General features: G+C 44.0%; 4 protein-coding genes and 1 pseudogene across 8 annotated transcripts; 3 read left to right on the top strand and 2 right to left on the bottom strand.

Annotated features, from left to right (window-relative positions):
- Positions 1-4,101: 4,101 nt before the first annotated feature.
- On the top strand, positions 4,102-83,944 carry NGEF (neuronal guanine nucleotide exchange factor; the record flags this gene model as incomplete). 2 transcript variants are annotated; one of them, XM_082631323.1, is made up of 14 exons in its annotated part: positions 4,102-4,363; positions 8,121-8,235; positions 44,393-44,535; positions 49,793-50,103; positions 68,785-68,945; positions 70,216-70,368; positions 71,655-71,784; positions 74,653-74,727; positions 77,096-77,185; positions 79,057-79,220; positions 79,693-79,848; positions 80,609-80,688; positions 81,460-81,564; positions 82,985-83,944. In XM_082631323.1, 14 exons carry the CDS (start codon positions 4,102-4,104, stop codon positions 83,173-83,175), a joined length of 2,136 nt encoding a protein of 711 aa, XP_082487449.1. In that variant the 3' UTR covers positions 83,176-83,944. The 2 variants fall into 2 exon arrangements, with proteins under 2 accessions (XP_082487449.1, XP_082487450.1); XM_082631324.1 differs by lacking the exons at positions 4,102-4,363; positions 8,121-8,235 and adding an exon at positions 43,427-43,679.
- A 2,380-nt stretch (positions 83,945-86,324) lies between these two features.
- On the bottom strand, positions 86,325-93,034 carry SNORC (secondary ossification center associated regulator of chondrocyte maturation; the record flags this gene model as incomplete). The annotated part of the gene is made up of 3 exons (XM_082630850.1): positions 92,842-93,034; positions 86,514-86,696; positions 86,325-86,434 (listed from the first exon to the last, which is right to left on the bottom strand). Exons 1-3 carry the CDS (start codon positions 92,912-92,914, stop codon positions 86,325-86,327), a joined length of 366 nt encoding a protein of 121 aa, XP_082486976.1. The 5' UTR covers positions 92,915-93,034.
- Positions 93,035-102,194: 9,160 nt separating this feature from the next.
- GIGYF2 (GRB10 interacting GYF protein 2) lies at positions 102,195-242,013 on the bottom strand. 2 transcript variants are annotated; one of them, XM_082631244.1, is made up of 29 exons: positions 241,924-242,013; positions 236,638-236,703; positions 217,221-217,304; positions 206,935-207,064; positions 205,859-205,954; positions 199,485-199,596; positions 195,148-195,259; positions 194,250-194,290; positions 170,173-170,352; positions 165,212-165,429; positions 164,957-165,119; positions 164,679-164,867; positions 161,501-161,697; positions 160,372-160,531; positions 153,855-154,021; positions 150,381-150,472; positions 139,618-139,725; positions 138,508-138,608; positions 136,725-136,825; positions 134,670-134,831; positions 133,322-133,480; positions 129,748-129,984; positions 114,888-115,010; positions 112,011-112,193; positions 111,670-111,875; positions 110,348-110,502; positions 108,674-108,858; positions 107,741-107,888; positions 102,195-104,021 (listed from the first exon to the last, which is right to left on the bottom strand). In XM_082631244.1, exons 3-29 carry the CDS (start codon positions 217,259-217,261, stop codon positions 103,954-103,956), a joined length of 3,834 nt encoding a protein of 1,277 aa, XP_082487370.1. In that variant the 5' UTR covers positions 217,262-217,304; positions 236,638-236,703; positions 241,924-242,013; the 3' UTR covers positions 102,195-103,953. The 2 variants fall into 2 exon arrangements, with proteins under 2 accessions (XP_082487370.1, XP_082487371.1); XM_082631245.1 differs by lacking the exon at positions 236,638-236,703 and having other exon boundaries at positions 241,924-242,002.
- Positions 168,750-169,586, top strand: LOC309809805 (annotated as a pseudogene). Its single transcript has one exon. The product of its transcript is annotated as an uncharacterized misc_RNA (transcript).
- KCNJ13 (potassium inwardly rectifying channel subfamily J member 13) lies at positions 184,632-190,935 on the top strand. Of its 2 annotated transcripts, none has more exons than XM_082631246.1 (2): positions 184,632-187,683; positions 189,820-190,935. In XM_082631246.1, exons 1-2 carry the CDS (start codon positions 187,224-187,226, stop codon positions 190,440-190,442), a joined length of 1,083 nt encoding a protein of 360 aa, XP_082487372.1. In that variant the 5' UTR covers positions 184,632-187,223; the 3' UTR covers positions 190,443-190,935. The 2 variants fall into 2 exon arrangements, with proteins under 2 accessions (XP_082487372.1, XP_082487373.1); XM_082631247.1 differs by having other exon boundaries at positions 184,632-187,447; positions 189,820-189,962.
- Positions 242,014-249,048: the final 7,035 nt, after the last annotated feature.

The following is a 249,048-nucleotide window of genomic DNA, read 5'->3' on the forward strand; positions in this document are numbered from 1 at the left end:
CCAAAGGCTGTAGTTCCATCTACACAACAGTCATGAAAAGGCAAACTGGAGGAACAGATACAGATCGATGGTCGCCAGGGGCTGGGGGCAGGGGAGGGGCTGGCCACAGCGGGGCACAAGAGAACGTTGGGGTGATTGAATGTCCTGTATCTCAACTGTGGTGACATGAACTGTATGTGTTCATCAAAACGCAGAACCATACACTTAACAAAGGCACATTCTACTGTATATAAATTATACCTTAATTTCTTTAAAGCAGCCTAAAATAATAATGGTGATGATATGATCATAATAATAACCTTGAATGCCAAAAAAACAGTACGTGTTCAGGGCCGCAACATGGTAGGGCCTTCGAGATACCCCATGGTCAGATCAGGGGATGCCCTGTTTGTAACAGTCAGACAGCCTCAGCCAAGGATTTCCAACTGCAGACTTTCCTCCTGGGAGGTTTTCCAACTGCTCGTCCCTGAAACCAGTGTGCTCCAATCCCAGGCTGGCTTCACTCCCACCCCACACCGGCCCGCCCAGTCACCCTGGCCCGCCACTGCCACTGGGACGGCCCCCTCCCTGCTCGTCCCCAAACCACCTTGAGTCAACGATTCTGTCATTCCTCTCACACATCTTCCGCATCCCCGCCCCCATCTGCTACACCTGGGTGATACACCTGTGCGACGCCTCCCAGCCCTGCCTGCCCGGAGCTTCCGGGATCCCACTCCCTCCTCACCCACAGTCGTCGAGGATGTGGTAGGAACTCCCCAACCCAGTTCAGAGACCTCCTCAGACTGGCCCCAACACATAATTAACTCCTGCATTACCTGCCCACAGGATCCCTGCCCACGTACTGCCCCCAGATCAGTTCTAAGCTGAGAACAGCCTCAGTATCAGAGTCTGAACCCAGCTTGGAGGCCCAGAGGGCAAGGGAAAAGAGAAGATGTCAGGGGCACAGGTCAGAGTCACTGAACCCTAAAATCCCAACAGTCTCTGTCTGGACACCTCCAGGGATGGGGAATTCACTGCTACCTTCGGACAGCTCTGGAATCCAAAGCTGAAGCCTGTCCTCGCCCATGGTCCTAATTGCACACTCTCCTGTCCCATGCCCGAGAGGGTGTGTGTGTGACGACCTTGCCCTCGTCACTCCTGGGTCTTCTCTGCCCGTCCACCCAGCCCCCTTTTGGATGGGCAGGTTCTCACCAGAGCATAGAGCAGGGGGGTCTCCCACTCATCTGGCCAGGACAGCATCCTCCCAATCTCTCTCGTTCCACAACGTGATCCAAAAACAGTTTAGCTTTTTTTGTAGTTACATCTCCTCGCTGACTCAGGTTAAACCTGCTTTCAATGAAAATCGCCCACCTTGCCCACTAGCTGTGTGTTCCTTGTCGTGTTTGTAACACGCAATGTCCTCCCAGGTGCTCCTGGGAGGGGTGTCCTATTAATTGTCCAGCAACCTAAATGTGACCTTCTTAGTCACTGCGCTCTCCTTTCTGGCCACCAGAAATTGCAGGCTGACTCTCCAAGGGAAGTCTGGATTAGCCAGCAGGATGGGACCTGTCCAACAGATCCCATAGTGCATACCCAGCGTTTATGGATCGGGACATGGATGCTGGATGCTGGGACTACAGGAGCTTGCTGGGGTCACACCGCTGACCTTGACAGTGAAGGAGCTTCCCAGGCCCCCACAAGCCTGGCAGTGCCCCTGCTCCCAACCAAGCGGCCTCAGGGCAGAACCCTGTCTTAATGCTTCTCAATCTCTAACACCTTAATGCTCGGTTCTCTAGGCTGATTATTCTTGGGCAGGTCATTAATCGAACGTCACCAGACCTGCAGGCAGGGAGGACAGGAGGTAACGTCCCAGGGTGAACCTTCTGCCCTGCGTCCTTACGTAGCTGGTTCTAGGAACCAGAATGGTCTTGGATCCTCAAATGTCTCCTGACCAGAAAGTCTGAATTCCTACCTTAGATAAACAAGGATGTTCTCTGCCTGGGGGTGGGGGAAGCCCACGCCCCTCCTGAATATTCTAAGATCACCTGACCAACTGCCCTGAAATCCTGGTGTGTGTGCGGCCTGGGGTCGGGGGGAAGGGGTGGGTTTGAGCACTCACCCATGGGGAACTCTACAGGAGGGGCTTGGGGTAGCCAGGGCACTTGGCTGTAAGTAGAGGCGTGCAGTAGGAAAGGGGGGTGTGCTGTCAAGTCCAGGACCCATTCTTTCTGTTTTGCACAAGAAAGCAGAGACAGAAGTGGTTCTTCATGTGGCTCTTTCCTGAGTCTCTAAGCCCTTTGAAAACATGATAGCGGTTCTGGACCCGTAATCAAGAAGAACGTATACACACATACACACACACAGCCTCTGCACACAGTTTGCATCCCCCCTAAGCCTCCACAGAACCCACGGGACCCGAGGTTCTAAGTGAGTGGGGAGCCACAAAGAATTCCTAGCTTGGCTCCCCTGTCTGGCAGCCCCCTACCAGCTTACACCTCGTTCGAAGGACGCACATGGTTCACTCCACTCTAAGACCCCTACCCTAGAATAAGGCCTGTGTTGGGAGGAAAAAGGGGTTTGCCCAGCAGTCCTGGTGTGTTCCTAATACACCCCTTTTTCCTATGAAACATGTCCTGGTTCAGATGTTATATCTTCTATGGTCACCCCAGAGGGAGGTAACCATTCTCATACTCCAATCCCTGGGATAGCTGTGGGATGCGGGAGGGCTTGTCCTTCCTGCAGCAGCCATACAACATCATCCTATCAGAGATGCCATTAAGCCACCAACCAGACTGGACCCTCAGTGGATGGCAAGAGGTTTGTCCTCGCAGGGTTTAAGACCTCCAATTTCTAAAAAGGGAACCCTCCTACACTGTTGGCGGGAATGTAAGTTGGTATAGCCACTATGGAAACAGTATGGCGGTTCCTCATTACCATATGATCCAGCAATCCCACTCCTGGGCATATATGCAGACAAAACCCTAATCCAAAAAGATACATGTGCCCCTGTGTTCATAGCAGCACAATTCACCATAGCTAAGACATGGAAACAACCTAAATGCCCACCAACAGATGAATGGATAAAGAAGATGTGGTATATATACACAATGGAATACTACTCAGCCATAAAAAAGAACAAAATAATGCCATTTGCAGCAACATGGATGCAGCTAGAGATTATCATACTAAGTGAAGTAAGTCAGAAAGAGAAAGACAAACACCATATGGTATCACTTATACGTGGAATCTAAAATATGACACAAATGAACCTACCTATGAAACAGAAACAGACTTAATGGTCATAGAGAACAGACTTGTGTTTGCCAAGGGGGAGGCGGTTGGGGGAGGGATGGAGTGGGAGGTTGGGGTCAGCAGATGTAAGTTATTGTACGTGGAATGGATAAACGACAAGGTCCTACTGTATACCACAGGGAACTATATTCAATATCCTATGGTGAACCAGAATGGAAAAGAATATAAAAAAAAAAGAATGTATATATGCACAACTGAATCACTTTTCTGTACAGCAGAAATTAACGCAACATTGTAAATCAACTCTACTTCAATTAAAAAATAAATAATAATTTAAAAAAAGACTTCCCATCTCTAAATTTCCTGTCCTGGGACCTGTCACTCTCTGACAGCCCTTCCTATTCTTTCCACGACTCTTTCTTTTTGTGGCCATACATCTTCCTCTCCCTTGCTTTGGTTTCCTGGAGTTCCCCTCACCATTTTTGCTACCCTCTCTTGACTTACTCAGCAAATGTTTACAGTACTTGAAAGTTAGTTACACAAGCCACTTTCAGCATTTTCCCCACAAGTGTCGCCTCTGAATAGAATTAACAAACCTCATTTATAAAATGATACATGAATGCATCCAAATTGCAGTGGTTAAACTGTAATTTTCATTGACAAAGATGTGGTCTCTGGGATGCACAGATTATTTCAAATTTCCTCACATCTGAATGGGAGTGGAATTCCATACTCTGAATGGCATCTTTAGCCTGATGGCAGTGACTGAAAACTGTTCTCTTTCTATTCTAGAGTACTCAAAACCAGGGACAACTGAGAGAGGTTATTGTTCTCCAGTCATCTTGCTGAGAAACAATTGGACTTATTTCCATGGAGACCAGGGACTCTGCGGATTTGGGAAAGCCCCAGAAGAAGTCAGTGAGTGGTTCATGGGAGATTGATGAGCTGGCCAGTGTGAGACCTGAGGTCCTCTCAGAAGAGAGGACGCCCCATGACGACCAGGAGATGCAAGACAAAGCACCCCATTACTACATCCCTATCCAGAGAAACTCCATCTTCAATCGCACAGTGAGACACAAAAGCAAAGGCAAAGCCAGAGGCACTCCCGAACAGAACTGTGGACACCTGGCAGGTCAGTACCAGGGACGGCTGTCACAGCTGCTCCTTGACAGCCAGTTGGAGTCACTGGGGCTGAAAGGCCCACTTAAATGAAAGGAGAATAAAAGGCACTGAAAATGAACAAGGACAGGTTCAATAAGGTGGAACATTTTGAAGCCCTTATCCAAAGAATTCAAATTCCCCCAGTAAGATGATGTGGATACTTCAGGAGAAAGTGTTGACCCAAGTGATACAATAAGACTGGCTTCTCTTAAAAGAGCCGTCTTGTTCCAGGACTCAGCAAACCCCCCAGATTCCATGCATTCTAGAAGGGAGACTTGCAGTTGTCTATGTGTAAGGATATCTGGGAACACGAGTTTCTCTCCTAACATGAGGTTCTATCCTGTTCTCTCACCATCACCACGATAGCTAGAGTTTCTGTTGTCCTGAAAATATGAGAGATTAATACCGTGGGAATAGCTTTGCAGCAGGATCCCTTAATCTTTTAAACCAGTTCCTAGCACATTTTATCTGCTCAAAGCACATCTGTTGAGCAGAATAGGACCAGAAACGTTTACAAACGGGGGTTGTCAGAGCTGAGCCTCCTTCCCCTGTGACTTGCCCACGTGGCTAAGTGGGCAGCATGCTGGGGCTGTGGACCGTGTGACAGTTTCTTAGCCCCTGGGGTACGGCAGCTGTCACTGGACAGATAGCACGCTGTCCTGTGTGTGCTGGGGAGACATTAACTGGTTCAAAAACTTTCATTAAACTCTATCTAGTAGCCTTTTGCCACATGTTAAACCACCCTTTTTTTTTACAATAAAAAGTAAACAGAAATGAGTAAAATTCATTCTAACAATGCATTCTACTTAACCCAATACATCCCAAATATTATAATTTTATCCTATAGTCAACATAAAGACGGGACAACAATATTTATTATTTCTCTTGATTCTGGGGGTTGGTTGGGTGGCTCCTCTGTCTGGGCCACTATGTCTGACCTCTGCAGTGAGTTGGTGGTTCATCTGGGGTTGGAAGGTCAAGGACAGCCTCTCTGGCCGCTAGTGAGCTGGCTGGTCCACGAGGGCCTCACCTGGACTGTTTGTCTCTGCTCCACGCGTTGCTCATTCTCCAGGAGGCTAGCTCGGGCTGTCCACATGGCAGCAGGACTCCCGGAGAGCGGGAGCAGAAGGCCTCCAGGTCTTGAGACCCGGGGTCAGAGCCTGCACAGTCACTTCTACCACATTCTGTCTGTCCAAGCAGCTCACAGGTCCAGTCCACATAAAAGCAGATGGAGAAATCAACTCCACTGCTTGATGCGAAGAGCAGCAAAGAAAGCGTTGTTGTCTGCCACCCACCACGAACAGAGAATTTTGTGTTGAGTACCGTGCGAAGCCAGAGAGATACAACAATGGGAACACTATAGTCATGGGAGCAGGGTGGTTGGTACATTATATGACTCTCTCAACTTCTGTGTATGTTTGAAAATGTCCATAAGAGTTAAAAGCACACACACATGAATAAGTGGGAGTCTCCGCCCTTGAGAAAACCCAAAATATTGTAATTATGTCATTTTACTGCAAGCAATGCGGCAAAGTTTATAAGAGAGGTAAAGGCAAAAAACTAGACCCTCTGGAAGGGTTAGGAATGATTCCCCCAAAGTTGATATTTTAGGTAAGCGCTGAAGGATGCATTAGGACATGGCCAGAAAGAACAGCAGCTAACTTGGCTGAGCACTTGTGGGTACTTATTGGCTAAGATAGGCAGGCATTTCAAGGCAGTTCTTACCATACCCATTTTACAGATTAAAAAAAATAACCAAGGCCCTGAGAAACGGAGTCACTTACCCCAAATCACACAGCTAGTGAGTGGTATGGCTTGATCTAGAGTTCAGATTCTTCTGATCCCAGAACCTGTGCAGATGGAGAAAGGGGTTAGAGCAGCTCTGTCCAGCAGAAATGTAATGCAAGCCACATACGTCGTTTAAAATTTTTTTACATTAAAAAGTAAACAGAAATGAATAAAATTCATTCTAACAATGCATTCTATTTAACCCAATACCTCCAAAATATTATAATTTTATCTATAGTCAATAATCGATATAAAAATTAGTAATAAGATATTTTACAGTCTTTTTGTGGTACTGTTTTTGAAATCTGTTGAGTATTTTGTATTTATAGTCTCTCTCAATTTGCATACTAAATTTTCATTGGAAATTCTTGATCTGGATTTAGATTTCATAAAATGTGCGGTCAAAGAAGTAGTTTACAGCCAGAGAAGTTATTAAATGTACAGCCAGAAAAATTAATCAAAGTAGAAACAATCCCCAGATTACTCCAAGTATCCTCAAAAGTTTTCCAATAATGAAACTATCAGTTTTTACATTTAAGTTTAAATTAACTTGGGCTTCCCTGGTGGCACAGTGGTTGAGAGTCCGCCTGCCAATGCAGGGGACACGGGGTCGTGCCCCGGTTCGGGAAGATCCCACATGTCGCGGAGCGGCTGGGCCCGTGAGCCATGGCCGCTGAGCCTGCGCGTCCGGAGCCTGTGCTCCGCAACGGGAGAGGCCACAACAGTGAGAGGCCCGGTTACCAAAAAATAAAATAAAATAAATAAATAAATTTAAATTAACTTAAGTTTTTAAAACATGAAGAATTTACTTTAGTCACATGAGCCACATTTCAAGTGTGTAATAGCCCCATGTGGTTAGCGGCTACCCCATCGGACCTTGCAGGGTTAGAGCCTTGAAAGCAGAGAGAAAAGCAGAATCAGCTGCCCAAAGTTGGGGTGGAGGACTTTCTGAGCAGGAGAAAAGGTGGGTGTGGGGCTCTGTCTGAGATGAGGCTGGAGAGGGAAATGGGGTTGATGGGGAGAGAGCCTCAAGTTTGTTGCCTCCAAGACGAGTGGAGGCTGCCGACGCCAGTGTAGACACACAGGCCACGGCATGCCCTGCCACAGCCAAAGATGCCATTTATGTTCAGACCATAAATATTCTAATCAGGCTCGCAGTTTTATTTGTAAAGTGGCTTCCTCATTTCAGCTCCCCGGAGGTAACTCTCAAGACAGCCCAGCATCCCCTGATCCAGGGTCCAAGGAGAAAACACTGTTCTGCTGAGGAGGCCACTCAGCACCAGGCTTCTTCCGTCCACCCCTAACAAGGAAAGGAGGCTGGCGCTCTGGGTTCACGGTTTGTGATCTGGGTCTGGAAAGTGAGGACAGTCCCCATCTCATCTGCTAAGGGGTGTCCTTTCAAAGTCATACGAGAACATTAACTAACAACGCCACCTACGGTTGATCTGACACTCTAGGGCAGGTGACTTATTATTTAATATCTATTAGGACTCAGAAATTGTAAAGCTAGATGTTAAAAAACTGATAAGTTGCAAATGATTTTTGTCCAGTAGAAATGATAACACCGGTGGTTATGGTTCTATTGTCCTCTAAGACATTAACCAGGTTTGTATTCAAGTTTTCAAGCTCATTTCTGATTTTCTTTTTTCTGCTATACATGCACGTATGGATGGATGTGTGTATGGATGTATGTGTGGGTATGAAGTTTCTTGTACCATAATTATGATTTTCATAGTGATGGCATTGCAGGTCACTGAATACAGCACAAAAAGTGGCAAATTCCCCTTCGGGGGCATGAGAGGAAGGACACCCCTCTTCACTCCACTTCCTTCCCCTCTCAGGGTGACAGTTGCTACTGTCCTAGTCTCACAGAGAGAATTGCCTGAAAAGGAGAGATGAGATGCACATTCCTAACTCCCTACATTTCTCACATGTCACAGATTCACTGGAAAATGGGGACTCTGGAAATGAGCCCCTGAACTTGAATTTCCCCCAGAGCAGAACTCGACCCTGGAGAATACCAACACGGACAGACCAAGGAGCCAAGAGAGCAAGGTGAGAGACAACAAATCACGAGGGGTCGGCTCATGAAACAATGTCAGAGGGTCATTCTGCAGAGTCTTGACGGGGCTACAAGGGTGTCTTGTGTTTAAAAAATAATAATAACTATTAGTTGTTCATGTTTTTAAAAACTCCATTTTTTATTTTTAGATTCCATATATATGCATTAGCATAAGGTATTTGTTTTTCTCTTTCTTTTTTTTACATCTTTATTGGAGTATAATTGCTTTACAATGGTGTGTTAGTTTCTGCTGTATAACAAAGTGAATCAGTTATACATATACATATGTTCCCAGATCTCTTCCCTCTTGCGTCTCCCTCCCTCCCACCCTCCCTATCCCACCCCTCTAGGTGGTCACAAAGCACCAAGTGTTTTTCTCTTTCTGACTTACTTCACTCTGTATGACAGACTCTAGGTTCATCCACCTCACTACAAATAACTCTATTTCATTTCTTTTTATGGCTTTTAATATTCCATTGCATATATGACCTAGAGAGGTGGGATACGGAGGGTGGGAAGGAGGCTCAAGAGGGAGGGGATATGGGGATATATGTATGCATATGGCTGATTCACTTTGTTGTGCAACAGAAACTAACACAGTATTGTGAAGCAATTATACTCCAGTAAAGATCTATTAGAAATAAATAAATAAATAAATCACCCTCAGAGCTCTGAGTAGTGCCTCAGTTTAAAAAAAAAAAAAAAAACTCCACAATTTCCTTTAAAAAAAATAAATAGCTCCACTGTTACTCTCCTAGTCACAAAACTAGGAAACTTTAGATACTAAACACATGAAGAAGTAGAAAAGAAAAATCACTGCATCACCACCACCCAGAGGTTTTTATGTGTTGTAACTGTTTTGTCTTTTTTTCTATATGTTTTATGCATATTTTCTCTTCATAAAATGGGATCTTATATACATGCCATCGTGAAACCTACTTAACAATACAGGCAAACTTCAGAGATGTTGAGGGTTTGGTTCCAGATCATCACAATAAAGTGAATCTTGCAGCAGAGCAAGTAGCATGAATTGTTTGGTTTCCCCGTGCATATAAAAGTTATATTTACACTACACTGTGGTCTAGTAAGTGTGCAATAGCATTATGTCTAAAAAATATACATACTTTAACTTAAAAATACTTTACTGCTAAAAAATCCTTACCATCATCTCACAACACAGGGTTGCTACAAAGCTTCAATTTGTAAAAGAAAAAAAAAAACCTACCCAATATCTGCGAAGCACAGTGAAGCAAAGTGCGATAAAACAAAGTATTCCTGTATATCATGTCACTAAATATTTTTCTACATCATGATTTAATGGCTATAAAATTATCTATAGAATGGTTGGATTGTGATTAATTAATCATGCTCCTGTTGTTTGGATGCTTAGATATTTTATCAGTTAGGACTGAATTTAGCTGCTTGTAGCCAAAAAACCCAAATAACACAGCCTAACAAGGCAGAGGTCTATTTGGTTCTCGTGAAAGAAATCTGGAGGATTGTGATAGCAGCTTCTCATGCCATCAGGGACCCAGGCTCTTTCTAGCCCCTTCTCTGCCATCTGTCAAAATGACTGCCAGAGCTCCAGCCATCAGAGCCTCAGTTTAGGTGGAGGGAAGGAGAAAAGCAGAGGACAGGGGGACACATGCCAGCCTCCTCTGCCCTCCTTTAAGGAGTTTCCCTGAAGCCTACTCAACAATTAGTGGCCAAATTGGGTCTTATTGGTCAAAACTGGGTCACATGGCCACCTCCACCTGTAAGGAAGCTGAGAAATGTGTGCTGTTTTTAAATCAGGTCTGTTTCTGCCCCCGAATAAATTGGTTCCATAGGAGAGAAGAAAGGGGAGTGGATACAAGGGAAGCGGCAGCAATCTCTGACCTGAGGGCATTTCACATTTTTGCTATTTTTTAAGCCCCACTATGATAAATATCACTGTGACAAAATCCTGAAGCCAATCCCTCATTATTTCCTTAAGTTAAATTCCTAGAAACTTCACACTGTACAAAACATTATGAGAAATAATGTTCCCATATCTGCACTGGGGAAGCATGGACTGGGCCACCTGTCCCACCAAGAGGTGGTGAGGCACCCCTTTGCTTCTGACATTCCTTTGGCCATAGGGCCTTGACTTATATAGAGATATAGTAACAAGGACCTATTTTACTGACATGTAATTATATGTTAGGGGCAACTGCTTCCTGTTGTGTCTGATTTGGCTCTGATAAATCTCAGGAACCAAACACAACACAATCAATGTCCGACCATCTATACAGGATACTCCAAGAGAAAATGAGGTCACCCTTGTTGAGGGGGAACAGGGGTGATGGTACAACAATTTGACAAGCAGGACCCAGCGCTGGAGCAAGGGTCCCAAAAGGGCAGAGGAGGGGCCCTTGGGAGCGGTGGTTCTGGACAATGGCTATTTCCCAATCAGCACATAAATGTTTTCATATCTTAACACTCAATAAAAAAAAAAAAAAAAAAAAAAAAAAAACGGGGTAGGGGTGAGGAGAGTGGCTGCTGGGTTTTGTTTGGAGGGAATTGTTGGGGTGCCCTGAGTTGTCCACTTATCCCCAAGGGGGGTCCTCCTTGTATTTGTAAGGGTTCTCCAGAGAAACAGACCCAACAAGATATGGAGAGAGACAAAGAGAGAGAGAGGGAGAGAGGAAGACAGAGAGAGATAGAGGAAGAGAGAGGGAGAGATTCATTTTAAGGGACTGGCTCCCACAACTGTGGAGGCTTGCTGAGTCCAAAATCTGCAGGGTGGGCCGGCAGCTGGGGACTCAAGGAAGAGTTGTCATTTGAGTCCATAGGCTGCTGCTGGCACAATCTCTTTTTACTCCGGTGAGGTTAGTCTTTATTCTATTAAGACCTCCAACTCTTTGGATGAGGCCCACTCACATTAAGGAGGGTCCTCTGCTTTGCTCAAAGTCCACTGATTTAAGTGTTAATCTCATCCAGAAAATACCTTCATAAAAACATGCAGAATAATATGACCAAATATCTGAGCATCATGGCCCAGCCAAATTGATAATCAAATTAACCATTACACCTCTCACCTTAACCCTGGTGAGGGGGGCTTCAAGAGAGGGAGGGTTTGGAAATTTCAAATCTGGGGGATACAAAGACTGGAAACATCTAGAGGTGAGCTGGCTGACAGCCTGCATGGGAGGTGATGGGAGCAGGGCTGAGCAGGGAGTGAGGGGCATCTACACCAAAGGCAAGGCAGAGGTATGTGTTTTCTTGAAAGCAAGTGTGGACCTCAAGGAAAGGAACCAGCTCTGAACCACTTTGAAAAGAACTCCACCCCTTTGTGACCACCTAGAGGGGTGGGATAGGGAGGGTGGGAGGGAGGGAGACGTAAGAGGGAAGAGATATGGGAACATATGTATATATATAAATGATTCACTCTGTTTTAAAGCAGAAACTAACACACCATTATAAAGCAACTATACTCCAATAAAGATGTGTAAAAAAAAAAAGAACTCCACCCAAAAGACTTCCTGCTAGAGGCCAGGTGGACCTTGGCAGAAAGTGGCTGCAGAAATGTGGGGCATCATAAGTGGCCAGCTTGAGAGCTTTGCACATGCCCCAAAACTGCAGCCAGAGACCCCTGGCAAGGTATCTCTGAGGAGCCCCTACAATTGCCTCACTCTGAGGGCCCAAAGTGCAGCTAGCGGGACAGGGAGAAGACAGAGCATGAAGCAGAGTCTTCCCAGCTGTGGGAAGCCTGGATGGGGAGAAGGAGTTGGAGGTTTGAAATAGCTTTCAGGTGCACTTTTTATACCCAGCAAAAGAGGCCATTTGTTTATAAGCTAAGAGTGACCGGAAAAACTTTACATGTGGTCTGCCTGAGATTTCACCCAAGGCTGGGCAGGCAGTACCAACCCACAGAGCAGGCTGAAGTGGGGAGTCGAGGGCAAGATGAGAGCCCTTTCTGTCTGCTCCCCACTGAGTTAGTTTGGCTCACAGAAGTCACCTGTGCTTCCTTCCGTCTTGGGCTTAGTGAGGACAGAGGTTTGGGGGAGCATATCTAGGTCAGTCTCAGGAGTCCCAATGTGACACTTGTTTCTATTATATTTACTGAGCTGGATTTCTATGGCCAGGCAGGTCACAATGTACCTATGGAAAAGCTTTCTAGTCAAAAACCTCCTGCTGGGCCGTCAGGCTCCCACAGCTTTGAGTTACTGCTTTTATAGGTGAAGTTCCAAATATGAGTTTCTCCTGGGAAACATTACCATTCAACAGTTAATGAACCACCACATCAGTATTTGCTTGACATGAGACATTTGGGCTACTATTAGTGAGTGCCATCCATCCTCTTCCACTCACTACTCCTCATTTCACCAGCACCTTGGCATTCAGAGGCTCAGATCTTTATTTGCGTAAAGTAATTTTAATCTCTGCTCTTGCACATCGCTTGTGTCCCTATCTTTATATACTGTGTGCCTCTTGTAAAGTGCCATGGTTGACTCTGAGCATCTCTTGTTCAGTTTCCATGGTCACTTTCCCAATGCTGTTAGTCATCCATTCCTGTTGAAATCCCCTTTGCTCTAAGCCAGGAAAATAATTCTCTACCTCCTTGCTGATTTGTGTGTATAAATGCAAGATTCTGATCTAAATTTGACCCCCCCCAAAAAAAGGAAAAAAACAGAGCTCTACAGTGTGCAAAGACTGGAAACAATTGAAGAAGGACTAGAGTGTTATGCTGGGCCCCAAATATTTTACCCCTCTTTTTTGCAATTGTCACTATAGTAAATGTTTTCATAAAGGCAATTTTAATAGTACTTACTGAAGGAAATTTTACATTACAACAAGATGTACAAATCTTGGATATATAGCTTGATGAATGCATTATTCAGGTTGGGCTGTCATAACAAAATACCATAGACTGATGCTTAGACAACAGAAATTTGTTTCTCACAGTTCTGGAGGCCAGAAGTCCTAGATCAAGGTACAAGCATGGTCGGGTTCTGGCTTGCAGATAGCCACCTTCTTGCTGTGTCTTCACACAGTGGAGAGGGAAAGTGAGCTCTGGTCTTTTCCTCTTCATGGGGCCCCACCCTCCCAAAGACCCCATCTCCAAATACCATCACAGTGCGGGTTAGGGCTTCAACATATGAATTTGGGTCGGGGTGGGGATACAATTCACTCCATAGACATGAACGTTTACATACATATACACCCACTTGACCATCAACCAGACCAATATCTAGAACATTATCCATGAAGCTAAGACCCTTTTCCTATTAATACCCATCCCTCTCAGACAGAACCATCTTCTGATTTCTATCACCGTTAGATTAATTTTGCTGGCTCATGAACTTCATAAAACTGGGATCACATAGTGTGTCATCTATAGTGTCTCTCTTACTTTGCTCAACATAATATTTGAGATTCATCAATGTGTGTCTATCAGATTGTTCTTTTTATTGCTGAGGAGTATTACCACAATTTGCTTATCCATCCTTATGTTGATGATTATTTGGATTATTTCTAGTTTCAACTAATATAAAGTTGCTATGAATGTTCTTAGACAAGTCTTTTTGTGGATGTATGTACTCATTTCTCCAGAGTGTGTACTCAGGAGTGGAAGTGTTGGGTCTTAGGACAGGTGTTTATTTAATGTTATTAGAAACAGCCAAGTAATTTCTCAAAATGATTGAGTATTTTACACTGCTACTTTACACTCCTATCAGCAAGATATCAAAGTTCTGCTTGCTCTAGATCCTCACCAATGCTTGGAATTGTCAATCTTTGTAACTGTATCCACTCTAATATACTGTGGTTTCTCACTGTGATTTTAATTTGTATTTCCCCAATGACTTATGATGTTGAGTACATTTTCATATGTTTGTTGCCCATTCATGTATCTTCTTCTGTGAAGTTCTTATTCAACTCTTTTGCCCATTTATTTATATTTTTTTAATTTGTAGGATTCCTTATGTATCTTGACCACAAATCCTTGGTCAGATAAATGAATTGCAAATATGTTCTACCAGTCTGTGGCTTGTCTTTTAATTTTCCTGTTTTTAAAGAGCAGAAATTTTGGGCTTCCCTGGTGGCGCAGTGGTTGAGAGTCCGCCTGCCGATGCAGGGGACACGGGTTCGTGCCCTGGTCTGGGAAGATCCCACGTGCCGCGGAGTGGCTGGACCCCTGAGCCATGGCCGCTGAGCCTGCGCGTCCGGAGCCTGTGCTCTGCAACGGGAGAGGCCACATTTTTTTTTTTTTTTTTTTTTTTGCGGTATGCGGGCCTCTCACTGTTGTGGCCTCTCCCGTTGCAGAGCACAGGCTCCGGACACGCAGGCTCAGCGGCCATGGCTCACGGGCCCAGCCGCTCCGCGGCACGTGGGATCTTCCCGGACTGGGGCACGAACCCGTGTCCCCTGCATCGGCAGGCAGACTCTCAACCACTGCACCACCAGGGAAGCCCAGAGGCCATATTTTGACGAAGACTAACATCAATTTTTTCTTTTATTGTTTGCCCTTTTCCATTCTAAGAAAGATTTGACTACTTCAAAGATAGTGTCCTATGCTTTTCGTATGGATGTTTTATACTTTTAGCTTTCACATGTAGGTCTATGGTCCATATGGCTATCCAGTTGCTCTGGCATCATTTATTATAAAGACCTTCTGTTTCCCCCAATGAATTGCATTGGTGCTTTGTTTGGTTTTGATTTTGTTTTTCCGAAAATCCACTGACTGCAGACACATGGGTCCTTTCTGGACTTCTATTCCATTTCATTGATCTAATTGTCTTTCCTTATGCCAATATTACACTGCTTAAATACTGTAGCTTTATGCTAAGTTTTAAAATCTAGTAGCGTAAACCCTCCTACTTTGTTCTTTTTTAAGACTGTCTTGGCTATTTTAAGTCCTTTGCATTTCCATATAAATTTTAGAATCCGTTTGTCAATTTATATTCTGAAAAAAAGTCTGCTAGGATTTTGGTTAAGATTGCATTATCTCTATAGACAAATTTGGAGATTACTGACACCTGAAGATTGAACAATTTAAGGTACCAATCTATGAACATGTCCTAAGTTTCCATTTATTTAGATACTCCTTAAATTAATCCAGCAATGATTTTATAGTATACTATAGAAGATTTACACATATTTTAATTATATTTGTTCCTATGCATTGAATGATTTCCATCCTATTTTAAATGTCTGTGTTTTGTAATTTCATTTTTCAATTGTTTATTGGTAGTATGTATAAATACAATTAATTTCTGCATGTTCGCCCAGTATCCTGTGACCTTGATGAGTTCAACTGTAGTTCTGTTTGTATATTCCTTTGGATTCTCCACACACACAATCCTGTCTTCTGTGAATAAAGATAGTTTTAATTCTTTCTTTCCAATCATCATGCCTTCTATTTGTTTTTTCTTGTCTTATTGCACTGGTAAGGACTTCCATTATGATACTGAAAGAAGTAGTGAGAGTAGGAATCCTTATCTCATTCCCTGGTCACAGTTGCTTTGATTGCAAAGATCAGAGCCTACTCAAATTTGTTCAAGTAAAAGAGGCATGTGGTAAGGATGTTGGAATCCAAAAGAAACCAAATAAAAGAGATGAAGCCCAACTCTATAGGAAGGGAAAAGCCATCAGGAGAGCCACTTTCTCCTTTTCTCAGGGGCCATGGGGCCCACTCCTCTCTGCTCTGTGGACTGCTTTATTCTCCTGCTGTCTTCTCAGACCAGCTTCTCCTGCTTGTCACATTGCACATGACCCCAAATAGCAGCCATAGCCGATATGACTTTTCAGCTTGGCTCTCCACAGCCAATGGGGATTTTTGTGTCTCTAAGACAGAATTTCTAAGGAAAAAAATTCTGGTTGGCCATCCTTGGGTCAGGTGTTTAGCTCTGGACCAATCAGCTAAAAGAATAGGAGGCAGGATTAATGAGGTCATTCCCACTTCAGAGGAAACTGTGTTGGGGAGAATCTTTGAGAAGTATGTTAAGGAAAGCCAGGCACCCAAAATGTATCTCACGTAATTAGAGTCTGGGCTTCCCACACGAGGGAATGCCAAAGGGGTCTTGGCTGATGTGAGAAGCAGCAGAATGGAAGTTAGAGCAGTAGGGGCTGGAGGCTAGATTAGAGGATTAACGTCTTCTGAGACCCAGATGGCCAAGGAACCAGTCCTCTATTTGCTAGAAGTTTGGGTGGTGTTGATATGAAGCATGTAATGTTCTTCTTAGTGGTCAGTGCCTATCCCCAAATGTTCTAGAATTGTCCACAGCTCACCCAAGGGTGTCCTGTAAGTCCTCTTCCATATGCCCACAAGCAGGGGGTTCATGGTGCTGCTGGGCAGTGCAGCAGGAGAGGAACACAATTACTATAGACAGACGTGCTAGCAAGAGGAGTACAGGAAGGGAACTAATGTCTTTTGAGGGTCTTTATGTATACTATCGCTTTAAATTCTCTTACATTATTCCCATCTCACAGATTAGAAACTAAGACTCAAAGTTAGTAAGTAGGCTGAGGTGGCACAGCTAGTAAGAGAGCCAGACCAGGAACCCAGAGGCTTAGACTCCACACCCCATCATCTCCCACTTCCCAGGCTGCCCTGGATGGAGGTATTGCCAGGGTAAACTTGGCTGTGAGAAGGAGGGTGTTACTGTTAACCTGCCCACAGTGGGCAAAGCCCAGAGGCACCCCCAGTCCGTCACCAGATTGGTCCCTTAAGGATCCTCTCAAGTCAAGATGTTATAAAGTTGGGTCTTTACTATAGATGTAATGTCCCAGAAATCATTTCATATCATAAAAGTACCAAATTGATAAATATAGATACACACATATGAGAAAAGCACTCAAACATGTGCTTTGATGAATTGACATTTCTATATAAAATTAAACTACATTATAAAATTTCACATGGGGCAATTTTTCTGCATGAACTGAGCAGGCTGATGCCTCTTAAAATATTTGTCCACTGACCTTCCGACTGAAAATGCCTTTGTCTTTTCCTGGCAGTGCCCTGAGGGAATTGCAGGAGTTTCTAATTGTTCCAAGGATTGTCAGCCTGTATTAAGCATTAGAGTCACCCCAGGGTTAACACTCGCGGGGCAGCCAGGGGCAGCCTCACTCAGTGTTAACAGCTCTGATCTACTTGATCCAGCCAAACCTTCCTAATTATTGAATACTGTGACTATTAACCCTGGATCCATCTCCAAAATGATCACTGCCATGAAATCCCTCACTGCCATTAAAGGCTCATGCATGGCACTGTGAGTCTTTGAATGCTGATATGAGGGAGGGACCGGTTTCCATATTGGAAACTATATATGTTTCCATGGAAATATACAAGTTCCATGTATTGTAACCCTGGGGGCAGCTTGTCAGATGTTCATAAATGCTAGTCTGGGTTGTCACTAGGAGAGCCCCACAGCCTTTACAATCCGTAAACACAAGAAACAAATGTTGAGTCACTGCAGATTGGCGGCTGCCTCTTTGATTCAAGGAAGCTGTTTTGGGTTTTGCCATTAGTCAGTCATTTGGGGCAATACAGGAGCTGAAGAAATGCAGCCTGACTCGAATCAGCCTCTAGAGCTACCAGTTTATAAGAAACACAGGAGCAAGAGGAACCAGTAAAACACACTGCAGTCGCAATCAACAAAATCCAACAAGACGGATGACCCAATTTCTCAACATAGTACAAGGAGAAAACAAGAAAGTGAAGTAGCAATTCAAAGGTTCTCAAGGAAGAAACAAGAAAGTGAGGTAGCGATTCGAAGCTTCTCAAGCAACATCGACCAACTGCAACACATAGACCTTACTTGAATCCTGTTTCAAACAAACACTGTGTCCGTTTTCTGGAATGGAAAGTTTCAAAGACGATCAGGGAAATTTGAACATGGATCAGATGTTTGATGATACTAAGAAATTAATAATTTTTTAAGGCATGTTAAAGGTATTATGCCTATTTTTAAAGTCCTTTTCTTTTAGAGATACATTCTGAAATATTTTGGATGAAATGGATATGATGTCTGGGATTTGCTTCAAAATAATGCAGGCCCAGGAAGGCGTGGGTAGGAGTAGGGATGAAAGAAGATAAGCCATGAGGTGGTTAGGAATCCACCTGCCAATGCAGGGGACACGGGTTCAAGCTCTGGTCCAGGAAGAACCCACATGCCGCAGAGCAACTAAGCCCGTGCACTACAACTTCTGAGCCTGTGCTCTAGAGCCCGTGAGCCACAACTACTGAAGCCCGTGTGCCTAGGGCCTATGCTCCACGACAAAGGGAAGCCACCACAATGAGTAGCCCGCGCACTGCAATCAAAAGTAGCTCCCACCGGCTGCAACTAGAGGAAGCCCACACACAGCAACGAAGACCCAATGCAGCCAAAAATAAATAAACAAATTTTAAAAATTAAAGGGACTTCCCTGGTGGCACGGTGGTTGGGAATCCACCTGCCAATGCAGGGGACATGGGTTCGAGCCCTGGTCCGTGAAGATCCCACATGTCACAGAGCAACTAAGCCCATGCACCACAATTACTGAGCCTGTGCTCTGGAGCCCGCGAGCCAGAACTACTGAGCCTGAGTGCCACAAATGCTGAGCCTGCGTGCCACAGCTACTGAAGCCCGAGCGCCTACTGCCCATGCTCCACAACAAGAGAGAAGCCCGCGTACAGCAACAAAGAGTAGCCCCCGCTCGCCACAACTAGAGAATGCCTGCGTGCAGCAACAAAGAGCCGACACAGCCAAAAGTAAATAATCAATCAATAAATTTATTTAAAAAAAAAAAGATGAGCCATGAGTCTTTAACTGTTGAGCTGGTGATAGGTATTTGGGTAGTTCATTATACTTTTCTGTCTACTTTAGTGTATGTTTGAAATTTTCCGTAATAAAAAGCTGACTTTTTATTATATTTTTTGGGAGCTTATTTTTAAAAAAATAAACAGGCAGGAGTGGAAGTAGAGAGGCCCTTCAGGCCCCACCCCAATCCCCCTGCCTGTGTCCCCTTTTCCAGGAGGTTGGGCAGAATCATCAGCCCCTACCACTGATCATGGTGGTCTAGGGGACGTCGACTGTAGGCTCCCTGAAGGCAGGACCATGTCAAGTTTTGTTCCCCCTGAGCACTTAGCCCACGCCTGACTCACCAGGAGCACTCAATATTTGCAGAGGCAGGGAAGCTCCCTGGGCAGAGGTTGCAACCGGGGAACTTGACAACCTCCTGAAGGCACACCTGTGCAAACTAGTCCAGCCGTGGCCCAGGACTGCTCAGACCAAGGCTCTCACAAAGCCAGGTCACAGTGTCACCGGGATAGGTAAATACTGCAGTCCTGGCAGGAATGCAGCAGCTCTAATGCGGAAGGGTTTGCCTCCCACTTCTCCAGCTCCTCCAGTAAGACAAGAGACCCAGTACCCTCAACAATAAAACTGCAAATGGAGCATCATCAGTTAACCTCCTCTCCGGCATCCCTCTACCTGGGCACTGGCTAAGCCCGGGAGTGCCCACCCCTTCTGTGCAACATGAACAAAGGACACTGCCACGCTCAAAGGATCTCAGGCCACTTGGACATGGTGACTGAAGAGGCTTAGATGTTCTGTCTCTGAAATCGTTTCTATTCTTAGACTGTCTCAGAACAAATATAACTGTGACTATGCAGCTAATTTCATATATTTTTGACAGCTCTATCTTATTTTCAGCAGTGTTAAACTTTTCTTCCCTTTGGGAAGTTGAAGGACTGTGCTCCCCACCTCCCCACCAGGCCTTGACACGGGCTGCAGGGTAAGTGGCTCTTTCAGGGTGACCTTGGGATGGGCATGACCCCCAGCTCTCCCTCCTCCTGCTCGGCCCAGAGGTGACCAGACAAAGGCTCAGGAACTTGCAAAGGACTCAGATCTTGAGGGATTAAATGGACAGTCTCTTGGATTTGCTAACTCCTTTAACATTTGAAACAACAATAATAGTAATGATAATAGGCATGGGGCAGAGCTTGACACTAGGTGTTTGTTTGTTTTTCTTGCCTGCATCGCATGCAGCTTGCGGGATCTTATTTCCCTGACCAGGAATTGAACCTGCACCCCCTGCAGTGGAACTGCAGAGTCTTAACCACTGGACTGCCAGGGAAGCCCCTGATGCGTGGGTTTTACCTATGTAATTATATCTTTGGTGTTTTAAGCTGTTGACATCTTCTGACTTGTTAAGTTGTCCTTTTAGGTTACTTTTGCCTTAATTGGGTTATTCTAGTTTATTTTACCTATCATTCTTTTAATTTTTAGGCTTCCTTATTTTACCCTTTTACCTTCCTTCTTATTCTCTATTTAAATCACCTTTTAAATGTTTTCCTTTTAGATTTTACCTTTATAATTACTTCCACTAATAAAATCCAGTGCTTCTGGCTTTGTTCTAGTACCAAATCCTCCCCCGAACCCTACCACTTTATTTTGTTTTTAACTTAACTGTTTAACTCCCTAAGCTTCTGAGGGGTTGTAGGTCTTAACTTATTGTTTTATTTCTTATTTCTTTTTAAGCTATAATGTTTTATATGTCCTTTTATTTTGTTTGCTTGACTGTTTACAACCATAACTTTTCAATAACTTAATTTTGTTCTTAAATTATTATTTTATTGGTTCTACCCCTTATGCATAATGTTAATTATTGTTTCTTTTGTTAGTCATAAATCTGTATCTTATTGGTTGTATTTTTCTCTAATTCTTTTGAATTCTTTCTTTCTTTCTTTCTTTTTTAAATTTGTTTATTTATTTATGGCTGTGTTGGGTCTTCGTTGCTGTGCACGGGCTTTTTCTCTAGTTTCGGCCAGCGGGGGCTACCTCTTCGTTGCGGTTCGCGGGCCTCCCATTGCGGTGGCCTCTCTTGTTGTGGAGCATGGGCTCTAGGCGCGCGGGCTTGAGTAGTTATGGTTTGCAGGCTCTAGAGTGCAGGCTCGGTAGTTGTGGCGCACTGGTCTAGCTGCTCCTCGGCATGTGGGATCTTCCCGGACCAGGGCTCGAACTCACGTCCCCTGCATTGGCAGGTGGATTCTTAACCACTGCGCCACCAGGGAAACCCTTGAATTCTTTTCTTTTTTCTTTTTTTTTTTAAATTAATTTATTTATTTGGCTGCTTCGGGTCTTAGTTGCGGCACACGGGATCTTTAGTTGCAGCATGCGGATTCTCAGTTGCAGCATGTAGGATCTAGTTCCCTGACCAGAGATTGAACCCGGGCCCCCTGCACTGGGAGCAAGGAGTCTTAGCCACTGGACCACCAGGGAAGTCCCTCTTTTGAATTCTTAATTTCAAAAATTTTACCTCCTGGACTGGCCCTGGGGAGGATGTGGAAGCCGGGGCAGTGGATCTAGGAAACCTGTTTCTCTCACCTTCAAGACCCGCCCTGCTCTGACCTTAGGAGGCCCAGGAGGATCCTCATACAGGCAAGAGATCAGAGAAGTTCAGAGCAGGGCTTGAGTCCTGGGTTGTCCTCATACCAGCATGTGGTTTGGGGTAAATAAGTTCTCACTCCTCCCAAGCCTCAGTCACCTCATACTATAAAGGAAAAGAGTCGAGTCTGAAACCAGAAAACACTCGGACAGTGTGGAGCACATACAAGCAAACAGTAAACTGCATCTGTCTTTGGGAGGGATCAGACAATACATACAGTGTGATTTCATTTTGGTAAAATTCAAAAACCTGCCAAACTAAACAAGGTGGGCAAAGCCTGAATCTAATCATAGAAAACCTCAGAAAACCCAAATCAAGAAACAGTCTACAGAATAATTGGCCTGAAATCATTGTCAAGGTTACAAATGCCAAAGACTGAGGAACCATTCCAGATTGAAGGAAACCAAAGCAGCTAGACAGCTAGACACACTGGATGACTCTGGATTGGATCTTTTTGCCATGAAGGACATTATTGGGACAATAGGTGAAATCTAATGGAGTCTGAACATTAGTTGGCAATAGTGTATCCAAGTTAACTTTCTGATTTTGGTGATATTTTGGTTATATAGGAGTTGGTCCTTGGTTGTAGAAAATACACACTAAAAAGTATTTGGGGATGATGGGACATCAGTCAACAACTGACCCTCCAATAGTTCAGTAAAAGTTAAAAAGAGAAAAAGGGTCTTTGTACTGTACTTTGTACTGTACTGTACTTACAACTTTTGAGATTCTTTCAAAATGTAGAAAAAATTTTAAATATCTTGAGCCTTGAAAAATAAAGGCTGCAGGCTCTTGATCTAGATTCCCAAGTTTGACTCTGGCTCCATTATTATTATTATTATTATTTTATTTTATTTTATTTTTTTGCAGTACACGGGCCTTTCACTGCTGTGGCCTCTCCCATTGCGGAGCACAGGCTCCGGATGCGCGGGCTCAGCGGCCATGGCCCACAGGCCCAGCTGCTCCGCAGCATGTGGGATCTTCCCGGACCAGGGCACGAATCTGTGTCCCCTGCATCGGCAGGTGGACTCTCAACCACTGCACCACCAGGGAAGCCCTGGCTCCATTATTTACTAGGTGTGATCTTAAGCAAGTTACTCGGGCTTGCTTTGCCTCAATTTATGCATCTTTAAATTGGGGGTGATAGCAATGCTTAACTCACTGGAGGCATTATGAAGAAAACTAAGTTAATATCTATAAAGTGCTGAGAACAATGATCAACACCCAACACGCATTACCTGTTTATCTCAAGGATTTAAAAGTGCTCTCACTTCAAGGCCTTTGCACCTGCTGCTCCCCCATCAACCACTGTTGCCTGGATACTTTCTATTCATTCTTCAGGTCTCACTTAGCTTCTTCCAGAAAGCCTTCCCTGACCCTCCATCCCTCCGTCACACTTCCTGCCTCAGGCTGCATTAGAAACTCCTCTCTCAAGCTCCCATAGCAACATGTACTATCCCCATTATATGTATTAATTTATAATTTCCTGATGACTTATCTTTTCTATCAGATGATACTTAGCTCAAGGCATCTTTGTTCATGGTCATATCCTCAGGCCTAAGATAGTTAATGAATGAATGAATGAATGATCTGGTTGCACGCCTCCCCTGTCATAGATTTGAGAACGAAGCATCCTTTGTTTGAGGATGTGATTCCAGGGCCCAAGTCTGGAGGGCACCATTCACACTGTCATCTATGTAAAAGGGATCCCTGGAATTGGGCAGTGCACAGCCTGAGCTGCTGTACATGGCAGCCCTGAGGACAAATCAACAGTTGCCTTCATAGATGATCTGTTCTGTTACCCATATACCAGTAGGAAGAATGAATCAGTTTTATGGTTAGCTGCTCTAAAACAAAAATCATTAATCTTGGCAGATGCTTCACCCTGCAAACCAGAGGAATCCATTTATTTATGTGTTCAGTCATTTAATGAATATTTATTGAGCACCTCCACTGTTCTGAGTGCTGATTTCTATCAGAAAACTCCTTATTTGGTGACTCAGGGGAACATTTAGCAACCACTTCCCTGAAAACTTCCCAGAAAGCCTCAATGCCCTAAAGCCTATGGTCCAGAAGCCTATTGTTGGGCTTTAGTTGTGTGGCTCTGGCGCATTCCTTCTTGGAAAGGTTTCCAGGCCCCAATCAGCTCAAGTCATGCTCCATGGAAAGAACTGTGACCTTGACTACGTGTCCCGGAGCATCCACAGAACAGCTCTTCCAAGGAAGATTATGGCTCTGGGCAGATCACTGAGAAGTTTGTGCCACTTAATTTTCATAAGAGGATGTATGTCAACTATCCTCTGGCCTGATTTATTACTGTTTGTTTCTCATTCATTCATTTTGAGCACATTTGTCATGTAGGAGTAGCAGTCTCAGATTTAAACCATCAATACCAAGAGGTAGATACACCAACCCCTTTTCAAAGAGAGATTGATCAAGGCAATTGATTATGTTGCCAAGATTTTCCAGTAAAAAGATGGCGAAGTCAGAAAATACAAACCCCCAAAATGTTGTTTGGCAAATAATACTATTTCCTTCTAGAAAGTGACCCATGAAGTTAACTAATCTACTATTGGAAAAACATAGTAATCACCATGAGAATAATCAATAAAATGGTACTAGATGCAATGATAGATCATCTCCCAGAAATCCTGGAACTCTTACGTTGGCTGGTAGATAAAGCAGTGTACAAGAAAAAAGCAAATGCCAAGCAGCAGAAAAGTTTCTGAAATTTAGTAAGTATTACCCTGCTCCACAGACTCATGAGAAATCAATTAAATCAATGAAAGAACGTATGGAAAACATTTAAAACAGGACTTGCCACATAGGAGGTGCTTGATAAATGTCTGTTGGAATTTGAATAGCTTGAATTTCCTCTGCAATTCTTATACATATTAACAATTCTTATATTACATGGTTCTTATGTGTTGTCCTTGGATTTATATTCATATTTCCAGTTTCCATTAGCATTATCTGGCTTTATTTTTTATTTTATTTTATTTTTTAATTTATTTATTTTATTTATTTATTTTTGGCTGTGTTGGGTCTTCGCTGCTGGACGTGGGCTTTCTCTAGTTGCAGCGAGCAGGGGCTACTCTTCTTTGCGGTGCACAGGCTTCTCATTTTGGTGGCTTGTCTTATTGCAGAGCACAGGCTCTAGGCGCGCGGGCTTCAGCTCTAGGCACGTGGGCTTCAGTAGTTGTGGCATGTGGGCTCAGTAGTTGTGGCTTGTGGGCTCTAGAGCGCAGGCTCAGTAGTCATGGCACATGGGCTTAGTTGCTCCGTGGCACGTGGGATCTTCCCGGACCAGGGATCGAACCCGTGTCCCCTGCATTGGCAGGTGGATTCTTAACCACTGCTCCACCAGGGAAGCCCCACTGGCTTTATTTTTAAAGAGCTGCCTTAATCACCATGCAGAACACACAGGTTCCTTGCCTGAGGTGTGAGCCCCAGCCTGTCACCAACAGAACCCTCCTGGTGGCAGCTGAAGGTTTTGCGGCCCTTTTATCCTTTGGTAACCTGGATTTTGTCCCTGGACGGCACCAGGCCCTCACAGGGCTCTGTGCTTTCCCTCCACCTTTCAACTCTAGCAGCAAAGCCTCCACTAAGCCTCACTTCAATGTCCTGCCTCTGGCTTACGGTATAAGTCAGCCACAGACAGACAAATACTGTATGTTTTCACTCATGTGACATCTAAAAAATAAACAAATGAACAAAACAGAAACAGACTCACAGATACAGAGAGCAAACTAGTGGTAGCCAGTGGGGAGAGGGGGAGGGACAAGATGGGGGAAAGGGATTAAGAGACACAAACCACTGGGTATAAAATAAATAAGATACAAGGATGTAATGCACAGCACAGAGAATACAGCCAATATTTTATAACAACTTTAATGGAGTTTAATGGAGCATAATCTGTAAAAACTTTGAAGTACTATGTTGTACACCTGAAACTAGTATTGTAAATCAACTACACTTGAAGTTTAAAAAAGGAGATACCATAAAAAACTGCCACTCAAAATTGCCCGTCACACTGACTACAGCAATACCATTGATCAAGTCATCTTTCATACAAGAATCCACAGGAGAAATGACTTCTTTCACCTATAAACAATGTACAGGGATTTCTACTGCACATAAGGGAATTGGGGGGTGACGGGCGGGGTGTGCCGGCTAGAGAGAGAAAAGAGCAAGTGATGTGGCCCTCGGCACCCTCGTGGCACCAAGAGCAGGCAGCACGCAGCGCCCTGGGAGTGTCAGACCTCCCCCCTTGCTTTTCTCCTGTCTGATGTGGGTAATTGGCACTGCCTGTCTCCTAAATCCTGACACTGACAGTCATGCAACTATAAAACCTCCAAATTAAGATCTTGACTCCACACTGTAGAATAATCACATGCTCTATTGTGGCCAAGTTTAATTACTATGCCAGGAGTCAGGTCTTCCCAGGTTGCAAAGTCACATGCCAGCCGAGACAAGGCCATCACACCTGGCCTGGGGAGACATGTAAGAACCTGTGTGTGAACCAAGAAAATGAGATGCTGGGTTTGGGTTCAAGGCGGAACAGCAAATCACAGGTAATTCATTTTACAGAAAGAGTCTGCTACATCTAAAGAGGGCCACAGGAAGTGCCTGGGATGATGCATGTGTGGAAAATCCCGTGCTGCCGGAGGGTAACTCCTGGTCAACCAGAGAGGGCTAAAGGGACAGCAGCTTTGGCAGAAAGGACCCAGTGTCTTTGTCCACTTTGCAGTCTTTGCTTTGGCGAGTGTCAAACACACAATGGGACAGCGACACTGGTTGTCCTCAGAATTTTCTGGCAAAAAGCTCAAGGAATGTGGGGTATTCCTCCTCCGAGACACCCAGTGACCCCACTGCCCAGTATTCATGGCCTCCTATTGAGTGTGGGCTGGACTTCATGACCACTTCTAACTGATAGGAAGGCTTAAAGGCATGTAAATTAGAGTCAAGGTCATAAAAGGCAGCAGGCATTAGTCTCTCCCTCTTGTGGATCGCTCGCTCTGGGGAAACCAGCTTCCGTGTCATGAGGACACTGGGTGGCCCAAGAAAGGCCCACATGGCAGCAGCTGGACTGCATCCCCATGAAAGAAACATGTGCTTCCTGGCCCAGGAGAGAATAAATGTTGCTGTAAGCTGCAAAGTCATGGGGCCATTTGTTACACGGCAATAGATAACTAATACATTGGGAACATTCTATAAACTGGGCTAGAAGGTAAATTCTACCCATATACACAATATGCTGGGCAGAATGCTTGGCATCATATCCCTCTGACCCCATCCGCCTTTCTCCTGTTCTCCTGCCATCTGGGACACTACACACACACACACACACACACACACATGCAGGGCCCTCACAGCCCTCAGGCAATGACTGACACCACAGTATAAAATTCCAGCTTCCTTGTGACCGAGGGGCAGTTAATGTCCCACACTCTTGTGGGGGCAGCTGAGACTGGGGCTCTGCCTGAAACCCTCTGCTTGGCACTTCTTCTCCCTGTCCTGCTTCTCCACTCCCTCGCTCGTTTCTCCTGGGAGCTCTTCCTTAAGGAGTCATCTGCACTCGAATCTTTACCCCAAGGGAATCTGACCTAGGATACCCCATATTAAAACCCGGCCTCCTTGAAAAAAGAAAAATAAAGATGCCAAGTATTAACTGAAATTTCCCCTTAAAGTTATCAGATTCATAAAGAAATTCTTCCATTCCCATAATTAAGATAACTTTTAAACAAAGAAAATCTGTTTACAACTTTAAGTGTACAATTTATCCAGTAATTTTTCAAGAAGTATTTACTAGGCCTCTATGATGGGTAAGTCAATAAAATAAATCCTTCAGCAGCTATAGATGAAATAATGGGCCCTCAACGAGCATCTTTTCAGAAACCATCAGTGTAATATTATCAGCATGGTGTTGTTTGTTGTTTTGGGGCTTGCACATAATGACCATTTAAAGTCACTAACATACGGTATTTGTTTTTCTCTTTCTGATTTACTTCACTCTGTATGACAGACTCTAGGTCCATCCACCTCACTACAAATAACTCAATTTCGTTTCTTTTTATGGCTGAGTAATATTCCATTGTATATATGTGCCACATCTTCTTTATCCATTCATCTGTCAGTAGACACTTAGGTTGCTTCCATGTCCTGGCTATTATAAATAGAGCTGCAATGAACATCTTGGTACATGACTCTTTTTGAATTATGGTTTTCTCAGGGTATATGCCGAGTAGTGGGATTGCTGGGTCATATGGTAGTTCTATTTTTAGTTTTGTTAGGAACCTCCATACTGTTCTCCATAGTGGCTGTACCAATTCACATTCCCACCAACAGTGCAAGAGGGTTCCCTTTTCTCTACACCCTCTCCAGCATTTATTGTTTGTAGTTTTTGATTGATGGTCAGTCTAACTGGTGTGAGGTGATACCTCATTGTAGTTTTGATTTGCATTTCTCTAATGATTAATGATGTTGAGCATTCTTTCAAGTGTTTGTTGGCAATCTGTATATCTTCTTTGGAGAAATGTCTATTTAGGTCTTCTGCCCATTTTTGGATTGGGTTGTTTGTTTTTTTGTTATTGAGCTGCATGAGCTGCTTGTAGAGTTTGGAGATTAATCCTTTGTCAGTTGCTTCATTTGCAAATATTTTCCCCCATTTTGAGGGTTGTCTTTTGGTCTTGTTGCTAACACATATATATGGAATCTAAGAAAAAAAAAAAGGTCATGAAGAACCTAGGGGTAAGTCGGGAATAAAGACACAGACCTACTAGAGAATGGACTTGAAGATACGGGGAGGGGGAAGTGTAAGCTGTGACAAAGTGAGAGAGTGGCATGGACATATATACACTACCAAACGTAAAATAGATAGGTAGTGGGAAGCAGCCGCATAGCACAGGGAGATCAGCTCGGTGCTTTGCGATCACCTAGAGGGGTGGGATAGGGAGGGTGGGAGGGAGGGAGACATAAGAGGGAAGAAATATGGGAACATATGCATATGTATAACTGATTCACTTTGTTATAAAGCAGAAACTAACACACCATTGTAAAGCAATTATACTCCAATAAAGATGTTAAAAAAAAGAAAAACAAATATATTTAATGCTCCATCTATTATACAGAAAGAAAATAGATAATAATTTTTAAAATCAATGTATTTCGGCCAAACTCTGCAAAGAAATAAATAGCAAGTAATTTGTAAAAATAAAATAAAAATAAAATAAAAATAAAGTCAATAACAGGCAGCTGCGTGTTAGATGCTCCAGTGGGTGCGGAGGCCTAGTCGTCTGCAGGGGCTCAGAGTGTGGATGCTCAGCAATCACTCGTGGAATTAATTACTGGATACTTGGCAGCTGATACACATTTGTCAGCTGTTCTTCCTTTTTTTCTGAAGCATGTGGTGAAATCAATCATCTGTTGGTGAAACAGACTGAACCAGCAGACAAGGCAAGTCTGGTTTTGATGGTGACAGTTTCAGAACAAACTGTCTCAGAGGAGGGCAGGGGGATAGGCAGTGGGAGGGGACCTCCTGGAAGTAACCTGAGGTCACAGCAACTGTCAGGACTAAGACCCTCCCCTGACCCTCTCCTTGCCCTGGTGGCCCCGGAACAGCACATGTCCATGGAGAGAGGTCCTGCCCCGCTGGTTGTCCCTTCTGTAAAATCGGAATACAGCTCTTCTAGCCTGGCTGAAGGCAGGGGCTGGACCAAAAGACCCTGTCAGGCCTTCCTCTGCTCCCCCAGACCCTCATCACCTAACACCCTGCCCCACACCCCAGTGGGAAAGTGAAGCCAGGAATCCCGGGGCGGGCTGTCAAGGGAGAGTGGCTGCAGAGCCAACCCCACTGCCCATCCCTCGGCAGCCCCAGCAGCCCCGCTGATACTTCCACTCACACATATCGTAGAAATGTTCGTTTCCTACAAAATGGGCCATGTTTTTTAAATTAATTAATTTGTTTATTTATTTGTCTGTTTAATTTTTGTGGCCGTGCTGTGCAGCTTGTGGGATCTTAGTTCCCTAACCAGGGATTAAACCCAGGCCCTCAGCACTGAGAGCTCAAGAGTCCTAACCACTGGACCGACAGGGCATTCCCAGGCTACGTTTTTTAAAAAACGTATACAAACAACACAGCTCACTGAATTTACAAATCCATTGGAAAACCATAAAAACCCTAAAATTAAAACAAGCAAAAGAGGGCTTCCCTGGTGGCACAGTGATTAAGAATCCGCCTGCCAATGCAGGGGACACAGGTTTGAGCCCTGGTCCGGGAAGATCCCACATGCCGCAAAGCAACTAAGCCCGTGTGCCACAACTACTGAGCCTGCGCTCTAGAGCCCGCGAGCCACAACTACTGAGCCTGCGCTCTAGAGCCCGCGAGCCACAACTACTGAAGCCCGCGCACCTAGAGCCCGTGCTCTGCAACGAGAGAGGCCACCGCAGTGAGGAGCCCCCGCACAGCACTGAAGAGTAGCCCCTGCTGGCCGCAACTAGAGGAAGCCCACGCGCAGCAACAAAGACACGATGAGGCCAAAAATAAATAAATTAAATAAATAAATTTAAAAACAAAACAAAACAAGCAAAAGAAAAACATTACCGAACCAGGCTGGGTCCACCCCACACACAGCAAGCCAAAACGCTGAGGCTCCGAGGTTTGCAGCAAAGAGAGGGTTTATAAAGAAAAAGGATGGGCCGACACATGTGGGGAGCATGGGAAGCACGGGGAGTGTGGGAGAGTGGGGAAAGGAAATTGGGAAAAGGTGCAGTCATCATCACCCTGCTCAGATGTAACTAAGCTACGGGCCTCTACACGTCCAACAGTGGAGGCTCTTAGCACGATCTGAGAGGTGGGGTTTTCAGGCTTCTGACGTCAAAGGGTCACCCACTTGTTCGTGCCCAGTTGGAGGGTCAGTGGTCCTATCCAGTCTTAACCAGCCCATCTCTAACTAGATGCGGCTGACTTTCAGCTCAGCTCAAACTAGAGGCAGCTGACTCCAAGTTGCTCGGAAACAACTCAGGCAAACATCTCACTGTTTAGGCTAAGTGCCATTTGGAAGACATGCAAGTCTTAAAATGACCTTAATTATTGAAGGCAGGTGAAATGGATTTGACTAATAATTACTCAGTTTCAAAAAGATTATTCACTAAAGAAAAATACAAAGCCATCATAAACACACACAAAAAACCAACTTTACTAGTAAAGAAAAAAAATTCAAAACAGTACAAGGTTTCATTTTTCATGTACCAAATTGAAAAATTGCTTAAAATTCAAATATTGAATACTGGAAAGGGTACAGAGAGAGACACTGGTTGGGTGTAAACTGGCATAACATTTTTTAATTTCATGAAATATGTGAAAAGCAATAAAAATCTTCTTAATCTTGACCAAGAGTCTATCCTAAAATAATAATCAGAAATCAGACAAAGGTATTTATCATTGAGCTATATTTACACTTCATTGTGTCAGACAGATGCCTGTTGAGCACCTACTATGATCCAGGCTTTGCTCTAGGTACCAGGGGGTCAGTAGCGGACACAGGAGACCAAAAGCTCTGCCTTCCTGGGGCTCCCATTCCAGTAGGGTCTCCCAAGCTTGGCAAGGTGACTAGCAAAGGCCACTTCGTTCCCTCTGCCTGTATACCATCCCTAACTCAATATTCTATACTTTACATCCGACTGCATTCAAAATTGATTGTTAATACAGTTTTTTTAAACCAAATGTGCCCTTTCTCTAAATACATTTTTCCTTTCCCCCAACTTCTTATAAAGAAAGAAATTTAACCTACAGATATACCCTCAACCTAGACCTCCTAAATTATTAACACCTTGCATATTTGTATTCTCTTTCTCCCTCTTCTGTTTCCACTAAACCATAGGACAGTAAATTGCAGGCATAAAACACATCACCCCTAAATATCCAGTGCAAAGCTTCTAGGAATCAGTATTCTTCTACATAATCACAATGCCATTATCACACCTAAGAAGATTCACAATCATTCCATAATCTATCTACTAGCCAGTCTATATTCAAATTTCTTCCAACTGTCCCCAAAATGTCTGTTTTCTTTTTTTTTTTGTGGCTCTGCTGAGTAGCTTATGGGATCTCAGTTCCCTGACCAGGGATTGAACCCCGGGCCACTGCAGTGAAAGCTCCAAGTCCTAACCACTGGACCACCAGGGAATTCCCCACAAAATGTCTTTTACAGCTGGGATTTGTGAATAAAGGTCTAATTAAATTCTGAGCACTGCATTTGTCAGATGTTCTCTTTAGACTCCTATAATCTCAACCGTCTCCCCATTTTTTTCCATGACTGACTTTGCGAAAATCCAGGCTTATCAATTGCGGAATGGCCCCCATTGTGTGTCTGACTGCTTCCTTGTGCAGACTTTTAACCTGTTCCTTTACTCCCTATATTTTCTTTAAACTGAAAGTTAGGGCTAGACACTTGGTTACATTCAGGTTAAACATTTTTAGCAAGAATGCATCTAGGTGGTGTGTACTTCAAACTGCACCCCATCAAGAGGCACTAATGTCAGCTGGCCTGATATTCCTGAGGTTAAGTTTGATCATTTGGTTAATTCAGGAGCTGCCAGACTGCTCCAAAGTAAAGGTACAATTTTTCCTTTCGCAACTAATAGGTTATCTGGCAAGTGATAGTTTGAGAACATGTAAATATCCTTTCCTATTAATCTTTCACTCAGTGGCTTTTAACATCCATTAATGATCCTTCCTGTATCAACCATGACATTGGAAATTGTAAAATGAGAAGGTTCTGTTATTCCTCCTACTTGTATTAGTCCATATCCTTCTGCAAAGAAGACCTCTGTTTTTGGTTCTATTTTGGTTTTGAGTTTCACTCTGGATTCACGGTGGTTGATTGTTGTTGTTTAATTCAACCCGTCCAGTGAATCCATTACTGTCACTAATTTGGCCAGTAAGAGTCCCTTTAAGCTGGCTATTATGTCCCTTTGACACATTCCTTCATGTCCTTGAGCATTTCCTTACTTCCTGACACAGGAAGATACTTTATATAATTTCTACATCCCAGACCTGAAGTCAACCATTTCTCCAAGGAGCCCTAGTTTTAGTGCAGAACGATACTTAGAAACCAAGATCTTCAGGCTGTATGTGCTCCTTACGACTGGAAGGTCATCGCTTCTAGGACATTTCGGTGGACGGAGCGAGGAAACGTGTTTGTGCTTGTGTGTGTGTGCATGCGTGTGCGCTCATAGGGACACCTTCAATTCCAACCCGACACACGGCATTCCTCCTCTCTCCCTATTCCATAGTTTCATCTCCTTTTTCTAACAGTGAGGCCCTTGGGTCTCAACATCAATGTATTATAGGATAATGCTCTATTCTATAAATACTCAAAGAAGAATTTCACAATTAATCTACCTATATCATAACCAATAATGAATCTACTGTATTAGTTTCCTAAGGCGCTGCAACAAACGACCACAAACTGGGTGGCTTAAGAACAGAACTTTGTTCTCTCACAGTCTTGGAGACCAGAAGTCCAAAGTCAAGGCAGGGCCACACTCCCTCTGAACCTGCCCCATGCCTCTCTCCTAGATTCTGGTGGTTGCTGGCAACACTTGGCGTTCCTTAGCTTGTAGATGCATCACTCCAATGTCTGCCAACGTCTTCACATAGTGTTCTCCCGTCTGTGTGTCTGTGTCTCTGTGTCCAAATTTCCCTCTTCTTATAAAGACACCAATTGTTGGATTAGGGCTAATCAGTATGATATCATCTTAACGTCAATACATCTGCAAAGACCCTATTTCCAAATCAAGTCACATTCAAGGTACGAGGCATTAGGACCTCAACATATCTTTTCAGGGGACACAATTCAACCCGCCACACCTACAAAGTAAAGTTTAAAATGTCTTTGCTTTTTTTAGTCCTAGAATAGATCTCAGTAGTGGCACAAAGACAGAGAACTACATTAAAAAGTTACTTGAATTTTTTTGTGTTGTTATATTATCAACTTGATAATTACTTCAGTTCATCTGTTTCAGTTTATTTTCAATTCTAGGCTTTGATTTTACCCCCCATACTTTTATATTTTTAAAAATTATTTGAATACATAAAACATCTACATGGTTATATATTCAAAACTATATAGACGGTACACTCAGAAAGGTCTTACTCTCTACCCCAGCTCTGGAAATAACCATCTTTACTGGTTTCTCTTCTTTCCTTCCCGTGTTTCTCGTTTGGGATGGGGTGGGGTGGGGTGTGTAATTGTATGACTTCCTCTTCTTTAGTTCACAAACTGCATGTGCTCTTCCATACCTTGCTTCTTTCACGTAGCACTGGAAATCACTCCATATCCGTTCAGAAACGTCTTCCTCATTCTCGATTCTGCTACATAGGACTTCGTCGGGTGACTATACCATGGTGTAGTCAACCAATCTTCTTTGGATGGTTATGTAGGTTGTTTCCAATATTTTGCTCTAAAAAATAATGTCATGAAGAATGACCTTCTGCACATCTTATTTTGTATTTCAGGGCGTGTCTTCAGGGTAATTCTGAGAAATGGAATTGCTGGGTCAAAGGGGAAATGCATGTTGTTTCAGTCCAACTGTGCCACTCTAACAAAATAGCATAGACTGGGTGGCTTGTAAACAGCAAACACTTATTTCTCACAGTTCTGGAGGCTGAGAAAGCCAAGATCAAGACGAGGGATCTCTCTGGGGTCTCTTTTATAAGGGCACTAATCTCATTGATGATGACCCCACGCTCCTGACCTAATCATCTTCCAAAAGCCCCACTTCCAGCACCTCGGGGAGTTAAGATTTCAGCATACGAATTTGAGGGGGACACAAACACTCAGTCCATTGCACATATGTGGTTTTGTTAGTTAGGGTCAAATTCCCTTCCATATGAGGTTGGACAGTTCTGCTCTCCCGTCAGCAATGCACAAGTGCCTGTTTGTCCTGAAGATTTTCAATTCGGTCATAACAGAAAATTTAGAGCACTCCATCTTTAAGACCCGCACACAGCTGGTGGAGATTCACAACATGTGAAGTGCTGAAATGAAGGCCTTAGGTTACGGAAGGGACACCATGTATTCTCAGGTGCTCCCAACAGGAAGGAATTTTCCAGTTCGGTTCTATTGTTTCCCTGACTCACTGTGTCTAGGAGGCTTTCCTCTCTCCTGGTAAAAATCCATCACTTCTTACAGAAAACACTCAACTGATGACAGGTTAGAGCCTCTTTCTTTTTAAAGAACAAGTGCTAATTTCAAAGGGAAGAATATATTTCTGGCGAGCTTAAGACCCTCTTCTGAGACCCCCTACAAAAGACCCTCATGGTTAGGAAGAAAAGGGAGACTAATAAAGACCATCTCTTTACCCTGAGCCTAACAAAGAAATAAGCCTCGAGATCCCACTGACACTGTGACAAATAAAAGCTACTCCAAGGGCTGAGCAACACTTTAGAAATAGCAATAACTTAGCATGCAATCTTCACTGCGTGGAAAAAATGAGACATGGGTTTAAAATTAGGAAAAGAAGCATCAACCGGTCAGCTCAGGGGAGGGGTGAACAGTATATAGGTAAAGAAACAAAAGTGAAATTTCACTTCTTTGCTGGTAAACTGAAGTTTACCCCGGGAAGGGATGGTACTTCAACTAACAGTGCACTCACCTGTTAAGGCAGTAGCAAGGACAGGAAGTTTGTATTTAGTGGGTGAAAGGAAAGGGTTTGTAAATGTTTCTATGACTGTAATTTACCAAGCACTGGGATGAGACCAAAAGAACGCCTGTGCTTTCAAGCCTCCTCCACTCCACCTCCATTTGGTGACTATGTCTTGAGCTTCCAGGATGTACAAGGTCTCTGCAGGCACAGTGAGGGGGTGGACATCAATCAGGCTGAGTCCTGTATCCATGAACAGTCCAGGAGGACAGAGAATTCATTCTCCAAGAATACGATCACGCCTTAAAGACAACCCTGGTGAGGTGCTACAGGAGACCCTAAGTGAGCGAATACAGCCTGCCATGAGATAGGATGCAGGGTGGGCTTCATGGAGGAGGTGGCATTTGAGCCAGCCCAGGTGGGATATAGCCATGCAGAAGGGCAGGTAAAGGCTTGTGGTGTTAGGAGACCTGCCTTTGATGGGAGGCAGTTATTTCTTTGATGACTCCTTCCATGGGACCAGGACTTCAGTGGAAAAGGAAGGAGCATTCTGGTTAGGAGTTGTTCATGTGGGTTTATGGAAGGAAAAGGGGAATTTCTGGAAAAGGGACTATTTTTACAACCAGGCAGATTAAAATATCAGGTAAGTGCTTTAATTTTAGAGATTGCCAGGAAGTAATCTACTGCAAAATTTGAATTTGTGATTCTTTGGAAACTGAAGAGCTTTTTAAAAGATAGGTTTATGTAATGAATTGAGGTGTTTTCCCCCAAGTAAATCTAGAGAACACAAAATAGCTAAGCCTCCTTTTTCAAGTTCATCAGGATTCCCTATGTTTATGTGAACACTTTACACTCATGTTCTAGATGTATGCACATTAAGGGATTGATTTTTTTAAGTAACTTTTTTCCCCTTATTACATAAGTGACACATTTATTGCAAAAAAAAATTTTTTTAAACACATATGAGTAAAAAGATGAAAATTCCCTCAGAATCTGACCAATCAACCACAAGTACTATGAAATGTTTTTGGTGATCATTCTTCCAGTCCTTTTCAAATACATATGTATGCTTAAAAGTCCATATATATAACTCTATTTACAAACAAAATAAGATCGTGCTACCATCCAGTTTGGGAATCTGCTTTTCTAGTCAATATATTATGGACATCTTTCCAGATTAGTAAAGATTTTCTAAATCATTTTAATGATATTCCATTTTAGAGACATGTCATAATTTAAACAGTCGATTTCCTATTATTGGACTTTTAGGCTACTCCAAATATTTCACTATTATAAATAACACTGTAATAAATATTTCTGTAGCTAATTTTTCACATGGATTCTTACAGTTCATTAGGATACATTCCTAGAATTAGAATCTCTTTGCCAAAGGGTATGAACATTTGCAGATTTATGATACGGGTGTCAGAATGCCCTCTAGAAAGGTTGCACCAATTCACACTCCCACCTCCAGAGGCAAACGACAGTTTCCAAGCCTTGGCTAACACTGGCTGATCATTTTTTAAACTCTTTGATTGCTGTGTATCTGCTGTGCTTTTGAAATATCGTGCTTTCTCTTTATTATAACACTCATTTGTTTGTTGTACACTGTGGTCCCCAGTTCCCTTATTTTAGAGCCTTCCAAATAGAAATACCCAACAGTAGTCAAAAGCTTTGAATTCCTGGGAAGAAAGGCATTTTCATCAACATGATGACAGGCAGTCAAGGACCTGGAACCAGGCACTTTGTCTGGTGGGACACCTCCTTCGTGCTTCTAACAGCTCTTGTCATAAAGTGACCAGTCTCCACCAAAGACATATTGGTCTTTTTATGAGACTCTAAATCCTTGAACATTTAGTCCTGGTGACTCAACACAGAACATTCTTTCTACTGGATGTTAAGGGCGAGGTGGTTTGCTTTGGTAGGAAATGAAAAGTTGTCATGCTACTTACTTCTTGTTAAGGAAAATATTTCTCTAAAATCCAATTATTTGCAATTTTCAAAGAACAATGTGTGAACAACGTCTAGTTATTAATTTTGTTAACTGCATGCTTTTCCTTCAAGTATATTTTATTTATGAATGGACATCTTTTTCTTTCTTGTTTCATATCTTAAATAGTTTTGCTACATTTGGTTAATAGTTATGGCAATGCATTCTCCATTACAATAGCGAATGTATTTTAGCGTTAAATGTAGGCTCCCTAAATAATAATAAATCACTTTCTATTTGTATAGTATATACTATAGTTTACAAAATGCTCTAATTCATATAGTACTAAATTAGATCTAACTATATAGTTTGTAAGGTGATTTAAAATGAATAAATGTTTGAGTGGAAGGAAGTGGGCTATCAATGCCTTTACAGTTTGATTTCCAACTAAGAGTGTATAAACCCTAATGGCCACAACTTAAAATGTAAATTATTAGATTAGGAATGTACCAAGGCAACTCCTAATCTCATTTCCTCCGAATTTCATCCTCAACATATTTTGGAAAGAGCAGTATTTTCTCTTAGGTCCCCCTTATTTCAGAAATGCTCCTATTGGTCAAAAGTATATGACATCACCCATAGCCAAAATCCTCAGGCTCTATGTGTCCCCAGCTCCTTGGTTAGGAATGTTCCAAAGAAACCCACATCCCAGGCCCACTCTCATTTTCCGCAGTTTCAGACAAACACACAACATGACAGTGTTTTATCCATGAGTTATTTTGGGGAGCCTGTTTGAGAAATACATTTCTATCCAGGCCATACAACTGTCTGCATCTCATAATTGACGATACGGCCACCATTTGTCTCAACCTTTTAAGGACAGTACTAAGGACACATGAACCATCAAATTGCTTTGGAAATTCCGACATTTCACTAGCCAAACAACATCATCCCGGCCTCCTCTCATGCCTGGAAGTGGAGCAAAGCTTGGCTGCCTATTTTTGATTCTGAAAATGTATTCAGCAGAGCAATATCGAAGCTTGGGCAGCTAAACCCTCGGACCGCGATGCCTACTTCCCATGATCACAGAAACCTGTCCAACACTCGCATATCTTCTTAAATCAGACAAAGATTTGTATGCATCTCTTCATCCCTATGGGCTTTTCCCTATTTAACCAAAACTATAACAACTGTCCACCACAGCAACCACGTCAAAAAAGAACAAAACAAAAACAAAACACTCCTCCCTTCACCAAAACAACAAATCCAGTCTTAATGGGTTTTTTGACTTACCACAGCAGGTGGTTACCTCCCCCACGCTTGAGGCACCAACCCCAGAAACCTGCTAGGTCCCAAAGAGGGCAATGAAAGAATTACCTTCTAACCCAAGAAGGCCAAGATGTAACACCAAGGAAGTGCTAGTGCTAGACTCAGTAACTGTAGAAGAAAGAATGAAACCAAGGACATGTCCGCATAACACCTACCAACTTCCCCATATTTACTCATTCACTGACTGTTTCCTGACGCTTACTGGCTGGGATGGATGCTGGGGATGCAGAAATAATGCAGAATAAATAAATCTTCAGAGCTGCCCCACCCCCAAATCTCAGGTCACTGGGAAGAGAAACCATGCAAGTGGGTGATAACAGGGCAGAGCTAACAGAGCAAAGGCAGACTCATGGGAGCTCTCAGGGGTGACCCAGCTCCCAACCGGGCAGCCCGAGTCCAGGCTGCACATGAACTCCATTAGCAATGAAGTGCCAGCAAGGTACTGGGGAGTCACTGAAAACAACAGACGTGCGGAAACAGATGTGCTTGAGGGAAACTAACCTGGCAGCGGCGTACGGGGCAGATTGACAGAGAGAAAGAGAGACCAAGGAAAGGAAGGCTGTAAGAGGAACGTGGTGACTGTACTCTAAACCAGATTCAAGGCTTGCAAAGTTAGGGAACAACCCACAAGACCACCCTCAGTTCAAAAATTCATGAGAAGGACTCAGAGCTGTTACTGATGGTTATGGCTTATTACAGTGAAAGGCTACAGTTTTAAATCAGACAAGGGTAGAGATGCATAGGACAGAATCCAGAAAAGTTCCACTCGGAACTTCCAGTTGTCTTGTCCCCATGAAATTGTGGACAGAGCTAACATTCCCAGGGAACAATGTGTGACAATATTGCCAACCAGGAAGCTCATCTGAGCCTGGGTGCTCAGAGTTTTTACTGGGGCTCCATCAGCTAGAACTAGTTGGCCACCCAGATGGCTGACCTCAGTCTTCAGCCCCTCTGGAGGTTGAGCTATTGTCACATGGCCCAAAGCCTCCACCTTATCTGATGTGGCCCCAGCCCCCAGGTAAGCAAAGACACTCTTATCAGACATTCCAGTGGCTTAGAGGTCACCTCCCGGGAGCCCAAGGAAAAGGTTAGACCTCTCTTTGGGTAAGATTAATTCTTTACTAAACAGGGATAAATTGATTGTGTTTTTTGTTTTGTTTTCTTTTGTTTGTTTTTTTGGGTACGCAGGCCTCTCACCATTGTGGCCTCTCCCGTTGCGGAGCACAGGCTCCGGATGCACAGGCTCAGCGGCCATGGCTCACGGGCCCAGCCGCTCCATGGCATGTGGGATCCTCCCAGACCGGGGCACGAACCCGTGTCCCCTGCATCGGCAGGCGGACTCTCAACCACTGCGCCACCAGGGAAGCCCCTGATTGTGTTTCAAACTTATTTCTGTAAAGTGTTACAATCCCACATTTACAAATTATCCTTCTGATAATAAGTAAGGAAAGATCTCCCCCTCCACCTCACCAGTAAAATACTTCTAACCGCACAACAGAAGAATCTAAATTCGGAGAGTCTCCTTGTGGGGAAGTCTTTTTATCCACTGAGTATGGTTTCTCTTGGAGCTGCAGTGAGAGAGGCTACATCTTGTCCTTTTCCCAACTTTCACCTGGATTTGGGGGGTCCATTGAGCCTCAAGCCTGTAGCCTTCTGGGGACTGACTGTTGGTGCTGCTTCTCTGGTTTCAATTTGTTGATTTTCAAAGCAACTGAAAAAGTCTATTAAGAGTGACAAAAATAAACTGTGTTTATGGATTTAAAAGCTATAGTTAATTAAAAGTTAACAAGCACCTGTTTCTAGAAGTTTTTAAATGTATATTTGAGGATTACCGTCTCACTACAAAGTCATTTTCCTACTAGATTTAAGACGACAGATGTGTTTTAACCTGTAATAATCTGGTGGCATACCATATGACCCTAAAAATATTTAGAATAAGAAAACAGAAACTTGCAGTTCCTTAATCCACACAAGGTAGTCTTGACTTACTAACACATACTTCCAAAATCTGCCATTAGCCAGCTTTGTGATCTTGGGCTTGTCATGTTAACCCTCTGGTTCTGCTTCTTTTCCTGTAAAATAAGAGTTGGACCAGATCATTTCTAAACTTCCTTCTGCTTCTAGCAATTCTCCCTCAGAATAAAGTAACATTTTATAAACATAAATGAGAATGCATTAAGGCTGAGGTTGCTACATAAATAAGAATCCACTTTGTTTCCAATATTTACCTTTTATAACCCAAAGGAAGAAATAAAGAATCTTTAGATAAAATATATAAAATAACTAAATATTTTTTAAAACATATCATTAATTCCTTAACAAATGCTTATAGAGCACCAACTATGGACTAATCAAGTATAAATATTTGAAATATTTACCTATACTTTATTTTGTGAATGATTTAGAGCAAAATGTCAGTTAAATGGAGATTTAATAATAGCCTACCCAATAAGCACTAAGTATGATTGAAAATAGAACATGGGGAATTTAGCTTAAGGTTATATGCCTTCAGAACGCAGTGACTTTCTAAACTGATTTTATAATTAGAAGGATATTTTTAGCTTATTTTTCAATTGGAAGGTTTTATTATACTCATCTTAATACATGTAATTCACTTGAATATTTTCTGATTAAAAAAAAAATGAGTCTTTTCTCCTCAGTGCAACCAAGTGTGAAAGTGACAGCTTCCATTTAGTGTTACATCAAATTTCAAGGGCAGTGAAACCATGCAAAGCAGCAGGCCCTGGTGACTGCCCAGCCAGTGCACCTCCTTGGACCCTGATGAAAGATGAGTAGGACACCAGGGTGCCCACCCTAGAGGAGCCCATGTCTTAGTGTAAGGATGGCCCTCTTCATAGGGAATGACAGTGCCAGGCAATGCCGCTGGTTATACAGGGTTAAGGGCCTGGTGGGGATGCTCCAGGGAGCCTCAACCAGTAACGGTGAGGATTTGGGGGGTAAGGTGGGCAGTTCTAGCCAAGGAAGACGGCAAGGAGTGGGACACCTGGTAAAGAGCCCATTACAGAGGCAGAAAGTGGCCTTCGCCCACAGGGGATGGGACTCCAACAGAGGTTTTTAAGCAGGGGAGGGACAAAAGCCGACCCATAGGTTAAAAAGGAGACAGAGAGAAGGATGGACAGAGAGAAGGATGGCCAGAGAGAAGGAGAGGTCTAAATACCAAGGAGGGGACAGCTTTGAAAGCTTTTGGGGATCCAGGGGGCTCAGTGAGGCATTGACATGTGGGGTGACAGGAGGTACAGGGGCAGTTGAGGCTGTCCCTCGCGTTCTGCCTGGCCTCCTGGTTGGCTGGTGGTGGTGGTGGGGATGTGAAGGTTTAGCAGACATCTAGGTGAAGACTGCCAGTGGACCGATGAAAATGTAGAGCTCAAGAGAGGGCTGTCCCGAGATATGCAGAATGAGTCAAGGAAAGGAGTGGCTTGGGTTGGAAAGGCAGAAGACCAGGTGGTTGTCACGCAAATATTATGAGGCCTTAAGGGCAAGAGGAGATCAGACCTGTCCGTTCAGGCCCCTCGAGGGGAACGAGGGCTAAGAGGCAGCTTTAGGAACTGGTTTGCGTCAACCTGAGCACCTTTTCCTGGAGTCCGATGGAATGCGCACGGACCGCCGGCGTCGCCAGCTGAAGTCTGGGAAAGGGAGTTCCCCTCGTGGCAGAAAGGCCCCTTGCTCAGCTGCTTTCTCTCCTTTTCCACTCCAACTCTCCCTTTACAATTGCCGCGCTCTAGACGGCTGGCTAAGGAATACATTAAAGCCAACCTACTAACTAGTAAGTAAACCCCTCCCAGCAGAAGTATTTGCATCGAAAAACGAGGAATTTGTTAATTTAAACAAATGCCCCGTGGGTAGACTGTGCAGGGGAAGGTGCCGAGAAGATTTTCCACTTTGGTCTGCACAACCCACCCACCCCCAGGTACCCTCCGAAGAGCGGGAACTGACTCTGGCCCGCAGAGGCAGGCCGCCGTCCCGGCACCCGGCACCCTGCCCCGCCCAGGGGAGCGGGGAACGCAGGGGCTGCCCTCAGAGAAGGCCACCGGGGAGGGCTCCAGTTCTCTTGCTGGACTTGGAGTCGGATTTTGGAGTTGTCCCTCTAGATTTCCAAGTCACACGGGGCCACTCACACTCCCCTCGACTCCTGTTTCCCATGTTTGCTTGCTCTCTGTATCCGGAAGCGAGTTGAACTAGCTAACACAAAGGTGCAGATTCCGAAAGTCATGTGACCGGGCAGGGAAACCGGGTGGAGGCTTGGGGGCACTTTGTTTCTCCTCCACTCCCTCCCCTATACCCACCCCGTGCTGCCAGGACCTCGGGGCAGCTGGGGGCAGCCAGACTCGTCCGGGAGAGGCTTCCGCGCTGGCCCCCTCTCCATAGTCAGGTCAGGAGCGGATATCCTCGAGGGTCCCTCGAGGCTGGGCCCGGAGCGACAGAGGCGGGGGTCTCCGGGCGGGTCCCTGTGAAGGACCTCATAGGATGCGTGGTGTGGGCAAGGCGGAAGTTCGAGGGCGCGCCGGGCAGAGGGTCACCTCGCCCCTACCTTCCAAGTTCGCCCCGCGAGCTGTCGGGATCTGGCCAGACGGCGAGGAGGGGGTGGGAAGACGAAGGAGCAGCTCGCCGGCCCCCACCCATATCCTGCCCTCCTCGTCTCCCCTGCCGGGGCAGAGCCGCGGCGGAGGAGGGAGGCGCGGACCTGGCCGGCGGTCCCGGGCAGCAGTCGGCGCCCGCGGGCCCTGGGTCGCGCCCAAGGCCAGGCTCCCCCGCCCGGCTACCGCCGGGCCTCGCCCCCGCCGCGCGCGCCCCACCCGCCTCCCCCGTTGCCGTGGCAACCCCGGGAGCCTCCAGGCGCGCGCCGGGGCGCCTTGCTGGAGCTCTTGGCAGCGGCGGCGGCAGCGGCAGCTCCGGCTCCAGCTAAGCGCGCTGCGACCCTGCTCCGGAGCCCGCTCGTCGCCCCCCCGCCCGGCTCCGGGCCCCCAGCGCGGTCCCCGACCCGGCCCCACAGCCTGCCTGGCTGCCGGCCCCCATGGAGCTGCTGGCCGCAGCCTTCAGCGCCGCCTGCGCCGTGGACCACGACAGCTCCACCTCGGAGAGCGACGCGCGCGACTCAGCGGCGGGACACCTCCCTGGCAGGTGAGGACTAGCGGCCGTCCCGACCCCTGCGCGCCACCACTGCGCGCCTGTGGCCCCAGCTTGCGTCCCTGGCCGGGGACGCCTACCCGAACTGCCTGTCCCGCGCCCCCCGCCCCGCGGGCCCCGCAGCCCCTCACTCCTCCCGCGGCCGCCATCGTGCCCGCACGCCTCCTGGGGTCGGGGGTGCTCCCTCGCCGGACCGCCGACACCCCTGTCCCTGCCCCGGGCCGCCTCCCGCGCCCTCTCTCGGGCGCCCTGCGCGCACGCGTCCCGTTCGGTGGCCCCTCTCCGCGCCGTGTGGCCCTGGGACTGGAGGATCGCTACCCAAAGGGAGCCGGGGGCCGTGTGACAGCGAGCGGCGCGGGGTGCGCAGCGAGCGTAGGGCCTCTGGCCGCGGTACCCGTCCGGGCGGCGGGGCGGCGCCGCGAAGCGGGCAGGACGCGCCAAGTTTCCGACGCCTGCCCTCGAGCTCCGAAAACATGAAGGTTTGGGCGGGCTGGTGTGGGAATGAATTACCCGGTCGCGCCCTGGTGCGGTGACAAAAAGGGCCTGTGGGGCCTGCGTGGCAGGGAGCAGCGGCGGCCGCTCGGCCTGGACATCCCAGTCAGGGTCCATCTGGCCAGGGCCGCCTGTGCGGACGCCTCTCGCGAGCTGGCCGAGGTGTGTCGTTGCTTAAAAATAACCGGCTCCTGCCTCTCCTCTCTCTCTGGCAGCGAGTCGTCCTCCACCCTGGGAAATGAGGCCACACCCGAGGAGTGCCCGGCCCTCGCCGACAGCCCCACCACGCTCACCGAGGCCCTGCAGATGATCCACCCCATTCCCGCCGACTCCTGGAGGAACCTCATCGAACAAATAGGTGGGTGTCCCCAGCGGCGACGGGGCGTCACTGGGGGAAACGTGGGTTCCTGGTGGACTCTGAGGGCTCCCCTGCTTGTGGGATGCCCTTGCATTTCCCCTGGACAAATGTTTCTGACAAGGAAGGTTACTGACATGTTTGGTTCTAAATGGTTCCAGAGGCAAAACTGCCACGTTTTAATAGTGACTGTATAATTGGGCTTTAGCAAATGCATTTGTTTCATGCTCTCTTGAAGAGATGTGCTTGCCCAGCCCTTTCCTGGGGAGGGCTCTCTGTCCTCTTGTGTCTTCTGCCAGAAAGTCCAGGGGTTAGGTGCTTATGGGCCATGCAGGACGGGGGGCTCCATGCATCCCCCGCCATCCCCACCCGGGGGCCTGGAGAAGACCTGGAAAGGGAGGGGACCCTGCAGAGGGGACTTCTGGAGAGTCAGGCTGACTGGGGCAATTCAGGAAGGGGTGGCAGTGGCAGACTTTGCACAGGGGAAGGAAAGGTAGAGAGAAGCTGGGAGCCCCAGAGGCCCCTGGGTTAGGAAGGGAAGCCTGGCTCCACCTGCCTGCCCAGAGAATGGCCAGAAGTGCAGGGCACAACCCGCGTGTCCAGCTCCTGCACAGCTGCAGTTGAAGCTCTGTGAAAGCAGAAAGTGGATTGAGAAGGCGTCCCAAAAACCCGAGCACTCGCATTTAAAAGTCAGAAATTGCTGATGACATCAAACTAGTTCTCATCTTCATCACCAGAGGTGGCCACAAGTGGGTGACGTGGGTTCTTCGGGAATGGTACCGCCTAGAAATCTTTCTGTTCTTCAGGGTTGTCAGAGCAGCAGTTCATTCGTTAAATTAAAATTTGGGCTTGAAAATGTTTTTTCCTAAATTCATCATTATTGTTCTCCATCCCAAACACTCAGACGGACATGAAGTGTCTCCAATGGAAGTGGAGCTTCCATTGCCCCAGGAGACCCGTGTTTAGGAGACTTTTTGGGCAGGTTACCTTTTCCCTGGCTGGGGTTTATTCTGGACTGAACCCTGGGAGGAGTTGAGCCCTTGCAAAGCTGAGGGTGGAGCACACACTGCATGCTGTTAAGCAGCGCTGACTCCAGGGATATTGTTCCTAGCGGGCCCCCTGCGTGTCGGGCTGGGTGGTGATGGTGGTGGCGGCTTTTTCCTTTGTTTGCTGGTGGAAATGGAGAGGGGCTGATCTGAGGACAAACACACCCGAAAATCCCTTTCTTCCACCTCTGCCACGTTGCCCTTTATAGAGAGGAGGGCCACCTCGGCCTTGGCATGTGCTGGAAGCCTCGAATTCCACCCTCTAGAAAGGGATCCTCTGGCTGAGATCAATGTCAGGACTAGGAAGGAAATCGAGGTGGGAGTGGGGATATCCATGCCTCCTCTCACGGAGAGAGAGGCTCCCTTCTGCAGTGTGGGCGTGTGGAGACCTCCTTCCTGGAGAGCCCGTGGCATAAGCTCAAAGCTGGGAGTGGGGAGCCCTGAGCTCTGGTACCTGCTCATCCTGGCCCTCAGTTTCCTCATTTGGTAAACAGTAGAGACTGACATTCCGAGGCTTTTCTCCCACTATCTCCTGGTGTAATGGTGACTGTGTGTTTCTGGCTCCTGGGCTGGATCCATGGTCGGTGCTCAACAGATGTGCTGAATGACAGCACAGGACCGAGGCTGCCTTCTTCTCACATCCTTCATCATAGACTCGAGGCTTATGCCAAGCAGATCGCTACAGGAGGCCAGCTGCTTTTAGCTCACCGAATGAAGTGAATTCTTTGCTAGGTATCAGGAAAGGACAATGCGTTCCTAAAGACACAGTGGAATTAAGGGGGAAGGAAAGTGGGAAGACTATATGGGCATCTTGTAGACCACTGCGTTGAATTTTGCAGTGGCTCCCACCCAGGCAAGAACAAAATGATGCCAGGGCTATGCGTGATGTGGTGTACAATTGTCATTGTAGATGATGGTGGCCCTGAAGATCATAGACCCTGTGATTGTGTGTGTGTGCTGTGGTTGTCTCTGGCACCTAACAACTGCTTGGTGCATAGAAGGTGCTCACTAAAAAATAAATGAATTCTCTGCCCTTTAGAAGTTTCTATCTGAAGGATTCAAAGAAAAAAATTATTCCCTTCAGAAAGTAAGATTTTAAAGGACTCCAGGAGCTTATCCTCCTTCTGCAGGGTAGCACAGCCAGCCTGATATAGATCATTTTAATTAGGAGAGATGGGAACTGAGCCTTCTAATTCTGCATGAATATAATACCAGGTGCCAGCTTTTACAGGTAAAATTAATTTTGCTTACTGAATGTACAAAAGAGAAAATAGAAAAACATGATATATCAACAGTATATCTCTACTACAAAAATTTAATCAGATAACATAGTTCCTCAGGTAAGGCTAATAAAAATAAACAGGTCATGAAAATGGTTACACAGTGTGTCAGATAACTCTTTGTAATCATAGTAACTCCAGGAAAATGCGTGTTTAAATTCATATTCTGAAGACTTCAGAAAGAAGTATGAAGTTTTAAGAAAATGCTAAGATTACTTGTATTGGGAGTCTTTGGCTGAGTGTAATAGAATATCCAGCGCCCCCCCCCCAAAAAAATGACCTTAAAGAATGAAAGTATTCTATCTCAGTTGACTCCAGGAATGAGGTAGGAAATTGTGCATTTGGTTCATTAAGTCAAGCAACCACCTAGTTCCTTTCCCTCTACCATTCTCAGCATTTGGGCTTCATATCACAAGATGGCTGCCAGAGCTCCATGCATCACATCCTCAAGCAACCATGTATAAAAAACAAACAAAAAAAAGAGCGGTTTGTCTTCAAGTGTCTCCTGGGGAGGGACATCTTTTTGAGAAGCCCTTCTTAAAGATGTAAGATGTCCCCTTAGTCTCCTTGGCCAGGTCATGTCACATGCTCATGTCTAAACCCAGCAGTGGCAAGGGGAAGGGAACCATCATGGTGGTTTTGATCAGTCAGCATTCATCCACTTCTCTGGGCACAGACTAGGTCAGCACCCAGACAGAACCCCTCCCTGCCAGCTGGGAAGAAAGGCTGTGAGGGATAGAGGAGAGGCAGCCACAGTGTCTGCCACAATGTGATTTCAGAAATATTATTTTCAACCCAACTACCCACAGTGCTGATATTTTTTGTCTCTTTTCAGCATATGTATCACGTCATCATGTGAGATAGCATTTACCCATGATTTACCCATCATGCTGACCCATGATACACATGATGTGCCATGTAGCATACATAAGCCATATTTTTGAACTTTCAAAAAGATGCCAAATTGGTTAGATATTTTTGAGAAGCTTGGACAGTGCATTTTTAAAGGTGTTCAACTCAACAAATATGTGAGTACCTACTATGTGGGAGACACTGTGCTAAGCTTTGAAAAGTGAATCCAAGTCAACTCGTGGAATCCTGGTTTCCTTAAACCTCCGTTAGAACAGTATCGGAATCACAGGAGATTAATTGGTTTGATGTTGGCAATAGTAATCATATCTTATGCTCATGACTGAACTGGTTTATGTAGCGACTTTAAACCTCTGTCTTTATAGATCTTCAGTCTGGGTTGCATTTAGCATAGATTTAGATTTTCTTTTTCATTCCTTTGTCAAATTAACTCCATGTTGTAATCTGCTGGATTGTAACGTAAAATCACAGGATCTTTTTTTTTTGAAGTGAATCTTATACTTAGCATAAAGCCTTTATAATTTGGCATTATGGAACATAGGAAGCCAACTAATTTAATCCACAAGGTAATTTATTGAGTTCCTGTTATTTATAAATTATGAATATAATTTATCCAGCCATTTTTCAGAATTTTGAAGATCATCTGTTTTTTTCCTTCCTTTTTTGTACTGTTTAGATATATTTAACAATTAAAGAAGGAATGATAGCTAATGTTTGTACTGCATTGCATGAGTAAGTGCTTTACAAGTGGTACACTTATCCCTGTTAGAACTTTCCCGGGAAAGTCATCTTTGTTTTATAGATAGATATATCAAGGGGCCCAGCAGCTTTCCCAGGCTCCAGACCAGTCCAGCTGCCCACTGGTTCTCTCCACCTGCATTCCCTTCAGGTGCACCTGGATCTCACCACCATCCCATTCCGCAGTCAGATCCTCCTCCTATGTTCCTCATCTCCTTGAACAGGGCCACCGGACCCCCTTGCCAACTAGTCACCCAGATATCGTTCATGACCCAGCACCAGCCAATCACCAGGACCTGTCTTCTACCTTATAACTGTCCCTGAATCATGCACATGGCCCTATCCCTCCACCACCACAGCAGTTCAGGCCTCCATCATCACTCCCTTAGAGAACTGGCATGGCCTCTGTCTTCCCATCCACGGGCCTCCTAAGATGTAGACCAGAGCTGCTTGCCTGAGGGGCTTCCCTTTTGCCCACAGGATAGACAAAACCCTTGGGGTGACCCTCCTCTCCTCCCAGCCTCATCGCCAGCAGGACCCCCCCTTCCTCTCCCCACCCAGCCCTGCTTGCCCTCTCCCTGGGCTGGGAGCCCCCTTGCCACTGAAGCTTTTCCGCTGCTCCTGTGTGGAGAGACCAACCCTCTGCCCTGCAGCCAGGACATCCAAGATGAATTTTTCCCTGTGGAGGTGCTACATTTTTGCTGATTCCTCTGTACCCCCAAATCTCCTTGGAGACTTAGACTGCATTTATTTCAGGTCAGGGAAGTAAGTCTGAAAGTGTGAAAGCAAAAAAGGAATGTTTCCCTTTTGAATCCTAAGGTTGATGAAATATTGGCTTTTTCCTTCAAAATGAGAATTTATAACTATTCCCATTTCACCAATGAATATACTTGAGTTTTAATATTGAAGCATTTAGGCTTTGAGAAGCATCCTGTTGGGATACTGAAACATAATTGGGGCATTTCCATCAACTCTGTACACATTGGTTATTAACACGTCAAATTCTGGATTCTTGTTGTTTGCTAAGTATGTGTGTGAAAAGCATATATTTTTGTGACTGGATTTTGAATCTGTTCAGGGATTTCTTTATTCTTTGTTGAAAAAAAAAAAACTCATGCATACTGATCCTTCCCAAGAAATGAAGACAGTGGCAGTTTGTTCAGTGATAGAGCCTTTTCTGAGACCTGTGCGGGTCTGGCTTTCTTTGTATTTTCACAGGCAGAGCCTCTGCCCTTGATAGGCGTCCAAAGCCTTGACTTAGTGATTCCAAAAGATCTTCCTCTGAAATCTTTTTCATGTCTTCAATACAATTCCATTTGATTTCAGGGCTCCTGTATCAGGAATACCGAGATAAATCTACTCTCCAAGAAATTGAAACCAGGAGGCAACAGGATGCAGAAATCCAAGGCAATGCTGATGGGTCCCCGGCCAGTGAAGAGACCCCGGAGGAGGATGAAGAGGAGGAGGAGGAGGAGGAGGAGGAGGAGCCTGCAAGCCCACCGGAGAGGAAGGCTGTGCCCCAGATATGCCTGCTCAGTAACCCGCACTCGAGATTTAACCTCTGGCAGGATCTCCCGGAGATTCGGAGCAGCGGGGTGCTGGACATCCTCCAGCCGGAGGAGATCAGGCTGCAGGAGGTAATGGGCTGCCCTAGGGTGGGAGCTTCCAATCAGAACGTACAGGTGTTTTAACCAACGTGGGTGAGCCTTCTTCTGCCGGGTGAGACTCCCTGGCTGGTTCACCAGAGGAATTACTTGCAGAGTACATACATCCAAAACATGCAGGAAAATTCACAGGCAACAAAAAGTACCCAGTGACCTTCTAGGATAGCTCAACCCCAGTACTGAGTGTTCTCCACATTGCTGTTTCGTCAGATAGTAAGATTGCGTTCTCTAAACCTTTAGTTGTTGTCGTGGGGGCATTTCCGTGTAAGCCTGAACGCTGATGCAGTAGGTGATGCTGAACTCACTGTGACAGTGAACTAACTAGTCATCTGTGCTTTACTTTTCACACACAGTCTTATCCCACATCTTCCTTTTGCAGTCGCTTGAAGCTTGGGTGGGGCTCTGAAAGAAAGCCCTCGGCCCCCTCCTGAAACGGTGTGGGAATCTGGGACTTGTGTCTCTCCCACTTCATCCAATGGTCCAGGCAGACTGCCCGTCAGTTAGGCTGAGGCAAGATCACGGAGTCACCTAATAGTTTGCTGCTAGCGGGGAGAAATAAAACATGAACAGTAATAGAAAGGAGTAGCTAAGAAGTCTAGCTAAGTGTTCATTTTAGTTGAACCAAGATTGTTTGGGTAGAGAGGGGAAATCTGGTACAGAGAGACAAGTTGGTCAATAGCAAGGGGAGAGACTGGGGACAAGAAATGGTGACCCTGCAGGTGTGTGTCATCGTGAAAGTTAAAAGGTGGATGCAGAGAGAAAAGTGAAGAGATTTTTTTTTTTAACTTGTTCGGTCCAATTCCATCCTCTCTATCCTCTCACGCTCCCTCTCGCCCTCAACCCCCACTCCCCTCCGCTCACATGTTCCTTCAAGCCATGCTTGAACTTGTTCCTAGTTGCAGTCCTGACTCCAGATGTTCTGTCCTTCTTTAACTCTTGGTTCTCCTGCGCGAGATTCTATAGAAAGGCAAAACTGCAGATTGTGTGCACAGGTAATGACCAAGACTGAGACTAGTTCCCGACGAGGGTTATCTGACGCTGACTCGTACAATACCTTTGCTCTTCTAGAAGGCTTGGTAGCACTCGACTTTTGAAGGGCCACCAAGGTTCACTGTGCCCTGCCCCGCAGACTCAGGAGGGATGGGTTTAACCTCTGACATCACGTGTGACTTGCAAGCGGTGATTTGTAAAGGATGCCACAGTTTTTTTATGAAACTTCTGATGTCAGTAGTGTCTCGTCATCCTGATGGGGCTTATCCCAGCTTCTCACAAAGATACTGGTGAGGGGATGTAAAGAACCACGCACCCCACCAGAAGTGAAGATGCATGGTCAGGGGGATCTCCAAGAGGCAGGTGGAACTGGACTGAGGAATGCCACTGAAAGCAACCATGTGGAAGGTGCTGGAAGCCACAGAGAAATCCCTCCACAGGTGGCTGTCCACCAGCCACTGACAGAGCCGTCATCCTAACTTTTGGGGTTTTTTTTATCATCCCTAACTTTTTTCCTTCCAGTTTTATTAAGATATAACTGACACACAACACTGTATAAGTTTCAGGTGTACAGCATAATGATTTGACTTCCATGCATCATGAAATGATGACCACAAGAAGTTTAGTGAACATCCATCATCTTGTATAGATACAACATTAAAGAAATGGAGAATTTTTTTTTCCTTATGATGAGAACTCAGGATTTACTCTCTTCCATATGTAACATATATATATACCAGCAATCTTAATTATATTTATCAGGTTGTACATTACATCTTATAAGTGGAAGTTTGTACCTTTTAACTGCCTTCATTTAATTCCCCCTCCCTATCCCGCTTCCCCACCCCACTGCACCCCGCAGTCTGATCTCCTCTTCTGAGTTTGCTTTTCGTTTTTAAAGTATAATTGACCAGGGCTTCCCTGGTGGCACAGTGGTTGAGAGTCCACCTGCTGATGCAGGGGACACGAGTTCGTGCCCCGGTCCAGGAAGATCCCACAGGCCGAGGAGCGGCTGGGCCCGTGAGCCATGGCCGCTGAGCCTGTGCGTCCGGAGCCTGTGCTCCGCAATGGAAGAGGCCACAACAGTGAGAGGCCCACGTACCGCAAAAAAAAAAAAAAAAAAAAAAAAAGTATAATTGACCTACAACACTATGTTAGTTCCTGTTACACAACGTAGTGATTTGGTATTTCTGTACATTTCAAAATGGTCACCTAAACGTTTTGATTAAGTCTAGTTACGATATGCCACCATACAAAAGTATTACATAGGTATTGACTGTATTCCCCACACTGTACATTTCATACCTGTGACTCACTTATTTTGCAACTGGAAATTTCTACCTCTTAAGATCCCTCACCTATTTCTTTCCTTCCCTACCCTCCTCCCCTCTGGCAACCACCTGTTTGTTTTCTGTATCTCTTTCTGTTCTGTTCTGTTTGTTCCTTTGTTTTGTTTTTTAGATTCCACATATAAGTGAATCTTTTATAACTGCAAATATAATATTTGTCTTTCTCTGTCTGACTTTTTTCACTTAGCATAATACCCTCTAGGTCCATCCATGTTGTCTCAAATGGCAAGATTTTATTCTTTTTTATGAATGAGTAATATTCCGTAGTATATATATACACCATATCTTCTTTATCCATTCATCTATTGATGGGCACGTAGGTTGTTTCCATATCTTGGCTATTGTAAACAATGCTGCAATGAACATAGATGTGCAAATATCTTTTGACTTAGTGTTTTCATTCTCTTCAGATAAATACCCAGCAGTGGAATTTCTGGATCATATGATACTCTATTATTAATTTTTGAGGAATCTCCATACTGTTTTCCATATTGGCTGCACCAACTTACAATCCCATCAAGAGTGCATGAGGGTTCCCTTTTCTCCACGCCCTCACCAGCACTTATTATTTGTTGTCTTTTTGATAATAACCATTCTGACAGGTGAGAAGTGATATCTCACTGTGGTTTTGATTTGCATTTCCCTGATGATTAGTGATGTTGAGCATCTTTTCATGTGTCGTTGCTCATCTGTATCTCTTCTTTGGAAAAATGTCTATTCAGATCCTCTGCCTTTTTTTTTTTTTTTTTTTTGCGGTACGCGGGCCTCTCACTGTTGTGGCCTCTCCCATCACGGAGCACAGGCTCCGGACGCGCAGGCCCAGGGGCCATGGCTCACGGGCCCAGCTGCTCCTCAGCATGTGGGATCTTCCCAGACCGGGGCATGAACTCGTGTGGCCTGCATCGGCAGGCGGACTCTCAACCACTGCGCCACCAGGGAAGCCCTCTCTGCCCATTTTTTAATCGAGTTCGTTTTTTGATATTGACTTGTATGAGTTCTTTGTATATTTTAGATATTAACCCCTTACCAGATATATCATTTGCACATATCTTTCCCTTTAGGTAGGTGGCCTTTTCGTGTTGTTGATAGTTTCCTTCTTTGTGCAAAAACTTTTTAGTTTGATATGGTCCCATTTGTTTACTTTTGCTTTTGTTTCCCTCGCACTATCCCTAACTTTGACTTTCATATAAAAGGGATTATACAATGCTATTTTGCATTTGGCTTTTTTCATGCAATATTACCACCATGGGGCCTTTTTTGTAGTCCTCAAAATAAGGAAAAGTGTCTAGTTTCTGGAGGAATACTTGTTTATTTTTTTACCTTGATAATTAGAGAAATAAATTTAAAATAATTTGGAAAGCTTAGAGATAAACCCCAGTAGAACTTAAAACATGGTGTAAACCTTCTCCAACAACAAGCCAAAAGCAGAGAAAGCAAGGATCTTGTAATAAAAGGAAAGCAAACAGTAAAAAAGCACAAAAAACAAATAGCATAAAATAAGGTGGCAGGGACTTCCGTGGTGGTCCAGTGGCTAAGACTCCAAGCTCTCAATGCCGGGGGCCCGGTTTTGATCCCTGGTCAGGGAACTAGATCCCAAATGCCACAACCAAGAGCCGGCGCAGCCAAATAAATAAATAAATAAATAAATATTAAAAATAAAATAAGGTGGCAGAGTTCATAGCAAATGTATCTCTTATAACCACAAACGTAAATTGCTTAAATCCTCCATTGAAAGGCAGAAATTATCCAACTGATTAGAAAACTAAACCCATGATATTATCATACAGATTACAATTCAGGGCAAGAAAAGTTACCAAAGGGAACAGTGAGTCATTTTGTATTGTTAAAGTTTATCACTTTATTTTTTAAAGTTTTAAAATTAAATAAGCTACTCATTAATACATTTTCATTATTTTAAAAATTGCAAACAACGCACATGTTTGCAGGCCTTTTCTTGGCCCCTGGGCTCTCACTGGAGGACCAGCTGTGTTCACTCTCTCTCTCCTGGTAAATTATAGTCATAAAGCCCGTTGTGATTTTGGACTTTAGACACTTGTGAAGACTCTTAAGTGCAAAATCCTTGTAGATCTTTATGATGTTTTCCCCCATATTTTACACTTGTTTATTCAAGAGCAGTTTGATTTTGCTTTTGTTTTTAGCAACTCGCCTTTAACTGACCTCTTAGAGCTTTCAGCTTACTTTTCATAAAAACAACTCTCTTTGCACTGAAAATTCTTTAGTTTTTATCAAGTAAGGACGTAATTGCAGAGCAAGTACGACTGGCTCGCATAAGTTTAAGGACAAACACGGGGCTCACCGGTGGGGAGAGAAGTGTGCAGGTGGCGGGCAGCCTGTGCCCGGCTCTCAGCAGGTCTTTGCAGGGCTTTGCAGGGAAGCAGTGCACGTGACCCTGGGCACATGGGTCATGTGGAGCTGGGTTAGGAGAGCTTCTGTGTGCCTTCATCTTCACGCCCGTGGGAGACCACAGCCGTAGGATAGATGCCTGGAAGTGAAATTGTCGGTGAAAAGTGAAGTGCGTTTTCAATGGTGGTGGATACCACCAAATCGCCATTCAAAAAGGCAGTTCAAATTTCACACTACGGCAGTGCGACAGAGGCCATTTTCACACACCCTCCTAACCCCGTTAGCAAACTTCTTGATTTTTGCTCTAATCTGTTGGATGAAAAATCATATCTTGTTTTAACCTGCCTGTCCTTGATGACATAAACTGAGCATCTTTTCTTATGCTTATTGGCTGTTTCCATTTCTTTTTCTATGAACTGCCTGTTCTTATCCTTTGCCCATTTTTCTATGGGGTTATTTATGTTTGTCTTTTTGATTGATAGCATCTTTTTACATATTACGGATATGATTTGTTTATATGTTTCAAATGTTTTCTCCCACGGTAAAAACATAGGGAGGTGATGTAGCACAGAATTTATGCACACAGGCACAGGAGCCCAACTCCCTGTGTTTGAATCCCAGTTCTGCTACTTCTTAGCTGAGTGACTTTGGGCAAGTCACTTGACTTCTCTGTGCCTCTGCTTCTTTATCTGTAAAGTTGAGCTCATACACAGGGTTGTGAAGATCTAATGAGTTAGTACAGATAAAGTGCTGGCAACAGGCTGACATTCTTCAACAAAAAGTTGTATCTTTTTCCACTTAAAAATCTTGTCTCATTTTTATAGAAAATCTGTCAGTCTTTTTACTTATTTAAACCTGATCTTCTGGATATTGTGTTGTATGATTAGGAAGGCCATTCCCAAAGTGTAAAGGTGCACTTTACAATGAAAAGATTACTATGATAAAGTATCTTGAAATGGAAGCCAAACAGAGCAGAGTCTGTCAGAGACGTGAGCAGAAGCTGTGGTACATGCTGTACTGTTTCTGTAGGAGTGGGACATAACAGGGATATAAGGAATCTGGAAAAAATGATGAGGTTGACTTACAATATTTTCACTGATCTTTGTACTCTCTAAAGCTGCACTGCCCACTTTGGTAGCCCCCTGCCACATGTGGCTCTTGAGCACTTGACACATGGCTAGTCCTAACTGAGGTGTACTGTGTGTGTAAAATACACACCACATTTTGCAGATTTAGTACAAGGAAAAAGAAAGTAAACTATCTTATTAATAATTTTTGTATTACATGTTGACATAATATTCTGGATATATTGGATTAAATAAGATATATTAAAATTTCCCCATTTCTTTTTACCTTTCTTTAATGTGGTTACTAGAAAATTTAAAACTGTATATGAGACTTACATTATATTTCTGTTGGACAGCACTCCTCTAAAGAGAGGCAATATTTTATTTCCCAGTGTCCATAGATACCACCAAAAAGCAGCCATATATTAAACCATAAGAAAAAGCTCAGTGAGTATTTATTAAAATTGTATAGGCCATAATTTCTCACTACAGTGCACTGAAACAAGAAAATAAATTTAAACAATGTAAAAACCTCAAATCAGAAATGTTTAAAATGTTCCTAACTTTTGAGATAGGGAAATAAATTTTATAATTACAGATTATTTCAAAGATAATGAGGAGGGTACTACATTTAAAAATATATGGGGCTTCCCTGGTGGCGCAGTGGTTGAGACTCTGCCTGCCGATGCAGAGGACACGGGTTCGTGCCCCGGTCCGGGAAGATCCCACATGCCGCGGAGCAGTTGGGCCCGTGAGCCATGGCCTCTGAGCCTGCGCGTCCGGAGCCTGTGCTCCGCAACGGGAGAGGCCACAACAGTGAGAGGCCCGTGTACCGAAAAAAAAAAAAAAAAAACATACTGGATTGCATAAGGCAGAGCAGGGAGGTGGTGGATTATAAAATAAACCTGCAAAAATTAGTTGTTTTTGTATACATCAGCAAAACTCAGGTTTCCGTCAGTTAGAAAGCTCTATGGATAAGAAAAAGATAAGCACCCTAAAGAAAAATGGGCAAAACAATTCTCGTAGAAAAAGTGGCTGGTGATTAAATGAAAAAAGGAAAAAAATCAAACTCACTGGTAATGAAAGAGGTACAAATTAAAGCAACGTTGAGGCACCGGCATTTCAAAATGGCAGAGACTTTTAAATATAAATATATTTAAAACCTAGCATTGGGGGGATTTTTAAATGACTCCTCTCGAACACAGCTGATGGAAGGAGTACAGCAATGCTTGTATTAACCCCCTTACAAGAATATGTTTCTTTACCGACTAGTGTTTCTGTTTCTAGAAATTTATCTTGAAAAATAATCAGAAGTGTACACGAATACTTATTAGGCTGTCCATTCAAGCAAAAATTAGGGGAAGAATGGAGGAAGAACCCTAAATGCCCAATGATAGGGAATTATTTATTTAGGGAGACAGTGTACAACTGTACAAAGGCACGAACATTAAAAAGCATGTTTTCAAAGAATGAAATGGAATGTTTGTCATTTCAAAAAATGAAAGAATAACATATTGTTTTTAAAATGCAGGATAGAACGTCACATGTATAGAAGAGTGGGCATAGAAACTAAAGATATTTAATAAATTATATTTTTGTCATTTCCAGTGGATGAGATCAAGATATTTAAGTAAGTTAGGATGACCTGAGAATAACCGTGGTCACGTGCAGTAGTGAACAGCACAGGGCACACAGGCTTCAGTGCATCTCTCTCTGAGTCTTTATAGACTGACTTTTCATATTTATTTTAAAGAGCTTAATGTGAGTTTCTATTTTCTATTTTGTTAATACCTGGCAATGAACACAACACTGAGAACTCAAGACTTTATGTTCCAAATCAGTGACTTCTGCATCAGATCATCTTTTCATTTATCAGAGCAAGTCGGGCAACGTGTACCGGCAGCTCAATCTGTTGTCGAAACACCTCTTCCTTTAGCTACAAAAGCAGCAGGTCCCAATGAACTACTGTTCACACAAGGAAAAGACCCCCAAATGATGGCCTTTTGGTGGGTCTGAGTCTTAATCAGTCACTGAAGAATCAGGATTTAAGAATAAAATTGTATGTCTTCCACCTCCTTTTTAAAGTAAAAATGAGGCAGCTGAAATTGGAAAGCGTTGTCTTAGATGTAGCGTAAGATTTTCTTGGTTTACTTTTTGTTTTTAACTTATTCTGAAGCACTTGGTTCCTACCCTCCTATCTGGAATGGTTTCCCAATTACTGTTTCAGAACACAATGGTTTGAGAAAATAAGTAGACAGATATTCAAATTACAAAGTTAGGAAGGGGGCAGCTGGGGAAGGGTCGGGCGTTCACATGGGGGAGGTGGGGACAGTCACTGCGACAAACCGGCAAGCCACCAGGCAGCGCTTGACTCTCGCCACAGCTGACACCGTGAGAAACGGGAAGCTGGAGGTGCTGCCCCAGCACCGTCCCTGGAGCAGTCGCTCCTGCGCTGGCCTGGGTGGTGCCCCCAGATCAGATAAAGATGGACTTCACATGGTCCCTGATCTTGGGGGGCTGGCTGTGCACAGCTCGAAAAATGAGCCGGCAATGATATTTTGAGCATCTCCATGGAAACAGGGCTACATGTACACTCCTTGGGGCGGTCCACCCAGGCTGGTACTTGTGGTGGCACCGCCCCTATGTGCCCGAACTAGACTTCCAGCCTCGTCCCCCTGGGAACGAGGAGGGAGTGACTTCCCAGGGAGCTAGCAACTTTGGATATAACTCACAGTCTGAGTGTGCTCAGCCTCTGAAATCAGAGTTGTATTTTTGTTGTTTTTCAACTTGTTTTCACAACTTGGAACTGAAATATACTTACATTTTTTTCCCAAAAGAAAACAGTCCATTTTAGAAGGAAATTACTTACGGTTTTTAACATGATATACTTCTATCAGAAAATTGAATCGTGATTATTTTATTTACCAACCTTCATTGAATCATATATTTCTCTCTGTAGGATAAACCCTAACAATTCAGCAAATTAATCCCAAATTCAGAGGGGACAGGGATCTTTGCCCCATGCTTTAAGGTGGACAGGAGCCATCACCCAAAATATCAGATAGCTCCTCTTCTATTTGATTTAGAAAGCAAGCACCTATACCTACTTTAGCAAAGTGACAATGTTACCATTTATCTTTTTTTTTTTTTTTTTTTTTTTTGCGGTACGCGGGCCTCTCACTGCTGTGGCCTCTCCCGTTGCGGAGCACAGGCTCCGGACACGCAGGCTCAGCGGCCATGGCTCACGGGCCCAGCCGCTCCGTGGCACGTGGGATCTTCCCGGACCGGGGCACGAACCCGTGTCCCCTGCATTGGCAGGCGGACTCTCAACCACTGTGCCACCAGGGAAGCCCCCGTTTATCATTTTTAAAGTAAATCTTTTGGATAAATAATTTATGCACCTGATATAAAGTTGAAACAGAGCAAACAGAATTACAGCGAAAATAGTTTCCCCCGCCAACCCCTGGCCCTCAGGGCCAGTATGTGCGTGCTTGTGCGTGTGTGTTTGTGTGTGTTACACAAATGGTAAACTCTGTGTACACTGCTGTGTGCCTTGCTTTTTTGTTTTACTTAGCAGAATGTTTTGACAGTATTTCCAGATCAGCCCAGAGTTCCCCATTCTTGTTTTTCTTTTCTTTTCTTGCTTTCTTTTCTAGCTTTATGGACCTCCATTGTTTATGATGTTCCATAATTTACTTAACCAGCCCCCTGTTGATGAACTGCAACTAGAAATGTTATGTATCAAGGATGTTCATTGCAGCATTATTTATAGTAATAAAAGACAGGTCTGTACAATGGGATACTATGGGAATTGCTAAGTGGAACTGTTGGGTTAAAGATTACATACTTTTTAAATTTTAAGAAGATATTGCCAAGTTGTCTTCACACTTCAGCTGTATGAGAGGGTGCTGGTTTCCTATCACCAGTGTGGTACAGCATCCAACGAGTTTATCTTGACCAGTGTGCAAGATCATAAATGATACTGTGTTATGGTTTTACTTTGCATTTCTCTTGTTGTGAATGAGGCTGGCCATCTTTACAGGCATGTGTCTTTTAAAATTTATGTCTACTTTAGTGTGTACTTTTTTGTAAGCTATCTTATTAACCAGGTCATCTTGAGAAAACGTAACAATTGGCTTGTGATGTGTGTGAGTTTGCCAAGGCTTGGGTTTGGGCAGCTGGTGGTATGGAGGCACATTGGGCCCCCCAGGGCCTGCATGCCAACTCACATTTAATGTGTGATCCCTAGTTCCACAGCAACCCCGGGACTAGTTGAGATCACCCTGGGTGACGCTGAGGCCCTGTGGCCCCCGTGGAGGCCCCTGGTCTTGGCACTCCTTGCATTTCCCGCACTGACTAGAGACCATGCTGCAGCAGAGCCTGGGCTCTGAAATCTGACTCCATCGTAATTATTTGAGGATGAGAGAGAGGCTCTAGGGGCTGCTTCTTAACTAAAAACCTTTTCGGAGTCACTTCTGTCCACTCTAATGCCTCTGGGGTATGAATTACTCTTCTACCGCAGACGTGAGGAAAGCTTTGTGCGTGGACAGTAGGATCATGCGAGAAGCAAGGTCTGGTAGGGCAAGGATGCAGATCCACCCAGGGTGGCCGCTGCTGGCAACAGAAGGGCTCAAGGCCCAAAGCAGAGAGTAGGCACAGCCTCTGACGGAGGACACCGCTCCCCGGCTCCAGCTGACATCCCCAGAGGAGAGGGGAGGCAGCTCACCTGAGTGGCTGGGGCAGCCTCAGGCCCTCGGGGGCCACGGGTTTGTCTTTCGGGTCTGTGGTCTGCACAGGGGCTGAGCATCTTGAGCACAGGGCTCAGCCTACAGCCAACCAAAGTGGTCATAGCTCCCACCAGCACAAGGGCACAGAGCCTGGACTGTGACGTCCCATGGCCTCTAAGGCAGCCTGAGCCCGAGGAGGGACCCCCCCACACAAACCCCTTGGCATTCTGGCCCAGCTTTCTGTCCATCTCCTCCCACCCTCCAGGTACTAACAGCAAAGTCCGGCATTGGGCAGGTGCCCTAACGCTTAGCACTCAAGGTGATAAGTACAAAAGAAAGGTACCCGGGGAGGCTTTGGGACTGGGGGCCCCCAGCCCTGGCACCAGGGCTCTTCAGGCTCTGACATGCCTCAGAACCACCTGGGGATCTTGTTAAAGGACAGGTTATGCAGGGGGCTGGGGAGGTTCCTGGGAATCTGCATTTTCGCAAACACCTGTGGTCGCGGGACCAGGCTGAGAAATGCTGGGTTTTTTTTTCCTTTTTGCCTGGCTAAATCTTGTTGGCTCTTTGACTCTGACAGCCCCTTCTGGAAGCCTTCTCTGGCTGCCTGCCTGCCTCCCCATCTCCCCCTGCCATGGCAAAGCCCCCTCCCACTCCACCGTGGGCATCACTGCAGAGCTGTCATTGGCTGTGCCCAAGCCACCTCCTCCCTGGTGTGTCTGTGTCCTTCTGTGTCCCCAGCATCAAGCCGAGCCACTACCTGGAGGTGGCTCTGGGCACCTGTCTGGCATGAATGAGGTGGGGAGGGCAGGACAGCATCACGGACCCCAGCCCCCTGGCAGCTGTGGTCTCCTGAGCCGGTGACCTCCCAGGGGCAGGGATCAGCTCTTGGTCATCTCGGGAATCCCCAGTGCCCTCAGCCCCCAGCCCCCAGCTCTTGGGAGGTGCTCAGTAAACATTTGGAGTTTCCTGGGTGCTGCACCCAGGCCAGGCCTTTCAGGAAGCCACCTGGTAAAGGAGATGGGACACCAGACATTCAGGCCAGCAGGAGCCAGGGAAGGAGGACGAACGACGGGCACAGCTAACAGTGTCCTTGTAAAGAGACACAGACGGCCCCGAGGGGGACAGGCCTGGGAGCCAAGCCTTTGGGTGGAAGCTGTGAATCGTGGGCACAACTCACCCACCTGTACGACCCATCGACCCGACGCCAGGCCTGGTTCGCATTTGAGCACTGGGTTAGAGGTTTTCTCTTAACGAACTTATGATCAAGCACCTACTTGAAAGCACCATGTAAAGCTAAAAAGATGATTAAGAACCTGGAAAGAACCTAGGGTGGGAAGGAAGTGACTTCTGCATAAATAACAGCAGACCGAGACCGACCTGCAAGGAGAGGGGCTGCCAGCCTGGCGCCACTGCAGGCCTGCAGGCTCACAGGAAAGCCCGGGCATTTCTGTGGAAGGGCGTCTCTAGCAGGGCAGTCAAGACACAGAGCCCTGAGGTCAAAAGGATGGGGTGCGAGCCTTGGTTTTGCCACTCACTGGCTGTGTGGCCTCAGCACTCTCATCTGCACAGTGAGGATGGTTGGGTGACCTCCAGGATTGCGGTGAGGATGGAGGGAGGTGACACGTTGGAAGTACTCAGCATTACACCAGGCACGGGTTAGGAGTTGGACAAATGGCAGCTGTTACTATTATTTGCCCGCTGGTGCCATTTTTCTGATAACCCTTCCTAGACAAGGTGGAGAGAACAAGGACGTTTATAGCCACTGTTTACCAATGAAGTGTCACACCCATCAGTGTGTCTCAGACAGGAAGGTACTAAGAGAGAAATGTAGCCAAGAGTTTCCTCGATTTGGAGAGGAAGTGATGCCTAAACTGGCAAAAGGGCATCGGGGAGTGCTCAGCAGATCTTGCAAAACAGCCTTTTCCTCCCCAGTGTGATTTTTTTGGAAGCAGTACATGCTGTTTTACAGAATATTGATGAACAGTGATCATTCTGGTCTGAACCTCCCCAGTGACCTGGGAGCCTACTGCAGAGAATGTCTCCTTTCTCTGGACTCTGGTCCCAGGCCTCGTTTACAGCAGTTTGGAATAATGTCTAACGTTGCCTTGTTCCTTGAGGGATGTGTGTCCTGTGTCAGGAGGGGCCCCCTACCCTCACCCTCCAGTCCATGATCTGGGCTGCCATAACAGAATACCTCAGACTGGGTGGCTAACCCACAGACATTTATTCTCATAGTTCTGGGGGCTGGAAGTCCAAGATCAGCGTGCTGGCAGGGTTGGTTTCTGGTGAGGCCTCCCTCCTTGGTTTGCAGGTGGCCACCTCCTCACTGTGTCCTCACATGGTCTTTCCTCTGTGTATGTGCATCCCTTACACAGAGGTGTGAGGTGTCTGTCCCTCTTCTTGTAAGTTCACCAGTCATATTGGATTAGGGGCCCACCCTTCTGAGCGCATTAACTGTAATTACCTCTTCAAAGGCCCCATCTCCAAATGCAGTCACATTGGGGGTTAGGACTTCAACATATGAATTTTGGGGGACCCAATTCAGTCCATAACAGGTGGGAAAATGCAGGCTACCTGAGAAGATCCTTTCTGTACATCTGGTCAGACAAGAGCTTAGTCCCGGCCACTGCAGACAGTCTGTCCTGGAAGGAACCTGGGATGCAGGAAGAGGTGAAGGTGCCTCCTGGGACCCTTAGGGGTAGGGGGATGCTTTTGCTTCCTGGCTCTGCCAATGACACACCAGACAACAACAGCAGTGAAGGGAGGTGGTGGGTACAGCGTCTGTCCTCGGTCAGCCCGCTTTTGTCTCTGACCCCTGGTGACTCAGGCCACACAACAGCATCATAATAAAGGTTATGGCATCAAAGATCACTGTGAAGCATTCACACCAAGGCCAGGAAGCCGAAACCAATCCAAATCGGGATAGAATGACCACACACGGGGTCCACAGAGAATCTGAATTGTAAGGTGGAGACGGTGCAGGTAAAGAACAAGGCAAAGGACTGTTCAGCCTTGAGCTTCGCTGATGCTGTAAGAAGGAAGGACCCATACCAATGGGGACATCAAGGTGGAGTGTGGAGGCCAATGATGTGAGCTGCCTGCCCGGACCACGAGGACCCGCGTCGGAAAATGAGATACCACAGGCTGAACTGTCTTAGATCACGGGAAACTGGGGGTCAGTAAACTGAGTTCTTAACGGACAGTGCTCTTTGTGTGTTAGGGGCTGTTTTTTCACTTTCTTTGATCAGAAGCAGACTTTTCTTGGTGTCCTGGCTTCCTCTTTCATCCCCTTGCTGATGGGTCAGGGTCTCTTCTGTTTCTTCAAATGCACTGCTTGACTAGGGTGATCCAGGTGGGCCTGACCCAGGGCCACTCCGGTCCCAAGGCTGCGTGAGGGCCCTGAACCCAAACAGCACCGAGGCCTGGGCTGCGTCGGGAGAGGGGTCCTGGTTCTGTGCATCTATGGGGCATCTTCTGTTCCGTGGGGTGCGGGGCTGGCCTGGGGTCTGCAGGCTCGGAAGTTTCTGGACTCCCCCAGGGAAGGGGAGATGCTCACCGACCAAAGCTGGACCCTCTCAGCTCAGGAGACTGTGGCGATGGTCTCAGCTGGAACTCCGGTGATTTCTCTGATACGTTGTTTCCTTTTTTTGGAGAAAAATCTAAGTTTACTGAGAAAAATATAATCCAGTTCTTCCCAAGCCTGTGGGGAGACAGGCATGGCTTCTCATCCACAGGCCGGCGGGGGAAGCGGCAAGAGGAAGCGGCGAGCGCACGTGCGGAGCCCAGGAGCATCGAGCGGCCCCGGGACTCCGCAACGCAAGGCTGTGTGGTGCTGGTCCACACGGCGGCCAGCAGGGTGGACTTAAGACTCTACACAGAAGCCTGCTCTGTCCCCACGTGACCCCCCTAGTGGCCTGGCCTCCAGGCCCCTCCCCCAGCTCCCTCTCCACCACCCGTCTCCCACCTCCACCTGGTGTCCACACCCCTGCTCTGAACGGGTCATACTTTGGCACTCAGACCCAGTGTCACCTCCTGGTACAGGCCCTCCTTGACCCCTCTGGCTGGAGCTCCATCGGTGAAGCACTTGAGGCCCTGTGAAGACGACACACAGATGTCGGATGGATTACGACCCCAGACATCTGTCTGCCAGGTGCTTTGAGATGGGCCGGCTCCAGCTGGGCCTTTCCTCTGGGGACTGTGGTCCTCATTCTGCACACGTGGAAACTGAGGCTTAGTGGGACGAAGTGATTCTCTGGCTAACTCCAAGGCCGAAACCTTGACAGCCCTGCTCCTCGGCGGCCTGTGGCGGACACCAGGCCCAGCACAGCCCTCACTGGCTGCAAAACCACCTGGACTGGGCCCCTCGAAGAAAGGTCCAGAGCTGACCGGCTCTTACCCTTGGCAAAGAACCCAGGAGGGAGTTGGGCTTAGCAGCAGCGGGGTTGGAAAAAACCCAGGAAGCATAACATGACTGTTGGCAGATACCAAGTGGAATAATCCAGCACTAAGCACCAATGGGAGACCAAGCTGTGATTCGGAAAATTCGGGTCCATCTAACCGAGCTCCCGAGGATAACGGTCCTGTGTGAGCCCTGCAACCCGGCGGTGGGCAACGCGGGGCCTTAGCCAGCCGGGCCGCAGAGCAGTGGCTGCTTTCACCAAGGAGGGATTCTCTGCAGTAAGTAACTCACACACACACACACATACACACACACACACACACACACACCACACACACTCACACTGACATATACGCAGTCACGCACACAGTCACACACGTATATACACACTCTCATTGCTCACACACACCTCTGCCCGTCTGCTTGTAGCATCCCTCACACCCAACGGGATGCATTTTACTCCTGTCTGCTCTGCCTTCACTGCCCTGGGATGGAAGCAGGGAGTTTGCTGTGTTCACGGAGGAGGAGTGCCGGGTGCCTGGACCAGTGCTTGTCGGCGTTTGTGGACGAATGAATGAACGAATGAGTGGATGGGTGAGCAGGGCCTGAGTCCCTGTTGGCTCCACACGCCATGCAAAGGCTTGAATGACTGAGAGTGAAAATAACATTGATGAGGAAAAGACGACCATATTGATGTGGCAAATAGTTTGACATATAAAGACAAACACCCTGGAAAACAAAAATCCACGGATGACTAGTCGCCTATAAACGGAGAAAGGGGGTGAGTTTGTGGTGAATGGGCACAGCCGGGATCGAGGAGCAGTGATTCAGGCCCAACGCCCGCTACATGTCAGCGGCTGAGAGGCCCACCTGCCACTGCCCGGCGGCCCCCGACCCCTCGTCCTCCCGGGGACCAGGATGGTGATGCTCTCAGGGGTCTGGGCACCTTTCCCACGTGTGATCCCACAGCTGTGCCTCACAGGCGTCGCTCAGGGAGACGTTTACCTGCGGGGTTGCATCCTGGGCACGGTGGTGTTTTCCCCTCTTGGTATCTGCAACACTCATCTGTCTCCGTTTGGGGTGTTTTGTTTTATTTCTTTTAGTTATATTTGCTTAGAACTTGCAAGCTGTAATGGCCTGACATTTTCTTAAGAAACTTAAATCTAGCAGCAGGAAAGTGATTTTTGTTTTCAACGTCTGTAACAGAGATGCTTCCAGGAACTTCCTGCCCAGCGCGGTCTCAGCCTTGCCAGGCAGGGCTTGGCTGGACGTTGGCGGAACAGAGGGCGGGGCCTTCCGTGCGGAGGCCTCAGCTCTGCCGTGAGTGAGGCCGGCGGGATGTGCTTTGTGTGGTTTCATATCTTTAAGCAGACCGAGCATCTGTGACTTGGGGACAGTTACAGAGAGGCCGCCAGCCCGTTTCAGTGCCTCCTCTCACTGTGTTGAGTGAGGCACAGACACTAGGGGACTGGTGGGCTCTCCTCTGATGGCGGCCCACGGTCTGTCATTTGTGGGCCACCCTGGGGTGAGCTCTGTATGAACTTCCTCAGTGGTGGTGGGCAGTTTTATGCTGTTAAGCATCCCCAGCTTACAAATATGTCGCTTATTTTAAAGTGCTTTGCCAGGTTGGCTGTTTGCCGGAGCTTTGCAGGGAAGCAGCAGAACGGCTGCCCAGCAGGCCAGGCCACCTGCAGACACCATTGAATCCCAGCTCTGCCTGCGTCTAAGTCACAGGGGTGCGTACTGGTGGGCCGAGCCCAGAACTTGGAAAAACCTTGGGTTGCATCTTCCACACCCTCCAGCAGTAACTTTGGGGCATTACTTAACCTCTGCATCTGTTTCCTTTTAGTGAAATGTGAGCTTCTGTGTGTCCTTCCTGGGGGACCAGTGAGGATGGAACGGGAAAGCGCCTTGTGTGTTTGGAACACGTGCTGGTCCTCCCTCCCCCTTCCCTTCCCTGTCTCCCTTCCTTCGACCATCCTTCCTAGCCCCGGGAGCACTAGCTTTCGTGGCCAGAGCCTTGAGCCCTGCCTGGGTCAGGGTTCTGGCCAGTGGGAGGATGGAGGACCCCAAAGGGAGTGAGATGTGGGGTGGTCGGGACACTGGGAAGGGACCAGGGCCCCCTACACTCATCGCTGTCCCATCTCCCAGCCCTGCTCTGTCTGTCTGTGTTTGTTTCCTGGGCCTGCAGTAAGAAATGACCACAAACTGGGTGGTAATTTACTCTCCCCCAGTTGTAGAGGCCAGAAGCCTGAAATCAGCGTGTTGGCAGTTCTGCCTCTTTCCACTTCTGGGGGCTCCTGTTCCTTGGCTTGAAGCAGCATCACTCCAGTCTCTTCCTGTGTCCTCACATGGCCTTCTTCCCTGTGTGTCTGCCAGATCTCCCTCTGCATCCCTCCTGCAAGGACACCTGTCGTTGGATTTAGACCCTCAATCCAGGATGGTCTCCTCACCTTGACATCCTTCACTTACATCCGCAAAGACCCTTTTGCCAAATAGGTTCACATTCACAGGTGCTGGAGCTTAGCATGTGGACGCAGCTTTGGGTGGGCGCACAGTTCATCCCACTACACTGTCCCTTTTGGGCAGCCACCGTGGGCCCAGACCTGAACCCACCCTAACTGAGGAACAGCAGAGAGAGATGGGGGAGAGGAAGGTGAGGGTGGTCTCAGGAAGGGTCAAGGGTTTGCTTGAGAGTGAGGAAGGAGGGTGAACCAGCAACTACTGCCCTCGCTTCACAGATGACACATGAGGGAACAGAGGTCCGGTTAGTTTGCTGTTTCATAGACTCAATAATCAGGTGATAAGCATGATAGAGAATGAAGGCACCTCCAAAAAGCTTATCAGATTATAGATTTCTTTCTCTGTCTTTTTTCTCTCTTTTTCAAAATGAAAATTGCTTTATCGATTACATTATAAAATAAGACCATGGGGCTTCCTTGGTGGCGCAGTGGTTGGGAGTCTGCCTGCCGATGCAGGGAACACGGGTTCGTGCCCCGGTCTGGGAAGATCCCACATGCTGCGGAGCGGCTGGGCCCGTGAGCCATGGCCACTGAGCCTGTGCGTCCGGAGCCTGTGCTCCGCAACGGGAGAGGCCACAGCAGTGAGAAGCCCGCGTACCGCAAAAAAAAAAAAAATAAGACCATGAAAGAAACAATATATGTTCAGTCTTCAATCTTTAGACAATTGAAAAGGTAAAAAGAAAAGGGTAAAAGTCACCCCCAAACTCCACCCCCTACTGACACCTGTGGTTGACATTATGGCCTGTTTCCTTCCAGACACTTTTCTGGGCATGTAGAAGTGGGGTCCTTCTACTGCTGACTCTCTCACCCATTCCGCACCAGGAAACAGTCCTGAGTCACCCTTAGCAGCTTTCGGGAGCCCAGCAGATGGCTGGCCCCTAGTGTTTGACCTTGTTCCGTACTCGGACACGAGGCTATCTCCGGCTTCACTATTGTGAGCGGGGCAAGCGGTCTTGGCCGCAGATGGCAGCGCCCTTGCCAACGCAGACCCCGACAGCAGTCTTCTTTCACTTTTAAAACCTTTGCATCCAGGGGCTTCCCTGGCGGTCCAGTGGTTAGGACTCGGCGCTTTCACTGCAGGGGGCACAGGTTTGATTCCCGGCTGGGGAACTGAGATCCCGCAAGCCGTGCATGGCGGCCAAAAAACTAAACTAAAATAAAACCTTTGCATCTGTCTGAGAGCGGGGGGAGACGAGTCCTGGGTGCTGACCGCTGGCCCTCCTCATGTCCCAGGCCATGTTCGAGCTGGTGACGTCCGAGGCCTCCTACTACAAAAGCCTGAACCTGCTGGTGTCCCACTTCATGGAGAACGAGCGCCTGAAGAAGATGCTGCACCCGTCCGAGGCGCACATCCTCTTCTCCAACGTGCTGGACGTCATGGCCGTCAGCGAGCGGTGAGCCTCCGCCCCGGCCCTCGTGGGGCCCCTTCCTGTCCCTCCTCCTCGCCTGGGGCATGTCCGGGGCTGGTGGCACTGCCTGTTAACTCTGGCTTCTCTGCTTTTGTATGTTTGAGATTTTCTGTAATAAGATATAACTAAATACATAGATCCAAAGATCTCCCAGCAGCGAGGCCCGTTGCGTCCCCCTGGACAGGACGGCTGCCTGCAGGTCCCTCCTGGCCACGCAGGTGCTCCGTGTGTCTCCCACACTCAGGCACATCAGTGGCGAGTGTCATGACCTGGTCCGGGGGTGTCCGTGTGAGCTTCTCTTTATCCTGACCTCACAAGGCCCTGGCTTGGTGTGTGCGGGGCCTGAGACCCTCTGAGGGCCAACGCGGAGCACGGTCCTGGATTTACACTTTTCTCGTCTCCGGTTGCGTGGTGTTTGCAAGAGTGTGTGGAGGTGGCGATTGGGACTGTACTTCTTTTGCCTAAAGAAGGATGGGATGAGCTTAAGTGGAGGAGGAATAGACATCTATTGACTGATTATTGCAAAGAAGAAATGAACTCCAGTCATGCCGTTAGGATAAAAGATCCATTTACCCTTTTCACTGTAGCCTGGGGAGGTTTGCAGCTAAAAGTGCAGAACTCAGCTTTTATGAGCTGGTCCGTCCCCGCCTGTTAGATGTGAAATAGCACGCAGGCAGCAGCAAACCCACACCCGTGTGTGGCTCTCCATGGACCCTCCCGAGTCGGTCCCCCTCCACATGGACACCCCACCTTTCCGTTTGCAGCCCCCAGATCCTTGTGGCAGCCCCCCACCCGGTAGGCTCAGGAAGGGGAGAGCTGACTGAGACCAGAGCAGCCTCGGAGACCCCTCGGTCTCTGCCGCTCACCCCCACTGGGGGAGGGGTGTCTATTTATTTTTGTATTTATTTATATTTTATTATGGAAAATCCCAAACATGGAGAAGTAGAGACACCAGTGTCACGAGCCCACACTTCAGCATCTAGGTTCTGCCACGGGATCACTCTGAAGCAGATCCCCATCATCATCTCACTTCAACTGTAATCGCATCAGTATGGATGTAAAAGATGAGGTCTCTCCCTTTTAAAAATGCTACTGATGTCACTACCCACCTCAAAAACTGAACAAGTAATTCCGTGATGTGACGGAATGTGCCCCCCTTGCTGGGACCTCCTCCTGTCGTGTCGGTTGGTTTGGTGGAGACGTGTCCCGAGTCTCCGCAGCCAGCCACCCCTAACCCAGCCGCTGCCCGCTGCAGCTTTCTCTTGGAGCTGGAGCGCAGGATGGAGGAGAACATCGTCATCTCAGACGTGTGCGACATCGTGTACCTCTACGCCGCCGACCACTTCTCCGTCTACATCACCTACGTCAGCAACCAGACCTACCAGGAGAGGACCTACAAGCAGCTGCTGTGAGTATGGCTGGGCAGCGGGGCCATCGCGCAGGCGTGGCCCCGGCGGCCCCCTCCTCTTGTGCTGACACTGAACTGTGGTCCCTGGGTCTCTGCTTTCCCAGGACAGCATCCAACTCCGGCACGTTCTGGGGCTTTCGGTGTCACTAGGGAAATGTTGACCCCGGGACAGTCAGCCATGGCGCCCACTGGACCTGTGTCCAGATGGCCGTGCAGAGCTCTGTGAGGTTTAGAAAAGGGAGCTTGAGGCCAAGAGGACAACTCGAGGCCCAAGACGGCAGGAAAGTGGTTTGAGCTAGAGACAAGGCAAGGGTTGCGGGGAGGGAGTCTTTTTGGTGGTTCTCCAGCAAAGCGCTTGAATTTACTAATCTGCCCATGTTGTAAACTTTCTTGGGGTTTCCGTTGATGAGAGAGTTTTTTAATTAACTTCCCTCTTTTGAATTCTTCACATGTCTGTACCACGTTTCAACCACAGTTTAACCAGTGATATGTTCTTAGCACACTCATGGGCACCAAAGGGCTCTCCGAGTAGTGACCTCTGGACGTTATGCTTCGTTGGGTCTTTCCATCCAGCCGTGTAGTTCACTGGGGATGTTTTAAAGTTTGAGTCTTCAGGGGTTTGGGTATTTTACATTTGGGGTTTGAAACTGGGATTTGAGGGAATCGGGATGCCGGTTTTGAGGACGAACATTGAGAAGACAGTCACACAGGAGAATAGGATTCTAGACGTTGCAGTGCCCAGGGGTCCACTGGTGTGGCCCGTGAGAGCAGACTCGCTGGGCCTGAGTGCTATTTCCCTAATGACGGGCAGTCCAGGGCCCGCGTCTGATCTCCAGCAGTGGTTCCCACTGCCCAGCCCGTCTGCAGACGAGACATCCCCACCTGGCAGGAGTAGCACAGGTTCTCCCTGCAGCCGTCTCCAGCCTGCTGCCTGCTCCTGTCATTACGTGGGTTTACCTTGCCACCGTTTCCTGCTTGGGTAAATCATCGAATTCTGCGTCTGATTCATAGTCTTGGCCACGCAAGGAATTCTTGCCCTCCCACACACAGCATATTTTGTTTTGCTAAGTCTTCATGGGCCTGGCGTGTGAAGTCACTATTGTTATTTGACTTGTACATGAACAGTTTATTTTCCATTAAAAAAAAGAGAGAGAGAAGAGAAGAAATCGATGCGTTTTCTGTGCTTGTGGGCTGTCTGGTTCTTAGGGGGCTGAGGACGGGGAGGAACCCCCTCCGATTTGCGCCTCCCATGAGCCAGAGACCTACTCTCTTGTCTGTGTCCCCAGCCAGGAGAAGGCAGCCTTTCGGGAGCTGATCGCGCAGCTGGAGCTGGACCCCAAGTGCAGGGGGCTGCCCCTCTCCTCCTTCCTCATCCTGCCTTTCCAGAGGATCACGCGCCTCAAGCTGTTGGTCCAGGTACCAGCCTCTCTCTCCCCTGACACACGCTTCTCCTGCTGCAGGCTGTTTCCTTTGGTCATTCCAGGCTGGCTTTCTATTTCCAGAAGTCCATTTGTTCCACAAATCCTAATTAAGCTCCTACTGTGTGCCAAGCAGTGGGGGACTCAGCCCCCGCTTCCACAGAGCCACACTCTGGGGGAGGGTGGGGAGAGATACACACACACACACACACACACACACAACCAGGAAGTGGTCATGGCTGAGGACGGTGAAACAGAGTGACATGATGGTGGTGACTGCCCACTGCCAGTCGGGGGATCAGGAAAGACTCGGCTGAGTGACATTTAAGCTAAGACTTGGCTGACAGGGAGGAGCCATTCATCTGACAGCTGCTTATGCAAAGGCACTGGGGCAGCAAGGTTCACAGACGGGGCGGCCAGCGGTGAGCTGGGGGAACATGATGGGAATGGGTGTGCAGATGTGGGCAGAGGCTGATCAGGGGCCTAAGGAGCCAGGTAAACATTGGGTTCTATCCTCAATGTGATGGGGAGTCATTCCATCTAGTTGACGCTGGTAAGAGCTCAGAGCAGCTGCCGTGTGGAGGGTGTCGGGCAGGAGGGCCAGAGTGGAAATGGGAGAAGGGGTTAAGGAGCAATTCAAGAAAGAAAGGTGGGTTCGTGAAGGCTGGGGTGGGAGATCCTGGAGGGAAATCAGTGAACTGAGCTGTGCACTTGCTACTGTGAAGAGAAAGGGAAGGAGACTCTTCAGTTTGAGCGGCTCAGGTGATGGTGCTGTTTCCCGAGATGAGGAAGGCGGGATTCAGTGTTGGACCAGCTGAGCTTGGGAGGACTTTGAGCCGTTGCACATCCAAGTTTAAAGTCAAAGGGAGAAGTCAGGGTGCGAGCCCTACGGCATCAAGGTGGTATTTAATAGGAGAGACCACCAAGGATGGAGAGAAAGGCGTCCCAAGACCCAGCCTTGGGACATCGTGCCCGAGAAGGAACGCAGCGAGGGAAGAGGCAGGCCAAGAGAGCTGGAGTCAGGGGAGCCTATAGAGGGTGAGATTTCCCGAAAGGGCGTCTGCAAGAGTCAGGCTCCAAGCAAGACAGGGCGGAGAGCCCTTGTGCCTGCCGCATGCTGGTGGGTAGAGGGAGCCCCCGGGCCACCAGGCAGATGAAGTGGGTGGTGTGGATCCTGCTGTGGCTCAGAAAGGAATGGGCTGAGATGCTGACCTGTGACCCACAGTTAGGGGAGGTCAGAGGTCAAACAGGCGGGAGGCCAAAGGCCATGGGCAGCTAGTTCCACAGGAGAAGGGCAGTGTCGGAAAGGAGAGGTCGGAGGCTGGGAGGAAGGGGCTCTCGGAGTCCGAGGACCAAAGAAACCCAAGTCCAAAGAAGCCCAGACAGGGGGCAGTGGGGGGAGGTGCATGGCACGGTGGGAGAACAGCTGGGACCAGCCCACGTCATAGGACGCTGCGACTGAAGGAGTTGCATGTGAATTTTTTAAACTTGGAAACAATGAAACAGAAGACAGTAACATTTCCTAATTATGCAGAGAAAAAAATTTATAGGAAAAGAGTATATAGTGATATATTAAAAATCTTAACTTCTGGATGATAAAAACCAACAGAACTAAGATCAAGACCTATCTTAATGTTGTCACGAGGAGAACGGTGGCATGGGGTGGGGGGTGCAAGCAGGGGGACTGAGGTTCAGAGGCAGCGTGTCTGAGGGGTGAATGTGGGCGGGGTGCTCCAGGTAGACCCGCCAGTTACCGCAGGAGGTAGGGAGGGGCCCACCAGAGAGGAGGCCAGTGTGGAGGGCTTGTGCACCAGGCTGAAGAAGCCACACCATCCTCTGCCTGAGGCCAGGAGCAGGACCTGGTCAGATAGGGTTTTATCCCAAGAGAAAAGGTGGAGCCTGAGCCATCCTGTTCGCTGAGAGATGGATTTGGGAGTCGGGGGATGGTTACAGGCAGGGTTGGTGACCCCATGTTGGTGGGGGGGAGGGTAAGGAGGCATCGGAGCTGACTGCGTGTGTCTGGCTTGGCTGGCAGGCAGAGGCGGGGCAGGTGACTGCACAGGGGAGGCTGGGGGCCTGCAGCTGAGGGACGTCCAGAGGCGGGAGGGATCTGGGTCTGGTCTGGAGCTCAGGAGAGAGTGGAAAGGATGTCCAGCATCCTGGTGTCTGGCTGGCAGCAGGTGGCTGGGGACGTTTGTGCCACCACATGGGGCAGCTGGGGGGAGGTGAGCTGTGCTCAGACGCACCCAAACCTCTTCACGGAATGAGAGCAGATCAGAAATATGGGCACGGGAGAACTGTGAGGCAGAAACCAATGCAAACGTTGTAATTTACATGCGAAACTCAAGAAAACCCAACCACTGGAAAATAGACATTTTTATCAATAAGACCAGAGTTAACGAAGCCTCGGGGTCGTTGCTACTTGGCTTCAAATGGCAGTCCCACTGATGCTGCTGCAGACATTGAGCTCCCCTCAGGGACAGCCAGCCCCGAGCGACCCTTCCCTCCCTGTCGGGCCGCGCCCTCCCCCTTCCCCAGCGCATTTGGTTGCCCCCTTTGCTTCGGTCTTCGCTGTAAGGAGACTGGGGCTCGGGTTTGGCCCTCGTAGTTAGTCCTCGTGCAGACCTTGACTTGTGGTTACCATCTTAGAGCCGAGCAAGGCTTGTGCGCGATGCTCGGCCCTCGGCTGGTGGAAGGTTCCCCCGCCCTCAGTCCGTAACCGGTGGGGCTCTTTGCTCTGGGTTGTTGCAGCAACACAAGGCTGTTTGGACCAGTGCGGCAGGGAGGCTGCCACTGCCAAAGGGGGTGGAGAGGGGAGGAATGGCTGTACGTGACGAAACTAAATGAAGACTTTGTCTGTGCTCAGAACATCCTGAAGAGGGTGGAAGAGAGGTCTGAGCGGGAAGGCACTGCCTTGGGGGCCCACAAGGAACTGGAGCTGGTGAGTTGTGCTTCCTCTTTCCACATTTCCCCATCAGCTGTTTTCCTCCTCTAGACCCGCCTTCCTGTCCTGCCCCCTCCTGTGCCGGTGCGTCTCTGGAAGATGCAAATTCATTTTAATAGTTAGCAATCCAGAGAAGTCACTGGGTTCAAAAAAATAAGTCGGGTGGGCTTCCTCCTCACCCCAGGCTGCTGACGTGCGGGGTGGACCAGGCCGGCCGGGCACTCTTGACCTGCAGACATGTTCATGGGCCCTCCCGCCAACCCCGCTCTGTGGCCACCCACAGGCCCAGGCACTCCCCTCAGCAGCCCTCGGAGGCCCGACGCTTGTCCTTATCTGTTTCCAGTGTCAAAAGCCATGGCTCTGGGCTTCCCTGGTGGCGCAGTGGTTGAGAGTCCGCCTGCCGATGCAGGGGACGTGGGTTCGTGCCCCGGTCCGGGAAGATCCCACACGCCGCGGAGCGGCTGGGCCCGTGAGCCATGGCCCGCTGACCCTGCACATCCAGAGCCTGTGCTCCGCGACGGGAGAGGCCACAACAGTGAGAGGCCCACGTACCGCAGAAAAAAGAAAAAAAAAAAATCCATGGCTCTTGCCCCCCTTGCCGCGCTCTGAGGCCGGCTCTGGCTCTTCTTGGGCCCTGCTGCAGCTCTGCCCTGTGCGCCTCTCCGACCCCCCGATCCCGCTTCTCCCGGCCCTCGAGCTGCACCTCTCCTATCCCTGCGAGAGGACTCCCCGGCCCTGCCAAGCCTGGGCTCTTCCTGCCCAGGAGTGGAGAAAGCATCTCCGCTCCCGAGGATCCTCCTGGAAGCTGCCAGCAGAGCAGGGGCTGTGCGGGAGGGGTCAGTGAATGTGTCTGTTCCCACATGTTTGCCTTAAAGCAGCTCTGTCTCGTGTGTTTGGCTCCAGTGTGTCCGCTGGAGCTGCGAGCCCACTCCTGGCAGCCGTGCAGGGGCCACTCTGTCGTGCCGGTGACCCTGAAACGGACGAGAGCCTGGTGTTGGGAAGTCCTTTCCACTTAGTGTACCAGTGGTAGCAGCTTAGTAAAAGGACCAGCCCAGTGGGCGTCAGGTGGTGGTTCTAAGCCACGTGGAGCCACATGGAGCCATGAGGACTTTGTCACTTAATACAGTCTTTTCCCCCCAGGGGCTTCTCCTCGCATCCCTCAGTCAGGCCAGTTGGCCTCCAAAATCCTCCTGGCAATTATACCCTTTGGATACTGGGAAAAACAGCACTCCCCTCCCAGCCTAGCTGGGGAAAGCCTGGAGCCTCGAGCAGGCTGGTCAGGGAGGGTCAGTGACCTGCCAGCCAGGCTGCATCTCTCGGGACCCTCTGCCCACCCCTGGAACGCACACACCTGATCAGGTGGGAGCTTCATCCTGGCCCCCACTGGGCAGCCGGCCACACTGGGCCCCAAGGGGTCTCGGGGCACCAGCACGTGTTTTCTGTTTTCAAGTTCTTTTCTGCTTTCATCTCCTTTTCATTTCCCAGGTATACACTTGCTTCTCATTATTTACCTTTTTTTAATAAAGGTGGGTTTTTTTCCCTTAATTTATAAAAATGATGCTGAATACAAACAAGTCCACAAACTGTTCATAAGCAAAAAAAGAGGGTAAAGGTCAGCAGTTCTCCCACGCCCCACTGCCAGCATGCTGGTGCCTGCCCTTCCAGACCCCTCTCCAAACAGACGCCTGCACACACAACTGTATTCTTTGCAGATGGGCTTGTGCTTTATGAGCTGGCTTTTCCCTCCATTTTAGTGCATGTAAAATTATTGCACTTCTTCATGATCTCAGAGTACAGGGTTATGTGGATTTATGAGCGTTAATCAACCCCTGTTGATGGACATTTAGGTTGAGGACAGTTTTTCTTGCTCTGAACGCCACTGCAGGAGACATCCTAGTAGGCACGTCTTTGGGCTCGTTCCTAAATGCTGCGTGCCTGCTGGGTGCCGGGCCCTGTTCTAGATCCTGTGCAGATATCACCTCTCGGGTTGAGTCCCCAGAAGTCCCAGAAAATGTGGTTTCATTCGGCCCCTTGGTACCTGGCTTGCCTCCCAGGAAGGTGGGGGTACTCTGTGCTTTCCCCACAGTGTGTGACGGATCCTGATCCCCAGACCTTGGGCATTTCCAGTCTGACAGATGAGAAAGGACGTCTTCTGGTCGAAATTTACTCTCTTAGGTGACATGAGGGGTCGGCATCGATGTATGTGTTCTCTGGAGTTCACGTCCCAGCAAAGACAAGGCCCTGATTTTCCACACTGGAACTGAGACCCAGCTGAGACTGACCAGCTGTGGCCTGAGTGGGCCGAAGGAAGTGGTCAGAGACAGCTGGCTGCAGATGGCCTGATGTGTCCTCCTTCTCATCCCAGGTGGTAAAAGCATGCAACGAGGGCGTCAGGAAAATGAGCCGCACGGAGCAAATGATCAGCATTCAGAAGAAGATGGAGTTTAAGATCAAGGTGAGCCCATGCCCAGCCATGTGTCCCCGCCCCAGCCCGGCTGTCCTGGAGCACTGGGCACTGGCCGGGCTCGCTGAATGGCTGCCCTTGGGTCTTAGCACAGCATCACCTCCACGGAGACCTTCCCTGACCCCTTAGCTGAAGGCCCCACCTGCCCCCAGTCACCGGGCCGTCACATTGGCCTAGACCAGGGGTCCCCAACCCCCGGGCCGCGGACCGGTAACGGTCTGCAGTCTGTTAGGAACCGGGCCGCACAGCAGGAGGTGAGCTGTGGGTGAGCGAGCGAAGCTTCATCTGTATTTACAGCCGCTCCCCATGGCCCCACATGGCTCCCCATCACTCCCCATCGCCCCCCATGGGTCGCCATTGCTCCCCATCGCCCCCCATGGGTCCCCAGCGCTCCCCATCGCCCCCCATGGCCCCCCATGGGTCCCCATCGCCCCCCATGGCCCCCCATGGCTCCCCATCGCCCCCCATGGCCCCCATGGGTCCCCATCGCTCCCCATCGCCCCCCACGGGTCCCCATCACTCCCCATGGCCCCCCATCGCCCCCCATGGCTCCCCATCACTCCCCATCGCCCCCCATGGGTCCCCATCGCCCCCCATCGCCCCCCATGGCTCCCCATTGCACCCCATCTCCCCCATGGGTCCCCATCGCCCCCCATGGCTCCCCATCACTCCCCATCACCCCCCATCTCCCCCATGGCTCCCCATCGCACCCCATCTCCCCCCATGGCTCCCCATTGCACCCCATCGCCCCCATGGCTCCCCATCACACCCCATCGCCCCCCATGGCTCCCCATTGCACCCCATCGCCCCCATGGCTCCCCATCACACCCTATCACCCCCATCACCTCCCATGGCTCCGCATCGCCTCCCATCATCGCCCCCCATCATCCCCCATCGCTCGCACTACCGCCGCCTGAACCATCCCCCCGCCCCCCACCCCCGTCTGTAGAAAAGTTGTCTTCCACAAAACCAGCCCCTGGTGCCAAAACGGTTGGGAACCGCTGGCCTAGACTGTCTCCTGCAGGGAGTCGGGAGCCGCCTGCTCTCACTTACTGGCTGTGTGACCTTGTACAGTCAGCTCACATGAAGAATGTGACATGGACTGCTCCAGGGATTCTTAAATGTGGGCGATTTGAAAATCTGACGGAAGTTACCGACCTTTTCCCCAACTCTGTGTAAAGCTGCAGGCATTAGTGACCCTAAGGGCCCTGAGGGCCTGGGTTTCTGGGGTTTGGGGCACATGAGCGCACAGTACCTGCCGAGGGTCCCTGAGGTCATGCTAGGTTTGGGAGCTGAGCCCCAGCTGAGGACGCAGACCTCCGGGCCCCCCACGTAGTTCCACCTGCAGGCCGTGTGCTGGGTGCTGGGTGCTGGGTGCCTGCCCCGGAGCCACAGTGTGGAGACCTGCCGGCCCAGTGTCCTCGCCCTGTGGGACCCAGTTCTCCCCTCTCTCCTGTGAACTTGGCCTCTCCTCTGATCCTGCATCACACAGTAGTAGGAGGATGACAACACACACACACACAGAGGCACCCACGTGGACACACTCACACGTGAGTACAGACACGTACAGGACACGTGGACACACTTAGACGTGAGCGCACATACGTAAAAGCACACGCAGATACATAGACAACAGACACACACCTGCCCACTCAGGAGCACGTGCGCATGCGCACACACTCGCCCTTCCCGTGTTTGCCCAGCATCCGTCCGTCCTTCCCACCAGCGCCACGTGCGTCCCGGGCCCAGTGCGGGCCTCACACACCATTACTCTCGGTCGTCACTCCAGTCAGAGCGCGAGGGGAGCCTGGGCGGGGGGCGTGGAGGGGCACAGCCGTTCTGACGCCGTCCCCCCCACGCAGTCGGTGCCCATCATCTCCCACTCCCGCTGGCTGCTGAAGCAGGGCGAGCTGCAGCAGATGTCAGGCCCCAAGACATCGCGGACCCTGCGGACCAAGAAACTCTTCCGGGAAATTTACCTCTTCCTCTTTAACGACCTGCTGGTGATCTGCCGGCAGATTCCGGGGTGAGCGGCAGGCAGGAGGGATGGGGGGTCACCACGGCCTGGGGGCGGCGGGCACGGTGCTGCGATGGTGCCAGGCCCTGGACCCGCTTTGAACGCCTGCTCCGTTCTGGTCCAGCCTTGGGCCTTCGGGCAGGTGTATTTCAACGCCCTGAGCTTCCGTTTCCCCTCCGTCTAGCGGGGGCTGTACCCCTAAGGACGTGGAGAGTCCAGCTCAGCGCCTGACGCCTGGGGCGGGCTCGGCAGAGCGGCCCCTGCCGTGTCATGGGTGCTGACCCCTCGTCCGCCGTCCACACTGTGCAGGGCGGGGGCTGGGGGTGAGGGGGACAGGCGGTCAGGTGGGGGGCTTCCAGAAGGGGGTGAGGAGCGTCAGCAGTGGGGCCGGCCCCGCTGGCCAGCGTAGAGCATATCCTGGAGATCCGAGCCGCCGCCTCCTCGGGACTGACACGCCTCTGCTGACACCCTCGGTCCCCAGAGACAAGTACCAGGTGTTTGACTCGGCCCCGCGGGGCCTGCTGCGAGTGGAGGAGCTGGAGGACCAGGGCCAGACGCTGGCCAACGTCTTCATCCTGCGGCTGCTCGAGAATGCAGACGACCGGGAGGCCACCTACATGCTGAAGGCGTCCTCTCAGTGAGTGCCCAGCGCCGCTGTCGCCTGCCCCGGTGGTGCGAGGCTCCGGGCTCAGCACACCGCCCGCCCCGTTCCTGTCCTTCCTCCCCCAAGGCCCTGCCGGGAGGGTTTCTGTGCAGCGTTAGCGTCAGGGTGTGGGGCGAGCACGTTGCTGGCTGTGTGTGTGTGTGTGCGCGCGCGCGTGTGTGTGTGTGCGCGCGCGCGCGCGTGTTCCCTTGGACGTCAGACTCTGGGCGGGCGCCTCTGTTCTGAGGAGTTGTTGTAGAGCCCTTGGGCCCGACCGACCAGTGAACCACTGTCGCTGTGTGGCCTCAGGCCCACCTGCACCTCTGAGCTGCCAGGCCAGCCGCCCTGCAGCCCCTGTGCGGTGCCCAGCACCCCCCAGCCCAGAACTCACAGGTGTCGCCCTGCACATTGCGGTCCAGTTCTGACTGCCTGGGGCAGGGATGGCGTCAGCCTCTCCCGATTCCACGGGCCATGGCTCAGGGTAGCTGGCAGCTGAGGGCGCGGCTCTGGGTTAACTTTGGGGTATCGTGGGCTCACCCTCACCCACTGACTTTAAAGATGTACCAGGGAGGTTCTATAGCACTCCGCCCCCGTCCCGCCGCTGGATTCCCGGCCCCGTCCACGCTGTCCTGCCGCGGCCCTGTGCCAGCCCTGGGACCCAGTGGCCAGCTTGCTGGATGCCTGGCGCAGTGGTTCCCCTCACATGGGGTCCGTTGCTCTGTGGTTGGGGCATTTGTCCTCTTCCCTGTCCCAGGAGCGAGATGAAGCGTTGGATGACCTCGCTGGCCCCCAACCGAAGGACCAAGTTTGTTTCCTTCACATCCCGGCTGCTGGGTAGGTGGCCCACTGGGGAGGGGGCACCCGCCGGGTGGGGCAAGGGAGGGTCCAGGGAGCCTCGTGGCAGCCCTGCCTGTCACAGCTGCGTCAGCCTCGGGGGCCTCTGCACTCCGCCTGAAGGGCCTGCGGGGCCGCTGGGAAGATTGCTTCGCCTGCCCGGAGGTCCCTAGCACCCCAGTGCAAGCTTAGTACCCCACGGAGGACACGGGTGTGCCTGAGCTTTGCAAACGTTTTGATGGTTAATGAAGAAATAAAAACCACTGGGTCATAAGTGACAGAGACCACAAGGAAACCAAGAGGAATTTGGGCCCAGAAGGCAAACGCCAGCGTTCTCTGGGGTGGCCAGTTGTCTGAAAACCTTACAAAATATAAAAAGGCGAAGGTCCAGCTGCCTGATAGAGACACTGCCATCCTGACCGAGCTCAGCGAGTCCTGACTGTCCCCAAACTGCTCCCAGGGCCCAGCCCAGGACCAAGCAGCTCCTTCTGAAGTCTCAATAAGAGTCCCTCAGGCCTGTTCATCCCTGTATCCACGTACTTTTTGTTCAGAACTCCTGGCGCTTTAACGGCCTTTTCTTCGGAGCCACACACCCCTCCCTCCGACGAGCCCTCTTTCAGTTGCTGCGGGAGTTTGCGTTGTCTCTTGGACAGGCCGTGTGCCCCTGCTAACTGCTGAGGCAGAAGTGGGGGACCAGGTTTTGCCCGTGTAGGGACCAGGGCGGGTGCCGTGGTGATGAGGACAGGCCGCCCCCCTCTCTCCTCCCTTCAGACTGCCCCCAGGTCCAGTGTGTGCACCCGTACGTGGCCCAGCAGCCGGACGAGCTGACGCTGGATCTGGCCGACATCCTGAACATCCTGGACAAGACAGAGGATGGTGAGGCCCCGGGGCTGGGCGCCTCTCGCACTCGAGGCTCCCTGCCCCACCCCCTCCTGGGGCTCTGCCCCAGCCTGAGGGATGCAGTGGAGAAGCAGACAGAAGAGCCGGCTGAGAGGCGGGCAGAGCCCAGGGCCGTGCTGCCTCTCTGCTCCCGTAGACCGCTTTGCCCCTCGTGGCTTCCACTGGCCTTTCCTCAGCAGAGAGCAGGCATCTCTCCCAGTGCCTCCGCTCTCCTTCCCCGCCGGAGCTGTGAGGTCCACCTTCCCCCACTTAGCATGAGGCCCAGCCGAGCACCTGGCTCCATGTCCCCTTCCCCTCATCCAGCCCTGGCATCAGCCCCCATCACAGTGGGAGGGATGATGGCCAGGAGCACCCTGACCCTGACCCCGTATTTGCAACAAGCTTCCAGATGAGCCTGTGACCACCAGGCTTGTAGCCCCACGTGGGCCAGAGAGCCACCCGCCGGGACTCACGCCCACTCCTGCTGTCGGCGTCAGTGCCAGAGGTTCACTCCCCTCCCCTGAAAGATTGATCCCTTATTTCTACATGAGTTGTTCCTAATCTAAATCCCCAAAAGTGCAGAAAGCATCTCCCTCCAACCCCAGTTCCTCCTCTTTTTCAAGACCCTGGCTGGAAAGTCTCAGGCTGGTGACCTCCAGAGAAGGCCATTTCCCCCCTTCCCAAATCCTAGGGGCTCACCCAGCATTGGGAGAACAGTGGTTCCTGCCCTCCCCCTTCCCCCGCAAAACAGAAACAGCCTGACACCCCTCCCACGTGGCCTGCAGAAGGCACGCCCCTGGCCCTCAGGCCCCAGGTCTTAGCCCTGCCCCAGGACCTGCCAGCAGGACCTGCAGTTCGGGCCCCAGGCCCCCAGCATACACACTGTGATGTGGGGGTGGGGGGTAGAGAGCTAGGGCACTCGGCCAGGTCGTGCCAGCCACCCTCGGCTGACCACCCAGCTCCCAGGAGGCTGAGGCTCAGGGAGGGGCTGCCCAACCAGAGGATGACAGAAGCATTCAAGGCCAGGGAACCACGCGGTCAGCTACCACCCCACCGGCCCCTCGATGCCTCGTGCGTTTGGGGGTGGCCCCTGGGGTCTCCTGGCCTCACGTGGGGCAGCCTAGGATGGTTGAGAGCTTGGGGGTGAGTTCCAAAGTCAATACCTTCGGGACACGCAGCGGTTCTGCACCCACCCTGTGCACACACCGCGCTCCCCGGGAGGGCAGCACGCGCCCAGCTCATGGGGGATAAACAAGGTCTGGGCATTTCCAGCAATGCGTCTGAGGGCAGGGGACCTCTGGAAAGGCCAGCTGGACCCCTGCGTCTCCCTTTCCTCTGCTCCCCACACAGGCCAGGGCGAGGCCCAGCCTGCGCCACTTGGAGAGCTTCTGACCCTCCCCTTCCCCTCCCTACGCAGGGTGGATCTTTGGCGAGCGTCTGCATGACCAGGAGAGAGGCTGGTTCCCCAGCAACATGACTGAGGAGATCTTGAATCCGAAGATTCGGTCCCAGAACCTCAAGGAGTGTTTCCGTGTCCACAAGATGGATGACCCTCAGCGCAGCCAGAATAAGGACCGCAGGAAGCTGGGCAGCCGAAATCGGCAGTGACCCCTGGCCCCCGGCCTGGCCGAGGGATGTGGGTGGGCGGGAGCAGGGCGTGGCGGGCAGCCCCCCAGCGGACAGCGGAGGGGCTCAGCGGGAAGGCCGGATGCCGCCGCAGGCAGCACGGTGTGACCTGGGGTGCCTTGGCAGGAGTCGCCTCCACCCCTCACCCCTGCTACGTGGTTAGTGCTCATGTGTCTTGGCCCCTCGCTCAAGAACTGCAGAAAAGGTGCCCACGTCTCTCCTTTGCTGCATTTGTAAATGAAAACGTGTATTTTAAACAGTGTTACACCACCTCTTCTTCTTGTCTCCTGGGGGAGCAGACAGAGGACGGGCATGCTCCAGGGCCCTTCTCAGGCACTGAGAGGCCCCAGACCCAGGGTGTCCCTGGCCAAGGGCAGGTGCAAAGGTGATGATGTCATGACCCCTGCACGTGTCCTCTCCCCTGGAAGCTGTTAGAATCGGCCAGGGGCACAGATGGACCACCCTTGCCTGATGAGCTTGACGAGCGTCCTTTGGTCTCCGACTCAAAGGACTGAGAGACCAACCGCCTCTGTCCACCCCTGCCCCAAGCCTCCGCCAGTCTCTGGCTGCACGGCCAGGCCTGCCTCATGGCCACCAGAGCTTGGCTGAGGGCCCACGCCACCTTTGGCTCCCTGATGGGCTGAATGTAACTCATATCTTCTGGCCCCTTCCGGAGCCCAGGTGTTATAAAGAAATGACTTGGTCACTGCATCCTGTATGGGTTATGGTTCCGAGAAAAGCAAATATCATTTCTGGCTGCATTAAAAGAAGCATCATATATAAAATAAAAGAGACGAAGGTCTACTTCTTATTACCCTTGTGCGCACAAGAATGAGGTGTTTCGGTCTGGCAGGGAGAGAAGAGCCCCCTTCAAGCCCAATGGAGGAGGTGTGTCCCAGGGAAAGGGCTAAGGAGGCTTCCCGTGGAGGAAGAAGCAGCCGGGGTTGGGGCCTCAGGACGGGAGTGGATTTGGACCTCCACTTGTGGAGGAGCTCCAGAAACCGAATAAGCTGTTTGCGGCAGTGGGGGACACCCTTCTGCAGGTTGAGAAGGCAGGTTTGAACACTGTGGGACAGAGGTGTCGGTGGTGGTCCCATAAGGGATCGGACCACCAGGTTTGGGACTGCGGCTTCCCACCTGGTCAGTCACTGGCCTGGGACACTTCTTCCCACCTCCAGAGGCGGCAGCCAGTTACCGGAGGCTGCAGCTGGCCCTCTGAGCCACCTGACACCCAGCTCTGTCCTGGAATGTGGAGGGCCTTGAATCCCACCCCGCCCAGCCCTGCCTGCCTGTGGCCATGCCCTTTCTGCCAGGACACACTTAGATTAGGAGCCCAGGATTTAGATCATGTGGGACGTTGCAGCATCTTCCCACAGGCCACAGCACGGCCCTTGGCGTTCTTGAGACCTCAGACCCTTTGAGAACTGGATGAATCCCTAGAAGATGCATACATATGCAACATGCTGGTCCAACTGGAGAGGGACCCGCCCTGGCCCCAGTGAGGGGCTGATGCTCTTGGGGTCTCCTTGCTGCGACCCCAGGGGGAGTACCTGCACCTGAGTTTCCCAGGAGTGAGGGGATGGGGAGAGGGACCATTTCGGAGTCCCATACTGCTCTTGGCGGGGTGGGGCTGGGGAGGGGAGTCGGTCCTGGCCCTTATCCCGCTTTTCTTTTTAGAGCTAGGAAGCAGCATACTGACTTGGGTCACCTGCTCTAAGGAGGGCTTCGACTACTGCAGGTTATGTGTAATAATGTAAACAGTTTCATGAAAACCAGTCCGTTTCGTAACAGTCTTTTATAAGCAAAAACCTAAGCCATGATGTGTTTTGGGGAGTGTGAGTGGGTACCACGTGTGGCCATCTGGCGTATCCAGGAGGAGAAAACTGGTCTTAGCCAGAACAGGTGGTCAGGAGCTCAGAGAAACCAAGGAGGCCAAAACAGTTGCTAGAGACAATGGTGAAAAAAAAAGAGGAACAGCTCACTCCACCAGCACTCACTCAAAAGGATCCTCTTGTGGCCCAGGTGTTAAACCATCACTGGGGTTTGCAGACAGTGCCCCCTCTAGGCCTTAGGGTCCTCACTCCAAGGGCCCTTGGAGCATGGGGACAGGATGCACTTCTGGCTTCTTTCCTGCTGCACCCAGAGCAGGTAAGCCACTATTTTAAATCCCTCTCTCTAAATTATAAAAGTGAGGCTTCCTGGGAAGTATGGAAAACAGAGGGCATGACCAAGGACCCAGTGCCAGGGCCAAGCTGGGGCGTGGCACGGCTGGGTGGTTCCTCATCCCTCATTCAGCTGCCATAATTTCAGGGTTGAAGTGAAAAGAGATGAGCTTGAAAAGCCTTTTTGTTTCCTTTCTCTACACAAACAGCCGTCCTGCATGGGGTTGCCCACTCTGCCAGAGGCTCAGCAAAGCCCCCTGCACAAGCTTACCCAAGCCAGGGGAGGGAGGCGGTCTGGGGCTGTGGGTTGGGGAGCCAGGACAGGGGCCCGCACCCGGGCTTCACCCCTCTCCTCATTCGCTCCTTGGTCTCCCCGGGGAAGAGGGGCCCCCAGGGGTCCTGAGGGTGCAGGTCTGGGGCTCAGAGCCCGCAAATAGCGCGCTGGCTGCCAGAGTCAGAAGACGCCCCCCATCCTCAAAGTCACTGGCCTCTGGATGGGGAGCCGGGACAGCCGAAGGTCCCGCGGGCCCCACCATCACCCAGCGAGGTGCAGAAAGCAGGGCGGCGGGCCCGGGGCAGGCCGCTGCCTCTCCTGCCCTCGGGGCCTCACGCCGGTCCGCGCTCGCAGCGCTCCAGGGCCGGAGCTGGGCAGGCCCCGGGCAGTTTGCGGGACTGCGGCACAGGGACTCCGCGCTCCCAAGGCCTCGCCAAGAACTCTGCCCAGAGCGCTCCACAAGCCCCGCTCTCGCACACCGGCGACCTCCGGCGCACGCGCATCGCGCACGCACCCGCGCTCCTGCGGGGCCCCGGCGCGTGTGCGCGCTGTCGCGCGCCTCAAGCCCCGAGCGCGTGCACGTCGCCCGCCCCCCAACCCCACCCCGCTCGCCCACACACTCATTCGCGGACACATGGAGACACGGGGGTGCCGCCGAGTCGCGCCACGGCCAGGACGCGGCCCCTTTATTCGCTTCAGGAGGCGGAAAACTTTCTCAGCGCGACGACGACGAGCGCCAGCACCACGCAGGTGGCCAGCAGGGCGGCGATGACGATGGCTGCGATGGCGCCGGGCCCCAGCGAGCCTGCGGAGGACGGAGGGCCGCGTCAGCCCCGAGGTCCGGCCCCCCCCCTTCCTCCCGGCCCCCGCGCCCCAGCCCGTACCGCCGCCCTGGTCCAGACGCTCCCGCGCGGTGCTGTCCTCGGGGCTCGGCGCTGTGGTGGTCGCGGGCGGGCCGCTGACAGCCGGCTCCCGGGCGGGGCTGGTGCTCTCCACGGGGCCTTCTCCCGACGGCAGCTCGGCGGGCTCGTTCCACAGGGTGGGCACGGGCTCCTGCGGGCCCTCGGCTGCAAAGCCAAGGACAGGTGTGGGGGCCCGGGCGGCAGGGCCGACGGGGACGTCGCCCCCGCCGTTGACCGACTGGGAAGGGGCGCTGAGTGCGGGGCTATGGGGCACAGCGCGGTGCTTGCCGCTTCGCAGGTGACGCGACGGAGGCCGAGTGGCCCACGTGTGGCCCCCGCTGGGTTCTGCTCGCCCCTGCCATGAGAGGACAGGTTGATGGGGGAGGAGGGCACTGAGGGACCAACAGGCCCACTCGGGAGGAAGCTGGAAGAACTTCGGGCTGGCAGCGAGCTTCAGGGCAGGGGGGCCGGGGGAGGCAGGGCACTTCGACTCCCAGCAGAGCCTGGGGGCCCCGCATCCGAACTGCTGGGCTCTGTAGGTCCTGGGGAAGTGACACTTGTAAAGGGCCCTCTCCCCGCACCCGCACAGGGCAGACCCAGGGCAGCCTTCACCTCGGAGAAGGCGCCGGGAGGGTCAGGCAGCGCCCTCTCCAGGAACCAGGGTTCCTGCCCAGCCGGTGAGGGCCCACTGCTGCAGGAGGTGGAGAGGAGAGGCCCGCCCCACACCCCGGGGGCAGCCGGCTCTGCTGCTTCTCAGCCCTAACCTGGGCAGAGTGGAGCAGCCCCCAGGGCCTGGGGTCTAGCGCCTGCACATGCCTCCACACGCCCCCCGAGTGTCTGAGCCTTAAAGCGCAGGGGCCTCTCTAGCCTAAGGAACTGTGATGCCGGGCTTCCCTGGTGGCGCAGTGGTTGAGAGTCCGCCTGCCGATGCAGGGGACTTGGGTTCGTGCCCCGGTCCGGGAAGATCCCACATGCCGCGGAGCGGCTGGGCCCGTGAGCCATGGCCGCTGAGCCTGCGCGTCCGGAGCCTGTGCTCCGCAACGGGAGAGGCCACAGCAGTGAGAGGCCCGCGTACCGCAAAAAAAAAAAAAAAAGAAACTGTGATGCCAGCACGTTGCTGCCTCCAGACAGAACAAGGCCAGAGGGGTGGGCAGGGGTGTCTGTGGTCAGTGTAAGGAAAGCCCCAGGAAAGGGTAAGCCCTCAGCCCCGCACTGACTGGGGCTCCGTCAGCACATCAGTCTCCGGGCAGCGTTTTCTGCAGGAGCCTTTCTCTGCTCATGGGTTGGGGGTTAGCAGGATTTAGGGTACCCAGGGGCCCCAGAGAACGAGAGGGACAGGCTGAGAGGCCTGCATGGTAACTCCAGGCAGCCCACACCATCTTTGCTCCCCCGTCAAGGATCCTAGCCTGAGGAGCCTCGCAGCAACACCCCAGCCCTGAGTGATCTCTGTTGTGATCCAGGGATGCTAGAATGGGCTTACTGGGCATCACAGCACACCGTCTCATTGATACCAGCTGCTCTATGGTCTTCCAAGAAGACCAAGACTCAGGTTAAGCTGAGGTGGGCGCTGCGCTGGCAGTTAGGTGCTGCTGGGCATTGAAGCCCCTGAAGAGGTTGTGCTTCCCGAGAAACTTCCTGGGAAGTTGTGGTTCCATCAATACAACCCTGGCCAGCCCACCTGCCGTCCCTGGGGCACATTTCACACTTAGGGGCTCCACCCCTGAGAGCTCCCCCAGGGCACAGACAAGCCAGACCCACACCCTGCTTCCAGGCTCACCAGCTCCTGGAGAGGGGGGTGCTCTGGGAAGACAAAGGTACTTCCAGGGTTCTTCTGCCAATGTGTCCACCTGAGGCAGATCATGAGTAAACAGCCAAACCCAAATTCCAGGGCAGTCTTAAAATAACTAGGCTTTCAAAAACGTTAAGGTCATGAGAAACAAAGAAAGGGTGAGGAATTGTTCCAGGTTGGGGACTAAGGAGCTGTGACAACACAACGCACCGTGCGTTCCTGGATGGAACATTATGGAGTCCACTGGTGAACTATGAATAAGGCTGTAGTTTAGGTGATAGTACTGTGTCAGTTTTCACTTCCTGATTTGGATAACTGCTTATGTAAGAGAATGTCCTTGTCCTTAGGAAGTATTTAGGGACAAAATGGCATGATGTCTGCAACTTAACTGTCAAATGGTTCTGCAATCAGATAGGTAAGTGAGTAAATAGAGACAGAAAGACGGTGAGAAGAGCAAATATGGCAAGATGTTGGCGGTGGGTGAATCCAAGTGAAGAGCCTACTGGAGTTCACTGGATTATTCTTGTAACTTTAATGTATACTTCAGATCGTTTCATGACAAAATTTTACAAGGTCCCCAGCTACCAGGCCCCGCCCCTGGTGCCTCTCCCAGGCCTCAGCTGGATCAATTCCGAGGCTCAGCTTGCAGGTAGGGACCGCTGTCATATTCCCAGGGCTTGCCCCGGCCTGTGCCCCTGTTCAGAAACACCCCCGGCAAGGAGGCCTCTCAGGGGCGGAAGGCCCCTGCACCCACTGTGTGGAAGCCTCCCTCTCCCAGGGCCCAGGCTGAAGCAGTGCTGGTGTGTGGGGGCCACCCTGGTCCACCACCAACTTCAAAGACTTCCCTGTGAGGAAGGGGAAAGTGACTCTGTCAGGCCTCCCTTGTCGCTGCCTGGGAGGGCTGGGGTCTGCAGCCTGCAGCTGCCATGGAAGGCTCCAGGCCCTAGGCATGCCTGCCTCAGGCTCTCCGGGGCTGGGCAGAAAAAAGGCCAGAGTCTACCCACTGCTTGGCAGGCCCTGAGGTCTAGGGCTCGCAGACTGCCTGTCTCCCAGATAAATGAACAAACCACTGGTCCCCACTTGCACACCACACACCCAAGACAGAGTGGCAGCCAGGCACCTCCCTGTCCTACCACCACCAGCCAAAGCTCACCTCCAACTGCCAGGTCTCTGGCCAGAGAGGCCACCACAGGGCTACTGGGTGTCAGGGCCAGCCAACCTGGTGGCGTCCAAGGAGTCAGCCCCAAGCTCAGGAAGAGGAGTGACAGGCTCCACACCCCCTGGAGGGCAGGGGCTCACTCCCAGGAACTAGTGGTACCCTCTGCCCTTTGCCAGAGCCTGGGAGCCATCTCTGGGGGAGAAGTGCCCTCTGAGCAGGGTACTTGGAGACCCACCCAGACCTTCTCCCTGTCTGCCCCCAGTGACCCAGCCTCACTCTGTTCCTCCCCGCAGAAGCCTGGACCCTCCCTGCCAGATACACCAGCCCAGGCCCCCTCATCCCTGCTGTGCACACCCCCTCCCGCCCCTTCAAGACTCAGCCGGTCTCTGAAGCTTAAGGGGCTGAATCCATTGGCTTCCAAATCGGGAGGGCTGGGTCCAAATCCCGGCTCCATCACAGCCTCACCCTGGGACCACCGCGGACTGACTTGGCCACCTGCCTTCGCTTCCCGACCTGTGGGATGGGGCTTGGACTGTGCCTCTCACATCCCTCACAAGGTGGTGACTGTGCTGTCAAGGCCATCGTCGGCTGCTGCCTCTGCCCTAGGGCCTTTCTGGCCTGGGCACCATGGCCCTTGCCACCCTGCGGGCTTTGCGCCTGCTGTAGCTGAGACCATCACCAGGAGCCCCCAGAGGCCGATCCGGGCTTCAAGGACTCATCTGCACCCAAGCAGCCAGGGCCCAGGGGCCAGCCAGCTCCCTGCCAGCCCAGGTGGGTGCCCCAGCGGCACACATGGGTCAGAACCACAGCCTGCGCTCAGCCACCAGCCCTCCGGCAAAGGAGGCGCAGCTGCCGAGGAGGGCCAGGCGTTTTCTCGTCCTCATCTACGTGCCTCCATGTTCTCTCAATTTGCTGTAGTCAGAGGGGGAAGCAAATCTATCCCCCAAATCTATCCTTCTGGGGAGCCATGAACAGAAGCCGTTGTCAGGGAGCTTCCCCTCGGCAGGCCCCATCTGAGGAGGGGGAAAGAAATGCCAGGCAGAGGGACTGGTATGAGGGCCGGCGTGGAAGGCGAGCGGAGATGTCACGTGAGGACGGAGAAGGGGGAGGACAAGGACCGGGGTGAGCAGCGACCTGCGACTCCGCGCGCTGACTGAGAAGACCAGGAGAAGTGGGGGCCGCGTGACCCTGCCACAGGCCTGGGCACCACGGGCTCTCCTCCAGCCCCACCCGCCTGTCAGTAAATAAGCTTGTTTAACGCTCAGTCTGACCACTGGGCCCGGAGGCCAGGCGCCCGAGCTCACAGACGGCCTTTGTGCGGCCATGAAGGGCCTTTTCATCCCTGCCCTGGCCTCCCGCCCGCTCAGCCTGGCCTGCTCCCCCCACCTCGGTAGCTGTGGCCACGGGCGACCCGCAGGGCGGGCAGCAGGCCGCCCCCTCCCCGCCTGCCTGCTCAGGACCCCAGCCCAGGGAGCAGCGGGCCAGGGGCCTGTGGGGCCGGCTGCACACCTGCTCTGAGCCTCCAGCCGGGGGTGGGGCGGCCAGGAGCCTCCCGAACCCCCTTCCTCCCGGAGTGGCAGGGCGAACCACAGCCAGCCGGAACCCCAAAGACTCCGGGGTGGGGCTGGCCTGCCTGCCCTTGGTGGGACACAAGGAGGGGACTCGGGAGGTGAGGCCAGGTGAGGTCCCGCTGCCGCCAGACACGAGGCTGTCCCCAGGCATTCCTGCGGCGGCAGACACAGCCCACCCACCCAGGCTGTGTGTGCACAGTCTGATCCAGCGCTTCTGGCTGGCAGCCTGGCTGGGAGGGCTGGCTGCATGGGGACCAAGAAACTGGACAGAAGCTGCCCACACGGCCCCAGACCCCAGGCAGACGGACGCCAGCACCTTCACCTCCACCCACTTTGACCAACAGGCCGGAGAAGCTTTTCACTGGGGTGGGTGGGGTATAAGGGAGCCACGGGAGACGCCACCCCGCTTTAGATCACTTCCCCAATTCCCTGGGCACCACACCAGCCCCCTGGCTTGCCCAGCTGGCCCCTCTCCCACCAAAAGGGAGGCTGGGTGCTTTCCTAGCCACGTGAGGAGGTGCTTCGGCCTGAGACTACCCTGCACCCAGCAGAGCGGCTGGGGATGTTTTCCTCCTAACGTGCTGAGCGCTACCAACTGCCTGTCCTGTCCTGAAAGCTCACGTGTGTGAACTTGGCAGACCTACAGTCTCCTGCGAGAGAGGCGGAGGCGCTCTGATTCTTGCCATGGTACAGCAGAGGAGAGGCACAGAGAGGCTGAGAAACAGAGAGGAGGACAGGGCCGGAAACGAAGCCAGCCTGCAAGCTTCTTCCTAGGGCGTCTAGAGGGAGGCCGGCAGGCCCACAGGCTCCTCGCCACCCCACCCCGTTTCCTTCCGTGTTCATGCCTGAGTGTGTGACCGTAAGGGTCCCCCCAGGCCTCACATCCCCCAGCAGCTCTCCCAGCACCACGTCCACACAGCCCCCCTCAGATCCACAGACACTCCCCCGAAACCCATGCCGTGGAGGGTCTCCAGGGGCTCCCCACCCGCACATTTCTCCAGCCCCAGGACTGCCCTCAGGAGCCCCGAAACACCTCCCTTTGGCCCACCTCACAGCCATCAGGGATGGCTTTCTTCCAGGAGAAAGACCACCCATGACCCGTCTGTGCCTTCTCTTGCTCAGGCTTTGAAGCCCCACAGCTGTGCCCAGGATGGGGGCTCAGGTCCCAGGAGCCTGCCAACCCAAGCCTGGTGGGACCCTTCTCACCAGACCCCAGACCCAGCCATTTTCAGCCTCAGTGCAGCACCTCAGTCCAGCATCCTCATGGTTTTACAGAGGGGTCTCTGGCCCTGTGCTCCCTCTGGAATTTTTCCCAAGATGGAAACAGTACCTGGGTCTTCACTCTCAAAGGACATTTCAGAAAACCAGCAGAGAAGGGCTTGTGGGGCTTGACAAATAAATGGTAGGGCTCTGTGGTCTTACATCTAGGGGCCTGGGGCCTCCGCCCCTCAGCTGCTTGCCCGGTGCCCCCTCCTGACTCCCAGATCTGAAGGCCTTCAGATATTAGGGTGCTGGAGTAATCCCCATGTCCCCTAGGCAGCTAATGTCCCTGGCCCTGCTCCCCAAGTCACCCTCCTACTTCAGAGGTCGCCGTCTCTATGACTAACGATTCCCTGAGGCCTCTGACACAGCTGCTGCCAGCCTGTCTTGGGGGAGCCCTTCACAGAATCACCCCAAACTGCCACCCCATCTCCTGTGAATGGCCTTGCCGGTGGGCATTAGAGATTCTGGCCTAAGGTACTTCTTAGCTTTGGGAGGCTGGTGGTAGCAGAGCCCAGGGAGCACCCTTACCTGTGAGCACCGCAGGGGCCAGGACCCCGGACAGGAGCAGCAGCGCCATGCGCAGGGCCAGACCGAATGCCATCCTGGCCCGTGAGTGAGCGCGGCCGGCGAGCGGGATGCACGGGGGACGGAGGACTGAGCTGGTTAACTTCAGGGCAGAGGGAAAGAGGCATCAAAGGGCTGGGAAAGGTTTCATCAATGCAAACTCTGTCCTCCTGGGACACCGTGCCCGCCCCCCACACATGAAAACACACACACACACACACACACACACAGAGCAGAGCTTACAGAACTGACTGCTTTCCTGAACTCTGGAGCAGCCCCACCCTCAGAGAGGGAAAGAGGAAATTGCTCTCTTTCCCGCTCTCCTTCTCTCTTTCCCGCTCTCCTTCTCTCTCTCTCTCACACACACACACACACACACACACCTGGGCCACTGAAAGTGAGAGAATCTCAACCTCCATGTGCAAGACTCACCCAGGGAGCTTGATAAATGCAGATGGCCCTGGCACTCTATTTCAGTGGGTCATGGATGGGCCCAGGAATCTGCATTTTAGTGTGCAAGGCCCAGGCTTGGGAGACTCCAACCCTAGGCTGGCAGCACTGATGAGGGCCAGGTTCTGCTCACGTTTGGGCTCTTGATGCCAGGCGGGGAGTGGGCACACAACAGCCCTCGTTAAAGCAGCACTTTTTTTTTTTCTTTTTTTTTTTTCGGTACACAGGCCTCTCGCTGTTGTGGCCTCTCCCGTTGCGGAGCACAGGCTCCGGACGCGCAGGCTCAGCGGCCATGGCTCACGGGCCCAGCCGCTCCGCGGCATGTGGGATCCTCCCGGACTGGGGCACGAACCCGTGTCCCTTGCATCGGCAGGCGGACTCCCAACTACTGTGCCACCAGGGAAGCCCTAAAACAGCACTTTTAAAGCAGTTTCCATCCAAACCTTCTGGCAGCTCTAGTCTCTCCAGAAAAACTCACGTCATACAACGCCCTGGGTTCCTTCTTGCTCTCTCTTCTCCTAGGTACCTGGGACTTGAAATACCACCTGTGTGTTCATGACACACATTTCCAACCCAGTTCTGGCCCAGAACTTCAGCCCCGTCACCCACTGCCTCCCGGACAGCCCCAAGGGTACCTAATGAGCATCTCCAACTTAACGTGTCCAAAACAAACCTTGACTGCACTGCCTCTCCAGCCCTGCACAGTAGGTAAATCCCAGTCCCCCACCTTCCAGATGTCGTAGCCACATAATTAAGTCATCAGAGGTCTCTCTCTTTCCCTTGTCTAAGCTCTCAGAAAGTACACCCCCCTACTTCAAACCCTTCATGGTTTCCCACTGCTCTTAGAATAAAAAGCCAAACGAAGGACTCGCCTTGGCCCTGCGCACTATGTTCAGTCTGCTGGCCTTGACGAGGTTCCTCCAATCCACCAAACTTAATCCTGCCTCAGGGCCTTTTCACTCGCTGTCCCCTCTCCCAGAAAGCAGTCTCTCAGCTCATTACATGGCTACCTCCTAATCACCATTCAGGTCTCAGCTCTGATCATTCAGGCCCCCATCCACCCATCACATGGCTTTAAATTTCTTCTTGGCATTTATATTTGTATGAAACTCTCATTTCCTTTTTTTTTTTTTTTTTGGTTAATTTTTTGAGGGATGACCTATATATTGTGAAGTACACAAATCTTATGTTTACAGCTTGATGAACTTTCATACATTTGTAAACACCACCCAAATCAATATAGAACATTTCCAGCACACCAGCAGGATTCTTCCTGCCCCTCCCTAGTCAGTACCCCCAAGGTGCCAGTCTGTCTTCTATCACCATAGATTAGCTTCCTCTACTCTTGAACTTCAAATAAACTGAATCCTATGGCATGAACTCTTGTGTCTGGCTTCTTCTGCTCGACTTCTGTGAGATTCATCCACGTTGTTGCACGTGGCAGTGGCTCATTCTTTTTTATTGCTGAACGGTATTCAATTGTATGACTATGCCACAATTTATCCATTCTTTTATCCATTTTATCCATTTATTTATGTCAATTTGGGTTATTTCCAGGTCTGAACTTTTATGAATATAGCTCCTGTGGGTATTCTTGTACCTGCCTTTGGTGAACATATACACTAAGTTCTCTTGGTTATATATCTAAAGATAGGATTGCTAAGTCAGAGTACAGTGTTTAGATTCTGTAGATGCTGACGAGCAGCTTTCCAAAGTGTTTGTTCTCATTTATACTCATCAGCAGTATGAGGGTTCCTGTTGCTCCACATCCTCACCAATACCTGGCATTGCCAGTCTTTTTTATTTCTAGCCGTTCTGATAGGTATGTAGTGGTGTCTCATCGTGGTTGTACTGCCATGACTAATAAAGTTGAACACCTTTTCATATTTATTGACCACAGGAATAGCCTCCTGTGTGAAGTGTCTGCTCAGTTTTTTTGTTTTTGTTTTTTTTTTTTTTGCTGATATATTAGGGTGGTCTATCACGTTGAATTTATTTTTAGGATTTTTTCGGTGTGTGTACCCAGATAAAAATTCTTTGTCAGATATATGATATGGTGCCTTTAAATGAAGTGTCCACTGGTTGTCTGTCTCTACTCTGTGACTAAGTCCCAGACAGGTGGGGCTGTGTTTAGTTCATCAATGTATTTCTAGAACCTAGCGCATGATAGGAACTTAATACTGGAGTTCAACCAGTTGGGATTTCTGGGGTAGAATTAACATTGAGCATCTTCTCACTTGTTCACTCTTTTGTTGGTGCTGCTCGCTGTCTCCCATCCTCACCTTTCTGTGCCCTCAGAGTAACGTAGAGTCAGACTCCCAGATCACACTCCTGAGAGATTCTTGCCGGCTGACTCCCTGTTGGCATCTGCCGTGGAGGCACTGGGGGGAGATGAAGGCGGGAGAGAAGTGTCTCTTTCCGATTCAGATTCCTGACAATGTCTCTGGCAGCAGCAGCACTGGCCACACCAACTTCAGTAACGAGTAAGTGGCTTTTGCAAAATTACAGTCAAACTGAATTCACAGCTGTGTCAGTTCTTTCAGGTGACATTTACGGCACTGAATGGGAAGGAGTGAGACCTTGAGATCTGGAATGGGGGTATTTGGGCAGACTCAAACAAATCTGAGAGTCTTCCACTCACAAATCCTCAGGGCTCCCTTGCAGAAGCAGCAGGCTCCTTAGAGAAATGGCTAATTCCAAATCTGGAAAAGTACAAGTAAATGATGCGCCTAGAATATCTCATGCCAAATTAAGAAAGTGCTCAAAGGATGATAGGGATATGGCAAAAGGACACAAATGTCAACTTGGAGGGGCTCCAAATGGACAAGTTGTGCACAACAGTATCCGATTATAACCTACAGTGTGTGCATGCATGCATGCATGCGTGTGTGTGTAAAGCTCTTCCTTATAGAATGCTGACTAATAAATTACAGGAAAGCTTGACAACCACGAATTGTTCAAGCAAGAATCATCAATGACTGCTAAAACTAGTGGATAAAAGTTTGATGAGAGCTGGATATTTACATAGTCTCAAAGTATCTCCCATAAAGAGAAAAATCATTACAGTGGAAAAACCTGGCAGATACTGTCTTTAAGTAAAGTTAACATCACCAGTAATGGTTCAAACTGACATCATGTACCTCCTGATATGACACATCAAGGACATAACATCACTTCTGTAGTATTCCTGCCCAACTGCATAATCTCAATTAAATCATGAGAAAAATATCAGACAAATGCAAACTGAGTGCATTCTACAAAATAATTGTCCTTTAAAAATCTCAAGGTATGAAAGATAGAGGAACTGTTCCAGATTAGGGAAGACTCAAGAAACATGACATCCAAATACAAAAAGCAATCATGACGGCATTCTGTACCTTTTTGTTTTTCCTTATAAAAGACATTAGTGGAACAATTGGTGAAATACGAATGAAGCCTGGATATTAACTAATAGCATCATATACTTTATTTCCTAATTTTAATAAGTGTACTGTGGTTATATAAATGTCCTTTTCTCAAGGAAACATGCCCTGAAATGTTTAGGGGTAAGGGACATAATGTCTGTAATTTGCTTTCAAGTGATTCATAAGAAATAGTTACTGAGAGTCATTATTGTGAGTGTAGTTATTGAGGAAAAAAATAATAAAGCAGGTGTGGTAAAATGTTAGCAATTGGAGAATCTGGATGAAAGATATGTGGGAGTTTTTTCTACTGTTCTTGCAAGTTTTAAGTCTGAAATTATTCAAAAATTTTAAAATGCCCCTTCTCCCCAAAAAGAATCACTATATTTCAGTGACTAGTGAAATAATAGACCTAGGCAATGATCATCAATGAATGTTAAAACTGCTACATGAAAGATCAACAGAACTTTTATAATGGATGAATCAGCCTGATAGCAACAGGACTGATGAATTGTGACACAGTGAAAATGGGACAACCAGACAATGCTGCCTGTGATGCAACAGGACGTACAGCAAGTAAGTATTCTTGGAGGGGGAGGGGAGAATCTGAATCCAATAAAGTTTCTAGACCTGACTACTCATTCACAGATGTGGGGGAGAGTAACAAATTGACACTATAAGGACGCTCCTTGCTGAGTCCACATTATGGGATGTTCTGTGGGTAAATGATCTTGTTTTTTCAATTTTTTTTTTTTTTTAGGGGAAACTGGTTAGACTAAAAGAGACTTAAACAGCAACCAAATGCGATCCGTGAACCTCATTTTGAGCCCCTCAGGGGCTGGTGGAAGGCAAAAAGAACATGAAATGGGAAGTAAATAAGGAAGTTGTACAAATATCACCCACAGCCTCATGACAAGGAACAGAAACAAAAACTGATGTATATTTTATTCCTTGCTGTATATATATACATATACACCAATTTTTCATATATATCTGTGTGTGTATATATATATATATATGTAAAAGAAAATTTAGTCGTTAAGATAATAATTATCCAGGTGAGACTGTGAATTTAAGAGATATTAGTATCACCTAGAAAAGGATGACTGACCATTAGATAAGGTATTAGTGATTTCCCTAGTTACTAATCCTTCAGTAATCTTACCTTCCTACTCTTCCAATGCCAATTCTTTTTTCTCCCCTGCCCTCCGCCCGCATTTCTTTTGACTGAATATTTAAGACGGTTTCTGATTCATGATGGGACCCTGACCTGCTTAGGGCTTAACTTGACGTTATCAAAAGAAGTCAGAAAATCCAAGTCAGTGACTCGTTCCCTTAACTGAGGCTCACCATGCTTGCATTTTGACCTGCGTCTGCTTTAGTAAAACCAAAATGGGTATTTGTCAAAGACTCACACTAAAACACAAGTGCTAAATCTGCAAACACCAAGTGTCAGCAATACGCTGCAAAGATGTACAGATGCACACACAGATCACACTTGCACATATGCACTCAGGAGGTGAGAGCTGAAGGAAACCTCACAGATCAGCTAGGCCAGTAGTTCCCCACTCAAGCTGTCCATTTAGGATCACTTAGGGCACCTAAAAAATAATTTCCAGTGCTGGGCCCCACCCTAAATAAGAATCCATGGGACATGGGGCTCAGGGACTGATTTTTGTTTCAAGTTCATCATTTGATCTGGGCCAACCCCCTCATCTGACAGGCAAGGAAACTGAGACCCAGAGACAGGACAGGAAGGACAGGTTAATAATGAAGCCGGGACTAATATCCAGTCAGTCTCCTGGAACCCACGCCACATTACCTCCCTGAGGGGTACTTCTTTACACTGATTTTCAGATGTCTAAGAGGGAGGCTGCCTATTTTTAATATGTTCCATTGCACCTACACATGAGCCCACAAACTCCCTTCTCCCTTGCAAAATGGCCTACAAATATTTATCAAGCATTTATGTGCTGGGCATTGTACTATGCAATTACATTTTAAGTTACTGATCACAGCTACCTCACAGTTCCCATTTCACAGATGGGGAAACAAATACTTGCCTAAAGGAGATAGCAGGATCAACTTTCAAATCTGACAGCTTGACTCCAGTGCCCCCATCCACAAAACCACTCATAGGTTCATGCCACAGGGTACCTTTAAAAACACACACACTCACACACACCCCAAAAACCTAGATTCTGTATAGAATTGGGGGTTGCTAGACACAGCAAGGTTGAACCCCTGGAAATCACTCGTTTCCCAGCTCTGCACAAGAATGGAACAGAGCCTGTGCCGAGCCCCCTCGTCAGGGTAACCACTAGGATTCCTTTCCCATGATGGATGTGCACAAACTCAACCATCCCAAACTCTTCCAACTTCAAAGCAGGCTGAAGAGAATGACAGTGGTAGAGGCCGCTAAGTGCCAATGTAACATCCATTCCCTGTGTTTCTTAGAAACAGAATCCCAATGGTATTTGGGGTGGCAAACCACTCAACTAAACCCCCCAAATTTCCAGCCTTTTTTTTTTTTTTTTTTGTGGTACGCGGGCCTCTCACTGTTGTGGCCTCTCCCGCCGCGGAGCACAGGCTCTGGACGCGCAGGCTCAGCGGCCATGGCTCACAGGCCCAGCCGCTCCGCGGCATGTGGGATCTTGCCGGACCGGGGCACGAACCCGTGTCCGCTGCATCGGCAGGCAGACTCTCAACCACTGCACCACCAGGGAAGCCCTCCAGACTCTCTTGAACTAACTATATAGTTACGTATCCACATTCCAGTTGAAAAGACTCAAGATGTTTGGTAGAGCTCCCAAAAGAGCTCCTCAAGGAAGGCTGACTAACAGGGAGGTGTGCTCCCTGAGCCTCACCCCAGTCCTTCGTCCTGCCTGGAATATAGGCACGATGGTTGGTGCTCTAGCAGTCACCTTGGACCATGAGTGACCTTGAGAATGGAAGCCACAACCAGGAGGGTAAAACAGAAAGAACCTGGGTCCCTTAGCCACACCAGCCTTGGCCTGATGACCTCCAGATTTCACTTGAGAAATAAACTATCTTGTTTAAGTCACTGTTACTTTGTATCTTACTATATGCAGCCAAACCTAACAATGACCCACTGACCTTCAGGACTACTTCTCATGCTAAAGGAGGCATTCAAAGGAGAAAACTGGCTACCAAAGGAAAATAATCCCCCACTCCTAGATTTGGGGGGACAAGTAAACAATCTTTAAGAAATGATGTCTCTGCTTAAGACCAGCTGGACTGAACTGAGTGTTGAAGCTATGGTGAGTTCCATCCCCATGATGTCATCACTGCCAGCAACGAAAGGGGAGGCAACTGCAGCTTTTAGGCTGCAGGGCAGTTGCTGCAATTAGGGAAGAGCCCAGTTCTCTTCACTTGCTTCCCAACATCTATGTGCTGTTTCTCCCATACATTGAACCACAGCAGTGTTTGTTACTTTAGCTGCAAAACATTCCCACTGACGAATCCCTGGAGGGAAACTCTTCTCTCAGAGGCCCCAGGTGCCCTGTCCAGAACCAACACTACCAAAAGCTATGCAGGTCCATCATACTCAGGGCATCTGACAATGTCTGCAAAATGATCACACATCTGGCTGCCTCAAGGTTCCCAGGCTCTCCACGGTCCCAGCAAGCACTGCTGCTTCATCAGGAATTGCCTGTGCTCACGGCCATCCTCTAGAGCTGGGCTTTTTTCTTTTTGTTCCCAAATAACCTATTAACTATGAGGCCAACTTCCATTTGGAATGTGCTCTCAGCTGCACCTTACTCTACTTAGAACGTGCATGCCTGTTGCTCTTTTAATGAAGCTCTGCTTCGCACACTGGAAGCACAGGAGAGAGAACTAGGTTCATTTCACATCAGAATCATACACAGACTTTTTCATTAATAATGTGGAGAGGACATTTTGTTTAAAATAAACTCCAATTTCTTCACCTGATCAATTTAAAATAAGGTGTAGAAAATGGCACACACTCTATTTATGCGTGTATATATTTGTATATATGTATTATTTAAAATAAAGCCTGAAGTACCATTACCCTGAAATTAAAAAGAAAATAATCCCTCAATTTAGAGTCAACGAAGAATCGAAGTTCCTTGATGTATATGCATAAACGAATTTTATGCAGCTCTTCCCCCAAAACGGCCACAACAGTACCTCTCCTCCCACATGCTCCTCTATAAAGTGACCACTCATTCCATCAAGGGAGATGTTGGAGGTGACCGTGTTCCCCAACCCCCTGAATCTGAAATAGCTTGTGACTACTTTCACAAAGTGTCACAGGAGTGACACTATGTGACTCCTGAGTCCAGGTCAGAGGAGGTGATGCAGCCTCTGCCTGGTTCTCTGGGGGAAGCCAACTGCCCAATAAGAAGTCCAACTACCCTGAAGCTGCCATGCTGGAAAGGGCACACGTAGTTCCTCCAGCCACCAACCCAGCTGAGTTCCCCGGCAACAGTCAGCATCAACTGCCATTCACACGAGTGAGCCATTGTGCCACCCAACCTATCAAACCTTCCTAAGATCGCAGCCCCAGCTGACCTCTGACCATAACCAGAGGAGACACCATGGAAGGACTGCCCAGCTGAGCCCTCCCCCCAGAGTCCTGACTCACAAAATTACCAATAAAATGCAAGGGTTGCTGTAAGCCAGTTTGCGGGTAATTTGTTATGTAGCAACAGTAACCAGAACACCAACTACCTTGGGCAAAGTATCCATCATCAAACTACCTTGTCTGGGTATGTTTTCTAAACCTCTGACTTAAAACAACTGGAAGCAAACAGTGTACAAAACCAATACTTTAAAACTCAGGAAGAGTTTAGATAATCTGCAAGTAAGTTCACAGAAAGAGATACGAACGTGTTTGCTGAAAGTGAAAGAGTGAGCGAATGAGAATGTGAAAATTGGTAGAATTGAGACAGAAACAAACATTCTTAGGAAAGAGTGGTTTCTTTCCACCATGTGGGAAATTCCTCAGGTAGAAGCAATGCTCCTCATTAAGCAAATGGAATGTTCCATGACTAAAACGACGTTGCTCCCTGAAATATGCCTACCCCTCCCCCAAATGTTTGTGTTTTATTTTTAAATTTCCCCTGAACAAGCATACAATAGAATCTAGCTTGGAAGGTGTGGGCAGGCTCTGGAGGGGTGGGCACCTTCAGGGGTGTGTGTCTGTGTTGTGAGGATAGGAGACGATCTGCAGGTCAGCAGAAAGGGGCAAAGGAGCAAAGACATTTAATCAACTTACCCACGTTTACCTTGACCTCTACATTCTCAAATACAGAACCAGTCAGCATTGCATAGCCTGCCAGAGAAAGCCACAGCTGCGTCCATGTCTTGGGTGCTCACGTGTCTGGGGCTTTTCCATGGTGCCAAGAAGATGGTTTGGTGGAAAACTCAGCCTCGACAAGGGTGAGTACAAGAAGTGTACTCAGATAGAATACCACCAGGTTTTATTTAAGTTCCTTTTTATTGTCCTCCACACTGGCAAAAGTTCCGAGGGAGCTTAAAGTTTTGTAAACATTTTAACTATCCCTCTTCCCCACCCCCCACTTTTGAATTTACAAAGCAAAGGAGAGCAGGAGCCCCAATTTTTAATGGTTCCCCATCTCCTCATGCTATTTGAGCCAAAAACTATGTACAAGTCTGTAGCAGTCTCTGTATAGTTACTGTACATGTTTAAGAGGGAGGGAGGCAAAAAGGGACAGGGAGAATGGTGATCCAAAAGAATAAAAACGGAAACCCAAATATAATCATCCAAAACCAAACTGCTCTCAGAGCAACTCCAGCCTTCTTCGGGCAATGATGACAGAAAGAAAAGGCGCTCTACCAGGAGCCACCCGAACCACAGCACGTCTTGCACAGGGACGGACGGTCCAAAGGCTCCAGACCAAAGTGTGCTTGGCAATTCCAGGTGATGTTCTGTGGGGGGCTGGCAGAGGCAGGAAGAGTATTGTTTATAAACAGGGCTTGAATACATTTATATCTGAAGTGAAGGGGTATGACGAGGCCACAACCAGAAGCCGGAACCAGGCTTCTCTCTCCTGTTCTCTCCCATCCCCTCCATCCCACTGCAATCTCCTGTATAGTGGTTTCCATGGATGAAGGTCTTAAAGATGGTCAGGTTTTGTATGTTCTTTTTTCAGAAAAGGCAAGCAACTTGCCATTCCAGAATCTTTAAACAAAACCTTTCGGGGCCACAGCAAGACACACACGCAATGCTCTGAGGAACCAGATGAAATTCCGGGCTTTTATCAGAAGCAGAAGTTTATCCCTATCCAAAATGAAATTACACAAATTCATACATATGGTAAAGATCCTAACTGCCTCTTAAACGAGACAAATTTTCAGCAGAAAGGCCCAAAACAAACTGGTCCTAGTCCTCTGAAGTAAAAATATTTATGGGAAAAAATCCGTTTTTGTAAGACAGAAAAATTAAAAATAAGTCCCTCTCCCAGGCCACAGGGCTTCCTTTGTCCAATCAGGTTGGAGTATGCCAGGGGAGAAGTCAGCTTGCTTGGAAGTCACTATCTAATGAAGAAGAAACAAGCATCCTTTCTCTGAAAGGATGCTCAGAAAGAAGAGGCGAGGGGTGTGCAACATCAAACCAATCAATCTAAACTCCATCCCGCTCAGGGCCTCTTCGATGCAGTCCGAGTTAGCAATGACAACGCAACCTTCAGACTGCAAGAGCGCTCACTGCCTCTGTCGGACACTCGAATCACAGTCCATGGGCGTTTTTGTTGCTGGCCAATAACTCTCTTCATGATTGCACCAGTCAGACCCCATGCCCGTTTTTTTGGGGGGGGGGGAGGGGAGAAGGAGAAGAAAAACAAAACAGAAGGAAAAAAGTGACAAGACAAAGTAAATTGCTATTGGCAGATCCCAACACACTTTCTGGGAGACAGCAGGTGAAATCACGGCACAGTAAACACGTCTCTGCCCCAAATCAGCCTTGTTGGGGAGTAATCCCAACTGCCACCCCCAAGACACAGGGTCTGGTCCACTTATCTACAGTCTGAGATGCTCACCAACAAAAATGGTTTAAAGAATCTTGGACACAAAGGGCTGGAAGAAAAAGCCTGAGATGATCGGTTCTGTGATTTGTTGCAGTGATAAAGAGTATATGGTGAGTAAGTGTCGTGTCCAAAGGTGCAGAATCCACGGTCAGCAGAGAAAAGAGGGAAGGCCAGTCCGCTCTGGCAGGTGCTCAGTAGTCATCCAAAGTCTCGATTTCACCCATATTGAGTCGCTCCGATGAAGCATTGACTGAAAACCCTGCAGGGAAAAATTGGCAACGAGTGACTGACCACACCCAGACAACCATGCGGCTCAAATTCTAGGCAGGCAGCTGGAATTTTAGTCTCCTGTTTTTGAGCACACAAATAGGGATACTAAAAGGAGGGAGAAGAAAGGATAAACGTCAGTGTAATGGCTTTTTTGCCTTTCCAATTAGACATTCTATTTTTATATGCTTTATCTTAAGGTTCTGATATAATTTAATTAGGGAGGAAACACACACACACACACATAAACCCAGCACCACTGCTTAAAAAAAATTGCAAACCACTGCCTTAGAGAGTCCTGAGTAGAGCCTGGGTTGTAAGTGTGTTTTAAGGCCAGGCTGGCTAGGGAGGAAAGTTCATTCAGAAGGTGTACCTTAAAAGAATGGGGCAGGGGGAGGACAGGAATAACACACCAAGTAAGTACTTTGTAACCACTCGAACAAATGATTGTGAAATATGAGTGGGAACAACACTATTGGGTTGGCCAAAGTTTTCGTTCGGGTTTTTCCGTAAGATGTTATAGAAAAACCCAAATGAACTTTTTGGCCAACCCAATACTTCAGCCCCATTTGCTACCAGGAATACTCTGGGTCCGAAACTTTGTCAAAGTTCTGGTCCAGAGATTTTGCTTTCAGTGGTAGGAGGCTCCAGGGAAGACCCCACTACAAGATCCTTAGAGCCCTCAGATGTTCTTCCTATCACAGAGAAGACAGCATAAAACTATTAAAGTACTTTATTCGGCTCAATCTACTCTAAGTAGACTAGCAAAGGCAAGGATTTCATTTAGCAACATTAATTGACTGAAGTGCAACCTGGTTTAGAAAAGGCAGTAAGTACCAGCACAGCCACTGAAGGCAACAAGCAGCACTTACAAACTCTACCGAGGTTTGAGAACCCAATGCCATCAGCCACGTGTAATGTGTCAAGGAACTCCATGATCAGAGACTGATAAAAAGTACTACTAACAGGGCCTCTTTGGAATGAGTGATTCTCAAAAAGCTTTCAGTTCATCCACCCTAAATGAAATCCCAAACTGTTTCAGCTGCTATTTGAATATCAAGAAGTAAACAGGCGATGCTCTCGAGTCTAAAGGCAGTTCTGTTAATATTGAGTTTTCTGCCCCCTCCTGTTTGTTCTTTAATGTTCAAGTTTTCAAATACACATTTTAAATGTACCAATAATAAACAAAAAAAGTCTTACATAATAAAAATAGCTTAATCACATTACATTCTTGATTCCAAAATATCATGATTTGAAAAAATAAACACGCCTATTTATTAACCAAGGAAGCTGTGGTACAAGCTGCTTACAAGGCCTCCTACTGGGAGAGGCTAGGATTCCAAATCCCAACCTGAGTTCTACCCCTCAACTGTGTTCCCATAACCTGCAAGATTTTTTTCCCTTGAAAATAATGAAAGGCTTAGTGTTCATATTTGAAAATAACAGTTAATAAGGTAAGTACAAAAACCTAAAGACCAAACAGTTTATGAAATGAACTATTACTCTGTTCCGAAGCAGGTTTTTTCTTTGACTTCACATATATCTCAAGAACAAATGAAATGTGATAAAAACAATGAGCTACATGAAATAAAAGTGGGAATGTAACCAAAACACAAACTAAGACAATTTTAGTCATACAAAGACAGGAGGGAAAAGAAGCCTGGGGCCAAAAAGAAGTTAAGTATTCGGTGCTATAATATGACGATTACCGGGCTGGGCTTTTAGCAGACCTGGTCTCATTTACCTGTCAAAAAAAACAGTAAGGAGGGCACGTCTCCTCCCCACATGACAGAAGGGGGAGCTCTGGGATATAATGAGACCCCATGCAATACAAATGAGGATGTAAGCAAGCCCAATATGCCCAGCTCTGAAGACTATATTAGGTTCAGAACAACAGACTCCCACTCACATAATTTCTTTGAGGTTTGGGAGACCGTTTATATAAGGAAAGTATGACTGGTGAAAACATGGTAACTGTGTGTGTGTATTTCTCACATCCAAGTACAGGATGCTGGCTCACAATGGCACTTGGTAGCTCTAAAAACTGGAGGAAAACACAAGAGTACAATGGAGGACAGGATCAGTAAAATGAAGCTGGGATCTCTCTGAGGTTTGTGTTAGAAGCAAAATTCTCTTTTGATCAACGACCACTTTCTCAATGGAAACTTCAGGGTTAAATTTGAACCTGTTTTCCCATTATGTGCATGGGGAACTTGTGACTGATGGATATTTGTTAATTTTTCTTAATCTATAAGTCAATAAGGCATAGATCAATTAAAAACAATAATAAATGGATATGAGTAGGTAAGGGGCAGAAGTTATCAGAGGAATTTCCAGAGGAAAGTTTAGTTGAGCAGAAATTCTCACTAAATGGAAAACAAACTTTGACCAGATCTCTAGGTTTCCAAAGCCGGCTCACAGAGCATCGGTCCCAGAGGGCACTCCCCACAGCTGGGTGTCTGTTACCGTTTGACCCCTCCAGCGCAGGACGCCTCTGAAGTATGGACCCTACCGAGGGCGGGGCGATCCACCTCGTGCCGTGCTACCAACTCTGTCATCTCCGTATCCCGCCTCCTGGTCACTTCACACTCCATCTACCCAACACGTAAACACTGCATCATTCCCCCGTAAGCCTGCTCCACTTTCCAGGGCTCATCATTTTAGCAAAAGGGCAACTCTTTTCATCCGGCTGCCCAAACCTTTCCCTTCTCCTTGTCCATCCCCTAAATTTCTAAAATCCATCTAACTCCTCTCCATCTCCACTGCCAAAACCCTATTCCAGGCCGCCAGTATCTTTCATCTGGTCTACAGTGCAGCCTCCTAACTAGTCTGCCTGACTTCCCAATCTGCCACCTTTGCCAACATAACCATTCTATTCCAGACAACAGTTTTACAATAGCCTATTCTACATTCATAAATAGAGAATAATATGAATTTCATCATTGCCTGTGAGGTTGTTAGGCCAATTTAAGAAACACAGGTGGCCCATCAGCTTTGCCTATGCTGTTTGTTATTCCAGAAACACCATTCCCTGTTCTTCCCGTCTTTCAAAGCCCCAATTCAGGTGTCACCTTTTCCCCAAGGCTGGCTGCCCTGTATGAAGACACGGGTCCTCAATGTTAGATAAGAGTAGCCATGGGTAACACAGAAGAGTGAAAACAGGCCTGCTCTGAAACCCCAGCTGCACTGCTAAATGCTGTGTGACTCTGGGAAATGTCTTAAATCCTCTGGGCCTTGGTTTACTCATTGTTTTAAAGCTGGAACATTGCCTCATAATGCAGGATAATTATGAGAATTATACATACAGTGAATGTCAACAAATACTGGTTCTTTTCTGTGAACATCTGATTGGATTTATGGTCTGCTTCCAAACAAATCAGCATTTTAAATTTTAAACAACTTTTTCTGTTGTCCATTAGTATTATTTTCCAACTAAATTGAAAGTTTTTTTTTAAGAAATTCATATTAGATATGAAAAAAGACTTTAAAACTGAAGGCACCGCACAATGTATTACTTTTCTTACTCCCTATAGCACATGAGGCATAGCTCCTGCACTGAGATGCCCAGTAAATACTGACTACTAATTTTGAACTGGTCAAAAACATTTATTTTTTATAAGAAGTATTTCCCTTCATGAAAAACATTCCACCATGGGACTCACATATCATCTCCCCCCCAACACCCAGCTAAGACATTAGGCCTGTGCTCACCTAATAAACTTGGATCTGCTCGGACCATCTTCTGCTTTTTCTTCTTCTTGCCACTTTGTACAGCTTCAAAATTGGACTGTTGGTTGTTGCTTTGATTGGTCTGAAATACTGAATGGAGTGCACTGTGGTTCATCCCCCACACCGAGTCCTGTAAAACGAGATAGCACAACTGAGGTTCCATGGTGGGTACAGGCTTGGCCCACCCTAAGGAAATGGTTGATGTGGGTCTCACCTTACCAAGGATGAGTTTAAAAACAGAAAGCCTACCGTGGATTCTGGTAATAACGGAACTAAGAACAGGCCACTGAGCCACGCTTTCCCTTCATTTAGATTCAGACATCCCACTTGAGCTCTGTCACCACAAGGCCCGTCCTGGTGACGCCAGGTGTCCACGCTGCTGTGACAGTACAGCTGTCAAAACCTCTCCAGACATACAGGGACTCTGTATCATCCACTAGGAATTGGCTCTTTGGCAACCCACACCTCTCACCTACTCACAGTGGAAGGTTCCTTTGTTCGCCGGGGCCCATCAACAATGTGTGAAAGGTCTGGCAGATTACAGTGTTGTCAGTACTGGGTACCAGTGGGTCCTGAGCAGCAGAGAGCTGACAGTTGTAAGTTTCAACTACTTAAAACCCGATTTATGGTCTATGACAAGCTGGAATTTGCAATTTGACAGAGGCACTGATATAAACCAAGAACAAGGGGGCTGATATGCCTAACAGAGAATGAATGGCTCTATCTGCTAATTGGGAAATTCACAAAGGTCTCTGGACACTGAATTTGAACATATCAAGTCCACCATGTTTTAAAAGGTTCCAGTCGTGTGATGTACAAAAATGGGAACACTTCTAATTTTCATTTCTCTGGCCGCTCACCGTTTCGAGACATTAACACTCACAAGGGCACTGCACTCACTCCGCTGCCTCATACCTGCTGCTGCTGCGGTGGCTGTTGCTGTTGAGGCTGCCGCTGGCTGGCTTTCTGTTTGGCGCGGCGCTCGAGGAACTGCTTGGCAAACTCCTTGGCCTCAGAGGTATCTCCTAAATAGGCCCTAATGTAATCATGGACCTCATAAGGAGATTCTACTTCTTTCAGGAAAGAAACAAATGTGGGAACTGTAATATGAGAGGGAACAAGACATAAAGAGTAACAATGAAATATCACACAGAAGAGATCAGTTTCAGTTTTTAATATATTTTAACACCTAATACAGACATTAATGATGGAAACTTGAAAGGCATGCAGCTATTATGTTAAATATTCTTCAGTCTCCTCTGGAGTAGTAGTGGGGGGGACCCACTATCACTGCAATGCCCCAAATCATCTGAAATAGCACAGAGACAAAGATACCATGCATGTTTCGTTTCACTAAACGTTATTTTGGTAGAGACGAAAAGTCACGTTGATCGAAACAACTGTTTGCCTAAGGCTAAAGTCATCTGGGGATTCATTTCTTTTTTCCTTAAATTCAATCAGTATTTATTAAGTGTGATAATGTGGGCAGGCACCACAACAGATACTGAAGATATAGGCATAGCCTCCTTTCACTTCACGGAGATATATCCTAAGTTTACAAGAAAAACGGAACACGAAGCAGTGCGGGGCAGGAGAAAAGCACAAGTATCAGAGTTAGACAGACATGGGTTTAAAACCTGATTCTGAAGTTTGCTGACTGTGTGACCTTGATGAGTTACTTAACCATTCTGAGCCTCCGTTTCCTAATTTATAAAATGGGGATAACATCACCTACATTGTAAACGTATATCATAAAATTACTGCAAAAATTAGATACCTAGGATAACACATGTTAACCCCTAGAAAGTGCCTAGTACATGGTAGGTGCTTAATGGATGGTAGCCATTGCTATTTTTCACTACTGTTTTCTCTGGCTCGAGCCGACCATTAGCTATTGTTACAATGCTACAAAGGAACCCTTCAATTCCTTTACTGCTCTGTTTTTAAAAGATTCTTCGTTTTAGAAAAGACATCAGAGGTGGACTAGTTCAACAAAGCCCAAGAGTTATGGGAATCCCTTCCACACCAAGCTGGAGGGTAAGGGAAAGACTCACTTCCATCCAAGGCTGATAATTCTCTTTGTGAACAACTAACAATGAGCAAGTTTTTCTTCCAATTGAGCTGAAATCTTTTCACTTGCATACACTATGGGTCTTAGCTTTATCCTACACAAAATAAGTCTACTTGCTTTGTCACATGATTCCCATCCCTGCCCCCAAAGGCAGTAAGGGAAAAACCTCACATCACCTCAGCCCTCTCTTGCCCAGGCTGACCTCTGTCCCCACTATAACAGTTACTCTCCTCTGTCCATCTGGCAATGCCCTCCATGAAATGAGCAGTATGCAACTATGACCTCTTCCGCCCTGTACATCGTAAGACAGCCTAAGATAGCACCTACTTTTTGGTAACCACTGATAACCTATTTCAGCATAGTATTATTAAAGAGCCAAGTTCCTATGGTAGGTGCAGGACTTGACCTCCATCAGATTTCACCTCCTGAGTGTTGGCCCATCATCATTCCAATTTTCTAACTCTTTGTGGGTCCTGCTCTGCCGTTCCACATGCTGGGTTTCCCTCCCCAATTCTTACCATCCAAGTTATTTGCCGTATTAAGGGCATGAAGCATCTGTTCACACCACTGGGTAAATCCATCTTGGGCTTTATTTACTCCCTGAAAGAGCTTCAGCAATTTTTCTTCTTCTTCTACTTTCTTATTCTGCCGGTTAGACACACCTACAGATTTACTAAAGCAAAACAATAGGGCGATATTATATTCCCAGAAACTGTTACTATATGATTATACTCTAACACCATACATAGATAATGTCTTGGCAACACTGGATGGCTGTCCAGCAATCCAATTCTTGGTTCCAAAAATGAAAACAAACAAACAACAACAACAAACCCGAAACAAAAAAACTGAAATACTGGGGGTGGGGGGGAGGGGGCGTTACTCAATACCCCCTTAAAATCTAGCCTCAGTTAATACATTCTAGTTTGTGAATACAGGGCTTCTTTTCAGAGAAATTATTAAATGCTCCCCTATGTGTCCTTCAGGAAGACTTTAAATTTTGCTAAGCCTCAGTTTCCTCATCTGTAAAATGGTACTAATACTTCTTTGGGTTATCAAAAGGAATAAAGATACTATATGCAAAGGCCTAGAGCACAGTGCCTGGCAAAAATGCTCAATAAACTGACATTTAGTGTCCTATTCATAACACATTAAGCCCTCAATCAAGAAGATATATTCTGACAACACTACCATTTATTAAGTAGTTACTATGTGCCAGGCACTTTACTAACTACTTCACATGTATTCATTTAACCTTTAGAACCACACCCATGAAGTTATTATCTTCATTTTACAGATGAGGGAACTGAGGCTCAAAGAGGTTCCCTCTTGCCCAAGGTCACACAGCTAATAATGGTAGTGCTGGGATTTGAGTTGATGTGTTTAACATTAAAACCCATGTTCGTTCAAAAAACCTGTATACTGAGGAAAGAAAGATGAATGTAAAATGTAACTAATTTATCATAAAAACAAAATGGTTTTAGTGTTTATAATACTCCTAGTATAAGTAACTTAAAAATATAAATTTAGAGAAAAATGCTAAAATCTAGAGAATACCTTGGTGAAATATTCCACAGCAATAACAAAAATATTAAGTGGTTACCATGTGACAGGCAATGGACTAAGTGTCCAGCAACCAAAGGAGCTCCTAGTAATAACATAGATGTGTTTCCACAGGGAAGAAAAGCAATCATCAAACTATGACCTCACGTGTTAGGATATAGGTGAAAATAAGTAAACACTAAATAACTACCTTTCTCTGGCCACCCCATAGCCTACTCCTCACACGCCGCATCCCCCAACCCACCAGAGGACATAGGTTGATCCTTGTGAGCCCTACCTGAGACTGGCGTTGTTTTTATTTTTGTTTGTTGAATTCCTGGGTCCCACCTCTTTCACTGCATCGTCCCAGAATCCCATGTTGGAGTTTTTAGTGTCAGCATTACTCCAGATACTACTGACTAGGTCAGATGCCCACTGGTTAGGGGGACCAGCATTTATAGAGCCCCAAACAGAATTCCCAAGGCTGGTGTGCAGGTTGGAATGCTGTTAAAGAACAGGAGACAAGTAATTACAGTTAACAGTATTAAAACGATACAAAGGGAGTCCACGAACGTTGGGAAGGATGACGTAACTCATAACACCAGTCCACACAGTGACTGCGTAGGAAAATGAACCCACCGGGTTATTCCGGGCTCTGCTGGGCGGCGGCTGCTGCTGCTGCATTTGCCTGGCTTCTTCCTGTTGTATCTCCAGAAGGGACTTTGCAGTGCCTGCGGGTTTGCTGACATTCCCCCACCCTGAGAGTTTCTGCTGTTGCTGCTGCTGGAGAGCTTTCATCAGTTCCCTCTGCTGGCGCCTCTGCTGCAGGCACAGACACAGAAGGCACCTCAGGATTCCGTTGTTAAAGAAAAATAGTTCCAGATGTCCAGTATACCAAATGGAATGTAAATGCACAGCAGCTATATAAAATTAAACACCATGACAGAGGTAACTCCTCTACTGCAAATAAAGATGGAAACTGCCAGAAGTACTAACAGGAGAATAAAAAGAAATCAAGAATTACTTCTTAAAATTAAGTAGGGCTTTTGGTGAAGCATAAAAGCAAAATATATGTTGACTTCCAAAGCCCTACCAACAGGACAGAAAAAAATTCTTTTCTGAAGCATAAACCTTAAGGACAAGAAGAATAAAATAGACTTTAAAAGCTGGAAAGCAGGCAGATAAAGAGAGCCAATATAAAAGACCGAGTAAGTTGAAACCTAAGTAAAGGAAGCTCAGAAACAGGCCAATTCACAGAGAAAGCTCAGGAATTAGAGGTAGGGGTATCTCACATAGAAGAAGACAGGCTGAAGGTCTGTAATAAAGCAGCACGGAGACCCTGACTACCTCCCCAACCCAAAGCAGTTAACAGCTATCCCTCTCTCCCCAGAAGAAAATTAAAACTTTCCTTTTTAAAGAGGCTGAACCAGATTAGCAGATTAGTCTATAGGAAAGCTGACCCAGGACAAGAGAATACACCTACAGATACCAACAGATGGTGGGACTCCAACAGAACAGACCATTACAGCAAAGCCCAGCAAGGTGCTGTATATACCAGAACCTCCAAACAGCTTTTCTGTGCCTTATGCCTAAATATGAACGAATAGCTCAGGATCAACAAACACTTGACAGAGCTTCTAAGATGAAAGCCAAAGACCAAATCAAACAAACAAAATTCTTTGGAAACAGAAACAAGGGAAAACAGGAGCTAGCTTTTTAAAATGCTATCAGTAAGTAATATTTTTAGAGGTAAGATAGTGCAGTCAGTAAAACAAGAGTAACAGGCTATAAAAAGAAACACTCAGAGGAACAACATACGGACTCAGAACTTCAAAATAAGAGAACATACGTTAGAAATTCAATAGAAGGACTGAAAGATAGGACTGAAGAAATACCCCATCAGAAAAGATAAGAGACGGAAAGCGGGAGAGAAAATATGAGAAAACCAAAATCAGTCCAGGAGGGCAACATGCAGATGACAAAAATTCGAGAAAACAGAGCACCAGTACAGCAAGCCAAGCACGTTCAGATCTGAACAGGTTACAGGGTCCTGGAAAGGACACCTCCAGGGAAAGAATGAAACAGAATTGTCATAGGTTTTCCCTATGTGAGAAATACCTACAGAGTGGCATTTTATACCTTTGGAAGAGTGCAGGAAGACTTAAGAGTTCAAAGAAAATTAATCAAATAAAAACACAAGGCAATAGTTAACTTCTAACAGACAAAAATATGAATAAGAAAAGACCTGTGATTTCAACTCTGAGGACCACTATTATTATTTTTAAGCAGAGACCAAAATTATTGGAACAATTTCTAGCCTCGAAGGGGGAAGATATACTCTGCTCTGCATTCAGCTGTTAACCTTTTAGAAAAGAGAGATGATTTCAGAGAAAGTTCAGTCTCTTTTTTTTTCTTAAGAGCGTGGGAAATAAGGTAGTTTTTAAGGTGAAGCAACATTTTAACCTACTGGATGACGTCATGCACGCTACATGGTAACCGTGCACAGACAATTCCCATGGTCTTCAGTGAACCACACCACCCGGACCAGGATGACAGCTGGCATTTGCGACCAACTTGACGGCTCCGCCTCAACTCATATCCACACGAATCACTTTCTTCAAGACTCCGCTACCTCATACCACCTTTTCAGAGAGGCCTTCCCAGACAGCACTACCTAAAACTAGACAATCACTACCACCACCAATACTATCCCCAACTCCCAGGCCCCTCCTCACTTTATTGTTCTTTCTGACACATACTGCCTTCTAGAACTCCATGTTTTACTTCATTTTTATTGTTCATATCCCCTCAACTAAAGGTAAGCTTTATGAAGGCAGAGAATTTTGTCTGTTGTAGACTCAACTATATCCCCAGACTAAAACTGTAACTGAGGAGCAACTATGTGATGGACAGATAGATGGATGGATGGGTGGGTGAATATGGCACCTAATGGCATGCTGAGCCAACCATTTTACTTACTTTCTCTTTTCTGTCAAGAACTGTGTTCTGCTGCCCTCTCCCTAACACCTTTCACTCTTTTGTATCCTTCCTATCCTAATGAGGAACTATAGGATATAGACTTATAGGCAGAGAGGCGTTATTTGTGTCATATTTTAAGTTTTTCTAGGTTAGTCAGAAAACCCAATACCCTTTAGGGAAAAAAGTATTCTGCATTCTAAGCATCAAATTTACAAAAGGATATCTGCACAAAACTCACCCCTAATTTTGAAACACCCAAGTAACTTTTATTTATGAGCTATTCTCTCAAGAGCTATGGTTAAAATGTTTAAGGTAACTGAACACTTATGTACCCAATCTTAATGTTATTCCTATGAGAGCCTCCTTCATACTTGCTAGAGACCATATCACAGGATGAAGAGTTGAATAACAAATATCCAATTCAGACACACAGCAGCTCTGACGATAATAGTTATCTTTAGTAGCCACTCATCCATGATGCACACTAGCTATTCTGAAACACTGATTGTCTAGATCACTGTTACTTTTAAAACTTACCTCCTCTCGGAGTTGCCGTTCTCGTTCCTCTTCTAGTTTTTGGATTTCAGCCAATGATAGCGTTGCCTGGGACTGACATGCTGTCGTACTGGACTGCTGGCCCCATGTTGAAGAAGAGGGAAGCTAACAAAAAAGGAAGGCAAACGAGTTCATAAGGAAACATGGACAGGAAACAAAGGGGCAATAATGCATTAGGTACAGCCAGAACATGCATGTTTCTTTCAACTCCATTTATAACACTCAATTCAAATTTCCTTCTTCAATCCTTTTACGGACTACTCTCCCAGTCAGTCTGCTTCTTTTACGTAATTTTTTTGTCACAAGATTTAAAACAACTTAAGTACATCAATACACTTTTATTTGATCTACCATTAGGAAACTGCAAATTTGTTACACCTGGCATTGACATATACAGCAATATACAACCATAAAGAGAAAGAAGTAAACAAAAGAATCACTAAGTTTTTAATCCAAGGAGGTAATAAAGGACAAGATATGCTACTTTCCAATGAAAGTAGCAAGGGCAAGATTTCTGAAGGGGGAGCTGAGGAAAGATGCCAGGCACAGTTTTCTATCAGTCTTTCATGAAAGGGAGTTAACCAGGCTGTGCCTTCTAGTAGTGAGCACTAAGCTGGTTTTAATCAATCATTCTATTTTTCCTATGCCTTAAAATTATCAACTAAAATAAAGTGTAAATATATGAGTCCTGAATACTTTAGCGTTCTCAAAATCTTGATTATTTCTAGGGGAATCCCTTGGTCTTTCTGGGCCAGAAGAAAGATACACTCTAATTTTGAGACATCTTATGGCTCTTAAAAGCAAACAAAAACCAAATATAACCAGACTTAAAATATGTTTAATAAAAACAATACATGAGCATGGATGGATCAAAACAAACAAAATGCCAAACAGTCCCCAAAAAGAGTGGCTCTTCAGTAGGAATCTCTAAAACTGGAACTGATGGGATAAGAGTAAAAACAGTTTAAACTGTCACTGATGTTACCAGACAGCTCTCCAATGAGTACCCTCAACACTACCGAACATAACAGATCCTTTAACATTTTTTGCCCAACGATGGGTAGTAGCGGCACTTCTCTCAAAATGCACCTGTGCTAGGGTAGGAGAGGGGTACAGGAGGCAGCGAAGAGAGAAAGATGGGGGACTAAGCAGGCCAAGTTGAGCACAAATGAACTCTTTTTCTCCACAGGAAATGACATGTTTTGGAAAGCACTATCAAGATCAAACCTGGCAGCAACACCTGGAGGACCCGTAAAAATGTAGATGCCCCGGCCCCACACTTAAGGAATCAGAAGACCCAAAGGTAAAGCCAACTAATTCGCATATTTTTGTAATTCTGATGCAGTCAGAACCAGCAACCACTGATGCTGTTGAAAATCTCAGTGGCTGCATCACCCCGCCGTACCCAGAAACCAATCGCCAGTCCTCTTCAGCAGAAGCTCAGCCAGCATCAGGAACAGATTCACTGCCTCCTGAAATGGCCTATTCCTCTTTCAAGAACCTCTGAAATCCTCCTATATTTTGTGCCAAAGTATACTTCACTGTACTTTTTGCTCATGATGCATGAGTCTGCTCTCTGGAGTAATGCAGAACAAATCCAAGTTTTTTCACATGACAGACAAACGTCTGCAGATAGCTATCAATTCCCCTTAAGTCTTACTTGTACATAAGAAATAATACTCCATCACTCCATCAACATTGCCTCAGGGCATTTTCCAGTTCAACCAACATCCTGTACTGCCCACTCAGAGAACCGAAGTTTGTCAATCACGCTTTTCAGAACAACTCTTTCCCAAGTCAGAAGCAAACAGTTGGGAATTTGGTACATTTTCTGCCCCCTGAATGTCTAATTATGCTTTGCTTATTTAAAAAACCTTACTTTTTTTTTTCCTGCCCTGACACTGCTACCTTACTTTTTCAACACTATCTTTGATAACATTTTTTAAAGAAAATCTGCTAAAACTCAGTAAGAACAGAGAGTCTGTGGTACTAGCACCATGACCCACTCTCTCCCAACTCCTAGCTCAGCCAGACAGAAACACTACTTCAGATGAAGGCAGCAAAGAACACAGGCCTCCCTCTCTCCCCATTAGCTGACAGTCAGTGGGCTGGCTTCCTGGAAAGAGCACAATATCAGCAATTCTCATCCTGGCTCCAGCTACCTGTTGCAAAGGCTAAGTTACGGACAAATACAGCTGAGAGGTGGGGTGGCTCCCTTCTTATGCCTAGCCCCGACTTCTGGGATGGAAACTACACAGTGCTTACAGAGACTACTAGGGCCCTGACTGCCACTTTGAAAGGCAGAGGTTCCCCGCCACCAGGAGAGGCAAGCCAAGAAGACCTAAGGCTACTGCCCCTCCCCCAAGGGCTCAATTCATAAAGCAGGCGCCACTGTTCCCAGCTCCAGAGCTGTGACTCTGGGACTTCTGTCTTGAAGCAGACGTGGGAGGAACAGATTGGAATAGAGAGAGCTGCAGATCTCTTCCCAAAGGAACTGACTTCATTTGCAACAGTGTGTGGAGAGTGAGGAGTTCAAGCCTAAGGGCACTTTCAAAAACAGTGGATGTTGCAGTGAAAGGCAAGGGGTTAACTGGTAGATTCACTGGAGATACAGGCTAAACTGTACTCTGCTTCTTTGTCTCAGAGAACCAAGCTAGAAGGAGTCTGCCTGGGGTCAGAACAAATCTCAAATATAAACCTCAGGAAGTACCTCTTCAAAAGAGCCTGAGTTTGATTGGATCAGGCTTTTGGAACATTTTATGCCCGAGGGTTCTTCTGAGAATAGAGTAATCCAGTTAGCAACTAGTGGAGTTTAACAGCTAAATGTGGAACAAGCCAGTCAAAGAGAGCCCAGCCCAAACCACTGTCAGCCCAGAGTGACTGTGAGCATGCCCAATGCTGCATCCCCAGAGAAGCTGCAGCAGAGGCTTCACACTACTGGGGAGAGGCGGGGAAGTTTACTAAATTAATCTAGCTAGCCACAAAACAAATAATAATAAGGAGTGGGGGCGGAGGGAGGACCAGAACCCAGAATTGCTACAATGCATTAGCAAAAAAGTCTAGTTTCCAACAAAAAATTATGAGACATGTAAAAAAATTATGAGAAAGTATATCTATATACCAGGAAAAAAGCTGGCAACAGAAACTGCCTGTGATAGTGAGTGATCAGATGTCAGATTAAACAAAGACATCAAAGCCTTATAAATATGTTCTGAGAAGGAAACCATGATTAAAGTAGTAAAAGTAGACATGTTAACAATGTCACATCAAATAAACAATATCAATAAAGATACAGAGATTATTTTTTAAATAATCTATGAGATTAGAAAATGCTATGAGATTAGAAATGAATTACAGGGAAAAAAACGTAAAAAACACAAACACAGAGAGGCTAAATAATACGTTACTAAATAACCAAGAGATCACTGAGGAAATCAAAAAATACCTAGAGACAAATTACAACAAAAACACGACGATCCAAAACCTATGGGATGCAGCAAAAGCAGTTCTAAGAGGGAAGTTTATAGCAATACAATCCTACCTCAAGAAACAGGAAAAAATCTCAAATAAACAATCTAACCTTACACCTAAACGAACTAGAGAAAGAAGAGCAAACAAACCTCAAAGTTAGCAGAAGGAAAGAAATCATAAACATCAGAGCAGAAATAAATGAAATAGAAACAAAGAAAACAATAGCAAAGATCAATAAAACTAAAAGCTGGTTCTTTTGAGAAATAAACAAAATTGATAAACCATTAGCCAAACTCATCAAGAAAAAGAGGGAGAGGACTCAAATCAATAAAATTAGAAATGAAAAAGGAGAAGTTACAACAGAACCACAGAAATACAGAAGCATCCTAAGAGGCTACTACAAGCAACTCTATGCCAATAAAATGGACAACCTGGAAGAAATGGACAAATTCTTAGAAAGGTATAACCTTCCTAGACTGAACCAGGAAGAAATAGAAAATATGAACAGACCAATCACAAGTAAGGAAACTGAAACTCTGATTAAAAACCTTCCAACAGGGCTTCCCTGGTGGCTCAGTGGTTAAGAATCAGCCTGCTAATGCAGAGGACACGGGTTCGAGCCCTGGTCCGGGAAGATCCCACATGCCACGGAGCAACTAAGCCTGTGCGCCACAACTACTGAGCCTGCACTCTAAAGCCTGCGCGACACAACTACTGAGCCCACGTGCCACAACTACTGAAGCCCGCACGCCTAAAGCCCGTGCTCCACAAGAGAAGCCACTGCAATGAGAAGCCCGCGCACTGCAACAAAGGGTAGCCCCTGCTCACCACAACTAGAGAAAGCCTGGGTGCAGCAACGAAGACCCAACATAGCCAAAAATAAATAAATAAAAATAAATTTATTTTAAAAAAAAATCTTCCAACAAACAAAAGTCCAGGACCAGATGAGTTCACAGGTGAATTCTATCAAACATTTAGAGAAGAGCTAACACCCATCCTTCTCAAACTCTTCCAAAAAATTGCAGAGGAAGGAACACTCCCAAACTCATTCTATGAGGCCACCCTGATACCAAAACCAGACAAAGATACTACAAAAAAAGAAAATTACAGACCAATATCACTCATGAATATAGAAGCAAAAATGCTCAACAAAACACTAGCAAACAGAATCCAACAACACGTTAAAAGGATCATACACCATGATCAAGTGGGATTCATCCCAGGGATGCAAGGAGTCTTCAATATATGCAAATCAATCAATGTGATACACCATATTAACAAACTGAAGAATAAAAACCCTATGATCATCTCAATAGATGAAGAAAAAGCTTTTGACAAAATTCAACACCCACTTATGAGGGCATAGAGGGAACCTACCTCAACATAATAAAGGCCATATACAACAAACCCACAGCAAGCATCATTCTCAACGGTGAAAAACTGAAAGCATTTCCTCTAAGATCAGGAACAAGACAAGGATGTCTACTCCCACCACTATTATTCAACATAGTTTTGGAAGTCCTAGCCACAGCAATCAGAGAAGAAAAAGAAATAAAAGGAATCCAAATCGGAAAAGAAGAAGTAAAGCTGTCACTGTTTGCAGATGACATGATGCTATACATACAGAATCCTAAAGATGCTACCAGAAAACTGCTAGAGCTAATCAATGAATTTGGTAGACTAGCAGGATACAAAATTAATGCACAGAAATCTCTTGCATTCCTATATACTAATGATGAAAAATCTGAAAGAGAAATTAAGGAAACACTCCCATTAACCACTGCAACAAAAAGAATAAAATACCCAGGAATAAACCTACCTAGGGAGACAAAAGACCTGTATGCAGAAAACTATAAGACACTGATGAAAGAAATTAAAGATGACACAAACAGATGGAGAGACATACCATGTTCTTGGATTGGAAGAATCAATATTGTGAAAATGACTATACTACCCAAAGCAATCTACAGATTCAGTGCAATCCCTATCAAATTACCAGTGGTATTTTTTACAGAACTAGAACAAAAAAATCTTAAAATTTGTATGGAGACACAGAAGACCCCAAATAGCCAAAGCAGTCTTGAGGGAAAAAAACGGTGCTGGAGGAATCAGACTCCCTGACTTCAGACTATACTACAAGTCTACAGTAATCAAGACAATATGGTACTGGCACAAAAACAGAAATATAGATCAATGGAACAGGATAGAAAGACCAGAGATAAACCCACACACCTGTGGTCAACTAACCTAGGACAAAGGAAGCAAGGATATACAATGGAGAAAAGACAGTCTCTTCAATAAGTGGTGTTGGTAAAACTGGATAGCTACATGTAAAAGAATGAAATTAGAACACTCCCTAACACCATACACAAAAATAAACTCAAAATGGATTAGAGACCTAAATTTAAGACCGGACACTATAAAACTCTTAGAGGAAAACATAGGAGGAACACTCTTTGACATAAATCACAGCAAGATCTTTTTTGATCCACCTCCGAGAGTAATGGAAATAAAACCAAAAATAAACAAATGGGACCTAATGAAACTTAAAAGCTTTTGCAAAGCAAAGGAAACTACAAACAAGACGAAAAGACAACCCTCAGAATGGGAGAAAATATTTGCAAACGATCAACTGACAAAGGATTAATCTCCAAAATATATAAACAGCTCATGCAGCTCAATATTAAAAAAACAAACAGCCCAATCCAAAAATGGGCAGAAGACCTAAATAGACATTTCTCCAAAGAAGACATACAGATGGCCAAGAAGCACATGAAAAGCTGCTCAACATCACTAATTATTAGAGAAATTCAAATCAAAACTACAATGAGGTATCACATCACACCAGTTAGAATGCACATCATCAGAAAATCTACAAACAACAAACGCTGGAGAGGGTGTGGAGAAAAGGGAACCATCTTGCACTGTTGGTGGGAATGTAAACTGATACAGCCACTATGGAGAACAGTATGGAGGTTCCTTAAAAAACTAAAAATAGAATTACCATATGACCCAGCAATCCCACTACTGGGCATATACCCTGAGAAAACCATAATTCAAAACCACACATGCACCCCAATGTTCACTGCAGCACTATTTACAATAGCCAGGTCATGGAAGCAACCTAAATGCCCATCAACAGACGAATGGATAAAGAAGATGGGGTACATATATACAATGGAATATTACTCAGCCATAAAAAGGAACGATACTGGGTCACTTGTAGAGACGTGGATGGATCTAGAGACTGTCATACAGAGAGAAGTAAGTCAGAAAGAGAAAAACAGATATCGTATATTAACACATATATGTGGAACCTAGAAAGACGGTACAGATGAACCGGTTTGCAGGGTTGAAATTGAGACACAGATGTAGAGAACAAACATATGGACACCAAGGGGGGAAAGCGGCAGGAGGGTGGGGTGGTGGTGTGATGAATTGGGAGATTGGGATTGACATATATACACTAATATGTATAAAATGGATAACTAATAAGAACCTGCTGTATAAAAAAATAAATAAAATAAAATTCAAAATAAAAAACAAAAAAGAACCAAAAGGAAATTCTGGAGTTCAAAAATGTAATAACTGAAATGAAAAATCACTGCAGGAGCTCAAAAGTATATCTGAACTGGCAAAAGAATTTAGTGAACTTGAAGAGAGAGCAACAGAGATTATGCAATCCAAAGAAGAGAGAAAAAAAAGAATTAAAAAAAATGGAGAGCCTTAGAGAAATGTGAGATACCACTGAGTGCACCAACATGTGCATAACACAAGTATCAGAAGAAGAGGAAAGAGGAGCAGAAAAATTGTGACCTAAATCTCAAATTTATAGAAAAAACACTAATCTACATATCCAAGAAGAGATCCACAAAGAGACCCAAAGAGATCCACAAACAGACATTATCATGGTAAAAATGCTGAAAGCCAAAAACAAGGAGAAAATCTTGAAAGCAGCAATAAGGAGGAAAAACAAATTATCACTCACTAGGGAATCCCAATAAAATAAACATCTGACTTCTCATCAGAGACACTGAAGGCCAGAAGGCAGTGGGATAAGATATTCAAAGTCTTCAAAAGAACAAAAACTGTCAACCAAGAATTCTATATTCAGTAAAGCTACTTTTCAAAAATGAAGGCGAAATAAAGACATTCCCAGATAAAAGTAGAAAATGTGTGGCCAGCAGACTCACCTTACAAGAAATACTAATGGAAGTTCTTCAGGCTAAAAGCAAGTGACCCTAGAAAATAGTCCGAATCCGCATGAGAAAGTGAAGAGCACCAATAAAATTAATTATGTAATTATAAAAAAACTGTAGGGCCTCCCTGGTGGCGCAGTGGTTGAGAGTCCGCCTGCCGATGCAGGGGATACGGGTTCGTGCCCCGGTCTGGGAGGATCCCATATGCCGCGGAGCAGCTGGGCCCGTGAGCCATGGCCGCTGGGCCTGCGCATCCGGAGCCTGTGCTCCGCAACGGGAGAGGCCACAACAGTGAGGGGCCCGCATACCGCAAAAAGAAAAAAAAAAAAACAAAAAAAACAAAAAAACTGTAATACATGTATATTTCTTCCTCTTTTAACTGATTTTAAAAGCAACTGTATAAAACAATGTATATATATTGTTGGACCTATAACATACAAAAATCTAATATGTCAAAAATGGCACAAAGGAGTTAAGTGAAAACAAAGCTGTATTAAGCGAATGACTCCATATGGTTAACTTGAATCCACAGGTACAAATTAAGAGAAGCAGAAATGATAAATAAGGTTATGTAACAAAAGCTATACATACATACTTGCTCTCCTTCTCTCAGAGCGTCTTTAAGAGACAATATAATATAAAGTAATAAATATAACATTTTATCATTGCATTTGTAACATTTACAAGATGTGATACAACAAAAATACCACAAAAAAGGAGAAAAAAGGAACAGAGTTTTAAGAGAGTAGCATATCTGTGTCAAACTGGAATTAAGTTAGAGTAAACCTGAAGTTGATTCTGGTAAGTTAAGATGTGTATGGTAAGCCCTAGATCAACCACTGAGAAAATAACACACAAAAAATATAGTGATGAAAATCATTAAGGATATTAAAATGCTATATTAGAAAATAATTTATTTAACACAAAAAGAAGCAGTAAAAGAACAGAGAAACAGAAAGGATGTAAAAAACAGAAAGTAAAATGGCAGATATAAATCCAACTATATCAATAATATCATTAAATATGAATAGGCTAAAGAATCCAATAAAAAGGCAGAGATTATCAGACTGGATAAGAAAATAAGATTGAACTATACTGTCAAAAAGAGATGTAATTTATATTCAAAGGTATAAACAGATCAAAAAGTAAAAGAATAAACAAAGATCAGGCAAACAGCAACCACAAGAGACCTGGAATCACTACATCATTATCAGACAAAACATACTTTAAAACAAAAAAAATGTTAATAGAGATAAAGAGGAACATTGTATGATAATAAAAGGGTCAATCCAGCAGGAACATATGTAACAATTATAAACATATATGCACCTAACAAGAGAGCACCAAAATACATGAAGCAAGAAATGGCAGAAATAGAAGGAGATATACAATTCAACAGTAATACTTCGAGACTTCAATACTCCACTTTCAGTAAGAGGCAAAACAACTACAAGATCAATGAGGAACTAGAAGACTTGAACAACACTATAAACTGACTAGACCTAGTAAACATCTATTGAACACTCCACTCAACAAGAGTAGACTATACATTCTTCTCAAGTGAACATGGAACATTCTTCAGGATAGACCTAAAGAAGGTAAAACTTTATGCCAGAAATAAAACTTTATTCTAAGACATAAAACTAAACTTCAATAATTCATTTAAAAGAATAGAAATAATACAAAGTATGTTCTCTGATCACAACGGAACAAAATTAGAAATGAGTAAGAAATAAATTTTGGAAACTCTCAAATAAGTGAAACTAAAACACTCCTAAATAACCAATGGATCAAAGAAGAAATCAAAACTTACGGGTAGCAGCTAAAGCAATTTATAACTGCAAATGCCTAATTGAGATACTAGAGAAAAAGAGCAAACTAAGCTTACAGCAAGCAGAAGGCAAGAAATAATAAAGATGAAAGAAGAAATTAATGAACTAAATAAGCGAAAAATAGAGAAAAATCAATGAAACCAAAAACCAGTTCTCTAAAAATATCAACAAAACCGACTTAACCTGACTGTCCATGAGGAAAAAAACCCAAAAGACTCAAATTACTACAATCAGAAATAAAAGAAGCACATCACTACTGATCTTACAGGAACAAAAAGAAACAGGAGTACTATGAACAAGTGCTTGCCAATCAATTAGATAACCTAGGTGAAAAAGACAGATTTCTATAAAGATATAAACTAACCAAAACTAACTCAAGAAGAAATAGATGATCCAAACAGACCTATTAGAAGTAAAGACATGGAATTAGTAATCAAAAAACTACCCACAAATAAAAGCCCAAGCACAAATGGTTTCGTCACCACTGAACTCTACCAAACATTTAAAGAAGAATTAATACAAATTCTTCACAAACTCTTCCAAAAAATTGGAGGGAACATTTCCTGACTCATTCTTCAAGGCCAGCATTACCCTGACACCAAAACCAAAGAAATCACAGGGGAAAACAAACACACACTACAGACAAATACCTCTTATGAACATGGACATAAAAATCCTCACTTCCTTTAGCCTAATGAAGGGCATCTACAACATTAAATTTAATGGTGAGAGACTGGATGTTTTCCCCCACATCAACCCAAGATCAGAAATAAGACAAGAACATTCACACTTGCCATTTTTATTAAACACTGTACTGGGGTTCTAGCCAGGGCAATTAGGCAAGAAAAAGAAATAAAAGACTGGGGGGAAAAGTAGTAAAACTACCTCTATGTGCAGATAACATGATCTTGTGTACAGAAAATCCTAATGAATCCACTATGACACTATTAATTAACCAGTCCAGCAAGATTGCAGAATACAAGCTCAATACACAAAAATCAACTGTACATCTATACACTTGCAAAGAACAATCTGAAAACGAAATTTTGAAAATTCCATTTACAACAGCATCACAAAGACAAAATACTTAAGAATACATTTAACAAAAGAAGCACAAAAGTTATACTCTAAAAACTACAAAACACTGAAAAGAAATTCAAGGAGATCTAAATAAATATAAAAACATCCCATGTTTATGGATTAGAAGCCTTAATATTGTTAAGATGTCAAAACTCCCCAAACTGATCTACAGAGTTAATGCAATCCCTATCAGAATCCCAGCTGGCTTCTTTGTGAAAACTGACCAACTCATTCTAAAGTTCATATGGAATTGAAATACAGGAGAGCCAAAACAATATGGAAAAAAAAGAAGAAATTTGGAGAACCCACACTTTCTGATTTCAAACTTAACTACAAAGCAACAGTAATGTCAAAGCAGTGTTTTACTAGCATAGCGATCCTACAGATCACCTGGCGTGCAGAAATGAACCACATGTCTAATGTTTAAGACGAGCACCACAGCCATTCAGTGGACAAAGAACAGTGTTTTCAACAAATGGTGCTCGGACGACCAGATAAATCACATGCAAAGGAATGAAGTCAAACCCTTACCTCACGTAATTCACAAACATTAACTCAAACTGGATCAAAGAGCTAACACTACAAAGTCTTAGAAGAAACGATGGGAGTCTGTAGAAGTTCATGACCTCAGACTTAGCGATTCTTAGATATGACAACTAAAGCACAAGCAGCAACGACAAACATAGATAATCTGGCTTCACCGACAGTCTAAACGTCTGTGCATCGAAGGCCGCTGTCAAGGAGGTAAAAACACAAATGATAGAACACATTGTTAAATCATGTGATGTGGAACTGAAACATTGGACATAGAAAGAACCCTTAAAACACCAGTAATAGGGCTTCCCTGGGGGCGCAGTGGTCGAGGGTCCGCCTGCCGATGCAGGGGACGCGGGTTCGTGCCCGGGTCTGGGAAGATCCCACATGCTGCGGAGCGGCTGGGCCCGTGAGCCATGGCCGCTGAGCCTGCACGTCCGGAGCCTGTGCTCCGCAACAGGAGAGGCCACAGCAGCGAGAGGCCCGCGTACTGCAAAAAAAAAACCCCAAAAAAACCCTCAGTAATAAAAAGACAAAACAGTTTAAAAATAGGCAAAGGAGGGCTTCCCTGGTGGCGCAGTGGTTAAGAATCCGCCTGCCAATGCAGGGGACATGGGTTCAAGCCCTGGTCCGGGAAGTTCCCACATGCCACGGATCAAGCCCTGGTCCGGGAAGTTCCCACATGCCGCGGAGCAACTAAGCCCGTGCGCCGCAACTACTGAGCCTGCACTCTAGAGCCTGTGAGCCACAACTACGGAGGCCCGCATGCCTAGAGCCCGTGCTCTCAACAAGAGAAGCCAACATAATGAGAAGCCCACGCACTGCAACGAAGAGTAGCCCCCGCTCGCCGCAACTAGAGAAAGCACACACACACCCAGCAAGGAAGACCCAACGCAGCCAAAAATAAATAAATAAATAAATTTAAAAAAATAGGCAAAGGATTTAAATAGACATTTCTTCAAAGAAGATATACACATGGTCGATAAATACATAAAAAGATGCTCAACATCACAAGTCACCAGGGAAATGCAAACCAAAATCACAAGTTATCACTTCACACCTACTAGGATGGCTATAATCAAAAAGTCAGATAATATGGGTTGATGAGGATGTGGAGAAACTTGAACCCTCATACACTAAACGTAAAATGGTGCAGCCACTTTGGAAAACAGTCTGGCAGTTCCTCAAACCATTAAACACACTGTTATTATATGACCCAGGAATTACACTTCTAAATATGTGTGTGTGTGTGTGTGTGTGTGTGTGTGTGTATCCACATAAAACTTGTACATGAATATTTAAGGCAGCAGCAGTCATAAAAGCCAAAAGGTAGAAACAGCTCAAATGTCCATCAACTGATGAATGAATACACAGAATCTGGCATATCCACATAATGGAATATTATTCAGTTAAAAAAAGGGAGAAAAGTATTGATATATGTTACAAGTGAACCTTAAAACATTATGCTAAATGAAAGAAGCCAGTCACAAAAGGCCACATATTATATGATTCCACTGATCTGAAATGTCTAGAAATAGGCAAGACAGAATAAAGACAGAAAGTAGATTAGGGGTTACTTAGCCCTAAGTTAGGGAAAAATAGGGGCTGGGGTGTGACAGTTAGAGGGTTTGGGGGGTGGTAATGAAAATGTTCTAAAATCTATTTTGTTGATGGTTGCACCACTGAACTGTGTCCTTTAACAGATTGAATTGCATGGTATGTGAATTGTATCTAAATAAAGCCGTCTTAAAAAGCTTTTTTCTCACGAGAGCCTTCAGCAATTCCTCATAACCATCTCAAGCTCTTTACCTTCCATCAGAATGCTTATCCATAAAGTAGCTCTACAGTCTTCATGGGAGGATAGGAGGGCAAAACCAGACACACAAAGGACACGGACAAGTTAGGGATCTGGAAGTTACCCCTGCCTTTGTCTTCTCTCTCACCTCCATATTCTTATCAGTCACCACATCCTGTGATGTCGGGCCTCTTAAGGAAGTCTTTTGACAGCCTTTTTGAGGCCCTGGGGCCACAGACACATGGGTTCTAATACAGGGCTGTACTATCAACTCTCAGGTGGGCCCAAGGCAAGCGACTCGGTTTCTTAACATTTCTCCTCTTTGGTAAAACACAGGTATTAATACCTAAGCATTATAGGGGTGGTTGTGGAAAAAAAATGGAAAACTGTCAGTACGTGCCTGACACAAAGCAAGCACTCAGTTATTAGCAGCTTCTCCAACTCCTCCTTTCCAATTTTGCCACCACTAGGCTTAGATCAAACTTTTCTATTCCTTGCCTGGACTACTCCATCACCCCCTCTCAACTGGTGTACTGACCTCCAGTTTTGTTCAAGTCCATCTCCTATTTAGCTCTCAAAGTGACTTATTCCCTCCTGTAGATCTAGCAGTGTTATTTCCTAGCTGAAAATTCTTTTTACCACTCTAGGTCCTAATTTCTTCATAGAGTATATACAGCCCATGGTGATATGAACCCTGCCCACACTTATCTCATACCTCACTCTCCAGCAACTTCACTCTGCTCTCACAAACACCCTCTATTCCCCAAACTGTCTTTTTTTTTCTTTAAATTTAATTTTTCCCTCCCTTAATGACTCAGTTCAGAAGCTATCTTCTTTCAGGAAGCCTTCCCTAACTTCTCAGGTGGACAGTGGTTCTCACATATTAGTGAGCATCGGAATCCCTGGAGGGCTTATTCAAACAAGATCGCTGGGTCCCGTTCCTAAGAGGTTCTGATTCAGTGGGTCTGGGGTAGGGCCCAAGAAGGCGCATTCCTAACGAATTCCCAGGTGATCACGCCCTGAGAATTACTGCCTCATGCCCCCTCTCTCACTACACCCACGGCCCTGTATTCTAATTTTCTGTTCATGTCTTTATCCCATGAGCTCCCTGAAGACAGGGGACACTAAGCCTTATGGCTAGCCATACACCCCATGAGAAGTTATGCAGACTCTACCGTAAACCTGCTCCTCCCTCTCCAACTACTCAGAGTTCACCAACAGTCCCACTACTTTCCCGGTCACTGGAGGCTTGTACCATCTAAGAGCCATTCCGACTCCTGCCCCGTCCCTCAGATCCAGAGAACCACTAAGTCTCGCTGATGCTACTAGGCCAGTTCTCGTCCTCTGGCCCTGCTCATTCTTACCACCACCATCACACTCTCTTTGCTGGTCTCCCAGTCTCACTTTCTACTTGTTTGAAATAATGCTGTGAATCCTCCTAAAGCAACACTTTGCCCACATCACCTCAATCCAACTTTCCATAAACCCCCCCAGTCAGCTACGTCTCAAGGCCTGCGCGGCGGTTCCTATTTACACATCCGCATGTTTATGTTCCCTGCCCTCAGAAGCCTGTGAGCTCTCTGAGGACAGTTGCCTTGCCTCATTGATCCGTGTCTTAGCCGTGCTGCAATGATACGGAGCAGGCCCTCCAACGTTTAAATTTATGAACCACGCAGACGTACTTGGCTTTGCCTGCATCGCTGCTCCTGTCCTACCCTCTTGTATTCGTTCTTCCCCCGTCTGAATGCCTAGCACAAGGTACGATGCATCGTATTGTTTCCTTGATCAAAACACGAAGGCAGCAATATGTATCGTGAAACACGTGCGCTGTTTCACTGCTCCTGCGCTGCCAGCATCCACTTAACTAAAAACACAACGAACCGAACACCGCTGAGCAGCAGCTCCCACGGTTGGCCGGGTCTGGGCTTTACCTTCATCTGCGCCAGCTGCTGCTGCTGCTGCTGCTGCTGCAACCTGCGGAGAGCCTCCTGCTGCTGCTGCCTCTGGCGCAGTAACTCCTTCTGCCGCTGGAGCTCCAGCTCTTTCCTCTTCCGTTCCTCCTCCTCGTGCCGGACTCTGGCTGCCTCCTCTTCCATTCGCAGCCGGTTCTCCTCTAATCGACGCTGGGCTTCTTCTTCTTCCCGGGCCCATTTCGCAGCCTCCTCTTCCTTCCCAGAAGGAAAAGTAAATGACAGTAAGATTTAACTGGGTTTAAAAACAAAATCCGAATCACTTTTCAAGGCTTCAGTCAGAGGCATGCGTACAGGATAATTATCATGTTTAATGTATTTGCTAATTTCTACATAAAAGGAATGTCACTTTGAACATCTGTGTAAGTACTGATCTCTTAGAGATCACCACAAACTGCCGGCAACTCTCTTGGAAACTGTTCCAACATTGAGGCAGAGATAGCTTTTCAGGGTGCTGAGTGCAAAGAGCTGTCAGGACCTGCAAGAATACGGATTACCAGGAAAGCCTCAGCCAGTTCTGGACCCAAAGCAACTTCACAAAACCACTTAATTCCATCCCAGGTTCTCACCCGTTATGGCTCACAGACCCCTTGGAAGGTCTCTCCTTGACCCATCCTCTACCCCTCTACTACTTTCTGCAGTACCTTGGCTCATTTTCCTTCTGCTTCCCTCCCTCAAAACCATTCCATGTGCCCCATGGAATTTTCTTGGCCTTCTTCCATGCAGTCTGATTACTACACCTGCAATGCTCTAGAGCTCAGTGGTCCCCAACCTTTTTGGCACCAGGGACCATTTTCGTGGAAGATAATTTTTCCAAGGACTGGGGGTGGGGGTGAGGTGGCTTCGGGATGATTCAAGCTCATTACATTTATTGTGCACTTTATTTCTGTTATTATTATATCCACTCCACCTCAGATCATCAGGCATTAGATCCCGGGGGTTGGGGACCCCTGCCTAGCTTATCCAGACAGCACATTCCCCTCCATTCTCCAGAACTCAGGGCAGACACCAGCCACTCTACGAGTACGTCCCTAGCCTTCAGGAGGTAGACTTCCCCTCTGCCTTTTGATTATGCCCAACTATACCTTGTACTCCTCTCTCTGCTTGCTCTTAGCCCATCTGTGGCAGCAACTGTTACTACCTATCCAGCAAAAATTCCTTTCGGGTTGCTTCTTTGCAGACAGAACCTCCTGTCACATCAGAGGTTTAAAATGCCAGATTTTGCTTTTTAAGCTTCCAGTGTAAACGGGGACAGCCATGTGATCTGATTTAGGCCAAAGGGACGCTTCCAGAAAAGATATTCTTCCCAGACAAAAGGAAAGAAGCATGAGAGAAGGGCCACTCCCTTGCTGGGTACAGGGTATGGTATGATATCCAAAACTCCTAACCATGAGGCAGAAAATGTGAACTCAGAAGTCACTACAGGGCTTCCCTGGTGGCGCAGTGGTTGAGAGTCCGCCTGCCGATGCAGGGGACACGGGTTCGTGCCCCGGTCCGGGAAGATCCCACATGCCGCGAAGCGGCTGGGCCCGTGAGCCATGGCCGCTGAGCCTGCGCGTCCGGAGCCTGTGCTCTGCAACGGGAGAGGCCACAACAGTGAGAGGCCCGCGTACCACAAAAAAAAAAAAAAAAAAAAAAAAAGTCAATACACCAGGATTTCCCTGTTGTCCAGTGGTTAAGAATCTGCCTTCCAATGCAGGGGATGCGGTTTTGATCCCTGGTTGGGGACCTAAGATCCCACGTGCCGCTGGCAGCTAAGCCTGTGAGCTGCAACTACTGAGCCCACGCAGCACAACTAGAGAGAAGCCTGCGTGCTGGAACAAAGAGCCCGCGCACTGCAATGAAGATCCCACATGCCACAACTAAGACCCAATGCAGCCAAGAAAAAAAAAAAGGTCAACATACCAAGAAATGGTAGAGCAGAGTGTGCACCATGAGGTGGAAAAGTCAACACACCAGGAGATGACAGAGGAGAAGCATGCAAAGGACCTGGATCCTTAATGATATCACTGAGTCACTGAAATTCATGTTTAACTGCCTTATTTCCAAAGAACACCTTGACATGTGAGGCAATAACGTTATCTAATGTTTAAGCCATTTTTAGGTGAATATTTTGATTTTTCAGCTGAAAGCATCCAAAATGTGGCATTTATCTTTTGTAAAATCATCACCTACATAGCCTGTGAGCTTCTTGAGTACAGAAACAATTTCTTAAAAAGTTTTGGACTCTACCAGCAAACAATCATAACAACTGGCATATGGTATATTAACAAAATCTATTAACTGTTAAATGAATAAACCAAAGAATCTAACCTGGAAGTTATCTACCTCTAAAGAATTTAGATTTCTCAAAGAGTTTCAATCAAGAACTTCAGCAAAAGCAGGTAATCTCCAGCTTCGTGTCAATCCAACCAACAAACAAAAACCTACACCCCTAAGTGAGGACTGCTGTACGTGGTGACTTCCTTCCGAAGAGTACAGTAAGGGGGAAAAAGAGTAACTTCACAGTGGAGACACCTGACAAGTACTACTGCAGCCAGGTGATCCATGTCAACATCAGTAACCATAAATCGTGTCGGTAATATGTACCCTTGGTATGTGATGAAAATGGTACTTAACTTCTGTGATCTGCTTCTGAAACACCCGTAACTCCAGTCTGATTGTGAGAAAAACTTCAAACAAACTCCGATAGAGGGTTACCCTACAATACACTGACCAGTATTCCTTAAAACTGCCAAAGTCATCAAAGACAAGGGAAGTCTGAGAAACTGTCACAGCCAAGAACAAGCTAAGGAGACATGACAACTAAATGCAATATTCTGGATAAGATCCTGGAACAGAAAAGGGACACTGGGGGAAAGCTGAAGAAATGTTAATAAACTATGGTCTTTAGTTAATAATAATACATCAGTATTGATTTATTAATGTGTCAATATTGGTTTATCATAACAAATGTACCATACTAATGTAAAATAATAATAGGGGAAACTGCACTATCATCCCAATTTTTCTGAAAATCTCCAACTGTTCTAAAAAGAAAATCTACTAATAAAAAAAATCTACCTCTGTTCTTAAACATTAAAATGAAATGCTTTAGGGGTTCTGGCTGCCTGTAACAGCAGAATGGTATGGTTACAGTAGAGTCAGATAATGGTCATCGCTGCCATCAACTTATGGATATACTAAGCAGCAAGGAACCGTGCACTCTAAATAAAAGTGTGAACCGGGGAGTACCCTAAGGCAAAAAGTTGTCAACCTCCAGATCTCACGTTTGGTTTTTTAAGAGCAGGCCTTCTTCAATTTTTCTCTGGTGCCCTGGTTTTTTGTTTGTTTTGATTCCTTGACATTTCATTCAGCTTTTATAATTACATGTGGGATGGTTATCACAAAAGTAATAAGAGTCAGTCAGATCTCTTTGGGTAATTTGCAGCAACCTGAAAAAGTTTTAGATAGGCTCTCCTAATAGCCTAATACTTTCTTAATCACTAATTCCTAGCTTCAAAGAAGCAATGAGAAGAGCAAACCATCTGATCACCTGCTTGCGTAACAATTCTTCCTGCTTCCGCCTTTCTTCCTCTTCTCTTCTCCTTTCCTCCAGTCTTCTAAGAGCTTCTTCTTGCTGCTGTCTTTCTTCCTCTTCTCGTTGTCGCCGTAATGCAATTTCCTGCTCCCTCTGGCGTCGCAGAGCCTCCTCCTAAATTAAAAAAAAAAAGTGTGTGTGTGTGTGTGTGTGTGCGCACACGTGCGTGCACCTCAATTAATATATTACATCATAATTTGGAAAGAAACAGGCTATGTGCTGCTAAGATCCTGTTAACGGTATATATAAAAAGTATCTAACCAGGATCTAGGGCAAGAAGTATATATGTGAGCTGGGGAGTAGGTATATTAAGAGTTAAAATAATTTGTATTTAAAATATTAATAGTTAAATAGCACTACGTGCAAAGTCCATCCTGGTTTCTACATTAGCTACATCATTTCCTGATTAACACTAAAAAGGACGCAGGCTTTGGTTTCTCTGTTGCTACCATCAGTCCCTATTTTTTTAATCAAATGAGAACCTAAGGCATAGAGAAGTCAAACCAACACAGCCACCAAAAATGCCTGGTGAGGTAGAGAAGTTTTCCAGTCAAAAGTATTGAATAAAGCCATGTGTCTCAGAACATGTTCCCAGAACTAAAGTCCCACGGATATTAGATACACAGAAAAGGGTCCCACTGTCAAAATAACTTAGGAAGAAATAATGAGCAACACAGAATTACACAGATTTCTTTACTGCAGTACTTCTTGAAGTCTTTACGTTGCTAATGTAGAGTGTGACTCTAATACCAGTAGGTCTAATCTAACCTCAGCATGGACATGGATGCCTTTTTTCAGAGTTCTTCTTAGGGCAAAAAACAAGAAGGAAATGTGAAGCAAAGGTTAGACACTGGGGCTGTTACAGAGTGGATTCTTTCAAATGGAATCTTTAAAACTCCTGGTAGAAAAATGGTCCAAGCACGTAATAGAGAATTTCCAAAAAAGAAATACGAGTGGCCACAAAACATGAAAAACATTCAGTGTCACTGGTTATAAATACTTCAGGACTTAATTACTTCTGAAATCTAACTGGTTTATAAAACCCCAGGAAACAGGTAAAAGCAACCAACTCAGTGAGTTACTAGGACTGAAGAATACCCCTCCAGTGGGTGTTGGTGGATAACAGACATTTTTCCTAAAGGGCAGTGAGTCTCCTAAAATTCTAATCCCAATCCTGCTAACTCCGGTGCCTCAGGGAAGCCTTCTCCGGGAGAACTATAACCTGTGAAACGACGGGAGTGAGCAAGATATCCCGCAGGCCCTCCTTCAGTGCTAGTCGCACGCGCAGAGTTCTCAGACATACCTGTTTCCTGCGGGCAAGCTCTTCTTCCTCTCGCCTCTTCCTTTCTTCCTCCTGCTGTCTCCGAAGAATTTCCTCCTGTTGTCTCCGGAGTTCTTCTTGCCTCTTTCGATCCTCCTCTTCCCGTTTTGCCCTCATTTCTGCCTCTCTTCTCTCCTGCTCCAGCTGTGGTTACACAAGGGTGCTCTTAGACACTTGAGGCCAAGCACGGGAACACTCCAACATCACTGACCAGTACTGTTAGGAGCTGGTCAGTGCAGACGCTGGAAGGTGGAGACACTACCATTCACTCAGTTACGTGTAGTTCAAGTGGCTGATGAAAGCAGCTCTGTGAGAGCTCTAAGCTCTGCTATGTCACAGTAAGCAGAAAGTTGTATGCTCTTCTAAGCTGGATGCACTCACCCCTACTTCTACCTGTCTCTTCGCTCCATACTACTACTGCAAACCTCCTGTATGTGGGAGAGTGGCCTGTGTTGAGAGTAAGGTCAGAATTCTCTTGGGATGGCATTTCTTTGTTCATCCCTACAAAGGATTTTCTGATTGAAGACCTAACAATGTGTCTAACAAGGTTTCAACCGCAATGTTGTTGAAAAATTCCAGAAATTCTTTAAAGTCTGAAGACCAACCACTTAACAAACTCTATCATGTATAATTCCAAAATACCAGTCAAATCCAGCCCCTAATCTCCAGTCCTATTGCCACACATATAATTCAGGCCTTTACTTTCTCATCCACATTCCTAATAGTCTCTTACCTGGTTTCCCAGCATCCTATTTTGCCCAGAGTCCCCAGTTCAACATCCAACCTCCACCAAAAAAATCACTCCCAGGCTTACATTTAATACCATCCTTCACCTTGACAATAAATCCTAAGTCTTTAACGTGACACGGGTAAGGATCCTCCTGAGTGGCCTGCCTCATCTTCTTTAATCTCTCTCATCATTTATTCCTCAGACACACCAGCTCTAGACTGGACCAAATTATTTAACTGTTTCCTGTGCCAGGATGTTCTCATACACTTCTAGCCTTTACAGGTCTTGTTTCCTCCAACTGAAGTTTAATTTTCACCTCCTTCTACTCTGTCAACCCAAAACCCTTCAACTGAGCTAAATCCTACTACCCTTCAAGTGAAATCAGCTCAGGTATTACCATCCATCCGAAGTGTCACCCAATTCCTGATCCCCACCTCTCCTGCTAGGTAGCTGGCCCATGTGCTTCCTTGTGTTACTTGCCTGTGTCATCATCTTCCCAACGCCCCCAACACACACACACACACACACACACACACACACACACAGAATGCACACTTTCATCATCTATGTGTTCCCAGCACAAGGCACTACAGAACAAGAACAAACTCAAGAATTGTTTGAATTATGGTCTGTCACTCATATGGAGACAGATCCTGACTCTGAACTCATTTCATATTCTGGGCACTCTAAGGATACTGTCACTACCTCGGGATAAGAATGCACTAAACATAAAATAGGAACAAGATTCTCTCGGAGGCATGAGAACCCAGAAATCATTTCAGTAACACTAGGTGTTCACAGACAACCTCTTCTGACAAGTACTAAAACCAAAATTCAAGATTCCTAGCTCCTCCAGAAGATGTGAATAGAACACAGAACGTAACATTCATGTTGAGCTTCTCAGCTGCATGTCTTAGGCACGAGGAGGCATAAACACCACCGTAAAGACTCAACGTGGGAACTCGAGCCTCAGACCAAGGGTCTTATAATAAGCTATGTGGTGGATATTTTCTTATGATCTTACAAGCATTTATACCATGAATAACGTAACATACCACCATGATCATTAATGTGTCGACAAACCAATCTTAATTGATTTAAACTTGTTACTTTAAATTGTTGTGAGGTCTTTTTGGGGAGAAGGCGGCACAATAATGACAGAGTATGAATGTGTTTAAACCAGCTACGTAGCCGTGAACTAAAAGGAAACATGTATAAGTAGCTAGAGAAATAGAGACATCAATAAACAAACGTCTATGACCTGCAGTTGGAAAGCATGCACTGCTATGGAAGAATGAGTTTCAGACCTTTGCAGCTTTGGCCTTCTCCATCTGCTGAAGCTGTTCAAGGGCAGGTCCTGGAGTTGTGGTGTCAAGGGGAAGATCCCATACACTACCACCTTCCCAAACTATAAGATATGAGGGGAAAAAAGTGAGGCATATCAGAGCTTACATACATGGCTAAATATCCAGAAGCAAATGAAAAAAGCTGTTTCCCTGTCCCTGAATGAGCTCCATCACCTATATCTGTTCTGCTTCTAAGTAGACTGAACTACCAGTGGGCTCTAGTTTATATCTATACCCTTCAACACATCTAGAAGAAAGTACCAGGCGTTTATTGGGAACTAATTTCATCCTCAAAAAAACCCATATCTGTTCATATCCCCATTTTTACAGATGAACAAGCTAATAAGGGTCAGAGGTAGTTTTGTAACATTCCCAAGGACACATGGCAAGCACATGGCCATGCCAGGACTGAAATCCCAGTGTATATAGATCCCAAAGCCAATGGTATTTCCAGTAGCCACACAACTTCTTACTGCATACGAAGTGGAGAGCGGGGTTAAGAGAGGTATGGCTGTAGAACTAGAGAGAACTCAGTGGTTGCACAATATTGTGAATGTATTAAATGCCACTAAATTGTTCATCTTAAAATGGTTAATTTTATGTTACGTGAATTGCATTTCAATGAGAGAGAGAGAGAGAGAGAGAAGTACAGCTGGAGCTGGGAGCACTCTGGAAAGGCTAGGCAGGTCTCACAAATGACACTGGGTCCTGCTGACCTGAAAGGCAGCACAGGGTCTGATATCAAAGTAAATGAACAGATAGACTTCTGAGCCTGTTTTCCTATTGCCTGTAAGGTTTGCTGACACCACTTTTCAGCATTCTCTATTTCCTACATTCCTATTATAGTCTATTTATGGGCTATAAATTATTGTCTGCATAAAACCAATGGACTGTTTGTAAAGGACCTTAATTGCATCATACCTGAAGAGAGAAAATATTTAATAAGGTATTTATAGTTTTTTAAAAAGTGAAGACTATTTTAACATCCTAACAACTATAAATGACTCCCAAGAAAAAATAAGGTACATACAGCATGGGAAGTTGAGTTGATAAGAGATAATAATCAGTCCTTCTCCTGCCATAATCCCCAGGGTCAATGTTAGCAAGAGAACTATGACATGAATGGCTCAAAGGCTCAAAGAAAACTCCATCAGTGCCCATGGTCCTTACCTCTTGTAAGGACTATCCATGGTTCAAACTACCCACACCTCTGCATGGGTCAGACCTTAACAAACAAAGCGTTGCACCAATATCAAAATGTTTAAAAAATCCCAGCCCTAAATTTTCTAATTTGATGCAAAAAGATGAGTGAATGAGGTAAGGGTAACCTTTTCTGTTCCCAAAATTTCTGGGTACCTGCAGTGTTAAACTACTCATCAACCCTCGACTCAAAAGAATAGATCATCATTACTTATGTTTTTAACTTACACTTTTTCTCACTCTGGTGAAGAAAATAAAAACAATTCAAAAGACTTTTCTACAGTGATTAGAACAACATAAAAAAAGAGAGGCTGACTCAAGTTCAAGAAATCTATCTACTAAGTAATTTCTAGCAGCTCCTTAACAGCTATTTTCAATAGCTGGGGTCTATTTAAAACAAAACAAAACAAAACAAAAAACTCACTTTTTATTAATATCCAATACAAAACACGTCAAAAAACTGATATATTTTTTAAAAACTGAATTATAAGTTATACGAGTCTAAATCCTGGGAGCTATACTAAAGGCCAATCTAAGGTTTTACCTGTAGGCTGTGAGGCTGTTGGCTGGAGTTCCCAGATAGAACCAGTATCTGGCACTGACACAGACCTAGTTACTGAGGGAATGACGTTCTGATCAGATATTCTGCAAAAGGGAAATTAGAAAATTAACTTGTTCTTGTCATCCACGAAAATAAAGAGGTATTTCCAGATTATTTGTAGGTTTCTGAGGTTATTTGGCCAGAAAACTTCATTGTTTTAACTAAAACATAACACTACCAAAACATTTAGGAAAGGAAAAAGGATAGAGGCAAGGTAATCACACTTCTGGACCCTCGAGCTATTAGCAAATTTTGATTTCCAAACAATGGATATGCCTACTATCTTTTAAAAAATCCAGAATATCTCAATAAGAGTCACAGAGGCAGCATGTTATCATGAAAAAACTCACAGACTTTATGTCAAAAGGTCTGCCTTTTAATTCTGTCTCTGAAGTGTTCTGTGTATTATGTCAACCAAGTCCTTTAGCCACTCTGAGTCCTAGTTTGCCCATCTTTAAAATGGAGACCTGAACATCTAACCTGCCTACCTGCAGAATGGGTTATGGCTCAAAAGAGAAATATAAAAGGTTCTGGTTAAACTGGACAGTAAAGTTTTTAACAGCAGTGACTGACACCTCTGCAGGAGGCGTGCAGGAGACGTACCACCTTGCCCATCTCCTTGTGGGAGACACAACACATACTACCCTGAATGTTAACTTGAAACAGCAGGAGTTTAAGACTTTTAGCATAATTTCCTTTTCCTTAGACCTACCTTAATGGCTTTGGGGTCTGGGAAATTATAACCCTGTGTGGCACTGTTAACATCTTTCTTGAGACATCACAGGTAAAAATGAGATTAAACTTCTCGACTACATTTTTTTGTTGTTGCTGATTCCATGAGACTACACTGCTTTTCAAGCGTTCTTAGTATTCTTTGGTTATTATTCAAAATTTATCCTCTGAGTAAAAAGACCAAATAAATGCTTTACTTAATTATTATTTTTTTAAAAAACTATATTCTATTTTTACACACAACACACAAAAAATTTCCTTTCCTCTCTTTCTTTAAAACATACACACACAATGTGACACATCATGGAAACGACCACCAACCTCATCTTCAGCGCCTGGAACTGTTGGAGAAGAAGTGCCAACTGTTGCTGCTGCTGGGAAGACAGTGCTGCTTTCTGCTGTTGAGCCAGAACTTGTGCATATTGTTGTCTTCAAAAAGTAAAATACAGTATAACCTGTCTATCCACATTTAGTTCACTTTACTGAGACATTAAAAGACAAAGTTCAGGCCCCCCCAACGAAAAACACCATTAGAAAGAGCTAACAAATATATTTTTACAATTCATAATAGTCACACAAACAGTTCTGTACTTTATTCTAGAAAAAACTGAACTAACAGATGGCATGCCTCTGAGTGAAAAGAGAACAGAAAAAAAATAAAATAATGAAATGCCCAAAACGGGAAAGTTCCCTTAAGATGATAGTAACCTTTTATCAGAAAATAAGTGAGAAATAAAACAGATTCAAACGAACAGCTATTTCCACATGAAGAACTCTTTGCAAAAATAAAATCACTTGTATAAATATCCTCAAATTTATACGTTTTAGCTTGGAAAATTTTAGGTCAGATTTTTTTTCACTAGATCAGAGGTGGACAAATTTTTTTCTGTAAAGAGCCAGACAGTAAATATTTCGGGCTTTGCAGGACATTCACAACTACTCAATTCTGCCTCTGTGGTGCAAAAGTGGCCATAGATAATACACAAACAAATGGGTATGACTCTGTTCCAATAAAACTCTGCTTATGAAAACAGGTAGCCAGCCAGTTTGCCAACCTCTGCACCAGATGATAGCAAATCTTACTTCTTCTATGAAAGGGGCCCCCAACCTAAGTGACCACCATCGTTCCACACCACTACTAATAGAAGAAACTTTTACTTCTTTCCTGCCCCCTCATCTATTTTTTTCTCTGCAGCGTTCAAAGTTGAGCCATTTAGAAGACACTTAGTTCTTAAAATGTTTGATTCTTGCTTTAGGAGCTAAAGATCTTGCAAAATTATAGTTACATGTCATCTTCTACAAACTTCTGGTGTTTAAGAAACGAGGTAAGACCAAACTTACACTGTATAGTGGTAACATGCCACCGGCTGGATTTGAGAACTGAAGTGTCCTATCTAGTGTCCTGCTGTACGCGGTGAACTGTGGCAGCGGATTACACCTCAAGGCCCTCTTGGTGCTGCAGTGCACCCAACCGCGTTACTGCAAACTTAGACTGTATAGTGGTAACATGCCACCAGCTGGATTTGAGGACTGAAGTGTCCTATCTAGTGTTCTGCTGTACACGGTGAACTGTGGGAGCGGATTACACCTCAAGGCCCTCTTGGTGCTGCAGTGCACCCAACCGCGTTACTGCAAACTTAGACTGTATAGTGGTAACATGCCACCAGCTGGATTTGAGGACTGAAGTGTCCTATCTAGTGTCCTGCTGTACACGGTGAACTGTGGGAGCGGATTACACCTCAAGGCCCTCTTGGTGCTGCAGTGCACCCAACCGCGTTACTGCAAACTTAGACTGTATAGTGGTAACATGCCACCAGCTGGATTTGATGACTGAAGTGTCCTAGCTAGTGTTCTGCTGTACGCGGTGAACTGTGGGAGCGGATTACACCTCAAGGCCCTCTTGGTGCTGCAGTGCACCCCACCGCGTTACTGCAAACTTAGACTGTATAGTGGTAACATGCCACTGGCTGGATTTGAGGACTGAAGTGTCCTATCTAGTGTCCTGCTGTACACGGTGAACTGTGGGAGCAGATTACACCTCAAGGCCCTCTCGGTGCTGCAGTGCACCCAACCGCGTTACTGCAAACTTAGACTGTATAGTGGTAACATGCCACCAGCTGGATTTGATGACTGAAGTGTCCTATCTAGTGTCCTGCTGTACACGGTGAACTGTGGGAGCGGATTACACCTGAAGGCCCTCTTGGTGCTGCAGTGCACCCCACCGCGTTACTGCAAACTTAGACTGTAGAGTGGTAACATGCCACCAGCTGGATTTGATGACTGAAGTGTCCTATCTAGTGTCCTGCTGTACGCGGTGAACTGTGGGAGCGGATTACACCTCAAGGCCCTCTCGGTGCTGCAGTGCACCCAACCGCGTTACTGCAAACTTAGACTGTAGAGTGGTAACATGCCACCAGCTGGATTTGAGGACTGAAGTGTCCTATGTAGTGTCCTGCTGTACACGGTGAACTGTGGGAGCAGATTACACCTCAAGGCCCTCTTGGTGCTGTAGTGCACCCCACCGCGTTACTGCAAACTTAGACTGTATAGTGGTAACATGCCACCAGCTGGATTTGATGACCGAAGTGTCCTATGTAGTGTCCTGCTGTACACGGTGAACTGTGGGAGCGGATTACACCTCAAGGCCCTCTTGGTGCTGCAGTGCACCCAACCGCGTTACTGCAAACTTAGACTGTATAGTGGTAACATGCCACCAGCTGGATTTGAGGACTGAAGTGTCCTATGTAGTGTCCTGCTGTACACGGTGAACTGTGGGAGCGGATTACACCTCAAGGCCCTCTTGGTGCTGCAGTGCACCCAACCGCGTTACTGCAAACTTAGACTGTATAGTGGTAACATGCCACCAGCTGGATTTGAGGACTGAAGTGTCCTATGTAGTGTCCTGCTGTACACGGTGAACTGTGGGAGCGGATTACACCTGAAGGCCCTCTTGGTGCTGCAGTGCACCCAACCGCGTTACTGCAAACTTAGACTGTAGAGTGGTAACATGCCACCAGCTGGATTTGATGACCGAAGTGTCCTATCTAGTGTCCTGCTGTACACGGTGAACTGTGGGAGCGGATTACACCTCAAGGCCCTCTTGGTGCTGCAGTGCACCCCACTGCGTTACTGCAAACTTAGACTGTATAGTGGTAACATGCCACCAGCTGGATTTGATGACCGAAGTGTCCTATCTAGTGTCCTGCTGTACACGGTGAACTGTGTGAGCGGATTACACCTCAAGGCCCTCTTGGTGCTGCAGTGCACCCAACCGCGTTACTGCAAACTTAGACTGTAGAGTGGTAACATGCCACCAGCTGGATTTGAGGACTGAAGTGTCCTATGTAGTGTCCTGCTGTACACGGTGAACTGTGGGAGCAGATTACACCTCACGGCCCTCTTGGTGCTGCAGTGTACCCCACCGCGTTACTGCAAACTTAGACTGTATAGTGGTAACATGCCACAGCTGGATTTGAGGACTGAAGTGTCCTATCTAGTGTCCTGCTGTACGCGGTGAACTGTGGGAGCGGATTACACCTCAAGGCCCTCTTGGTGCTGCAGTGCACCCAACCGCGTTACTGCAAACTTAGACTGTATAGTGGTAACATGCCACCAGCTGGATTTGATGACTGAAGTGTCCTATCTAGTGTTCTGCTGTACGCGGTGAACTGTGGGAGCGGATTACACCTCAAGGCCCTCTCGGTGCTGCAGTGCACCCCACCGCGTTACTGCAAACTTAGACTGTATAGTGGTAACATGCCACTGGCTGGATTTGAGGACTGAAGTGTCCTATCTAGTGTCCTGCTGTACACGGTGAACTGTGGGAGCGGATTACACCTCAAGGCCCTCTTGGTGCTGCAGTGCACCCAACCGCGTTACTGCAAACTTAGACTGTAGAGTGGTAACATGCCACCAGCTGGATTTGAGGACTGAAGTGTCCTATCTAGTGTCCTGCTGTACGCGGTGAACTGTGGGAGCGGATTACACCTCAAGGCCCTCTTGGTGCTGCAGTGCACCCCACCGCGTTACTGCAAACTTAGACTGTATAGTGGCAACATGCCACCAGCTGGATTTGAGGACTGAAGTGTCCTATCTAGTGTTCTGCTGTACACGGTGAACTGTGGGAGCGGATTACACCTCAAGGCCCTCTTGGTGCTGCAGTGCACCCCACCGCGTTACTGCAAACTTAGACTGTATAGTGGTAACATGCCACCAGCTGGATTTGATGACCGAAGTGCCCTATCTAGTGTCCTGCTGTACACGGTGAACTGTGGGAGCGGATTACACCTCAAGGCCCTCTTGGTGCTGCAGTGCACCCAACCGCGTTACTGCAAACTTAGACTGTAGAGTGGTAACATGCCACCAGCTGGATTTGAGGACTGAAGTGTCCTATCTAGTGTCCTGCTGTAACGGTGAACTGTGGGAGCGGATTACACCTCAAGGCCCTCTTGGTGCTGCAGTGCACCCAACCGCGTTACTGCAAACTTAGACTGTAGAGTGGTAACATGCCACCAGCTGGATTTGAGGACTGAAGTGTCCTATCTAGTGTCCTGCTGTACACGGTGAACTGTGGGAGCGGATTACACCTGAAGGCCCTCTTGGTGCTGCAGTGCACCCCACCGCGTTACTGCAAACTTAGACAGTATAGTGGTAACATGCCACCAGCTGGATTTGATGACTGAAGTGTCCTAGCTAGTGTTCTGCTGTACGCGGTGAACTGTGGGAGCAGATTACACCTCAAGGCCCTCTTGGTGCTGCAGTGCACCCAACCGCGTTACTGCAAACTTAGACTGTAGAGTGGTAACATGCCACCAGCTGGATTTGAGGACTGAAGTGTCCTATCTAGTGTCCTGCTGTACACGGTGAACTGTGGGAGCGGATTACACCTGAAGGCCCTCTTGGTGCTGCAGTGCACCCAACCGCGTTACTGCAAACTTAGACTGTATAGTGGTAACATGCCACCGGCTGGATTTGAGGACTGAAGTGTCCTATGTAGTGTCCTGCTGTACGCGGTGAACTGTGGGAGCGGATTACACCTCAAGGCCCTCTTGGTGCTGCAGTGCACCCAACCGCGTTACTGCAAACTTAGACTGTAGAGTGGTAACATGCCACCAGCTGGATTTGAGGACTGAAGTGTCCTATCTAGTGTCCTGCTGTATGCGGTGAACTGTGGGAGCGGATTACACCTCAAGGCCCTCTTGGTGCTGCAGTGCACCCAACCGCGTTACTGCAAACTTAGACTGTAGAGTGGTAACATGCCACCAGCTGGATTTGAGGACTGAAGTGTCCTATCTAGTGTCCTGCTGTACACGGTGAACTGTGGGAGCGGATTACACCTGAAGGCCCTCTTGGTGCTGTAGTGCACCCAACCGCGTTACTGCAAACTTAGACTGTAGAGTGGTAACATGCCACCAGCTGGATTTGAGGACTGAAGTGTCCTATCTAGTGTCCTGCTGTACACGGTGAACTGTGGGAGCGGATTACACCTGAAGGCCCTCTTGGTGCTGTAGTGCACCCAACCGCGTTACTGCAAACTTAGACTGTAGAGTGGTAACATGCCACCAGCTGGATTTGAGGACTGAAGTGTCCTATCTAGTGTCCTGCTGTACGCGGTGAACTGTGGGAGCGGATTACACCTCAAGGCCCTCTTGGTGCTGCAGTGCACCCAACCGCGTTACTGCAAACTTAGACTGTATAGTGGTAACATGCCACCAGCTGGATTTGAGGACTGAAGTGTCCTATCTAGTGTCCTGCTGTACACGGTGAACTGTGGGAGCGGATTACACCTCAAGGCCCTCTTGGTGCTGCAGTGCACCCAACCGCGTTACTGCAAACTTAGACTGTAGAGTGGTAACATGCCACCAGCTGGATTTGAGGACTGAAGTGTCCTATCTAGTGTCCTGCTGTACACGGTGAACTGTGGGAGCAGATTACACCTCAAGGCCCTCTTGGTGCTGCAGTGCACCCCACCGCGTTACTGCAAACTTAGACTGTAGAGTGGTAACATGCCACTAGCTGGATTTGAGGACTGAAGTGTCCTATCTAGTGTCCTGCTGTACACGGTGAACTGTGGCAGCGGATTACACCTCAAGGCCCTCTTGGGGCTGCAGTGCACCCCACCGCGTTACTGCAAACTTAGACTGTATAGTGGTAACAAGCCACTAGCTGGATTTGATGACCGAAGTGTCCTATCTAGTGTCCTGCTGTACACGGTGAACTGTGGGAGCGGATTACACCTCAAGGCCCTCTTGGTGCTGCAGTGCACCCAACCGCGTTACTGCAAACTTAGACTGTAGAGTGGTAACATGCCACCGGCTGGATTTGAGGACTGAAGTGTCCTATCTAGTGTCCTGCTGTACGCGGTGAACTGTGGCAGCGGATTACACCTCAAGGCCCTCTTGGTGCTGCAGTGCACCCCACCGCGTTACTGCAAACTTAGACTGTATAGTGGTAACATGCCACTGGCTGGATTTGAGGACTGAAGTGTCCTATCTAGTGTCCTGCTGTACACGGTGAACTGTGGGAGCAGATTACACCTCACGGCCCTCTTGGTGCTGCAGTGTACCCCACCGCGTTACTGCAAACTTAGACTGTATAGTGGTAACATGCCACAGCTGGATTTGAGGACTGAAGTGTCCTATCTAGTGTCCTGCTGTACGCGGTGAACTGTGGGAGCGGATTACACCTCAAGGCCCTCTTGGTGCTGCAGTGCACCCAACCGCGTTACTGCAAAGTTAGACTGTATAGTGGTAACATGCCACCAGCTGGATTTGATGACTGAAGTGTCCTAGCTAGTGTTCTGCTGTACACGGTGAACTGTGGGAGCGGATTACACCTCAAGGCCCTCTTGGTGCTGCAGTGCACCCAACCGCGTTACTGCAAACTTAGACTGTAGAGTGGTAACATGCCACCAGCTGGATTTGAGGACTGAAGTGTCCTAGTTAGTGTTCTGCTGTACGCGGTGAACTGTGGGAGCAGATTACACCTCAAGGCCCTCTTGGTGCTGCAGTGCACCCAACCGCGTTACTGCAAACTTAGACTGTAGAGTGGTAACATGCCACCAGCTGGATTTGAGGACTGAAGTGTCCTATGTAGTGTCCTGCTGTACACGGTGAACTGAGAGAGCGGATTACACCTCACGGCCCTCTCGGTGCTGCAGTGCACCCCACCGCGTTACTGCAAACTTAGACTGTATAGTGGTAACATGCCACCAGCTGGATTTGATGACCGAAGTGTCCTATCTAGTGTCCTGCTGTACACGGTGAACTGTGGGAGCGGATTACACCTCAAGGCCCTCTTGGTGCTGCAGTGCACCCAACCGCGTTACTGCAAACTTAGACTGTATAGTGGTAACATGCCACCAGCTGGATTTGATGACCGAAGTGTCCTATGTAGTGTCCTGCTGTACACGGTGAACTGTGGCAGCGGATTACACCTCAAGGCCCTCTTGGTGCTGCAGTGCACCCAACCGCGTTACTGCAAACTTAGACTGTATAGTGGTAACATGCCACCAGCTGGATTTGATGACCGAAGTGTCCTATCTAGTGTTCTGCTGTACGTGGTGAACTGTGGGAGCGGATTACACCTCAAGGCCCTCTTGGTGCTGCAGTGCGCCCCACCGCGTTACTGCAAACTTAGACTGTATAGTGGTAACATGCCACCAGCTGGATTTGATGACCGAAGTGTCCTATCTAGTGTCCTGCTGTACACGGTGAACTGTGGGAGCGGATTACACCTCAAGGCCCTCTTGGTGCTGCAGTGCACCCCACCGCGTTACTGCAAACTTAGACTGTATAGTGGCAACATGCCACCAGCTGGATTTGAGGACTGAAGTGTCCTATCTAGTGTTCTGCTGTACGCGGTGAACTGTGGGAGCGGATTACACCTCAAGGCCCTCTTGGTGCTGCAGTGCACCCAACCGCGTTACTGCAAACTTAGACTGTATAGTGGCAACATGCCACCAGCTGGATTTGAGGACTGAAGTGTCCTATCTAGTGTCCTGCTGTACACGGTGAACTGTGGGAGCGGATTACACCTCAAGGCCCTCTTGGTGCTGCAGTGCACCCAACCGCGTTACTGCAAACTTAGACTGTAGAGTGGTAACATGCCACCAGCTGGATTTGAGGACTGAAGTGTCCTATCTAGTGTCCTGCTGTACACGGTGAACTGTGGGAGCGGATTACACCTCAAGGCCCTCTTGGTGCTGCAGTGCACCCAACCGCGTTACTGCAAACTTAGACTGTAGAGTGGTAACATGCCACCAGCTGGATTTGAGGACTGAAGTGTCCTATCTAGTGTCCTGCTGTACACGGTGAACTGTGGGAGCGGATTACACCTGAAGGCCCTCTTGGTGCTGCAGTGCACCCCACCGCGTTACTGCAAACTTAGACTGTATAGTGGTAACATGCCACTAGCTGGATTTGAGGACTGAAGTGTCCTATCTAGTGTCCTGCTGTACACGGTGAACTGTGGCAGCGGATTACACCTCAAGGCCCTCTTGGGGCTGCAGTGCACCCCACCGCGTTACTGCAAACTTAGACTGTATAGTGGTAACATGCCACAGCTGGATTTGAGGACTGAAGTGTCCTATCTAGTGTCCTGCTGTACACGGTGAACTGTGGGAGCGGATTACACCTCAAGGCCCTCTTGGTGCTGCAGTGCACCCAACCGCGTTACTGCAAACTTAGACTGTATAGTGGTAACATGCCACCAGCTGGATTTGAGGACTGAAGTGTCCTATCTAGTGTCCTGCTGTACACGGTGAACTGTGGGAGCAGATTACACCTCAAGGCCCTCTTGGTGCTGCAGTGCACCCAACCGCGTTACTGCAAACTTAGACTGTATAGTGGTAACATGCCACCAGCTGGATTTGAGGACTGAAGTGTCCTATCTAGTGTCCTGCTGTACACGGTGAACTGTGGGAGCGGATTACACCTCAAGGCCCTCTTGGTGCTGCAGTGCACCCAACCGCGTTACTGCAAACTTAGACTGTATAGTGGTAACAAGCCACTAGCTGGATTTGATGACTGAAGTGTCCTATCTAGTGTCCTGCTGTACGCGGTGAACTGTGGGAGCAGATTACACCTCAAGGCCCTCTTGGTGCTGCAGTGCACCCAACCGCGTTACTGCAAACTTAGACTGTAGAGTGGTAACATGCCACCAGCTGGATTTGAGGACTGAAGTGTCCTATCTAGTGTCCTGCTGTACACGGTGAACTGTGGGAGCGGATTACACCTCAAGGCCCTCTTGGTGCTGCAGTGCACCCAACCGCGTTACTGCAAACTTAGACTGTAGAGTGGTAACATGCCACCGGCTGGATTTGAGGACTGAAGTGTCCTATCTAGTGTCCTGCTGTACACGGTGAACTGTGGCAGCGGATTACACCTCAAGGCCCTCTTGGGGCTGCAGTGCACCCCACCGCGTTACTGCAAACTTAGACTGTATAGTGGTAACATGCCACTAGCTGGATTTGATGACCGAAGTGCCCTATCTAGTGTCCTGCTGTACACGGTGAACTGTGTGAGCGGATTACACCTCAAGGCCCTCTTGGTGCTGCAGTGCACCCAACCGCGTTACTGCAAACTTAGACTGTAGAGTGGTAACATGCCACCGGCTGGATTTGAGGACTGAAGTGTCCTATCTAGTGTCCTGCTGTACACGGTGAACTGTGGGAGCGGATTACACCTCAAGGCCCTCTTGGTGCTGCAGTGCACCCAACCGCGTTACTGCAAACTTAGACTGTAGAGTGGTAACATGCCACCAGCTGGATTTGAGGACTGAAGTGTCCTATCTAGTGTCCTGCTGTATGCGGTGAACTGTGGGAGCGGATTACACCTCAAGGCCCTCTTGGTGCTGCAGTGCACCCAACCGCGTTACTGCAAACTTAGACTGTAGAGTGGTAACATGCCACCAGCTGGATTTGAGGACTGAAGTGTCCTATCTAGTGTCCTGCTGTACACGGTGAACTGTGGGAGCGGATTACACCTGAAGGCCCTCTTGGTGCTGTAGTGCACCCAACCGCGTTACTGCAAACTTAGACTGTAGAGTGGTAACATGCCACCAGCTGGATTTGAGGACTGAAGTGTCCTATCTAGTGTCCTGCTGTACACGGTGAACTGTGGGAGCGGATTACACCTGAAGGCCCTCTTGGTGCTGTAGTGCACCCAACCGCGTTACTGCAAACTTAGACTGTAGAGTGGTAACATGCCACCAGCTGGATTTGAGGACTGAAGTGTCCTATCTAGTGTCCTGCTGTACACGGTGAACTGTGGGAGCGGATTACACCTGAAGGCCCTCTTGGTGCTGTAGTGCACCCAACCGCGTTACTGCAAACTTAGACTGTAGAGTGGTAACATGCCACCAGCTGGATTTGAGGACTGAAGTGTCCTATCTAGTGTCCTGCTGTACGCGGTGAACTGTGGGAGCGGATTACACCTCAAGGCCCTCTTGGTGCTGCAGTGCACCCAACCGCGTTACTGCAAACTTAGACTGTATAGTGGTAACATGCCACAGCTGGATTTGAGGACTGAAGTGTCCTATCTAGTGTCCTGCTGTACGCGGTGAACTGTGGGAGCAGATTACACCTCAAGGCCCTCTTGGTGCTGCAGTGCACCCCACCGCGTTACTGCAAACTTAGACTGTATAGTGGTAACAAGCCACTAGCTGGATTTGATGACCGAAGTGTCCTATCTAGTGTCCTGCTGTACGCGGTGAACTGTGGGAGCGGATTACACCTCAAGGCCCTCTTGGTGCTGCAGTGCACCCAACCGCGTTACTGCAAACTTAGACTGTAGAGTGGTAACATGCCACCGGCTGGATTTGAGGACTGAAGTGTCCTATCTAGTGTCCTGCTGTACACGGTGAACTGTGGGAGCGGATTACACCTCAAGGCCCTCTTGGTGCTGCAGTGCACCCCACCGCGTTACTGCAAACTTAGACTGTATAGTGGTAACATGCCACCAGCTGGATTTGAGGACTGAAGTGTCCTATCTAGTGTCCTGCTGTATGCGGTGAACTGTGGGAGCGGATTACACCTCAAGGCCCTCTTGGGGCTGCAGTGCACCCCACCGCGTTACTGCTCTTACTGTATTAAGAACTGCTGATACTGGAGGTGCTGCATCTGGTACAAGGCTGTGAGTTCCTGCTGCCTGGTCAGTCGTTCCTGGTCCAACTCTCCCTGGGAGTAAAGGGGAGAAGGAAAGAAATACCACTGAATAAACTGAAAGAGGCCAAAAGCAATTTAGTACTTATATCTGAAAGGAAAATGAATCCTAGACCTTCACATCCCGTCCCACCTTTACATCCCAAACCCAAAACACCTATTAAAAAAGAATCAGGGCTTCCCTGGTGGCACAGTGGTGGAGAATCTGCCTGCCAATGCAGGGTGCGTGGGTTCGAGCCCTGGTCTGGGAGGATCCCACATGCCACGGAGCAACTGGGCCTGTGTGCCACAACTGCTGAGCCTGAGCTCTAGAGCCTGCGAGACACAACTACCGAGCCCACATGCCACAACTGCTGAAGCCTGTGCTCCGCATCAAGAGGGGCTGCCGCAGTGAGAGGCCTGCACACCGCAACGGAGAGGGGTCCCCGCTCGCCGCAACTGGAGAGGGCCCGCACGCAGCAACGGGGACCCAGCTCAGCCATAAATAAATAAATAAATAAATAAATAAATAATTTTTAAAAAAAAAATCAGGCATCTTTAGAAACTAGTGCCATCTAGTGGAAGAAGGTGGTGTCAGCATTATAAGAGATTCCCTAAGGTGAGAAAGGTTCCTTATTTAGCTGCTGTTCTCCCCTCCTGCCCTTGAAGCTGAATGTTGTAGTGTACTCCAGAGTTATTACTGTAACTGAAAAAATGTATAATTCTCCCAATCTTAAAAGTGATTTATAAATTTGGAGATTATGGAGAAATTAGAGATGTAGGACAAAACAGAAAGGAGTAAAATTAAATCTTATGGTAGGATTTTATAATGACACATAACAATTACAGGGAGGTAGTGTATAAGTATGTCCCCTTAAAGGGGATGAGAAATGTAAAATTAAATGGAATACAAAAGAGCTTTGAAAACTGTTTAACTCTCTATCCAAAAATTAGGTGTTCCTATTGCTATTAATACACCATGAGTTTAAAAATAAGCTGTAGTTGGGACTCCCCTGGTGGTCCAGTGGTAAAGAATCTGCCTTCCAATGCAGAGGATGTGGGTTCGATCCCTGGTCGGGGAAGATCCCACATGCTGCGGAGCAACTAAGCCTGCACGCCACAACTACTGAGCTCACGCGTCTCAACGAGACAGCCCACGTGCCCTGGAGCCCGCAACAACTAGACAGAAGCCCACATGCCTCACTGCAGATCCCACACACTGCAGCTAAGACCCAACACAGCCAAAAAAAAAAAAAAATTTTTTTTAAATACGGTGTAGTAAAACCCTGTTTTTTAGCTTGTATGTCAAATAACATGGCTGGAATTTAAATTTGGGGAAGCTAATAGTGGAAAAAAAATGAAAAGTGAAGTAAAGATAGTAGAAATAAAAGCATAAGGATGACATAGACTAAATTTAGACAAATCATTAGTGAACAGTTTATATCCTTATTGCACACTGATTATAGTTTGGAAAATAACATTTAATATATATGATTTACTTGGGGTGAGGTTCATCTGAAATTCAAGGACAGTTTTCTTTCTTATTAAATATTCATGGATAGAAGCTACACTAGGTTAGTCTAAAATTAACTTAAGGGCAAAGGCAATACCTGACAGGAAGCAGAGCTTCCCGTGGATTTTCCCCTTAAGTGGGTCTGACTGAGGCTCAGCCCCTACAATTGGAAGTCAGGAAATGGATTAGAGCAAGCATGCCAAGCTCTAAGTGATGAGCTTTCAGCGCTGAAACATGCAAGATAAAAACCCATCCCAATTTCTGAGTAGGTGGTAAAAATATAATTTATATACAGTAATACACAATACAATTTTTCTTTGGATTTACAACAGAAATGCCAGGAATAATTCCCCTCACCTAGGAATTTTCATTGCTCTCCAAACTATAGGAGGTCTCAACCCATCAGTGGATTGTGAAATCAATTACTGGATTGTGAAATCAATTACTAGGTCAAGATCAACATTTACATATTGGAAAAAAAAAGAAACGAAACGGAAAATATGTACATGGCACCAAATGTTTTGTGAAACTTGTTTCAGATATACCTGCACATTAATAAGTATACAGAGTAGTGACATAAAAATCTTTTTTTTTCCCCCTATGGGCTGTGATCAGAAGTTTGATAGCCATTGTTCTCATTTATGAACACTCTTGGCTACAGATGCTGTGACTGACATTCATCTTCATCACGTAAGAACCTAACACAGCCCTGGCACAGATCTTCAATATGTAATTGGTGAGTAAATCAATGGATATTACTGTAGAAATCCAGTGTTCACACTAAAGGTTTTTGACTATGGCCACTTTTGACTATGACCAGCAACCAGACACTCCAACCTGGAGAAGCAAAAGAGAGGCACAGATCCAAAGCCCCCCAAAAGGAACTAAACAGGGAGAGGCCCAGGAGCAGCTGCAAAAAGACTTCACCTTCAAAAGTACTCCAGGGGGCTTCCCCGGTGGCGCAGTGGTTGAGAGTCTGCCTGCCGATGCAGGAGACACGGGTTCATGCCCTGGTCCGGGAAGATCCCACATGCCGCAGAGCGGCTAGGCCCGTGAGCCATGGTTGCTGAGCCTGCGCGTCCAGAGCCTGTGCTCCACAACGGGAGAGGCCACAACAGTTAGAGGCCCGCATACCACAAAAAAAAAAAAAAAAAAAAAAAAAGTACTCCAGGGTCAGCATACTAGAAGGGTTACGTTATGATCTAATTTTTAGTTAAAATGTCAGTAACGAATGTTAAAAAAATAAAAAAGTCTTCAAAATATTCTGAAGCAATGGAATTTTATATTAGTAACATTTGCTTTAAGGCAAAACTCAAATTTAAGAACTCCAGAAGTCAGAAAGCAAGAGGCAAATAAATGGAGAGGAGAATGTGCATTCTAACTAGAGGCGACAAGAAACTCTAAGTCAATTGTGTTGAAGCACAGCAGATAAAGGTAAAAGCTCTGAAATGAACTTAGAAAGGTAAGGAGCCAGAACATGCATGACCTGGTAGGGAGGCCAGGATAAGATGTTCTTCTTTCAACACCTGCTGGAAAGCTACTGCAGGATTCTGTTTCTTGAGAGAGAGAGAGAGAGAGAGAGAGAGAGAGAGGGAGAGAGAGAGAGAGAGAGAGAGAGTGTGTGTTTGTGCGCGAGGGAGAGGGAGAGGGAGAGGGGGAGAGGGGGAGAGAGGGACAGAGGGACAGAGAGAGAGAGACAGACGGACACAGGTACACAGGTATTTGAGTTTTGAAAAGATCATTATAGCTAGGTATGTAGTCTCTGACTCAGACTTCCCATTGCCATTTCAGTGAATTACTTTCAAGGAACTAGTTTCTTCTTCGTTAGATGTAACATCTGTTTACAAAGAGAAGTAAGTGCTTCTGTGTCCACTATGTGTTCTGGGTGAAGCATAAGGTACTTACCATATGAGGAGGGGGAGCTGGTCCAGGAGAGAAAGGGACCCTTCCCCACATTTTCATGATATCACCAAGAGGCTGGAAGCTTTCATCACATGCTCTCTTCACCAACAAAGACATAGTGAAATAGCCCGCCTGAAACCATTCCGCCATCTCCTGATTATTGAAGGGACCTATAATAGCATTAATTAAACAGAAAGGCAGTAAGAATCCTTTCAAGCTAAAGAGGAAAAAAATATTTCTGGGGTCTGATCCTCACCCAGAGGTAACAATTTGTTTCAGGTGGCACCTATCAAATATCTTGTATAACATCTTAATTTAATTTATCACAAAACAGAAACAATTTAGAAATAAGCCTATGTCTACACATCCCAATTTCTCAGCAGTGTTTTAATTATTTTAAGGAGCATAAGTGTCTCCAACTCACTCAATCTCTAAAGTTCATTTGTCAGAAAAGCATAACACTAAAAAGAGTTAGTGTTTGTTAGACTTTGTAGCACAGAGAAATAAATACGCAGGGCTGAATACGCTCTTCTCTAATTTTCATTTTCTGTTAGAGTTTACTGGAGGTTAGGCAAAATATAAACAATAATGAATTAAATTAAGAAAAATTATAATTTATTTATCCAGGGTAAGACTAAATCTGGCCTTGGTAAGGGAAAAAGAAAACTAACATTCTCTAGATGTTTTACAATAAGAAATAACCGAATATTTTATACATAAAATTAACAAACTCACTATCAATAACCATTGATTCAGCAGCTATTTACTGAACACCAGTCACACAGGTCCAGGCAGGAAGATACAGCAGTAAACAAAACCAAGCCCTGGAACTTCCGCCTCTGGGAAGGTGGAGGAGATGTCCTTCTCCCTGCTCCTCCTGCCAAATATAACTAAAAACCCTGGACATTACATATAAAACAAACAAACAAAGAGCCTCCTAAAGGTAGAGAGAAGGCAGCAGACTGACTAGAGGCCTTGGAGCCTGAGGAACCAGCTGGTGGTGAATTCCCTGGGTTTTCATTTTACCTCACACTTCCCAAATTTGGAGCTGAAGAAGCGAGCAACAAGAAACATGGCCCAATATACACAATTGAAAACATGACCCAATTACAGGCTATCTACAAGGAAGTCACTTAAAATATAACAATATAGGCAGGTATAAAATGAAAGGATAGAAAGAGATGTATCAAACATTAATCAAAAGAAAGCTGAAGTGGTTATATTAGTATTTAATAAAGTAGGCTTCGGAGCAAAGAAAATTATCAGAGACAGAGAGGGACATTATATAATAATAAAGGGTCAATCCACCAAAATGTATGCACCAAACAACAAAACTGCGAAATATGTGGAGCAAAATCTGATAGCTGAAAAGAGACACAGAACAGATCCACAAGTTGAGGAGTTCAAAGAGAACAACGGATAGAACAACTAGACAGATAATCAGAAAGACTACAGAATTCAACACCACATCAACCAATAAGATCTAACTGACATCTACAGAACACTCCAAAGATAGCAAAATACACATTCTTTTCAAGTACCCACAGAACATACAGCGAAACGGACTATATTCTGGACCGTGAATAAATCTCAACAGATTTTTAAAAACTGAAATCGTATACAGTGTGTTCTTCGACGACAACAAAATCAAACCAGAAACCATATACAGAAAGTTAGAAGATCTCTAAACACTTGGAAACGAAACTACACACTTCTAAATACTACATAGGTAACAGTGGAAGTCTTAAGAGAAATTTTTTAAAAATACACTCAATGAAAATATATGTATCAAAATGTGTGGTATGCAGTTAAATAAGCTCTGAGAGAGTCATGTATAGTATTAAATGCTTACATCAGAAAAAAGTCTCAAATCAATAATATAAGCACCCACCTCAAGAATCTAGAAAAACAGCAAAATAAACCCTAAGATGCAGGAGAAGAAATAATACAGATAAGAGCAGAAATCAATGAAATTAAAAACAAAAACAACAGTGGAAAAAATCAGTAAAAGCTGATTCTTTGAAAGGATCAGTAAAATTAACAAATCTTTAGCATGACTTACAAAGAGAAAAAGAGAAATGAACAAATTATCAATATCATAAATGAAACTGGGGATTATCACTACAGAAACTGAAGACATTAAAAAGATAATAAGGGAACACTTTTATCAAAAAGATAATAAGGGAATAAAGAAGGGAATACTCTACACACATAAATTTAGATGAAATGGACCAATTCATCAAAAAACAAACCACCACAATTCATTCACAGTAAATAGATAATTTAAATAGTCCTGTAACTATTAAGGATATTGAATTTGTAACTTTTAAATTCCAAAAAAGAAGTCTCCACCTGGAGAATTCTACCAAACATTTAAAGAATTAACATACTGTGGCAAATGTATGGATGTTTCTCAAAAAACTAAAAATAGAACTACCACGTAACCTAGTAATTCCATTCCTGGGTATATACATCAAAAACACAAAACAAAACAAAAACAAAAACACTAATTCGAAACACGCTCCCCTATGTTTACAGAAGCATTATGTACAATCGCCAACATATGGAAGCAACCTAAGTGTCCATCAACACTTAGAATAAATGGATAAAGACAATGTGGTATATACATATATAATGGAATGCTACTCAGCCATAAAAAAAAGAATGAAATTTTGCCATTTGCAACAACGTGGATGGACTGGTGAAATAAATCAAAGAAAGACAAATACTGTATGATATCACTTACATGTGGAATCTAAAAAATACAACAAACTAGTAAATATAACCACAAAGAAACAGACTCACAGACATAGAGAACAAATTAGTGGTTACCAGTGGGAAGAGGGAAGGGGAGAGGGGCAATATAGGGGTAGGTTAGAGGTACAAAGTATTAAAAAAAACCACACACACACACACACACACACACACACACACACACACAGAATTAACACCAATTCTAAACAATCTTTTCCATAAAATAGAAGGGGAGGAAATAAGTGACAGTTCATTTTATGAAGCTAATATTACCCTGATACCAAAACCAGACAATGAGAATACCAAAAAAAAAAAAAAAAAAAAAACCCCAAAAAACTAAAAAATATCCTTTAGGAACAGAGACACAAAAATCCTTAACAATATATTACTGAGTAAGATTCAGCAATATATAAAAAGAATTACACAGCATGACCAAATGGAGTTTATTCCAAGGATGAAAATCTGGTTCAAAATTCAAAAACCAGTCAATGTAATCTACCATATTTAACTGGTTAAAGAAAAATCACATGATCATATCAACAGATGCTGAAAAGGCATTTGACAAAATCCAGTATCGGATCATGGTAAAAGCTCTCAAAATAAAGGTTATTTCCTTAACTTGATAAACAGTACCTACAAAAACTCAACAGCTAACATTACCACTTAATTATTATTAAAGTTCCCCCTAAGATAGGAAAGTAGGATAAACAAAGCAAGTATGTCAGCTCTCACCCCTCTTATTCAACACAGTGTTGGAACATACAGTAAGGCAACAAAAGGAAATAAGAGGCATACATATTGGAAATGAAAAAAGAAAACTGTCCCTATTTGCAGATGACAATAATAATGTCTACGCAGAAAAGCCTATGGACTCTAATGAAACAACTCCTAGAACTAATAAGTGAGCTCAGCAATGTCACAGAATAGACAAACATCTAAAACTCAATTCTATATAGTAGCAGTGAACAGATACTGAAATATAAAATATACAATTGCTCAAAAAAATCATATACTTAGGTATACATTCAACAAAACATGTACAGAATCTATGTTGAAAACCACACAGTGCTAATGAAAGAAATCAAAGATCTAAATAAACTGAGAGACATACTATGTTCATCGATGGGAAGACTCAACATGGTAAAGATGTCAATTCTCTTCAAAATTATATAGAGGGGGCTTCCTTCCCTGGTGGCGCAGTGGTTAAGAATCCACCTGCCAATGCAGGCGACACGGGTTCGAGCCCTAGTCCGGGAAGATCCCACATGCCGCAGAGCAACTAAGCCCGTGTGCCACAACTACTGAGCCTGCGCGCCTAGAGCCCGTGCTCTGCAACACAAGAAGCCACCGCAATGAGAGGCCTGCGCACTGCAACAAAGAGTAGCCCACGCTTACCACAACTAGAGAAAAGCCTGCACGCACCAACAAAGACCCAAAGCAGCCAAAAATAAAATAATTTTTTTTTTTTTTCCCGGTACGTGGGCCTCTCACTGTTGTGGCCTCTCCCGTTGCGGAGTACAGGCTCCAGACACACAGCCTCAGCGGCCATGGCTCACGGGCCCAGCCGCTCCACAGCACGTGGGATCTTCCCGGACCGGGGCACAAACCCGTGTCCCCTGCATCAGCAGGCGGACTCCCAACCACTGCACCACCAGGGAAGCCCTAAAATAAAATTTTTTTAAAATGATATAGAGGTTTAACATAATCCCTATTAAAATCTCAGCAAGATTTTTGGTAAATATAGACAGGATTATTCAAAAACTTATATGGAAAAGCAAACTAGAAAAACTAAATGCTCTTTTGATAAGAGGAATCAGTCTACCCAATATCAGGACTTACTCTATAGCTATAGTAACCAAGACTACATAGTATTGGCTGGAGGGACAGACACAACGATCAAATAAAGAACCCAGGCAATTTCCTGGCAGTCCAGTGGTTAGGGCTCTGTGCTTCCACTGCAGTGGGCATGGGTGCAATCCCTGGTCGGAGAACTAAGATCCCATAAGCCGTGCAGCGTGGCCACAAAAAAAAAAAAAAAAAAAAAAAGAACAAAGAACCCAGAAATCGACCAACACAAATATGCTCAACTAAACTTTGACAAAAGTATAAAAACAATTCAGGAAAGACAGACTTTTCAACAAAAGGCCCCAGAACAACTGGACATCCATAGGCAAAAAAAATAAACCTTGACCTAAGTCCCATACCTTATATAAAAATTAACTCAAAATGGAACACCAACTTAAGTGTAAAACATAAAGCTATAGATTTTGGGGGGAAAAAACCTTCGGGATGTAAAGCTCGGCAAAGAGTTCTTAATACCCAAAGCACAATCCATAAAAGAAAAAAACTGATCAATTGCATTTCATCAAAATTTAAAACTTTTGCTCTGTTAAAGACTGTTCAGAGTCTGTTGTGAATCTTGACTGTATCAATATGTCAATATCCTGGGGCTTCCCTGGTGGCACAGTGGCTGGGAATCCACCTGCCAATGCACGGGACCCGGGTTCAAGCCCTGGTCTGGGAGGATCCCACATACCGCAGAGCAGCTGGGCCCATGTACCACAACTGCTGAGCCTGCGCTCTAGAGCCCGTGAGCCCCAACTACTGGGCCCGTGAGCCACAACTACTGAGCCTGCATGCCACAACTGCTGAGGCCTGTGTGCTTGGAGCCCGTGCTCCACAACGAAAGAGGCCACCGCAATAAGAGGCCCATGCACTGCGACAAGGAGTGGCCCCCGCTTGCCACAACAGGAGAGGGCCCACGTGCAGCAATGGGGACCCAACACAGCCAAAAATAAATAAAATTTTTAAAAAAACAAAATATCCTGGATGTGGTACTGTTTTACAGTTTTGTCAGAGGTTACCACTGGGGGAAACTGGGCAAAGGGTACATGGAATCTCTATATTATTTCCTACAACTGCTTGTGAAGCTATAATTATCTCAGAGTAAATTAAATTAAAACACACACCTGTATATGTTTTAATTACAACAGATTCTACAGGCATGTGAAGAGATCATGAACAAATATATACAGTGCCAGGTAGTGACAGATGCTATGAAGAAGAATAAAGCAGGGTAGGGGGACCGAGGATAGAAGGGGAATAATGATGTTAGAGAGAGGTCACAGGCTGTACTTGGTAAAACATTATCATGAAACTGACACTAATACAGTGAACAACCAATTTCAGGTTATAAGCAAAAACTTCAAAAGCAGAAATGAAAAATCAACCAATGTCCTTCACAGCATTCTCTCCCCATTCTAATCTAACTTATGCACCATACACATAGTTTAAGCAATTAGCTTATAATATGGTACTCTTTTTTCAGATATTTTAAATAGTTCTTCCTCATTTATGATATCAACTCCACTTCAGTGAAACATTCAACCAAGGTTTTCCAAGATGGCCGCCATCATCTTTTTTTATGGTAGGGAGACTGAAATACAGTGAATGTACGAAACTCAACTGCCTAGTTAATACCTGACATGCCAGAAATGAGGATGTCTTAAGCATACTGTTTACAACCCTATCATATTAGTCATCACATTCTGCCTTGTATTCAAATTGTTCTCACTAGACTCCCTCCCATCACAAACTGTAAAGTACGATGGAGGGAACCTATAAACAAGCCTTCTATATATGAAGAAAGCCGGTAGCACTGACTTTTGTTCTACTAGTATGCAAATTAACGTTAAATAATTACCATCCTACAGAATCTGGAGGTAATGGCATACTTCTGTACATAAAGTAGAATGGAACAACCTACCTTGAATTTCTCCCTGAGGATCTTTGTAATACCACTTCTGCATTGCTTCATGCATCAGTGGAATTGAGACTCCCTTAGCTCTGTGCTCTTGCAGTTTTGATGCCAGTCTCTCATCATCTAGTGCACTGTCTTGTAGATAAGCCACCATCTTCTCAGCTTGCTAAGGGAAAAATTAAAAAATGAAATGTGGAAACAAATGATCCTAAATTAATACTTGTACATATAAAAATTGTCTGCCTTTTTTGGACTACTTGATCTGTGAGAGGCATTGTACAAATAACGCAGCAGGCAACAATTTAATTCGTCCAACATGCCATGAAATAGGTACTATCCGCATTTTACAGAGGGGGAAACTAAGGCTCAGAGGGTGTCAAGTCTTGCTCAAGGTCTCAAAATTATTAAGCAAACCCAAATGAGACTGAAACACAAGCTGGTATGGATCAAAGCCCAAGCTTCTAATCAACACACTTTAAAGTGCCATTTAAACAAATAAACAATCCTAAGTTATATAAACTAGACCTATAAAAGACATGAGCATTAACAGATCAAAAGGTTCAATTGAAACAATTACAAATAAAATCTTTTACAAGTTTTACTAAGACACTGTCCCCTTTCTTCCTTTCTTCAACATTTCCTGCCACCAACCACTCCACCCTGAAGAAAAGAGAATTTCTTTTGTAGAAAGCAAATTATCATTTACTTTACATATAAACAATAGTATATAAAATCTTAGGGAACTCTAGAGACATGAATATGATGGTAATATACTGAGAGTTTAACTATTTTCCCTGTTACACTTTAGGCAAAAAAAAGAAGACACAGTGCCTATCCACAGCTGCCTTGTATTCGCCATTTTTGGCATTCCATTAACTTCCAAAAAGAAAAAGGAAAAGCAAACAGCTTAAGGGCAACCTCAGAAGAGCAAAAAATAACCTGATATAATGACTCTACACAGCAGAAATGATTTGAAAGACAATTACTCATAAAAATAAATACTAGACATAAAAACAACTTTTTCAGTACGCAAAACCTAGTGCACGAAAGTTCCATTTTTGAATATTCATTTAATGCTTTTCAATGTTTACGGCAGTTCGAGAGGGAAAAAAAAAAAGGATTACGTGATTTGTACCTGCTCCAAATGTTTGAGACCCTCTTCATCATCTGGCTCTGTGGAAACAGTGCCCATACCAGGAGCACCTACGACCGGCGTTTCAACTGGCCGGAGGGCAGGACTAGGATTGGGAACAGGAGGTGGAAGGATGAGAAGAGGAGAGGCTGTATCTGAAGGAATCTGTGACAGGGGCTGCTGGACACCAGGAACCATTTCTAGAGGAAAAAAATGTAGACAGATAAAAATCCTTTAAAATATAGAGACTCTTATGAAAAATAACTATCAAGTTGGGCAGCTTACTAAATGGGCTCAACAGATACGTGAACCGTGTCATGAACACTGCTGCTACTTCTTATGGAGAAGTGTAGCATTTCTCCCTAGAATGACAAAAGTACCTGCATAGGATGATAACAAGTAAGATTAAAAGGTATCCAGAAAGGCCTTTTACAGTGCCAACCTGTATCTCTAGAGCATCTACCCAATAGTTATAGGTCTACCTCCTGAAAACAAACAGAATCAGTCCAATCCCTTCCTTACATCATGTCTCTGAATAGTAAAGACAATTTAAATAGCACTGCAAATCTCCTCGAAGATGCCACATCTCAGCATAAAAACCTTTATTAAAAATATCTGCAATTATTTTGAATAAGTACCTATTTCAAGTTATTATTAACATAATTCAATGCAACACATTTTGTAGGATAACAAAAAGCTCTCGGAGTCTACCTGTACGGTGCAGGAGGTTCTTTGCAATAAGAATAAAGACTGCAAAAGAGGTTGTGTCTTGGTTCCTATTTCTAACCTCTCAGTATGCAGGTTCTTAAGAAGGAAAGGGGAATGGAAGTAATTAGATACAGTTGCAGTTTCCCCTTTGAAACCTTGTTTGTTCAATTACAGATAGCTTCTGCAAATGCCTGCTCCTCTCACTCTATCCTTTCTTTGCCAAACTTCTTAACAGGACAGTCTACACAACCTGTCTCTACTTCACCACCATCCACACGCTACAATGTGACTTGCACTCCCAAGCCCCCAGAAAAGCTTCTCTCCCAAAGATAAGCAGTGACCCAAAGTCCCCAAATCCAACAGCTCCTCCTCGTCCCCATCACCTAGCCTTAGTCTGACATTATCTTCCCAATTCTAAACTGGAACATTCTCCTTCCTTCATTTTCCTGCACTCTATTCTTGCCTCTGAAGATTTTTCTCTGGCTTCTCTATGTACCCTCTGAAAATAGGAATTATCCATGTTCTATTCTCAGTCCAATTCGTCTCATCCCTAACAAGTGTAATCTTTTAAATTTTCATTCTCTCTGTGGCCCTAAACTCTTCCCAGTGAGCTACAGTCCCCTCACTCAGAACTGCGCTCTGGCCATCTCTATCTAATTTCTCATCAACACCTCAGACTCAATGTTCATAACTGAATTTGTTCTCTACCCTCGCAAATGTGCTCCTCAACTTCCACTCTTTTTCTGTTAAGGATACCATAATCCTCTCAGGCACCTCACTCATCTTTGACTCTTCCCTCTTCTTTGCCCTGATATACAACAGTAACTATGTCCTGCCAATTTCTACTTTGAAATCTCATCTGCCACTACCTCCCTTTACAAGTGCACTGCCTACATCAGTGACTGCTCAGGACACCAACAGGTCACAGAGCAGCCCATCTGTCATCACAACCTACCCTACACAGAGAGCTGTCAAATATATGTTCCGTGTTTCCCACAAGCCTCCTTTTCACACCTCATAATTCATGTAAATAAGAACAGGAGCTGATTTCCTGCCCATACCTGGATCAGTCCTACTTCCTCACTGTAGCTTTCGCTGCTACCTAGTACTGGAATGCCCTCTTCTAATTCATCCAGCTACACCTACCTCCAAATTCTACTTATTATTCCAAGACAAGCTCAAAGACACTTGATTCCTGAAGCATTCCAGGAGTCTGCCAATCATGAATTCATATCATTACTTTTTGTCCTAGGTTATTGAGATACACATGCTTTATTTCCCCCAGAAACTATAAATCCAGAATTTCAATCTTTAATGCCACCTATGCAGCTTTCCCAAACCCCACCCTAAAATCTCCTGGAGTAAGGCCCCAGGCATGTACATTTAAGAGTATGAACCACAAGTAATTTGGGTGGGGCACATCATAACTGAAAAATGAAAGAGGTCTCAAAGCATACAAGTCCTAGGTGCCTTGTACATATAGTAGAGATTCAAATACTTGCTGAATTCATTCATTCAGCTTTATGACAGACATAAAAAACTGAAAAACAAAAAATCCTTGGTTCAAGCTATCAAAATAGTATTTATTGGGCAAAAAAGAGAATAAACAGATTTTATAATATTGTATTGCTATGTTAGAAACAGTGTTGGTTGTTTAAGAAGAAAGAGAAGACACCTAACCTAGCTTGGGAACTTGGGGTGGGAGAGTTTCAGGCACAGAGAACAGCATATGCTAAGGCACAAAGGCAAGAGAACAAGGCACATTTCAGGACCTAACAGGCGGTGAAGCTGGTGAACAGAGTACAAAGTAGAGAGAGTTGGTGCTGAAACTGCATGGAGCGGAGGCAGATGCCAGGTCATGCAAGGTCTCTTAGGCCATGTTAAAGGGTGTGAATTTTTATGATGAATAAATCAATTCACCTTTCAATATCAGGCATTATACTGTCGTTTTATGTCCAAGAAGAAACATGGGAATGAACATTAATATTACCTACTAAGGTATATGAGCAACTTAAAATCAATATAATGACATTGGAGAAGGAGATACACTTTAAGCTTATTCTCCAGCAAAGGTGATGGACTTGCACAGATTCATCTTGGCCTCTTTTGAAACAATGGCATTCTGGTGTGTCATCTGGATGCACATATAGCCATTACATAAAAGGAATCTGATATGGGAATCAAACTACCACAGAGGATCCCAAACTCAGTTTGCTTGACTGATACCAGGGTGGCTATATCATAGCACCCTAGGAAATGATACTACTTTGCTGCTTCTAATTCTGTTTTGATGAATTCTGAGATAGATACACAGGGGAAGCAGTGTTTGAGAAGGTTTACTGGTAAAATAATCTATTCCAATAATTTACCACTAGAAGCAGTTCAAAGAGGCATAAACAGAAGCCTCTCTTATCGGTGATCACTGGCCCCAGCAAAATCCAAGTTTGGCTTGTTGCCTCTCATAAATACATACCATCTCCCCTGCTGGGTACTTTGGTTGATAGACTATTTTCTGTCCGACTCTCTTCTTCAGCTTTTTCCATTTGCTCAGTTTTGGGTTCCTCTTTCCTCTCAAACTGTGGTGCCTCCTGAGGCTGATGGTCTGAAGGAGTGCCTGGTCTAGCAGATGAGGTGGAGGTTTGGGAGGATTCCTCACTAGCTTCTGTAACGTGATGTAATCTTAAATTAACAACTTAGGAAACTTTTAGTTTGATTTTTTTTTTTTAAGTAAAGGACAAAAATGAGCCTTACCAACTCCTACTCTGTCTGTCTTTTCTCCTTCCTTCTTATTTGTCTTATCGGGTTCTTTGGCTTCTTCATTATGGCTACCTTCAGAGTCAGAGCATTCCTCCCCTTCTTCTACAGGCCGGAAGTCCATCTCCTGCTCTTCTGGGATAGGCTCTTTCTGTACTTTCTGTAGCAAGAAAATTAAGCCAAAGATTAATAGCATATTTGGATTTGGACGAAGGTCAGTACCTGTCATAATATTTAAAACAAATTTCTTACCTTTAGGGACAGGAAGGCTCCAGATGAGTCAAATGTGCCCATTTCTTCTTCAGCATCCTCTAAGCACCATTCAGGCAGGCTATCCCTGTCATCATCTATGCTTCCGCTGCCAGAGCGCACCCTTCGGTAACCCCGCTCATCATCCCGATCTCGAAACTCAAACTCAAACCTTCGCCGCCGTTCCATGTGTTCCCGCCAGCCTGCAGAACGAGGGCCATCTGGGATGAAGAGGAGGACACTAAACTTAGAAAAGTTTTATGACAGTATTTGAGAAAGAAAACCATAGATAGGAAACAAAGAAGGAAACTACAACTGATGGCAACTTCAAATGGATCAATCTACTAAAGAGAAAATTAGGCAAATGAAACGAAGCTCAAAGCTCAGTATTATATACGATACACCATCACTCAGCGACAACAGTAGTTATCTTCGTTAACTACTGAGCCACACAACATACTCTAAAGCTTTTAAAGATAAATTTAAAACAAATCACTTTTAAAAGACAGTTCTTCAAAGTACATACTTTTAATAAGCTCTAGATATCTGACTGAAATGCTGATAGGCCACTCACGTGGCCCACTCCTAGCCCAGACTTACAGCACTGGATATCTTTCCATACTGAGGTCCATGCCTTCCCTTTGGCAAGTCCTAAAGCATTTTCGTTCTTCTGATGAAAATATCCTTCTTTATGGATAAGACCAGCTCCTTTGATAATATAATAATATCCAGGATACTATGATATTATGTCAATTCATAATATCAAACTCATCATGTCCACTTACCAGCGCTAGGATCACATTTGCAATTCTGATTCCCTAAAAAAGTCATGGAATTATAGTACTGACATATCATATTTGGCCCACTATCCTAGTTCTATAGTTTAAGAAGCAAAACCTCTGACAGCAGAAGTAACGTGCATAATGAAAAGTAGCATTCGAATCCAATTCCGCATCCTCTGCTGCTTTTTCCACAATAACATGCTTCCTCTCCTTTCCCTTTTCTCTCATCTCTTCACTCTCCCTAGGGAGTTTTAATTTAACACCCCCAGGGACATTCCTAAATCCACCCTTGCATATTATGTAGCACATCTACTTTCCAACAAAAAACGAATGCCTAAGACCGAAAGCTACAAGTTAAGGTATTTTCTCTCTAAAGAAAAGGGGTGTGTGTGTGGTTCTTGTTAAAATCTGACAAACCTGAGCCTAAGAGAGTCTTAAGAAGAGACACATGTTTTAACCTATATCTTTACTTTCTCTGTGGGAGACAGCAAAAGAAATGAAGTCAAAGTTAAATGTTACTATACTACTGAGGCCCAATTTGCTAAAACCAGCAATCTAAAAATCAAACTGAAAACCAAAGGGCAAAATGTTAAAACACCAAATACAGGTAGCATCTTATAAGCCACTTACAAAAAGGTAAGAAAACATTATTCTCCCACTTCCCACACTTCACTTACAACAACAAAACACAATTTACTATCTTCTATGAAAATGAAGGAATTTTAATTTTGAATTTCACATGCATAACATTGTTTTATCTATTGGCTGTATGCCAGGGAAGCTTACTTTAATAGAGGAAGTTATAATGATAATGTAAACTGTTTTTATTTATTTTTTAAAATCAAGTTATTAACAAACCATTAGTCTCGGTCTGAGTTAACCTTTAGGCCAGACGGCCTAAAGGTTACCCTAGAGTCATTATCCCAAAGAAGTGCTCAGGATCAGAAGCTGATTCCAGAGTACTCTGTCTGCTACTCTCATTTCTAAGTAGGCACTGTGATAGGAATCTATCCTTCTAGGCATGTGGCTCATTCTTCCCTCTTAACCAAGTTTCCTAAGTTCACCTCCCAGAGTGGGTGCTTAGCTGTCCTTAATGCTCCCAACGCCATACATAGCCAACTGTGAGCCATACTTTAATAAAACTATATACCATAATTTTTTTGTTGTCTTAAATAGTGAATAAAATTTTGTTCATGAAACTAAATTTAGCAGATAAGGAACATCTCTAGCTTATTAAGACTGACCACTGCTTTACAGACCTTATATCAGAACTAAAGTTTGATACTATTTTCATAAGTCAAAATCATGATATTTAAAATTTTAATCAAAGCCTAATAAAGGATTAACTAAAATGTTAAGAGTAACTGATAACAACTGATATAATCAGACTTATTTTTAATATGCTGGGTTGAAAAAGTAATGCCTATTTACAGTGCCTATTTACAGTGTTTTTTCAGCCCCCATGCATCTTTATGTCCCCCAAACTGTCTTTTTAAAATATATGGATAAAAAATTTGGAAAACTGTCAAGTCGATGACAAAAATGACATGAAAAAGTCAAATACTGGAGAGAAAGATTTAGAAAAGATGGGGGGGAAAAAAAGGACTATATATATCCAAAATCTAAGCTCTTGGGTGAGGAGGGTAAGTGGTAGAATATAACACTAAAGTTTTACTTTTAACTTGCTTCAACAGAATCAACATCAGACGTTTGGGCTCAGAAACACTGTTCATCTTCCAAAACATTCACCTTGTTTGTTTTTGATCAGCTGGAATTTTTCTTTTTGCTCAGCCCAGATCCTGTCCATTCTTCCAGTGAATGCTTGTTAGGAACACACAGTCTACAAACCCTTCTGCTTACAGGCAAGCTCAGCACAAAATGCCGTGATGCCTTGAAGAGAACTATAACAGTTGGTTGCCCATGACACAGACTAATGAGAACTGCCTAAATAACTGTGATGCAAACAATGCCCACTAATGACAGAAAACTCACCCAAGAGGCAGCCAATGAGGAGTTGGGGTAAAAACATTATAACTCTATCCAAAGATAAACTTCACTAAGTTTCCACCTACCCACAACGCCATAAAGCATCCTGAATGCCTGTTATAATGTTAACTCAGACCGAGACTAATGGTTTGTTAATAACTTGATTTTAAAAAATAAATAAAAACAGTTTACATTATCATTATAACTTCCTCTATTAAAGTAAGCTTCCCTGGCATACAGCCAATAGATAAAACAATGTTATGCATGTGAAATTCAAAAGACATGTACACACTCTTTGTATGCTTCAGTTCTGCATGACCCCAAGATTCAAACTACAATGGCATCTGATGATCATGAGGCATAGAATCAACACTTGGGTAGGGAACGATCTTTGACACAAAGCACCAGTGTCTTCAATTACCAGCATATCTAATGTCGGGGAAGAACAGTTTGAAGCATTCTTAAGAGTCAAACAGAAGAACTTATAAAACCACTAATCACGACTATTCTCTCTCCTTTTTCTAAAGTTAGAGGGACAAAAGAATAAACTTGTGATTATGTTTTTGACCTGGGTTTAAAGTTTATTCTTCAAATAATGTGAGCAGAAATCACATTTTTAGGACAAAAAGAGAAAAAAAAGAATAACTCCTCTCTTATGCAGGAAAAAAAACTCACTTTATGGGGAGCCCATATTCCTAAGTAAGTATATAATTATCACCTAAGAAAAACGCATGCTGAAAAAAGATTCAAAAATTTAGGAAAACTGGGCTGTCGGACCCGGAGCCGTCTGGGAGCCCCTAATTGTTGCTCCAGGTTCTTTCAGGTGTACGTGTCTGTTATTCCCAGGGCTCTACTGGGCTAGAGAAAGAGGAGGAACCTGTCCAGAATCCCCGCAGGACAGGAAAAGGAAGGGACACTCAACATGGAAAAACTCTGCAGTGAAAATGAAGGAAAGCCTGAGAACCAAGGCAAGATGGAAAACAAAGAACAGCCACTGGATGCGGGAAAGCCGGGAGTAGCTTGTACTGTAGAAGACAAGGAAAAGTTAGAAAACAAGGGAAGGACAGATCTCAAGGGAAAGACAGAAGATGAGGAAGTACTAAAGGATAAGGAAAAGCCAGAGAGTGAGGCAAAGCCAAAAGAAGGAAATCCAGAGAGCCAAGGAAAGCCAGTGAGTGAGGGAAAACCAAAAGAAGGAAAACCAGAGAGTGAGGGAAAGCCAGTAAGTGAGGGAAAACCAGTGAGCGAGGGAAAGCCAAAAGAAGAAAAGCCAGCCAGAGAACCAAGGGCTGCAGGAAAGCGCCCAGCTGGGGATGATGTACCCAGGAAGGCCAAAAGAAAAACCAACAAGGGGCTGGCTCAGTGTCTCAAGGAATACAAGGAGGCCATACACGACATGCATTTGAGCAATGAAGAGATGATAAGAGAATTTGACGAGATGGCCAGGGTGGAGGATGAGGTGAAGAAAACCAGACAGAAATTGGGGGGGGGGGGGGGTTATGTGGATGCAAAAAAGTTTACAGGACCCCTTCCACCCGAGGGGCCCAAGGGAACTCAGGGGTGGCTGCAAGGCCCTACAAAGGGGCTTTGAAGACATTCCTTTTGTGTAGTGCCCCTGGCAGGCATCTGAAAGGCCTTGTGCTTTATTTAGCCTTATGCTAATACTATGCTTTAGGTGTCACTCTCTTTATCCAACTGCAGCCCTGTGTGTTTCAGTAGCAGATTTTCATCCATTGCATGGAAAAAAGTTTATGGTGCATTGTAAAATGTTTAAAAAACCAGTTTTCAGAACCATATATACGGCATCAGTCCATTTTTGTAAAACTACAAAGATACTTACCTAGTGATCCATGTACAGAAAAAACTCGGAAAGCTGTGTCTACTAAAAGATTAACAGTGAAAAAAAAAATTTAGGAAAACTGAATGAAACCCTTTCTCATTTTTGCAGTTAAGGGCAGGTGCTTCCCATTAACCCACACTGCCCCAGAAAAATAAAAGTGACTTTAATCAACTAAATAGATGTGGGGAATATTTTACGTTAAAAATTTTTGTGGGAGCAAGACTGAGTGTGACAACATAAACATGACCCCTCTTGTTTTTCTTTGCCGGTTTATGTTTTCCACTTTATCCCTAACAATTCCCTCCAAATCCTCACTATTTCAGGCCCTGTGTGCTTTTACTCAGCAGAATTCTTACCAGGACTGTGAGGCCGCCACCTCTCTCCATCCCTCCTTGATCCAGCTAGTCGCCAACCTCCATCTTCATCTTCTCCATTCTGTTCCTCTCTAAAAATACGCCAGTTTTCACTTTCTGATCGTATAAATTCATGCTTTCTTCCTACTGATGTTGGCCCACCTTCCTCAAAATTTGGTCTCCCTGTAAAGAAAGTGAGTCAACATAAGCTTCAGCCAGCAAGGATTTTGAACAGACTTGACTGCTCAAATCAAGCTTTTCTGCAAATGTGTCCATTTCAACGTTCAGGCAGTATAAATAACTGTGGATATATGTGTATATTATTAGACACATTTCCCAAAGCTGAATGTTCTAAGACTGGGAAATTATTTTTTTAAACAAAATAATATGTGCATTTTTAAAAGGCCATGCAATGAAAACTGAATCAACCTTCCCGCTACACAAGAGCCCCCCAGAGTCTTGCTCCCCAGAAGTAGCCACCATCAACAGTTTCTTACAAAGCCTTCCAAACACTGACCATGGCTATACTTATGCATATGTATACAGATCTCTCATTCACACTCACATAACACTACCCTCAGGCTGTTACATATGTTGTTTTGTACCCTTGCTGTTTTCACTTGGCAGTCCTTCCTTACCAGCATATACTTCTTTTTTTCCGCTTTTAAGTCATACAATATTTTTAACTATATGATTTACTAAATCAACTTAATTTATTTAATCAACTTCTACTGGTGATTCTGTCCAAATAGGGTATCTGTAAACTTCAACCTCTCTTTTATTCCAAAACAGACTGTAAGCTCAAAACCAGAGAGTGGAGGCACTCTACTTTTCCTTTACTCTAGCACCTAGCACACTACAGGCGTACAGCAAATTGCTCTGCAAGAGAATTCAAAGCGAAGCTATGTCTAACCTGATGCAACTCAAGGGCTACATTAACAGTGGAAGAGAGCCTGTTATGCCAAGTAAACTAAGTTGGTTTCAAAGGACAAGAGAATCCTGAACTGTGCAAATTCTTCAGTCACCATACCACATGTGCTAACACTTAAACTCACAACAAATTACCCCAAATCTCACATTAAAGTATGCAGCTGAATATCCAAAACATACATTGATGTCTTCAGTTTATAACAATAAAATATACAAATTCTCACAGTAACAACCTCAATTCTTTTCATTAAACCATCTTAAAAGTGAAAAAAAATTGTACATTTGAAAATGAGGAAATTCTAATTTCTGGTCATCCTCTTATATTCAATTTCACATGTATTAAGGTTCCATACCCTGTTCACCCAAACAGTTATTAGGCTGTTACAAGATATTATTCTATTACAGAATAATCTTGGAATGGGGGGGTACAATTATTTGCTGGGCAAAATACCCTTATTACGACAGGCAGCCTCTAAGATAGCCCTCAACAATCCCTGACTTCTGGCCTCTGTGTAATTCCCTCACCTTAAGTGTGGGCTGGACTCATTACTGACTTGCTCCTAACAGAATCCAGCAGAAGTGATGAGATGTCACTTCTGATACTAAGCTAAAAACTTCCATCTTGGACGCTCTCTCTGAGGGAATCCAGCGGCCCTGTTGTGAGGCAGCCCTGTGGAGAAGCCCACATGGCAAAGAACTGAGCTTGCCAACAGCCTCGTGAGTGAGCTTGGAAGCGGGTCCAACCCCAGACAAGCCCTGAGATGACTGCAGCCTCGTGAGAGACCTAGGCCAGAACCAGCTAGCTAAGCTGCTCCATCCTGGCCCACAGAAACTGAGAAAATAAATGTTTGCTGCTTTCCGCTACTAAGTTTTGGGGTAACTTATTACATGGCCACAGTTAATAAAAACACTCACTTAACTGATTTAATCTTCATAACAATACTCAGTATTAGAAATTATTTTTCCCATTTTACAGCTGAGAATATTGAGGCTCAAAAAGATAACCCAGGAGAATTGTCCAAAATCACACACCACTGCTTAAACGACACAGGATTCAAATCTTAACCTTCTGACTCATTTAACAAATATTTATTGCATATTGCACTAAGTGCCAAGTTTTATGAATTCAAGTATAGATACATTCCATGTCTGCCCTTGGGCTAGAAGGGTCAGAAGACATTTCCAGGTTCTCTTGCTCAGAATAAGAAGGGGTGAGACATTTTACAAAGCCCACATCCATTATATGACTTGATGAAAAATATAGCTATACTCACAGAAGAAAAATTTAAAACAAAGAAATCCCTAATGCGTATAAATCGATAAGTGATGGGAAATGACTTTTAACACATGTAAATCATTCAGTCACAAGCAATATGTGCCAGGCATATTGAGAATACAATTGCCTGATGGATGAGCTGGTCAAAACACTGATTTTCATCTACTTTTACACTACGTCTTTGAGAAGTAATGAATGTACCAAAATAAGCAAAGGAAACCCACTAATGGCAAAATGTTTAATGCATCAAAAACTGGTCATTACAGTTTTTTCTAACAGATGATAAGTTGCAAAAAATTAAAGATATTAAAAATAAAAATACCAGTAATTCCTCAACCATAGAAATAGAACTCCACGTATCTGTGGTTAGCTTTTACATAACATCTTTAAAATGTAGTTTCAATCAGTGTACCCACTATTTTATAATCTAAATAGCAAATACTTCTCTGTGATTATACATCTTACTGATAATATAAATGGATACACAGCAGGTATACCTTGCAGCTGTTGCATTATCTAGTAGATTATTCCCCACCAGACATTTACATCATAACTAACTTTTTGAGAACTAGATAACAAGGAAGAAATATCTGCGTGCATATGCGTTTTGTTTTTCTGAACTACTTCTTCTGGAAAAAAACTTCAAAGAGTAAAATTACTAGGTCAAATGACAGACTTCATACATTGACATACCTTTCTCTCCTCCTCCAAAAAAGGGCAGGTAAGACCACCAGACCATTTTAGATTATCAAAACTAAGTGCTGCTATCCTTTTGAAGCTTTTCTACTTTAATGGTTGTAAATATACTAATGTGGCTCGAATATGAATTTTTCACATCAAAGATTTTTCATATTGTTTGCTGACTTTATTTCCCTTTATGTGAATAATCTGTCTGCATTTTTTTCTAAACTAGCAGCTTCTATAACCTTCATAACTGTCAAGTCCTACGTATACGTTTCATATTGGTACCTAGGAATAAGAAAAATATAAAGGGCAGGATAGGGTAAAAATAGGGAAAGTAAAGGAAGAAAAAAATCTGGCTTTTCTGCTTACTGCAAACTCATAACTCTCAACCTGTTGGAAAATCTGTAACTCATAAAGTTTAAATGACTATTTATGCCATTCTTTGTTCCAAAAAGGATTTGTGACAGAAATTTTGAAGGTAGAGAGGAGCACAGTACTAAAGAAAGTAGGAAGATCGTGGAGCCACAGACCTGATTTTAAACTATCTCCAATTCTGATCTGTACACCTTGACTAAAGAAGATCCCATTCCTAATATGAAAGAGGGTATGTGTGTGTGTGTGTGTGTGTGTGTGTATTACTGAGGCAGCCATCTGAATTTACACAAACACTAGCCAATTCCAGTTCAAAAATTCTATAACAAAAGAGTTCAGATCTTGTTACCAAGTGCTTGTTTCTACACAATAATTCCTAAAAACTGCAATATATTTTTTGATGTATCAAATGTTGCATAACGAATAACTGAAGCAGAAAGATCTGGGTGACAACTTCTCCAGTAAACCAAGGAAAACCAGAATAATATAGTTCTGACATGCCAAACATATCCCACATGTAAGTGCAAGGTAAAGAAAGTTTTGCGCTCAGGCATCACTGTCGTTTTCATAAGAGAAGGATGAAAAGGATTCAAGAACTTTTAAATGTACCATACTCACCTCCTCCCCCTATCTTTAAGAAAACTTACTGTTGGACTTCCTTGGTGGTGCAGTGGTAAGAATCCATCTGTCAAGGCAGGGGACACGGGTTCGAGCCCTGGTCCAGGAAGACCCCACATGCCACAAAGCAACTAAGCCCGTGCACCACACCTACTGAGCCTGCGCTCTAGAACTCATGAGCCACAACTACTGAAGCCCGTGCCTGGAGCCCGTGCTCTGCAACAAGAGAAGCCACCACAATGAGAAGTCTGTGCACCGGCAACAGAGTAGCACCCGCTCGCCCACAACAAGAGAAAGCTCGCGTGCAGCAACAAAGACCCAATGCAGCCAAAAATAAATGAATGAATGAATGAATGAATGAATGAAAACTTATTATTGAAGTCTAACATTCATATCAAGAAGTACACAAATCATAAATGTACAATTCAGTTTTCACAAAGCAATATATATCCACCTACCTACTAAGATTTAAAAAAAAAAAAATTATCAGGACCTCTCAAAAGTCTTCATGTCCTCCCAATCGGCCTTTACCAAGGTAAACATTATCCTGCCTTCTATCTCCAAAGATTAGTTTTGCCTATTTTTGAACTTTTTTATATAAATGGAATATTAGTTTACGTCTGGCTTTTTTTAAATTGAAGTATAGTTGTTTAATTAACAACTGTTAATTTCTGCTGTACATCAAAGTGATTCGGTTATACATATATACATGCCCTTTTTTTTAATATTCTTTTCCACTATGGTTTATCAGAGTATTGAATATAGTTCTCTGTGCTGTACAGTAGGACCTACTGTTTACCCATTCTATATATAAAAGCTTACATCTGCTAATCCCAACCTCCCACTCCACCCCTCCTCCAACCCCCTCTCCCTTGGTAACCACAAGTCTGTTCTCTATGTCCATGATTCTGTTTCATAGAAAGGTTCATTTGTGTCATATTTTAGATTCCACATATAAGTGATATCATATGGTATTTGTCTTTCTCTTTCTGACTTCCTTCACTTAGTACGATAATCTCTAGTTGCATCCATGTTGCTGCAAATGGCATTATTTCATTCCTTTTTACAGCTGAGTAGTATTCCATTGTATATATGCACCACATCTTTTTTATCCATTCATCTGTTGTTTCCATGTCTTGGCTATTGTGAACAGTGCTGCTATGAACACAGGGGTGCATGTATCTTTTTGAACTAGAGTTTTGTCTGGGTATATGCCCAGGAGTGGAATTGCTAGATCATATGATAATTCTATTTTTAGTCTTCTGAGGAACCTCCCTATTGTTTTCCATAGTGGCTGTACCAACTTACATTCCCACCAACAGTGTAGGAGGGTTCCCTTTTCTCTTACATCCTCTCCAGCATTTGTTATTTGTAGAGTTTTTGTTTGTTTGTTTGTTTTCTGGCAGCACCTCATGGTTAGCTGGTCTTAGTTCCCCAACCAGGGACTGAACCCAGGCCCTCAGCAGTGAACGCTGGGAATCCTAACCACTGGACCACCAGGGAGTTCCCTGTTATTTGTACAGTTTTTTTAAAATAAATTTTATTTATTTTTATTTATTTATTTTTGGCTGTGTCGGGTCTTCATTTCTGTGCAAGGGCTTTCTCTAGTTGGGGAGAGCGGGGGCCACTCTTCATCGCGGTGTGCGGGCCTCTCACTGTCACGGCCTCTCTTGTTGCGGAGCACAGCCTCCAGACGCGCAGGCTCAGTAGTTGTGGCTCACAGGCCCAGTTGCCCCACAGCATGTGGGATCTTCCCAGACCAGGTCTCGAACCCGTGTCCCCTTCACTGGCAGGCAGATTCTCAACCACTGCGCCACCAGGGAAGCCCTTGTACAGTTTTTACTGATGGCCATTCTGCCTGGTGTGAGGTGGTACCTCGCTGTAGTTTTGATTTGCATTTCTCTAATAATTAAGAGACATCAAGCATCTTTTCATGTACTGTTGACCACTCGTATTTCTTCTTTGGAGAAATGTTTATTTATGTCTTCTGCCCATTTTTCAATTGAGTTCTTTGTTTTTTTGTTATTGAGTTGTATGAGCTGTTTGTGTATTTTGGAAATTAAGCCCTCGTCAGTTGCTTTGTTTGCAAATATTTTCTCCCATTCTGTAGTATGTGTGGCTTCTTTCATTGAACATTACGGGAAATTCATCCACGTTGTTACAGAGAACAGAAGCTTGTTCTTTTGCACTGTGGTATGGGATCTCATTGTATGAACAGACCACAATGTATTACTCTACTACTGATTTAGGTTGTTAGTTTTTTGCTATTATAAACTGCGTTGCTATAAACATTCCTGGATGTGAAATTTGGTGAGTGTATGTTTCCAATTCTGTTGATATTTACCTAGGAGTGAAACTGCTGGGCCACAAGGTATATTCAACTTCAGTAAGTGCTACCAAGTATTTTCCCAGAGAAGCAGTACTACTTTACCATTTTTTGTTTGTTTTCTCATACCTCTAGCACACATTAAGATGAGTGCTTTCTCCATGAACAAATACAGTTAAAGACATATGATTGAAAATAAAGAAGAGACTTAGATATAGCACCTACCCCCTCCAGGTCCACAGTCCAGGGACACACATGTAAACAAATGACTTGATACATTACAGTTGACAAAATGCATTGATATATCTCATCCCATCCTCATAATAACCACAGGGTTGAGTCAACCTTACCATCTTTTTTTTTTTTTTTTTTAAACATCCAAAGATTTTATTAGGGGAAATGCCTGCATGAAAGGAAGGAGGGAAGAAGCCAGGGAAGGCTGGGATAGCCATCAGACCAAGATGCAAGGCACGGTTAGATACTTGATAAAGATTTATTGAAGAAATTAGGAGCTTCTTTAAGAACTTTGAAGTCAGGGGTCAGAATGATAAAGTTACATTCACATAACTTCTTACAGATAATAACATGAAAGAATTTTAGGGCAGAAAAAATCTTAGATAAAAACTAATACTGGGTAGTGACTGTGAGAGCCAAGGACTTCACAGGGTCCTGGGCCTCACTCTGTGCTGGGACCAGCCACTGGACTGGACTGGAGCAGGGAGCTCATTTACCTTCAACCTTACCATCTTTATTGTTCCTGTGAGGAAAGGGATACCTGTAGGGGGATCTCCCACGGTCACACAGCTGAGTTGTGACCAAATCAAAAATAGAACATAGATGTTCAAACTCCTAATCCAGGGTTTACTCACAAATTAAACCCATCAGAAGCAGCCAGAAATTCTACAAAAATAAAGTAGAAAAAGGAAGTTCTGTGATCTAAGTCTAAAGAGCTCTAAAAAGGCAACAGACATATCATGCATAGAAAAGTTTGGGGATAGAGACTGCCAAGATTGTCTAAATGGAACTAAATTTGTTAACCTTCCAGCAGATAAACGATAACAAAATGTGTACCCCTGAAAAAAATGTTAAGATCAACTTAATATATAACAATATAAAAATTTTACTCAAAATTATTTTGAGGGGTAAAAAACGACTTCAAGTACAACCTAATAGAATATACATTTTCAATTACTACTAATATAACTTACAATATAAATTATACTATATGCAAGAATTGCTCTAAAACATTAAAATAAATCCTTTATAACCTAAATGATTACAGCAGATTTGTATGTATATAAATTTGGGTGGGGAGTGAGGGTGCCAAAAAAACTTTATAATGAGTTAACTCATTACAGGGTTAAAAAAATAAATATATTTATGTATTATTGATACAACTTAAAATAAATGATAAAGTTGTTCATGGGCAACTCATAAGATAATATCTAAAGCTCCTTTAATGTCTAAAAATTACATGACTCCAGAGTGACCAGGGCTAAAATGAACGAGGGACACCCACACCCACGTGGCCTTTCTCAGCACTTAAAATCAAAGTCTTCCTCTTTCTATAACATCAGCAATATGACAAAGTTGAGTAGCCAAATATTTTAGTTGACTTTTTAAAAAATCTTAACAGATTAATATGTAAACAAGATGATTTAAAGGTAAACATAATTAAATAATTTACAAATTAATGCCTGAACTAAATATTTCTAACCTATAGTCAACAAATGAGCTTGGGGTTATGAATCCTTAAACTGGAAGCACATATCACGCTGGCATGCTTTTATCTTTTTTCAGGGAAAAGGGTCTAAGATTATTGCCAGGGTCTTAAAGGTGTCTCTGACCTCTAAAAGGTAAAGAAATATAAATTTAAAATATATTTTTTCTATTCAATATGGCAAACATGACAGTCTTATGAACAAACTATACTACCTGTATAACACATTTTATATTCTTACATCAACAATTCCTCAAGATGCATAAAAGGTGCTAAGGGCTTCCCTGGTGGCGCAGTGGTTGAGAGTCCGCCTGCCGATGCAGGGGACACGGGTTCGTGCCCCGGTCCGGGAAGATCCCACATGCCACGGAGCAGCTGGGCCCGTGAGCCATGGCCGCTGAGCCTGCGTGTCCGGAGCCTGTGCTCCGCAACGGGAGAGGCCACAACAGTGAGAGGCCCGCGTACCGCAAAAAAAAAAAGGTGCTAAAATACAATTGCACTACATATATAAATACTTTCCCCAATGGCAATAAATACTTGGTTGTTTCTGTCTGAATGTACTGTCTAAATAGGACTCTTCTAAAAATAAAATAAAATAAAAATGCAGTATTGGTTTTAATCTGGTGTAATTGAGTGGACTTCCTAAGGAGAAAGAGCAGTAAAAGGGCACCTGTGTGCATGTTTGACTTACAGCCAGAAATGGTGTTTATGGAAAACTTCAGATGGAGCAAAAAGGCACTCAGCCAACAAAATCTACAGCTGTGAAACTTGGAACTTAGAAGCGCCCAAACTCCAAAAGCAAAAGTGGAATTATGGGACAGACTTTGAAGCTTGTTTATGTGCAAATTTTTCTAGCAAGTAACTTTGTATTTCTCTATTCAGATATATATTCTCTGATTAACACCAAAAATATTTTCTAATACCAGAGAAAACAGTGAAAGGGAATCCCATCCAGGTATTGATATTTACCTTTCCCCCCAACTGTAAACAAAACTCAGGGTAACTAGGATGGAGTAGTTTAAATTCTAAATCCAGAGATTTGCAACTTTTCTCCCATCCTAACCCCTGAGGAAGTAACAAATCTGCTCCACTGGTTAATATGGTCCCGAAAACACAGCAGCTCCTGGCTGGGAGAGACTGGAAGGGCTGCTGTATATCAAACTCTGAAAAAGCACCTCATGTGGTCTAAATATGCCCCATATTCCTATAACCTTTATGCTCAGTCGTCTGCTGGTATATACCCAGACACTGCCTGAAATCTCGGGGGAAGATGATCAGTAGTGGGCTTCAATGCAGAACTGGAAAGAGACTAGGCATCTTCTAAAGAAAGCTAAGTACACTGTGTAAGAAAGAGCATTGGAGACCAGGGCTAAAGGTTAAAAAATTGTGAGATTATGTATATACATAGGCAAGACACTGCACGCCAGCTAAAGGTTTTGTTGTTTTCAGGTACAATGTGGTACAATTATGGATTATATACTGGAGTGCTTTAGCCAGAATGAAAAGCAAACAATTTAGGGATACAGAATTGAATTTAATAAAGAATAATGTACCTGATTCTTGGCATCTTGCTTAATCATTATAATTTGGAATAAAAAATAAATCAATCAATGAACAGATATCTAGCAGCATGTATGTTCATTTATAGAAGAATGTTTTAGAGCCATCTCCAACTGAAATCATTAATTCTGTTTAGACGGAGGGCCCATGTATTTTAGGGTGAAGTTGGTTTATCATCTGTGCCAATATCAGTTTAATCTCAGCAAACCGGGCAACTTCAAACAAATGAATTTATGTGCTCCGGCTATTATAATGGGAGTGCTATGCTCCTAAGGAGACACTCCAGAACTGGTCTACGACATCCATTCAGTTAGCAATTAGGAATCACTGTTTACAGACCACAGCAGACTTTCAAAGTGTGAAATCCAGGGCTTCCCTGGTGGCGCAGTGGTTCAGAGTCCGCCTGCCAATGCAGGGGATGAGGGTTCGTGTCCCGGTCCGGGAAGATCCCACATGCCACGGAGCAGCTGGGCCCGTGAGCCATGGCCGCTGAGCCTGCGCGTCCGGAGCCTGTGCTCCGCAACGGGAGAGGCCACAACAGTGAGAGGCCCGCGTACCGCAAAAAAAAAAAAAAAAAAAAAAGTGTGAAATCCAGAAACCAGAATACTTCTTCACTTGAGACATTTCTTTCTTGACAATCATCTTGTAAATCATTTCTGTCTGAATATATTATGGAAACAGGCTTCTAATGTTGGTAAAATCCTTTACTATCTTGCTTACTATATAATGTCTATTCAAGACACATGGCAGGTACACTTTCAGTACTCCTTTCTGAAAGGCAGTGTTACACTATATTTACTCTGTCTTCCCTCTTCCACCCCCAATCAGTAAACTAGCAATTGATATAAAGTATAATTCCTACCAGAACATGCAGGGAAGGTGCATCATATCACAAGTCTCTCCTTTATGCTTTTACCTTCTCTAGTTCTGAAGGTCAAAGTTTGCAGTGCTGTGTCTGAACTTGTATTGAAATGTTTGGCATTAATAAAACAAAGAAGGAATTAATGTATTTTTTAATTGTGGGGGGAGGAGAAGGAATCTACAAAGGCGGATTTCACTTTCTAAGCAGCATTATATTGGTCTAGATTAATAATTTTCCCAGCAGGCCTTGCATGATTTTACTATGAACAATCGCAGCCTTTGTATCTCAGATACCCTTACATGTGACATTTGATCAAAGTTTTAAAATCAGCAGCTAATGGAGGTGGAGAAAAGTCCTGCTCAGTAGGGCATTATACAAAGCTATCCCACAGCTCATTTTGAGGTTGCTACAAGCTGGATCACAGACGTTTTCCAGCGAAACATTATTTAGACGTTAAGTTAAAGTTTCTGTACCCTGAACACTATATTTATTGCATGTCATCATACTTCTCCTGAGGGAAACATCCCCTAAACATCACTAAAGCAGGACTTAAGAAAATTCTTCAGTTCTTTCACACAGGTGTGTTTTTTAGAGATAAGTGTAAGGAACCAAACAATTAAATGTATTCTTATTCAAGGTTTCTGTACATAGCCTTAAAAAATAAAAATAGGGGCTTCCCTGGTGGCGCAGTGGTTGGGAGTCCGCCTGCCGATGCAGGGGACACGGGTTCGTGCCCTGGTCCGGAGGGATCCCGCATGCCGCGGAGCGGCTGGGCCCGTGGGCCATGGCTGCTGGGCCTGCGCGTCCGGAGCCTGTGCTCAGCGGCGGGAGAGGCCACAGCAGTGAGAGGCCCGCGTACCGAAAAAAAAAAAATAAATAAATAAAATAAAAATAAAAATAAAAAAGTCTGCCTCCTTGCTCCCCAAAAAAAGATTTCAGGTAACTAAATTACCTCTATTACTAGTTCTAGAATTAGTGGTAGTCATTCTGATGAGATGGGATATGAAAAGAAAACTAGTAAAATCAATTCATTAATTTCTACCTAAAAGTCCTCAAGTCCTCATCCAAGGAAATATTCCCAAAAGAAATGGAGGAAAAAAAGATTAGTAAAGGAAATATCTCACACTTAAACATGCTATATAAGGAAAGACGGCTGAAAGGAAATCTTGCAGGGAATTTTATCCCTTTGAACTTTTAAATAAACTCTTAAGTAAGATTATGCAAACTTACTAAAAGACCAGTCCTGATTAGAGAGAAAAAATGCACCCCTTCTCCAAGTCAGTTCTGGAGGCTTTCTCCAGAGTTGTTAAGGTCTGTGATGGGTAAAGAAAGACCTCCTAACAAACCAGCATTCTTTTCCACAGGATCAGAGCTAACTGGCCCCCCGCAGACTAAGTGACCAATCACATCAGCTTCAGCTGAAACCAGCCCCCACGACATTATAAACAGAGCAATGTGAACCGTAAACCCAGTCCAAGAAGAGAACCTACAAGCTGGACTTGTAGATTAAAATTACCTCACCAAAAAGACAGGCTCTGAAAGCTTCCTCCAGACCTACCCGTGTATAAAGCTGGCCCAGCAAAAGAACTGGTGAGTACATGAGAAAATATTCAATCTTATTTCTTTCCTTAAGGAGAACAGAGAAAAAAACTGACTGACAAATAGGGATGGAGCTAGATATTGCCAATAGAGTTTTAAAACAAAGACATTACCTACAGAGTCATACATTAAGGTTCTTTATTCTTTTTCCTTAAACTTTGGAAATACAATAATAGTCCTCTTGAAAGCATTATTGGAAATTTTCTTCTTAATTGTTTTAGTAAATGTATACTAATTCTCCATTATAATATAGAAATGGGAAGAGAAAGACACTGGAAAAAATTCAGTGGCTTTTTAAAAAATGTATCTTTTTCTTTTGGAAGGGATTAAAGAAACCCAAAATGAGCAAAAAAAAGATACCCCCCCAAAAAAATCATTTTGTTTTTACTTTTTTAAGCCATAGGAAAAATGATGAGTGTCCTAATTTCTTTTTAAGCATAAAATTATTGCTGAAATTAGGTGCTTCTACAAATAAGAAATTAAAATATAAAAGAATCTCTGAGCTTATATAATAGAATTATAACTCATACTATTTGCCCTAATTATGGAGGGCAGGAGAGATGATTATGACTCTCTCCACAGTCTTAAACTGTTTACACCAGAAGTGAACAAATACACAGTAATACAGTACTCATTTAACATTTGTAGTTATTATAATTTATATCTTAACTGTTTAATATGAACTATACTACATTACAACATGACAATAAAAGACATAATTCTGAGTGCTACAACCTAATGAGTAAAATGAGTCCATTATTTTGATGACCAATGAAGCATCCAAACTATCATTTTTATAAAGTACTATTTTTTCCATCAAACGGTTTATAAATGGGCAAATATTTTATAGCCCACACAGAGAGATACAAGCAAACCATCCCAATTCTACTTTCTACTGGGATCAATTTACAAGAATCATATAAATACAGACTAGGAAAAACACATTCAAAAAGCACTTGTGTACCTGTAGAGATATGAAAATAACCTGGAAATATAATAATATAAACATAATGTCTGTCCATCAGACACTTTTAAATTTGATGGAAAGAAAATCTACATACATTGGGCAACAATAATTTAATGTTTTAAATGCCATACAAGCATATATAAAATTATATAGAAAAAAATCACACAGGAAACCTGTATCAGTGGAGGGAAATGGTAATGAGTTTACAAACATGTAGGATTTTAAAGGATCATGTTATTTAATTTCCTCTTTTCTTTCTCTTTTTGATATAAGGAAGCCTGGCCAAGGGGATTGGGTAGCTCACCCAAACTGACACAGCTATGTAACCAACAGAGCCAGAACCGGGTCAGCTAGATTTCCCACCCTGTCCTCGTTATGCTAAACCACACTGACTACATGAGTGCAAAGAATGGAGTTATTCAGGGTAATCTGTTACATGGGGATTGAAATCTTACCTCTCTCAACTATTCCACTTTCCAACACCATCTAAACAAGATTTAGGAAGGTTTTATATATAAAAAGGATAATGCTTCACTGTTTTGATATTAGCCTTCTGACTGCCCTGTTCACAGGTTTTTTCGTGTATTTACTTAGTTGCAAGAGAAAAAGAACTGTAAAAGCCTAGAGCAAGAGTACTACAAAAGCTATAGGTAAGAAGTTACAATCCTGAAAAGGCCCAAATGAAAATAACTAATTTTGTTAGTTGTAGTATGTATACAAAGGCTGTCTCCTCAGGTAATGAATTTTAGAACTTAATGAAGCAAGCTGAGAATCAAGAAGAATCATGGACCTTTCCGCCCACAAATTACTATGATACAATAAGCAATCAGTGGTTCCGTAAGTGGAACAGCACTAGTGTACAGCTTCATCATGGGCATTTTCACATAGGCAGGAAGCAAGAAACAATAAAGGTCAAAGCCATGGACAGTGCAAAACCACACAGGGGTTCACAAACTTACTGAAGGCGGCCAGCTACCCTTTATTGCTATACCCTTCTTCAAGCGTCAAAATGTCTTTTCTTTTATAAAATTATGATGAAAGTATTATATTTTTAAAATTATTTTCTCACCTGGCAAAATACGAATTTGGCAATGCTTTATAAGAACTCTCCTCTCCACCTTTTAACTCTGTTGGTCTATAGGATCTAAGACTAGACTATGTACAATAATTCTGATTGTACTCATCTTCAAATCTTGCAAGATGTCTTCCTTAACTGAAAATATCCTTCTTGCCTACAAATCAAAGGTCTTAGCCTAAGCATTTCTGAAGAACAAATATTCTGTAGGGGCTCTTGGACAAAACTAGTCAAATGTAACGTGTTATTCACAAACGCTAACTAGGGTCAAAATGTCTATTTTTGAGGCAATATAGCACTGACTCTGGACTACGGACTGAGCAGGAACTGACCACCACTTACTACCTTTGTGACCTTAGGAAACTCACTGTGGCTCAGTTTCATTATCTATAAAATGGGCATGAATAATGGTACTTATTACTAGGAAAGTTAAGAAACATTATTAATACCAGTAAGGCAACTAATAGCTCAAGAGGTTACTCTGTGCCAGGCATTGCTATTGGCTTCACATGAGTCAATACATGTGAAGTGCTTGGTATGATTCCTGGCACATAATAAATAATATATATTAGCCAATATTATTAATCATTACTGACATAAAAATCATGCATAAAATTAACAATGATTTAAAATGGATATTTGAGACATTTCTGGGGACAGGAGAGTTCTAAAGGTGCTAAAAATCAGGCTGTCAAAGACTATTTTGTGAATGCAGTACCAATCATCTTGGGAAAGACTTTTTATCTCACCAAACTCTAAATAGACAGCTTCTTGTAGTTAAAAAAAAAAAATTAATCAACTGTTAAGTTAGTCAGACTTGCAAAATAATCCATACGCCTTGTGAAAACTTCTTTTATCTGCCTGATCCTCAGTGATCTCATCTGAAAAATAGGATAAGAACGTCTATCTTTAAAAAAAAGGGGGGGGGCTTCCCTGGTGGCACAGTGGTTGCGAGTCCGCCTGCCGATGCAGGGGACACGGGTTCATGCCCCAGTCCAGGAAGATCCCACACGCCGCAGAGCAGCTGGGCCCGTAAGCCATGGCTGCTGAGCCTGCGCTCTGCAACGGGAGAGGTCACAACAGTGAGAGGCCCATGTATCGCCAAAAAAAAAAAAAAAAAAAAAAGAATGTCTATCTTGCTGAGATACCAAAGAATTAGAGACAATGCAGTAATGAAAGCACCTAGCACAATGCCTATGAATATTTTGTTGCTATTATTATACAAAAGGGCAGAGATCAGGTCTTCTAAAACATCAAAAAATCTAGCAAAATGAGTAATTAAATAGCTGTACCAAGAAAAAAAAACCTAAATAAAATGATAATGACAACTTGTTAGGATAATAAATTATAAAACATTAATGCCCTAAGATTTAAAAAAAAATTTTAACATGAAATAGAAATGACCATCTAATCTAAATAAAGTTAACAAATCAACCCAGTGTTCCATCAGCAACTCATATGTGAAGAAAATATAAGAGAATGTCTCTAACATCACCAATAAATGTTAAATCAGCCTTAGGACAAAAGGGAAAGTATATACCCAGCTGGCCAATGCCCAATTCCAACAACACAGGAAGCCAGTCTCCAAAGCCCCAAAGTCCCTAGACATAGGAGGGTCCATCCAGCAAACTCAAGCAAAGTATCATTGTCATTCAAAAGGTAGGAAGGTGATATGCACACCTCCAAGGACATCTACTTCTGAAGGAGGAAGCATCGAAAAGAGTCATGTATAAACTCGTAGTACTGGATTGTGGCAAAGAAGAAAGGCAGATTCAAGGGAAGCAAAGTTGCATTTCCCATTCTGTTTCTGCTTGCCTCTGCATAAGTCTTTGACACCTTTGTCATATGCAAGGATGGTCACATGGAAAGCGCACATTAGATTTCGACTCACCACACAGAGAAAAGAAGAAACACAGATGAAAACCGTTTATAGCTAAAAACTAACTTTACTAATGTTTCTAAAATTGACATTTAATGTCTTAATGATTATTTTGGTTCATTAAACTCGAAGCTTTTTCTTCTGGTTCATTTACTTCTTTTTTTTCTTTTTTAAGGCAATGCCTTTTTTAAAAAAAAATTATTTATTTACTTATTTGGCTGCATCAGGTCTTAGTTGTGGCATGCAGGATCTTTAGTTGCAACACGTGGAATCTTTAGTTGCGGCAAGTGAACTCTTTCAGTTGTGGCATGTGGGGTCTGGCCCTCTGCATTGGCAGCCACTGGAATCTTAGCCACTGGACCACCAGGGAAGTACCTGGCTCGTTTACTTTCAAAATTAATATTACCTTGGAATCTTTACCTGGAATTTCTTATTTTGCCAAGAAAATAATTTTCTCTCTACCCCACAATCTAATCAGCATCTAGAATATTCAGAAGGGCAGCAATCCATGAGCCATAGAAGGAAAGACTCTATGAAAATGACCACAAAGTAACAAAAACAAATAAAACCTAATCACAGAACTTTCAATAGGCTAATTATAAAGCATACAATGGAACTATGGATCTCTAAAAGCTTACTCTTATCCTAGCAATAAGTGTGGCTTCAAAACATTTTCAGACAGTTCAACACTACACTTCTAAATGATTTCTATTTATTTAAACAGAGGAACACATATTTAACGTTCCTTTTCATTATGAATTATTCAGTTATAAATTATTAATTATGGAAAGTTGTTACACATAATGTTTAGTCAAATCAATACATACTTGAAGCCTCGACTTGTGCAAGAAAGATACAAGAGTGTCAAAAAGGACATGAATCGTAATCCCAACCCTTGGGGATTTGTTAAAATGCCAAACAATATTTTAACAGTCATTAAAGGAACCAATAAGAGATATCCTAAGGCAATCCATGATTAGCTATCAAATGAATAACTTACGTCAGTAAATGCTCCCTTATGTAAAGAGAAAAGAGAAAGAGCTATCAGACTGGGAAAGCCTGCCCAGCAGTCAGGGAAGCATTCCAAAAAAATTACAAAACAAAGTCTCAGAATTTATTAATATTACCTGAAAAACCGTTAAGGGTTTACTAATTTACTCTTGATTTCAGAGAATTACAGCCTGAGATGGATGGCAGTAATTGCAAAGTTATTGCTCCTCTCCTAACTCAGAGATACCGGAGGATGGTCACCAAGGATGGCCATAGCACACTTCAAATGGATGGCGCTCAAAGAGGTCTTGCATATCTTCGAGACGCTTGGGGAATCCTAATGGACATGCGCTGGCGCTGGATGATGTTGGTTTTTTCTGCTTCTTTTGTTATCCACTGGCTTGTCTTTGCAGTGCTCTGGTATGTTCTAGCTGAGATGAATGGTGATCTGGAACTAGATCATGATGCCCCACCTGAAAACCACACTATCTGTGTCAAGTACATCACCAGTTTCACAGCTGCATTCTCCTTCTCCCTGGAGACACAACTCACAATTGGTTACGGTACCATGTTCCCCAGTGGTGACTGTCCTAGTGCAATCGCCCTACTTGCCATACAAATGCTCCTAGGCCTCATGCTAGAGGCCTTCATCACAGGTAATTGTTTTTTGTATTTTGTTTGTTTTATTTTTGGCTGCGGTGGGTCTTCATTGCTGCGTGCGGGCTTTCTCTAGTTGCAGCGAGCGGGGGCTACTCTTCATTGCGTTGCACGGGCTTCTCATTGAGGTGGCTTCTCTTGTCGCGGAGCACAGGGTCTAGGCACACAGGCTTCAGTAGTTGCGGCACGTGGGCCCTAGAGAGCACAGGCTTCAGCAGTTGCGGCGCACAGGCTTCAGTAGTTGTGGCACGCGGGCTCTAGAGTGCAGGCTCAGTAGTTGTGGCACATGGGCTTAGTTGTTCCGTGGCATGTGGGATCTTCCCGGTACAGGGATCAAACCCATGTCCCCTGCATTGGCAGGCCGATTCTTAACCACTGCGTCACCAGGGAAGTCCCCACGGGTAACTGTTTTTGTTCTTAAAAAAAAAAAAAATGTACGAATGTTTTGGAGTGGGTATAGTCAGTTATAAGCAACTGTACTACAGAATAATTTATTTGCATTATTGGCAGGTAATGCCTGAGACTGAAAGGAAGAGCCTAGGGTCAAACAATAGGAGAAATTTTAAGAAACCTCTCTCTATACTTAAATTTTACATATTGAAATTTCTTAAGAAAAAAGGGATCATTATGCTACCAGCCAAAAAAATATTAACAAAAAATCTAAAAGGAGTTTTTCAGAGAAGCTAAATATTTTGTTAAATAAGTGAATAAATATGTTCAATGCATATTTTGACAGTCATTTTACCTAACAGAGGAATTTGATTTTTTTTTTTTAACCTTTACTGGGCTAGAATTTTCTCCTCTGAGTTCATCTTTTCAACATTTACTCATTACTAATGAGCCCAGAGCACCGTAGTCAGCATTGCAGATGAGAGAACAAGTATACATATCCTGAGCATGTACTGGAAATAGGCCACAATGATTATGGTATTTTGCATATAAAACTGGCAACACATGATACTCTTTGCTCTAATAAAGTAGGGCTAGTGATATATACAATTAAAAAATAAAAAACAAAACAAAGAGAAAACCTTGTTTTAACACACTATGGGCGATATTAACAGTGGTCTGGAATAAAGGTCCCAGTGTGCTACCAACTGGCTTTTACAACCTGTAGCAAATCACTTAATCTTTACAAGAAAAGTTCTTACACTGGGCCATTCGATAAAATTTAGAGAATATGTGAACTTAGACAGGAAAAACTTGCATCTTTTTTTTCTTTTACACTAACCTCTAACTGAAATTTGGTATTTCGTTTGATTATAAATGTAGGCAACAAGAAACAAAAGCATCGGCAATACCCGTAACTTTGTTACAAACAGAAATCCCAGATATTTTCATATCATACTATAATACTTCAAAATTACAGTACTAAACCTCCACTGTATTTTTTTATTTAATGCATTAAAAAAGCACATATAGTACACATTATAATTTTTTAAATGTTCAACTGGAGTTCAGTGTATTTCGTTTCCTTTTTATATACTTTACTTTAATGCATTTAAAGCATAATTCTAATAAAAGGTCCATAGACCTCACCAGCCTGCCAACATCTGTGGCACAAAAGTAGTTAAGAAACCCTGATCTACCTGCTGGGGGGCACATGGAGGATGCACTTGAAGGGTACACTGAAAACCACCTTAGAGACAGAGCCTTCTTAAAAGAAAAAAGGTTTGTATAAATTTCAAAGTTAAAAATTCTTCAATGGCACTTGTTCTACAGGTCCCCTCCCTACCCCAAATCATTCTACTATGAATCTAATCTCTATTTACACTTGAAGTAATCTGGTTGCAACTAAATTGCATTTATTTTCTGTTACATTATTTTTAAAGCAGGGGCAGGAATACAGGAAATGACCACTCCTCCACTTCATAACAAACTAAAGTTTTACATTTCTATGTAACAAAATGAATTTTGCTTACCCATTCTGAAATCGCAGTTTTACAATAAAGAATGTATGTACCGTTTTGCAAAATCCTTCAGGCTAATGAGAAATTAACAAGTTCAATTCCTGACTCATTTCGAAGGCATGGCACCCAGAAATGTAGAAACATTTGCAAGATCCTTCTCATTCAGAAAAGGTATTGATATTTAAACTGTTCATTCTAAAAAAAACTCAATGGTTTCTAATTTAGGTGCCTTTGTGGCGAAGACCGCCCGGCCAAAAAATCGAGCTTTCTCAATTCGCTTTACTGACTTAGCAGTAGTAGCTCACATAGATGGTAAACCTAATCTTATTTTCCAAGTGGCCAACACTCGACCTAGCCCTCTAACCAGTGTTCGGGTCTCAGCTGTACTCTATCAGGAAAGAGAAAACGGCGAACTCTACCAGACCAGTGTGGACTTCCACCTTGACGGCATCAGTTCTGAGGAATGCCCATTCTTTATCTTTCCACTAACCTACTATCACTCCATTATACCACCGAGTCCCCTGGCTACTCTGCTCCAGCATGAAAATCCTCCCCACTTTGAATTAGTTGTGTTCCTTTCAGCAATGCAGGAAGGCACTGGAGAAATATGCCAAAGGAGGACATCCTACCTACCCTCCGAGATCATGTTACATCACTGTTTTGCATCTCTGCTGACCCGAGGTTCCAAAGGTGAATATCAAATCAAGATGGAGAATTTTGATAAGACTATTCCTGAACTTCCAACGCCTCTGGTCTCCAAGAGCCCAAACAGGACTGACCTGGACATCCATATCAATGGACAAAGCATCGACACTTTTCAGATCTCTGAAACAGGACTGACAGAGTAAGAAATATCCATAGCGCCCTATTTTTTTAATGTATTAAATATACTCAGCCAGTTATGCACCTATTTTTCCTTCATCATATCTCACGTTTTCTTTTTTCCAATGCTGATTACATCTTTCTGATTACATCATGGTGATCAAGCCTCTACCCATAAAAAAAATGGCTAGCAATACACATTGTGGAAATATAACATTATACAAAGTTTGTATCTGTGGTTCTCTGCTGAAATCAATGCATCTGAATGTAACAGATATTTACAATAACAGAAATGCTGTTGGTGAGTTTGTATGGATGTGGTATGATACCAGTAATGAAGGTAAAATGGACAGTGAAGTTTAACACAGCTGAACGCTAAGAATATCAGCCATAAATTTCTCATTTTCATCTGCAAGTTGAAGCAGCGGCCTAGTTTCAAACCTAGCTCCCTTGGTAGAATGATGATTTCACAATATTTAGTGAACACTCTTTTAAAACTGTTATTTCTTCAAGGCAACAAAGATCAGTCCTTTGGTTCTTTATAAAACAAAACTAGGGTAAATATTACCCCCTTAATTTTTAACAGCTAAGAACAAAAATTCACAAGAAAACAGCGAAGAATAGATTTATACATAACTCTAAAAGCATTTGAGCATGATACCCAAACATATGCACATATTCATACATTTGTGGCAGAAAGTGATCAGAGCAAGTTAAAATAAGCTCTAGGCTGAAGGAAACTGCAGGGTGGTATTTGAGCAACGGGATGCAAAATTATATCTGCTTTAAAGCTACCATGCATACTAATCAAATAGTGATTTAAAAATTATAACCAACTATTCATCTGAATAACTTCCGACCTAAGTAAAGACATTCCCTTTCTACTCAGGGTCCATTCAAATGGTATAAAAACCTCATAGATGCAAATATATTTACGTTTTTGTTAGATATAAAGTTTTAGATATAATTCAACTAGGGGAAAAATCTTCAACAGAAAAAGCAAAAAATAATTAGGCAATGAAGTATTTTCAAACCCAAATTCCTGTTTCAAACTTCAGATAGTTTTTTCTATAAACACAAAATGAGTGTTTATTCACCAGCAGGAGGTTGGACTAGATGAACTCTATTATTTCTTTCCAAATCTAATACTCCATGAAAATTATGCTTTCTCTGCTTTTTTAATTTTGCATATACTAGGATGAACACTTCCACTTACCTCCAGTTTAACTTAAGACTATCCTTTGTAAACTTGTCATTTCAATAAAAAAATCAAACTGTCCTCAAACAGGAACCAAAAAAGTCACCCTATCAGATCTCAAATAGATTTGTTGCTGTCATTCTTTTCTGAAATTTCCCTTACCCAGGTTTATGTGAAAAAAGTGAAAGATTAACCCTCCCTACTGGTGATGACCCACACAGGAATCATCTCTTAAAATAAATACTAGCTAGTAAAGGGAAGCAGTTGTGAAAAGCAGGGCACAGAAGCAAGCCACATTTTTCTACTCCTAGACCAAAAGGAAGAGAAAATAAAGAACTTTGGAGTGGTCTAAGACTAATTATAGCAAAGTATATCAAGGACACAGAAACTTAATCACTGTGAACTTTTGCTGTTTGAAAATCTTAGGCATTCTTAAGTACTAGCTAGACCAACAGGTTTTCCTCCAACCCAAGACTGTTGTTAACACATACAGACAGCAGGAATTCTTATTTCTATATAAAGTTAACAAGATTCACCTAAACTGATGAAAATAAGTACTGAAGATTTACATGGTATATTTTTTCCTAAGAGCTCTACATCACTTACATAGAGCAATTCCAACAGTTCAGAGAGGTTGCCTAAAGTCACGCAATTAGGAAGTGAGCAAGACCTGTCTAGGATCTGAGTCTCAATATAGATGCAGTATATTCTCCATTCAAGTCAGAGAAGTGTCTTACTATACTATTTATACATAAACTTTGCATCTGAAAATTACATATAACTTTCCCTACACACACACACCCCAAAGAGAACTCCGTTGGTATACTAATGCTATTTAATAAATAGACAACTAAGAAATGCAATCAAATACCTCTGTCTAGGAGGCTGAAAGCTTCTGAAAGAACTGTTCATGATTCTTTTACTTCAAAGAATCACATCTTCTATGTTAAGGATTAAGTTTTCTGCAAAGGCCCCATTATCCTTTCAGGTGAATGGAGTACAGACTAAAAGAGGGGGAAATTTACTGGAAAGTGGGAAAAGCAGCTCTAACTCCTGGCTCTACGGCTCACTTACCTGGGCCACCTGAGAAATCAGTGACGATATCTCGGATACATGATCAGGGAGACCACGATGGAACTAAGTTAAAAAATGCTTGTGGAAACCAATCCAGATAGCATGACAGTCCCAATAAACTGAAGACAAGTAGATACTAAAAATCATAAGGCCTACTTTTTTTTTTTTTTTTGCAGTGCGTGGGCCTCTCACTGCTGTGGCCTCTCCCGTTCAGAGCACAGGCTCCAGACGCACAGGCTCAGCGGCCATGGCTCACGGGCCCAGCCGCTCCACGGCATGGGGGATCTTCCCGGACCAGGGCACCAACCCGTGTTCCCTGCATCGGCAGGCAGACTCTCAACCACTGCGCCACCAGGGAAGCCCTAAGGCCTACTTTTATATATATACAAGCCCATATTACCAACTGCCAGCAGCAGCCTAATAACCAAAAATTGCTATGCCTGCTTCAAAGCATTTCACACCCAAATGCACTGAGTTGAACCTTTCGGTATCACCTGGATTTTTTTAAATGATCTTGTAATTCCATCCTCACAGAACCATACCGTAAGATGATCACCAGAACTGATCTCCCCCTATGCAGCAATCAATTTCTATTGAATAGGAATTATAATTTGAATATTACAGGCCTTTTTCCACCTCCACGTTCTCCCACGGGTATTCACAAGGGTCATGCACAATTCTAACCCACATGCCTCTAATTCCACCCATTTCTCTACACATAAGAAGCAAATATATGATAAGAACCATCTCTAACTTTAAAAAGAACAAATCATTCTGGAACCTTCAGTACTCAAATCATCTTAATTTGATGTCATAGGACGTCTCACAATTGATCAATATGTCAGTGTGTCCCAACAAACTAGTTAAGTACTACTGTTCTTTGAGAGAGTAAGATACAGTAAGAGCAATCTTTTTTAATCTACAGTATTTTCAACAAAAGTGGATTACTTATAAAAAGAGAAGCTCAGAATCATTAACACAGTTTATTTAATAACCTGAAGTGAGCAGCTTATTTAAAAAAGCATTCAATAAAAGCCACTACAAAATATTTTCATAGACCTATGTGGACATTGCCCTGAAAAAAAGAAAGATTATACATCAAAAAGACCAGATGAATAAACGACATTCATAGTAAGAACATTCAGTTTTAGCCTTTGCTCTCTAATACAAAAGCGAACATTCTAGTATTTTCTCTGTTTCTTCTCACCTGTGACATACTATCTTCACTGGAAAAGGAGTTAATAGCCTGCTTCCTAACTTGAAATTTCAATTCGTAAGATAGCCTTAATAAAGAATATATGTCTTGCAGAGAACACACAGACCTAAAAAGTTAAATCAAGTAAATCCTAACGGTTATATTTATCATCCCTGGTTTCATGCAATAAAGCCCTCAAATAACCATGGAACTCTAAATGCAAGCAATGCTACAACCCCATCTACTGGAGAGATGCAAGTAATTGAGTCAATTTTTAATAAATGTATCCTTATGTGTGAGCCTTGTTAAGAACCAGTATCATGGAAATCCAGATAAAATTACTTCAAAACAGTAAGAAAGTCTTACCTACATCTTTTCGCCCTGGTTTTTCAAAACGTCTATCACCCCTAGAAAAGGTAAAAATAAGTTTCAAACAAATCTTGAGAGTAATACATAGATTTCCCATCTATGACACCCATTTTCCTATCTTTCTTAATAGCATTTCTTTCTTTTTCAAATTATAAAACAAATACACTGTTATTGCCTAACCTTTGGAAAATACAGAAAAGCACAAAGATGAAAACAAAAATATCCACCATCTCACCTACCAAAAGCTAGCTTCTATAGACCCAGAAATGTTATTTTTTAAATTAGATACATGTTTTATTTTAGGTGTCTGCTGTACAGAGCTTTATATATTGCTTTTAGAATGTGTTTTTACATATCACTAGACATTTTCAAAATTATCCTAACTTTAATGGTTATATACTATTCTACTGTGTGGATACACTATTATATAAGAAACCACACTGATATTAAGCTGTTTGGTTTATTTCGCATTATTTTATATTATAAATATTATCACAGTGGACATCTTTGTACATGTATCTCTGTGCAACTGCCTTTGCTCATCTTGAAAGACTTCATATAAAGTCACAAACAATATAGAGAAAATGCTTTGATTAACAGCAACGAACAGTAAAATGAAGATGCTTCCCACTGAGCACTAATCAAACAGCAAATCTAATTAACTATTAAATATCCATGCTGGCACTAAAATATGAATGTATTTATCTAGAATGCTTCTTCCTTTAAATAAGGATCATTTAAACATTTCTAACATAATTGATATTCAATTAACAGCATTTTTTGAAAAATGAAACCTTCTAACTCTACAAACAGCCTTCTCCTCTGCAGAAAGTGTAAAAGAAATGTTTTTTACACCAAGAAACCTTTATACCAAGATGTGGATCCTTTTAGTTACCTTTCCTCCCAGCTCTGCGACCTATGCATTTCCCTGCCACCTCCTCGACCAAACACACCCTCTACTTCATCAAAGCTTCTTTGGTAGAAACCACATTCACCTCTGCCTCTGCCTGAAAATAAGAAAACAGAAAAAATGACAGTCAGATGTCAACATCTGGCACAAGTTCAACGCCAAACATTAATCTCTGAAGTTCTGTCTATATACAAAGTAGGATGTCTACATTTAAATATTTAGCAAGGCCCACTGAATCTTTACCAGTGAGACCAATGACAGCACTGAAGCAGCTAGACCACAGGAGGATAAAAAAACAAGTTAGAAAACTGTGTAAGAGTCCCAGTTCCAGTCCTGAACAAGAAATAGTATCAACATTAAGCTCCTTAATAAAAAATTCAATTGTGAAATTCTAAGATCAGTAAACCATTACTACAAATCAAACCTTTTATTGTATTATTTTCAACAAAAATGGAAGATGTGGAGAGTTTGAGAAGAGAGCAGATAAAGTACAAAAGGCAAGCACAAATGTCAAATTAATTTAACTCCAGAGAAAGGATAATTTAATTGGGTCAACTCTAAACTAACAATTTTGTGAACTAACTCCTTAAAGGATATTCCACAGCAACCAAAGGCACTCTTTCCTGTTTGCTCAAATCTTGAAGAAAAATATCAGGAAGCACTAAATATTCGAACTGCACAGCCGGTAAGAATGTGTGGATGCAGGAATTTAGAAGCTCCAGTAGCTCAAGTGTACACTGGCCTTTACTGAAAGCAATTTGATTAATCTATCAAAATTTGACTCAACAATTCTAACTAGAATTTATCCTAATAGAAATAGTCGCACAAATATGCAAATACATATATACGAAGATGTTCACTGAAATTTTTAAAAAAACAGAACTTAATCAGTAAAGAATTGGCTAAATAAATTCTGATAAAACAATTCAGTAGAACACCAGGAAGCCACAGAAGATAAAGTACTGACATTAAAAGAAATCTACATTATTCTGCTGAATGACAGAAGTATGCCAAAGAACAATACATATAAAAAAGATTCCATGTATATAAATGATATGGCTGCATACTTAGGGTCAGGAATGATATAAATCCAAATGTTGCATCTGGGGGCAGAAGGCAGTATGCACTTTCAGCTTTATACTTTCTGTATAGTGTGAGGATTTCCCAACTAACCTGTGTGTTGGATACACCATTTGCATCCAACACACAGGTAAGAAAACTGGAGGGCAGGGAGGTGCCTAGGGATGTATTTATACCTAGATGAAATCTTAGCCATTATCCCTAGCTCAACTTCTCCCGCGGTATAAAACCACCCAAAGAAAACTGATGATGAATCTTGAATAAACGCATGAATGCATTCCAAAGCTAAATACAATTGAGTTAAATAATTGTTTCAAATATCCATGCAGTATTTCTACTTCTTAGTTATAATTCATCAAGAATTGACTCAATACAATTGTACTTCTATATGACATTATGGAATACAAAAATAATGCATAGAATTTTATGTACATAAATACCCTCTCAACTAATCCAAGTATCAATTTCTTCATCTGTAAAATGGAAGTGGGGACTAGGGTTGAACTACAATAATCTTACCTTCCAGTTACCTTCCAGTTGTACCAACTTAACTTCAAGTCATCTTAAAGTCAATGTCCAGTTTCGAACCTCTATCCTCAGGAAATACATACATTTTATTTAAGATCCTAAAACAGTGTAATACAAACTGTTATATTACACTGGGGTGATCCCCTACAACGAGATTTTTAGGGTGAAAGAAAAAAAGTCCCCTGTCCTTTTAGAGAACAATTTTCTCAAGAAAACCATTAAGTACATAGCACCTTGAAAAAGTGTTTTATTCTGGAAACAGATGAATACGAAAAACAGCCTTCCAAAGTTGCCAGAACAATAAGCAAACCACAGACAAAATATTTTCTGCCAGTTACGACTAGCACTGGCACTGGTCCTCCTTATGAGCCTAAAGCTTTATAAGTGGGCACAAAAAAAGAATCAGATTCTAGAGCTTTCCAGCTTGTAAAATGTAAGGAACAATCTTCAAAGTACAAGGCCCATAATCATCTATAAATGTAGTCCCCATATAAGGAGGAGCAAGTAAATACAACATGGTAAATCTTTCATAAAGTTAAATTTAAATGACTGTCCTATTGTCTGAGTTTTCACCCTATTCTCTGGGAGGATTAAAATATACTTCCTTTAATAATGATGAAGACAGTAGCTGATAGTTGTGTAGATAGGCTTTACTGTTGAACATCTTAACCAGATAAATAAAAAGATGACAAATTCATGTTGTTTTCCTGTTTGTTTATTTAAATTTTACTAGTTCTCATGATATTCCGAAGTCTGGAAGTCAGTCGATTTTCACATCAAAGTTTTCTCAAGTTGGAAAGGGCCAGGATAATCATCTGATGTTAGTGCTGCCCGTGCAAAAAAAAGCCACATTAATCACTATTTATTTAACCCATAAGTTAAAATTAAGTAATAAGTGAAGAAAACAAAACCACAGATTAAAGGTCTTATGAAACCATTAAAAAGAATCACAGTTGGGACAGTGGTGTTAGAAGTCTTCTTCACCCAGTCAGTTCATTCATTTGACTAGTTTCACATCATTCACTCACATCAATGTTAATTAAGTCACTGCTTTTATCACAGTATCTTTTATACATGCCCCGTTTAAATTCTGAATGTAAGAGTTCTATCCTATGGGATAACCCTACACACTTCAAAGAAACCAGAAGGCAGGAAGAAATTTATCAACCTTTCATTAGTTTCTTGATATGGAATTTTTTTAAAGCCTATTTAGAGAGATTGGTTGGTATTTGCAATACACAACATTGGTGGTCGCTTGAGGAACAAAAAACAGCTGCTTGTGGTCCATACTTCTTAATTAATATAAGATCTCTCAATGACATGCCCTGAAAAGCACTAGCGGCAAAGCTGCGTAAGTGCAACCTCTCCTCGCTGCCAGCCCACTGCAGAAAAACACAGGAAAACACCCAAGGACCAGGCCACAGCCAGCCTCAAAACACCATCATCACACCACCGAGAAGAACAGATCTCAGACGAATTCTGGATCAATGGAACCTAATCACATGCATATGGGAGTCTAAACGGCCTGTGGACTTCTGAAACACAACACACACATGCTTAAATCTCCGTTTTTGCAGACACCCAATTCTTCCTAAAGCACCTCTTAAAATTACAAGGTATGTTTACACTTCTGCTATGATTTAACCAACTTAGAAGTAAAAGCTCAAGTAAATATTTATATTACAAACATTAAGAATGCCCTTAAGGGGACTTCCCTGGTGGCACAGTGGTTAAGAATCCTCCTGCCAATGTAGGGGACATGGGTTCAAGCCCTGGTCTGGGAAGATCCCACATGCCGCAGAGCAACTAAGCCTGTGAGCCATAACTACTGAGCCTGCGCTCTAGAGCCTGCGAGCCACAACTACTGAGTCCGAGTGTCACAACTACTGAAGCCCGCGCGCCTAGAGCCCGTGCTCCACAAGAGAAACCACTGCAATGAGAAGCCCACGCACCACGACGAAGAGTAGCCCCCGCGCGCCACAACTAGAGAAAGCCCGTGCGCAGCAACAAAGACCCAATACAGCCAAAAACAAAATAAATAAAATAAATTTATTTAGAAACAAACAAACAAAAAGAATGCCCTTAAGTAGCAGAAGATCAACGAACCCCAAATAGGGAGCAGATATCAAAGAACAAGTATATCAAAATAAGAATTATTCTTCCAAGAAAAGACACAAATCTACACAATATGAAACTACAGGTTAAATAAAGGATGACTGCATAATTTTGTTGTTGTTGTTCTACACCCTAAAATAGGTCTAGTATTGATGAGACAGCTTTTACAAACGCCTCTCTCTGGCTGGGGACACTCCTGGCACACGGCCTTATATGGCATAGACCCTGTGTCACAGAGGCCTGGCAGGGACCTGGGTGCCACTCCAGCAGCCAAGGCACTTCAGGGAGCTCTGGCTCTCAAAGTGTAAGATCCCCTGGGGATGAGGACAATGGATATTTGCCAAAGATAACTAGGACCATCTAGAATGATTCACACTCAAATCTCTTAAGCTAGAATTACCTTCCTCTACTCCAAATCAGAGGTTGTGGAATAGATGCGCTGAGAAACAGTTCAGAAAACAAATGTTCAGGACATTTATTAGGCAATTAATGTCAAAGAGCAGTCTTTTAAAAACCAAATATCAAAATATTTTTAAAGCGATCTCCCTATCCTCTCTCTCCACCGTCTCCACCATTACTTTCTTCACATGAAAGCTCACCTCGCCCTCTTGAAGAACTTCGACCTCTAGGAGCCCCCACCACGGTTCCTCCTCCTCCTCGTCCTGTCAGTCGCAGGACAGCAGCACTGTTTACAGACATGGAAAAGTTTCTCTGCCAAAAAAGAGAGAAAGAAGAAAATGAATAAAACAAATAAAACTGCATGCTGTTCCTGGCCATCTCCCACTGCATCTATAAAATGGCACTTAATGACTACTAGAAATGGGAAACAATCACTACACGACCCACTAAGATGGTCCAAAACCTGATTTTAGCTGAAAATTTCAAATTAACATTTCAGATCAACAAACATTAACAACCAATGCCTTACACTATGTTAGGTTCTGTGAGGAAATATTAAGCAGACAAACTCTAAATGCTGTATGTATCCGGAAGCAGACAGGATATTTATGCATCATAATATATACAGAATACTCGGTAAAAGAGATCTGGTTTGCAAGGGTCCCTTAACTACTGAAAGGTGGACATGAGAGGGAGTCACAAAAGGTTTGAATCAACAGTATGATAAAGAAAAAAATGATCATTTTGCCTCATTCTGCTCACCACTGTGAATTAGCAACTCCAACTAGTATTTAATAGAATGACAGGTATCGGGGTGAATGGGGAAGGGCAAAGTAAGAACCTACATAAGATCAACCATCTAAACAGGTACGGGGAGAGAATGTTTGAAAAAAATAAACAAAATCCCAATCGCTTGGTCTTTAGCCTGCACTTGCACCCACAGTCAATCTGGAAAAGGGTCAAATACAACAGTAGTAGTGGGTGGGCATCCTTCAAACATGAAGAGGGACACAGGAAGACAGGAGGTCTGGGATTCAAAAATATCAATCAAGAATGTTTAGTTGATACTTCTGGATAAATGGAATATACAGAGCTTAGGAAAAGGTAAAGCAAGAAGCAATTATAAAAATACTGAAAAATGATCTATAAGATATCAAAATCCTGGGCATCTGAAGGAGAATTTCGTAAGAGAGTTTTAAACTCAGAAAATGTTGGAATATATCCTTACCTGAATACTTTCTATAAACTTAGAACCTAATAGACATCTGCGCAAAAATGCAGGTGTGGTAACAGTGTGGCAAATCCAACTTCAGCGTGGCTGTAGCCAAGGGCCCTCCTGGCAAAGGGGCAAGAAGTGAGGCTTAAGAGCACACCAATCTGGTAGCAGCTACCTAAATCACAGGGAAATAGAATCCTGCAATTCAACTAATATTTTAAGTCCAAATTGTTCTCCACTGTGAAGTCCTGATTTGCTGTTCTGATTCAAGATCAATTCAAATGTGATTGTCTATACCTCTTTTGAAGAAATCAACATGTAATTGGTTTTTAAAACTTCTACTTTCATTACTGAATTTCTTGTTTTAATATATGGCTCATTTTCTCCTCATTACCTGTCATTACTTGTCTTTTTCAGAACTGCATTCAATACAATTTGTTCAGATAAATTTTAGAAACTTATCAATGGAAGTTTTTTCCTTTGACTTTTATAGGTATATAATCATATAATCAAGTAACTTCAACACTGAAGACTTAAAATGTAATTGATAACTAAAAACTAGAGGCAGATACCAAACTTGATTAGTACTTATTTCAAACTATTTTTAAATAAAACTTAAAAGAAAAAAAAAAGCTGGTTGAAACATATGCATTAATTTACCTTTTAACACAGAGTAACCAGTGGAGTTACTGAATAATGCCTCTGGGATCACAATTAAGTAAGACTATGAAGTCCCAAAATCTAGATTAATATATTCTAAAATTAGAAAAACAGAGATCAGAGCTAACTGTATTATGTATACCAGCATCTGACACTGTTGAACACCTCATTACCAAAGTATTACATGTATGAAACTCAAATGCACCCATCTATGGCGTTCAGGGAAACTCTCATATGCTTTCATACATCCTCACACATTGCAGCTCAAAGGGCAAACTGGTATAATCTCTGGAAGGCAATTTCTCAAAGTATATTTAAATGTCCATATCCTTTGACACAACAATTCCTCTTACACATGTGAAAAATAACATAAGCAGAAAGATTTTAACTGCAGTACTATTTGTAAAAGCAAAAATGGCAACCTGCTAAGTATCAACCAAAAGGAGCTAATTTAAAAATCATGGCCATCTATACAGGGAATTCTGTGCAGTTGTTTAAAAAAATGAGGCTGGAACTTCGCTGGCAGTCCAATGGTTAAGACTCCAAGCTTCCACTACAGGGGGCAGGGATTCAATCCCTGGTTGGGGAATTAAGATCCCACATGCCAAGCGGCGCAGCCAATAAATAAATAAATAAATAGATAGATAGATAGATAGATAGATAGATAGATAGATAGATAGATAAATAGATAGATAAGATAAATAAATAGATAAATAAATAAATAAATAAATAAATAAATAAATAAATAAAATAGGTGGTCATGTTTTTAAAAAAATTGAGGCAACTCTATTAGGGTTGACCATATAAAATGGTTAATATTCAACCATTTCTGATCCAGAAAGCTACAATTTCATACAGTCAGCCTAATATATCAATACAAAGATATAAAGCATAGCTGGAGTTAAGAGCATGGAGAGGCTAGACTGCCTGAGAGTGAATTTTGGCTCCTTTACTCAACTTCTCTGTGCCTCACTTTCCTCATCTATATAATGTGAATAGGAATCTACTGCGTGGGTTGTTGCAAGCACTTAACATATTAAGCAACAAGTGTTTAGAACAGGGTCTGACACATATTAAAAGCTAAACAATTATCTGTTATTATTTCCTAAATAGATGCTCAGGTGAAAACAGTAAAGTGTAGAACTGTATGCACAGTAGGCTACCATTTATGTGTATGTATGTGTGTTTAAAAGAATAGATGCATAGATAGTTGCAGATGTATTAAATACCCTAGGAAGGGAACACAAGAAAATGGAAACAGTGGTTATTCCTGAGAAAGAATAATAGGTAGCGAGAGTCTGGGTTACTCACAAACTTGCTTTTCACTATATGCGCTTTGTGAATTTTGTATATACATGTGTTATCTATTCAACAATGCATAAGTGATTTTCTTTGATGTCAAATAAATAAAACACACCAATCTGGTAGCAGCTACCTAAATTACAAGTGTAATGTGTAGAGTCATGCTTTTCAAACTGTGATATACATACAGGGAAATGTCAAAACAAAGAGCAACTGGGAGATCTTATTTAAGCGTTTTGTTCTCAGAAAACCTTTTACCTAGTTATATTTTATACATGCATGCATGTATATATATGCGTGTATATATATGTGTGTGAGTGTATTGGGGCGGGGGGGGCGGGGGTAGTGAGGGAATGTGCACAAGCAGAAAACTACCTTGCAGTTTAAAGATAAAATATTCCCTTCAGGTAACTTCAGGAACCAAGATATGCAGCAAGAAGCTACTTTAGGTTATTAGAATTATTTACCTCCCCAATCAGAGTAATAGGGTGAATAAGTATACAAAACTCTAGTCTAGGAAGATCTAAGCAATTCCTGAACAGGTACATGACCATCCAAAGTACACACTTCAAAATGTTAATGAAGCTTTTGCCAGCTTTAAGTACTGTCCTACTCCAACATATTTTACAAAAAGAAAGGCTACCAAGTGTCAGAAATTCCTAAATGATGCCTTTTTAAATGCTTCCAAAAATGCACCCTGATGGTCTTCTGTGATTACCATGAAAACTTCCCAATCCTTACATTAAGCCCTTGTGATTATAGCATCCAGACCATAACACCTTAAGATAAACTTTTCCATTATAAAAACAAAATGAAGAGTTACTCCTTTAGTCATTCTAGAACTAATTTTGGTGTGTAGGTGTACTGCATACCTAACTTTATTCCTTTTCAAATTGTTAACCAACACTTCCCAGCAGCATTTGTTGAATAATTTTTGATTTTTCAAATGATTTGTGTAGCCCTTAGTAAATACAATTTCTTAGAAATGTTACAGGATTTTTCTGAATGATTCAATTACTTTTTTTTTTTTAATTAAAAGTCTATCACGTTTTGGTAACTAGTAGCAAGTCCTCCTCCCTACTTATTACAAAGCTTTTCTGGCCCATGTAGTCTCTAAGAAATCCAGGCAGTCATTTAAGGAAAAATAAAAAGAAACTATTAAAAATATTCATAAACAGTTGGAAAAATAATCACAAAAGATTGAAACTGGTATACTGAGCTATATAAAAATTAGCTTCTACATTAAAAAAATCCTAAATGAAATCAAATGCAATTAAAAATTTAGAAAATTTAACAGGTTAGGGTTAGGGCTAGCTCAAGAAAAAGATTACTATCCAAAAGAAAAACTGGCAAAGACAAGAACAAAAAATCAAAAGAAATATAAATGCAAACATCTAAGAAACTCTGCACTAGGGAAAGAAATGCAAAGTAAAACAATGGAAGAATATTTTATCCAAATCTTCAGAGAATTTTTTCAATAAAAAGAATGTTGGAAGTCTAGAACAAAGCTTAGTATACACCATCACCTGCACAAAAAGGGGGAAAACATATTTACTTGGGAAAATATACAAGAAGCTGCTAACACTGGCTGCCTTTCGGAAAAGGAGACAGGTGGCTGGGGGAAAGGGTGGGAGAGAGATTTTCTATTATATACCGTTCTGTAAATTTTGATTTTTAAACCATATGATTTACTGCTTATTCAAAATAATTAATTAATTAATAAAAATACTGAACATGGCAGAAGTAATGGTAAAATGCTGCAGGTAGGGCAGCAGTGAAACAAAAGAAATATCCTCATACAAAGTTGCTTGAAAACAATTTAGCAGTATGGAGTGTTTTGTTTTTATTTCCAAACTTTCCATTCTAATCAGCTGAGCTATATGTCTATCCTTAAGCCACAGTTTTGATTACTGTAGCTTTGTAGTAAGTTCTAAAACTGGAAGTATAGGTCCTCCAGCTTTGTTCTTCTTTTTCAAAATTGTTTTAACTACTTAGGGTCCCTTGCAATTCCATATGAATTTTAAGATCAGCTGGTCAGTTTCCACCCAAAACGCCACTGGGATTTTGATGGGGACTGTACTGACAGTAGATCGATTAACAATATTAAGTCTTCCATGGCTTAATAAATGCTGATGCCTTTCCACTTATTTAGCCTTTAATTTCTTTCAACAGTGTTTTATACTTTTCATGCAAAAGTTTTATACCTCCTTATTCCTAAGTATTTTGTTTTTTTATTTTTATTTTTGGCTGCATTGGATCTTCATTGCTACACATGGGCTTTCTCTAGTTGCGGCCAGTGGGGGCTACTCTTCGTTGCAGTGCACAGGCTTCTCACTGCGGTGGCTTCTCTTGTTGCAGCTCACAGGCCCTAGAGCATGTGGGCTTCAGTAGTTGTGGTATGTGGGCTCATTAGTTGTGGCGCTTGGGCTCTAGGTCGCACAGGCTTCAGCAGCTGTGGTGCATGGGCTCAGTAGTTGGGGCTCGAGGGCTTAGGTGCCCCGTAGCATGTGGGATCTCCCCTGACCAGAGATCAAACCCGTATCCCCTGCACAGCAGGTGAATTCTTAACCACTATGCCACCAGGGAAGTTCAACCAAGTATTTTGTTTTTAATACTACTGTAAATGGAATTGTTTTCTTAATTTCCTTTGTGAACTGTCCATTGCTAGTATACAGAAATACAACTGATATTTGTGTACTGATTCTGTAGCATACAACTCTGCTGTATTCACTTAGTACACTATAAAAGGACAAACACAAAATGTGCTACTTTCCAGCCCAAAACTCTAACTTTCTCACAATATCATTTTAAAAATCGGTGACAGGGCCACAACTACTGCAGCCCGCGTGCCTAGAGCCCGTGCTCCACAACAAAGAGAAGCCACCACAATGAGAAGCCCGCACACCGCAACGAAGAGTAGCCCCTGCTCGCCGCAACTAGAGAAAGCCCATGTGCAGCAACGAAGACCCAAGGCAGCCAAAAATAAATAAATAAATTTATTTAAAAAAAAAAGTTCGTGACAGAAGAGCATATTTTTAAGCACATTGTAAGCTGAAGATCTACATTTTCCTTTAATGTAAGAACTGGTAAAAAATTGGTGAGAATTCATGTTTTGCAGAAGAACTGAAAAACGACATGTTTCTGAAAGGACGGCCCTCTCCCCCCAAAAATAACTTTCTCTCTACTCAAATACATCTCCTTATACTCAACAGCTTCAGATCTAAAGCAGAATCTAGTCAACTAAGAGAGGCATCCAAACACCAAGAAAAGAGTAAGAAGGAAGCAGATCTGGGGGGAATGGAGGACACTCCTTAGGGCCTGAGTAGGAAGTTCACATTTTCATGCCTCACTGGGAAGGAACAAGGGTTTGACTGGAGCTCAAAGGCAGATACCAACCTGTTCTTCTTCTGTAAAGGGTACAAGAGCCAATGGCGGCAGGGGTTCCTCCTGTAGGATAGGCAGAAATTCTTTATCCAGAAGGTCTGAAGGTATCTGTTTGACCAAACACATGACCAAGAGATTAATGCTATCCCTCTAATTACAAGAAGATAAAACAAGAAAATATTCTTTGATTCACCTGTTGCTGATTATTAAAAATATGGATTAAAGCTTATTGAGACACAATTAATATTCTGAAAAGGTCAAACATTAAAAACCCCAGTCACTCTCCCTGTCCTCCCATCAGACTACCACTCTCAGATTTGATATACAGCACTGACTCTGGTATTCCACAGTGCACATTTAACTCAAAGCACAAAGTGGTAGGAGAGTTTTACAAGCAACTTTATCTGTCCTAAGCAACCATCATTAAAATTTGATTCTTAATCCATTAATAAAATTAAAAACAAAGTATACTTAAAAAATAGAAAATGTTATTTCTCACAAGTCAGGTAATGAAAGTGTATTTTATATAAAGCAGAAACTAACACACCATTGTAAAGCAATTATACTCCAATAAAAATGTTTTTAAAAAAAGGTATTTTATACTGTTTTGAGTTTTGATCATTTATAAGTAACGCAAATGTGGTGTCACATTTTAAGATTTTGTCCCCACTGAAAATTTTATATTTAACTCAAAAGAAAAGAACAACAGAAGCATCTGCCCTTCTCACTCCTAACTGGAAAGAATAAGGAGAGATGCAATAAAGAGAGAAGAGAAAAATTCTTCCTTTCTCAGCCATCATACTGGGATAGAAATAGAGGTTAAGAGGAAATTAGTTAGACAAAGCATTAAGTCCTGACTACTCTCCTGTTTTCATGAAGCTTTCTACTCCTGTAATGAAATGTTAGGTCTTCTCTAAAAAAATAAAGAGTACGTAACATTTAGAAGAGCCTCTGTGAACTACTGCAGGTTTCAAAGCAGGAAAAAAAAAAGGTAGAGAGAAAAACCATGGCTGTTTCATGTATCAGCACATAATTGTACATAACCTGAAACCTCATTCATAATTCTGAACTCTTTCCTACTTTCTTACCTTGTTGTCTTTAAGGAAAAGTGCTAACATTTCTTCTCTGCCATAACGATAGTCTGCTAATTTATACTTCGGCAATGCTGGAGAAAGAGGAGGGGATGTAATACTCCCACCACTGGACAGAGCTCGGAGCCTAAAACAGTAGGCAGAATATAAAATGAAGTGCCAAATATTCTGGCAGTCAGGACTTTTTATTTTCATATAATATACTATAAACATTTTATAAAATAAAGACGAACAGAAAAAAACCCCATTATCTCAAAGTATCCAAGATTTTAGCTCTAACACAACCTGCTATAATAGCTCACTAAGAAAACAGCTCGTTGAGAAGTAACTAGACAAACATTTGAAAATTCCTTAACGTAGCAAGTATTGTGGCACGTCTGTGAGAAGCTTAGGGGGTGAGATGGGAACACCGTTCTCCAAACTATAAAAATAACATATAATTAAAACAAAAGTCATATGTCACCTTACAACCACTAGATTAATAAAAATTAATAAATCTGACAATACCAGTTGTTGGTAAGGATGTAAAACAATGCAAATTCTCAAGTAGTATTTGCGGGATTATAAACTAAAACAGCCACTTCAAAGAATGATTTGCTAATATTTAACAAAGCATGCTACACAAAAGAAAAAGCAAAATACAGCAGCTTATAAAAAAGATGATACTTTTATATATGCCCGCAATATTTCATAATTCTCTTTTAATGAAAGCAATTAGTGATCAGTGTAGAGAATTTAAAAATGCAGTGAAAAAAGTGCAGTACAAGGAGAAAAAATATAAAAGCCATATTTACTAAGAAAAAAAAGTAAAAATATACTTCTAGCTGATAATAGCAGCTGCCTCTAAGGAATGGAACTGGGAAAAGAGAAACATTTTAATTTTATAATAAGATGTTTTTATTTGAAAAAGGAGCAGGGTGCGGGGGAGAACCTCAGCAAAAAAATGGCAAGAGTATGATCGTACTGCAGCACTGCGTCAACTAGCAAGTGGGAAAACTACCGTCAGGAGTAGCTGATTATCTGGGAGTGGCCCAAAGTTCTATAAAGTAATAGATAACAAGGGTAAAAGGGACCACGGTACTGCAATACAGTAGTTTAGCACAAAGGAAAATTCAACAGAAGCATGAAAATATATCCCCCAAATTGCTAAGCTTTATTGACAAAAAAGGGGAGGGGAGAATGGTCTACAAATTATACATTGAAAAGTGTGAAGGCCAAGCAGAGTAAATACTTGCACATTATTCAAAAATGGCAGAAAAAAACAGTATGTACATAGTAAATATATAAAATGTGCTTACATGTAGAAAGCAATACCAAAAAAAAAAAAAAGGAGTATGCATTAGTAAAGCTAGACTCTAGGGTTTTGTTTTTTATTTCAGTGTTTCTATCTTCTCTTTCCACTTATTTTTTAATGTTTTATTATGGACAATTTTGAACATATATAAAAGTAACAAGAAGAATATAACAAACTGCCATGTACCCATCACCCAGTCCCCAATCCATACTGCTCCTTCTGCAGCATCATCTAACCATCCTTTAATACTATTTTGAAGGAAATCTTCGGCTTTCAAGATTTTTAAAGGAAATTATTTTCAGGTTTTGAGAAAATCTTTTGAAGAAAAGTTATCTCATCTGTAAATATTTCAGAATGTTCTCTCTAAAAGATAAGGAGGGCTTCCCTGGTGGCGCAGTGGTTGAGAGTCCGCCTGCCGATGCGGGGGACATGGGTTCGTGCCCCGGTCCGGGAGGATCCCACATGCCGTGGAGCGGCTGGGCCCGTGAGCCATGGCCGCTGGGCCTGCGCGTCCGGAGCCTGTGCTCCGCAACGGGAGAGGCCACAACAGTGAGAGGCCCGCGTAACGCAAAATAAATAAATAAATAAATAAATAAATAAAATAAAAATAAAAGATAAGGATTTTTCTTTTAAGTCTTGATTTTGCTGATTTTATCCCTGTGATATAGTTTAACATGTTTCTCTGTTCTCTGCATTTCATGTAAATTGGTGACTGGATGCAGAGCCTTATCAGACTTGGCAAGACTACTTCCATGTGGTGGTGTGTTATTCCATCAGGAGGCACATACTGCCTGGTTGGTTTTGCGAGGCTAAGCAGTCCCTGACGACCAAAGCTTAGATCCTTAAGTTCACTAAGGTTGCAAAGTGACTTTATCATTTCTTCTTTATTTGCTAGCTTGAACAGTTCTACAAAGAGAAACTTCCCTCTTACGCTATTTGGTATTACCTAATAGGATACAGTTCATGTAAGAAAGGAAGGAAAAAGCCTTCATTCTTCTTTTTCACTTATTAATTTTCAAAATAATGACTTGGTTCACTAACGTCCTCCAATAGTAACAAATTATTTTTTATTAATGTATTTCAGTTCACTGCAATTATTCTTAGCAATACTCAAACTATCTCATCTTTGCCCAGTGGGAGAGGCTTCAGGTTGGCTCCCAAGTCCTTCTGACCCAAGCCTAGTAGTCTGTAACAGCCTCTTTTCTCTCTGGTATGTCAAATGTCCCAAAATCAGCTTATTTCTTGCCTCAGACTTAGATTCAACCATTTCACCGGGGAGCCTGATCCAATATATATATTAAGACACAATCTGGGTGCTAGCAGTGTTCACTGCTACTGGGTTGGTCTTTGGTTTTCTTTCCAATTATTCTTGGACTCATAGGTCATTGAGTCCAACTCCTACAAGACAGGTTAAACAAACCAGTAAGAGAACAACATGCCCGTGAAGGAGTGATCCAACCACTGCTGAAGGACCTTCCGGTACAGTGGTTTGCATCAAATTCATGTATATTTGAGCTCTTTCCTGAAAAAGTGGAATTAATATCCACTAAGAACTGAAGCTGGGAACGTTACACATACATTACCTCATTTAAGTTCCACAACAACCCCAATATAAGAGATGAGAAAAATGAAGCCAAGGAATTAAGCAATTTGCCCACCATCACCGCCAGCAGAACAAAGAGTGCAAAACTAGGTTTTTATGACTAAAAAGACCAAAATCTTTCCAAATTTTTATTTAAAATAGCCAAGGTTTATTCTGCCAAAAATTAATTTTTAAATATATATACATATGTATAATTAATATATAATTTTAAAATATCTTTCTTATACTGCGTCAGTATGCTCCCCAAGAGTTTCTACCACTCGAGGGCACATCTAAGCGCTCTTCCAAGTGAAAATCATCCCAGTATTTGCAGTTATTTCATCTCACCAGAGACTCTCCCTCTCACTGCCCAACATCCCTCATTTCATCTGCTCTTCACAAGGTTTCAAAGCCACCCACAAACCCCACCGGCTTTCCATGCCTGTGAACTGAACACTTCTTATAGGCACCAGACCTAAAAAGTAACACGGCCAGAATGCATACTCAAGAGATTCCTCTAGCTACTGTGAAGAGAACAGACCAAGGCAGGCTGAGAGTAATTCAGACTTGGAGAAGACGGTAGCCTGAATCAGGATAATGGCTGTGCTGTACTGAATAATTAACAAATCCTATCCCGAGTCTTCCTTCACCTACAGATATGTGGAAAAGCTAAAACATACGTGGATAATGTCTTTCCCTAAAAACCCACCAGTGACCTTTAATTCCGCTAGGATCTTGCTCCATACAACCCTCTCTTAGAAATTCAACCCTTCCCTATTGGCTTTCCCCTCATGTCTAAATATAAATATATCTAATAGTGATTTGTTTAAAACTCCTCTAATGCAGCATCCCCCTCTACCTATGCAGCACTGGTCATCTTTCCTCTTCATTCCAGAGACACCTCCACAGTCTCACTTCCCCATCACAACCCAGCACAACCTGGCTTCTCCCCTAGCACTGCGCTGCGCTGGAAAGTTCCGTAACCTCCACACTAGGCCCAGGTGAGCTTTCTCTACCCTTACAGCTTCGTCTTCCTAGCCATATGGAGGCCTGTTCCACACAGGAGGCCCAGAGCTACTCCTAGCAGTACCAGTGGTAACTGATAGGCAGCAGCAGCAGGGCTGTCTAAACCCCCGATACTCCACAATCCTCACTCGTTAACTCTTGTCCAAAGTCCAAACTTCAGCTTAAAAGTGTGCTTTAGGATTTCAGTGTCGGTGTGTGAACACACACGAATCAAAAAGCACTTCTGTGTAAGTTCACAACTCTCAATTCCAGCTCTGAACTCTTCACTAGAGAGCAGGGTTTTCTTATTCACCCACTCACAGCCCTTCAAGAACCCTACTCATCAGTTTATTCATCCCAACCTCCTTCATCTCCTGTATTCCCAAAGGCAAGTAAGGATACCACCATCTACTCAGCCACTGGATTAAGAGTCTAGAAATCATCCTTTACTCCTCACCTTCTATCCATCTCCCATAACCAATGACAACGTCCCACCAGTTTTTTTTGTTTTTTGGGTTTTTTTTTGGTACGCGGGCCTCTCACCGCTGTGGCCTCTCCCGTTGCGGAGCGTAGGCTCCGGACGCGCAGGCCCAGCGGCCGTAGCTCACAGGCCCAGCCACTCCGCGGCACGTGGGATCCTCCCGGACCGGGGCCCGAACCCGTGTCCCCTGCATCGGCAGGCGGACTCCCAACCACTGCGCCACCAGGGAAGCCCGTCCCACCAGTTTTAAATCCTGTATCTCTCAAACCATCCCGTGATCAAGTAACCTATTATTGTTCACTTTTATTTCTTACCTCGACTGCTGCAACGGCATCCTGAACAATTTAATTAGTCATAGTCCATCCTCCACACTACTACCAGTTATTTATTTCAAATGCAAATCTGAATAAAACACTCCCTGCTCAACAATTCTTCACTGGTACACAATGATCAAATAAAATCCAAAGCTTCTTAACATAAAAGGGCTACCTGCAAGCTCTTCTCTCCCACACTTCACATTACAGTAAAGGCAAACGTCTTGGAATTCCCCTCTTAAACCTACACTTTCCTGTCCCCTTGTCTTCACACATGCCCTTTCTATCTGGAATATTTTTTCCAATCTAATATTTTTTCACCTGGGGTGTGGTGGGGACTGCCTGGAAGCAGACAGGTTAAGTGGAAAGGAGGAAAGGAAAAGAACAGAGACAATGAGGAGGACGGGGATTGGAAAGAGAGTGGCAGGAGGGAAAGGAGAGAAGTCTACACACAAGTACCTGCCCAATGTTCATGGAACTAACTGTCTAGTGGGAAAAAAAGCTAATAAACAGTCATACAAATAGGGACCTGGTGAAAGATTCTGGAGAAAACTTGATCCAATTTACATTTTAAGATTACTTTGGCTGCAGTGGGGAGAGCAATTCGAAGAAAGAATGGAAGCCGGGAAACATCAGAAGGCCACTCCTTATAGTTTATGTCAGAGATGATGGTGGCTTACACTAGGGTGGAGGCAATGAAGATGGAAAGAAATGAATGGATTCAAGAGATATTTTGGAGGTAGAATTGACACAACATTGTGGTGGAATAAGACGCAGGGATACAGAAGTAAAAGAAAATATCCAGCGTAACTCCAAGACTTCTGGCTTGAGGAAAGGGGCACACTGTGGTATTAAGATGAAATAAAAGAAGAAATTTAAAAGAGCAAAATTCATAAGCTCAGTTTTGGAAAACTCTGAAGGATGAGATGCCTACAGGTATCAAATGAATATCCTGTACTGGCATTATACTCCCTTTACAGCACTGACATTCCTGTGAGATTATTTAGTGTCAGCTGCCCCACTAAATAATTCAAAAGTAGGTACCATGTCCTTTATCCTTGTTGCCTCAGCACCTAACCCAAGACATAAAACATATGAGGCACTTGATAAAATGTTTTCTAAACAACTTTTAATATTCTCTTCTAAAATACACCCTAGGATAACATCTAATTTATCATTCCTTCAGATGGCCGTTATCTTTTACTCTTTTTGCAAACTGGGACTATTAATGCATTCCATCCTCTAGAACATCTCTCATTTTCTCCACAATTCCACAAAGATCATGAATAGTAACCTAGCAATCTCAGGTTTGAATTCTCTTGCCCCCATGTCCCCCACCCTAAGACTTGAATCATTCAACATGTATTTACTAAGTACCTACACTAGCTCAACAATGGGCTTACCAAAATTGAGAAATACAGTGCCTTTCTTAATGGAATTAGTTCTTTTCTGAGTAAGGTAAACACATATAAAGAGACACAGTACAAGGTCATAACTACTTTAACATAGGTCTGTCTAAACAAAGTACTTTGGGAAAAACAAAAGTGCCTCATTCATTTTTGCAAGGAAAGACCTGGGGAAACTCCCTTAAGGCCATGGAGATGAGAGTGAGGTTCCTTGGCTCCTTCCCCATAAAGCCAGGTAACTGTCTGTAATTATTCACTCAGCTATAATAAATTCCTTTATTATCCAGACTTATCTAAGTAGATTTTGAATGCTCAAAATAAAAATAATAAATAAATAAAAATCCCAAAATAAAGCAAGTTACAATGAATGTCTTGCTTTTTAAAAATGTCTTGAAGTATATCATTATTTGCAAACAAGAAAGAACAGGAGGATACAAACCAAAATATTAACAATGGTCGGCCTTTGGGTGGCACAATTAAGGGTAACTTAGATCATTTCTTTCTCCTTTTGTACTACTGCTTCCTCCAAGGTTTTATGGAATAAGCGTGAATTATTTTACTACTGGGACTAACAACAAAAAAATTCTTTAAAATCCTAAATCTTCCAGATTTAGAACTAAAAAAAGTTTTTCTTCAAGGTGGTACTCTGTGTTCTGTCAAGGGTGAAGTAAACAGGCAGCGGATGGGAATTAAATTCATACAATCCTTCTTGTGGTCAGTCTGCCCATATATCATCCAAAGCCTTAAAAATTAAACTTTTGATTCAATAATTCCACTTCTAAGATATTACTCCAAAGGAAATAATCAGCAACACAAAAAGAACTGTTCAAGGATGTACATACATATTGACAATAGCAAAGTATTAAAAACAACTTTACTTTCCAACAATTCACTCATTCATTTAACAAATATTTATTGAGTACCTACTATGTGCCAGGCACTGGAGATACAGCAATGAACAAACAGTACAAAATCGAGACCAAAGTACTTGCCCTCGAAGGAGCGCACAGTCTAGTGGGGGCTGGAGGATGGAATATAAATAATAAAGAAAATAAGTAAAATATTTGGCATGTTATATTTTGGTATAGACCATGAAGAAAAAAATTAAACAGGGAAAGGGAGGTAGGGAGTAAGGGGAGTTGTTATACAGGTGGTCAGAAAACATCTAAGGTGGTAGTATTTGAGTAAAGATTTAAAGTGACTCTTGTTTTATACCTACAAAATGATTTACTCCTCCATTAAATCTATCTCACTCTTTTAAAAACTGCTTTGGTAATTATGTAATACATTTTTTTATCCTAAATATAAAGATAAGCTAAGACCTAATGATTCTTCCAGACCTACCTTAAAAAGTCCATGCTTATGGTCATTCATGGTCTGTCCCTAGCACAATTTTCAATGCTCTCCCATCTTCACTACTGTCAAATAAACCTCTTCCTTTTACACATCTCTTACCGAACATTATGTTTTACATCATTATAAAAATGATGACCTTAGTAGAAAGAATATAGTATCACTAAATGTTTCTGTATGGTTCAGTTACACACAGATTCAGTGTAATCACTCTAAACTTTGATTCTCAAGTTATTCTGGACATAGCTCCTTACCTCAAGTTTCACAATGAATGTAATGTTACATGCAGAAAAAACACAGCGGCAGTCTCTATTCATACTGCAGCTTTCTAGATCAGGGTTACCTGAGTTACTTCAAGGTCTCATATATTCCCTTTGCCAGAAGAAATTTTGATAGATGGTGCAAAGAAGGCGGTGTGCCTACTTAGACCTTTGCTCCTCAGTTTATCAGCATTTCAGATGACTAAGGGAAGGCTCCTAAATTCTATAATGCCTGCAGGGTAACAGAGGTAACAGTTAGGTAAAGCTACTGCTTTAGCATGGAACTGGTAACTTTCCTCTGCTAAAGCTACGTCAATTCAAATTTTGTGTAAAACACTGGGCTGATCAAACAAAACACCATCAAACAAAACTTCAGAGTACCGATGAAAAGTATGTGTAAGACGTTACTGATAGACTGGGTCAATGACTCACTGAAATGACTTTGGGAACCCATGGTTTAGGACAGGGGCCAGCAAACTTTTTTTTGTAAATGGCCAGAGAGTAATATTTAAGCTTTTTGAGCCAGATGGCCTCTGTTGTAAGTACTCAACCTTGCCACCAGTGTGAAAACAGCCAGATACTATGGAAACAAATGAGCGTGGCTGTGTTTCAACAAAACTTTACAGTCCCGTGGCCATAGTTTGTCAACCCATTCAGCATGAAGTTAAATGTATAATGACTCTAAAACATCACCAGGAGTGCGTTTTTTTCCTTTTGTTTTAGCTAAATTCCTTGTACTGTCTCTCTTTGTTGTTTCTTAATAGAGATACTGGAAGAAAAAAAAAAAACTACCTTAAATTAGCTGACAATTTTAATCATGTTTTTACAAAGAAAGAGACAAGAGAGTGTGTAAATACAAAAGAGCAGCAGTTACAAATTCTAGATGAAGGCAGAAAAGCTGCACACAAAATGGTTTACAAAGTGGGCTATATGACCACCTGGTAAGATGTGAATAAAGTTTTAGCTTCAAGAACGTTCATCAAAAATATTTTTATAATAATGAAAAACTGAGAACAGCCTGTATGTGCTACATCTAGAAGACTAGTTAAATAAATGATGGTACATCCATACAATGCAACCATTTAAGATAATAGGAAATATTTATTGATAAAAAAAGATATTTCCGATGTGTTTTTTTTAAATGCAGGTTACAAAACTGAATGTACAGTATGATCCCATTTTTGTGAAAATAAATGTACATTTACACAAATAAGATACACAAAACTACCTAGAAAGATACACCAACCTATTTACAGTGGTTACCATGGACAGTGAAATTATGGTGATTATATCTTCTTCTGGATTACTTCTAATTTCTAATTTTTCTAGAAGTATATATTGATTTGGTAATAATAAGAACTAAAAAAGGTGCAGAATTACTTAGGTCAACATTTCCAAAATAAACTCCCAAAGTATATAAGTTGCATCAGTTCTTAGAATTTCAAATAGTGATTTCTCCTCAGTCTCCAAATGCTAGCTATAAGGGCCAAGAAAACTTAGGAAATACACATCAAAAGAAATGCATATAATAAGGTAAGTTAATAAGAGTTCTCAAATAGGGAGTCACTACAGGAAGTCTGGATCATTTATCAAACCACCACCACCTAAACAATCAAGAATATTTAAGAGACTATTCCAATTTATCTATTTTATATACTGCCTCTGGTTCAATGTTTGAATAGAAAAAGCAACTATCATTATTCACGCCACTGATGAGAGGATCTTCAATCACCAACTTTGGGGGGAAAGAAAGAAGAGGGGGAAAAAGTCACACTACAAGGTGATGGATCTCAAAATTCCATGAGAATTCCATATTCGGGGTCCAAACATATCTGTAAGAGACTCAAAGGTCAATTAATTGTTATTATGGCAAATGCTAACCCGATCCTAAATGGGATGTTAATAGCCAGTGTAATTCTGGATCACCTGCCTAGCCCGTCAATAAAATAAAACTCAAATAATAATTTCATAAAAACTATTTTTTCAAATGAGTCTATGAATAGCACTCACAAACAAACATTGTAGCAGAAAGCATACACACATAAAAATGTTACAATTATATAAAATTATATATGCACCTAGATAAGGGCTCAAGCACAAATAATTCACTAGGGTGGTGGGACTCTGGGGAGTTTTAAATCCATTATCATTACACAACCAAAACAGGAAGTTTTTTTTTTTTTTTTTGCAGCACACGGGCCTCTCACCGCTGTGGCCTCTCCCGTTGTGGAGCACAGGCTCCGGACACGCAGGACCAGCGGCCACGGGCCATGGCCCACGGGCCCAGCCGCTCCGCGGCACATGGGACCCTCCCAGACCGGGGCACAAACCCGTGTCCCCTGCATCAGCAGGCGGACTCTCAACCACTGCGCCACTAGGGAAGCCCAGGAAGATTTTTTAATAAAGTATAAATGCAGTCACTAACCAAATACAACTTATTCGTAGACTAGCTATATTGTTTTCAAGCAGGCACATAAAGCAAAGTCTCAAAAACATGCACATTTTATAAACTCCCCAACACCTGCACAAATACCTTACTATTGTACTAGTCATCCAATATCGAACAGGATGAGACTCTGAAAACTCACCATTCAGGCCCGAAGTTCAGCGTCTGCGTTTCCGCTGCCATTCTTTTCCGTATGTTTACAATAGATTTTTATTTGAGGAGAAACCTGTTAAAGAGAAAAATATCTCCATACAGTTGGTCAAGATTAAATGCAAAATTCCAGCCCAGAAAGTATAGTTCGGGAGTGTGTTTTGCTTGTGCTCCTCTCAACCAGTCACCAGAATGAGGTCTTTTAATCCCTATTTATAACAATATAGCAGGCAAAGTAAAAATGAATAAATCCACCTTTACATCCCAATTCACCATCTTTTTATGTTTATGTGGGGGAAGGAGGCATGGTACAAGATGATGCTGGTGAGATAGGTGGTAGAAGACCATGCAGGGCACTGGGGACCAAATTAAGGATTTCCTTTTTTAGCCTTCGCGCAATGGGGAGGGAATGAAGGGTAACAGATTTACATTTTAATTTGTGTTACTCCCTTGCAATGGCTCTCCCATCACCATGAGGTGTATCAAAGATTCTCCTTACCTATCTCACAGCTTCCGCCACAACTCTCCTCTCCCCACTGTCTGCTTAGCCCTTTACACTCTAGTGATTCTTTAAAAGTTACCTTGGACCATCAAGTTAAAATAATAAGCTAACCAATTTCATGAGTGATCCTTCAAGAGCAATTTCAAGATATCAGATCTTAAAGTGAAGTAAGTCAGACAGGGAAAGACAAATACTGTTTATTACTTATATGTGGAATCTTTGAAAAGCCAAACTCATAGAAACAAAGAGAGCAGAGTGGTGGTTACCAGGGGCAGGGGGTGGGGGAAATGGGGAGATATTGGTCAAAGGTACAAACTCCAGTTATAAGATTAACAAGTTCTGGGGAATCTAATGTACAGTATGGTGATTATAGCTAATAATACTGTATTGTATACTTGAAAGTTGCTAATAATACTGTATTATATACCTGAAAGTTGCTAAGTTGCTAAAAAGAGTTTCTTTTTCACAAAAAAGAAACGGTAATTATGTGATAGGATGGAGGTGTTAGCTAATGCTATGGTGGTAATCACTTTGCAATATATAAATGTATCAAATCAACACATCTGACACCTTAAACCAACACAATGTTATATCAATTATATCTCAATAAAGCTGAAAAAAAGGATATGAGAGTTTAGAAAACAGAAAATACTGTAAACATTGTAACATACTGTAAATATGTCCAAGATGTATCACCTCACCCTGATTGTTGCTGTTTAAAAGATCTAAAAACAATAAACTAGAAACTGGTCTAAAACACAGAAACGGCAAAGTAAAAATGTGCTTAACGTCCATAATCAACTATTTATCTGCCCTCTTCCTGGAAAGTATTTCTGGCCCCATGTCAACCATGTGGGTTCCAAGGAGATTCCCATGTTCTTGCTTAACCCTGATTACCTTTTGCCTGGCCAGACAAGCGAGCACACCAGACCCAAGCTGAGATCAATTTAGTGCCCTCCCCACCTCATACTGATGATTCCAAAAAAACACAAGGCGTATGGTTTCTCACGCTTTAAACTCTCTGAAACTGGAATGTATCTTCATCAGGGCCATGCTACAACTGCTACTGGCCCGCAGTGGAAGCTGTGTCACAGCTGTCGTTGTCTGCACAAGGGTGAAACCTGGTCAGAGCCGCTCCTTATCGTCATCCTTTCAATTGTGTCGTTCCTAGTACCCGATTTTAAGTGCTGCTTAAAACACCTTCAAAAAGATCATGCTATGATTCTAAATTGAAACGTACTGTGTAATAGAAAAGAAAGCAAATACAGCAATAGGATATTAGTGAAGCCAACTCTTCATCACTGGAGGAATGATTTCAAGTGCTTTGCAAAACCTGAGAAAGGAAAAAAAACCACATGACGATAAGCTTGTTGTGGTCTGCTAGTGAGACTTGACACTGCACAACCCATGTGGCCACATGCAGCAGCCCTGAAGTATTTAGAGGAGGAAAAATTAAACAGCTTAGACTGCTTTTAAGAACTTCACTAGCACCAAATCACTGAATTTTAAATCAATGAGAGAATAATGGAACACTCTCTTAAGAAATGCTTCATCGCCAACACCCTTAATGGCATGACACTACACGGGTGGGGAAAGGGAAGAAGGAGACTTCTACAATCCTAAGTTTCCAACAATTTAGAAGAGTCACACTTAATGTGTACAAAGCTGAAGAATATCTTAACCAATTTATTTCACTTCTATTTTCCTTTTTATATATGCACAAAATATATACTATATAATAAAAATCTATTAGCCTTATTTGCTAAATAAGTTTAAAAGAATTCTTTTTCAAAATGTAAAATAAAAAGTCTAAGTAATTAAAAAACTGTGCCAGTGTTTACTTGGCAGTATGATTTCTTTCTTAGTAATATATAAAACGAAGAATCTCACAACTGATGCATGTTAGATTCAATTAAATTATGGTACATCCCAAATGAAATCACTTGTCAGGTAGTGATAAGTCAGGTAAGGTGCCCACTGTAGATGAGGACAAGTATCCTGCTTACAAATCAGCTGTGTAAACTTATTTAGCATAAATCAATTCAGTGTGCTTTAAAAAAGTACGTGGACCTACTTGGCTAACAAACAGACCTGTAGAGACTACAACTATAAGATTTTACTGTAACACAAAACATCTTGAAGGAGCGTTTTTACCACCATTTTAAACTCCACATAGCCAAATGTTTTATATTCAAACCCCTATGGACTTTGGACTTTGACCACTAGAAAACAGCCCTGAATTAATAAAGCAGGTCCAGATTTGAACCAGACTGAATTTATAAAGCACGTGAATCTCAATTAAAAACTGAATTATTTGTGATATTTGTGGAAATACTAAAATCATTCTTAGAGATTTAATATTCTTTTCCCCTTTAAATTCCTACAAGGCTACACAGGTCGTGGAAATACAAACTCCAGGGGCGCCATTACCACAAAGGATGCAGATGGAGCCCCTAGAGTTGTGTTGTGTAGGCAGTGGTCTTGAGTCACAGAAGCCTTGGATGCAGGCAGCACCTAAAGAACATCGAGCAAGGAAATCTTTATCACTCATTCCACCTATAAACCTTTAGGTAGAGACAAAATACCATACAGCAAAAACATTAAAAGCTCAGAAGTGTTTTTAATGCCTTGACCTGGGAGCCTAACCACCATTTACTACTTCCTATGGTAAGAGTTTTCTCGAGAACTCTTAATAACCTAGAATAATCATCCAAGCAATTGAATTGTCAACTAAAGAGACCTACGTTACTCAGAACGGTGTTCTGCTCATTCTCCTTTAGGAATTAAAGCAGGAAATCTACAAGCTATGACTGAAGAAATCTACACATTTGAAGTACTGTAACTTCTAATCCTGAATTCCCCACCTCACATTGCTCCTTCCAAATCAATTTAAATGAGCCCAGTTCTAATGTATTTATTTATATGTACTGGAGGGATTGTCTTACACGATGTCTTTGAATTATAAATTATTTGGAATGGAAAGTGGGACTTATTTCTCAATTGCCCTTTCTAAGGATGCAGTGAGGTATCAAAATGAGCATAGGCTTGGCCGTCATTTAAACCCCACCAAGCTAAATGTCAACTCAAACTCCCAGCAGACTTGTGACCAATTAGAAAACACCTCTGAATTTTTACAGCAAATCAGGATTTGAGCCAGACTCTGGAGGCTGTGCTCCCACCATGCTCTTCTGCCTCTTTTTTTTTTTTTTTTTTTTTTTTTGCGGTACGCGGGCCTCTCACTGCTGTGGCCTCTCCTGTTGCGGAGCACAGCCTCCGGACGCGCAGGCTCAGCGGCCATGGCTCACGGGCCCAGCCGCTCCGCGGCATGTGGCATCTTCCCGGACCGGGGCACAAACCCGCGTCCCCTGCATCGGCAGGCGGACTCTCAACCACTGCGCCACCAGGGAAGCTCCTCTTCAGACTGCCTTTTCTTGAAACGATTTCCTTCCTTTTCCTCCAGGACCAGCAATATACTGATATATTTTTCCTATCTTCACTTCCTTCCTATTTAGTCACCATTCCCCAAAAGCTTCTCTCCTTTTCTAACTTCCCTCAGCGTACCCATGGTTTCTTTAACTATAAATTCTGTGTAGATACTATCTTGAGTCTTACTTACAATGGTGTTCTCTACCGACACTTCGGGTAGGACTCTGCCTGCTGAATCATGGGGGATCTAACGTAGAACATGCAGTGGAGGTACTGTCATAGCAAGAGCAACCAAAAATTCTTCCACAAATTTCTGAACTGCCCCCCACCCCTGTGAATTACATATTCGACCTTTTCCTCCCATGACCTATGTGGCTTTCCAGCAGCCTGCTCCTCCCAGATATCCATCTAACAACAACTGATCAAGGTACCACTGTTTTCACCATCCACTGGTCAGCCAGGCTCAAAAGCCTGGTCATCGGAAATTCATTCCTCTTCTCTATCCCTCATATCCAACCATTTTGCCTGAAATTTGGTCAATTCCTCCTTCAAGATTCCTTCTGCATTCTCCTTTCATTATAGCCAAACATCTGTTAACTCATGTCTGGATTATTACAATAAAATCCTAACCTGCTTCCCTGACTCAGCCTCTAATTACATCCACTAAGATCAATCTTTCTAAAGCACTGCCCCGGTCACGCCTACCCTTCTTTATAACAGTCACTAAACCTACTGTGTATGGTCAAAAATCCTCATATTTTCAGCTTCCCATCAATCTGACAATCTGCACCTTCTCAACTCAATCTCCCACTGTTTCACCTCCACACTCAAAGCCAGATGACAACTTTCTACTTCTCTACTGCATTCTTCTTCTGTGGTTCTGGCTCATGCCATTCCCTTACCCCAGAAGGCCCACCCTCCCTCCTTTACAGTGGCTTATACAAAACCAAGGATCCATTCAAATAAACACTCCATAAAATATTTCCCAAAGTAGGAAGGAAAATCTAAACAAAGGATGCAGAAATGGAATGGAATCTATAGCATGCAATACTGGCAGTGGGGTGCTTTTTGAATCTGTACAGAAAAGCTTTAAAGGAAAGAGAAGATGGAAAAGAACCAAATTTGGGAGGAAGGACACACCGTTTTGGACAAAATGAATATGAGGTGTCTGAGGAGCCATCCAAAAGACCATAATATACATACACCTTGAACTCCAGTGTAGAGTCAGGATAAGAGACATAGATTTGGTAGTAAATCTACAGAACTGAAACCAAAAATTGAATGAAACTATCCCAAAGCAGGAATCAAGAAGGGACAAGCTCAAGAGGCAAGAACAAAGCCTCAGCAAACACTGTGCAGGAGGATACAGGAAGGAAAAAAAGATCATGCAGTTAGGTATCTCTAGCCCTAACCTTTCACCTAAAATCAAATTCACTGACTCTAGCTTTCTCCACATTCACTTTCTCTGAAGCAGAAAGGAGAAAGAGCTAGGTTCTTTTTGGGGAGATTATCCATTTGCTCAATAAGGTTAAAAACTAAAGTGAAGTTTGGTAAAGCAATGGTCATATCACAGAAGTCTTTGAATTTTATATCTCAAGAGCAATAAAAGGCTATGAAAAGATTTACGCAAGAAAGTGTCCAGGATGAAATCTGCACTGTAGAAAGATCATTCAGGATGCCAGGAAGAGAATGAATCAGTAAGAGCTAAAGAGAAAGGAGGGGTGTTATAAATCTAACAGATTGTATGTATCTACATACCAGTAGAGAAGAGAGAGCAGTAATAATAAGTATATTCACTGACATGAAAAAATAACAATATGTTAAGTGTTCAAGACAGGTTATAGAATACAGAGAATATAATTATATTACACACATTTTAAAATACATTCTTAGTGGGTACATGTAGATATGCCCACAGATGTTCATATTCTGAATGGTGGAATTATGAGTAATTCTTTTCCCAGTAAGTTACTAATTGGTGTTAACAAAGATAGCACTGGCAAAGAAAAACATGGACAAATTCAGAAGTTTCAAATATTGAAGTCAAAAAAGAGAAAGACTGAAAACTCTTCATTAGCTCCCACAGTGAAGTCACTGTTGACTTGAAGAGCACAGTTAGAGAAGCGTGGCGAGGGACAGAGCCAGAGTTCAGTGGTTGGGAGGTGAGGAAAGGAAGACGACAGATGCAGTCAACTTCTTCTAGAATCTTAGCTGCGAAAAGGTGAAGAGACATGAAGCAGAGGAGGAAGAAAATTTCCCCTTTTATTTTAGACGAAAATATCCTAATGGAAAAGTACTTACAGAATTAAAAAGTAAAGAAACAATTTAACAAAAATATGATAGAAATGAAGCTCTGAGAAGGCAGGGTGGATGGGGCTTCAGAGAACAAATGGAAAAAAAAAAAAAAACTATGCCTATCCACTTGTGACAAGAGCAAAGTATGTCCAAATGACTTAAGATACGTGCAAACTTATTTTTGTAGGGTTTTCTTTGGGGAGGTGGGGAGGAATAGTAAGCTGTGGGGAATTCACATTGATGGCCCCCATTTTCTCAAATAAGTAGGCAAATGACAGAGCAGACGACAGGGTAAGGTTTGAGAAGAATGAAGAAAAGTTAGCTGCTGTGATCTACAATAGTATTGTTTTTTAAAAAAAATAAACTTTATTTAGGAATAATTATGGATTTATAGAAATGTTACAAAGACATTACAGAAAGTTCCCTCAGTTTCCCCTAATATAAACAACTTACCTTACCACAGTACATTTGTCAAAACTAAGACACCAACGTTGGTACACCAGTAGTAACTAAACTTGGATTTAACCAGTTTCTCCAACAATGTCCTTGTTCTGTTCCGGGACCTAATCCAGGACACCACACTGCAGCTAGCTACACTAGTTCTGAAGGCCCAGTCAAGATGGAGATGGCATCTATCTGCATGGTTGTGGGCTTCTTTCTCCAACTTAGCAGCCTGGGTAGAGGGCAGAGAGAGCTGACAACAGGACTGAACCTGGGTTAGGATTTTGTCAACAAAACGGAAGAAAAAGAGGGCAAAGTGGAGGACGCTGGCAAAAGTGTGACTGAAGCACAGTGAGGAAGGAAGTAAAAACAGAAGATAGTTTACAAATTTGAGATGTTGCTAATGTCAAAAAGCAAGTATAGTAGGAATAAAAATGAAAGCACTGGACGAATTAGAGATGGAGGTAAGTCAAGGAACCAGGAGCCTGGGAAGATTGGATCAGTCATCCTATGGACTCTGAAGTAACTTCCGAGTAATGGCAGAGAGAATAAAGAAGAAAATGAAGGATGACGCCACGGGGTCTATATCTGATAATGAGGGGAACAGATAGTTGTATTGTCAGACAGCATGAACTTCAGAGGAAAAGAGATTTTGCAAAAAGGAGGAGGAACAATGGCTAAAGTGACTATACCTAATCTATCATCTAAGCCAGAAAATGTTTGTGTGGAGAGATATTAATAATTACATAGAGACAACAGGCTGAATGGTCATCTGAGTAAAGAAACAGAACAGGCATGTGAGTGGAAGAGGATGAAGATCCTGAGGCTGTCTGCTGATTCACCTACCCCTGTGCAGGAAAACAGTACTGATAACCTCAGAGGGATAAAGGGAAGGTAAAATTATCAGGGCAAGATGGGCTTCAGTTACCTTAACAACACTGAAAAACATCCTTTGAATAGTTTAACACGTGAAGAAGTAATAACACTCTCAGCCTCTCTACTTCGGCCTCTACTCTCCTTTGGCTCCTCCAATTCTAAGGATAAGGACCTCAGAGAAAGGTCTACCCTCAGATTTCAAATAGAGTTTACTTAAAAATAGCCGAGAGAATATTTCTACATACCTGCTATTTCAGACCTTGTCCATTATCCAAAATTCCTTATAAGTGAATTCAAGTAATATATTTCTTCTGCAGTTAATACCAGAAAGTTGTTCTTCTTCAATAAACTGCATCCTGTGCCTGACAATGAACTTAATTTAATCTGGCCTTTTTGTCAACTTTAAAAACTCTAAGCTAAATCACTCCTCACTAGCAATTATTTTATCTCTGATTACTAGTATATAATTATTTTTCTTTTTTTCTGTATATTTTTCTAGTTTTCCTGACATCCTCAGCTCCTCTTTGGGACCTCATCTATCACTCTGTGTGTACATGAGTACATGTTCAAGGGTGAGGAAAGAGAAGAAATCAACCTAGCCTTTTCTTACTGCTGGGTTTGCAACAAAGAAAAGGGAGACCCTGGCCTCACACAACCTGGCACCGTGCTGAGGAGTCAGATGTCTTCTGGGCACACACAATCACTATCAACATGAGCTAGCTACAGATCTACATAGTAAGTTCTGTCTGGACAAAGACAGCCAGGAGAAGCCAAAGCAGAATCAAAATCCAGCATAATGGCTAATTATGAAAGTTTTACTCTGAAAGTGTTCCCAATATTGCTTCCCAGGAGAAGTCTTGATATACTGATTAGCTACCACTATTATACTAACAATTCAAAACACATACTCCTTTGAAAACCCCCTGAATCTTTCTTATAAACAGTATCTACTACTGCAAATCTCCCTTACCTGGGTATGTAAAAATTACCCAGAAAAAAACTATGGCAAACCTGGAATGAAGTCCAACCGGTACCATGCATGTGGTCTGTCAAAAGACTAACACAGAATGAACACCAAGGAACCTGAATCTGCCTCCACCTTCCCAACCTCTATTTTCCCAAAAGCAGAAAAAAGAGCTACGCCTCTAGCACTCTTTACATGTACCAAATAAATAGTTCTGTGCCCATTCCAGCAAACAGCTATTTTTATCTTAGCCAAATCTGGATTAAGGTAACACAAAACTGGGGAATTCCCTGGCGGTCCAGGGGTTAGGATCCTGCTCTTTCACTGTTGAGGACGAGGGTTCAATCCCTGGTCAGGGAACTAAGATCCCACAAGCCGTGGGGTGCAGCACACACCCCCAACAACAACAACAAAAAGATAACACAAAATTAATAACTCCATTCCTGCAAATTAGTTCAACCACTTCAAAAAACAGTTTGGCAATATCTATTACATCTAAGCCTATCCAGCGATCGCACAATCCACTGCTAGACATACATGCAAGGAAAATGTCTACTAAGAGAAAAGTATAAGATATTCATAGTAGCTTTATTCATAACTACCAAAACCTGACATTTGGCTATTATGTTTATCAACACAAATGTCCATCAACAGATGAATGAATAAACAAATACAGGGGAACTTCAAGGTTGGTGAAGGTGTGGAAACAATGGCACACCAAAGAGCTGTGAAGCTCTGCATTCCTTCCCACATACCTTGCCCTATGCATCTCTTCCATCTGGCTGTTACTGAGTAAGATAACATCATTAATAATGAGACAAACTGACACCATGTGTTTCCTGATGTAATACACTAAGAAGGACACGGCATCACTTATGTTATATCCCTAACAATAATGCATAAACTGAAATTAATCTTGAAAAAAAATCAGATAACCCCAAATGGATAGACATAAAATCAATCAACCACAGTCACTAAAAATACCAATGTCATAAAAGACAAAAGCTGAAGAACCATCCCAGATTAAGAGAGACTACAGAGATACAAAAACTATGTGCAAGTATGATTCTTAACTCCATCCTGAACCAGCAAAAAATATGCTATAAGACACATTAAAGGGACAAATAGAATAATTTGAATAGGAGCTATGGATTAGACAATGGTATTGTATCAATGTTACTTTTTTATGATTCTGAAATTTTTACTGTGATTATGCAGAAGAATGTTCTTATTCTTACAAGGTAACACTAAAATATTCAGAGGAAAAGGAGCATGAGGTCTGTAATGAACTCTCAAATGGAAGAGAAAAAAATTACATAAATTTAAAATTATATTAAAAATTATATACATACATATGTGCATATAAGGAGAAAGAAAAAAGAAAATGAAAGATAAAGTAAATACGAGGAAATGTTAAAAACTGGTGACTAGGGAATTCCCTGGCGGCTCAGTGGTTAGGACTCTGTGCTTCCACTGCAGGAGGCACAGGTTCAATCCCTGGTCGGGGAACTAAGATCCAGCATGCCACGCGGCCAAAAAAAAAAAAAACTAGTGACCAAACTGGGTGAAGGGCATATGGAAAGTCTAAGTAATTTTTTGCAACTTTTCTGTAAGTTTGAAATTATTTCAAAATAAAAATTTTTTTAATTGTAGTATATTTATACAACAAAATACTCACCAACAAAAAAGAAAAGAACCAACTACTGATAACTGCAACAATATTACATGAATCTCAGACATTGTATCAAGCAAAAGAAGCCAGTCACCAAAGAATATATACTATATGATTTCTATAATGTTCAACAGGTAAAATAATCGATTTTGACAGATGTCAGAACACTGCTCACCATGGAAGTAGGGACTACTTACTGCAAAGAAGACGACGGAATATTTTGGGGTGCTAGAAATGCTCACTATCTTGATTTAGGTGGTGACTACAGAACCACATGCACATGTAAAAAATTTTCCGAGGACTTACCTGGTGGTCCAGTGGTAAAGAATCTGCCTTACAATGCGGGGATGCGGGTTCGATCCCTGGTCAGGGGACTAAGATCCCACGTGCTGCGGGGCAACTAAGCCCGCGTGTCACAACTACTGAGCTCGCACACTGCAAACTACAGAGCCCACGTGCCCTGGAACCCACTCGCCACAACTAGAGAAGAGAAAACCCGCACGCCACAACGAGAGAAGCCCACGTGTCACAAAGAAGATCCCGCACACCGCAACTAAGATCTGACGCAGCCAAAAATAAATTAAATAAATAAATAATAAATCTTTAAAAAAGAATTTTCCAACTATACACTGCATATTTGTGCACATATTTACTATATCTTATACCTCAATTTTTAAAAGGTTAAAATAAACCACAAATGATTTAGCTAGAGGGAAAAAAAAGTACAATTAAAAATATTTTAATAGACATGAAGCAAAACTATTTTAAATGCAAATCTTCTGATAACAAATATTAAATTCACTCCCTACTTAAATTTCTGTCATTAAAAAATTTTTGTAACACTATTTTGATAAAATAATCTGTAAATCTGTTGACTCTTTTAAGACCATAAACAAGTCCACATTCAAATGAACCAAGACTCAGTCACTAGGCTAAAATACGTAGGTCTCAGATGCATTTTTTTCAAACTTCAGAAAAAGGCTAAGTGAAACAATGAAAAGAAAAGGTCCAACCACGAGAGGGGAACCACATATACCACATCACTTATAATTGTATTAAGACTGTAAGCAATCTTGTAAAAACAGCACATTCTCTCAACAGACTACAGGTACAATAATGTCTGCACACAAAAGTATAATTATACATACAGTCAACCCTTGGTACCCGAGGGGGACTGGTTCCAAGACCCTCTGTGGATACCAAAATCCAGGGATGCTCAAATCCTTTACATTCGGCCTTCCACATCCAAGAATATGGAACCCGTGGATACAGAGGGCCAACTATATGTCATAAATAGACAAAGACAACATAAAAATAAAGAAATGTTCATGAGGTGGGATTAATGATTTTTTTCTATTTCCATAATTTGCAGTAATATTCTTCAATTACTTTTATAACAATGTGTATCTTAACACCCACAAGAAGCGTTTGCCTCCCGTTTGAAATACTTTTACAGCCCAAACATAAATGTCAAAGAAAGTTAATTTCTTTTGAACATTAACCCGGTTTAAAAAAACAATTTTAAGGTACAAAAATAAAAGGAAATTCTCCTCCCATCTATTATAGCAGAAAACACATTTTCCTTCTGCACCCATCTGTAATGACAATACCAGATCTCTTCATTTTTAAACATGCAAACTTTCTAAAATAATTTTTAAAATACGATCTGTTAACATATCTACTAATGATAAAACTTCATAGAACAAAATCAGGCTTCCATTATTCACTTTATTACTAAACATTTATCTTAAAGAACTGACAAAGAACTCCCCTCCCTCCCCAGGAAGCCAGAATTGTCTACATCTATCTGGATCACACACTTTTTTTTTTTTTTTCTTTTTGCGGTATGCGGGCCTCTCACTGTTGTGGCCTCCCCCGTTGCGGAGCACAGGCTCCGGACGCGCAGGCCCAGCGGCCATGGCTCACGGGCCCAGCCGCTCCGCGGCACATGGGATCCTCCCAGACCGGGGCACGAACCCGTATCCCCCGCATCGGCAGGCGGACTCTCAACCACTGCGCCACCAGGGAGGCCCTGGATCACACACTTTTATATGAAACTTTGCAAAATACTATTTATTTCTATGTTAATTATCCTTTTCATGGAATATCTTCAAAAAATTATAGATGCTCTGTTGGCTTTTCTCCTCATCCTAAAAAGAATTTAAATTCCTAATTTACAGTGTTGAAATAAACACTGCAATCCAGCACAGTCTGAATCACTACCCATTGCCATGAAACTAAGGTCAACTTTATTCCTAACAGCCCCAAAGCAAGATAAATGGATAGACACATATTATAATGACCATACCTTGGAATATCCTCATCAATAAAAACACCTAATTACTGACACATGCAGCAACATGGATGTATCACAAATATCACGCTGAGCAAAAGAAGCCAGACCCCAAAAAGCATACATACTGAATAATTCCATTTATATAAAATTGTAGAAGAGGCAAAATTATCTATAGTCACAGAAAACAAATCAGTGGTGGGAGAGGGGAAATGACTGCAAAAAAGGAGGAGGAAGGTTCTGGGAGTGATGAAAATGTTACCTATCTTGACTGTGGTTATGGTCCCATAAGTATATACACTTGTCAAAACTCATCAAGATGTACACTTAATACAAGTATACTTAAAATGAAGGCATTTTATTGTATATAAATTAAACCTCAGAAAGTTAATTTTTAAAAAGACTAAGCTTACTAAAAGTAGACTGCCTCCCTCAAAAAGCAATGCATTTCAAGACTAACATTCTATATTTCTTTTATGTTAAACTGCCTTTCTTTAAATCTATTAAAATTGATGTTAAATAAAGTTTTGGATAATATTTAAAACTGAGAAACACTCTCTAGAACTGTACCCATTAACCACATGTGGCTATATCAAGTTAAATTAATTAAAATTTAAAATCTAGTTCCTTGTGGGGGAGGGAGGAGAGTAACTTTACAGTGGACAAACCTGACAAAGCATGAAAGTCAACCAAGTATCAAAGTTAATGTTAACAGTGATAATCAGTCAATATTAACAGTTATAAATCAGTATATGCTCTTGATATGATGTGATGAAAATGGCACTTTACCTCTGTGGTCTTCCTCCCCAAAACCCATGACCCATAACCAGGAGAAAAACATCACACAAATTCCAACAGAGAAGCATTCTACAGAATGCTTAACCAATACTCCTCAAAACTGTCAAGATTGTTAAAAACAGGGAAGTCTGAGAAACTATCACAGCCAAGAGGAGCCTATGGATACCTGACTAAATGTAATGTGATGTCCTGGATGGGATCCTGACACAGGAAAATAAACTCAGGAAAACTAAGGGAATCTGAATAAACTACAGACTTAGTTAATAAGCAATACTGGCTAACTAACTGTAAACAATGGACAACAGTAATGTAGGAGGTTAACAGTACAAACCCTGGGTGTGGTATACATGGGAGCTCTCTGTACTATCTTCTCAGTTTCTCTGTGAATCTAAAACTGTTCTCAAAAATAAAACCTGTAAAAATAAGAGAACTTGAGTTGTAATAAAAAAGTAAAGGTTTTCTACATTTTAAAAAATGCGGTTCCCTCAGTCACACTAACCACGTCAAGTGCTCCACAGTCACATGTGGCTAGTGGCTACAGTATTTGACAGTGCAGATTTATAGAACACTTCCATCGTAGCAGAAAATTCCGTGGGACAGCGCTGGTGTAGAAGACTATTTTTATGGGACCATTTTAGAAGAGTATTTTATAACTGATTGCAACTTAGGAATAAATCTGTATCTACCCAAAATTAAAAACCCTCACTGAAATGTAAAAATCCTCAATGATATGTTTATTCCAGTTTCTATTTCAAACAACTACATTTTTTTTTTGAAAACTCTTTTTAAAAAGTTAACGTAGGGCTTCCCTGGTGGCGCAGTGGCTGACAGTCCGCGTGCCGATGCAGGGGACACGGGTTCGTGCCCCAGTCCGGGAAGATCCCACGTGCCGCGGAGCGGCTGGGCCCGTGAGCCATGGCCGCTGAGCCTGTGCGTCCGGAGCCTGTGCTCCGCAACGGGAGAGGCCACAACAGTGAGAGGCCCGCGTACCGCAAAAAAAAAAAAAAAGTCAATCTAATATCAATATATATGTGTTAATTCTGAAAAATGTTCCACTCCCCAGGGCAGCAATTCCCCGAAACACTTTCAAGATATCCAAGATGGCAAAACTGTTAATACTAAGATATTCTTTGCATTTTTCACTATGTTGGCACTGTACTAATCATGGGTAAAACTGCTGGCACCTTAGCATCATTCAAATTAATGGCACCAAACTACTGCAGTCTTCACTGCCATGTGCCATATATTCACGAGAGGAAAAAAAGCCAGGTTTACTTAAGAATGCCCTTGATAAAGCAGTAAAAACTATTAATTTTTATTAATCTTGGTCCCTGTGTACACAGCTTTCTAATATTCTTCATGTGAGGAAATGAGAAGTACACATAAAGTACTTCAGCTGCATACCAAAGTCTCAAAGAAAAGCATTTATGTGACAGCTTTGAGTTACAAACTCAACTAACTGCTTCTGCTCAGGAAACATCATACTGACTTGAAAGAGCTGACACACAAATAAAATTATCCAGACCTGGGTATATAGCAGACCTTTTTTTCAAAAATGAATGAAACAAGACTGTCACTTTAAGGAAAACAATTGATAGTACTTGTTGCCAATTATAAAACTTGAGCTTTCAAGCAAAAGTTAAAATTTTAGAAAACTTCTATTCATTACCATGAGCTTGACGAGTTTTTATAGTACTTATACGTTCCAGTAAGTAACGGCTTTTCTGATGGGTGTTGATATTAATGAATGTGTTTTTTTGATACTGTATAAAATATCCATTTAATGCACAAGATAGACCAATAGATTTTAATGTAATGGAATATAAAAGTGCATTGATATAATTCAAATTTCACATTGCAACTAACCTTTATAAACTACTACTTGTCGAATTTTAGTGTAATATCAAAGAAAATCTGCAATTATCTGAAAAAGCTCTTAAAATATTCCTCCCTTTTCCAACTACATACACATCTCTGTGAGGATAAATCTCCTGCACAGACTTCAACTAATACAATAAACAGCAACGGGTTGAATGCAGAAGCAGCTGTGAGAATCCAGCTGCCTTCTACAAAGGAAGACATAAAAAGCAATTTGTGAAAAGGTAAAACAGTGTCACTCTTCTCAGCAAATTTCTTTAGAAATGTTTTAGAAAATAGGTATTTTTCATTAAAAATGTATTTATGTTAACATGTAAAGAAACTATTGCTTTTTTTTTTTTTAAAGAAGATGTTGGGGGTAGGAGTTTATTAATTAATTTATTTATTTTTGCCGTGTTGGGTCTTCGTTTCTGTGCGAGGGCTTTCTCTAGTTGTGGCAAGCGGGGGCCACTCTTCATCGCGGTGCGCGGGACTCTCACTATTGCGGCCTCTCTCGCTGCGGAGCACAGGCTCCAGACGCGCAGGCTCAGTAGTTGTGGCTCACGGGCGTAGTTGCTCCGCGGCATGTGGGATCCTCCTAGACCAGAGCTTGAACCTGTGTCCCCTGCATTAGCGGGCAGATTCTCAACCACTGTGCCACCAGGGAAGCCCGCTATTTTTAAATAAATTAATAAATCATTTTAAATTTCTCAGTATCAGAAAGATAGATATAACTGAAAAACCAAAAGCTCTTTGGGGTCCTCTAACTCTTAAGAAGGTAAAGGAGTCCTAAGATAAAAAGTTGAGAACATCTATCTCAGAGAAAGAGGAAAAAATGACAAATAAAAGAAATACATAAATTAACTTAAAATGAACAAACATACATACCCTGGAAAGCATATCAAGAGGCATAAAATATCCCTGACAACAAGAACACCAAGATCCAAATATGACACTTATTCAAAGAATATCTAGGGTTTTAAAAATGTATCTTTTCCAAGGACAGAGAAACTCTCCACATTTTGAAATTTACTTATATGATTTCTTGACTGCCTCTACCACTAGGCTGGAAGTCCCATGAAGACAGGTGTTTTGCTCACCACTATGGCTAGCCCAGCACCTGGAACAAAGCAGGTATTCAAATAATTGTTGGACTGAAAACAAAACAAAACAAAACAAAAGACAGAGGACTTAAAAACAGAACCCACCAAGGCCTCTATTCAAATTATAAAGATGACATTTTACAATCAAAATGTATCTATTTACATAGCAATAACAATCATAACCGCTACCATTTATTGAAGGTCTATTTACTATGTGCCAGGCATTGTATTGGGCATTTTACTTTTAATTCCCAAATCACCATGGGATATACTTTACAGTAAGGAAAGTAAGCCTCCAAGAGGTTAACTTATTTATCTAAAGTTACAGGTAGTAAATGACAGAAAATTAAACCCACATTTCTCTGCTTAATAGCCACAAGCTTTTTCTCTACATACTGACATAGTGCTCAAAACTGCTTGGTTACCTTTCTTTTTTTTCCCATTTCCTTGCAATTTTCAGGGGAATTCATTTTGTGGAAGTCCTTTTTCTCCTTTTTCCAATCTCCTTCTCTTTTCCACTGTCCTCCAACTTCTACCCCTCTGCATCACTCAATTAAGCAATACAGTGAGCTCTCTGGTTGAGGAACAGTATATCTTCTCATAACACACTATCAGAAACTTCATAAACAATGGCAGAAGTAATATGAAAGATTAAATAAAGAGTGTCAGATTCCAGAACATGAATTAAGGCTCTCTGACCCATTGATCTTGCAAGACGGCTTCATCCAGTTACTCAACTGGCCACCGTCTGGGTAACAACATCTCAATTCCCAAGGGGCTGACCATGAAATCTGGATGTAACCATCTCTTCAAGCACTGAGCCATGATTTGGCAATTATTAAGTACCAAGACAGTACTTCTGCCAATTCTTTGTCAGTCTCTGCAAGCAAAGGACCAATACTGAAGTGGCCAGAGCTCCCAAGACTTCCTCCAGGTTCAGGACAACTAGAATAAAAGGAGCTTTGTTCCCAAAGAACATACTGGCCACAATATCACTACAAGAAAAAGCTATTACTGTTACTGCCATTCTCCCCACTGCTTCTGAACAATATATAAATGTTTCTCTTTTTTCCCCCTTTTGGTGAAAGGAGAATAAAATTAGCAACCACTTAACTATTCAAGGAAAAATTACAGTGCCATAAACATTACCATATCATTTGATAATCTCACCACAAGCCAATCCTTTACAGAGAGGGATGCCCAGAGCCTGTGAAAGTTTTACACTGATTATGTGGAAATCTTTTTAAGCCTCACAAAGCCCTACATATGCTTTACCTCAACACCCAGATTAAAGAATATGTACAATATAAGAAAGGACTCTTCCACCTTAAAAATGAATTTAGCTGCAATCTGCTAAAGAAACCTTGGCTGGAAAAAAAAAATCATAAGAGGTCACATCTGTGGTCTGTCATTCCATACATCATTCTATATTAGATCACTTTGATTAGTAATTCCTACGCTTTGCATCAAACAAAATCTGGATACACTGATATACTAACATAACAAGATGTGAGTTATAAAAATGACTTAAGCAATTAGATGCTACCAAGTACATACAAGCTACAAACAAAAATAAAGAGAACTTCAAAATGCTCCATTAAAAAAAAAAGTTTGCGGGGCTTCCCTGGTGGCACAGTGGTTAAGAATCCACCTGCCAATTCAGGTGACAAGGGTTCAAGCCCTGGTCTGGGAAGTTCCCACATGCCGCGGAGCAACGAAGCCCGTGCACCACAACTACTGAGCCTGCGCTCTAGAGCCCGCGAGCCACAACTACGGAAGCCTGCGTGCCTAGAGCCCATGCTCCGCTACAAGAAAAGCCAATGCAATGAGAAGCCCATGCACCGCAACGAAGAGTAGCCCCCACTGGCGGCAACTAGAGAAAGCACACACCCAGCAAGGAAGACCCAACGCAGCCAAAAATAAATAAATTAATTTTTTAAAAAGTTTGCTTCAATATTACCTAATAATTCTAGTATACAAAAACATGTAATACAAAAGCTTATACTGTCTCCCTGATCCTTTCCCAAAAGTGAAAGTCCCTGCTACCACTCAAATAATGTGAATATAGACTCATATTATAGAAGTCCTACCCTTCAAATTCTCTATGGCTTCCTCATAATCAAGTGTTACTTAATACTGTAAAAAGTACACAGAAATTAAAATTTATAATAGCAATCAATGAAAAATAAATAAACAATGAATTTTTCCACAAACTAAGTGTCTTATTTGCTTATGTTCATTTACTAAACCTTTACCCTAGATGGTCCTCTGAACCCCCAAATCAAGAAGTTTTGTTAAACACTGCCCTAGGAAGTTCCAAGAATGCTTGGTGAGACCTACTAGGCCTCATTCACCAAAAAGATACGCATATATTTTAACTCTTCAGGGCAGGTAAATTGAAACTGACAAGATATATACAGGAATTTTTCTAGGAAAAGGAAAAACATCTAGAAGCTTCTGTGGGATTCTGACTCAAAAAGGCTACATTCCACCTCCTCTGAGACCTGCCCCCACTCTTAGGAGTGGGACCTTTCAAGACCCCAACCCCATGGCCACACTAACTGGACCAATAATGGAAATTTGGACCAAGTTCAACCAATCAGATTTTCCCTCCCAGGAATCTGAAGTGGGGACACTGAGCTAGTAACTAGTTGGCTAGTGGCACTAGAGCTTAAGTTTATATGTGGCTCCAAGAACGAAGTAGCAATTTTCTTCTGTTTTTGTTAAAGCAGAAAAGACCAGAGTGTGGAAAGACAACTAAAGCAAGATATAAAGAGACAAGAGATGACACCTACTAGCCAGCAAGGAGAAAAGTGCTCTCTGGACCACCATGTCTCCTGAATGCTTCCCGGTTTCCGGTTCATGTCCTTCATGAAGCCAGCTGCTCTTGGGTGCCTTAAGGTACCTCCTTACCCTTCCCCTCAAAGCACTCCTCTTCCTGTTTCATGCCATCAAAAAATCATTATGACAATTTAAGACACAAATTCACACCAGGATCAATGCAGAAAGGGTATGATTACTCTCACGGTTCATAAGGGATCTGAGTGGTACCAGAGAAGTTGTTTCTATCTACTATCTATAACTTCAGGAGAAATAATAGGACAAAAATAACCGGAGCCTTAAAAGCAAAAATTATCTGTTTGCATAAGCCCTCGGGCTTTGTGCTTCCCTTCAAAACTCACCTGTTCAAAAGTTCTGCTGGTTCACAGCAGGAGGTTTGAGCAGACTTTATTCAGGTCCTTTTAACACTGTAAATAATAAAAGTATTAAAGTAAATTACTCAGCAATCTCTTAGGAAACGTTAGAAATGTAATTTTTATCATGAACGATTTATAAGAAATGGATTCCAAACCTGGTTAAAATATTAGAATCACCTGATATGCTTATAATCTAGATACCCTGTCCTAACAACTAAAGAGTCTCTCTCAGTAGCTCTGGAATGGGACTGAAAAATATATTTTTTTAACCGAAGTTCTAAGTGATTCTGATGAAGCTAACATATGAGCACCACTACAGGGTTTCAGGAAATGATTATTTGGGGTTTTCATCCAAAACTACATTACAGGGATTTGGTATTAACTTTTTTAACATATCTGATAGAAAATGACAGCTAGCAAGACGGCAATACAGCATGTATCCTATGCAAATAATCAATGAGCCCCAAGATGTATGACCACTGCCAAAACGTCCAAGGAGCAAAGCTCCAGATGTGCTTTCAGCTGCAAAATCACAACCTTCTTTTAATGCTCTGATGAGACAATATCTTAAAAATCCACAAGATGGTGATATTTCAAGTGACAAGGAATGGACTGAAACAACAGCCCTAAGTGATTTCTTAGCTAAAATCAAATGATGCTTTGAAGGCTGCTGCTAAAAAGTCAAAAAACAGTAAAAATTAAAGTTGACAATTTTACTAACAGCAAGAAAGCAACCTGAAAAAGCCAATTCCACCTCTGGTTTAATTTTGCAAAAAAGTAGCCATGTTACAATGTCCAAAAGGTCATCCAACTTTATCCACTGCACTCGACTTTTTTTTTTTTTTTTTGGCTGCGTTGGGTCTTCGTTGCTGCTCGTGGGCTTTCTCTAGTTGTGGCAAGCACAGGCTCTAGGCTCGTGGGCTCTAGAGCACAGGCTCAGTAGTTGTGGCATGTGGGCTTAGTTGCTCTGCAGCAGATGGGATCTTCCCGGACCAGGGCTCGAACCCATATCCCCAAGCATTGGCAGGCGGATTCCTAACCACTGTGCCACCAGGGAAGTCCTGCACTCTACTTTTTATAAGAGCAAGCAGAAGCAAAAGAGGGAAGAACTAGGTAATAAAAACTCTTCTCTGGGCCTAACTCAAGAGAATAAGCTCTAGGGTATCTCCTATTATTATAACTATAAATAAAGTTCAATTTCAATGAAACTCTGTAGTTAACAAGAAAATATAAAATTGTGTTCCTTAATTACTTGAGGTAGGGAAGTGTATCATACTTTGAAAATATTTTTATAAAATTAATTTTGGCCACTTAAGAGAATATTCTTGGGACTTCCCTGGTGGTGCAGTAGTTGCGAATCCACCTGCCAATGCAGGGGACACGGGTTGGATCCCTGGTCCGGGAAGATCCCACATGCCGCGGAGCAACTAAGTCCGTGCGCCACAACTACTAAGCCTGCACTCTAGAGACCGTGAGCCACAACTACTGAGCCTGCGTGCCACAAACACTGAAGCCCGCGTGCCTAGAGCCCGTGCTCCGCAACAAGAGAAGCCACCACAATGAGAAGCTTGCGCGCAGCAACGAAGACCCAACTCGGCCAAAACCAAATAAATAAATTTATTTTTAAAAAAGAGAATATTCTTTTGTTTTTCAAACCTCTCCCCTCTTCTCCCTCAACCTCAACTAAAATTATGGGCAATCCAACAAAGGTATCATTCTGTATTCCTATATAATTAATCTAATATATTTCTCAGTTATCTGAGAGCATAAAAAATAATAAAATGCTATCCTGGTCAAGAAATATTAGGAGTCTAACTATAAGTACTTGTCTGTGGAATAAAAATCCACTTATATTTTTCAAGACATGTAATTCTTCAGGGCATTAAAAATGAATGGAAATATTAGGACTTAATCACCATAAAATCCTAGTGGGGGTTAAGGGCGAAAAAAAAAAACTTGGGTTCAGAGTTTTACAACAATGACCAAATAATGTTAAGGCAATTCGAACTGCTGAAGAAAACAGACATTGAACTTGCCTCTAATATACCTGGATTAACACCAACATAGGCTGTAGATTCAACCTAATGAGACTGGTCCCACTATAATCTATAAGAAATAGAATAAAACAGTACTGAAAATTTAGTCGTCAGGGGCTAACAGAGAACGGCAAATGAAGTCAGTCTTAAAAAATGGCACAAATCAAAGATCCTTTAGAAGGGCAAGGATAAACAGGACAGTAATAATCTGGTCACCCAAAGTGGTTCTCCCAGATAGCAATCACTATCAATAGTGTCATCTTCCAGTGTGAAGGTCAACAAAAATATAGATATATGGAATACTAAAATGCAGAGTCATGAGAACAAATGAGCTGATATGACATCAAAGACATTATAATTTGGAACTGTGATTTCAAAAACTCACCAAAGGAACAAGAGAGAGAAATGCAATTCGTTAAAACACTATCTCCTTGCTAGCATCACTATGTCTCCTCTTGGCCAAGGAGCTCCACTCACACCCTGAAGTTGCAATTCCTAACTTCTCATGATTTTCAGGCAAGCCAAGACAAATTCTCTCCGTATATGCAACTCACCAACAAAAGCATTTCAAAGCCAAAATATTAAATTCCTCAGATGAATTAAAATGAAAGAGGACATTTATGAAAGCTCAGTAATAAGAATATGGAGATAAGCTGAAAGAAAATCAGAAAAAAAATTTTTCCAAGAAAAAGTCTACTAGTATAAAATTAATTGAAGAACTAGCCTGAAAGGTCAAAGCTGAGGAATAAAAAACTCAGCACAGAAAGTTCTACACGTGTACAATGCTATAAAAGATATACAAACAAGTTAGTTGAACAGTCCCTGAGGAATTTCAAACTAGGCTGGACAACACAGAAATCATTAAGAGGAATTCTTTACCGTTAAAAACAACGTGAGTTAATACACTTCTTCCAGGTTATATTCCTTAATGACCTGTGTTTAAATTTCAAAGGAAATTCATTTCCCTACGCTTTCAAATATTCTGAAGTAATTCAAAGATCCTCTTCTTAGAAAGCAATTTCTTTCGAAAAATCCTTTTATCATCAATCTCATTTAAAAACTTTTACTTTTGAGAAAGCTATTTCATGACAATTTCCTGAAATACATTATATGAGCATCCTGAATTTTCCAAATTGGGGGAGGGGAAGGGTGTCATGTTGGAGGAAAGAGGTGTGGAAAAAGACTCCAGGACAACTGAATAACCCCGCTCATCTCAGAACCAGTGAGCTGGGTACACACTTCCTACTAGGTTCCCTTGTGATCATGCCTCTCTGGCTAGGCTTAGCCTCCATACTCTTCCTAGCCACACCTGATCTGCTCCCACTTCAGTTTCTGCCTCAGGGTCTCTGCCCTCACTTCCCCAGCCTGGAGCATTCCTCCTCCAGAGAGCCACAGGAATAGATCCTTTACCTGTGTCAGGTCTTCCCTCAAATACCAGCTTCTCCCCGTGGCCTTCCCAGGGTACTCCACCTCAAATTAACCCCTCCCCCAGCTCCCTATTATCCTATTACCCTGTCTCATGTTTTTCCCACATCACTTATCACTACACTACATATCTTACCTAAGTATGTATTTATCTGTCTAGGAATGAGCTCCATGGAAACAGGAATTTTGGGTCTGTTTTGCTCCCAGTACCCACCAGTGTAGTAGGATCTCGATATTCTTCAAACAAATAAATGCACAAATGAAAGAATAAATGAATGGAAGCATATAGTCCCTTCTCCCTCCTCAGTCTCAAAATCCGAAAATGCTTTGTCCAGTATAGAAAAGGTTCAAAGCCCTTTCTTTTCTAGTGAATCACCACCATCACCAGTGTATTCCCCAGTATTAAATGTCAAAAAGACTGTGTAACATTTCTCCAGCTACATACCACTTTTACTTTTTTTTCTAGTCTCTTCTACTGATGTAACATTTGATGTTAACAGGAAAGTACATATTCCAATTTGAGCACTCTGAAAGCTGCGACACTAACTAGTTAAAACACATAAAAACAACAACAAATGAGACAACGCTTTGTGTTCTAACCAAAACAGACAAACTCTGAAAGGCCAGAGCTGCAAATATTAGAAAGATAAAAGTTAATGTTCAGAAAGAATGACCATTTTTTTCCATCTAGAAAACCACTAGATTCTAAAAAGGAAATATTATGTGAGGAAAGAATATCTTCCATGCATACAAACTGGGAATCAAAACTGCCTATCATCCAAGGTATTTAACACTAGGTATAATCCAAGGTATACAACACTGGATAAGAATCTGTTCACAGGTTCTGGCCCCTTCCTCAATTTCTTGCAAGTTAAACTGAAATACTTACCTTTCTTACAGAGAAATTAGGTGTGCTTAAGTGCTCTTTCAGGGAAAGAAAACATTTTTGAAAAAAACAAACAAAAAGCAGTGCTAGATAAACGCAAAGCAACGTTACTGCTTCCCAAACACAGTCACACAACCTGCTTTCTTGACGCCCCCCTTCTCTGGTCGCTTGGTTTATGCTTCAGCCACAAAACTGAAATATTCTGAGTGCTTCGTGGGGAACTACTATCACTTAAGGCTAATGCCTATTTCAACCTGATGTGAACGTTCGGGTTCCAAAGCTGCCATGGGTTCTACCTTCCCAACCTCCATCCCAGGTTCCGATCATGGATCCACCTGGCTTCAGGCCTGGTCCAGACCCAGTCCTCTCGCCACGGAAGGAATCTCCCCAGTGCAGATGCTCGGCGAGGAAGGCAAGGGCGCATCTCCCAGAGACCAGGTGTGGGGAGGAGCGCGGGCAGGAACAGCTGTCTGGCCGCAGCAGCTGTTACCCCGGGCACCCCGAGGCTGGGCGGGTGGCTGGCCCCGAGGACCAGGTAGCAGAAGGCGAGCCCTCTGGCCCTAAGCAAGCCGGCCTGACACTGGCCATCCCACCACCCTCTTCCCTTCCTCGGCTCCCCCTGCGATGCCAACGGGCCCCGGAAGAAGGGGCTCTCCAGCTCGGCGGCCGAGTCGCGCCCGGGTCCGGCTTGCCCCCGGACGGGGAGTCACTCCGACCCCGCACCTGAACCGTCCCTTCGCCTGACGCCCGAGCCGGCCGCGGCGACTGCCGGGCGGCCTGGGGGTGTCCATGCGGCTGGGCCGGGTCAGGCCGGAGCGGCGGGGACGCGAGCGCGGGCGACAGGCCCGGGAGACCCAGGCGGGACGGCGGAGCCGGAGCGCGGAGTGGAGCCGGGCAGGGGAGCGAGACCGAGTCACTGGTTACCTGCGGTCCGGGACAGGGAGTCTCTCAGAACCCAAGTCAGTCCTCAGCCTCAACAACACAAGATGGCCGACACGTCCCCACGCACGTCACGTGACAGCGTGCTCGTTCCGCCACGCCCCCTGCTCTGCCCTCGCCCCGCCTCCCCACCCTCCCAGCTCCTCCAGCCTCCCACGACATCCTTCCTTTCCGCAGCCTCCCTCCCCTCTTTCCCGGGCACGCCTCTGCCCGAGCCCCGGATGTCAGTCTGGAGGAGGGCGGGGCCGCGGCAGAGCGCAAGCGCTTGTGGGTCCTTTGGCCGGGGCTCCCTGCCTGCCCTTGAGTTGAGTAGAGTTGGTGTCCAGAGCTGGAGCTGGGCCAAGCGCCGTGTGACTCACCGTCCTCTGCGCCCAATCCAGAGCCCATTGGCAGTTCAAAAAGCTCTGCATCATTTAGGAGCTGATTTTCCACACCAGAACTTTTCCACAGGTTTTCATCCAGCATTTTCCTGCCCGTTTGCCATCCTAGAGAAGATAGGGAAGTGACAAAAGCTGAGGTGAGGTTCAAAGCAGTTTGTCTGCTTGTTGACGGTTCCGGAAGAACTGAGAATTCATTCTAGATTACTGGAATGTGACAGCAGGGGATGACTTTAGAGCTCCAGCTCCGTTCTAGTGCATCCGGGGCTATAATTCTTTGACCTAAAAATCTCCCAATTGGGGGCTGCCAAATGAAATGCAGGCCACCAGTGATATCAGGGACATACACTAAAAAATTATTCATCATTTTCCTGAAATTCAAATTTAACTGAGCGCCCTGTATTTTTTTTATATATAAATTTATTTATTTAACTTTATTTTTGGCTGCGTTTGGTCTTCGTTGCTGCGCTCGGGCTTTCTCTGGTTGCGGCGAGCAGGGGCTACTCTTCGTTGCAGTACACGGGCTTCTCACTGCGGTGGCTTCTCTTGTTGTGGCACACAGGCTCTAGGCGCTTGGTCTCAGTAGTTGTGGCGCACGGGCTTAGCTGCTCCGGGCATGTGGGATCTGCCCGAACCAGGGCTCAGAACCTGTGTCCTCTACATTGGCAGCCAGATTCTTAACCACTGCGCCACCAGGGAAGTCCGAGCGCCCTGTGTTTTTATTTGGTACATCTGGCAACTCTACTCTTCTCAGGTCATCCCGTTCTTTCCTTGTGCCTCCAACCTCTCCCTTATTTATGGGATCCTTCCCATTAGCTTTTAAAAATACTCAAATGTCTTTCATCTTAAAAGTTAACGTTAAAAATTCCAATTCCCTCTCCAACAACCTCCCTACCTCTCTGTTCCCTTTCAAAGCCAAACAGCACAAAAGAGGTGTGTATAAGCACTTGCCTGATTCCCACACCGGGCAAGCAATCATCGACCATTCTAATGTGGCTTCTATACTGACCCATCCACCAATTGCTTGCTCTAAGGACACCTCAACCTACAGGTAGATAACCGGAATTTTTCAGTCCTCATCTTGACTTAGTGCTTTCCCGTCTTCATTGTCATTGACCACTCCCTACTTTCTGAAATACGTTCTCCCTTGACCTTTATGCTGTCTCTTGCTGCTCGAAGTGATCCATGGACCAGCAGTATCAGCCTCACTTGGAAGCTTGTTATAAACGCAGAATCTTGAACAGATCCTTCACAGTTCCATTCTGCTGAACTCTAGAATCACCCACATTGCTCCCCTCCCCTTCCTCTGTCCCCTTAATTTAATGCTCCGGATATGCCCATGTATGAAGGTCCTCAAATATGCTAATTTGTTTTAGCCTTTGCACATGCTGTTCCCTCTTGTCATGATGCCATTCCCAACACTTATGCCATTTCTCACCAACCTGCATGACTCCCGCTCATCTTGAAAAGCCTAAATCATGTGTTATTGATGTGGCTTATCATGCCACATCTCTGATGCTAGTAATTTTATATATGTATAAAATATACATATACAAAATTATATATATGGTATAATTTACCTATAGTAAATTTAGTATTTTTAGTATGCAGCTTTGCAACTTTTTTTTTTTTTGAGGTATGCGGGCCTCTCAGTGTTGTGGCCTCTCCCATTGCGGAGCACAGGCTCCGGACGCGCAGGCTCAGTGGCCATGGCTCACGGGCCCAGCCACTCCGCGGCATGTGGGATCTTCCCGGACCAGGGCACAAACCCGTGTCCCCTGCATCGGCAGGTGGACTCTCAACCACTGTGCCACCAGGGAAGCCCCAGCTTTGCAACTTTTGACACATTTATACAGGGGTGTATAACTACTACTAAAATCAAGGTACAGAATAGTCCTATTGCCCACAAAAGTTCCCCCAATGATCCTTTGTAGTCAGCCCTCACACCCACTTCCAGCCCCTGAAAACATTGTTCTGTTTTCTGTCCTTATAGTTTTGCCTTATGATATCATATAGATAAAACCATAGAGCATATAGCATTTTGAGACTGGCTGCTTTCACTTAGCATCATACATTTGAGATTCAGCCACACTGTTGCATGTTTCAGTACTTTCTTCTTTTTTATTGCTGAGTAGTATTTCCTTGTATGTATGCACTATATTTGTTCATCCATTCCCCAGTTGAGGGACATTTGGATTGTTTCCATTTGGGGAGATTATGAATAAAGCTGCTATATTCACATGCTGGTATTTGTGTGAACAAAGGTTTTTATTTCACTTGGGTAAATACCTAGGAATGAAATTGATGGTTATATGGCAAATGTTTGTTTAACTTTGTCAGAAACTGCCAAACCATTTTCCAGAGTGCCTTAGCCATAATTTTAGCCCTAAAGTATAAGCTTTCAGAGAGCAGGAAACAAATTTAAGGCATGATGATGGTGGTGATGATAAAAGCTTACGGAATCCCATGCTTTTAACCATTACACATACTGCATTATTCAACTTTGCATCCTCAGCAGCTTGCATTGTCTAGGTACACAGTAGATACTCAAAAAATACCTATAAATTCTTGATTACCTACTCCTCAGGAAGGGTGCTTTTCTTCTTTTATTCACTCTGACTCTCCTATGTTTCATCAAATAGTAGTTGTAAAATTACAGCAGTAGACTCTGCCTGCCCTAGTCAGGGATAATAACAAAGTTTCAGCTTTATTGTAACATTGATAGAAGCAGAGAATTTGAAAATAATAGATCATTAGAGGGAGGGAGGAGTAAGAGTTTAGCTCAAAATAAATTTAATTTGTAAGGAACACCGGTTGATCAACTGTGACAGATGTATTTTTCTAAAGAAAATACAACAACATCCGTTCAACACCATCTGTTCAACATACTCCTATAGAACCTTGCCACTACGTTCTCTAGAGGTAGTCCAGTTCCCCTCCCCTCAAGCCCTTATAACCAATAGACTGTGGTGGAAGTGAAATGAGATGACTCCAATGCTAGACCATAAAGGCTATAGAGCTTGTTTGCTCACAGCCTCTTTTGAAGCAAGAGCTGATGTATGGTTAAGTCCAAATGCCCTGAGGGTGCCATTCTGCAAGGAAACCCAAACAACAAGGAGAGGCCCAAGTAACTGGCCCCATCAATAGCCCCAACTAAAGTCCCAGCATCAACAATCATGCACTTGAGTGAAAATTGCCACCAGATGATGCCAGCCCCAGCTGTCGAGTCACACCCAGGTATCCAAGCCCAAGACATCATGAAGCAGAGACAAGCATCCTCACTGTGCCTTGTCTGCATTCCTGATCCACCAAATCCATGAGCATAATAAAATAGTTGTTTTAAGCCACTAAATTTTGGGATAATTTGTTACACAGCAATAGTGACTGGAACATCATCGTTATAGATTGAATTGTGTCCCCCCAAAAGATATGCTGGCCTCCTAACCTCAGAATGTACCCCAGGATGTGACCTTATTTGTAGATAGGGTTTTGAGGTAATTAGGCTAAGATGAAGTCATTAGGGTGGGCCAAAATTCAATATGACACATGTCCTTATAAAAAGAGTATATTTATACACAGACATGCATGCATAGAGAGAGAATTCCGTGTGAAGATGAAGGTAGGAAACCAGGTGATATTTCTACACCCCAAGGAACACCAAAGATTGCCAGCAAACCACCAGAGGCTGGGAGAGAGGCATAGAACAGGTTCTTCCTCACAGCCCTCTGAAGGAACCAACCTGGCCAACACCTTGATCTTGGGCTTCTATCATCTGAACTGTGAGACAATGAATGTCTGTTAAGCCACCCAATTGGCGGTATTTTGTTATAGCAGCCCTAGCAAACTAATACAATCATCCAAAAATTTAAAGAGGCAGTTTGAAATGAAGGAGATTAGAGGGGGTCAGAGCTAAAAACCTGAGAGCCACCCATAGAGAGGAGATCTTTGAAATCCTGAGGAATCACCAGCAACTGCAGAGAGGAAAAGTATGGAGTTAAGGCAGGCTCTTGGGAAGAAAAGGTGTAGCTGGTGGACAGAGAGAAGTTACAAGTAGGACCAGGTAGAAGCAGGAACCAGTCTCAGAACAGAGGGAAGAAGAGATTGATCGGCAATGCCAACTCTGCAGAGTTATCAAGGAGTCTGGGGCTGGGGACCAGAGGTGTCTATGGAGCAGGAAGAACAGGAGATTAGGAAAGAGTAGGTGATGAAGAAGGGAGGAAGCAGAAATTTGTAAGTGGATAAAAAAGGAGGATGGATTCATCAGTGGAGAGGGAAGGACCACTCAGATTGGTACCCCAAATAATAGTGTTGGGTACACAGCTGAAAAGCAAAGAGAAAACACAAGGAAGAGAGTGTGGGAAGAGAGCAAGCCAGAGAGCACAGCAAGTATCAAGGAAAAGCTGCTCAGATGATAACTATGGAAACAGATCCGTGTTTATGTTTGAAAACATTTTTTATTATAAAAGTACTTGCATATTTTAAATTATTTTTTTTTTTAATTTCCAACCTCCAGATGTATACCAAGAAAATTAAATCGTAAAAACTATCTTGCAGGGCCTCCCTGGTGGCGCAGTGGTTGAGAGTCCGCCTGCCGATGCAGGGGATACGGGTTCGTGCCCCGGTCTGGGAGGATCCCATATGCCGCGGAGCGGCTGGGCCCGTGAGCCATGGCCGCTGGGCCTGCGCATCCGGAGCCTGTGCTCCGCAACGGGAGAGGCCACAGCAGTGAGAGGCCCGCATACCGCAAAAAGAAAAAAAAAAAAAAAAAAACTATCTTGCAATACAGGTGAATGCCCCACGATGTGTCCCAAAATGTTATTCGTTCTCTCCTGAGTCTTGCATATTTCGGATTTCATACTTTCACTGTCCTAAAGAGTTTCCACATGCATGTTCAACTGCTCTTCTCACTTTCTTTCTGGTCAGAGAGTCCCCTCTCTTTGTTAGTAACTGTTATTAACAGTTGCAATAGGAAAGCAGTGCGTGTTTACAGTGTGAAATTTTTTTAGAGTTCAAAAACATATAAAGGAAAAAATTTAAATCCCCCCCCAGACCTACCCAGGACCCTTAGGTTCTCTCCCCTTTCAAGTAACCCACTGGTAACAATTTCTTGTATGGCTTTCTCCAAAATGTTGTATAAATAACAAGCATGAGGTCCTTCTTAGTTCTCAGCACCACCAAGAGCTGAGGATACAAGCAGTTTGACCCAAAATCTACTTGGCCACTGACCTCATGCAGCTTAGTTGACATGGGCAGAGACATGGCTTTATATCTCTCATGTAAAACCAAACAAAACACCTGAGCAGTACTGTACATGCTGCTCAGCTCCTGGCCTTTTTCCAAGAATATGCCATGGGGTCCTCCACATCCTTTTCATTGGCTGCCTAGCAGTGATTATATACATGGATGTATCATAATGCACTTAACTGACCCCCTGTTGATAGACATCCTGATTGTTTCCATTATTTTTGCTAAAACAAACAATGCAATAACAAGTATCCCTTTAAATATACCCTTGTTCATGTTGCTATTTACCTATAGGATAAATCCCCAGAGGTAAAAATCCCTGGGTCAAAGCTCATGAGTATCTCTGCGGCAGACATCTGCCATTCTTTTGCAACTGTTCTGCATCTGAAGTATGTTCCCATGTTTGGGGGAAATAAGCATCTTGGTGGGAGACAGACCTCACCTCCCCTTACAGAAGACAAATTGTCCAGATCCTAACCCTTCCCATCTCCAACACGTGGGCGTGGGACTGGACTCAGCCTCAGACTCGGAGTCTGGAGTAAGCACCTGAAGAAGCAGGACACCCCAGAGTTCTTATCAGCCAGGGCAGGGGCACCAGGCCTGGCTTGTTCCCATGGCGTGCTTTCGGCTGTAGTGCCCAGCCACCTGGCCTCCTGCCTGTTTTCTTAGCCTGGTCCCCCAACCCCGCTAGTGATTCTGCGAGTTCCTCCTTGTCTTTTCAATCAATTCTCCTTCTGCTGAAATCAGTCCGCTTAGATTCTGTTACTTGTAATTAAGAACCCTGACTGATTCTGTAGTAGCCAGCCTCCACGATGGCTCCCAATAATTCTGACCAGTCGGGCTGACCTGTGTAACCAGTAGGATATTATGGAAATGACAGAACGTGCTTTATTTATTTATTTATTTATTTATTTATTTATTTATTTATTTATTTTGGCTGCACAGGCTCCTCGTCACGGCGTGCGGACTTCTCTAGCTGCAGTATGTAGGATCTTAGTTCCCCGACCAGGGATCGAACCCAGGCCCCCTGCATTGGGAGTGCAGAGTCTTAACCAATGGACCACCAGGGAAGTCCCAATAGACCATGATTTCTGAAACTTGGTCTTAAAAGACATTGCAGCTTACCCCTTTCTTGTATCACTTACTTTGAGGGAAACCAACTGCTATGCTGTGAGGACAGTCTAGCAGTCCAGTGGAGAGGTCCACGTGGCAAGTAACCAAGGCTTCTGGCCAACAGCCAACACCAACTTGCGAACCACATGAGTGGTGGATGAGATCTTCCGGCCCCGGTCAAGCTTTTAGATAGCAGCAGCCCCAGTTGGCGTTTTGACTTCTCATGAGAGACCCTGAGCTAGAACCCAGTGAAACCACTTCTGACTTCCTGACCCGCAGAAACTGTGTGAGATAATAAATGTTAATTATTGTTTTAAGCCACTAAGTTATGGGATGATTTGTTAAAGCAGAAACAAATGACTAATACAAATGCCAT

This window comes from Mesoplodon mirus (genome assembly GCF_964341445.2).
Source record: "Mesoplodon mirus genome assembly, chromosome: 8".
NCBI lineage: Eukaryota > Metazoa > Chordata > Mammalia > Artiodactyla > Ziphiidae > Mesoplodon > Mesoplodon mirus.

What these genes read in the sequence shown, in the direction of transcription:
- KCNJ13 (XM_082631246.1), top strand. Translation starts at nt 187,224, where the DNA reads ATGGATGGCAGTAATTGCAAAGTTATTGCTCCTCTCCTAACTCAGAGA. An exon ending in GCTAGAGGCCTTCATCACAG is followed by an intron (nt 187,684 to 189,819) that starts GTAATTGTTTTT and finishes TTTCTAATTTAG; the next exon opens with GTGCCTTTGTGGCGAAGACC.
- GIGYF2 (XM_082631244.1), bottom strand. Translation starts at nt 217,261, where the DNA reads ATGGCAGCGGAAACGCAGACGCTGAACTTCGGGCCTGAATG. An exon ending in ACCAGGGCGAAAAGATGTAG is followed by an intron (nt 170,353 to 194,249) that starts GTAAGACTTTCT and finishes CTTTCTTTACAG; the next exon opens with GGAGACCAAATTTTGAGGAA. An exon ending in AACGGCAACTCCGAGAGGAG is followed by an intron (nt 112,194 to 114,887) that starts GTAAGTTTTAAA and finishes CTGTGCCTGCAG; the next exon opens with CAGAGGCGCCAGCAGAGGGA.